General features: G+C 42.7%; 2 protein-coding genes and 1 long non-coding RNA gene across 4 annotated transcripts; 2 read left to right on the forward strand and 1 right to left on the reverse strand.

Annotated features, from left to right (window-relative positions):
• Positions 1 to 39557: 39557 nt before the first annotated feature.
• On the forward strand, positions 39558 to 64186 carry TVP23A (trans-golgi network vesicle protein 23 homolog A). 2 transcript variants are annotated; one of them, XM_048867205.2, is made up of 8 exons: positions 39558 to 39770; positions 40536 to 40615; positions 52228 to 52372; positions 53916 to 54005; positions 58928 to 59056; positions 61522 to 61650; positions 62839 to 62907; positions 63930 to 64186. In XM_048867205.2, the coding sequence occupies exons 1-7, from the start codon at positions 39699 to 39701 to the stop codon at positions 62899 to 62901; spliced, it is 708 nt and encodes a 235-aa protein (XP_048723162.1). In that variant the 5' UTR covers positions 39558 to 39698; the 3' UTR covers positions 62902 to 62907; positions 63930 to 64186. The 2 variants fall into 2 exon arrangements, with proteins under 2 accessions (XP_048723162.1, XP_048723163.1); XM_048867206.2 differs by having other exon boundaries at positions 39560 to 39707.
• Positions 64187 to 64322: 136 nt separating this feature from the next.
• On the reverse strand, positions 64323 to 88683 carry LOC142073336 (uncharacterized). Its single transcript, XR_012670156.1, has 7 exons — positions 88566 to 88683; positions 87615 to 87718; positions 87432 to 87503; positions 84085 to 84253; positions 67655 to 67762; positions 65154 to 65237; positions 64323 to 64542 (listed from the first exon to the last, which is right to left on the reverse strand). It is a non-coding gene; the product is annotated as an uncharacterized LOC142073336 (long non-coding RNA).
• Positions 88684 to 94791: 6108 nt separating this feature from the next.
• TEKT5 (tektin 5) lies at positions 94792 to 165125 on the forward strand. Its single transcript, XM_048867806.2, has 7 exons — positions 94792 to 95364; positions 96440 to 96523; positions 99837 to 99907; positions 107435 to 107578; positions 118703 to 118925; positions 148053 to 148207; positions 163786 to 165125. The coding sequence occupies exons 1-7, from the start codon at positions 94792 to 94794 to the stop codon at positions 163997 to 163999; spliced, it is 1464 nt and encodes a 487-aa protein (XP_048723763.1). The 3' UTR covers positions 164000 to 165125.
• The last annotated feature ends 99153 nt before the right edge of the window (positions 165126 to 264278 follow it).

Below are 264278 nucleotides of genomic sequence, written 5' to 3' on the forward strand. Positions count from 1 at the left end.
CATAAGGGAGTTGGATCCTTTGCCCAACCAGAAATTGTGCGACAACTGGCTATAGGCATATGTTGTGCCCATTAGTGATGCACTCCAAGACTGTTTCTCAGCCTAACCTTCCTTTCAAAGCAGAACAAATGTAGAGCTTTGGGAGAGTTGGCTCCGCCTAGGAGAGGTCTGAAATTTGGGCATACACTGACTCCAATGTAACTCACTTCAGTCTCATGCTCAGCCAGAGTGACTGGGAATTTGGGACAGCATTCAGGAGCACTGAAGAGTTATAAAGTTACAGAGAGTTATAAAGAGTTTTAAAGCATTCATTTTTACTTCCATAACAATATGCTACCTTACCACAGAGTTACCAGACACCAAAGCTTGAGAGATCATACAGAAATCTAAGGATGTTGGAAGCCATTACCCTTCTATCAGTAGCCTCTTTAGCACAGCTCCATCTTCTAACTTACCCATAGGTACAAGTTAGAGCATTTTGATATGTGGTCTGTTCTTAGGCAATTATATCTAATAGGAGAAATCACCTGGAGGAAATCCTGACCCTATTAAAGTCAGTGACAAAACTCCCATCAACTTCAATGGGGACAGGATTTCACCCTGTGTTGCTTCAAGAAAACATGTTGGCAAATTAGCACAGATAGGCATCTAGATGGATTAAGGTATTGCGCGGGCTACGTCTCTAATACATGGAGGGGAAAGTAAGGTAATTACTCAGCTTAAGTAAGGGGGTAGAATCAGGCCCTGTATTTGCCAGGAGAATACAAAAATAAAAACCATGCTCCCAGTCAGACATAAAAAAGTTACCTATAAATTCAAGAGGAGCCAAAATCATGACTTAAAACCAAACTCCTTTCCCTCCCTACCAAAGTTAAAGGAGCTGATTTGGACCCTCCAATCCAAAACATTCTCCAACAGTGTCAATTCTTTTAGATACTCTAGTTCAAACAGGAATTATTTCAAGGCAGTTCTATGGTCTGTGTTATACAGATGGTCAGACTAGATGATCTTGGAATCTACAGATGAAATATTCCCAGATGGTAGCCCCATCAAATTTGAACCTGAGATCTAGCTCCAAATGAGACTAAAACCTGAGCCCTAGAAACTTCAGCCTAATAAGGATTCATTTTTAGTACTGCCATCTTGGCTTAGCTCCAGTAAATTACAGCATGGAATGATCTGCAGAAATTATATGGTATTTTCTTCAAAAGTTTAGAATTTCTCATGTATACTGGAAAGCATCACTGTAAGCAGGCATTTAGGTGCCTGAGGCAAACAAGCATATTTGCGTCCCCTACCTCTTCCCCCCTCATTTTTCCATGCCTCAGGGCTTTGTTCCCATGACTTTGTGCCGTGGGCAGCTTCCCCGCTTGCCCCACCCTGGTAATGGTCCTGGTGGAAAGGAATAGACTGGCAACACTTAAAGACACATGTAAACACAATCAACAAAGTTTTACCTTTGTCCTTACAAATGACTAGTATGTTGTAAACAATATCTATGAAAAAATTACACGTGTACTTTCACCCTGGATATCTAAAAACTGTCCATAAAATCTTTTGTCCTACCAATTATCTTGTAAATAACGTCTATGGATAAAAAAACCCAAACATGTACTTTCAGCTTGGACACCTTTAATTTCAGAAAGAAAGAGCAAATCTGCATGAGAGCATAATGTGAGATACTCACCAAGAGCCAGTTTAAAGCATCTCAAATTGAATGTTTCTACAGGTGGAGTAAGGAATTCTAATATTAAGGGTGTAGCTATAGATTTATACTTTACATAAGTAAATGTACCCTTTCCATGCAGTGCACAAAATAAATACTTCTACATTCTCCCTTTGGTGAATGCTTTGTAACTGATTACTAGAATATCTATTAAGTGTTTCAGACTCATGCCTCTCAACCAAATATTAGCCTATATCTTACAATAATTTAAAAAAAAATGAGGCAACAGTATTTTAAATTTATATGCCAATTAGTATGATTTATCCAAACCAGTTTACTACACATATTGTTCTACTTCTAGTAGTAACTACATTTGTCAGTGATGACTTAAAGGTGCAAAGTAAGTTAACAATTTTAGTAAAATATTGAAATGCTGTAATTGAGAACTTGTACAATTTATACAAATATTTATAAACCATTTATATTATATTTTTATTTATATACACCTATTTTGCCCTTTATGATCTTCGAAGGTGAAAATCACTGTATCAGGCACAGATTTACAAAAATAGGTGCCTAAAGCTCAGCATGGACTGACAACACCCATTTTTTGAAAAAGCTTGGCTCGTTTTCCATTCAGTCCCTCACCCTGCTCCCCTTTTATATCTTCCAATTTATTGATCTCTGTGGTTTCATAGTGTTTTGCTAAGTGCTGTAGTGCTATAGAATAAAACTGGTGGCATTTAAGAAAAAGCAATAAAAACTAACCTAATTTGTTTCCCAGTTACTTAGAGTCCAATTCTGCATACAACTACTGCTGGGCTTAGTGTTTGGTATTATGAGTATTCTCACTGATTTCAAATATGACTACTCAGAGTCGTAAGAGTCTGTAGACTCAGTTTGCTGCTACTAGTATAGCAAGAGGAATTTCCACCACATCTTATAAGTGGATTTGATATGCTGATGGCAATTTTCCATTAATCACGTACTTTGTATTTTGAAGGAATGATTAACATTTATTGTTAGGGTGTTGGCAGAACACATAATTTACCAGAAATGAATTCATAATATCAGAAAGATACATAATCAAGAGATTACTAGCTAGCAGCATTCATTCCAACTGCATTGGCATTAGATAATATGTTTCAGTAAAGGTATTTAACTTGGCAACTGGGGAAAGTATGCAGTTAATTGGTTTTACTTTTCCTTACAAACATTCAGGGGTTTTCCCACTGGATGTCTCGTTGATTCCCTGTTGTATACAGCCAGTAGTATAAAATTAAGTGCAGATGTAGCTGGGCTCAAAGCTTGGGAGGAGGTAAGAGGTCAGTACAGTTTGGTACTTGTTCTGTGAAACTTCTGTGTCACACTCTCAACTTGTAGTTCGCAGGGGACCAAGCAGGCAAATGTGTACCGAGGGCCGGCCCTAGACCAAATAGCACCCTAGGCAAGGAGCATCTTCAGTGCTCCCCACCTCCATTTATTAAACTTTTGAATACCTTGTTTTTTATTGCATTTGTAGCCCATTTCACAACTTTGATGCATGATTTAGCCTTGTCATATAAGATGATAAATTTGTACTCTAGGATCCGTAAATCTGTATTTATTCATGACATATATAAGCAAATAAAAATAATTAGTTTCCTCTAAGCTTTATAGAAATTTTTATTGTTAAGAATAACTGAAATGTACTAACATTAAGAAATTGAACTGTGCACCAATACAGGGTGGAACAGAATTAAATAGCTTTGCACAAGTGGGCTTCCCTAACTGCGGAGGGGCAATAGATGGCAATAGATGGTTAGAATGTTAACCCTAGTCCTTTAGTTCAAAAGATCGCTTTTCTCATTTTTGCTGGGCTCTCACTTCACTTCAGTTCGTTCTTATATCTCACAGACTGACTGGCGATGCCCTGACCCTTATATACTGACGAGGTCATGGCTGACAACGTTCTAGGAGGTTCAAGGAAATGTAGTTCTCAGAAAGTCTGGAAGGTTTCACAAGATTCTGCGAACGTTCAGAACATTCTAGGAGGTTAGTGAAAAATGAATCCAAACACAGAATACCTGAAACATGTTAATTCAAACAGTCTATTTTCCTTTTTGTCACTAACAACAAATACTGCACCTCGAGTGCCCCCCAACCCTGGCAGGTGGTCACCTGGGTCTCCTGCTCCTAAATCTGGCCATGTGTGTACCTATGGAGTGTAGGTTTCATCTGACTTAGAAAGGGTGACATTGTGTTCCAAGCTTATTTGGTCTCAATGGGTATGTCTGCCCAGCACAAACAAATAAAAGAACCCTGTCGCAGCAAGTCTGAGAGTCCGGGTCAACTAACTTGAGCTTGCACTACAGGGCGAAAAATAGCAGTGTAGACATTCCTGCTCAGTCTGGAGCCTAGGCTCTGAAGCCCGACAAGGGGGGAGGGCCTCAGAGCTTGGGCTCCAGCCCAAATCTACACTGCTAGTTTTAGCCCCCTAGTGAAAGCCCCGCAAGCCCAAGTCAGTTGACCCAGGCTCTGAGATTCACTGCTGCAGGATTTCTTTGCGGTGTAGACATACCCAGCAACACCAGATCAAGCCTGCTCATCTTCCAAGCTGGTTTGTTCTAAATTGCCAGCCCTGCAAACTCAAGAGCCTGAAGGCTGCTTCTTTATTTCTCAAACATCATTCACCACTAAAAATTTGCTGGCCAAGTTTGGCTTAATTACATGTATGCAATCCCACTGTCTTCAATGTGGCTGCTGAGAGTTAAGTGAGTACAGAATTTGGCCCATTTGAAGTTTGCGTGGCAATCCTGCTGATGCATGAGCAGGAATAGACTTCAACTCATTCTCTCATGGCCACACCAGCTCTGCAGTGTTAAGGAGAGTAAAAACTTTTCCCTGCTTTTGTCATGGAAGTAAGCAGATGAGGCTGAATGTACACAAGGAGCAGGCCTATTGAGTAAGCTGAGCCCACTTTTATATCGTCACATTTCAGAGTAAGCCATGCAGTAAGGTCAGTCATGGGTTTCCTCCAAATTTCCAACCAAGGGACTGGCAGGGAGAGAAACAGAGTGAGGGACTGCCATGCCAGAAGCTCTGCTTCGGAAAACGACATCTTCAGGCTGCATTACATTCTGAATAGATTCACCCCACGTTTGGGAGAGGGCTTAAGACTTCATCTCAAGTTCTTCTCTGCTGAATTTGTGTCCTTTTACGGTATCATACATACCATGTGGAGTCCCTGCCCACTTCTGCTAGGGAGCCCTTCAGAAACCCCTTATTTAAAGAGAATGAAGTGAAAGTCAGGTCACAGCTGGGCAGCAGCTCAGAGAACTCCTCCTGACTGACTGACAGTCTTTCCTGGGGGGAGAGGGAGGTGTCCTCAGTCTTCCAGTCTGTTGAGACTGTTAAACTGAGATGCCTTTTCTAAAGCTGTCATCTCAGTCTCTACCCTTAAGATGTAGTTCATTGATCAGTGAACATCACTTCCTTTACACTGGGATCCAGAGAGCCCGGTCTGGTGGAGATACAGTTCTGTGGTGGTGGCTAGCCACACAGGCAGAGAACAATGCCCAAGTGGATAGTCCCCTCCATATGCAGAAGGGCAGGTGAACGAGTGGTTCCAGAATACTTAGTTATGTACTATTCAGGCACAAAAAGAGCTCACTTTTTGGTAGGTGTCTCATCAGCCAACACCTTGAGCAGTTTCTAAATGCAATGTGCCCAGGGGAAATCCAACACCCAGAGAGACTTTTGAGTGGTTTACCAAAAGGCTTTGAACAGCAAAAATAGTTTTGCTTCCTTTGTCAGACCAAGATCTGAGAACCTTAGATTAAAAGCAAGTCTTGCTATTAAAGTAAGCACTGTAAACTGTAAATGCATATATATAAAATATTAAGGTTAACTTTTGAATCACAACCTTTCCAAGGTTGTTTTCAAGGCTACTTTTACAAGGTTTCAAGGCTTTTCCAGAAAGCTTTGCAGGGCAGTCTGTCCATCTTGAACACAAAACATAGTATTCACTATAGTGAAAACATGGAATTGCAGGGGGGGGTGGGGGAGAGGGGAGAGTATGGTCCAGTGGGTAGGGCACTGAACTGGGACTCTGGAGACTATGGTCCATTCCCAGCTCTACCACAGTCTTCCTATGTGACCTTGAAAAAGTTACCTCATCTACCCTGTGCCTCAGTTCCCCATCTGTGAAATGCGGATAACAGCTTCCTTACAACCATGATGTTGAGGATAAACTCCATGATTGTGATGTGCAGACAAAATGGGAATTAGTGACATCTAATACCTAGATGGACATAATCTTGCATGCATCGTTTTCCTCTGAAGAATAAAATGGACTGCTTTGTCTTTAACAAGATTATCTAAAGTCCAGCTCTAATTTCAAGACTATTTTTAAAATGTTAATATCAGATTTACTTAGAACCGGCACTTCCTCTGAATACAGAGAATTCAAAAACACAAGTTCTCCTTTTCCAATGGCTGTAATTTTTTTTAACAAGCATGTCAAAAACAAAGCGTGTGAATAAGGGAACTAAGGCCTTGTCTACATAGTGCAGGTAAAGCACACCAGCGGGGTGTGATTTGTAAGCGCTTTAATGAGCTGTACTCTAACTGCCCCATGTAGACCCTGCTATGCTCTAAAAGGTATCGAATTTGTGTTAACATAGTCCTGTTTCAACACGCTAATGTGAAGTAGGTATCTTTTAGACTAGGCTAGTAGGGTCTACGGGGGCAGTTAGAGAGCAGCATATTAGTGACTTTTACAAATCACACCCCTCCAGCTTGTTTTGCCGTGCCATGTAGACAAGTCCTAAATCCGATTTTTGCTTCTCATTGCATTCCTCTCATCTAAATCAGTGCATTTTTAAAAGGGTTTATTCTGTGCCTGAGGTGGAGCGCTATGTCCCTCAGTTTCTGACTTTGAGATCAAAAATAGTGCAGGCTATGGGAACTAGGGAACTAGGCAAATGCAACCTAGATGGAGCTACTATAAGGTGGGTGCAAAACTGGTTGGAAAATCGTTCCCCAGAGAGTATTTATCAGTGTATTTATCAGAGTATTTACCACAATCATGCTGGAAGGGCATAATGAGCGGGGTACCGCAGGGATCAGTTCTGGGTCTGGTTCTGTTCAATATCTTCATCAATGATTTAGATAATGGCATAGAGAGTACACTTATAAAGTTTGTGGATGATACCAAGCTGGGAGGGGTTGCAAGTGATTTGGAGAACAGGATTAAAATTCAAGATGATCTGGACAAACTGGAGAAATGGTCTGAAGTAAATAGGATGAAATTCAATAAGGACAAATGCAAAGTACTCTACTTAGGAAGGAACAATCCGTTGCACATACAAAATGGGAAATGACTGCCTAGGAAGGAGTACTGCAGAACGGGATCTGGGGGTCGTAGCGGACCATAAGCTAACTATGAGTCAACAATGTAACTGTTGCAAAAAAAACGAACATCCTTCCGGGATGTATTAGCAGGAGTGTTGTAAGCAAGACACGAGAAGTAATTTTTCCGCTCTACTCTGTGCTGAGTAGGCCTCAAGTGGAGTATTGTGTCCAGTTCTGGGTGCCACATTTCAAGAAAGATGTAGACAAATTGGAGAAAGTCCAGAGAAGAGCAACAAAAATTATTAAAGATCTAGAAAACATGACCTATGAGGGAAGATAGAAAAAATTGGATTTGTTTAGTCTGGAAAAGAGAAGACTGAGGGGGACATGATAATAGTTTTCAAGTACATAAAAGGTTGTTACAAGAAGTAGGGAGAAAAATTGTTCTTCTTAACCTCTGAGGATAGGACAAGAAGCAATGGGGTTAAATTGCAGCAAGGGAGATTTAGGTTGGACATTAGGAAAAATTTCCTAGCTCTCAGGGTGGTTAGGCACAGGAATAAATTTCCTAGGGAGGTTGTGGAATCTCCATCATTAGAGATTTTTAAGAGCAGCTTAGACAAACACCTGTCAGGAATTGTCTAGATAATACTTAGTCCTGTCATGAGTGAAGGGGACTGGACTAGATGACCGCTCAAGGTCCCTTCTAGTCCTATGATTCTATGCATCACACAAAAGGCATCAAGTTGTGCAGTAGCTTACATAAACAGACAAAGGTCATTCTCAAGGAATGAGTGCCTGAACCAATGTCCACTGAAGACAATAGAGAAAAAAATCCCGCTGATTTCCCTGGGCACTGGAAGATGCCTTTGCAGTAATCCTAATCACAGGTCTATTTAAGGCTCTATTAGTACTACCACTGAAAATTTGGTATGAATTTACTGTGGATGAAACTTGGCATATTTACCATGACCACTGCTACCACCCTGCCAGCTGATTACAGCAATAAGCCACAGCAGGGCAAGCATTAGTGTTTGATACATGCTTCTGGGGGCATTGCAAAGCACACAGCCAAGCAGTATTTCCAGCACCACCGTGCTATGATTTGCTACTGTTAGTGAATGGCTCCTTAATTAAAAACCTCATGGGGCTGGACAGTGATACACCAGCACAATCCACTGTGAAATACAGTTTCCAGTTGAAGGGCAAGATACAATGGTAGGGAAAGTATCTGAAACCTAGTGAACCTACTGTTTAGAATATATTTATTTTTCCCCCCTCAACTCTTCTCTTCACCGCTTCCTGGACTATTACTTCTCTCCACTTCCTTCCCTCGGATGCCCAGATGCCTTTCCAGCAACAGATTGTAGCATAGTCATTTTTGTCTCATCCCCTCCCGACCCCCCACATTGCCAGTGTTGCTTCTGGTGGCATCTAGAATACAACAAGTAAAATGAAAGCACTGACCACATAGGGTCAATTCAACTTCCCATGGAACATCCTGAAAAAGCAGGGGTGTTTTCATGACCAGCCCCCAAGCGGTTGACAGAGACAGTTTCAACAGGCAGCCTTAAGGTAAACTGATGACTAACCAGAGCCAGAGTCCCCCAGTCAGAGGCACTGCTGTGATTCTGAGCCCTAAGACATTTGCTTTGTATGCAACATAAAGAATATTAATAAAATCACTGACGTTAAGCATCTGTCTGGGTTTGCAAACCAAGACCTCCCAGCAGGGTTTGCATGGGCGAAATGACAAGTCAGGTGACTAAGAGAGTAATAAGAGAGCTGAGAGAGTAATAATAGAACTAATTTGTAATCAGGAAGTTCTTATCTCTTCTGACTTCTACTTCAGAACAATACCCATGGGCGTGGGCTGCGTTTGGGATAAGCTTGGGACCCAAAGGGATAGGCATGAGTAAAAAGGGGGCAATATGACCACATATACAGGGTTTTATTTCCAACATGTATTTAAATTGTACCTCTAACTGAAAATCAAACCTGAGAATAAGAAATATAGCTGAAGAGGGCACTGCCAATCTTTAATTATTGTCTTTCATTCTCCCTTTTCGGGTGGCAAGCTTCCCTTCGTCACTCATCCCCCAGAGCTACAGCATGGGTTATTTAGTAGCAGCTTCTGGTTTTAGTTTTGTAGATGCTACAGAACGAAAATGAAAACCCTCCTATGTAAGTAGTTACCATCCGAAAAAAGCCTAGCGTCAAATTCTGCCCTTGGATGGCTGTGCATACTGCTCTCGGTTGAAAGCAATGGGAGGTCAACATGCCTCAGGAGGCTGAATTTGGCCCTTTCATCCATCAGCTTATAAAACAGGTCACATATCGGGGCATTGCAAAATGATGACAGTGTTTAAGTTTTAAGGTGATCTGGCAAAGCTTGGGTTTTTTGTGTGTGTGTTAGATAGGGGTTTTCAAAGGAGTTTAAGGAAGCTAGGTGCCTAACTCACTGAAGTTCTGTGGGATTTAGGCACCCAACTTTAGTGTGCCTTTCAAAATCCCAGCCTTCCTGCAAGTTGAATAACTCAGAGAAAGGGAAGTGCACACATGCTGGCCTGCTCTGCACTTTGTGGACTCAGCACCATGCTGTGATGTTACAGCTACCAGAAGTCCTCTGTGGAGAATGGATCCAATTTCAGAGGGCACAGATAAGCAGCCATTTTAAAGCTGGCAAGGTATACAGTGTTTTTCTTAAAATATCCTGCTAGTGGAATACACACACTTCAAAGAGCATAAAGTCATCCAGCCTGCCACTTACCCAAACACCTGGAATCCATTCCTTTTGCTAGCATCAGCATCCTGGTAGCTCTGTGGTATACACTGGGGTGTCACAGTAACGTGGGAGCTGCCTAGAATAACTGAAGGGGATCTAAACAGAAAATAGAACAGTGCTTGTATGCCAAATGCTCCTTAGTCTCACACTTTTGGGGCTGGTGTCCCAGAGAGCAAGAGTAACTCACTTATAAATATTCAATACTTTTATTTATGCCGGGTCCCCCTCATCTAACTTCCAACGGATTCTCTCCACACCCCCAGTGGATCTGTGCTATGTGGCAGGAGTGAGGGAAGGACAACCCACTAAACAATCTGCACAGTAGCCCTGTAATTTCTCATTGCCTTCCCCAGCCCAGTCCTCTCACACTTCTGGGCAACGTAGCCCTTTGCTTTCCCTAGAAAAGTGGCTGCGGAAGGTGGAGCAGGGGCAGTGGAGGCAATAATCCTGCCATAAAGAGTCTCCAGACCCGTCTAACTCCATCTGCAATCTGCTCTCAACTTACCGGCAGAGTGCTCAGAAGTTCTGTGTAGGAAGGGGATATAATGCCCTGGAGACATACCCTTTCTAAATCCCCCTTCTGCTTCTGAGAGTGGAAAATGCTTTATGACCTCCAGTTTTTAACACTTACACGCAGAGGCTAGTTCTTTTTTATAGAACCAGCAGCAAACACATTTGATTAGAGCCATCCAGATATGGCCTCACTAGAAAGAAGAATCAAGACCCGTGGGAGCTCAGACAGTATAAAGGAGATTTTAGCCTCTCTTCAAGTTCCTGGAGAAAGTGACAGTCTTACATTGCATCACATACTTTCTGGTCAGTGAAAGTGGACTGGGCCAGACTGCAATCCTGAATGAAGGCCATCCCTAACTAACACATTTCTAGAGTGACTTTAGTTCTTGTGAAAGCCACCGGACAGTCATCTCTGGAGGAGATGACTCCATCTCATTCACAAGATGGGCAGGAACAACAAGAGCTTCCTGACTCTGACCGGCCAATCTGCCCATGCTCAGAGAAGTCTGGTGTAAACTCAGGTGTTTTTACTGAAGATGATATAAGCCAAGAGTTGCTTTTTTTCTAGGAGGTAACTTCTAGGACTACATGCCTCTGCCCTAGCTCTCCACCCCAGACCCTACCCTTTGTGGATTTCATTGCATTGGGTTAAGGGAAGGACCATGGTAGGCCCCAGTAGCAGAGGGGACGGTGGCACTCACTGAGGGGAGGGAAAGCCCCAGCTGGTGGGTGAAGTCGGAAAAAGGAATGGTAGGTTTGGAAGGAAGGAGTTGAGGCGGTTCCTCCCAGTGTGAAAGGCATTAGGCAGGAAGATGGGAAGATATCAATGCACATGTAGGTGAGGATGCTCCCGGTGTGTTCCCCAAGGGCTCGGAAACTAGAAGGCCAATAAAATGAACTCAAAATGTTTGCTTGGAGTTTTTTGGTCTCATGATTTTGGGGGCCTAATCATAATTTTCCAGTGCTGGGGTTGGCCCTACTAGGGAAACAAGTGAAAGCCATAAGAAGTGACACATTAGACAGGTGGGCTGTTCTCATGAGATGGTGAATTAAGATCTCATAGAAGTCAATATTTTTACTGCCTTACTAAGACACCAATAAGGGTGGTATCTGATGTAGCAACTTCTGCACACATTCATTTCATGTAAATCATCTCACTACAGATCTAGGCTGTACATAAATCAATAGCAAGTGGCAAAAGTCTCTTACCACCATACTCGGAGTGAACCAATGCTTGAAGATCATCTTGTTAACAAGACGAACGGACTCATTTATCTGACATATGAGTTACCTAACTTAAGACAAAATGCTTTAAAATAGATACTTGAATAACTACTGATATTAGGAAAAAGGTCAGAGAAATTAATAAGATTCTGTGACCAACAGAGTATAAATAGTGTAAGTACAGTCAATTGCAAATTGTCACATAAGCTGGAGATTACTATCATACTGATGTCTGACAAAATCAGAAAGGGAAATGCAGTAAAAAGGCCAAACTCAAATAGCCAAAGAAAGGGACATGCACAACCACAGTGCCGCGTTGAGTTTCAGAATGACACAGACTAAGCAGAAGCTCTGAAAGAGGCACAAATTGTGTAAAGGACAACAAAAATGAGAAACATGCTTGGAAACCCCCTGAAATATGTACTAGACACAAAAGAGACTGGGGCTTTCAGACTTGTACTGTTTTAGAGGTGTAAATATTTCACATAACGTACTGTACTTTGGCTTAGCATAGCTCCATTCACTGTAGTAGAAAAGATGCAGCCCTTGCTGCTTTCATTCTAGATTGGAAAGCGCCTGACAGTATGGTTTCATACTGGTTTGTAAAAAAGCATGCACCATTCTCGTCATACTTTGTATTGAGCTGGAGGGATATTTCCAAATAAGTTTTTGAACATTTGCTGTAATAAGAAAAGGGAATTTCCTTCACCTGTATTTGGCACAACAGATTTTGAACGCCAGCATGAATTAGCTGATTCTAAGGGTATGTCTACCTTGCAGCTGGGAGATGTAATTCCCAGTGGGGGCAGACATATACATGCTAGCTCTGCTCGAGCTAGTGCCTAAAAATGGACGTGTGGCTGCAGTGGCAGCAGCGGATCAGGCTAGTTGCCCATGTACAAGCCCAGCAGACCTTCCGGATATGTACCCAGGTGGCTATCTAGAGCTGCTGAGCCCACATTGCTATTTTTAGCACACTAGTTCAAGCAGAGCTAGGGCTTGTATGCGGGGAAGTACACCTCCCAGCTGCTGCGTAGACATAGCCTAAGACAGGGATCTCAAACTTGAATCACCAGGAGGGCCACATGAGGACTAGTACATTGGCCCGAAGGCCACATCACTGACCACCCCTCCCCTGCCCTGCCCCCACTCCACCCCTTCAATGAGGCCCTGCCCCTGCCCCACCTCTTCTCACCCCTTCCCCAAAGTCACCACCCCAACTCCGCCCCCTCCCTGCCCCTTTTCCAACCCCTTCCCCAAATCCACGCCCCGGCCCCGCCTCTTCTTCGCCTCCTCCCCTGAGCGCGCGGCTCCACGCTTCTCCCCCCTCCCTCCTGGAAAGTGCTAAGCGCCGCCAAACAGCTGTTTGGCGGCGCAAAGCACCTGGAAGTAGGCAGAGGAGCGGGGACGCAGAGTGCTGGGAGGAGGGGAGTTTGGCGGCCTGCAGAAAATAACTCCGGGGGCGGGGGCGGGGGGCAGGTGCGCGAAGCTTGGCAGGCCACAGGAAATAACCCCGCAGGTTGCGTGTTTGAGATCCCTGACCTAAGGGACACTTTCGTAGAAGCATGTCAAATGATGGGTGTGCCCACTCAAAACTACCAAACAGCTCAGATTTCTATTTAAATGAAAACATTTACAACAAACTGCTTGTGAACTATCTACAGAACAAGAATCAATATGAAGAACCTACTGAGCAAACAGCTTTGGACATTTCCACTGGGAAAATCTTAAGCAGTTCACAAAAAACAGACAATCTCTTTGTTTGCACAAGTTATTCTTCCAGCTCCAGTACTGACACAACTCCTAATGCAAATGGTTTAGTTAGAAATGGACCAACACAGACATTGTTTATCCAAACCCTGCTCATACAGAGAACTTTGGTGGTTCACAAGATGGACTCCAGATCCAAACCAGCCCTAACTCTGGTTTTATTTCTACAAAAAAGGAACCTGTACACACATGAAAGCCAAATCTCTTCACCTTCAGACCACTACCAGTTTAAATACAGAATTTAGGAGATTTAAACATCAGGAAGGTATTGTTCTCTAGTTTCCCACATACATTTAAATTAAAAAAAATGTTAATACATTAGGAGTCTCTCCCCTTATGAGGAAGTTTTCCCTCATAGACATCTCTTTGGTCAGAAAGGCTAGACACAAGCTGTTAAATCTAGTAAGAACAATCTTGACTGAAAACAACATGAGGCTCCCTCTCCCTTCCTTCAGTTGAGATCATTTCTTCTGCAGCACTCCCAGAGATTGCCATCTGGAACTAGAGACCAAAACCTACCACCCCTCATGGTATCTCCTGTTGTTGTACTGCGAAATAACCTTCCTCTACTAACACATTTCGCAGCTTACAGTTTCTTAGCTTTAGTATTTTTAGCCTTAAAACTACCCTCTAAAATCTAATAACTAAAATTTCTATATGATAGTATCTTTCCTCTAGAAGTCACTGTGACCCTCAGAGCTCCCCAGTGCCAGCTGGCACACTGTTGTCATGATAAATGCCCAAATGTTGGCATGTAATATATCACTGCAAAAATAATAACTCACTAATCATTAATGTTTTTGTGTGATGTATGTATGGTAAACTCACACAGGACTTCATAGACATGTACTGCAAATGTGTTCTTAACCTTTAGGAAGCAATACCTAAGCCATGCCTGTTCCAGACAAAGGAACTTGGTTCCACAAGATTGAATGTGTCTCTCATGTAAATTGGGCAAGGTGTGACCAAAGACAAAGAAAAGCACATTTAATGCATGTAAACAAAGCCATCAGGAGTGCAAGTGTGGAAAAATGAATACGTAATAATCTTGACCAGGAATGGAGACTGTACCGCCAGAAAGCCTTGTGCCTCTTGAAGCAGAGTCAATGAACTTTGGGAAGACAGTATGGCATCTACAGAAGAGACACAGAAGCTTTGGCTGGCTTACTTTTCAAAGAATACATTTCAACAGTTTACTGGACTCTAAAAAGAGAGGGGAGAGAACCCCATAGTTATTCACTACTGGGCACATACAAGAGGCTCGAGTGGAGGTTGAAATTTCTAGAAACTGAATATAAGTGAGAAACCTGCTCAGGCAAAAATGATAACTTGCTGAAGGGTAGTTTTAGTCTTAGAAGCATAATTTTATGTTTGTTTGTTCATAACCCTTTCTATATTTACTCCTTGTACTTGGTATCACTTAAACCTCTGACGCTTTGTTTACTTGATTGATTTGTACCATAAACCAGTTCAGTGCACTGATAGAAAGGAAGGGTTATTAACTCCAACTAAGCTAACAAGCTGCAGTGTATTGTGTCAGGGCTCACTATCTGTTACCTGCAAGGCAAGGTTTGGACTGGCAGAGTCCTGAAGAGTTTTCTGGCAGGGCAGACAAGCTGGTGTGTCAGGGAGTTGTCACACAGCTTAGCAGTATCGAAACTCTCACTTACTGAGGCTGAGAGGGGTAACCCAATAACTCACAATTCTGGAAACCCCAGAAGATTGTCACAGCCATCTAATGTGTTTTATTGCTTGTCCATAGTGGGGCGATTCATTCATCACTAAAATGCAGCCATCTCTGGACAAAGAAACAGTCTGTACCAACACCCCAGACAAAAGTTTTCGAAGGATGTGGCAGGAGCAAGGGTGGGCCTGAATGGTGAGAGGAGTCTAAACAAGAGCATCAGAGTGTCATACAAATAGCCTCTCTGAGGCTTTGGATTCATTTCAGCAGTTCTAGTTTAAGCAAACAAGGCAAAAAGTCATTGGCATTGCTTTATGTCAATGGAATGTCACAGCCAGAAAGCTTCAAAACCAAAACCCAAGCAGAACAGGTATTTGGTTCCCCGGGCTTCTAACTCAGTAGATATCTTTCTATTTCTATAGAAGCACCCCAGTCAGGGCCAGATTAAGGTTATGAGGGGCCTAAGGCTAATGGGAGGGAAGGGCCTAAGTATGAATTACAGATTGCAAAAAAATTATGAAGTCATCAAACATTTATCTACATATGTATTTACATATTATTTATGTGTTTATTCTATTCTCTTTACACTCAATTCTTCAAACAATTTTTTCCTCTAGCTTTAGTGGTGGCAAAGTCATGAATGATATCATCCTAATTGAAAGACCTGACAATTTCATTCTCAGTGCTCAAGAAGGACAAAGCCCTGAAATGCTCGAGTCCTGGTGGATTGGAGGATATTTTTGACACTTGTTAGAAGAGAGAAGGAACGTTTTCCATTATAGGTAATGGTCATTAGTGACAAATACAGCCGCAAGGCAGTTACAATATTTGGGAAACATTCTATCACACTGGATTCCGTGATAACTCGGTACATCCAAATACATTTGCTTTTGTCATCTTTTCTCACTATATTTGAGAGTGATGTGAATTCAACAAATTGAAGACATTCTTTAGTGAAATCTACTAGGATATCATCTGGCTACTTCTGACACAGATATTTGGTACCTTCACTGACTTTGGAACTTGAAATGTTAGGCGAAAAATTTGTCAGTACACTAAAGGTTTTGTCAATATTTTTGTAAGCCTCGATCCGATGTTCTAATGAACTCTTCAGTTTGTCAATGTTTGTGGTGGAGGTATTAACTATGAAGGCCTCCTTGTCACTGAATGAGTGGGCAGTTGCACTGTCTCATGTCTTCTGTCTTTTGAGGCATTTGGCTGACTTATACTCATGGTTAGAAGTCCTTGCAGCCCCCTGAATTTCATACTCATCAAAACTATTCTGCATTTTTTGAAGAACAGTTCCAAGACTCCTCATTAGGTTTGAACTTTGCACTGCTTTAATCTGAGCAATTTGCAAGCTTAGACTGCACCTGCCAAATGGCTAATGTATATCATTCCAGACATTACACAAAATACCATTTTCCAAAGTGTGCATTGCATCACTCAGGATCTTTGCATCTTTTCTTGTTGCTGATTTTTGAGATTCATCATCCTTGAAGCTCTCTAGTGCTTCAAGGATTTTGGGGTATCCTAGAACAACTGTATTCACAGCATCAGCATTGGCACTCCACCATGCCCCTGAAAGTGATTTGGGCACTGGGCATCCCTTTGGTAGTAAATCTCTAAGAATCATCTGATGGCTGGTTGATGCAGAGAAAAAAATTGTACAATTGTTGGACAAATCCAAAGAAAGAAACTACTTCAACACAACCATCCATGGCAGACTGGCCAACCAGGTTGAGTGAGTGTGCAGCCCATGGTATGTAATCAACCAAAGCATTGTGCTCTTTTATCTTTGCCGGTATCCCTGAATATTTGCCACTCCTATTAATTGCATTGTTATAGCTTTGGCCATGACAAAGGCTGATGCCAATCCCGTTTTTGGTTAGGAAATTGAGCAGGTACGAGGCAAGTTTCTCCCCTGTGTGGCTGGTGATCTTTATGAAGATGTTTATGAAGATCATGATCGTGGTGTTCTCGTCCATCCTCCCTGTGGAAGGAAAAGGCCCAGGTAGAGACCATTGAATCGTGGAAGTCAACGAATGGCTACCCAGGTGGGGTTGGACAGAAGGCTTTGGATTCTTTGACCATGGGATGCTGTTCCAAGAAGAAGATTTGTTAGGAATAGACGGGCTCCACCTAACGAGGAGAGGGAAGAGCATCTTCTCAAGCAGGCTGGCTAATCTAGTGAGGAGGGCTTTAAACTAGGTTCACTGGGGCAAGGAGATAAAAGCCCTGAGGTAAGTGGGGAAGTGGGATACCAGGAGGAAGCACAAGCAGGAGAGTGCAAGAGGGGAGGACTCCTGCCTCATACTGAGAAAGCAGGACAATCAGCGAGTTATCTTAAGTGCCTACACACAAATGCAAGAAGCCTGGGAAACAAGCAGGGAGAACCGGAAGTCCTGGCACAGGCAATTATGATGTGATTGGAATAACAGAGACTTGGTGGGATAACTCACATGACTGGAGTACTGTCATGGATGGATATAAATGTTCAGGAAGGACAGGCAGGGCAGAAAAGGTGGGGGAGTTGCATTGTATGTAAGAGCAGTATGACTGCTCAGAGCTCCAGTATGAAACTGCAGAAAAACCTGAGGGTCTCTGGATTAAGTTTAGAAGTGTGAGCAACAAGGGTGATGTCGTGGTGGGAGTCTGCTATAGACCAAAAGACCAGGGGGATGCGGTGGATGAGGCTTTCTTCAGGCAACTAACAGAAGTTACTAGATCACAGGCCCTGGTTCTCATGGGGGACTTCAATCACCCCAGTATCTGCTGGGAGAGCAATACAGAAGTGCACAGACAATCCAGGAAGTTTCTGGAAAGTGTAGGGGACAATTTCCTGGTGCAAGTGCTGGAGGAACGAACTAGGAGCAGAGCTCGTCTTGACCTGGTGCTCACAAACAGGAAAGCATTAGTAGGGGAAGCGAAAGTATATGGGAACCTGGGAGGCAGTGACCATGAGATGGTCGAGTTCAGGATCCTGACACAAGGAAGAAAGGAGAGCAGCAGAATATGGACCCTGGACTTCAGAAAAGCAGACTTTGACTCCCTCAGGGAACTGATGGGCAGGATCCCCTGGGAGAATAACATGAGGGGGAAAGGACTCCAGGAGAGCTGGCTGTATTTTAAAGAATCCTTATTGAGGTTGCAGGAACAAACCATCCAGATGTGTCGAAAGATTAGTAAATATGGCAGGCGACCAGCTTGGCTTAACAGTGAAATCCTTGCTGATCTTAAACACAAAAAAGAAGCTTACAAGAAGTGGAAGATTGGACAAATGACAAGGGAGGAGTATAAAAATATTTCTCAGGCATGCAGGAGTGAAATCAGGAAGGCCAAATCACACTTGGAGTTGTAGCTAGCAAGGGATGTTAAGAGTAACAAGAAGGGTTTCTTCACATATGTTAGCAACAAGAAGAAGGTCAAGGAAAGAGTGGGCCCCTTACTGAATGGGGGAGGCAACCTAGTGACAGAGAATGTGGAAAAAGCTAATGTACTCAATGCTTTTTTTGCCTCTGTCTTCATGAACAAGGTCAGCTCCCAGACTAGTGCACTGGGCACCATAGTATAGGGAGGAGGTGACCAACCGTCTGTGGAGAAAGAAGTGGTTCAGGACTATTTAGAAAAGCTGGACAAGCACAAGTCCATGGGGCCGGATGCACTGCATCCAAGGGTGCTAAAGGAGTTGGCAGATGTGATTGCAGAGCCATTGGCCATTATCTTTGAAAACTCATGGCAATCGGGGGAGGTCCCTGATGACTGGAAAAAGGCTAATGTAGTGCCCATCTTTAAAAAAGGGAAGGAGGAGGATCCAGGAAACTACAGGCCAGTCAGCCTCACCTCAGTCCCTGGAAAAATCAAGGAGCAGGTCCTCAAGGAATCAATTCTGAAGCACTTAGAGGAGAGGAAAGTGATCAGGAACAGTCAGCATGGATTCACTAAGGACAAGTCATGCCTGACTAACCTAATTGCCTTCTATGATGAGATATCTGGCTCTGTGGATGAGGGGAAAGCAGTGGACATGTTATTCCTTGACTTTAGCAAAGCTTTAGCAAAGCTCCCACAGTATTCTTGCCAGCAAGTTAAAGAAGTATGGGCTGGATGAATGGACTATAAGGTGGTTAGAAAGCTGGCTAGATCATCAGGCTTGATGGGTAGTGATTGATGGCTCCATGTCTTGTTGGCAGCTGGTATCAAACGGAGTGCCCCAAGGGTTGGTCCTGGGGACAGTTTTGTTCAATATCTTCATTAATGATCTGGAGGGTGGCGTAGATTGCACCCTTAGCAAGTTTGCAGATGACACTAAACTGGGAGGAGTGGTAGATATGCCGAAGGGTAGGGATTGGATACAGAGGGACCTAGACAAATTAGAGGATTGGGCCAAAAGAAATCTGATGAGGTTCAACAAGGACAAGTGCAGAGGCCTGCACTTAGGATGGAAGAATCCCATGCACCATTAAAGACTAGAGACCGAGTGGCTAGGCAGCAGTTCTGCAGAAAAGGACCTAGGGGTTACAGTGGACGAGAAGCTGGATATGAGTCAACAGTGTGCCCTTGTTGCCAAGAAGGCGAATGGCATTTTGGGCTGTATAAGTAGGAGCATTGCCAGCAGATGGGGGGACATGATAATTCCCCTCTATTCGGCATTGGTGAGGCCTCATCTGGAGTACTGTGTCCAGTTTTGGGCTCCACACTACAAGAAGGAAGTGGAAAAATTGGAAAGAGTACAGCAGAGGGCAACAAAAATGATTAGGGGGCTGGAGCACATAATTTATAAGGAGAGACTGAAAGGACTGGGATTATTTAGTCTGCAGAAGAGAAGAATGAGGGGGGATTTGATAGCTACTTTCAACTACCTGAAAGGGGGTTCCAAAGAGGATGGATCTAGACTGTTCTCAGTGGTAGCAGATGACAGAACAAGGAGTAATGGTCTCAAGTTGCAGTGGGGAAGGTTTAGGTTGGATATTAGGAAAAACATTTTCTCTAGGAGGGTGGTGAAGCACTGGAATATGTTACCTAGGGTGGTGGTGGAATCTCCTTCCTTCGAGGTTTTTAAGGTCAGGCTTGACAAAGTCCTGGCTGGGATGATTTAGTTGGGGTTTGGTCCTGCTTTGAGCAGGGAGTTGGACTAGATGACCTCCTGAAGTCCCTTCCAACCCTGATATTCTATGAGTCTATGAAATGCTCAACTAAGCCGCTAGGTAGCGCATAACACAAGATGACAGTCAGCTGATATACACGTGACACATCTGGTGTTGAGTCAACGGACCCTGAAAAAGATGCCACATCTTTGATCTCCTCTACAATGGCTGATAGCATCTTCTTTGCTAGCAGTGCAATGAATTCATCACAAATAATCTTTGATAGATATGATGTATGGCTGTCACGGAGTTCCTGGGCGATGCTCTGGAACTGCTCCCCATGAAGTCAGTCAGGACTCTGGGGTAGTCGCCTTTCTGTGAGCAGCCTGTCTTCAGGACACACAGCTCACACAGCTTCCACCTTCCTGGGTCTGACCTCGGAGCATTCAGCATCCTCTGCCTCTCCGTGCGCTTCCCACAGCGAGTCCGGTCAGGCGGTGCTCCTGGGGAAGCCAGAGGGTCCTGCACCCCAACTTCGCAGTCAGACGTGACTCTCAGCCAGCCAGTAAAACAGAAGGTTTATTAGACGACAGGAACATGGTCTAAAACAGAGCTTGCAGGTGCAGAGAACGGGACCCCTCAGCTGGGTCCATTCTGGGGGGCAGTGAGCCAGACAACCACGTCTGCACTTCACTCCATGTCCCAGCCAGCCCCAAACTGAAAAACCCTCCAGCCCCTCCTCCTCTGGGCTTTGTTCCTTTCCCGGGCCAGTAGGTCACCTGATTCCTTTGTTCTCCAACCCTTCAGCTCTCACCTTGCAGGGGGGGAAGGGCCCAGGCCATCAGTTGCCAGGAAACAGGGTGTCGGCCATTCTCTGTGTCCAGACTCCTGCACACACCTGCCCTCTAGGGCTCTGCAATGATCATACACCCTTACCCCACCCCCTAGATACTTAAGAACTGCCTAGGGGAAACTGAGGCACCCCCACACTATTCAGAGGAAACATTAAGAATAGTCCCACTTCGTCACATCTCTCCCCCCTTCGAGATCGAACTGAGCGGGGTCACTTTAGCCGGTGACCTGGGGAAGTTCGAAGCCACCAACGTTCCCATGGATGCCCCAGCATCTCTCCCATTCCTTGGTAGGAGTTACACCACGCCCGTCCATTTTCACACCCTCCCTTAGGTCAGGGGTGGTCGATAGCACTCGCAGGCCGCATGTGGGAAGGTTTATGCAGCCCATGCCCTTTGGCCACCCCAAGAATGTCTCCCCATTGACCATCACCTTCTGCTCCCACTGGAGGTCCGAGGGGCCTGGCCCCAGGAAACTCCACACAGACATATAGGTTGGGGTCAGGAGTGGGAGCCTGTCCACATCCCCAACCATCTGGCTGACGGAGTCTATGGCCTTGGGACCCAGCAAGGGAGCTAGACACCGGGGCTTTTCCGCAGGGTCCCCTTGGTTCAAATCGCCAGCCTGCTCAAAGGCAGTGAGGTGGGCATCCACACCCCCCCCCTCCTTAACCAGGGGCAGCAATTTAGTCTCGAGGTTCCCTGCGGAACTGGCCCCCCGGGATCTATCCCCACTCACCCCGGGGAGGTCCCCTAGGCCTCTCCGCTCCCCCACCGCCAGTTCATGCTGCTGCTGCTTCTGCAGCTCTTTCTCGGGCTCTCGCTGTCCCCCACAGTCCTCTTGCTCTCTCAGACTCAGCTCCAATCCCGTCCGTCTCGATCCCCCGATGGGGAACCCGATCGTGAAGACCCCCGTCTGGTCGGGGACAGGAGTCTTGGCGATGCCTGGCTCCCGCTTCAGCTGCTCCCAGATCCTGCTATAGCCCCAGTTGGGGTCAGGAATCTGTTCCTTAGAGCGGTCATCCTCCTCCAGCTGCACGATTAACTCTGCTTTGGTGAACTTTCCAATGCTCAACCCTCTCTTTCTGCACAGGGTTACAATGTCCTTCTTAAGGAGACGGTGACAGGCCATCACTCCGCTCCTCCCAAGTTGTTGTGGACTCACAGGCCCGTGTGTTCTCAGCTCCCCACGGTTTCCAGGGAGAACCCCTAGTGTGCCAGCCCTTCTCGAGGTCACCACCTCTTTGCCAGGGTCGAGCTGCAGACTCCTCCGCCCCTGAGACTGCTCACTGCAGTCCCCAGGGGGACCCCATTACTGCACAGTACTTCTCGCTGGTCACACACTCCCAGGGGTTAACCGCCCCCCGAAACCGCTCCTCTCTGAGCCTTCAGCAGGCCTGGTCCTCGGCAATCCCCCTTCGTGTTACTGCTCCCCAGTCACTTACTGCAGGAAGCGCCATCCACGGGGTGCAGTAGATCCCACCGCTACCACCAATTGTCACGGAGTTCCTGGGCGATGCTCTGGAACTGCTCCCCATGAAGTCAGTCAGGACTCTGGGGTAGTCGCCTTTCTGTGAGCAGCCTGTCTTCAGGACACACAGCTCACACAGCTTCCACCTTCCTGGGTCTGACCTCGGAGCATTCAGCATCCTCTGCCTCTCCGTGCGCTTCCCACAGCGAGTCCGGTCAGGCGGTGCTCCTGGGGAAGCCAGAGGGTCCTGCACCCCAACTTCACAGTCAGACGTGACTCTCAGCCAGCCAGTAAAACAGAAGGTTTATTAGACGACAGGAACATGGTCTAAAACAGAGCTTGCAGGTGCAGAGAACGGGACCCCTCAGCTGGGTCCATTCTGGGGGGCAGTGAGTCAGACAACCACGTCTGCACTTCACTCCATGTCCCAGCCAGCCCCAAACTGAAAAACCCTCCAGCCCCTCCTCCTCTGGGCTTTGTTCCTTTCCCGGGCCAGTAGGTCACCTGATTCCTTTGTTCTCCAACCCTTCAGCTCTCACCTTGCAGGGGGGGAAGGGCCCAGGCCATCAGTTGCCAGGAAACAGGGTGTCGGCCATTCTCTGTGTCCAGACTCCTGCACACACCTGCCCTCTAGGGCTCTGCAATGATCATACACCCTTACCCCACCCCCTAGATACTTAAGAACTGCCTAGGGGAAACTGAGGCACCCCCACACTATTCAGAGGAAACATTAAGAATAGTCCCACTTCGTCACAATGGCCTTTTCCAAGATTTGCGTGTTCATTGATGTGTTGAGCTAAGAAAGGGTCCAACTTAGTGATTAGCTCTAGAATACCAAGGTAATTGCCACTGTGTTTCGATCCAACAGTCTCATCTGAGTCACGGAATGGCAGACCGTGCTTAGCAAGAAAAACTATGGTATCAACTATGTGTCTGAGAATGTTCTTCGAATGAGCACAAGCTTCCAAAAATTTCCTACACTAACACCAGAACAAATCAACATACCCTTAGGGTCCCGACCAGGGTTATTCTATCTACTACTCAAGATCCACAAACCCGGAAACCCTGGATGCCCCATCATCTTGGGCATTGGTACTCTCACTGAAGGACTGTCCAGATATTTGGACTCTCTACTCAGACCCTACGCTGCCAGCACTCCCAGCTATCTCTGTGACACCACTGATTTCCTGAGAAAACTACAATGCATTGGTGATCTTCCAGAAAACACCATCCTAGTCACCATGGATGTAGAGGCTCTCTACACAAACATCCCACACACAGATGGAATACAAGCTGTCTGGAACAGTATCCCTGATGATGCCACAGCACAACTGGTTGCTGAGCTCTGTAACTTTATCCTCACGCACAATTATTTCAAATTTGGTGACAATATATACCTCCAGACCAGTGGCACTGCTATGGGCACACACATGGCCCCACAATATGCCAACATTTTTATGGCTGACCTGGAACAACGCTTCCTCAGCTCTCGTCCACTCACGCCCCTTCTCTACCTACGTTACATTGATGACATCTTCATCATCTGGACCCATGGTAAGGAAACCCTGGAAGAATTCCACCACGATTTCAAGAGCTTCCAGCCCACCATCAACCTCAGCCTGGAACAATCTACACGGGAGGTCCACTTCCTAGACACCACGGTGTAAATAAGTGACGGTCACATTAACACCACCCTATACCGAAAACCCACCGACCGCTATGCCTACCTTCATGCCTCCAGTTTCCATCCTGGACACAGCACACGATCCATTGTCTACAGCCAAGCGCTGAGGTACAACAGCATTTGCTCCAACCCCTCAGACAGAGACTAACACCTACAAGATCTTCACCAAGCATTCTCAAAACTACAATACCCACATAAGGAAATAAGGAAACAGATCAACAGAGCCAGACGTGTACCCAGAAGCCTCCTGCTGCAAGACAAGCCCAAGAAAGAAACCAACAGAACTCCCCTGGCCATCACATACAGTTCTCAGCTAAAACCTTTCCAACACATCATCACTGATCTACAACCCATCCTGGACAACAATCCCTCACTTTCACAGGCCTTGGGAGGCAGGCCAATCCTCGCCCACAGACAACCTGAAGCATATTCTCACCAGCAACTACACACCGCACCATAACAGATTTCAGAGTAGCAGCTGTGTTAGTCTGTATCCGCAAAAAGAAAAGGAGTACTTGTGGCACCTTAGAGACTAACAAATTTATTTGCGCATAAGCTTTTGTGAGCTACAGCTCACTTCACTGCACCATAGTAACTCTAACTCAGCAACCAATCCATGCAACAAACCTCGATGCCAACTCTGCCCACATATCTACACCAGCGACACCATCACAGGACCTAACCAGATCAGCCACACCATCACCAGTTCATTCACCTGCACATCCACCAATGTAATATATGCCATCATGTGCCAGCAAAGCCCATCTGCTATGTACATCGGCCAAACTGGACAGTATCTACGTAAAAGGATAAATGGACACCGATCAGATATTACGAATGGTAATATACAAAAACCTGTAGGAGAACACTTCAATCTCACTGGACACACAATAGCAGATTTAAAGGTAGCCATCCTGCAGCAAAAAAACTTCAGGACCAGCCTTCAAAGAGAAACTGCTGAGCTTCAGTTCATTTGCAAATTTGACATCATCAGCTCAGGATTAAACAAAGACTGTGAATGGCTAGCCAACTACAAAAGCAGTTTCTCCTCCCTTGGTGTTCACACCTCAACTGCTAGAAGAGGGCCTCATCCTCCCTGATTGAACTAACCTCATTATCCCTAGCCTGATTCTTGCTTGCATATTTATACCTGCCTCTGGAAATTTCCTCTACATGCATCCGACGAAGTGGGTATTCACCCACGAAAGCTCATGCTCCAATACGTCTGTTAGTCTATAAGGTGCCACAGGACTCTCTGCCGCTTTTCCAAAAAGTGGTTTTCCATTTGGGTATCAATTCTGCCACTAAGTTTCTTTCGGGCATGGTAGATGATACTGACAATACATGCTGCTCACTCATTGCATGATTGGTAATGTATGCAGTACTCTTCCAATCATTGAAGCCTTCGCAGAACATTCCCCACTTTTTGGTATCAGAAAACAGGCGGCAATAAAAACAGTGCACTTTCTTCTTAGAAGGTGAATAGATGAGCCATTCTCGCTTGCCAATCTGTTTGTTAGGCTTCACATATTCAAACATTGATTTGGTCAGATAACGATTCTGATTGGTGTACTCTCACTTTGTCAATGAAAAGTCAGCATCTAGATTCTGGCATTTCTGTGGACCCTTCTTGGTCCAATATGCCATGAGATCTTGAGAAGTCATGTCCCACTCACCTGGGTCATTGGAGAAGGACATTTTTATATTACTATCAGTGGGAAAGTCTTCAGAGGGGTGGGGCGAGACTGCAGCTAGAGAAATCACAGGAGGCCGTTCCTTTTCATCAGGCGCAGGTGCAGCAGGTTCACTTGGGCTGGTATTTGCCTGGACTTCCTCACCACTGGACTTAGTGGGAGGAAAAAACGTTAGGAGAAAAAGAGTACTTTTCAGCACTATATCTTGTCTTTGCCGTCTTTGGCCTCCTTCAATTTCTGCCATCCTCCTTTCTTCGATATGGTTTCTATTGTCCAGTGTAGGCCTTCTGTGTACAAAGTTCAATATTGCTTGGGCCCACAAACACTTACTTAGCCCACAAATTGAAAATCACAACCACCATAAATTGAATTCACAATCTTGATGGATTCATTTGTGCAAAGACAAAAAAATTCCAATGGCCCTGCTACCATCGCTCAGCTGTTACTTCAATATGGAATGAAGGGCCTACAGCTAAAAATAGGAGGTCCTAAGACTATAGCCTTATTAGCCTATGGGTTAATCTGGCCTGACCCCAGCCTCTCTTTACAGAGAGAAGTTTAAGTGGTTTCTACAGCTTGTAATTAGCTCTCAGATGGGCTGTGCCTCCCTGAGCTGACTAAATCTTGGCTGGGTTTTAACCCCCAAAATGCCTGCTCACTGTGTTGTTCAGGAGGGCCTCCTCCTGAAGGATTCAACTGGGGTGCAGCCAGGGAACTGGGTCTCCACCTATGGGCAGCAGTAGACCTGTGCATGCTGTCCCAGGGTGCAATGACAATTAGCTTTCACAACTTAAACTATGAGGAAATGTACAACTTATATCTAAAGGGTTAACCACCAAGTAATTAGTGTTAGTAAGCTGTGTTATTGGTGGAGGAGTCAGCATTGTTTGAACCAGTTAGTTAAGTTAGCACATCTTTCACAAGAGATGATACTCCCCAGTTACCATGTTTTATGGTGTGCAGAAAGGGCTAACCTTTCCTTGACTTCACACTAGAATGAGGACTTGGCCTTCACTATACTTGGTTAGTTACTCAAGTACAGACTAGACACAATGCCCATGTTATTATACAGATAAACTGCCCTGTTCTATAGGCATCCTTACCCTCACTTACACAACACAAAGGTATTTTCCTGAAGTTACATAATTACTCAGCGGTCCCTGAAATTTTAGGATTAAGTCTTCCTTTTGTAAGTAAATAACAGTCACCCTGACCTTTCAGCCCCATTTTTTCTACCTCACATTAAAACTTTAGTCAGTGAGACAAGTCAGGCAAGAGGCTGGGTGAAAGAAATGACCCTAATGTTTTGTGTTCAGAGGTCTCGTCCAAATGGCAGATAAGGTTTTGCACTTCTACAGGGCCTTTAATGACTGAAAGTCTTGCAGCAACACACCCTTGTGCAGTTGTAAGGGGTATACAGGCAATGGTGAGCTGGAGCTGGTTCGCACCAGTTCATGCAAACTGGTTGTTAAATTTTGAAGCAGTTTTAGAACCGGTTTTTAAAAATTGTTACGGCTCCCTGAGCTCCCGGCCAGGGAGGCTCCCCTGGCCCCTATCCCGCCTTCTCCGCTCTCGCAGAGCCTCAGCTTGCCACGCTGCTGGTGCCAGCGCTCTGGACCGCTCCTGGGCAGCTCGGCAGCTCCTGCCACTTTGAGCGGCATGGTAAGGGGGTGGGGCTGCGAGCTCCAGCGGGCCACATGGCATCCATACACGCTGCCTTGAGCAGCATGGTAAGGGGGCTGGGCCAGGGCTGGGAGGAGGCGTTGGATAAGGGGCAGGTAGTAGTTGGAGGGGGCAGAGGTTCTGGGGGTGCGGTCAGGGGACGGGGAACGGGGTGGGGTAGGCATGGGAGTTCCTGGGGTCTGTCAGTGTGGTGGTGGATGGGGTCAGGGCAGCCAGGGAGCCGGGCAAGTTGGGTAGGGGGTGGGGTCCTGGGGGGCAGTTAGGGTGGGGGGGTCTCAGAAGGGGGTGGTCAGGGGAGAAGGAGCGGGGGGGGTTGATGGGTTCCGGGTTCTGAGGAGGGCAGTCGGGGGCAGGAAGTGGGTGGGAGTCGGATTGGGGCAAGAAAGGCTGTTTGGGGGGGCAGAGCCTTCCCTACCCGGCCTCCGATACAATTTTGCAACCCCGATGTGGCCCTTGGGCCAAAATGTTTGCCCACCCCGGTCTTGTTTATTATTTTATTAACAGGGGTCGCACTTGCCTCGTTCATTTTGTTGATATACGTTTAATAAAGCAATACTTTGTTTCTATTGTAATAAACATGTAAAAATGTTTTTTTTTATTTTTTTTATTGTTAAGTCTGACTCCCAGTGACTCCATGCATTGCCACTTCTTATGGAGAAAGGTACAAAAAATACACACTGTGGCACATCCCTTAAATCAGAACTTTGTATAGGGAACCGGTTGTTAAGATTTTGGCAGCTCATCACTGTATGTAGGCATCACTTTGTCTACTACTACCCCCTTTTACAGCATGGAATCCCCCTCTGTGGTTTAACAGCTCACAGCAACATTAACAGTTACAGGAAATGAACAATACCGGATTAGACTGAAAGTGCACGAGGATTTTAGGGAGACAGAATGTAAGTTACCCGAGTTGGAGTTTGGCTGGGAGACCAAAATGAAATGACGCTGTTTGTTACCACTGAACATACCACTGTTATAAAAACTGCAGTAGGATCTTGAACAATCGCAAGCACTAGAGAAAACAAAGAAATGAGAACTCGGGCCCCTTTAGTGGAGAAAGAGTTGGCAGATATGTTTGCATTGCAATCACAAGGTATGGACATACCTGAGTTAACTTTAATCTAGCTAGTTCAGGTACTGGTCTGGTAGCTGTGAAGCTGCAGCAGTGCATGCAGCATTCCTAGGTAGGCTTGTTTAGCCTGCTCTGAAGTGCATCCTGCCAAGGCTTCACTGCTGTAGTATCCACATTAGCTAGATCAAAGCTAAATTGGGCAAATATACACAAACTGACGTCACACCCAATGAGAGCAGTGCAGAGATACCCTTTCCGAGAAGGTACCAACAGGGCACTTGGGACACTGGGGCAGAAATACACAGAGAGACAAAGAAAAAGGAACACCCTGGAAACCGAAAAATGCGTTTTAACCAGTCGTACGGTCAGAAGTTGTGGCAATGAAGAGGCAGGAACATGCTCTCATGGAACCACAACTGGTCTAGAAATACAAAGGTTGCGTGTGTGTGCACACACCAACCCAACCAGACACAGTTAACTTCATGTTAATCTATTGCTATATCATTTGAACTGGATGTAGAACACGAGTTCTCAAAATGGGGGTCTGGACCCCTCAGGGGGTCGTGGGGTTATTATACGGGGGGTCGCGAGCTGTCAGCCTCCACCCCAAACCCCGATTTGCCTCCAGCATTTATAATGGTGTTAAATATATTTTAAAAGTGTTATACATTTATAAGGGGGGGGGAGGGGTCTCACTCAGAGGCTTGCTGTGTGAAAGGGGTCACCAGTACAAAAGTTTGAGAACCACTGATGTAGAGAGAATACCCCTGTATGGGAAGTGCTGTGATCTTTTGAATACCATAAAGAGCAAACAGTGATCTCAACTGTTAATTAACAGATACTCCAAGAACAAAGGATTTTTGGATTTTGACTCCATGATTAAGCTAGTGAAAATGAGAAATGTGATTAAAAAAGACTAGTGAATGAAGAAGGTGTGTCTTCACATAAATATTGTAAATTGCTTCTAAACTAAGGCCCCATTCCTGTGACAAGTTATACATGTGAATAATTTGATTAAAGTTAAGCACATGCATAACTATATGCTGGACCAGGGCCTGTGATCTGACCAGCATGCTATACAACACCGATACAAAAGTTTAAAAAATTACACCCCCTCCCAATTCAAGTTGTCTTTGGCTGAATACCAGGAATCACTGGATTTGTCGAGAACCACATTGGTAATATCAACAGAATAGCATACCTATTTGTCCAGGCATGGGTATAGGACCAGATACCACAGTCTTTAGGCACACAAGAATGTTGCTTACATAGGACTACAAGATAAATTTTCTCATTTCATGACATCACCAATTTACCAACACCAGCTTATTTCTCTTTCCTGGTTTTTCTTTACATCATATTTTTAACTTAGAAAATCATCTACCATGAGCTTTTTACCACAGGAGGGAGGGAATGTGGGCTAGTGGATAAAGCACTGGACCGGGACTCAGAAGACTGGGCTCTGCCACTGGCCTGCTGGGTGACCTTGGGCAAGTCACTTTCCCTTTCCTGGGCTTGTTTTCCCGCATCTGTAAAATGGGGATAACAATACTGACCTGCTTTGTAAAGTGCTTTGAGAGCTACTGATGGAAAGTGCTATGTAAGCAGTGTTGGAGTCCTGAAAAAGGAAGTGCTGGAACCTGGGAGGTGGTGGAAGCTTGCTCTGAATGTGGGAAACGTGGGGGGCAAGGGAAGGCCCCAGGAGGGAACAGAGGGGAGTTGGGAGGTTTTAGAGAATGCTGGGGGAGACCTAGGAGAGCAGTGGGGTGGCTCCCTCCAAAGCCTGTCCCATCCCCTACCTGTACCTGGAAGGGGGCTACATAGTCCAGGGAGCCTGCTACCTAGCTTCTGCTCTGCCCTAGGCTCCCGGCACCTCTGTCCATGTGTCCCTTTCCCTGGTCCCAGCTGCAGCTTCCCTGGCTCTCTCCACACTGACCTGCTGCCAAGATAGCCTGACGGAGCCCCAAACCAGTACTTTCTGGTTCAGAGGACATAGTCTCAGAGAATATCCCTTCCTCACGCCATACACAATTGAGTAAGATTTCCTTAAGTTGTAGTGGTCTTTTAAGGCAATTTAGCAGCTGGGAAAAGGAGAGACTTTGTCATGTACCAAGCCAGATATGTAAACATTAGCAATTGGTGTATGGACTACAGTCTGAGAATGGCTTACAAGTGGAGAACCAGTGTTAACAAGGCCAATTCAGTCAGGGTGCTAAATTGGCCTTGTTAACACTGGTTCTCCACTTATAAGGTAAGAACATAAGAATGGCCATACTGGGTCAGACCAAAGGTCCATCCAGCCTAGTATCCTGTCTACTGACAGTGGCCAATGCCAGGTGCCCCAGAGGGAGTGAACCTAACAGGTAATGATCTAGTGATCTCTCTCCTGCCATCGATCTCCACCCTCTGACAGACAGAGGCTAGGGACACTATTCCTTACCCATCCTGGCTAATAGCCATTAATGGACTTAACCTCCATGAATTTATCCAGTTCTCTTTTAAACCCTGTTATAGTCCTAGCCTTCACAACCTCCTCAGGCAAGGAGTTCCACAGGTTGACTCTGCGTTGAGTGAAGAAGAACTTCCTTTTATTTGTTTTAAACCTGCTACCCATTAATTTCATTTGGTGGTCCCTCGTTCTTATATTATGGGAACAAGTAAATAACGTTCCTTCTTCACTTTCTCCACACCACTCATGATTTATATACGTCTATCATATCCTCCCTTAGTCTCCTCTTTTCCAAGCTGAAAAGTCCTAGCCTCTTTAATCTCTCCTCATATGGGACCCGTTCCAAACCCCTAATCATTTTAGTTGCCCTTTTCTGAACCTTTTCCAATGCCAGTATATCTTTTCTGAGATGAGGGGACCACATCTGTACGCAGTATTCAAGATGTGGGAGTACGATGGATTTATATAAGGACAATATATATATATATATATATATAGACAATATTCTCTGTCTTATTCTCTATCCCTTTTTAAATGATTCCTAACATCCCGTTTGCTTTTTTGACTGCCACTGCACACTGCGTGGATGTCTTCAGAGAACTATCCACGATGACTCCAAGATCTTTCTTCTGATTAGTTGTCGCTAAATTAGCCCCCATCATATTGTATGTATAGTTGGGGTTATTTTTTCCAGTGTGCGTCACTTTACATTTATCTACATTAAATTTCATTTGCCATTTAGTTGCCCAATCACTTAGTTTTGTGAGATTTTTTTTGAAGTTCTTCACAGTTTGCTTTGGTCTTAACTATCTTGAGCAGTTTAGTATAATCTGCAAACTTTGTAACTCCCTTCTCTTCATGTGTCAGTATATTTATGCCTTCACCTGTAATTTTCACTCCATGCATCTAAAGAAGTGGGGTTTTTTTATCCACAAAAACTTATGCCCAAATTCATCTGTTTGTCTTTAAGGTGACACCTGACTCCTTGTTGTTTTAATTTTTAGCTAAGTCATATTGCATCCACTATTTTAGAGATTTGTTACATGGTACTGTATGATCTCCATTACCCTATGCTACCCAGGAGAAAAACAGTCTTACTATGGCATAGTGTTTCCTGTATTCTACACGGTTATCCATATCAAGCATAACAGATCTCATAGTAACACTACCAACTTATATATCCTGCTACAGTAGATAGGCTGTCAGATTTTAAAAAGGCAGGCAGGCATTTTATTCACATAAATTACTTAAAGCCAACTGATACTTCATTTTCTTTGGAGCATAGTACAGTAAGTTGTACTGGAATAGTTTCTAAGGCTTAGCATTCTTTTATGCTGCATGGGTGACATTTCAAATGAGTGCTCATGAATTTTGGAAAGAAAGAAGTGGAATGTGACGCAACACATAGGACTGAAATGTGACAGTCATTCTGAGAATTTACTCTGAAGACAATGAGAAGTAAAAAGAAAAGGAGTACTTGTGGCACCTTAGAGACTAACCAATTTATTTGAGCATGAGCTTTCGTGAGCTACAGCTCACTTCATCTGTAGCTCACGAAAGCTCATGCTCAAATAAATTGGTTAGTCTCTAAGGTGCCACAAGTACTCCTTTTCTTTTTGCGAATACAGACTAACACGGCTGTTCCTCTGAAAAATGAGAAGTAAGTGTTCCTTGAGTGGTATTTTTCCCTAATTAAGCACCAGCGTGCAACCAGTTTCTACCCTCACAGGACTAAGTATAGGCAGAATTTGTCACCAATGCATCAGTGCATTTTCTATAATCCACTCATGGAGAAATAATGTAGGAAGGGTGATATAGGGCTGGAAAGACTGTAGGGCAGGGGACAACCTTCCAAAAGTGTAATTGCCTTTGATAACAAAGTACCACCTCATCAGTATTGTATAGATATTCTTATAGCAAGTATTAGAAGATATTGCTATCACGCCAATAGCTTCTACCTCTTATAAGACAAACTGATACCGTTTTAAGGGTGTTAGCTCTAAAAGTGTGCCAACATTAAGGAGCCTGGCCAAATTAGGGCAACTATTTTTGATAAATTAGATGTCTAGCACTGACTAGGGTGACCATGGAGAACTGCCAAGTCCAACAATTCACATGCACATAACTGGGAAATCCCATATACTGTATACAGTCTTTGGACAAAAGCAGGAGAGTTACAAGGTAAAGTAGCTGAACTAAAAAACACTTGTTTGTAGAGTATCAAACGCTAAAACTGAGTACAGCTGACACTTCAAAGCCATTGTCAAAAAAACACATGCTAACTGAGATAAGGTATTTGTTCTGATAATGCTAAATTACAAACCAGAAAACTCTGCTACTGGAAATTGGCTGCTAATCCAGCAACTATTACCCACAGAAGTAGCTCTCTTGACTTCAAAGGAAAAATGCCCCTATTTGCAGTAGGGTAGAGTTTCAAGAATAGCTGCTGCATTTCATGTTTTAGGATCTCTACAGTAACTCTGTGTTGGCCAGTTTCTTTTTTATTACAGTGAAAGTCCAGTATTTTGGAATACTTTGGCCTGTAGACAATGTTAGTGAGAGAAGACTCAACATTTTTAATTATAATGATTTTATAGAATAACTTTTTTGAACCTTTGGATGCTGTATAAAAATACATGTTATGAAATCATAAAGTCCCAGTCTCATTTCCAGCCCATCCCACCAGCTACAGCTCTTCCTACTGGTGTTCATCTGGAGGCAGGAAAGGAATCTAGAGTACTGGACATACTGGGCCTGTAAAAAAATCCTTGGATGTGGGAGAGTCTGAAATGTATATCAAGTTGAAGCAGATTTAATTCTGGACCTCAGAAAGCACAATGTGGCCCTAAATACACAAGGGTATTTTTTTTTTTAAAAAAAGGAGTACTTGTGGCACCTTAGAGACTAACCAATTTATTTGAGCATGAGCTTTCGTGAGCTACAGCTCACTTCATCGGATGCATACCGTGGAAACTGCAGCAGACTTTATATATACACAGAGAATATGAAACAATACCTCCTCCCACCCCACTGTCCTGCTGGTAATAGCTTATCTAAAGTGATCATCAGATGGGCCATTTCCAGCACAAATCAGAAAACCTGGATTTGTACTCCTTTTCTTTTTGCGAATACAGACTAACACGGCTGTTACTCTGAAAAGGGTATTTTTGTTATTGTTGCTTTTATGTCTTTAAGGTCCTATTGACCCTTCCATGGGTGTCTGTGCCATTGATGCCAACTGGCCAAGGGATCGCTGTTCTTTACAAGCAACTCCTCTCTAAAACCTGACAAACTCACTACATACATTTAATCTTAAGGCAAAAATCATCAGAGAGAACATATAAAAAACAATAAAGGGTCCTATATACTTAATAAACCTACTGTAAGTCAACTATCAGACCTATGGGGCCCTGGTAGGCTAGAGTCCTTTCACTTTTTCCCTCCAGGATTGGGGTCCCCTAGCATTAAAAAGTCCTGTCCATTTGCTGAATTAAAAAGGAAGATCTGTTTCAGTTCAAGGTCATCTTCTTACACAAGCCCTTTTGAATCTCTGGAAAAACCCAGTTTCAATCAGTATACGTAGCTTCTCTATTGGGTGGTACCTCTCAGGCATTGTTTACAGTCTCAGTGACTCACAATCACCAGCCACTACTTTTAGTTCCTGGAGGACTAAAATACTGTCTAGGGTAGCAATATTTGTCACATATAACACCAGATTTTTCATTGGACTTAGAATTTTATAACACAGTTTTGAGTGCTTAGAACTACTATTTATGAGATCCCTGCTTTCACAAGTTGGGCACTCAGAAAGTGAGGAACCGCCCTTAGTGGCCAAGTGTAAATATTTATTTTAATTTAAGTTTAGCATTACCTAAGAACCCTGTGACAGAAGCAGGGATAAGAATCCCTCTCTCTACTGTGGCAGAGAACTGGTCTTAACCATGAGACTCTCCTTTCCCTTCTAGGAAAGTCTCCCAGGCTCATGACAGGTACACAACTTCTGATATACGTGAAGCGGGGTCCCACAGACAACAGCCTCCTTCACTACACAACCCTCTTTCATCCCCACAAAGGGTCCAGTCTACACATTAAATAAAGGAGTGGCTCTGTTGTAAAAATAGTATGTGATCATATAATCCTATACTGTATCATAATACATAGGCACAGAGGAGCTAGATTATGGTTGCATAGGAAATATTAATTTGGACATTTCCTAATATTTTGAGTACTTCACTTTACAGTATTGTTTTCTTTTGAAAGTTTTTTTAAAAGCAAAATGAAAAAGAAAATAATCCAATACATGGAAATCCCCCCTTTCCCCCAGGCCATCAGAGTTGAGACCTGGGATACAGCACTCAGCTCCAAGGCTGGTTCCCCAACATACCATTCTCAGCCCCTGTTAGGCTCTGTTTCTGGCATCCTTCCCTGCTCTAGTACAGGGCCCCAGACTGGTTCCTATAGAGTACCCAGCCACCTGCCAACCCCAGCTCAGCTCTATCTACAGCAGCCTACTACCTGTGATTCCAACTGCCAGACTGATATCACTCAGTCCTTTTATAAGGACTAAGTCTGCATTAAGATATCACCTGATCATCTTTAGTCCTGCAACTTCAGGGTGGGAAGCAGCTAATTGATTATGAGGTGTATTGCTGGCCCCATCCCTCCTTAAAGAGGCCAGTCACCCTATAACACATAGTATGAAAACTTTGATAATCCCTGCAGTATTGGAGGGGTGTGTGTATGTGGAGAAAAAAAAACATTCATTCTTTTAATTGTAAAGATTGAAATTGACAAGTAAAATACAGGGTTCTGATTCCCTTCCAGTTATATCAGACCAACTCCAGTTAAATCAATTGACAGCCCAGGGTGTAAGTGAATTACAGAACTAGAAAATTCAGAAAATGCTGTTACAGCCAAATTCCCATCTCTCCCACAGAAGGGAGCAGAAGACAGAATGGTTTCAGAGTAGCAGCTGTGTTAGTCTGTATTCGCAAAAAGAAAAGGAGTACTTGTGGCACCTTAGAGACTAACCAATTTATTTGAGCATAAGCTTTCGTGAGCTACAGCTCACTTCATCGGATGCATAATTAAAGTGGAAAATACAGTGAGGATGTTTTTATACACACAGACCATGAAAAAATGGGTGTTTATCACTTCAAAAGGTTTTCTCCCCCCACCAGCAGGAGAGTGGGGTGGGGGGAGAAAACCTTTTGAAGTGATAAACACCCATTTTTTCATGGTCTGTGTGTATAAAAACATCCTCACTGTATTTTCCACTTTAATTATGCATCCGATGAAGTGAGCTGTAGCTCACAAAAGCTTATGCTCAAATAAATTGGTTAGTCTCTAAGGTGCCACAAGTACTCCTTTTCTTTTTGCAGAAGACAGAATGTAGCTACAGCCAGTTTTTTTCAGTCATATCATCCGAGAACCAGCTCAGCTCAGACAGTGTTGCAACATGAGAAGGATATCAAGTTCAAACTCTCAGAACCAGAGTTGACTCCAGCTTTGCACTAGTGTACATGGGATGAGAGTATAAACCATAAATGAAATGGAGAATATATGAGGAGAAAAGGAATTAGGCTTCTAAACGTAATCTTTCTATCAATGGGAACTTCACACAAGTCATCTTCAGCTAAGCAGGAGCATCTTCAACTTCAAAAGTCTGCTCTACCTCAGTTACTGTTAATTGACATTAATGCTAGTTCATAGATCATCAGTTAGATGACAACTACTGTGTGTGTATCTGCATAATATTTGCTAAGAGCTGGAGGTCACAATGAACCTGAAAAGAGATTTATTATACAGTATTTGAACTGGGAGGGGAAACTCAGTTCCTTGTTTAAAATATTGTAGATTAGAGAACTGATGTCTTGCTGGTGGATTTTGAAATAACTGTTCAAGTTGTTTGGATATGGTTGGGAGTTGGGTGGTTTATTCTATTAGAGAAATTCTGTTAGAGAAAAACAAATTATGGGCTCAGTTTTGTCTACACCACTTAGTGTGCCAGGTAGTGTGCAGATCTGCCAAACCTTGGCCATTTTGGATTAGACATAAAAAAAGTATCTTGCTTTTATGATGAAAGGATTTGCAATCTTACAATGAAGTTTTCAGTTTTAAAATTTGGAAACAGCACAAGCCCAACTAATAAATGTGACATTGTATGTTCAAAAGGAACAATCACTAAAAATGAGGGTAGAAGTAACTCCAACTAAATTCACTTAAATATAGGCTACATAGAATAGAATCTTGCTAACCAGTGGTTCTCAAACTTTTTTACTGGTGACCCCTTTCACATAGCAAGCCTCAGAGTGCGACTCCCCCCTTATAAATTAAAAACACTTTTAAATATATTTAACATCATTATAAATGCTGGAAGCAAAGTGGGGTTGGGGTGGAGGTTGACAGCTCGTGACCCCCCCATGTAATAACCTTGCGACCCCTGAGGTGTCCCGACCCCCAGTTTGAGAATCCCTGTGCTAAACCATGCTCTTCAGTTCGCACAGAAAATTGACTATCTTTCCCTAATTCTCAGCAATAATTTAAAAGGTGATACAGTAATGGGCTTAATATGGCTAAGAATTATTTTCACTTCACATTGGCCCAGTCTGAAAACACAATCAAAAGTAATCCTTGGTACCATGAGCACTCACACGGAAGTAAATTGGACTGTCTATAAGTAATAGCTACTAAGCCTTTAGCATACAGGCCCTGTATTACAGTAAGATTATTGTACATGTGGCTGGGTACTCTATAGGAACCAGTCTGGGGCCCTGTACTATAATTATTATACATTATAACATGTTAAAACTTTTAAAACCAAGCTATCATTGTCAAAGTAATAAAATACATCTTCTTATCAATAATCTTTGCTTTCCAATTGTTTATTTATTTGCCTATTTGCAAAATTCAGTTGACAATGGGTGAAAGCTTGCACTGTATTATGTATTTACTTGCTGTATTAATACTTGATTAAAGTTAGGTCCTGTGCAACATCTTGGAGGTGTACTTACTTAGTAATTTCTTCATTTAATCCAGACTTTTTCATGTTATTATTTCAGTTAGATGTTTTAGTGCACAGTGATAAATTATGCTTTAGCATGTTTGTCTGGTGACTGTAATTAATCATATCTAAGATACTGTAGATATTAACTCTTTTTTGATCCTTCATTCAACCGTTATAAAATTAAAATATTTTACCCATTGGTCTCAAAAAGCCCCTAAATTTCTGCCACATTTCCCTCCTTATCTTTTTCTCATAACAGTAAATTATTAAAGTTGTTAAAATGTTAAGAGTAGCTTAGCTGTGTCATTTCATACTTTCATTATGTAGTGTTGCTGAGCTGAGCTACACTACATAAACTGTACTTAAGCATATCAAACAAAAAGGCAGGTGATTATTAAAATAACCCTCAGATAAATCCTGCCTGAGTTACACAAGCATTTAGCCAATAACAGAATTATACAAGTAATTAATTGTTTTCAATGGGATTATTCACATGAGGAAAGAGAACAAGATTTACAGAAAACAAAAACACGCAGTGTACTTTCCCCTAGTATGTTGGGAATCTCATTTTAATAGTCTGAACAGCACTTTTGATCACATCATTGCCATGAAAAAGTGTATTTTCAAATTAACCCCCCCCATTGTTTTACAATGCTTACAAGTGTATATATACACACACACATACATATATATATATAAATTCAATAGGATATACAATTTTTCTAAGCTGCCAGCTACCAGTAATAAGGAAACAGAATGCACTCAGTACAAAAGTAATAAATTAAAGTCAGTTTAATGGTCTCTCAGGCTTGGATTACAAGGGTTTTTTTTTATATAGAAGCTTCATTATGTTCTCCCCTCTTGTGGGTTTTGTCTTCAGCAACAGAACCTAAGAGCTACTTTCTAGACTGGATGTGTTTTCAAAACCAATGTTTGTTGTCACTGAGACTCAAACAAAGGTTCTTTTCTTGAAACACCTATTCAAAAAGTGAGAGAATAAAGGAGCTCACTAAAATAAAAAGGTATTTGAACTTTTTTTGTTGTAATCAACTTAACTTTTTTGTATTTTGGTTTAATAAAGGCAGAAGAGGTTCAGGTTTGCTGGCATACAGCAAACAGAAACAAATTTGAGAGCAAGAGGCTCATCTGAATTAGGTTGCTTTGTTTCTTAATTAAAAAATACTGAAGGTAAATGGAAAGCAAACAAGTCGGTAAGTGGTGCAGGCGAGGACAGTCCCTCTGTTATGGGATTGGATTTTGTACAGCACCTTGTTCAGTGCGGCACCAGTTCGGTCCCCCTGCAATATAACTAATCATCCAAAAATCCTATCCACCCTTCCCAACACATCCTCCACCAACTAGTCCAGACCCCGACCCACACCTCTAACAGCCTGGTCCCCTTTCCCTCCCGCTCTCCACGCTTAACTACCTGATACCCTATTCACAACCCCCCCCCCCCCAAAGAAAACCCCAGCCTGGTCCCCCTAACAGCCTGGCCCCCTATTAACACCCCTCCTCCACCCCCACCCACTCTAGTAGCCTGGTCCTCTCCCCCCGCCTCGGGCCGGACTCTTTTCACTGTGACACCCGGCCGCTTCTCCCCCCCGCCCCCCGCGCCTTAGCAACCGGTCGCGCCTGGCCAGCGAGGCCGAGCCCGCTGCCGCCCCGCCCGGTAGGTCCGTGGGGAGCGCGGAGCACCCGGCTCTACTCGGCCCGGACGGCAGGATGAAGCAGGTGGGCCCTGGCGCCCAATCCTGGCGCCTCAGCAAACGGGAGGCGAGCGGGGCCTGGGTGGAGGTGCGGTGTCAGTAGGTGAATGGGAAGTGGTGGTAGGGTGGGGGGAGGTGTTGGGGGCAGAGGGAAGGGGGTGGTAGGCTGGGGGGAATTGAGGTGTCGCGGGGCAGAGGGAAGGGGGTGGTAGGCTGGGGGGAATTGGGGTGTCGCAGGGCAGAGGGAAGGGGGTGGTAGGCTGGGGGGAATTAGGGTGTTGGGGGGCAGAGGGAAGGAGGTGGTAGGCTGGGGGGATTTGGGGTGTTGCGGGGGCAGAGGGAAGGGGGTGGTAGGCTGGGGGGAATTGGGGTGTTGCGGGGGCAGAGGGAAGGGGGTGATAGGCCGGGGGGTGTTGGGGGCAGAGGGAAGAGGGTGGTAGGCTGGGGGGAATTGTGGTGTTGGGGGGCAGAGGGAAAGGGTGATAGGCTGGGGGTGTTGCTGGGCAGAGAGAAGGGGGTGGTAGGCTGGGGGTGTTGCTGGGCAGAGGGAAGGGGGTGATAGGCGGGGGAATTGGGGTGTTGGGGGGCAGAGGGAAAGGGTGATAGGCTGGGGGTGTTGCTGGGCAGAGGGAAGGGGGTGGTAGGCTGGGGGTGTTGCTGGGCAGAGGGAAGGGGGTGATAGGCGGGGGAATTGGGGTGTTGGGGGGCAGAGGGAAGGGGTGGTAGGCTGGGGGGAATTGGGGTGTTGGGGGGCAGAGGGAAGGGGGTGGTAGGCTGCGGGGAGTTGGAGTGTCAGTGAGGACTTGTCTCCTTCTCCATTGATGTCTGGATGTTGGGGGGTTTCTCTCTCCAGCCGTTAGTGGATGACACTGAGGATGTGTCTCTTGACTTTGGGAATGAAGAGGAATTGGCATTAAGGAAAGCAAAAATCAGGTAAGTACTTTAGAAATTTAGTGTAAATTACATGATTATTCCCTTAAATGCCATATCTTAAAGCAGGAATCTGTGGGGAAAGCCACTGGTTATGTTGATAGACAAGCAGAAGAGGAAGATACTCCTCCATGTGCATGAAAACTAGCTGTCTGCCTTTCCTCCTCACCAAACTGCCCCAGGAATTGTTCATGCCTTGAGTCAGGATTCAAGCATCGCTTTGCCCGTTCTTAAGCCTCTTCAAAATTGTATGTATCACGCAGAAAATATGCATTCTTTCTTTGCTTTGAACAGTGTGTTAGCCTTTAAAAATCCAGCTCAAATGAACATTCTCTTTTTCCATAAATTTTTTTTGTATGAAATGATCTTGTTGAAAACAAAAAGTTCCTATTCAGGACACTGTTCCAGCCCAGAGGGAAGGCAGACATCATTTACTGGCACCTTCTCTTCATCTAGTTGTAAAATGCCATTTGCAGTACAATTGTCACCTAGTGGGGAGAACAGCTTGTCATACCAGATGACCAGACTTTCCTTTGTCATGTAATTTGACCTGTTCTTGTAAGTTTAGCTGTTAGGTCAATAGTTCTTTTCCAGTACTATCTGATCCATCCTTTTGGAGCAGAGTAGGTTTGTTTTCCCACAGTATCCTAGTGCTTTGTCCATTCTTCATTTAGATGTCACAATATATGGATTTCAGAGTAACAGCCGTGTTAGTCTGTATTCGCAAAAAGAAAAGGAGTACTTGTGGCACCTTAGAGACTAACCAATTTATTTGAGCATAAGCTTTCGTGAGCTACAGCTCACTTCATCAGATGCATACTGTGGGAAGTGTAGAAGATCTTATTATATATACACAAAGCATGAAAAAATACCTCCTCCCACCCCACTCTCCTGCTGGTAATAGCTTATCTAAAGTGACCGCTCTCCTTACAATGTGTATGATAATCAAGTTGGGCCATTTCCAGCACAAATCCAGGTTTTCTCAAACCCCACTCCCCCCCCCCCCACACACACACTCACTCTCCTGCTGGTAATAGCTTATCTAAAGTAACCACTCTCCTTACAATGTGTATGATAATCAAGTTGGGCCATTTCCAGCACAAATCCAGGTTTTCTCACACACCCCCCCACACACACACAAACTCACTTTCCTGCTGTTCCACAGTCTCTTAGAGCAATGCCAAGGTTTTTATTATGCCAACAGGAATAGAGGTATACACAGTACTGATGAAATGATAACCTTGTGCTTTGATTTGTATTACCTTCCCCTCTCTTTTCCACAAACACAGCAGGTATTGGCATTGCTTATTGGCATAAATGGGAGAATGAAATTAGGGAAAGATGCAAAGTGATCAACGTGTCCTAATTCATCTACTTTCTTTAGTATTATTTCCTCAGGGATCAGCCTCTCTTCTCAATATGGCGATAAAAATCCATCTCATTTTCAAAAAATTCTGTTTTAAATTACAGAAATATGATTCCTTAAGCCATTCCCATGGAAGCTTATTTTTGTGTAAAGGAAAGAGGATGGAAAACATCAAGATCTAGTCAAACTTCAGTTTGTTGTGATTCAGATTATCAGAATGGTACGCAAGCCTCCTCCTTGATTTAACTTCCCCTTTATCTCTGCTTCATCTAGTTTGAACTCAAAATGGTGCTTATACAAATAATAATCCATAGTAGCCTGTGCATTTCTGGTTCACTGATGGTGTATCAGGCATTTCTGGGCAGTGAAATAGAGTACCTTTAAATACTGAAGGGCATTGGTGTCCCAGAAGAATGCAAGAGTAGCCAGTGTACTAAGGCTATATCTATACTAGAGACCTTACAGCGGCACAGCTGTACCGATGCAGCTGTGCCGCTGTAAGATCTCCTTTGTAGCCACTCTGTCCCAACAGGCGTGAGCTCTCCTGCTGGCATAATTAAACCACCCCCAACAATCATGGTAGCTATGTTGGTGGGAGAGTGTTGCCTGCTGACATAGCGCTGTCCACACTGGCGCTTGTGTTGGTGAAACTTATGTCATTCAGAGGGCTGTTTTCCCCACATCCCTGAGTGACATAAGTTATGTCGACAAAAATGCTAGTGTAGACATAACCTAATCACTTTCTTAGGCTTTCTCTCTCCTCTTTGCTATCTCTTTCTTTCTTTCTCCTCCCCCCCAAGTTAACTGTCCTATCCGCAATAGTTTAGAAATGTAGGGCTGGAAGGGATCTTGAGAAGTCATCAAGTCCAGCCTACTGCCATGGGGCAGGACCCAATCCAGTGCTTTTCAATCTATTTACCATTGTGAGCTGCAATGCAGCTTTCTGTGTGTTATGTGGGCCGCATCCACACAATATATATACTATCTGTGTGGCCCTGAGGCTGTCACATGGGCCACAGCCATGTGCTGATTAGGCCACGGGTTGAGAACCACTGCAATAAACCTAGACCAACCATGTTTGTAAAACCTCCAATGATGGTGATTCCACAACTTCCCTTGGAAGAGTATGCCAGAGTTTCTTATAGTTAGAAAGTTTTTCCTAATCTCTAACCTAAATCTCCCTTGCTGCAGATTAAGCCCTCTACTTCTTGTCCTACCTTCAGTGGATATGGAGAACAGCTGAGCACCATCCTCTTTATAACAGCCCTTAACATGTTTGAGGAATGTTATCAGGATCCCCCTCAGTCTTTTCTCTCCTCAAGATGAAACATACCCATTTTTTTTAACCTTTGCTCACAGGTTTTCTAAACCTTTTATCATTTTTGTGGCTCTCCTCTGAAGTCCAGTTTGTTCACATCTTTCCTCAAGATTGTTGACCAGAATGGAACACAACTGAGGCCTCACTAATGCCGAGTAGAGCGGGGCAGTTATCTCTCATGTCTGACATACGACACTGCTGTTAATAAATCCCAGAATATTAGCCTTTTTTGCAGCTGTATCACATTGTTGATTCATATTCAATTAGTGATCCAGTATAACCCTCAGATCAGTTTCAGCAAGACTACCACCTAACTAGTTATTCCCCATTTTCTAGCTGTGCATTTGATTTTTCCTTCCTAAATGAAGTACTTGTCTTTGCAGTTGTCTTTATTGAAATTCATTTTGTTGAATTCAGACTAATTCTCCAGTTTGTCAAGGTCATTTTGAATGCGAATCCTCTCTTCCAAAGTGCTTACAACCCCTCCCAGTTTGGTGTCATTTGTTAAAATAAGCATACTCATTTGTAATGTATAGGCATACTCTCCACTCCATTATCCAATCATTAATGAAAATATTGAGTAGTACTGGATCCAGGACTGACCTCTGCAAGACTCCACTAGATATACCCTTCTGGTTTGACAGAGAACCATTGATGATTACTCTTCGAATATGGTCTTTCATCCAGTTGTGCACCCACCTTATGGTCATTTCATTTATAGTCCAGCAACTACTTTCAAAAACTAAATGGGGAGTGTTAAACAGGTCACATTTTAGTTTTTAAGGGAGAGAATTGAAAGGGCAGACTAGTGGACAGGGAAAGTGTTAGTTTGCTTTATTTTTTGTTTTTGCTTTTCTGTTTAGCAATTTTTTTTTTTTTTCAGATGAGCAAGTCATGGTAGCTCAAGTTTGCTTACTTGATGGCATCAGATACCACCACAGCTCTAGGAATAGTCCAATGGTTAGCATGTTCTTCCTCTGCTGGATGCACAGCTGCAGAGTACCTCAGCAGTAGATATCAGATAGTTGAGTGGAGACTGAGGGAAAAACTCTTTTCATATAATCCTGAGACCTGAGATTTTCATTAATAGGCAAAAGATAATTACTTTGACGATACCTCACAACTGCCCAAAAGGATACTTTCCTGTTTGAGATATTTTTGCTATACCACATTTACTACTCACTGCAGCGGTTTTTTTTTCTGATGAAAATGTACCAGACACAAAATCAGCTTTGCCTGCTCTTACCTTGATGGAACGGACTGAATTTATTCAATTAAAAAAAAAAAAAAAAAGGTGGCAGCCTAGCCACTACAGACAAGATCAATTGTGCAAGACTTTGCTATAATTAACTTTAAAAAGTGCATTTGTAGGATGAGTAAATGGCCACTCTGAATGTTGTAAAGTTTTAGGAAGGTATTTTTCTCAAAATATTCTTACAAACAACTGTGGCAAATTGATTAACAATAGATTAAACACATCATATGTATAAATAAAGAAGTAGAGTCCAGATCCAACGCATATTGAAATCAGTGGAACAACTTCTACTGGCCACCGTAAAAGAAAATCTAGAAGAATTGGCTCTTAGATTGTATTTTCTAGTCTATCATTACTTATTCCAGAGGTTTTAAAATAATAATTCCTTGAAAGCTTAAAATGAAATTTTCATGGGAACAAATTATTTAACTCCATTTAAAGCAAGGTGAGTTGCTCACAAGTGCTTTAAATGCTTACAAAATGTTCCTTAATAGAAGAGCTCCTTTATTTAAAGAAAAGGGGCAAGGGATTGATTAGTCTGTTAGGTTTTCAGTACAATTCTAAGACTAGGGGCAAATAAAAATAGAGCAAGATTTGAGCCTTTCAACCTTGACATTGTTTTTAATGAAATGATTTCACTTCCTCCTTTAAACATCTGTAGCTTTTTTTATTTTACTGTTAATCTCAAATTAGACTCTTTACAGACACACTAATTCTATTTAACATTGTCTCCATTTCAATTTGATAAATAAACCTCATTTTGCATGACTTATTCAATCATGTCTTTTGACCACTGCTTGTAGGTTATACCCTTCTCCCCCAATTTCTGTTTGTCTAGTCCCAGAATGAACTCCTCAGGCAGGGACTGTGCAGGGACTTTTGTTCAAAAAGCACATAGCATAGGAGCTACACCAAATAGGCAAAAAATGTATCTGTCTTGTCTCACCATTGCATCCACATTTTTCCCAGTGTTGATGGAGGTAACTACTTCCCCTTACTAGTTCCTTCTCCTCTTCACATTTACTCCTGGTTTTCTCCTCTACATTCTCTTGTGCTCACTTAAACATTTCGCCCCCAGCCACATCCCAATTCCAGATGCCAGAGAGATGTGCATGAATTACACAACTTCAGTTTGGAAACAGAATTACTCAAAACAAACAGAACAATCATGTGCGTAAACCAAAGCAACTCCGTGATTTTATCCGCCTTTCTACTTACTCCCACATTTGTCATGTCAGGTTTTAAATTTATGTCCCAACCTTATGCTCTGATCTATGTGAGCAGATCACCATCAGTGGGGCTCTGTGTAGATACAAGGGTCTGCCTGCCTAAACCGAAACACAGGATTGGGGCCTTAGACTGTAAGCTATTTGAGCTAGGAAATGTATTGTCTGCAAAGAGCAATGCAAACCTAACAACACATAGCAATGATGCTATATAATCATTTTCTGAAAATGAAGTCATTTATTCATAAATCAAATACAGCAGCAAGCAATGTAAATTTCCCCATGCCATCCAATCAATGCATTCTAGTCTCACGATACCATCTTTGAAGTGACTTGCAAAGGAAAATTTTGCTTCTTTGTAAAGAATGCCTTTGATTTGAGGTTATTTTCTGCTTGTTTCATCTTAGAAATAAAAGGAATCTGAGGTCTGTCTTGTTTTGCTATAGTTCTTCATTAGAGGACCAAGAACATTCGGTAGCCATTAAATTAAGGGGTAGTTCTGTCAATTCTTAACGAGCTTTCAACTTCAAGGTATTTGAATTTGATTTTTAACAAGAGAAAATTTAATGTTCTGAAGAGAAAATATTTCCCTTTTCAATCTGATTTCATTTCCTAGATAGGTGTCAACCTACTTTTAGTTTAGTTTTTCATTTGACTGCAGTCTTTCCTGTTTTTCTTGGAAGACTGGATCTGAATTTCTAAATAAAAAGTAAAAAAAAACAAACCACCAAAACCCTTTTGAGCTCTGCCTTAAATAAAAAAAAAGTAAATACCCATCACAAGAGTCTGAGAATTAAGTATCCCTGCTTACTATTTACTAAGGGGTTGTCTATGTTCACTTTTTACACCTATTTAACTACATTGGTACAGTTGCCTAGTATGGATGCAGTTAAACCGTATCAAGGTGTAAAACATAAGTATATAATCTTTCAGTAAAGCTAATTCAATAAACGCCTTTATATCAGTATAACTATGTCCACACTAGGGAAATGCACCAAATGTAACTAAATTGATTTTTCTACCATTTTACTAAAATGGTAGAAAAATCAGTGTAGACAGGCCTTCTTTGATGGCCATTGTCCACTGAGAATTGAACTGAAATTGCCAAATTAATTTATAATCAATCATTCAGCTATAAGTCCCCGATTCTGCAGTGTGTAGTTGACTGGCAGACTAGTGCCCGTGTGGAGCCCAGTGTATGCCATACAGGATCAGAGTGTGAGATGGTAAGTTTTGGTTACTTTTGCCTGGTACTGGCTTTGAATGTGTGAACTAGAGCTAAAGGGTCATTACATTTTAAATGTCTCCTGAACCATCCTATCTCACTTAGTTCTCTGCCTCTAATACCAAACTCTAGCAATCACCTTAGAAAAATCATGATGCTGTTTCTTTGAACTGCATATTAATATGAATTGGCTGTTTTGTTTACTAATTACATTAGCCTCTTCTGACTGTCCTTGTATGTCTAGAGGGATTTTAGGAAGGGCTGTTTCCCGTTGCAGAAATGATATTGAATTAAGTATAGATAAATGCCATTTACCTGTGAATGGATTTCGAAAGGTATACATTTCACTTTGTTCAAAAGGGACACATGTGTTCTGGCTTAATGTTTTACCTGCTTTATAACACTTTTCTGCTTGGGAATATTCTGTTAAAAATCTTATTTAGATAGGAGGAACTAGAAACTGTCAATTGCAGCTCTGAAGCAGAAGAGTGAACAAGTCAACAAATCTATTCCCAGAGTTTTTTTTTTTTTTTCTGGTGCATAAATGAGGAAGTAAATTACTGTACCAGATTAATTTAAAGATTCTTTGGCATAAACAGAAATGGACTACACTGAAATACAATAATGTGGAATTCTTTAAGCTTCTGAGAGGTTATTTTAAACAATGGGGTGCAAGTTATAATATACATACATATGCACACATTCACAAAGAAGAAGAGCCTGGAGCCCTAGCTCTGTGAGTAAGTTCTTGACTGACTAAATCCTTGTAAGGTGGTCCATGTGCTACAGGCCAACTACTTAGTCAATAGTATTTGCTATCAGCATGACTTATATATCAACTAAGATGGGTAAACACACTTCAGTCACTGTTTCCCAAGTAGAAAAAGGTGTCAAAGTCATAAGCTAGTGAAGAATATGCTGAAGTCATTGAATAAAATATTACACTGTTGCTCAGCATTGTCTGATATGACAATACAAGACTGACAGGGTTACCGTGGTGGGACCTTCAGAAAAAGCAGAAGGCCATCAGTCTGCCAAATATACAGTTTGTTTTCGTTTATCGTAATCCTACCTTCCTGTTTTTTTAGCCACAGGCTTCCATGGTGAAAAATAAACCTAACTGCCCTTTCAACTAAATATGCCACTTATCTTTGTGTTTTACATTCTGAACTTCCCACAAAGAGGAAACCAAGTGTAGGTGTTGTATATAAAAAACCACCCAATATATTAAAAAAAGAGAGAGAGAGGACACATTAATTTGCGAAGAAGTCATAAAGCTGTAGAGCATGTCTCATAATCTGTAGAGAGACAGTATTTCATGGCATCATTTCCTCCTCAACATCCACTGCCTTCTTGCCAAAACTCCTGCAAATGACAGTATATGGTGGAAAAATAAAATACATTCCTAATTTTAACAATTGTAATGGGACCTATTCTCCTGGGAAGTGAGGCAACGATTAACTTGCTTCTTTAAAAGTTGCTTAAAGCTGCTTACTGAGACCTTTGCAGGAATCTAGAAGGGACTACAGTTGTTTGAGCTATGGAGAATCAGTGACTCCCCTTCTAAAAGGGAACAGAGAATGGCTTGGGGAAGTGAAGCAAACCACAGCACTGTCTAAGGCTAAGGGAAGCCTAAATACTTGTCCCTTTTTGTATGTATCCACATTTGAAGAGATTTGCTTTGCTTGGCCCTGGAAGAGGAAGAACACTTCGTTTGTTTGTAATAAGTAACTGCCACCTGAAGAGCCTTACCCAGTTTTATGTTTCATTTCCTTGCGGGGTGCCTTTGTTAGATTAACACTAATCAGCCTCCAATAAACAGTTTTTGAGTATGGTGTAGAAATCCTTAGTCCAAAGCCAGACCCAGAATTTTCAGTACAAATAGTATATTCAATATAGAGTCATGGAGTTTAAGGCCAGAAGGGACCATCAGATCTAGTCTGCTAATGTAACGCTAGCTACCAACACCACTCAGCACCTGCACACAAAACTCAACAACTGGAATTAGATCAAAGTATTACAGCCCACGGAAGACTAGACTACTATGTGCCACAGGCAGAGAACTGGAGGAACCTAAGTGCATCATTGTCTCTACAGTGGCAGGAGAATGATTGTGAGATATACCTAGCTAATCCTGGCAAGTAACCCGCAGCTGCAAAAGAAGGCAAAAATCCCCCAAGGTCACTGCCAGTCTGACCTGCAGGAAAATTCCTTCCCAGTCCCACATAGGAGGATCAGTTAGACCCTGAGCATGTGAGCAAGAACCAGCCAGCAAAGCACCTGAGAGAGAATGTTTGGTGTCATCTCAGAGCCCTGTCCCTCCCTGTCCCATCTCCAGCCGTGGTCATCCCTGCTGCTTCGAAGGATGCTTCTTCCAGTGAACACCTATCCAAGTCTGGGATCAGAACATCTCTAAGTCCTGGTAGCACTATTAACACCCTAATGTCCCTCAACATTAGTACAGCTAATACATTCCAGCAACTGGTCTATTCTGGCAGCCGTTACCCACCACTTGTCTGCCTGGTTTTGCTCCATCACTAATCTTTATCAGCACAATGCACCTTTTATGTGAGGCTCTCCTTGCTACTTACGACAGCAGAGTAACAGTCACTTGCCTTTTTGGGCCATTTAATTAATGTCACAGGTCTTCCCAGACATCCTGGCAATGACTGTATAGGTCAAACGCCCTACATTTCCCCATATTGAATTGCTGTTAAAATCAGAAAGTGTGAAACGTACATTCCTCATTATTCCTACTGGAGTGAAGTTGACACACGTTACAGATCTGCAATAGCAATTCAGTACTCCCAGTTTTGACAATTTCCAATGTAATCCTGTCTTTACACAGAAGCTGCTCAGAGGAAGGGGGAAAAAAAAAAGCTTTAATCTAAAATTTCATGTGCTTAGTTGTAAACTAGAAGATGGGTTTTGGAAAGTTTGAGGTTAGTGTGGGTACAAACAGAAGAGTGATTAAATAACAACTCATCTGTTTACCTGGATTTCTTCCCAGTGTCGTTCTTGCTTTTTTAATAAAGTGAGTTTCTCTCTTCTGTGAACACTGCATTGCCAGTTGATTCTGGAGGAATGAAGTATTCTATTCTGGCTAGCACATCATAAACAATTCTTAACTAAGTCTTGACTGCAGGAACTTTGACTGGTGCGGATTAATGAGCCAGAAAAGCTTAGTTTTCAGATTCCATGGCAAGTTTGCTGGGCTGATAGGGGAAAAAATGTCAAATGATTTGATATGGAAATTAACATGGCACACCATGGTGCCATTTGAGTGTAACTCTCTGGCATAAACATATGTTAATCATATACTTTTGAAAATACTACTATCTACAAAAATGTATCCTTGCCCACTCCTAACTAAAACTTAAGCATCACATTTGGAACTTAATGAAAACTATTGCATTAAGGCTTTACGCTTACTTTTTTGCAATCTTTTACTTTAGTCAGAGTTAATTCATTTAAATGTTAACATCTACAAGACTTCTAGCATGTCAGCTCATTTCTGGAAGTAATCATTTTGGATAGGACTTATTCCATAAGTTCATCTTCACCTCTGGATAATATCAAATCACCCAGCCAGGTATTTTGATCTGTTAATATTCCTGTGTCTTGCTGCTTAAGTTTTGTAAATACTTGGCTATACTAATTAATGGCACCTTTATAGGGACAATTTCAACATTTTATATGCAGGCAACATTGTGAATTTTATGTTAGAGATCCACCACTGGGTCTACTGCTCATTCTTCCTGCTACATGTCAAATTTAAGTGTTGGCTATTTCTTATTCATTTAAAAAAAAACTTTATTTAGAGGGTCAGTAAAGATATACAGGATGGGTTCTCAAGCTGGGGGTTGGGAGGTTATGACATGGGGGGAGTCATGAACTATTAGCTTCCACCCCAAACCCTGCTTTGCCTCCAGCATTTATAGTTGTGTTATTATATATAAAATTATAATATATATAATTTATAAGGGGCTGGGGTCACACTCAGAGGCTTGCTATATGAAAGGAGTCACCAGTACAAAAGTTTTGAGAACCACTGCTATACAGTATTTTTGCTATACCTTGCATAATAGCATTAATTATTAAAATGGGAAATTGGACTAATTATTGATTAACTATAACAAATTAGCTGCCTTATTCATAAGGTGAATTGTGTTTTTCTGGCACAGGGTGGTGATAGGTGAAGTCCTAAAATGGAAATGCCTTCAAAATTAATTGGCAAGCTAACACTGAAATTAGTATATGTGCTAATTAAATATTAGTCTGCTACCTTGCAGATGGAAGCTGTTGAGTAAGCAAGATAAAACATTCCTCAATAAAACAGCATTCGTGCTGAACAGGACAGATACAATTTCACCTTCTTTCCAAAGGGACAAGATTAGTTTAAGTGGCTGGGTTTTTGCTTATATCAGCTGAACAGGTCCAACTAACCATTGGAACTGTAAATTGGGCTCAAGGTCATACACTTCATAGCTTGTAGAGGCCAAGCTTATTGTATACACCAGGGGCTCCTTGCATTCCTCCATTCTCTCCCACAAGCTCCTTCTGTGCCACACTCCTATCCCCTTCTGTTTCAGGGTTCCCCTGAAACTCTTCCCTGCCACCCCCATTTCCACCTTCCCCCCATGCGAGGGGCTATGTATCTCCATCCTCCATCACACCAGGGATTTTGTGTGCCCTTCTCCCTCCCCCCCCATTCCTGGGTCTCTGTGTACAACCCTCTTTCCCAGGTCCTCCAAACTCCCCCGCCACCAGGAGTTCAGTCCCCGATTAACCCCACCACCTGTACCAGGGTCCCGCATTCTCCCCCTTCTGCCAGGGTCTAAGTGCACCGTCTTTCCCATACCAAAGTCTCCCTAGTCCCTCCCAGGATTCTGTGTGCCCCTGTTCTCACCAATATGCCAGGGGACTGCCTACAACAAATGATAAAGAAACTAGATTTTTTTGTTCTAAATTGGGGGAAGAAGGAATGTTTATAGGTAATAGACAGCACTTCTTCACAGTCTTCCTTTTAGTCTTATGCTGAAACTTAGCTAGTGGGAAAAGTATGATTGGTTTGTTGAATAAGGGATCTACATCCTATCACATGCATTTAAGTAGATATCACATGTTTTTCAATAGCATTTCATGAACGTTAAGTTGCAACATTGGTAAATGTTGTAATATGTTTTGTCTCTTAAGTTAGTAAGTGTTCTGGATTGTTTTTCTAGGCATCCCCTGGCTACTTTTTTTCACCTGTTTTTCCGAGTGAGCGCTATTGTTACCTACTTGCTCTGTGACTGGTTCAGCAAAAGTTTTGTTGCCTGTTTTGTCATTATTCTTCTCCTTCTGTCCTTTGACTTTTGGTCGGTTAAGGTAAGAACATTCTGAACGAATAATGAAGTTTAGAAATAGTCTGTTTATTTCTTGATTTTGATTTTTCTTAATGACAAATACATGAAAAATAACTGTCAGATAATCGTGTACTGCTCTTCCTTTATTAAACTTGCTGAACAGCTTTGTTTTAACTAGATGGAAGCAGCATTTACATGTTTTAGTACAAATATTAAGGAAGTTACCTCACCTATGGTAGTCTTGTTTATACTTTGCCTTTGGAATCAGGTAAGGTAGCGTTCTATGCCTTAGTGATCTTTACATTCAATTTAAAGAGCAGAATTCATTGATGAGCTCCAAAAAGGATGATAGCTATAATACCAGGGCCTTTGAGATTGAGAAGCTGTTGATGTGGGAGGGGGAAAGGTCATATAAATCTGTGTAGGTAGACTCTTGTGCCTGCATGGAACCCCCACAGAAACCAGCGGGACTCTGCATAGATACCAAGGATCACTGAAGTCCTGATCCTACAGTTTGAACTGCACAAGACAGCAATATTGCAACTAATGTGATGGGCCTTCTGAATTTGACCCCATCTTGTAGAAAAGTCTAGTGATAGTGACGGGAAAATCTGTCACTACTCACTAGTTATTTGAAAAGCAATTTTAAAATGAAGACAAACTGGTGAAAACAAACTTTTAATCTTTTTCTGCCTGGTCATGATGTCTCAGAAAGCTTTGGACTACTTTAAAAAAAAAAAACAATGTATTTAAATTTTTGGTCAAAGAGATAAAACTTGATCTATATGTTAAGTCTAGGATTTTTTTTTTTTTTTTTTTTGGTCTGGGCAAGAAAAGAAGTCTAGAAGTGAGAAAAAGTTACCTGAGCTATAAAGCCTGTGGATGTCCCTACCTACATATGTGGCTTTCCATTTTACTTCAAAAGTTACTGAATAAACATTGTTCCTGTATTATACTAAATTTAGATTATATTTTGATTTTGGGGAGGGCCTTTGGATGCATTAAAATGGGCAATTGAATATATATGTTAACCTTGCATTCAAAGATAGTCTTAGAATGAAGGGAAAAGGGAGAGAAATGGAACAAGGACTGGTATGTTAGTTTATAGATGCATGTTGATATAATGAAACATTTGTACAGTAATGATTCATATGTAAAAATTAGTGCCTAACTTGTTTGTGAATCTTTGTTACTTGCTTGTTTCTAATGAATGTTCCTGTTTCCTGTCTGTTCTATATCCTTTTGGATTTCCCCCTCACATTCACAATGTGACTAGGTGTGCCCCAGATGAACTTAACTAGCTGAATAACTCCTCTTGTAATTGACTTGGGAGAAACATTTTTCCACTGAAATAAAATTGCATTGCATTAATGCTTATATTAGAACCGTATTATAAGGCTCTATAGTTCATTGAGCTGTCACCACACACCCCTAAAACATTTGGCATAACTCTCAAAACTTTAACAGTTGACAAAAAGGATCTAGTCTTTCAGAGTCATGTTCGTGAATTTAAAAAAAAATTACCTAGTTGATTTATGGAAATAACTGACTAACTCTGTCTCTAGAATGTAACTGGAAGACTCTTAGTTGGCTTACGTTGGTGGAACCAGATTGATGAAGATGGAAAAAGCCACTGGGTTTTTGAAGCAAAAAAGGTACTTTTAAAGTAAGAACTATAGTAAAACATTATCCATGTTACAATGTATAATGATAAACAGCTGATAAGTAGCAATGATACACTATTAAGTGTAGGTTTCAGAGTAACAGCCGTGTTAGTCTGTATTCGCAAAAAGAAAGGAGTACTTGTGGCACCTTAGAGACTAACCAATTTATTTGAGCATGAGCTTTCGTGAGCTACAGAGCTGTAGCTCACGAAAGCTTATGCTCAAATAAATTGGTTAGTCTCTAACGTGCCACAAGTACTCCTTTTCTTTTTACTATTAAGTGTAGTTAGTTCTGGAATTTTAATGTTGTGTAAAGGATATTTTTATCCAGATTTTACAGCTCTTGGGGTAAATTTACAGAGCAATATTAAAGGAATTGAGAGCACATTTGAGGGTTTTTTCATAGCACTAAACTTTTGTTGTGCTACAGTTTCAACACTTGGACCTTGGTGACAACAACAGGGCCTGGTTTTATGACATAATTTATATAATCTTATTGCTTGTAGATTTACAATTTCTATTTCCTGGAGAGAGAACATCATGTGATAGCTGTTTGCCCACTCCTGTTACTGATGGCAGTTCTGTACTTAAGCTCAAGAACTGTGCTGGAAATGAAGGTTACCTATCTATAACCAGAGTTCTTTGAGATGGACTCTGCATATTAACATTCCTGGGTGAAGCTCAGACAGTGGAATCTTTTCATAGCAGTGCTCATTAGAGTGCTCAAGTATCCCTCCTACCTCTTCCCCTTGCATTCCTGAATGTACGAGGGCAAGGTTATAAAAAGGCATATGGTACCTTTTGCTACTTCAGTTCCTTTCACCACTTCCTCAGACTCAAGATTCTATTAAGATTCCAAGGAAGAGGAGAAAGTGGGTGGAGAGTGTCCATCTCGAAGGACAGGTAAGTAAGAGGATACTCAAAGAAATGAAGGTTACTATTCCATTTATGGAGTACTGCTTGCCAAACTATCTTATAAGTGGGAAGGTGGGACTTAGAGTGCTAACTGAAGCCAAGGCCGGATAGCAGTGTTTTGTAAATGTATGTATAGAGCTCCAAGTAGCAGCCTTACAGAAATGCAATTGGAACATGGCTAAGGCATGTTATGGAAGTAGTGTGTAACCTATATCCAACAAGAGATAGAATGGATGCTTTCCTCAGTTTGACAAATGTGAAAGTTGGATACCACCTTGGGCATGAATCTAGGATTAGAACAGAGCATCATCTTATTCTTGTGAGAAAGAGTGAATGGAAGATCAGCCAGAAAGAGCACGTAGTTCATTCATTTGCCTAGCTGCTGATCTGGCTACTGTGAAAGCCATTTTAATATATAGAAGGAACAGAGAACAGGCTGCTGTAGGTTGACAGGGAGGCTTCATTAGCTGCATAAAGACTAAATTGGGATCCCATGCTGGTACTGGTGGATACAATTGTTCAAGTCTCTTCATAATTATCTTTCTAGGCCTGATGGGTAGCTTTAGCTGCTACGTGAACTTTTGAGGATATAGAAAGACCTGAAAGCTTTCATTGAAGCAATTATTCAAGAACAGACTTAAGTGGTGTCAGCGGTAGTGTTTAGCTGTTTTGATGTGGCGGGGGGAAGAAGTGTCTGGGGATATCTGCAACAACTCATCCAACCTTCTCTTCTCTCGTGGACAGATCTGAGAATAACTAGCAGGAGCCTTCCTCTGATTCCAACCTTAGAGGCATTTGGGCTTCCATAGTAAAGGTTTTTGCGGTGCGGATGGACAGTGTAGAAACAACTGTCCAGCTCTGGAATAATCTTCAGATCTGAAGTGATCTTCAGAACTGGGGATGACTCTGAGGCAGGGATTTACCCTGACCTGAAACGTTAGTCTTTGATTAGAAACTGATGTTTTGATCCAGATCCGAGAGATTGGAGGAATCTCCTGAATAGGATTTGGCTCTGCTAACAGGAGTTGCCTTGTCTTGCACTGTGTTTCTCGGAACCAAAGTACACCAATATCAAGATTTTTCAGAGTTCAGCATCGACTGTCTGAGCACTTAAAGTTTAGATCAGGTGATCTGCCCTGGGGCAGAGATCAGAACCTTATGTATAGTATTTTTCATCTTCTCACTCTCCAAGGTGTCAGAAGCTGACACTGGCCTTTTCACCTTAGATGCAGGACCCGTTGGATGAGTATGATCCAGGAGGTTTTGCAGTCAGAGCTGCTTGAAGCAATAAGGTTTGCAGCCTCTTCTGGTGCCCCTTGTGTAGTTTTGGAGAGTGACCCTCTCTGCAGGCCAAGTATAAATGCTCTACGATAGGCATCATATTCCAGGAACAGTGCTGGACAAAAGCACACCTTATGAAGTCACATCTCTTAGTTTTCAGATCTGCCATGGAACTGGAATTGAAGTCTCAACTAAGAACAAAGAATAAAAAACTAAGTTTAACACTATACTAAGCTAAGGCACTGCATTTTTTTTAGAGAATGATTTGGGTGTGATGGATCCAGAGAGATTCATGTCAGGTTACTGCCCTGTTGGAAGAAACTGAAGTGGTAGAGGGCACCCTGCCCCCTTTACAATAGGCTCGACTTCAAACATTCTGGAATGCCAAGGAGTGCATGAGTGTTCTAACTGAGACTGCTATGAGAAGGTTCCAGTCTGCTGCACCCACTGGTGTATCCCCAGAGTGGGAATATGCTGAGGACATGCTATAAATTTTCCTAGCAAGCTCCTGGGGTAAAGATTCATCAGTGTTTCCAACTTGGATGCTATAACTTTTCTGACCATACTGGATTTAAGTTCTATAAAAAAGCCACACTCTTTGTTTACAACACCTATGCACTGAATCTTTACTTTGCAAATAGTGGAAGGCTTGCTCTAGTTAAACCATTGCCTCCCTTTTTGTGCTTCATTCTAGCTCTTCATACATTCTGGATGTTTCCACTTTCACTCAAGACAACTCAGCATTTTTGTAGATTGAAAACAATCCTCTTTGTGCATACGAGAACATGTTAAAGTCAAATTAGTACTTTAACTAGCGGTAGTGTCTGAGTTACCTCTTCAGGAGTCAGCTCAGACATGGCTCTGCAGTTACCAAGTTAAACAGTAATCTTGAAGGATTCCCGTCATATTTAACAGAGAAGGAAGTCTGCGTGGTGCTAGGCAGCACCTTCACTGTAAAATGTATCAAACATTTAATAGTAAGTTGTGCAAATAAAGTGAAATCTGTCATTGTTATACACAATTTAATAATGGAAGACCTGGCTTGCATTTCATGATTTCTAAATTGTAGAATGTTGCAAACTTGAAACATATAGGATGCCAGTTTATTCTAGATAGCTTTCCAGATAGTTATGTCATTGCTCATTTGCAATGGAACATTTTACACAGCATAATGGTATGTCTAGAGTAGACCAGTGGTCTCCAACCTTTTTACGCACAAGATTACTTTTTGAATTTAAGGGCAACCCAGGATCTACCCCGCCCCTTCCCCGAAGCCCCCCCACCTCCCTCCATTGCTTGCTGTCCCCCACCCTCACTCACTTGCACCGGGCTGGGGCAGGGGGTTGGGGTTTGGGAGGGGGTGTGGGCTCTGGGCTGGGGCCAAGGAGTTCACAGTGTGGGAGGGGCTCCGGGCTGAGCCTGGGACAGGGGGTTCGGGTGAGGGGTGCAAATGGTCTGGGAGAGAGTTTGAGTGCAGGAGGGGGCTCCAGGCTGGGGCAGAGTGTTGGGTGCAGGAGGGGTTATGGGGTGCTGGCTCTGGGAGGCGGAGAATTAAGACTGGGACAGAGGGGTCGGGGTGCAGGAGGGTGTAGTGGGTGCTGGCTCGGGGAGGAGGCTCACGGCTGAGGTGTGGCCTTCTGCTGGACAGCGTTTACCTCAGGCTGCTCCTGGTCGGCAGCGCAGTGAGGCTAAGGCAGGCTCCCTGCCTGCCCCAACCCCATGCCGCTCCCAAAAGGGGCCAACGCGTGCCTGTGGCCCCTGGGAGGAGCGGGGGGGGGCATGTGGCTCCACACACTGCCCCTCTTCAGGCACCACCCCCGCAGCTCCCATTGGCCAGGAACAGGGAACTGTGGCCAATGGGAGCTGCAGGGGCAGTACTTGCAGGCAGGAGCAGCACGCAGAGACCCCTGTCCCCCACGAGGCAGTGCTGGCTGCTTCCGGGAGCCGGGGCAGGCAGGGAGCCTGCCTTAGCGGCAGCCGCACTACCCCCCACAGAGATTGCGATTGACTGGGAGAGTCTCTACTATTGACCAGTCGATCGCGATCGACCGGTTGGTGACCATTGGAGTAGACTGATCTGTGCTCCTAGTTTTTTCCAAAATCCAAGGTGAGGTTAAATATGAGCCAAAATGACACTGATTTTTGAGAATTAAGAGGCAGTTCGGGTCACAATTTGCTCCTAAAATATTATTATCCTGCCTGTTAAACAGTGTAGTGTGCTGGACATATTCATTCTAGGGTACTTCATAATTCTGTATCATTTAAATAAAATCAACTGAGTTTTACCAGTTAGTATGTTTCCTTTCATATTGTTGAAGATAAACTTGGATTTTAATGGCTGTTTCATGCAGAATATAAAAGTCTAAAATGCTTGGTGGTTCAACTAGTTACCCAGCATATACCTATGGTACTAAGTAGAGTTCAGGGCATGACCAATTTTTGTCTGTGTAAATAAAATTAATACTGTATTTAGAAGCTATATATTGTTCTCCCATGCTGCAATGATTTCAATTAAGGAAATGCCAGTCTAAGGAAGCATACAGCCAGGCAATAGGAAATAAATTATTTCCAGTAGCTAAGCTACAGCTGATATTATATAAAACATAACAGAAACAGGAACATATAAATGCATATAAATTACCTGTGAAAGGAATGTCTCAATCCTTAAGTACTGTTAGGATATTTTGGTAACTAAAACTAAATGTTTTTCTTTCCAGGTATCTGCAAGCATAGCTGGCTCAACTGAAGTTGAAGCTCGAATCTTTTGGCTTGGACTAATTATCTGTCCAGTTATTTGGACAGTGTTCTTTTTTAGCACTTTGTTTTCCTTGAAGTTGAAATGGCTGGTAAGCATGGGGTAACTCCATATGAGCTGTGGGTAATAGGTGCAGTGAAGGGGAAAGGAGCAGAAAAACAAGACTATTAAAAATACAGTTTTAAGTTAGATTCCATAGAAAGTAAGAATTTAAGTTAGAAGATTACAGTGACAGCTTCAAGAAGTTGTAGAGCAGGCTTCAGTTCCCAAACTGAAGTTAATCCCTTAGGCCTGGCACAGACTTTATAATTCCTTACTCTCCACCCCTCACTAGGTTCTGGTCAATCAGCCCTCTTCTCCTGAGTCAAATGTTTCTGCTGGCAGGCACCACTGCAGCTTCAGTTCAGAAAACTCCACCTATACAATACCCCAAACTAAAAAACTATTAGTTCCAGAGAAACAGAAAAGGAGAAACCATTCTGCAGTTGGGTTTTACTTTTGCATGTCTTCTTGGGACTTGGATAATATTTGTACTAACATCCTCTAATCCTTTCACCACCCAGCCTCCTGGTCTCCATGACTTGCAACAGACCACTCTGTCACACTGCATCATTTAATATTTTGGCAGGCCTTACTGGAAATAAGCAGTTGCTGCTTGTTGTCAGTACCACCATATTGGCTTTTCTAGGGCTGTAATGTAACAAGTCATATAGCAGGACTCATATGTGTAAAGATGAACATTTTAAAGATATTGAAATCGCTTGCATTGGTGGTGGGCAACTTGCAGCCTGCATGTAGCCCATCAGGGTAATCTGATTGCAGGCTGTGAGACATTTTGCTGACATTGACTGTCTGCAGGCACAGCCCTCGGCAGCTCCCAGTGGCCGCAGTTCACCATTCAGATTACCCTGATGGGCCGCATGCGGCCCTCAGGTTGCCGACCACTGGTGTATAGCATATGCTTGAAATGAGGCCTTTTAAACTTGTTCCAAAATAAGATACTGTTTTCTAGAAAATGTTTGATACTTTCTTTGGAGGAGAGTACTACCAATAATATTAATTTTATTAAGTTCATTAGACAATTAGATGAAGTGCAAAGTACTATACTTAGGAAGGAAAAATCAAATTCACAGCTACAAAATGGGGAATAACCAGCAAGGTAGTAGTACTGGTGAGAAGGAACTGGGTGTTATAGTGGATCACATGTTGAATATGAATTGACAGTGCAGTGCAACTGAGAAAAAGATTAATATTCTGGGGTGCATTAACAGGAGTGTCATCTATAAAACACAGGAGGCAACTGCCCCACTCTGTTTGGCACTGGTCAGGCCTCAGCTAGAGTACTGTGCCCAGTACTTGGCGCCACACTTTAGGAAAGGCTTGGACAAACTGGAGAGAGTCCAGAGGAGAGGTTTTATCGTTTTTTGGTTATCACCATTTAATCACCAAATAAGCACCATTTTTTCCAGGCATTTTGGAAAAAGTAACCATGTAACTTTTCTAAATTGTTTAGAAAAACCTGATCCCTGAGGAATGGTTATAAAAAAAAAAATGGGCACGTTTAGTCTTGAGAGAAGACGACAGACGGGGAAACCTGTTATGTCTTCAGATTTGTTAAGGGCTGTTATAAAGAGGACAGTGATCAATTGTTCTCCATGTCCACTGAAGGTAGGACAAGAAATAATGGGCTTAATCTGCAGCAAGGAAGATTTAGATTAAATATTAGGAAAAAAACTTTGATTATAGAGATAGTTAAGGTCTGAACAAGGCTTCCAAGAGGTTGGGAATCCACATCATTGAAGGTTTTTAAGAACAGGTTAGACAAGCATCTGTCAGGGATGGTTTAGATATAGTTGGTTCTGTCTCAGTGTAGGGGGCTGGACTTGATAAACTCTGGAGGTCCTCCAGCAGTCCTACATTTCTATGATTTTGAAAGCTGCTAAAGCTGCCCTATTAGAAAATGTTTACCAAATTGTTTTGTGGTACTAAAATTATGCTTTCTGCAAATGTTGGCACATCTTCTAAACTGTACTCTTAAGTCTTTCATAAATTTGCAAATTATTATAGAACCTCCTTTGTAGGTAAAATTTGTGGCATTCCAGGTTAAATTAAAATAAAGGTCTTGTAAATAGCGGGTAGTGAGAATTTGGCTATGAATGTCTTAAAATGAAGGGAACATGACTTCATGTAGGTTTAAAGAGTTATTCTTTTGAGTCAGACTTTTGTGTTATAGTTGGGCACAAAGCACTGACAAAATGGGTCAAGCTGGAAGGAGTGAGACCAGAGCTGGGGGAAAAAATGATTTCCACCCTTGAAATGTAAAGTGAGACTTCCCAAAAAAAGGCTCTTCTGTCGGTGGGTAGGGAGGAGTGTTACTGGTTATTTATGCTTCCTAAAATGCAAGTTTTAATTTATTATTTGAAGGTAAATTCCTTTTGATACTACTTACATTAATCAGCATTATCAATTTTTCCACACTAAGCTGTTGATTGTCTATAGCCTCATAGAGAGACAAGTTGGGTGAGGTAATACCTTTTATTGGGCCAACTTCTGCAGGCTCTTGTCATAGCTGGAATCTCCCTTCAAGCTGCTAACTTATATGGATACATCCACTGTAAATTAGGAGGGAAAAAAAGCATCAGCAAAGTAACTTCAAGGTTTTTGTCACAGCAGATGTTTCAGAGGGTAAGTATTAAGGTTCGTTATTATTCTCAGTAGTCGCATCATGTATGTGTTTTCCACAGCAGCTTTTAAGGAATTGGGCATTATGCTGATTTACACTTTGATAAACATGATTGAGGAATGCCAGGTTGTGCTTTATAGTGAGTTGTGTTCATCACATATACATCTACGTGGACCTACAGATTTTCTGTGCACGAATAATATCAGTGCACAAGTCTGTCAACACTTTTAAAGTCTCAGACTAGTGGTCCCTCTTTCTGAAATGCAAAATTAATGTTTAATCTGAAAAACCAGTTTGGGAATTGTACGGTCTAACTGCTGCACTGCAAAAGAGTAAGTGTGACCTGAGCAGAGAAGCCAGAAGGACCCATTGACAAGGACTGCTTTGCAATAAATGAAGAAGTTTGTTGAAAAGTGGCCTGTAATTAGGGCCTATAAAATTGTCCTGGTATTTGTTTGAGTTCTATTCATGGTTTGGGGTATGGTACAAGAAAATATCTTCCTGCTGCTACTACACTTTTATGGATGTGGATGGCAACGACCAACAAATCAATTTCTACTTTCCCAAAAGGTGCAGAACTGAGTAGCTTAAGAAAATAAGCACCATTTTTTCCAATGCATTGTGGAAAAAGTGACCATGTAACTTTTCTAAATTGTTTTGTTTGCATGTATGAGGTATAAAAGAATTAGACAATGTGTTTTATAACAAACCCATTCTGTGCTCTTGTATTACCTCCTTGGAGTAGTTAAGATTAAGATTTTGTAAAGTACTTTAGAGGCATCAGCAAAAATGATTGCAGTAGATGTTCTAGATCAGGGATCTCAAACTCAAATCACCACGAGGGCCACATGAGGAATAGTACGTTGGCCTGAGGGCCGCATCACTGACCTCCCGCACCCACGCTGCCATCGGCCCCGCTCCCACTCCACCCCTTCCATGAGCCCCTGCCTCTTCCTGCCCCTGCCCCGCCTCTTCTTCACCTCCTCCCTTGGTGGCAGGAAGTGCCTGCAAGTAGGCAGAGGAGTGGGGACACGGTGCACTGGGGGGGGGGGGGGGGGGAAGGAGCCTGGCAGGCTGCAGGAAATAACTCCATGGGCCGCATGTTTGAGACCCCTGCTCTAGATACTAATGCTGGAGCAGAATTAGGTTAGTAGAACATCATCTTTAGCTTTCATGTGTTCATTCTGCAGGAGAGACAAGAAGAAATTCAGGGTATGGATGTCCTGAAGGATATGGAAATACATAACCACTAGGTGACTGTAAGTTGAGGACTGATATTAGAAAAATGGATAAGCAATAAAACATTTATTAAGTAACACTATTCTAGAGCATCAACCCTGTCTGAACAAGACTAAAGAATTGCTTGATCAAAACATGTCAAACTCAGATTTTTAGTGACAAAGTTCCTTTGTTGTTCCTTTGTAAATGAGCGGTTATAAGCTAACACCTTAAGATAAAAAGGCAAATGCGTTTTAAGTAAAAATTGAAATTTTCGTTCCTAAACAGGCCAAAGACTAGCTTTATATCCTACCATGAAAATTTCTTGCTTCTGTTTGAGAAGTTAATACAGAGTTTGTTTGTTAATGATTGGGGTCATTTTAATCATTAAGACAAAAGCCTCTGGAGGATTCCTGATCTTTGGGTGTTTCTAATACTCGGTTCTATGATATTCATACTATATAGATCAGGCAGCATAATTTCAGAAGTGTAATAAAAAAAAGACAACTGCAATTTTCCTACAGTATATGCTTCTCATTTCTCAGAGTTTGGGATGTGTAACCATTGGACAAGTCAGAAGACTTGTTAACACTCAGGATGAGAATACCCTTCTTGAGTGAGTGCAGAGCAGAGTAGTTAGCCATCCCTTTTTTCTTTCCTCCCTCTGGCTAATTTCTGGCATGAAGGAGTGGGGTCTGGAATCAGAGATTGAGATGAGGAGAGCAGAGGAAAGGCACATTTGAGAAGGATTTCTGGCAACACAGCACTTTATTACTTGGTGAATTAAACTCCTACAAATAAATTAAACCTGAACACTGACTTATTTCCTTGCTATAAATCAAGCAGACAGCAAGCTCCTTCAAGTCAACTCATTCTGTTATGCAGCTACACAGTCAAGTTTATATGGATTTAAATTTGAAAGCAAATGCAATTAATTTTCCTGTGACACTTGCCCTCTAATTTCTTGTATTACAAACAAGGAAACTAATGTTAACTTGTCTAAGTAAAAAAAATGGTTAGTAATTTGTTCCCAGTAGGCTGTAACGTATTTTTCTTTTCCCAGACACTGATCACTAAAGAGGAGACAATCCTAAATTTAAGTGACTGCACTCTAAATATGGAACTCTACTAATCAAAGAAAAAGATGTTGAAGTGATCTTATCCAATGAAACACAGCATGGAAATGCACACTACAATTAATCCTCAAATGAAGGAGGCTTGAAAGTACTAATATTTAAAAAAGAGACTCAGGTAAATGTTCCAGTGAAAATATGTATTTAATGTATAAGAGTTTCTGAATAAAGTCTATATGTGAACGTCTTTGGAGATTAATTTCACTAACGACATATGCAAGATTTCAGGTATCACAAAATACTTTAGATTTAGATTTAACTTCTGATGCACTAAGCGACTTATTTCTATAAACTTAAAATAAAGTTTTGAGACATCAGGTGGACTAGCTGGTGTTCAAATATTATGGTGATTGCACACAACAAGAACAGGAAATTAGAGCAAGGACATTAACTTAAATTATTTATTTGCAATACAGAAAAGGAGTACAAGTCTTTACATTCTTCCTATAAAATGCTTTCCTATAATTAACTGCACATTTATTCCATTCCTTGGGGGTTAGAAAATTTTTCTTGAGTGCTTTAGGCCACAATATTCTTGAATCCCTGCAAAGAAGCAAAAACAAAGTAGTAGAGAACTTATTTTATGTATTGATCACTGTATGGATCTATTGCCTGCTGTGGGCATAAATCACAAAATTTTGTCTATCATACTACCCTAACTTATATTTGAAATGATTTAAAGAATTTGTTAACATGCCTTTTAGACCCATTTTTCTTCTGCTATTTGAATACTTTCTGCATTTTATACGTTTGCTCTTCCAGAAGTGTAAGAGTGACATACTCAAAACTTCATTCACTGGTAAGCTATCAAATTCCATTTAAGAAATGCCTGCTCGTAGAAAGTTAGCAAAACTATTTTATTTTGTCAGCAAGAGTACATGATGTATTTGCTGGAACGCAGTGAAGGTCAAAATAAGCCATAGAAGACACACTTATTTTAGTTACCTGGAGTTGAATAGCTATCATTTTAACAGAATTTAATTGTTTAAAATATAAGTGGCTGAAGTAATTCTGAGACAAGTGGTGCAATTTCATGATTCTTATACAGTACATTCTGCCAAAATTATGCTGTTGATGGCTTCATAACATATTTTAGAAGTTAATTGCTCAGACAAAGTAATTCACACATCAGCCTTTTAACGTGACATACTTACTTTGGATGATATTCCTGTAAGATGAAGTAGCTGGGGACTCAGGTATTTCAGACAAAAAAGATTGGCCTTTATCACAACTTTTCCCTAAAAAAGAAAAAAAAGAAAGAGGAGTGGGGAAAAAAAAAAAAGCTAAAACCCTTGTGATGCAGGAAAACAAAACAAAAAAATTGCCGTACCAGTCCAGTGAACCAAGGGCTTATGTTCTTCCTGTGTCAGTAATATATAAATAAAGCATGGTAGCTATTTTCTTATATACAGCTATTAGTACTAAGTAGCAGAACAATGTAGTTTTTCAGATTGCGGTCCTAGATGTAGAAGTTTATGTACATCCCCTGTCTATGCCATCCTTCCATCTACATGGGATGCTGTTCGTTAATTCCATGGAAGAGTAGCACCAAGATGGTCTTGCTTTACACTTGATACAGTGTAGACTGGCATATATTATCTACTAGTAACTTGGTTCTTTACATACTAGGTCTTTTAGTATATCTAATTATCCACTGAAAAAAATCCAACTAGCATTTTTTCAGTTATAGAAGCTGTAGTTTTAACCATATCAAAACTTGATGTTACAAAATTTTGTTCTTCTTTGTGGTATGGTTTAATCCAGTCTGCAATTGTAAATGAGCAGTTTTTTTAAAAAATTGCACACTCTAAATTAGTCATGTTAATAAAGGTGAAAGGCTGACATGATTACTGTTTAAACCTAAGCAGGAAGTTCTCTCATCATTTTACTCATTTCAGACCAAACCATATTATCACAGTTCCACAAACTATATTTACAGGAATTTTAATTCTAAAAAAGTCAGCTATTTGACACTGTGTTTATCACAGTGAATAAGTAACACATAGTTGATATACCAAAAATAACCCTAAAGTAATGGCAAGCATATTGTTGCTTTTTATTATGTAATTTGCCAAGATAACCTATTTGAGGATCTAGGGCACTTTACCGAGGAGAGAAATATTTAAATTTTGGCACATCGTCTGTGCTCCTCCAGTTGTTTGAGGAAAGATTTAAGATTCAGTCTGTAATGTTAAAAAAAAAAAAAGAGACAAGTAATACAAGACAACTTCAGAAAAGATCATTTTGAGAACGACATTTCTTCAGTTTTGTTTAGTGGTATTTTCCAAACATCACTTATTGAAATCCCAATTAAAACAGGACCATACATTGTGGGCTTCTGAAGGCTGTGCACAGTAGTTTCCTGGCATACTATCACTAAATAGAGTGGATGTCTACACAATTAAAACTTTTGACCTAAACTTTCACACAAATCATTTCTGCCCATTAAGAGCATTTTAGGTGCATATATAAATCACAAATACCTTTTTTCCTTTATTCGTCTAGTTTAGGTTACTGTTCCTCCAAGACATTTATTGTGATATATACAGAATCCTAATTTTAAAATTGTGGGTTAGAATTTAAATTTACAAGAGTGAGGGATGTGAAAGCAGACAGTGTGGCCAGCCAAAAGCTGTCAATATTCTTTAATTCTTTCCAAGACCTGGGACTCCTGAGCAGAGACTGCCAATGATGTCTGATTTTTCAAGCACTCATATTGCTTTGAGGATGTGTTCAAATGGGTAATAGGTTGATGTCAAGGAACTCACCTGAAACCCATGGACCCACATTCCCAAGACCAACTGATAGTGCATTAGTCTGCATGTTTGAATGGTCATTACCATCCTTTAGTTCTTCTCTAACTGGGTCAGTAATATGTCATTTGTCATCTTGTTCCCTTCCTAGCCCAACCTTCAGACTCCATGTTTATCATGATTGGCACATACAATCAGGCAGGGGAATGTTTTTAGAAAATGATTATGGTACACAGGGTAGCTAACCCCTATTCCATAATGCTCCCAGTTCTTACTTTCATGTGTTGAAAATGCCAAAAAGGTTCTGAAGCAAAAGCAGCATGTGTAGCTCACTTATGTAATAGGGTTATCAGGAGTTCAGCATCTAAAGGACATTTTTAGTAATGCAGAAACATCTAAATGGTTGCATAAGCTTTTAGAAGCAAAACTAAACAAGAAGGGAGGATGCAGTAGTGCTTGAACACACAGCACTTCAGAAGTTTCCTATGTCACAGAAGCTGCAACATCCCATATCAGCGATTCAGAGATGCCAGCCAGTGGTTCCTCTTAATAGGAGCATTTAAGACAGAGTTGTTAAACACAGATCTTAAAGTAGGCCTCAGAGTGGTAGCCATGTTAGTCTGTATTAGCAAAAAAACCGAGGAGTACTTGTGGCTCCTTAGAGATGAAAATTTGGGCATAAGCTTTTGTAAAGTGGGTTTTAGCCCACGAAAGCTTATGCCCAAACAAATTTGTTCATATCTACGGTGCCACAAGTATTCCTCGTTCTTTTTAAATGAAGTTTGTGCCCTGATAAGTAAATCCTTTCACTTCCGTCATGGTTACCACAAAACGTACATACATTTGGAATGCATATATTAAGACAAGAGTGAAAATGTTAGCAATAAGTTTTAGATACTTACCTTACATTTTGGGCATACAAAGCCATTCATCTTTTTAATACCTATGATTGGTAGTTCCACCTTATGACAGAAGTTGATCTCCTTTCAAACATCCTAAAGTGATATTACCTAGCAAAGGCAAGTGTTATTTTGTCAGTCCACCTGTACTGGACTTTTTCCAACTATGGGTTTTCCTGCAAAGCAAAACTTTCCTAGCACTTTCAAGCAACTGTTACAAGAGCTCTTACTGAATTCTTTCTGACTTCTCTTCGCATTCTGAGCATGTTGTCTACCATCAGATTAAACAGGTAATCTATTGTCTGGTTTACTCAATTAAGGTATCTTCTGTCTTTAGGCTGACCAAAAATTATCAAGCTATTTAGATCTTTATTCAACCAACTTAGCTTCCAGCATCTTTAAATCTGTCCAACAATTCTGGCATGGGATCAGTGAAAAGTATTCTTTAAATAGAACGGATTATGCAAATATTACTTTTGCATCTACTGTAGATTTACAGAAAGACATCAAAAAACTAATCTGGTGAAGGTGTTGAGGAAGATTGCAGGAATGGGTTTACTCACTCTTTCCAAAGTCAATTCTAACATCACTCCCTAATCCTTACTCTTCTCAAAAAACATACCTGACCTTTATTTCCTTCTGTTTCCTCCTACCATATACCTTGCATTCTGCTCACTACTCCCTACTTAGTATTCCATTTGTTTCCTGCCACTTGTGCCTCTGGACATTTTCTTGTTACTCCTGGAAAACTCTGCCTCTTCTTGCACAATTGGCCTCTTCTCCCCCTCCTTCAAATTGCCCACTAAGAATGTACCTTTGATTTAGCTAGACTTCTCCCACTAATCTCAGCCCTGGCGCCTGACTTCAAACAAAAAGGTATTTAGAAATCATCATCTTTTCAGTCGATCATTTTAAATATAGAAGGTTTTGGATACAACAATCCTGGACCTTCACAATATCAGTACAGAATCACTGTTCAGAAAGATCTGCACCGTAAGTTATACTTCCAACAGAGCATTCTACTCAAATTTCTCTATATTTTAACTTATGCACTGTCAAACTAGAATTGCGTTTTATCAATGAACGTTAGGTACATTCTACTTCAGAAAGTTTAGCAGAAAATGTATGCAGAAAGCAATGGGATGTAGGACCAAAAGGGCTAAAACAAAGTAATTTTAAATCGACACTAACATGGAAATCACACATTAAGTTCTGAAAAAAGGATAAGCAGTTTTATTACATAATTTCATCAGCAAAACTGGCTCAAAAGAATATTGTCTATTGCCATAATCAAATGGTCTACTTCCTTCCAGTTTTCTTTTATGCACAAAAGGATATTAAAACAAACAGTATACATTTAAAAGGTTGAATTATTAACCAAATAAGACAGTTTTGCTACCTACATTCATTAAAAAAACCCCACTGAACATCAGGTAACTTGGAAATTATGTTGTTGAATTTTGAGATTTCTTTCAGATATGCAATCAATTTAGGAATCTTTTTAAAAATGTGATCAATATCCATACCTATTTAGAAAGTTCATTAGACCCGTGTTAACATGGAGCAATAAACAATAGATATATGCCCAAGTGTGAAAAATGTATAAAATACACATTTTAATCAGTGGTATGCATGCAATGATATTTTATCAAATATAGACTGCTTAGTTTCCATCTAGCCAGTCTTCACTAAATTATTCTGATGTTAAAGATCTCAGTTCAATATAAGATAACCATCCTATAGTGAAAGGAAAATGCTAAGAATAACTGCTTTTCCAACAAACCAAGTTTTATATAGAAAAAAGGAAGCACTGTCTAACTTGCAATAGTTTATGCTCCCTGATGCAACAATCAACAATGAAAATATTTGAGATACAGACCATTTTGGGGGGGGGGGGGCTCTCCAACTAACAGCATCATCAGGACCACTGAGCAAGAACCCCACTGACATGACCCTTAAGTTTTCTTCAACATACTAGAAAAGAGGAAGCATACTATTAAAATATTCCAGAAAGAAATGTACTTGACAAAATAACATCCTTGCCAGTTCTTAAAAGACTTTAATCCATTTAAGAAAATGAATGTTGGAGGAAAAGTAAGGACACTTCATTTTTTCAATCAGTCAAAGGCTGCATGATTTCTGTACAACAGTCAGTAATCTGATCTATATTTCATTTTAAAGAGCCTTTCACAAACTTATAATGCCAATTACTGCAATAATCATCACAGAATCTCTATTGAGAAGGCATGTGGCTAAAATGACTTTCCGTTCTCTCTCAGCATCAGAAAAATAGTTGTGTGGTGGCATGTACAAAGTTTGAACAACATCTGAAATAGTTCCATGCATTTTGTTAAGAACATCACCTCTGTTATTCCCTGGGATTTAATTATCTGCAGTGTTGTTATAATTGAAAGTGAGGTACTGTGCAAGTACATGGGAACCAGAAATAATGAAACCAACTTGTCTATTTTTGCTGCCCAAACCAAAATAAGTGCAAAAGGAAACAGTTGAAAAAGCAAAACTTTACCTTGTTTTAAAATATTCGGTTATAATAGCCCACTGTGATGTTCGTAACAGAAGGAATTTTTTTAAAGCTATGATTTTTAACCTGTAGTGCCTCTTTAAGAAGCAGGACTTCTGTATATGGAAAAGACTGGCGGGGGGAGAGAAAAAAAATTCTAGTTTCTCTCTGGGTTAGGGCCCCCTAAACTGTATTCTTTAAAACAAAAGAAAACAAAACAAAAGAAACCCCTCACTAACTTACCACCAGAGACCATCCAGAACCACTCAGGTGAAGCTGAGGAGTTTTAAAAACCCATATATGCAGTATATACACAAAGCATGTAAAATATAAGCTACACTGTAATGCTACATTTCAAACCAGATGCCAAGAAATATGCTAACTGTATTGAAAGAGTCAAATGGCCATATAAGAAACTGCAAAAAGGCAGAGTTCCTGAATTAGTCAGTAAACAATGAATTCTGTCAGTGTTGATCAAATGGCTGTTGCAGAAAACATGCTGCCTAACAATTGCAATATAGCCCTCAAACCCTTGCTGCAGAAAAGTTAACCCTCAAGGACAGAAATATTTGAAGGAAAGAAAGAGTGAGAGACGCTGCTAGCCACTGCCCGTAAATATAGGGATACCTGCTAAACATTTGCTACGTAGAGAAGGTTTTGTCACAAAATACAACAAAACCAGAAAGGGGACTGGCAGAGAAACACAAGAATATACAAATCTCTCTCAAAGACAATACTTCCTTATGCCAATGGCATTACTTTCCTAACAATGTGTCAGCCTGATCATAGATAAATGTCTTAGAGGCTGCTAATCGCATGGCAAAGACCACTCAAATATCCTTCTAATACAAACAGTACCATGACCTATACTCAATGTGTAAAAGTAAATTACTTGTTCAGAATGTTGAGTGTCTTTCTCCTGTGCCAATTAGCTAGTCTTTAAGGAAACAAAAAGAAAAGGAGTACTTGTGGCACCTTAGAGACTAACCAATTTATTTGAGCATGAGCTTTCGTGAGCCACAGCTCACTTCATCTGATGAAGTGAGCTGTGGCTCACGAAAGCTCATGCTCAAATAAATTGGTTAGTCTCTAAGGTGCCACAAGTACTCCTTTTCTTTTTGCGAATACAGACTAACACGGCTGTTCCTCTGAAACCTGTCATTATGCAAAGGAAACAAAGGCAACCCTTGCTAACGCTAATGGTGTACGTGATTATACCAAAACATGGTGTGCCCCTACTTCTCAAAAATTAAAAAACAGAGCTATAATAGGTTTCAGAGTAGCAGCCGTGTTAGTCTATATTCGCAAAAAGAAAAGGAGGACTTGTGGCACCTTAGAGACTAACCAATTTATCTGAGCATAAGCTTTCGTGAGCTACAGCTCACTTCATTGGATGCATTCAGTGGAAAATACAGTGGGGAGATTTATATACACAGAGAAAATGAAACAATGGGTGTTACCATACACACTGTAAGGAGAGTGATCACTTAAGATATGCTAATTCCAGTGGGGGGGGGGGCGGAGGGCAGGGAGGGAGAAGAGAAAACCTTTTGTAGTGATAATCGAAGTGGGCCATTTCCACAGCTGACAAGAACGTCGGGGGGGGGGGGAACAAACATGGGGGAATAGTTTTACTTCGTGTAATGACCCATCCACTCCCAGTCTCTATTCAAGCCTAAGTTAATTGTATCCAGTTTGCAAATTAATTCCAATTCAGCAGTCTCTCTTTGGAGTCTGTTTTTGAAGTTTTTTTGTTGAAGAATTGTCACTTTTAGGTCTCTAATCGAGTGACCAGGGAGATTGAAGTGTTCTCCGACTGGTTTTTGAATGTTATAATTCTTGACATCTGATATGTGTCCATTTATTCTTTTACATAGAGACGGTCCAGTTTGACCAATGTACATGGCAGAGGGGCATTGCTGGCACATGATGGCGTATATCACATTGGTGGATGTGCAGGTGAATGAGCCTCTGATAGTGTGGCTGATGTGATTAGGCCCTATGATGGTGTCCCCTGAATAGATATGTGGACACAGTTGGCAACGGGCTTTGTTGCACATCACTAAAACTTCAGAATTTTGTACAAAGTGATGATTCTGCAGTATTATAGTCTTCAAAAGCAATAAAGTTTATTTTATGTTCTATTATCCTAGCATTAACTGTTTACTTGAAGCAGTCAACTCATTTATACAAGCTAGCCAAGCTGTACTGAATTCAGAGGGGCTCATCTTGCTTTTTATTATATGAGCATTTCCTCGCATATTCCCCAAGAAGTTATTGTTAAACAAGCCCTAATATATATATATATATATATATATATATATATATACACACACACACACACACACACACACAAAAGCAAACTGAGTCAAGTAGAGCTCCCAATAAATAACCTATTAGGCCACTTGAGACAAGTCTCTTACAGTTTTTAAAACAGAAACAATCATATCTGTTCTCCCTCTATACCCAGTATTTTAGGGATAGATATTTGTGGACCCAAAATGTCCAGCAGAGCAATCGAAGAAAAAAAGTTGGAAATAAGTTTGCACAGAGTTGTTCACACAATATAAATTAGAAGCAAACACTAAAATGAGTTTAAATTTGGAGTTTAGATTACGAATGGGAAATGAAGCATTCTGACATTAGATTGTCGGCTTGAAGACATGACTGCCTTTACTAAATACATTTTTGGTAACAGGCCCAGTTCTAATGGGCAGTCATTCACCATCTCAATGGAAGTTAATTTGTATCTTCCTTGGTAGTTGCAGCAGGAATTGCCCAAGCATGGGAACTGAATTATCCCCTAATCCTTAGGAATATCCATGCTACAAGGACACGGCCCAGCTGGATATTTTCCATGGGTAAAGGGCATCCCATTCTAACAGGTTTATTGCTAGCATGGTTAGAAAGTGTGTAAAGAAACAAGTTTTCATATCCACCACACTGGCAATAAAACACACTGTAGGAATATAGATGTGCCTAACTGTGTAGCATAGACAGACCCTTAGGATGGTCTGTGCAGGTCAGGATCTCCACAAACCAGCCAGCGCTATGCTGGGGAACTTTGTGCTGCTGCCTAGCCACGGATCTGAAAAAATGCTTCAGGCTCAGACATTTTTAATATTGGCTAAATTCACTTAAAGTTACTTAAGAGTTTAGGAGTTAATTACTCTTCAACCAGCAGTATTTGAATCAGACCTTAAACACCTCAGTAGTTACAGTCCATTGTGAAGTACAACGTTTCAAACAGTCTAAAACAAAACACAAAAAAAAGTCTTAAGTATGTGCGCAACTCTCAGCAATTAGGCATTTGTGTACCATTCGGAGCAGCGGGGAGGATGGCTTGAAAATAAATGGCTTTTGTAGCAGTCCTTTCTGTGAATTTAACATGTAGCAAAGCTTCTGGAATGCAATTTGTGCTACATTCTTCACCACACTCAGAGCAAAAGAGGTTTTCTATTACAATCTAAAATAACGCATGTACACAGAGGGCTGAGAGCCCTTTTGATAGACATTACTAAGGTATCTGATTTTTCGTTACTTTGGGAAAGTCAGATGACCTCTAACACTGTATCAATAGACCACGACACAAAAGCCTCTAACAGTGGTCAGCATGCTGAATACGAAGCTTTGAATTTTGCACCAGGAAAGCCTGACTCCAAGCATCCAGTTTAAGTAGCAATCAGCTTGTCCGTCCTACTAACACTAACTTACCCTATTCAGATTATAGGATAGGGTATGATATTATGTCTAAAAAATAAGCATGCATTTTCAAGCATAGCAGAAGCACAGAAATGTACCATTTCTCAGGAGCTGGTCAGTTGAGTTCTTAATAAGCTGATTATACTGTTCTACTTCTGCAAAGTTGTGATACACAAACCAAAACAAAGAGGATTACTATTTACAGTTTGGGAAGATACATAACTGTACAAGCCATTTTACATGTTTGATAATTTATTAAGGGCATTTATAAGGTACCCATCATAATCTAGATCAGTGGTGGGCAATTTGCGGCCTGTCAGGGTAATCCACTGGCAGGCTGCCAGATATTTTGTTTAGATTTGCATGGGCCACCCGCAGCTCCTAGGGGCCGTGGTTTGCTGTTCCCAGCCAATGGGAGCTGCGGGAAGTGGGCATGGGCCACAGGGATGTGCTGGCCACTGCTTCCCACAGCTCCCATTGGCCAGGAGCAGCGAACCACAGCCACTGGGAGCTGCGGCCGGCCATGCAAATGTAAACAAACTGTCTGGCGGCCCTCCAGCAGATTACCCTAATGGGCCGCAAGTTGCCCACCACTGATCTAAAGTCATGTTCAGCATGCTCAGATTCAAAGACAAGCATTCCTCTAATCTAGCTAATTTCTCGCAGCCCCATAATTTGAAAGAACACATGACAACCTCGAAGCAGATGACAATATAGCAAAAAATAGAATTGACAGCTATTAAAAAGCCTGAAGAATAGTGCAAGAGTTTAGTCTCTTGGTTAGGGAAATGGGATTCTTGACTTCTCTTTTCAGCTCTGCCACCTACTCGTGCAAAACTGTATCAGGATGGAGGTGAATAAATAGCACAGAGATTGCATTGTTATACCATGTTTTTGAAACATCTGCTGCTTTAGTAAGAAAAAATGAGCAAAAGAAGTTTGATGTTCAATAACAACTTAAATATATTTAAAATACAGTGTACACTAGAAACTGATGCAATCTACACATTATAAACCAAAGCAGGTTTCTTTGGCAAAATAATTATTACAGCTTGTTTAAAGTGTCATAGAACAATCTTGGATTGTCCAATCCTTGAGTTGTTATAACTAAAGCAGGTAAATGTTCCCTGAGAAGCCAAGCAGGAATTGGCAAAATCCTGCGTGGATACAAAATTTATATCCACAGATATAAAGTGGATATCCGCAGAGCTTCAGGGCTCTAGCGACAAAGAGAGACAAGCAGGGCCATGGCCAGTGCCCAGGCCAGATGAAAGCAGCAGCAGCAGCATGTTGGGCCGCCACTCTCAGGAGTCAGTGCCCACCCTGGGCAGCTCCTCCTGTGTGGCTGTACTGCCCTCTGCCCACGGGGAGCGGCTCCAGGCTCACAGGCAGCTGTCTCTGGTCACACTAGTGTGTGCAAGTGGCTCACATGCTCCCGGGCAGGAGTCCCTTCCAGGCAGAGGTGTGTGTCACCAAGATGGAAGGGGTTGCAAGCACCTTGGAGGACAGGATTAGAATCAAAATGACTGATAAATTGGAGAATTGGTCTGAAATCAACAAGATGAAATTCAAAAGAGAAAAGTGCAAAATACTTAGATAAAAAAATCAGATGCACAAATACAAAATGGGAAATCACTGGCAAGGACGGTGCTCAGTTGTTCTCCATGTCCACTGAAAGTAGGATAAGGAGGAAAGGGCTTAATCTCCAGCAAAGGAGATTAAGGTCAGAGATTAGAAAAAACTTTCTAACTATAAAGATAGATAAACTCTGGGCGAGGCTTCCAAGGAAGATTGTAGAATCCCCATCATTTAAGTTCTTTAAGAACAGGTTAGACAAGCACCTGTCAGGGATGGTCTAAATATTCTTGGTCTTACCTCGGCACAGGGGACTGTATTATAGGACTTCTAAAGGTCCCTTCCAGCCCTACATTTCTATGATTATTAATATAACTTGAGTGCAACAGTGAAAGGAGTGCAGATTTATCTTATTTGGGGATATTTAGAAGCTTAGCAACTGAATTAAAAAGGAGTGTGAAACAATTCCTTCCATTATAAATACCCGAAATACATATCTCTGTAATAGCAACACATGATACTAGCAGGTAAAATGTCCAGGTCTTTAAAAAAAACCTCTAATACCACTTAGTTTCCAAGCATTATTCTTCCATATCTCTTAAGTATTAGGAGAAAAAGCCACAAGCTTCAGAGGCATAATCTCTCTCTCTCAATTATTATATCGTACCTTTCATCAGCCTTAGGGCAAACTACATAGGCAAAATCACCAGGACATACAGCCCTCTGCCAACCAAAGAAGGAAAAAAAAAACACATTGTACAAACAGACAGGAGAAATACCAGCCAAGGATCCAGAGCAAACTCCAACACTTGCAAAATGTCAAGGTCTCCTCCCAAAGTCCTGGCATAGCAATCTGCTTTGTATCCTTGTGACATCAGAAGGAGGAAGACCTGAGTTGACTGCTCAAGGCTTTGAATCCGAAGTCCCTGGGAGACTAGGTATCCTTTCTCACTTTTAACTTTCATCTAAATATAGTGGTCTTTCAGATTTACAGAGCATCATTGTACAATGTGAAGAAGCCAACTGAATTAAAGATAGAATGAAAAATACTTGGAAAATATAGTTTGTCTGCTGATTGGTACTGAGGAAGAACTGCATCAGTGATCAAGTCCAACATTTGACCCTTTATTTGCATTGGGGGAAGAAACAGATTTTAATTAAATAACCACAAGAATTGCTGAAAGTCTCCCACAATCGTCAGGTATACAAAGGTTCCCCCCATTTGAATGACTCTGAAAATGTGGATGCTATTTTTGCCAACAGGTCTGGGAAAGAAAAAAAATCCAGCCAAAGACTAGGAGGGCAGTACATGATAACCAACAGGAGGGAAAAAAAGAATCAGAGATGGATTGCATCATTCCAATGCAAGAAAGTTCTCTGCAGTACATTTCTAGTGTCTTTTTCCAGAGTGAATAATAAAAAAAAAATTCTTTGATTTTAAAAATAGTTCGAAGGGGAATGCTGCATTAATCTTTCTACTGCTGGATAATCACATGTCCCTTTAAGAGGACACAAGGCAAGGGCTAAATGACCTTTAGATTAAGTTCAAATTCCCCTTTTATCTGGTGATTTTGAACCAGCCACATACACCAACACAAGATAAAGAGATCTGTAGAATACATAGATTAATATTTCCAACTAGGAAAGAAATTCCACTTACGCAGCAGAGAAAAATATAAATCTTATGATAAAAACCCCTTGAAAGAAAACAAACCTAACTTCCAGATGTTCATGGTCAGAGTGGTCAGCCAGTCAGACATGGTTCCTCAAGTTTAGTGATAAGATTTTTTTCCAGTGGCTGCAACCAGACTTCTGTGTCCCCAGTGCAGCAATATCAACTGTCTGCTGGGTTTTTGACATTTTTTTTTAATATAATCATGAGGTTTTTTACAGTTTCACTCAAGTGCCCTTTGACTTTCTGTGGAGGATACTCTGCATTTTGCAGTTCAAAAAGGCTTGTTTTCATCACTATATGTCCTTACAAAATATTTAATGGCACTTTAAACTATTGTAATAAAATACTGTCTGCCTTAAAAGTAATAAACCTGTTGAATTTTAAGATACGGACTTGAGAATGCTCAGGAAGCTAATTACTGACAATTCAAGCTGGCAGATGCATGATGGAAATGTGAATAATACAAGTATTTTGAACCTGTGCTGTTTACTGCTCCAGTTACTAGTTTGTTTAGAATTAGGGACCATTCCTTTTAAGTAACACTGAGCACCTAAACTTCTAAAGTGGACACATTTTAAACTGCACTCTCTGCAATGAAGTAGAATTTATAGAATGCCGATGTTACACTTCAGCCCATATTCCCTCACTAACTACCTCAGCAACCTAATTCATATTTAATATGAGGGACAACAGCAAAGAAGCACAGATGAAAGAGCCCTCACATCAGAAGAGTAATTACTCGCCATAACAATTTTTCTGAAAGAAAGGAAAAGAGCTACTGAAGATTAGCTTTGTCCATTCCTGCCAGGGATAGCAGACATCTCAACACCACCTCACAATCAACTGTTTAAACTAATTGTAAATTGAAAGATAATTGGTCCACATGCAACACATTGCTGAAAAGTAAACTTTTGACTAAGAATTAAAACAATGTCTCACTTCAAGCTTTCAGATCTGGACCCTAATTTGTTCTGCTATCTTCTCACTGCTTGCAACATGAATAGAGAGCCCAACTTCTTGTTAACATTAAAGTAGTCACATAGTCACTATTTGCAAGTGATCTGCTTTAATTCCATGCAGGAGGGAAATAATCCTATTTCTATAGATGCTCCCTCTTTGTTCGCACAATAGATGGTTTATTTGCACTGAGTAGCCAGCTCAGTACCCTCCTTTTACGGATAAATTATCATCCCCATGAGATGAATATTAGCTCTGAAACACAAACCTACTCTGGATCTTTGCTATGCTGCCGGAAGTGAAAAATAAAACACGAGAGCGTCTCTTTGCTAACTTTAAGACACCATGACAGCTTTAAACATGTACCTGCTTCTAGTTTTGACACTACCTTAATGTAGTTTTTAAGATATCCTTACAAAAACTAAGATTTTGAGATTTTATATGAGAAATCAGTTACTAGGTTAGTAATGCAAAAAAACCCTGTAAATGAATATTGTGGCAGTTTCCTGTATGGGAATTAGCATAATGAAATCTATTATTTGTCAGCTGCTAAATGTTGTTTCATATAAAATCCCTAAATCACATTTAAGTCTTCCCATTCATTTCAATAGGAATTACCCTTCTAGTAGATTTTTATCCCTCTTTTAACAGGAATATAAAAACTGGCACACTGGACCAGATCAGCAGTAAATCTCTTCCAGTATTTCACCTCCACTATTGGCCAGTAAGTACCAGCTGCTTCAGAGAAAGGCACAAGAAATCCCATAATTGCCTACTGCAGGGTAACCTGGCCCCAGGGAAAGTTTCCTCCTAACCTCCAGTAATTAAAGGTTTGTTGTCGGCCTGAAGGGTTTATATCCCTTCCCAGACAGATGCACTTTATTTTGGATGGGATATAACAACTATGAATATTCTTGTTTTCCCATGTAAATGTCCTGCCCTTTTTTGAAGACTTTTGAGCTCTTGGCCTGAATGTCTTGTGGCAATGAGTTCCAAAAGGAGTGTTGCATGGGAAAGTATTTCCTTTTACCAGCTTGGCATTTTTCACCTTTCAGTTTCACTGACTGCAAAGTTATTCCTGTAATATGAGACAGGCTGAAATACAAGTTTGATCTACCTTCCCTGTGCACTCATTGTTTGTATTTCTATTTGATTAGTCACCTTTAAAATAAAGATTCTAAGTATGTTCGGTTACTAGTGGCAATAAGATTAAAACTTGATTTTGAATAAACACTTTTTTTTTTAGGAACAGCTGATTGCAGAAAACATGTCAGTTGTGAAACAGTCCTAATTATTGTCTTAAATATTTTTTAAAAATAATTTTATAATGGGGAGGAGGAATTGTTAGGGAGTTGGGGAGCCACCCCCAAGCAAACCCTGGCTGACCCCTAGCTTCTTCCAGTCATTCAGGCACATCTGCCCCTGCCCGTACACTTCCCTCTGCCCCCCAACTCTCCCATTCAACCCTGGCTCAGTGCTGTCAGCTCACTAGCCTGTGCCCCTACCCCAGTCTGTCCGCCCCCAGCCCTTCTGAACCCTAGTCTAGGTGACCCCCCCCAGCAGCCTCATGTGCCCCACTCTGTCCCCCGTCACCTGGCCTTGCAGGCAGAGCGCTGTGAGAAGGCAGCCACTGCTCCCTCCCTCTCTCTTGGCAGCTGGTTGCTCCCACCTGGAGCCAGCTGCCCTCTCTAATGGCACCACAGCAGCCGCTTGTGGGCAAAAGGTGTAATTACAGCACCTCCCACAGAATCTATTTCCTGCCGGGGGGGAATGATTTCTGCACATGCACAGTGGTGCAGAATTCCACCGGGGTATTTTCTAGGTTTTAAAAAATGTTCTCAACTGTTACCTTGTTACTGTTACCTCAACTGAACCATTTTAAGTCACAATTTTAAATTGCTGAGCTATTAAGCTAATTAGTTAACTGCAAGTACTACTAACAATCGTACTGTATTTCTTGCTTTCTTCTCACCACTGCCTGACAAGTCAATCTTGTCTCCCATCTTCCCCCACTATGGTAGTTTTTCTTCCAATATAGATGCCATCAACTCACCTTTACTTCGAAGAGAACATTTCTACATATTTAAGAATTGATTCTAGTCTCAGAAACATAGCATGCGTTGTCTTGTGTTTTAGAAATAACTACTGCAACTCCACTTGGGGACATGCAGCCCCCCACACGGCATATCAGGCAATCAGATTTCCTTTTGACTGATTTATTCAGCCTGGATTCTGGAAGCACTCAAATAATACCCGCTGCCAGAAGGTGAGCGCGCAATGATTCCCAATTCACGGGTCAGTATGCCAATATCATGACTTTCTAACCACTTCCCTGCCCCCAAAACAGCTGTCTGCTGGCTTATTTGGAACTGTTCCATACACATAAGAATAAAACTCCGAGGAGGATTTGGATTAAACAAGTTAATACTTGAAGAAAGTGCTCTGTGTAGCTCAAAAGCTTGTCTCTTTCACAAAGAGTTGGTGCAACTTTCTGGCCTTGTGGATTATTTATTACATAATTTGGAAAACACATTTGGCAGTACCAAGTGGGAAGCATGATCTTATGAATGCTACAAGAGCAGAGCTTCAGGGGCTCCCAACTACCTGAAAGTCCTAGTGGTTTCATCACACAAACTAAATACCCTGTTTTATACGAGTACTGAGATCCTTTTGAATGAAGGCGCTACACAGTATAAACACAAACTGATTATGTACACAATTAAGTACTTTAGTATGGCCTCATGGATTTATGTGAATTATAAATAAGGCTCTGTGTTTGTCATGGAGGTCACTGATTCAGTGACTTTCTGTGATCTCTGCGACTTCTGCAGAGGCTGGTGTGCCTGGCCTGGGAGCTGCCTGAGCAGCTCAGGCAGCCCCATGGCCAGTCACACTGGCTGCGGTGGGGGCAGTCTGCCCCCCTCCTCCCACCAAGAGTTTGGCGGGGGGGGGCGCTCAGGCGGTGCTTACTGGGGGGTGCTTACCTGGGGGTTGTCGCTGGAAGGGCGACAGGAACTCCCCTCCCTCAGCTCCTAGCTCCATGTGCTGCCTCTGCCCGCAGTCACCGCCCCCGCAGCTCCCATTGGCCGCGGTTCCCAGCCAATGGGAACTGCAGAACCGGGGCTGGGGGAGAAGCGGAGGCAGCATGTGGAGCTCAGGAACCGACAGGGAGCCTGCCCCAGCCCTCCCAAACCCCTTCCCCCGAGCACCCATGGCGGCCCCCTGGGCCATCCCCCTGAGGCCCAGCCCAGTTTTAATCAGGGGTATATAGTAAAAGTCATGGACAGGTCACGGGCCGTGAATTTTTGTTTACTGCCCGTGACCTGTCCGTGACTTTTACTAAAAATACCTGTGACTAAAACGTAGCCTTAATTATAAATCCTATCCAGTGGAAAGGCAATCTTCATGTTGTTAGGCTATTGCAACACTGCCAGTCTAACCGCTATGCAATCACAAGTGGTGAATTTCCATTTAGCATAATCCTGTTTCACACACATGTTTTGCAATTTCATATGACCACTAACCTCTCTCCTAGCCACAGAATCTCAGACTCTGCTATTTCAACACAATAAGGGATCAAAGGGAGCTCCAGGGAACGAAGTCAGATAGACAAATTGTGACAGTTGTGTAACTTCAGAGAATTTTTTGATATCTTTTACAGCTCAGGGACCACACTGATCAAATTCAGATTTTTTTTCAATGTGATAGTCAACTCTAACTGCCTATAAAGTGGGAACTTTTGACAACAGCCATTCTCACTGTTTAGTCTATTGCCATAGTTCCCTCCAAAAAGACACGCCCCCTGCAACCCAGTGAAAAATTCACAAACCAACCAGAAAGACATTCTAAGCACATGTATTTTGATTCTTTAAACCCCTTTCTTTAAAGGGACATGAAGTTGCATTTGGGCATAGGGCTAGCATCCACCAGCTCTCAGCGCTTTTTAGCTGTTGAGCACACTCCGTTCTTGCACCAAATGCCACCATTATACCTGCCTTCTAACCAAGTGATGGAAGTTACAAACTTCATAGCCCAGATGAATGTAAAGCTGTAGAATAGCTGACAACAAATGTTCTGTAACAGGTTGGCCAGCTTGTGACCCAAAACAGGTTGCATATGCAATTATGTTTAACTTTCACCATCCAAGAATTTCACTAAGAGCCTCTTTCTAGACTGAGCATGAATCCTTCAGTTTTATTCTTTGTTTGCCTACAAAGACAATATTGTTTAGCCAGTGGGTCTATATATCCACCTTAAAAGAGGCACTGAATAACAAAATTATTTGTAGTATCCTCCCAGAAGTTTGAAACCCTGTCTTTGTCTGTTTTAATAGTTTACATCTAACAAATCCCCCCCCAACCAACTCCACCCCCCTTAAGAGGCACAAGTGTAACATGATCTTCACGCAATCCTGTTGATCTTTTTTATGTATGGTAACACAGCTCCGGGACCTGGGTGTAACTCATGCTCCCTCTGGTGACTGGTATATAAATTATATAGAAACAGTTTCTATATTTGTGTATGTATTTAATGACTCAGTAACAGAGTGGTGGATTTAGAAAAAGATTTAGAACCTAGAAGGCACTGCCTAAGCATGTAATTCTGAGTATCAGAAATTATTGGATAATACTACAAACTGCACAGACTACCTTCAAACTGATGTAATTAGAATGCAACTGTCAATGGCTGATAGTGAAAGCATATGAATCAAATAAAATGTTAAGCAACTGCATTGTATGGTGGAAACGAAGATCTAATCACTTTTAGTGTATTTTCTTAGGGGGGAAATGACCAACGTTCCGAATTTATACTGTTGCTTATGAAGATTCACCTTGTCAGGCCTCAGCAACCTTAGTTCTACTTGCATGGAGGCAATGTCAGACACAGGTAATTTAATTTACATTGGGAAAGTGCAGACTGAACTAATTTATGCAGTAGTATGAAGGCCAAAGTGTCCACTTAGTCACAGATTTCACTTGCCAACAGGCAAGCAGCATAAGAAAACATTTCACTTAGTAGTTACATATTATACATTAGACAAATCACCATGTGTGTCACAAAATAAAGTCACTTATTTCTAGTTTTTTTAATTTCTTTAACGGGCCGGAAGCACTGATTATTGTATATATCTAACAATATTCTGTAGGAACCTGTTCCATATAGGTCTCAGTTGTGCCCATCAAGGTAAAGGGAAATGAGAACAGCTCCAATATGAAGTGTTTGTGAAATATTTGTCTTTCTGAATGTAGTAATACTGCATGTGGAAACTCACAAGCATGGGAAAGGGTTTAAAAGCTATTAATTAAAGGAAAGTTCTTTCCTGAAAAACAGAAGCTGGTTTCATAGCATTAATTGCAAGCCTACTGCAATTTTTAGAAAAATAAAATTCTATCCGTACTGAGCACATAGCACACACGTTCAAGGTGTTGTTAATGAACCTATTTGCTCTATGTGTTGCCCAGATTTTCTCTCTTTGTGCATACTGACAAAAGACAACTTTTTACTGTTATCGGTATTGGAGAATCCAGACAACATTAGAAGAGTCAGCTACATTCTAGACTACCTCACATATGAGCAACACGAATGGCTAAGCTCATATTTAAGAAAATATTGTTTATGGTGACTGAGGAAGTAGGAAGCCAAGAAGAACTGTCCACCATATAACTCGAAACCAGGCTTCACATTGAGTCTGTTGTCAGTTAAGCTTACAAGTAAGTACAAGACTCTTAACAGATTTGATAAAGAAGCTACTGGGGAAGAATGGCACATGCCATTTTTATAGTTATTTTGGTAATCTTTAACTGCACTTGAAATAACCAAAGATGTTAAGGTTTTTTACTGTGTACGGCAGATTTTTTTTTTAAAGATGCATTTTAGTAGCTTTCGCTTTTCTAGGGTGGGAAGAAAGGTATAGGAGTAAAATAAAGCCCCCGTCTTACTCACAGAACCCCTTAGGACAGACAGGCACATGGGAAGACACCCACATGCCTGAGCTACTTTTACCTGCTCCCCACAGTGACCAGGTGTGTGCAGCACAATGCGTTTTATGGCAGCTTCTCTCACCACCTACATATCCTCCTGCCCAGTGACAAGTCTGGCCAGACTGTGCCCTTTCAGAGATGCAAGCAGCTTCCTTTTCACCTCCAAGATCCCTAGTCAGTGATGTGTGTATCTGTGTGGGAGGGGCGAAGAGGATGGGACACCAAAGACAGAACAGACAGAGTTAGCAGATGGACTGTACTTATTTGTATTTATTTCAACAAGATACCTAGATACGAACTGTGCTGTCTTCCCGATTGTGTGTGCCTACGCACAAAAATACTGAATCTGTAAGAGACTCCTGTGGGGGCAGCCTTTTGATCTTTTGGGGATTTCAGGGGTGTTTTCCTTCAACCTAACACCAGTTCCTACAGTTGAAATGCTTGCCGTTTTTGAGGGAATAACAAATATCTTATTTACAAAAGAATTTTAAACACACCAGCAATTCCTCTTATACCAGGAGTAATGATAAACAGGAATTCCTCATACAAAAAGTGAAGTCATTTTCCTTCTTCAGAATTAGGCATTAAAAAGGTGAGGGACAGTTTTTACGTTTTCTGGCATAATGACAGTACGTCTGTCAGGGAGCTGGGAGCTACATAACCTCACTAACCCCCACACTGGCACTGCTCTATTGCCCCTTCCTACCTCCCCTACTGGCATTTCCGAAATGGCCAGTTTGGACTTAGCTTAAAAAGAGGACCGTCTCGGCCAAAACGGGACATGTGGTTACCACCAACCTAAAACACAACTATTTGTTATCCAGTTGATCTCCAAATCAGTGGAGTTTCCCCCGAGTACCAATATCTCTTTGAGGGGGCAGGATGAAACCTTCATTCTTGGTAAGACTCTCTAAGACAGGGGTGGGCAAACTTTTTAGCCTGAGGGCCACATCTAGGTATGGAAATTGTATGGCGGGCCATGAATGCTCACGAAATTGGGGGTAAGAGTGCGGGAGGGGGTGAGGGCTCTGGCTGGGGGTGCGGGCTCTGGAATTGGGCCAGAAATGAGGAGTTTAGGAGGGAGCTCTGGGTTAGGTGGGGGGTGGGGGTAAGGGCTCTGGGGTAAGACTGGGGATGAGGGGTTTGGGGTGTAGGAGGGAGCTTCAGGCTGGGACCGAGGAGTTCGGAGGGCGGGAGGGGGATCAAGGCTGGGGCAGGGGTGTGAGGGAGGGGTGTGAGGGCTCTGGCTGTGCAGGCTCTGGGATGGGGCCAGGAGGAGGGGTTCACGGTGCGGGAGGGGGCTCCGGGTTGGAGTGCAGGGGGAGGGGGTGAGGGCTCTGGGGTGAGGCTGTGGATGAGGGGCTTGGGGTACAAGAGGGGGCTCTGGGCTGGGATCAAGGGGTTCAGAGGGCAGGAGGGAGATCAGGGCTGTGACAGGGGATTGGGGCATGGGGCGGGCTCAGGGATGCAGGCTCCGGGCAACGCTTACCGCAAGCAGCTCCCGGAAGTATGTCCCCGCTCCGGCTCCGAGGCGCAGCCAGGTGGCTCTGCATGCTGCCCCGTCCACAGGTGCCACCCCTGCAGCTCCCATTGGCCTGGAATTGTGACCAATGGGAGCTGCTGGGGTGACACCTGAGGACGGGCAGCACGCAGAGCTGTCTGGCTGCGCCTTGGAGCCGGATGGGGGACATGCTGGCTGCTTCCTGGGAGCCGTGTGGAGCAGGACAAGCCCCCGACCCCGCTCCCTGGCAGGAGCTGAGCGCCAGATTAAATGGTCTGATGGGCCAGATGTGGCCTGCAGGCCATAGTCTGCCCACCCCTGCTCTAAGAGATCAGAAACTCAAAGATAGGATGTTGATGGAAACCTTACTAACATGGTTTTCCTCTCCTTCCTGTTCAGTTTGTTTCTGGGGCCAGGGCTCGCTTGAGGTTCAGACAGGCAAAGGGGCCAAATTGAAGGCGACGTTGACAGAAGGCACAGCGTCCCTTTTTCAAGCTCATGCTTGGGTTAGGGATCTAAGCCCAAATTCAGAGGAAAGTCTTACCTACCAGCTGTCCTATGCTCAAGGGGCTAATAAAGACGTGATGTATACATGTGTCACCTATGACTTTAGACTCCAGTGCAGGAGCTCTTCTAAACTGGCTGTGGTGGGTAAGGGAAACAGCACACCGTTCTTTGCTTAAGAGTACCGGTTTGGCAGGAGCTAGTTCTGCTATGCATATACATTATCATTCCTCCACTTTTGACTACTTTATTTTTATATTTTTATTAGTATGTAGAAGCAGCTTTGGCCAAGTATGGGGCCCATGGGGTTATGCATTCAGCAAACATATGGTGAACAACATTCCCTGCTTTCTCTCAGGCATTTCTTTCTTCTATCTTTAATGTGTTGGCTGATTTATTTGCTTTGGCGCCACACTTTATGGACAACTAGTAGCTGAAAGCCTGTGCTATAAGAACTGCGACAGCTGATCTAAGTAATCCACCACCTGTGCAGTCTCCCTCATACACCCAATGCAATTGTTGCCTGAAAGTTATCTGTAGCGGAAGGGAGGTGATTGGCTAAGTTACCTCTGAGATCACAATGGTCTAGAACACTTGGCATGGCATAAATGCAAGCCTTACTGCCACACAGGTGTAATTCATAAATGGCTGAGAACCTAAAAATTGGCTGGTAACAGACCACAAATCCCACTGATGATTAAATGTGGTGATATTCTGAACAAAACCAGCTCTCAACCATTTTTGTAGCTGTTTCCATTGCTTCACACTGCCTCAACAGATATTATAGGCTTCAGAGTGACAATCCTGGAATCTTATTATATAGACAGATTTTTAATCTAGCCAATGAGCTGGAAAAATGTGTGGTGTTCAGTTTCTCTTAACCTATTTCCTTTCAAGTCCCTTGTTTTTATACTGAGATCTGGAAATGCAATCCCAACTATACCTGGAGACAGTTCTTATAACCCCCCGCCCTCCAAATTGCTGTATGTGAAAGAGACAGGCTGCAGCAGTGACTACAATTTGACAATGTCATGTTGTACCTTATCCAAAATCAATCAATAGCTTATCAGTAACCTCCTCATTTAAAACCAAAACCAACCCCTAAAATCATAGGAGTTGGAGAAATTATACCCTCTTGTGCATACTGAGCCACATAAAACTTGCTCACTCATAGTTTTACAGAGGAAGGCTGATTAAATGAGAAATGAAAATTCACATTAGTGTGAGAGCTCATGCCAGCATATCTAGCAAAAGTATACCCAAAGGGAGAAGGGAAATTGCTGATCTCAACCACAGAAGTCTTGACAACAGTTTTTAAATAGTTAGAAATAATAAATAATGTCAAACATCTTGAAGGTTCTTACATACGAAGGGCCAGATGGTGCTTCCAAAATTCACACATAGGGGGTACCTTCTGCATACATATCTTCTGTTCTCTGTTTGAAATTAACAATTTGTTGTCAAATAACAGGCTCAGGTTTAATTATTTAATCAAAGATTACCAATCAGATTAGTACAGCACTATATAGAAAGAATAGATACATTACCACCCTTAGCATAAAGTAAAGAGCCAGCCTCTGTTTCTTCCTCCTCCGTCTCTGGTAGGATGGTGGCAGTCTGTATTCCCCACAATAACTCCTGAACCATCTCTCTTTTACAGGAGGTGAGACAAAAACTCCTTTTAGGAAGGAAAAATACTTTCCCATGATTAATTTTACCATGTGTTCTCTTTTCCTAATTACTAATGGAATTTCTTTTATGGTCCTCAGTTTATCTGATTAGAGATTCCTTGTTATTCATCAATCCAGTCAAATGACAAATGAATTAGAAACATCTTTCAGTGGGTCATTATTTCATCCATTACAGAACTCATCTGTAATAGCAAGTATCCCTTATCAATTATCAAGTTTTGTTTACACTATAGACCAGTGGTGGGCAACCTGCAGCCCATGAGGGTAATCCGTTGGCGGGCCGCCAGACAGTTGGTTTACATTTGCACTGCCGCCCACAGCTTCCAGTAGCCATGGTTCACTGTTCCCAGCCAATGGAAGCTGCGGAAAGTGGCGCAGGCTGCAGAGATCCGCTGGCCGCCGCTTCCCACATCTCCCATTGGTCAGGAACAGTGAACCGCAGCTACTGGGAGCTGTGGGAGGCTGTGCAAATGTAAACCAACAGTCTGGTGGCCCGCCAGCAGATTACCCTGATGGGCCACAGGTTGCCCACCACTGCTATAGACACTTATTAGTTTGAGGGACCTTTTCGATGGACTCCTCAGTTCCCACAGAGTTGGAGGCATCAGCAATAATGAGATAGAGCCCACTATTTAAATCACATGATATTCCTGAATACAGGTCACATACAGGTTAAGAATCAACACTGTGGGCCTTAAAATTCAAACACTCTTTGCTAATATCATAAAGATTGTGAGAGAATAGTTAATAAGCAAGTGAATTTAATATACAAGAAAAAGAGGACTAAAAAGGTTAATATTTACTAACGCTTCCCAGTTCCACCTGCCAGTGGGGTGAGGAATCTCTGCAGCACCATCACTCTTCATGATCTTTGCAGGGAATTCCAAGAGTTTAAGACCTGCAAAAAGGGAATGGGGAGGGACTCTGTGAGCTGTATGTAGGAAGTAGGTGGTCCCACATTAGGCACAGGTGAGTCCAAAGGAGAATGCCATTCTCCCACCAGCTCCACAAAGAATCCCGAAAAGGTAGATGTAGCCATGCTACCGATAAGCAAGGATGCTGCTGGACACAGGCGCCAGCTTCCTCCGGACCCCACGTGAGCTCAACCCCACACTCAGCCCCAGGCCCTGCCCACCTGATCCCTTCCCCAAGCTCCCACCCCCGCCCCGCCTCTTACCACCCACTTCCACCCCCTCCCTTGAACACACCCATCCCTGCTCCTCCCCGTCCCCCCAGCACCTCCTGCATGTCGCGGAACAGCTGATTGCAGCAGGTGGGAGGCAGTGGAAGGGAGGGAGGGGGAGGAGTTGATTGTCAGGGCTGCCGGTAGACAGGAGGCCCTGGGGGGGAAGGGGAACTGGCTGCTGGTGGGTGCTGAGCACCCATTAATTTTTCTTATGGGTGCTCCAGCCCTGGAGCACCCATGGAGTCGGTGCCTATACTTCTGGGGGTACTGACCCAGTACAGGGGCACAGGACCACCACACAGATGACCATGATCTCCCAGGGATCCTCCAGGTTTCTGGGTGGTCCCTACCTCTGATCCCATGGGGAACAAACCCCACTCCCCAATAGAACATTCAAGGAGGAACTCTGCAAGTGGATCCTCATGGAAGTTTCCTCCCTTTTACCCCCTTCTGTGAATTTCACTGCCAGCTGGAGCGATCTGACCTGAAAAAAATTTGAAATTACGTGTTGCTGGAGGTGCTATACGTTCAGGTTGCCCCTCTCTTGAGACCATAATGCACAACCAGCTGGGGGATGACAAACATGCTACTTTACAAAGGAGGACCCTTATATCATCATATATGAATTGGCCATTCAAAGGCATCCAATTATGCTCTATTTACCCCACTGATCTGCATGCTACACTGCCTCCCTTTTCTGCTGTGTTGCAAGTGCCCTTGCAAAACAGGATGCAGAAAAAACTCCTCAAGAGCCATCTTGATTTTTCCTCTCTCTCCCTGTCCCCCCTTCGGAAGGTTACTTTGGGCCATTTTGCCTGACTTTCTTCTGCATCCAAGTGAAATGGTGCCGTGTTCTTCACATCAAGTTAAATAGGTATTTCAATACTTAAGACTGTGTCCCCTTTTATAAAGTGCCCAGTTGGAGAAAGAACGAGCCACTATACGTGCCCTTCCCCATCTATTTGTCCCCAATTTTTGTTTTAAAGTTGCCAGTTAAGTCAGTTTAAGATCTTAGATCACTGTAAGAAACTTAAAATGATCTAAGACTTATTTCCAAATTCCTTTACCTGCCTTACCCTTTGACTTTTGGCAACTAGTGTTTGTAATATGTCACGTGATCAAACTTCCTACTTCACCAGTCTGGATAGCACTACTGTATAATGCTAAAAAAAAAATCGTTTCCTCACTATGGATGTTCAAAGATTTTCAGCTTTAGTTTAGTTAGTTACTAACTGTAGGATACCATAATGGACTTTTCAGAGCACAGGACATATCTGTGACAATTATTAGTAATTAGGAAACAGGAATTTGAGGAGGCCATGCCTTACATTCTATTTGGTTGTCTTTGGCAACCCTATAAACAAATGAAATGTCAGTTCTAAGAAGATGGTGTTGGAATTTCAAGGAAAAGTTTCTTCATTTAGTCCAGATGAGAATGGATCAACCATGAATGCACATCTGTAGTGAGAGATTCTGCTACTAATCTGTCATTACCACTTTTACACTGTGATTTATTTCTGAATTGTACTGTAACATGTTACGTTTCGGAGATTATTTCGTTTACTGTGAAACTTCCTATGCTGTCTTTGTGACATCTATGCATGGACTTACTTACAAATAAAACAATGCTTTTCCAAAGTTACTTTGAGTGAAATTCTCTCCAAGGAAGAAAGGTAAAGCCTTTGAATATTGGAATGGCTTGTTAGCCTACTGATGCACTCTGACCATTCAAGGGCAACTATCCATACAGATAATTCTAGTGCAATCAATAGGCACTACTATTGTCAGTTGAACTAGTCACATGCAGTATAGGACATAGAAGCATAGGTCTCTAGCAGATGAACTAAATAAGAATCATCACTAGTTGTCACTAGTGTTTGTTTTTAGCTGTAAAAAATTGTTTAAAAAGAGTCTTACTAAAGTAATCAGTGAAACAAGAAATAGTGAGTGCTACCATAATCCTGACACACTTCACCCCATCACTGTGTCTGCATACAAAGCAGAGAACTCAAGAGCTACAAATAGTGCAACTTTTAAACTCTGTAGGCCAGTCATTAGAGGGTGACACACTCAAACAGTTGAGCCAGTCTACCCAATAAAGGGGTGGGGTACATATATAGGTTATCTGTCCTGTTATACTGGCCCACTAAATAGCTTTTATTACCTTTTGGCTTTGAAAAAGAAAATTGATACATGAGAGACCATGTATTACTCAGTCTAGAAAATAAAATGGCATTGCTATTGTTCACAGAAGTTCTGAACACATTTTTCTCCTCTCTGACTAGCAGATAATGGTTGCCTTCCAATGAATTTCATTAGTCAAGTCCCATTTTCAATATTATTCCTCCTTCACTTGAGTGTTGGCACCAGGGGGCTACTCCCCCTGAAGGGATCTTTAATGGCTCCCAGGGGAGCAGATTACTGTCATACCAGTGAAAAAGGTCCACCATAATTAACTTGCGTACACTGCAGTTAATTTGAGAAGGAATCACACAAACGGTAAACGGTTACATTAAGCACATAACTACTACGTTAGACATTAAAGAACTATACATTAAGAGGTATCCATTCCTCTTAGTGAGCCTCTCTTTCACAAACATACACAAACTGGCCCTGTGCTAGCCTCACACAGTTCCTGCTTGGCAAACAGAGAAGGTGGTTACCCATTCTGTGGACAACTTGTTCTCTCCCGGTCTGGTCTCCTCAGCCCTCTGGCCTGTGTCAGATTCCCTCAAGGCAAGGCATTGGCTGCCTGGAAGCCCCTCTGGCTCACAGTCCTACTCGAGCCCACAGAGCAAAGTTTTGGCTACTCTGTCTAGTAGTGTTGCTTCTTCAAGCATTAATTAAGGAATCCCTTAACAGTAATTTAATTTGCCTGATTTTTATACTCTTTTTCTTCAAAGGTGTCATATGTCTTAAAATAGCACAACTCAAATTGACGTAGCTTAGATCTGTCCCCACTCTGCGATGTCGACAGGAGATGCTCTCCCGTTGACTCCCCTTACTCATCTCGATCCGGTGGAGTACAGGAGTCAACGTGGGAGCGATCTGCATTCGATTTAGCAGGACTTCACTAGACCCGCTAAATTGACTGCTGATGCATCGATTGCCACTTGTCAATCCCCCAGTAAGCGTAGACAAGCCCTCAGATACCCTACACTGGAGCCTGTTGCACTGCTGCTAGACTGAAAGGCCAATTCCATAATATGCTCATTTTACTTTAGGAATATTTTAGTTAACACTTTGGATAGAGGAAACATTTCCAGCTGGTCTGATCCTGGCAAAGTGTTATACAGATAAGTTTGGAAGGATTAGATATTTTTATCAGTAAATGTCTTTCACCATACGCACTCCAACCAATGAAAAACAGTTCCATTGATAGCCAAATTTTACATATAGAAAAGTAAGAAAAATGCTGCTTGAGAAATTAAGAATTTGATTTAAGGATATTTGCTTTATATACTTTGAAATGTGAGGTTGATAATTTGTGTTTTAACAGTTTTAAAGCTTTAGCATCTGTCAATTATTGTCTGGTTTCCCCATAATTTTCTGTAACTGTGAAAGTTTAATATCAGTAAAAATCAGTAAAATGCTTGAAAATAAATCTCAATACCCATCAAAATGATAAAAAACAAACATCTAATTCTGCCAAACCTATATATAGAGAAGAGTATGCATCTGGCAATGTTTGCAGCTTAGGTCTCCCAGCTCAGAGTCAAATTGGTCTTTATAGGAAAAAAAAATTTAAACACAACATTGCAAATTGTCTCCTACCAAACACAAGCATTTTCCACGTAACATTTGCTGACTAAATAACAAACAAAGAAACCCCACCAAAACAATTCAACCAAAATAAACAGGCTTTCTAAATAACTTCATTTGCTAAAAAGAGGCAAACTAGAAGGAAACTTCTTAAAATAGTAACATTAGACTTCTTCAATAGAGTTTGGTGTCTACACTATCATCAATAGACATTCTTCCCTTCTATATTTTTTCCATTCAAATATACCTACATCAGGGGTATGCTTATTGCCATATGATAATTACATGTTTTCTGCATTAATTGCTATGTAATGATCTGGCTGGTTGTTCTGCTTATATGGAAAGGCAAAGAAAAGAAGGTGAATCTAATGTTCAGACAAGTTCAAAGGTCTAGATTGGGGTGGAAACAAAGTGAAAGGAGAATTAAATATCTGGGAATTTATGCATTACTTTCCATATGAAACACATGGCTTCATGTTAGACTCCAGCAAGATATGTAAATACATGCCTAGCTTCAAACATGTGATTAATTCCACTGATTTCAGTGGGACTTTTTACAAGTTAGGCATGTGCTCAAATACATTTCTGAACTAGAGTCTTAGCCCAGTTCAAAAAGTAATCAGCAGGCCCAGGTTATCTTCTCTGCTTCTGGGAGATTATTTAGAGGCTCTCCCCTGGGGAACACAAGGAAAGGAGTGTGCCACGGAACCCTAGAGAAGGAGTGTGCCACGGAACCATCCCTCTCTTGGGACATTAGGAGCTACTTCACAGTTGCATCTTGGCTGGGAATAGGTTTTGCAGTGTTTGGCTGGGATTGAAGTAAGTGATGAATTCTGACAGCAATCTTGCAATCAATGATGCACATGAATAATTTTACACCAATGAGTACCTGCAGTGTGTTAGTTCACTGAGGTACTCATAGGAGTGAAGTTAATTATATGCACAAGCTTTTTCAGAATCAGGCCCTCTCTGCTTAAAAAGCCCAATCCAACATCCAGTGAAGTTGATGTAACTTCATTCCCTGGGTTTAGCATGCTAACACAATGCTGCTGAATGTGTTTCCTAACACTGCAGGGAAATTACATTAAGAAGTCATCTTTAAAAACAAAAAAACAAAAACCCTCCTAATTTTGAGCCCAAATTAACTGACAGTGTCTCTCTCTAGTTTTCCCAGACAGGAACATGCCACAGTGTAACTAATGCTCATATACAATGTATTTCCCCAAACTGAAAATTATACACTTTCATATGCTGTAGATAAAAAGCTAAGATGGTCATTGTCCAGAATTGAACACCTACAGTTTTGAAACAAATCTGCAGCAATTTAAGGAGTATTGCTTAAGAGAGTGAAATATTTCTAATCGAAACAATTAATTTTTCTGCAAAATTCCTTGTATGGGGATGAGCCACATAGAGGTCTCAAAGCAGTGGATTTAAGACAGACTAAGATGTAGGACAGAGGACAAAATATAGAGAGGAGAAATGTATTTCCAGTATGGGATGTTAGTAAATATTTGCAAATGGGAGGGAATAAGATAGTTAAAAGGAGGCGTGAGAGAGGGCTCTCCACCTTACAAAAAGAAACCTCATGTAAAAGCACAAACAGAGGCAAAGCCTGAGGTTTTTACTCAGTTTTACTTTGTACACACTCGGCCGGTTCTCTAAGTCAATTGTACAGATAACTATACAGTTACTTGTTTGGGGGTGACTATGCCAAAGGCTGTGTTAAGCCTCTAAGCATAGCTGGCATGAGCCAGATGTTCCCAGGAACCTGAGCACATGTCTGCACTGGGAGGTTATGCAGTTAATAACAATCCTCCCCAGTCTTTCAAAGCAACCTGCTTCCTGAGTGCAGTTGGTTTGTTTAATAAAGCCAACCTGAGCATGCTTAAGGGTCCTTTGTGGATAATGATGTCCTCAGTAGGCTTTATGACAACATCACTGAGTCACAGAGGATAAAGCAGTTCCTGCAATAAAAGCAGCACTGGCCAGGAGATACAACCATTCCTGTCTGGGCTTTGAACCTACACAGGCTGCAGCGTTTGAGCTACAAAGTAAGGGTGGGTGCATGAGGTAAGGAGCAGGATGGAGTTCCTTGGAACCACTCAGACAGCCAGCTACTGTGGCTCCAAAAAGAGCTACTTATTCCCTGAGCCAGTCTGCACCAGCACAACTCAGGACAGTTACCAGTCTTACTACCTGCCAGGTTACCGCTACCTCAACTCATGGAAACCCAGCCTGTTTTACAGAGTATCTGCAGTCCCCACCAACTCCAATGAGCAGGGAAATATGCGAATCTGTGCCCCTTTGCGGCCACCCACTATACTGCCCTCAGTGCGGTCTGCCTTATATGCTCGCTACTCCCCCCGCGACTGGTACCAGGCAAACACGGTTCAATACAAAGGATCGGAGTCCTGCCGGCACTGGGCTGGCCGGCTGAATGATGATTCCTTGAGACTGATGCAAGACAAAGACCAGCTGACCCACCAGACACAGGACAACACTGGAAGAAGCCTAGGACAGAGACTGTCTGACATCGATTTTTGGAGGTCAGAGCTGACCTATGAGCTAGACCGTCTGCTGACGGAGATTCGTGCCCTGGAAACAGCCAAGAGGCGGCTGGAGTGTGCTGCTGACGAGGCACAAAGGCCACTGAAGGTGGGTCAGAGGTAGCTACTGTTCTCTAAACCGCTTTGGGGCACAGGCAAAGCAAAGGGATGGAGTTCTAGCTTAATACCGAATGTATTAGTATGTCTAAGCCTCGCTCTTATTTTTACCAAAACAGAGCCCCAGAGATTGCATTTTGAAGATCTGAGGTGCAAGTTAATTCCAACAGAAAAACTGCATTAACATGGATTTAAGTTTTGCTGTATAGGAATGGACGTCAGCAAACACTAAAAACATAGGAAGTCTAAAGTTAGAGTTTATAAAAGCTTGTAGAATATTATCTATGAAATTATTTCTGTCAAAGAAACTTGTATGCAAGTACAAATACAAAAATCAAAACTCAGGATCATGGCTTCAGGTCCAGATCTAAGGTATTTAAGGTTCCTTGATTTCAATGGCAGTTAGGAGCCTAAATACCTTTGAAATTCTGGGTTTTAGTCACCCACATTCAGTTAGGCCCACTAGATTCAGAAAGGCTGTCCGCAGATAACTCTATAATATCTCTTAACAGAAGTCTTCCCATGAACAGAAGGTTAGTATGATTTCATTTGTTACTGTTGTAACATGAATGCAACATGTATAGTAGAGATGGGCCTGGAAAAGGTTTAGATCCTAATCTCATTTTCCTATTTAAATATCCTTCACATGTACAGATCACTCTGTAGTATGTAGGTTTGACTCAGGGGTTTTGGTATGACCCAGTATAAAAGAAGGTTGTAGACACAAAGCTTGGATTCAGATCCAAATTACTCCAAAGCTCAGATATGTTGAGGTATAGTGACTGGTTCTGGTCCATCTAATTATTATGCAGTTGATTACTAGACAAAACTATGACTGCAGCTTGCCCTTAGAAAGCAAATGCCAACAGAGATAAGCACGAATCACAGACATGCATCCGTTATATACAATGAAACCACCCCAAAGTATCAAGCACAATTCTGTTCCACCTTTATTAGAAGGCCACCTCTTACCAATCTGTTCAATGGTCCCTTGACAAGTAAATTGAAGTTCCTTTGTAAAGTGCAATACTGAATTTGATGCAAATTTTCCTCTGGTTTGCTTGCAGGTAGCCTTGGAATGCTTATATAACCGTGAGAAGCGGATGGGGATTGACCTAGTACATGATGACGTTGAAAAGAACCTCATACAGGTATGATGAGACTTGTTACTTGATGAATTAATCTGTAGAAAATAGCTAAAAATCAAAGCGGGTAGTTTTTATTTGGACAAAAAACACAAACTCTCTCTGGAATTCAGTTGCAAGACTGAAGAGGAGGGGGAAAACACATCAAGTTAAGGAACCCCTAGTAATTTTGAGAAATTAATCATTGTTACTTTTTGGCCATGATGGGTAAGGTGTCAGAAAGCTTTAGACACTACACCACATAAATTCTCTTCTAGTGTCTCGTCATATAATTGAATACCCAGGTCAATCTATCCTGTGGGAAGTTAGTCGACAGGGAGAGGCGGGGAGGGAGCTAATGTAAGTGAGTTTATGTGAATGCAGCAGGGGTCATCGAAGAGGGGAAGCTGGGGTGGAAGGATGAAAGAATACTCCTTCTTCCTTACCCCAATAGCCAGCAAAGAAAGCTTCATTCTGGTGGTTCCTCCAATCACTGCTCTGGAGCAGTCATCTGGGAAGCCATCTTTGGACTTCATCTGTGTAGCCACTTGTAAGGTAGTGTACTCACCATCCATCATGTCCTCTTGTGTCAGGGTGCAATGTTGCAAGTGGCCCTTGTCTCCAGCACCTCCTGCAGGCCATCTGCCTCTCACCAGCTCCATAGCTTGGCCCTCCAGCCAAGTCATATAAAGTTCTGTTATCTTCCAGGGTTCACAAAACATCCCAATACAAAACAGCCTTCAGCCCCCTCTTGGACTATTCCTCAGCCCGTCCTTCAGGGTCAGGCTTCAGTCCCAACCTGGATTCAACATTCCTTCTACTCAGCTTGCATGCCTCTTCCTCAGGAGTGGCAGGGGAGCCCAGGCTCACTCTCTACTCTGGGTTCCAACTCAGGGACCCTATATTAAGCAGCTAGGTCTGCTGCTTCATACATGCTGCTGCTTTCCTGGGCCACTTCCTACCTCCAACCTCCCTTCTGCTGCTTCCCCGGAGCTTGTGCTTAACACAGCCTCCCTTTGGTTCTCAGGCCTCTAGCTTCTCCCTCGGTCCTTACAGCTTTTCTTTTCTCTGCTCAACTAACGCTTTTCCTGTCCTTTAGGGGCTGACTCACACACTGTGGATTTCTCTCTACAGAAGATTGTGGTCTCCCTTGTAGCTATCCCCCTGACTGTAAGGTCCAGGAGTCTAATGATCCTATTCTAGCTCTGCCCCCCTTCCTGGCCCTCCAATCAATCAATCAATCACAGGTGTTCTACTTGGCACTTAGTCCCATCAGGCCCCCTTACACTCCTTGCTTGGCTGACTGACTCATCTGGAAAAAAAACTAGCTGCTTCTGAGGGTATATCTACATAAACCATGAAGTGTATGACTGCAGCATGTGTAGACCTATGTGAGCTAACTTCAGTCTAGGTAAGCTTAGGCATGGATAGCATTGAAGCCACAGCAGCGTGAGCTTCAGTTTGGTATATGAACCTTCTTGGAGTGCTGGGTAATTACTCAGGTGGCATGGCCATGCTAAAGCCCCGGCTGCTATCGCTTCATTGTATCAGTACATGAGATAGCTAGATTAAATCTACCCGGGGTATGTCTACTGAGGCTGCAATTACACTCCCTGATTACGGTGCATACATACCTTTAGCGGGCAGTGTCAGAGCTGGAGTTCAGGGTACAAAAAAAAAAAAATCACCTTATTGGGAAAGGTTCTGAAGAAAGTATTGGAATTGTTTCAAGAGCATTTGGAGGCATGTTTAAATCTGGGAGTGTGAAATACATGATTAATTAAGCTCTTTGGAGCAGGGACAGTCTTTTTGTCCTGTTTGTACAGTGCCTACCACAATAGGGTCCTGGTCTATGCCCAGGATTCGTAGGTGCTTCAGTAATACCACCTCTACTACAAATATCGTCATGTGCTCTTTTAAATTCAAACTGGCCCCACAGGTAGTTAGTTCCCTGTTGGTAACCTTTGGACCTAAAGAAACCAGCCTTAGGAATTTGCAGTGTGAATACAACTATCATTTTGTTCAAAGTCTATGCCAGTGTGTGATCACTGTAAGACAGAAGGAGGTCTACTAAGAGGCGCTCTTGATATTTTAGCGTGTGTGAACATGAACGTGTGTGTTCTTAGAGGCTCACATTGCCTCTACGTTTCTAGGCATTGTCATGGCAGAGGTTTGGGGCACAGTTAAAGTTGTTCAGGTGACTGCCTATGCATTTTCTTATTTTCCATCATTTTTTGTATTTTTTTTAAACTGGGGACCTTGATTTTGAATTTCCAGCTTTGCAATATTTATGATTTTTACACCCTTATGTCCAGGCTTAGATGATCAGACTTAGTGTCTACCCAACATCAAGGGAAGGTTTCTTCCTAAACGACTTACAGTTAACCACAGAAGAGATTTAAAGGGGCCACATCATTAAAGACCAAATCCAGAACACTTAATTGTGGGACTTGCATGGTAGCAGCAAAGGCAATATGGTAGTAAAGGCTCATTACTTAATATCGGAGACGCTCATGTCTAGAAGTTGCTATCTTCCAAAACCACACTGAACAAATACTTTTTTTTTAATTTAAGGTGTCTTAAAGACTTCTTAAACCACTTAAGGAAATATATTCAGAGTTTTGTAAACTCATGTATATTGAACTATATCTTACAAGCTAGGTATGAAGGATACAATGGACTGAAGAAGGGAAACAGTGGGGCAGTACAAAGGCAAAATTAAGTTTGTTTGGAAGACCATGATTATGATCTTTACATGGTTTCCAATATGGTTTGAGTTTGGTTTTCGGAAGCCAGGTGAACTTCAGCTTTCAAGCTCTTGGCTAATATTAGTCCTTCTGAAGAAAACTAGAACAGTATTCATAAGGAGTTTTCCCCTGAAGCGAGATTTTTCTCAAACTAAACTCCAAGATAAAACAATTTTTTCCCTCCAGGAATGTGAGTGAAAAATTAAGGAGTGTGGGTTAATGGTCTAAGCCTCAGGTGTGAAATGTCTCTAGCATGCCTAAGTCAAGCAGAATTTGATCCTATATTTGTCAGGGTAGTCCTATCTACTAATGTGCTTGATATTACATAAGCTATAAACACGAGTTGTGTCGGTGCTAATGTACAGCTTTATTGCCCAGAAGAAGAGATAATAGGAAATCAAATGCTCCCTGTTTTGACTGGTGCACAGTATATCATATCTCAATACTGACAAAGGACATTCTCGACTTCCCTAAACGCAGTTAGATACATGATGTGTATGTATGTATTCTGCAAAATAGTTACGTTTATTTTATATACACTGAAGCAAATTAATGTAATGACAGTATTGACAGTTGGACACTTTTCATTATAGGAGGTTGACTTGTTCAAGTCTTGTCAAGAAAGAATGAGAAAACTTGCAGAAAGAATTGATCAACAGTTGGGGTAAGTGTTTGCTTTTAAACCCCATTTAAATGAAAGAGGAACTGAATCCAGTACTGGAAGATATTTTTAAGGCATTTTTTAAGAAAATGTAACTCAGTTTTCACATGCCATGTTGAACCTGAAATCCCTTGTTAATTAAAAGGAAAATCGTAATTCTTATGACTAAATGATGCAAACATGGCTTATGTGCCACACTGGAATAAAATTCTGAAGGACTGAAGTACTTTTTTTACTACAATATTCAACTGAAAGGGGCAGCTTTAGCCCTCGAGTTTTTCCTGCTATCTTGGCCACCTCCTTCCTGGCACTCTCATACCTTGAGTCCTCCACCTGGTCCCATCCAAAAGTCACCCTCCCAGATAAATCAAACTAGAATCCAAGCAGATCAGCAGATATGTGGAAGTCACTGAGATATTGTGGAATGGATTTAGATTCTCTTTATGGATAAAGGTTTTATAAGAAGATTGTTATAATGGAATGTTTATTTTCTTTCAGAGTTTATTAAGCTTTCTTGGGAAATGTAAATTATTCTAGAATAATTAATATCTGATTTGATAAGTCTTATTACATTCACTTCCTTCAACTACTCAGTAATGATATGGACAATCAGATTCATGTTTCTATTCTCTCCCTGCTAGTGCAAAACTGCCATTAGTATGCCTGCTTCCAGTTATACATCAAAGGGAGGTGATTATACTTAATGGTTAGGTCACATGGGAAAGACATATATAAATAGATTTTATAATTACTGTTCTCGTCAATGGTATTGTTATAGGTGTCAAGCTGAGGTGCATGTCTGCCACTCATTATTGCAACACCTAAAATAATTTTGTATTTAATACTGATCAAATAAAAGCCATGTTTATATTTTGGCAGCATGAATTCTACTCACTTCTATTGGCTGTGCTTTCTAAGTTAACTTTGATACAGTTTTATGACCAAAATGAAAGATACGGATTATAATGTTTCCATTGAAAAGTATTGACAGAAGATATATTGCTGAGTTTAAATGCCAAGATACTAGCAAACCTCTTACTACTGAGAGAAATAGGGTCTTGATCTTTCTCCATCCATATCTTTCCCACGGAAGTCAAAAGGCCTGGTGTCCCCTGCTGTGGAAGAAGCAAAAAGAGAAGTTATTACAAAAGTTTGTGTGGCTGAGAGCAGAGATGGAGCCACATATCCCCTCCTTCTGGGCAGGATGAGCAGTAACACTGGAGAGGCAGGGTGTGGCTTTCTACCCACCCAAAACTTGACTAGCTTTAGATCAGTCTGACTCCAAAATCTGCAGGGTTGGGAGAGCTGAACACTGTACTTGTCTTTCCATTCTGCCTCCCACCCGTAGCAATATACCTGGCTCAGGTGTTCCTGTTCCAAGTCTCCTACCTTTTTCTCTCCAAGACAGGAGGATAGAAACTCCAAAAGCTAGTTTGTCATGCCAGCTACAGGACTTCACTACAAGTGCATAATGCATAAAATAGCCAATCTTTATCTCTATCCCTTCCAGCCATCCACCCATCAGCACAATGATGATGATTTTTAAATGTGTTGAGCTGTCCAGATGGCAATACCAGTGTTTTAAGTGGTGGGGCAGGGAAGATCCCTCATGGATCAGTAAGTGGTTAAAAGACAGTAAATGAAGTGTAGGAATAAATGGTCAGTTTAACAGCGGAGAGAGACAAATAGCAGGGTCCTTCAATGATCTGTACTTGACCCTTGCTGTTCAACATAGTCACAAATGATCTGGAAAAAATGGTGAACAGTGAGGTGGCAAAGTTTGCAGATGATACAGAGTTTGCAGATGGCAGAGTTACAAAGGAATCTCAAAAACTGGGTGACTGGGCAACAAAATGGCAGATGAAATTCAATGTTGATAAATGAAAAATAACGCACATTGGAAAACATCCTAACTATATATACCCAAAACGATGGGGTCTAAATTAGTTGTTCTTATTCAAGAAAGATCTTGGTGTGATTGTGGATAGTTCTCTGAAAACATCCACTCAGTGTGCAGCAGCAGACAAAAAAGCTAGAAAAATGTTAGGAACCATTAGGAAAAGGATAGATAAGAGTACAGAATATATCATAATGCCACTGTATAAAGCCAGGGTAAACCCATACCTTGAATATTGTGTGCAGTCCTAATCACATCTCAAAAAAGACATTGTGGTAGAGCACCGGCTTTACTTCGGGGGCTCCTGCACTTCTAGGCAGTTAGGGTTTGCCTCAGAGGTGTGCTGTGACCCTCAGTGTAGCCTCTCTCCCCTCCTAGAGGCAAGGGTTACAGCTTACTGAATCACCTTCATCATCGGCCAGTCAACAGGTTTGGTGTAAGAACCCTCTTTAGTCCCGGTCTTCCTTCTCATGGAGCATTTGTGTAGTGTGGGAGTTGAGGGGAACCCGAGCACGCTGTCTTCTCCGGGTTCCAGCCCAGAGACACTAATTGGCAGCAGAAACAGGTAGTTTTCCTATACAACCAGAACAATAGCCCTTCCCTGGGCTACTTCCCTAAACGGCCCCTCCTAGGTACCTGACCACACTTGTTCTTCCAGGTCTTTTACTGTGCACCTTCTTTCTCCCAGTCTTCCCACAACACACCTTCCTACTCCCAGCTGCTACCAGCCAGCCTCTCTGAGGGGGCTTCCTTTTAAACTAGTCCCAGCCGGTTCTAAATGAGCATCAGGTGATCTGATTAGCCTGTTTCCTTTGATTGCTTCTAATCAATTCTTAACTGGTTCCAGGTGTCTTATGGAGTCTGCCTGACTTAATTGCTTCTAGCACCTTCCTGACGCCCCTGCCCTGGTCACTCAGGAAACAGAAAACTATTCATCCAGTGTGTTATCCTTCTACCAGACTCCTGCCTCTAGCTGGTCTGGGTCTGTCACATATCCCTCCCAGGGTTTAGGCAGCTTTGGACACCATACAGTGCACACGTGACAAACCATCGGCATCACCGTGGTGGCTCCCTGCTCTGTGTTGCATGTGAAACTGGAAAGGTTGGAGGGAGAACCACCTGGTTACCCTGGAGTTCTTCTCCGTGTTTTGCTGCATCCATTGAAGAGGGGCATGATCAGTTACAAGGACAAATCTATGCCTGAGCAGGTAGTAATGTAACACTTCCATGGCGATCTGCTCAAACGGAACTTTGATAATCAGTAGGGGTACCAAAGGGGGGTCTTAGATGTGGACGAGGGCTGTACAATTGATTTTTGGGACAGGAGATGCAGTACCAATGGACCTCCTCATGTACCCCCAGCCAGAAGAACCTGTGCAAGATTCGCATCTGGGTTTTCTCCACCCCCAGGTGTCCTCCAAAAAGGTGACTGTGGACAAGGTTTAATATTGCCCTCTGGTGTTTCCAGAGTACTAGGGGCTGGTGTACCTCTTCTTCTGCATGCGCACGACCCGGTACAGGAGATCCTTCTTGATTATGAAGTATGGCCCAGGCCCTCGAGTTTTTCCCCACTATGGGTACCCCATCTATCTTGGCCACCTCCTTCCTGGCGCTCTCATACCTTGAGTCCTCCACCTGGTCCCATCCAAAAGTCACCCTCCCAGGACTTATCAGCTGGAACTCTGAGAGGGATCTTCTTCTACCCTCTTGGCTGGCTGTGTGTGTGTGTGGGGGGGGGGGGGGGCAGGAGTGTTGGAACCAGTTTCTGAACCTTCCTGCATCTCAGGGTCCTTCCTTTTAGTAGCCCGTGTCTGCCCGTCTACACAGGTGGCCTTTTGTCCTTGTAGCAGGATTCGGGTACCCAACGCCTTGGCAGCCCTTCTTTCCCTTTTGGTCTTCTAGCCTCCCCCGGGGACAGGGAATCGTTCTTGGGATACTTCCATGAACACTGGGGGAGAACATTCTGCTGTGTAGGCCTCCCTCAGTTCGGGGAGTTCCTCTTCCTCAAACCCCTCGAGTGGGAGCAAACCCAGTTTCCAAACCCAGGAAAATCTCTTCCAATGAGCATGGGATAAGGGAGGTGTGGGACCACCCCTACTTTCACCCGAGTGACATTTCCCTGAATTTCTAGCTTTACTGGTATGATGGGGTAGTAGTGGTCACCGAGTGTGAGGGAGTCCGGGGCCTGCCCCCCTCTTCCTGGGATTCACTGTGACTATCAGCCAGCCAGTAAAACAGAAGGTTTACTGGACAACAGGAACACAGTCTAAAACAGAGCTTGTGAGTATACCCAGGACCCCTCAGTCAAGTCCTTCTGGGGGAGCAGGGAGCTTAGACCCCAGCCCTGGGGTTCCCTGCGTTCCACCACCCAGCATCAAACTGAAACTAACCCCTCCAGCAGGTTCTCTCCTACAGCCTCTGTCCACATTCCCGGGCAGAGGTGTTACCTCCTCCTCCCCCCCGGCTCAGGTTGCAGGCTCTCAGGTCTCCTATTCCCAGTGAAACTCCCCTGCCACATTCCCAGGTCAACACTCCCCCCTCCCTGCTGCATCACAGTAGCTAACAGTCCCACAGACACGTTACCCCTGTACATTTAGCCTGTGTTAACTGGCTGCGCTTTACTAGTTTACCTGAGATCAGGGTGATAGCACTCCTGGAATCTGCGAGCGCCACGGTTTCTACCCCATCCACTTTTACCGGCCTTGTATATTTGCGTGGGGTGACTGAAGGTTGAGGAGGGAGCATGGGCCACTCCAGTCCCTGAGATTACACTGCGTGGGCTCTTCAAGGTTGGGGCACTGGGCCGTTATGTGACCTAGGTCCCCACTCCCATTAACACCTATAATTACTTCTCCTGTCCCATGGGTTAGGAGGTTTAGCCTTGGGGTTTCCCCACCCAATCCATTCCCATCCTCCTAGATTCCCATCTGGTCTTCAGCTTCCCTCTTCTTCCACCTAGGGGTCCTTGGGTGTCTGGTCACCTGAACCTCTGGGGTTGGCGTTGGTCTCCTGCCTCGTACAGGGCCTTCCCTAGGTAGATGGGTCAATTTCCTGGCCTTCAATCATCTCTCTACCAGCACGATTGTTTCGTTGTAGGTGGACGGGTTGTGCTGGCCTACCCCACACACAAAGGTCTGGTGGGAGTCTCCACATAAATTGGTCTATGACCAATGTCTCCAAAATTTTCTCCGAGCTGAATGCCTCAGGCCATAGCCACTTCTGAGCAAGGTGCATCAGATTGAAGAGCTGAGACCTCGGTGGCTTGCTGTCCTGATGCTTCCAATCATGGAACTTCTGGGCCCGTACGGCTGCCATCACCCCTGATCGGGCCACAATTTCCATCCTCAGCCGGGGGTAGTTAGCTGCGTCCTTGGAAGGCAGATCAAAATAGGCCTTCTGGGCTTCTCCACACAAAAAAGGGGCAAGAATGCTGGCTCACTGGTGCTGTGGCCACGCCTCATGCAGAGCGATTCTTTCAAAAGACAGGAGATACGCCTCTATGTCATTCCCGGCTGTCATTTTTGGTAGATAGCCTGCTGCCCTTAGGGCTTGTGTCCCTCCAGGCCCTTGGATTCGGTTGGAGAGGGTCTTTAGTTGTTCCACTACCTCTCGAAGAAGAGCTCAATCTTGGGCGGCTTGGTTCACTAGCAACTGGTTGGTTTCTTCTTGTAATCAGGTAGATTCCTGCATTGCCATCCCCTGTATCCAGGTAGTCCCCTGCTGGGCTGCCGTGGCTTGTACCAGAGGTTTCACCAATTCCTCCATTGCGGTGAGCGCACACTGACCCTAAAAAACCCCCCTGAAACCAACTCTCCATTCCACCTTCCTCCCCTTTTCTTTTCCTTCCTTCCCTTCCCCCTACCACGCTGCAACCAAGAATCACACTTATGGCACCAGCTTTGCCTCAGGGGGTCCTGTGCTTCTAGGCAGTTAGGGTTTGCCTCAGGGGGTTGCTGTGACGTTCAGTGTAGCCTCTCTCCCCTCCTAGAGGCAAGGGTTACAGCTTACTGAGTCACCTTCATCGTCAGTCAGTCAATGGGTTCAGTGTAAGAACCCTCTTTAGTCCCTATCTTCTTTCTCAGGGAGCATTTGTGCAGGAGGTTAGGCGAGGAGTTTGGGGGTTTCCAGCCCAGGGACCCTAATTGGCAGCAGAAACAGGCAGTTTTCCTATACTACCAGAGCTTTAGCCCTTCCCAGGGCTACTTTCCCAAACAGCCCATCCTAACACCCTCCTTGGTACCTGAATACACTTGTTCTCCCGGGTCTCTTACTGCACATCTTCTTTCTCCCAGTCTTCCCACAACACACCTTCCTACTCCCAGCTGCTACCAGCCGGTCTCTCTGAAAGGGATTACTTTTAAACTAGTCCCAGGCAGTTCTAAATGGGCTTCAGGTGATCTGATTAGCCTGTTTCCTTTGATTGCTTCTAATCAGATTTTAAGTGGTTCCAGGTGTCTTATGGGGTCTGCCTGAGTTACTTGCTTCTAGCACCTTCCTGACTGTTGTGGTAGCCCCTGCCCTGGTCACTCAGGAAACAGAAAACTATTCATCCAGTGTCCGGTGCGTTTTCCTTCTACCCGACTCCGGCAACAAAAGTGATTGCGTATATGGTACAGCTTCCAAACAAGGAAAGATTAAAAAGACAAAAAGAAAAGGAGGACTTGTGGCACCTTAGAGACTAACCAATTTATTTGAGCATAAGCTTTCGTGAGCTACAGCTCACTTCGTCGGATGCATACTCACAGTATGTAGGCCACGAAAGCTCATGCTCAAATAAATTGGTTAGTCTCTAAGGTGCCACAAGTCCTCCTTTTCTTTTTGCGAATACAGACTAACACGGCTGTTACTCTGAAACCAACCATTAAAAAGACAGGGTCTGTTCATCTTAGAAAAGACATGAATAAGGGGGGATATGATAGAGGTCTATACAATCATGAATGGTGTGGAGAAAGTGAAAAAGGAAGTGTAATTCACCCCATCACATAACACAACAGCCAAGGATCACCCAGTGAAATTAATAGGCAGCAGATTTAAAACAAACATAAGGAAGTACTTCACACAATGCATAGTCAACCTTGTACTCATTGCTAGGGGATGTTGTGAAGGTCAAAGGTATAACTGGGTTCAAAGAAGCAAGTTCATGGAGGAAAGGTCCATCAGTGGCTATTAGCAAAGATGGACAGGGACGCAATCGTGTGTTCTTCCTGGGTGTCCCTAAGTGTCTGACTTCCAGGAGCTTAGACTCAATGACAGGGGATGGATCACTTGATAATTGCCCTGTTCTGTTCATTCCTTCTGAAGCACCTGGCATTAGCCACTGTCAGAAGATGGTATACTGGGCTAGATTGACCATTGGTTTGATCCACTATGGCCATTCTTATGTTCTTAATGGGGGAGAGAATATGCCATAACTACCACTTCCCTAAACATGCTCTCTAACCCAATTGTCAGTGCAATAAGCTCGTGCTGTCCATGCCACTATGCAGAGGCCAATGGACTGTAGGATCAGGTGGGCAGAAGTCAGGCTATACAGGACTGAAATGAAAGGAACCAGTTAATCTGTAAGCAATGCCAAAGTAAATGTGCTGATTAAAGATGAATTATATTTTAATGTAAGAACTTGCTCTTTGCAGTATCAACAGAGATGCACAGCACGCACTAGAGAGAGATCTTTCTGACAAAAATTCAGCACATTTTATTGATGAGAAGTGTTATAACCTGAGGAACACATCAGACAGCATCAGCTTCTATCATGGAGTGGAAAAAATAGATGGAACGTAAGTATGAATAGTTATTGTACTCTATTGTACTCTTATTGTACCTTATATGCCATCATGCCATATCTCTGGGGCAGATTCCGGTGCATGCCTTAATGTGCATCAGGGTCTCTCCTCTTCTTTAAGAAGTTATATAGAAAGAAAAAGAAATGGCCTTTTCCTTAAGATTGCACATTTTGCCTTGGAGACCTTCCATTACCCTCAGTTATTACCTGCTTTTTATTTATTCCTTCATAAGCCTCAGGGTAGATCTACGCTACAACAAAATACAGGCAGCTGGCCTGTGTCAGCTGACTCAGGCTCATGGGTCTCAGGCTGCAGTACAATTAAATTACAGTATAGACATTTGGACTCTGACTGGTTCCCGGGCTCTTGGACTCCGCAAGGGGGGAGGGTCTACCCTGTAGCACTTCAGCATAGATGCTACCTACACCGATGGGAGGGTTTTCCTGTTGGTATAGTTAATCCACCTCCCTGAGAAATGGTAGCTAGGTCAATGGAAGAATTCTTTTGTTGACCTAGTACTGTCTACACTGGGATTTAGGTCATTTTAACCACACCGCTTAGGGGTGTGGGGTTTTTACACCCCTGAGTGACGTCACTGAGTTGACCTAACTTTGTAGTGTTACCACACCTACAACTGGATCTAGCTCCCTCTGGAGTTTATCAACACCCTTCAGTCATCTGGTGAAGGGAAGATAAAATATTTACCAATAATCGGCGACACCACCAGGTTTTGCTGGCAAGGCCCCTTTGAAATCAGAGGTGGCCCAATGAGGAGCTGAATCCCATTTAACTCTGTCTCCACATATTTGAAACTCTTTGTTTCTTTTTAAAGAACATTATTTGAACAAGTAATTGTCATGAAAGCCCGGTCAACATTATTCTTGGAGACGTGTGGGAAGTTGGTCATCTCTGGTGCCTGTACATAACTTAGCCTGTAGTGAGTTTTATCTTCCAGCTAGAATGGTCCTTTAAAGCCGTGGGAATCTTCGCATGGATTCATGCAGGTTTTCCCCCACTGTTTGATTCATAAATATTTGCACCCTTCAATTAAAAAAACAAACAAAAATCAAAGTAAAATTCCTCTCTAACTGCAAAGTGTGATGTGATTTGGGTCAAAACCATGCAAACACACACCAAACTTTGTACTACAAGGTTCCATAAAATAGCCCAGGGTTACTTGAGAATTAGGTCTCTGGGCTTGTCAAATTTTTTTAAACCTTTCCATTAAATTGGTAGCATTGAGAAAATTCGGCATAGCTCGACCTTTATTTTCTGGATTTAGATTTTCAAAAGCTAATTTAAAAAAAACCAACCCTGGCACTAGTCAGTTAACGAGAAAACTACCGATGACTGAAGAGAAGCTGTCCTGAGGGTAGCCTTAGATGTAATGGAGAGACCTACATCTGGCTTAAAAACTACAGGAATAAAATAACTTCATGCAGCAGAGGGCAGTGTTTGTTGTGCTAAAGACACATTAGCTGCCTGGTAGAGATCACTTTGCAATGCAGCATTACTTCTGATGCTGAGTCTACTTCATCCTTACAAATGAGAGGTAGCACTACCTGCAGATGTCTGCTCATGGGGGAAGAAGTAAGACTGAAGAGATAATATCTTGCCCCGGATCAACTTATGTTGGTGAGAGAGTCTATTTATTTAAATAAAAAGAAAAGGAGTACTTGTGGCACCTTATTTAAATAGTGCTTTTCATAAGGGATCACACTTACTACTGAAATGCAGGCATCTCTGGGGTGGAACTTGGCAATCATTCCACTGGCTCTAGCAACACGACACATGCTGGGAACTGGAGGTGAACAAGAATATTCTAGCTAACTGAGGTAAAAACATCCAGTGGGTAAGTTTTTTATACTCTTGTTACCGTATAGCCATTTTCCTCGTACGCCCCCATGTTATCCACAGCAATGCCATTTTCCATTAACATGTGATTGAAATTACATCACATTCAAGCATACCTGTTCCATTCAGGAGCATAGCAGATGTATTCTACCTGAACCATTCAGCACAGTCCACCAGATAAATTATAGGCTGGGGAAATAGTGTTATGAACCAATTACGATATTCCGTCAAGAATAAGACCTTCTAGGAAAATTGTTTTTATTATAATTCCATCAGAGCACAAAAGAAGACAAAGTGCACAGAGATGATCCAGATTGGTAGCTGCAGGCAGGGTTGGCTCCAACAAGCATGGTTTTTAACCTATAAACTTATGCATCTAGCATGCTGATTTATGCATTATACTGTGATGTCATACTGTGTGACAGAAGCTTTTCAGGACAACTGCCTAAATAAAAGTGTGGCATTTGGGTGGTTTAGTTTTCAGTGACAAGAGCTGCCAGGTCTCCTGGCTTTGTAAATTTATTATTTCAGATCTGAAAGAGAGAAACCCCAAGGAAAACCATAAAATATCTATTGAGAAAACAAAAATGGACAGGACTGTCTTTTTTTCCCCCTTCAGCTGTTAACATTTAGCCCTAGTTTTCAGCTAAAACATTAAAGAAAAAAATAAGACTGGAACTCTAGCAATAGTGAACAGTTCTTTAAGTGGTTAGATTCAAAGATGTCTTTAGAGGGAAGCTTGGGGTAGAGGAAGGTAGATCCAAACTCAAACAGAAGCTTGACTTGGCATTTCAGTTTAGTCATGAAGATCTTTGTTCATTTTTGTAAAATTTGAACATTTTTGTTTTGACAGAGACAAGATCAAGTAGGCTCCAGAGAGCATTAAATAAATGAATTTAACTAACTCAAAGGAAGGCAGTGGTGCAGTTCCACTTTGTAGGGTGTGTCCTTTGTAATGCTGCCACATCCAGGCTAGCTTTCTGTGTTTACCTTTCCATAACAGCCTTTAACATTTGCAGTTGTACTCTTACTGAGTAGTTAGCAGGATGAGTGGTAACTGTCTGTGCAGCAGTGTTAGCTCTGCACCTTTCCAGCTTTTATGCCTTGTTGGTGCCTTATTTTTCTTGTTGGATTTTCTTTAATTAAGCTAACTGTGGTTTTCCACAAAAGGATCTAGCTGCATCATTCCAATCACCCTGTAACTGCAAGGGATTCTTATCAATTTTCATTTGACAAGGGGAATGAATCATTGTCATATTTCGGGAGAAGTCAGAGGAAGGAGGTGCAACTAATCCCCTTGCTGAGAAGCTAACGCTGAAAACACATGAGATCAGAAAAGTAATGGTGTGGGAGAGAGAACTGGTTGACATGGCTCCTAACACACATTTACAATGCGGGTATAGGAAGGTCACGATCCAAATGAAGGGGTGAGCCTGTTGAAAATCCACAGCTGCAGGGTATAGGAGGTTTGGATACTGAAAGTCAACCTACAATCTTGTTTTGACTTATCCCTCACACACCTATGATTTTTGGCGGGAAGCCATGCCAGTATCTACACACATCATCTGGACACAACCTCCCACGAATTCTAAATACACATGTTTGCAGCGACATCTGGTCAGAAGAACTCAGCTGGAACTGTATTCTGTTGGATTATGCAGTTCTGATGATATACAAACATTTTGTGAACGCCGGTCACTTTAGTCATAATTTAATTTTTGAAGAAAACCTGGGGAAAAAGAATTCCAACAGTGTTGAAATGTCCTATACTGACAGTCTCAGAATGAAACATTTCAGTCTTTCATTTTAAAATATTTCACTTCACATTTTTAAATTTTGTATTATATTATAATTAGTACAAAACAAAAATGAATGAAACATTTTAATAGTTTTGAAATGAGGTTTTGATCAACCTGAAAATAATTTTTGTGGGGAATTTTTCTTCATGGAGAATTTTGAAATTTCAGGTTTTGTGCCTATTTGGAATGACATCAAATTTCAAAATCTCATGTCCTTTCTGAGAGAGAACTTCTGTCCTCCATATAGCTCTATTTGCAGCACACAGAGCTTGGGAAGAGCTGAGACTGCACAATTTAGATCCAGATCCACACAAAGCCAGAGTTTGGTGATGTATTAATTTGGGATTATGGTTCATACTGTTCTGAAGATACAAACCAGCTGTGAAGTTTTGACATAAAACCAAACCTCCCTAAAGTTTGGGCAAGTACAGTATACTGCAAAAGGAATGTTAATGGGTGCCTGAACATTGGCTCTAAGCAGCACCATCTACACTTCCACTCAACCTATTTATCGGCTTTTCTCTGGCAGTCACTGTATTATCCAAGTGCCTCACCAATACTACCAAATTTCTCCTTAGTACCCTTGTGAGTTAGGCAAGTGGTGCTCTCAAATTGGGCTTGTCAGCCAGAAGTGGATTCTGCAGGCACCTGAGCAGAAGTCTTATGTGTACTTATACCATGATGCAGTTTGGATTGACGGTTGCCAAGGTTTTATCTCCATTTTACATATGGGGAATTGAGGCACAGGGGGAATTAAGTGAGTTGTCCAAGACCACACAGAAAGACTGGGGCAGAGGTGGGAATTGGAGCCAGTTCTTCTGAATCCCAGTTCAGGGCCTTAAGCATAATACTCTTGTTCCTCCTCCAACTCCAGTCTATGTATAGCAATTGCAGACTACCGCAGGCATTGGAAGCATGTAGGATGCCCTACAGGAATACAAGCATACAATCATTCACTTCTCTCTCCTTCCCAACAACTCATTGATTCCCCTGAATCATAGGTCAGGCTGAGTCAGGTAGTGCCTGGCTCCTGCATCCAAACGTGACCTATAACCCTTTGCACTAGTTGCAGCAGTGCTGCAGGGTGGCACTGCACTAGTGAGCACAAGGTTTCAGGGACCTGAGGTGAGAGATCAGAAACACTGTTAAAGAGGGGGATAAGTCAGCAGAAACTCCATGACTGAAAAAGAAGTTGGAGGCTACCCTCTTGTTGCATAAGCAGTGCTATTCCAGGAGCAAAGTCTCTTAGCCCTGGTCTATACTAGGTGGGGGGATCGATCTAAGTTACTAAGTTACTCAACTTCAACTACATGAATAACGTAGCTGAAGTCAAGACACTTAGATCGACTTATCATGGTATCTTCACTGCGGTGAGTCGACTGCTGCCACTCCCCCGTCAACTCTGCCTGCACCTCTCATGGCGGTGGAGTACAGGAGTCGATGGAAGAGCGTTCGGGGATCGATTTATCGTGTCTAGACTAGACGCGATAAATCGACCCCCGCTGGATTGATCGCTGCCCGCCGATCTGGCGGGTAGTGTAGACATACCCTTAGATGTGGTGCTTTGGGGAAAGGAGGGGCTACTTCACCTATGCACACCACCAACTCGTCCTACAGGCATCCAAAAAAGACTGAAATGCAAAAGGTCACAGAACTAGTTGTTTCACTAAAATGTAGTCTTCAAATCTGTCCCTCCTAAAATAATTACCAGGGGAGAAAAAGACCTTATACTTTGTCTGAGATACTTTAATGGCATGTTGGGTGGGGGAATCAAAATCAGATTCTTTGTGCTGGACAAAATATGCCAAGTGCCAACTCAAATACACCGGGCATGAACTCAGATCGCTCTATACACTTGTTAAAGAGCAGGATAGGCATATAACGTTGACATATGTGCCTGATGTTGAAAAATTGTAATTTTGTGCTTAAGTATATGGAGGAAATTATCTAAGAACAGGTCATTCTTTAAAAAGCAAAACAAAAAGAAACTTAGCCTGGGTAATGAAGCCAGATGCAATGAGACCTTAGATTGCCTGTCTTACAAGCGTTAACTGGAAAAAGGAAGATTTGTTTGTGGGATTAATGTAAATCACTTAACTTCCTGAAAGTTGGATAAATTTTCCATTCTTCCTCCTCCTGCTGCCTGAACTAGTTTTACATCCTTCTTTCCCTTTATTCTGACCTGGTTCAAACTTGTACATCTCTGGTGGTGCACTCAATGAATATAAATCCTTTGTATGTCAGCCACTTTCATACACATTTATACTTTTACAAGACAATTAATCTCTAAAGTTGGTTCTTTGGCACTAAGGTACATCAGACAATGGATAACTGTCATTGGCTTGAGAATCTTACAAAATGGCTGTGCACTTTTTTTAACTGATATCTACTCCAAAACCCAAGAAAGCTATAGGAACACTGTATCCGATGAAGTGAGCTGTAGCTCACGAAAGCTCATGCTCAAATAAATTGGTTAGTCTCTAAGCCCTGGTCTACACTAGGACTTTAGGTCAAATTTAGCAGCGTTAAATCGATTTAAACCTGCACCCGTCCACACAATGAAGCCCTTTATTTCGACTTAAAGGGCTCTTAAAATCGATTTCCTTACTCCACCCTTGACAAGTGGATTAGCGCTTAAATCGACGTTGCCGGCTCGAATTTGGGGTACTGTGGACACAATTCGACGGTATTGGCCTCCGGGAGCTATCCCAGAGTGCTCCATTCTGACCGCTCTGGACAGCGCTCTCAACTCAGATGCACTGGCCAGGTAGACAGGAAAAGAACCGCGAACTTTTGAATCTCATTTCCTCTTTGGCCAGCGTGGCAAGCTGCAGGTGACCATGCAGAGCTCATCAGCACAGGTGACCATGATGGAGTCCCAGAATCGCAAAAGAGCTCTAGCATGGACCGAACGGGAGGTACGGGATCTGATCGCTGTTTGGGGAGAGGAATCCGTGCTATCAGAACTCCGTTCCAGTTTTCGAAATGCCAAAACCTTTGTCAAAATCTCCCAGGGCATGAAGGACAGAGGCCATAACAGGGACCCGAAGCAGTGCCGCGTGAAACTGAAGGAGCTGAGGCAAGCCTACCAGAAAACCAGAGAGGCGAACAGCCGCTCTGGGTCAGAGCCCCAAACATGCCGCTTCTATGATGAGCTGCATGCCATTTTAGGGGGTTCAGCCACCACTACCCCAGCCGTGTTGTTTGACTCCTTCAATGGAGATGGAGGCAATACGGAAGTAGGTTTTGGGGACGAAGAAGATGATGATGAGGAGGTTGTAGATAGCTCACAGCAAGCAAGCGGAGAAACCGGTTTTCCCGACAGCCAGGAACTGTTTCTCACCCTAGACCTGGAGCCAGTACCCCCCGAACCCACCCAAGGCTGCCTCCTGGACTCAGCAGGCGGAGAAGGGACCTCTGGTGAGTGTACCTTTTAAAATGCTATACATGGTTTAAAAGCAAGCATGTGAAAGGATTACTTTGCCCTGGTATTTGCGGTTCTGCCTTTGCAAAAGGTTTCTGGGGAGGGCAGCCTTATTTCGTCCTCCATGGTAGGACACTTTACCACTCCAGGCCAGTAACACGTACTCGGGAATCACTGTAGAACAAAGCATTGCAGTGTATGTTTGCTGGCATTCAACCAAAATCCGTTCACGCGGTGGGAGGAGGCAAAATGCGACCTTGTAACGAAAGCACATGTGCTATGTATGTAATGTTAACAGCAAGGTTTACCCTGAAAGAGTGTAGCGACTGTTTTATAAAATGTGTCTTTTTAAATACCGCTGTCCCTTTTGTTTTCTCCACCAGCTGCATGTGTTTCAATGATCACAGGATCTTCTCCTTCCCAGAGGCTAGTGAAGCTTAGAAAGAAAAAAAAACGCACTCGCGATGAAATGTTCTCCGAGCTCATGCTGTCCTCCCACACTGACAGAGCACAGACGAATGCGTGGTGGCAAATAATGTCAGAGTGCAGGAAAGCACAAAATGACCGGGAGGAGAGGTGGAGGGCTGAAGAGAGTAAGTGGCAGGCTGAAGACAGGGCTGAAGCTCAAATGTGGCGGCAGCGTGATGAGAGGAGGCAGGATTCAATGCTGAGGCTGCTGCAGGACCAAACCAGTATGCTCCAGTGTATGGTTGAGCTGCAGCAAAGGCAGCTGGAGCACAGACTGCCACTGCAGCCCCTCTGTAACCAACCGCCCTCCTCCCCAAGTTCCATAGCCTCCACACCCAGACGCCCAAGAACGCGGTGGGGGGGCCTCCGGCCAACCAGCCACTCCACCACAGAGGATTGCCCAAAAAAAAGAAGGCTGTCATTCAATAAATTTTAAAGTTGTAAACTTTTAAAGTGCTGTGCTTAAAGTGCTGTGTGGCATTTTCCTTCCCTCCTCCACCACCCCTCCTGGGATACCTTGGTAGTCATCCCCCTATTTGTGTGATGAATGAATAACGAATGCATGAATGTGAAGCAGCAATGACTTTATTGCCTCTGCAAGCAATGATTAAAGGGAGGAGGGGAGGGTGGTTAGCTTACAGGGAAGTAGAGTGAACCAAGGGGCGGGGGGGTTCATCAAGGAGAAACAAACAGAACTTTCACACCGTAGCCTGGCCAGTCATGAAACTGGTTTTCAAAGCTTCTCTGATGCGTACCGCGCCCTCCTGTGCTCTTCTAACCGCCCTGGTGTCTGGCTGCGCATAACCAGCAGCCAGGCGATTTGCCTCAACCTCCCACCCCGCCATAAACGTCTCCCCCTTACTCTCACAGATATTGTGGAGCACACAGCAAGCAGTAATAACAGTGGGAATATTGGTTTCGCTGAGGTCTAAGCGAGCCAGTAAACTGCGCCAGCGCGCCTTTAAACGTCCAAATGCACATTCTACCACCATTCTGCACTTGCTCAGCCTGTAGTTGAACAGCTCCTGACCACTGTCCAGGCTGCCTGTGTATGGCTTCATGAGCCATGGCATTAAGGGGTAGGCTGGGTCCCCAAGGATACATATAGGCATTTCAACATCCCCAACAGTTATTTTCTGGTCTGGGAATAAAGTCCCTTCCTGCAGCTTTTGAAACAGACCAGAGTTCCTGAAGATGCGAGCATCATGCACCTTTCCCGGCCATCCCACGTTGATGTTGGTGAAACGTCCCTTGTGATCCACCAGAGCTTGCAGCACTATCGAAAAGTACCCCTTGCGGTTTATGTACTCGGCGGCTTGGTGCTCCGGTGCCAAGATAGGGATATGGGTTCCGTCTATAGCCCCACCACAGTTAGGGAATCCCATTGCAGCAAAGCCATCCACTATGACCTGCACATTTCCCAGGGTCACTACCCTTGATATCAGCAGATCTTTGATTGCGTGGGCTACTTGCATCACAGCAGCCCCCACAGTAGATTTGCCCACTCCAAATTGATTCCCAACTGACCGGTAGCTGTCTGGCGTTGCAAGCTTCCACAGGGCTATCGCCACTCGCTTCTCAACTGTGAGGGCTGCTCTCATCTTGGTATTCATGCGCTTCAGGGCAGGGGAAAGCAAGTCACAAAGTTCCATGAAAGTGCCCTTACGCATGCGAAAGTTTCGTAGCCACTGGGAATCGTCCCAGACCTGCAACACTATGCGGTCCCACCAGTCTGTGCTTGTTTCCCGAGCCCAGAATCGGCGTTCCACAGCATGAACCTGCCCCATTAGCACCATGATGCATGCATTGTCAGGGCCCATGCTTTCAGAGAAATCTGTGTCCATGTCCTGATCACTCACGGGACCGCGCTGACGTCGCCTCCTCGCCCGGTATCGCGTTGCCATGTTCTGGTGCTGCATATACTGCTGAATAATGCGTGTGGTGGTTAATGTGCTCCTAATTGCCAAAGTGAGCTGAGCGGGCTCCATGCTTGCCGTGGTATGGCGTCCGCACAGAAAAAAGGCGCGGAACGATTGTCTGCTGTTGCTCTGACGGAGGGAGGGGCGACTGACGACACGGCTTACAGGGTTGGCTTCAGGGAGCTAAAATCAACAAAGGGGGTGCCTGTACATCAAGGAGTATTTCAGGCAGGACTGCACGGAGGGTTCCAATAAGAAATGGTGCACCTAAGTTATCGTTGTTATTGGAACAAGGAGGTTAGCCTGGCCTCTGATTGATACATGGCTAGATTTACCTCGCTGCACCTTCTCTGTGAGTGACTGCAGTGTGACCTAGAGGAATGAGTCCCCTAGACAGGGGAGGAGGCAAATGAGTACAAAACAAATCTGGTCTATTTCTTGTTTTGATCCACTCCATCTATCTTTTACATCTTTGGCTGGCAGCAGACGGTGCAGAAGGACTGCATGCCATCCACATCTCATGGCTGCTCGGCAGAAGATGGTACAGTACGACTGCTAGCCATCCCCATCTCTTGCCTGCCTGGCAGAAGATGGTGCAATACGACTGCTAGCAATCCTCATCTCTTGCCTGCCTGGCAGAAGATGGTACAGTACGACTGCTAGCAGTCCGTATCGCCTGCCCGCTCACCATAAGACGGTTCAATAGGACTGACTGCAGGACTAAAGAGAATGACCTGGTCAAGTCACTCCAAATTTAGTCCCTGCACCCATGTCTGCCCAGGCGCTCCCAGCCGACGCGGCCAGGAGCACCTCGGACACGATGAGGACGACTACCAGTCGTATTGCACCGTCTGCTGCCAGAAGGCAAGGGGTTGCTGCTACTGTGCAGCAAAGCCGTACCGCATCTGCCAGCACCCAGGAGACATAGGGTGACGGTTACCTGAGCGGGCTCCATGCTTGCTGTGGTATGGCGTCTGCACAGGTAACTCAGGAAAAAAGGCGCGAAATGATTGTCTGCCCTTGCTTTCACGGGGGGAGGGAGGGAACGGGGGGCTGACGATATGTACCCAGAACCACCCGCGACAATGTTTTAGCCCCATCAGGCATTGGGATCTCAACCCAGAATTCCAATGGGCAGCGGAGACTGCGGGAACTGTGGGATAGCTACCCACAGTGCAACGCTCCGGAAGTCGACGCTTGCCTCGGTACTGTGGAAGCACTCCGCCGAGTTAATGCACTTAATGCACTTAGAGCATTTTCTGTGGGGACACACACACTCAAATTTATAAAACCGATTTCTAAAAAACCGACTTCTATAAATTCGACCTTATTCCGTAGTGTAGACATACCCTAAGGTGCCATAAGTACTCCTTTTCTTTTTGCGAAGACAGACTAACACGGCTGTTACTCTGAAAACTGTAAAAGCAGTAGCTCTTCTGAAAGTTTGTTCAAAATTGAAAACATTTTTCTGTTTCTCCTGCACAAACTGGTTCCAGTGTGGAACAATAAGATAATGGAATGAGCCCCCCAAGTTAGCTCATGCATTTAAGTGTTTAATTCATTAAGTGCTTTGCAGTTGTGGTAATTGAATGCAAGCCTCATTTCGGCTGAGGACTTCATTCTTTTCCTCTCAGTTCAAATTGTTTTCTTCCAGAGTTTCAGTTCCTGAGACATGGGCAAAGTTCAGTGATGACAATATCAGGCACTCTCAGAATGCACGGGCCAACTCCATCAAGCTCCGTGAAGAAACAGAAAACACACTGGAGAATGTATCTGAGGAAATGTGGAAGCAATTTACTGATACCAACTTGGCCTTTACCAATCGCATTGCTGAAATAGCTGATACAAAGAACAAACTACAAACACACCTTGCTAAGGTAAGAAAATGACTGCAGAAGTAATAGGGGTTGGAAGCGACAAGGTATATGATTCAGGACAGAAAGAACCAGAGTTTTAATTGGTGAGGTAAATATTCAACTAAAAGCACCTTTGTTGGCACATTACTAAATAGCTTTACTAATGTTCTCCAAATGGGATCACAAGTTGCATTTAGAGCCATAAGAAGAACTGTTAGCATAGCAGCAAAATAAGATTTTACTGCACCACAAAGCCATAATGCAAAACGTGCCTCAGGAGATACACTATGATGCTGCTTGAAGCTGGAATGTCAGAGGAAGGAGGAGGAGTAAGAAAGTGACTTAAGCACTGCCTCTTTTTGCTAATTGACATTAATTAAAAAATGCAAGCAAATGCAAGGTATTTTAGGACCGTAAGGATTTCAAGGCCCCTGACAGAGTACATATTTTTGAACAGCTTTTGTTTGATTAATATTTTGCTTTGTTTTTTTGTTCATGGTGCATTAACCTTGGAGACAAATCAAACAGAAAGTACCAAAAATCCTACAAGCAGCAGCATGCCTCAATTTTGGAAGAAGGGGAAGATTTTAATATTGCATATTTATTTTAAAGCAACAAGGGGAAAGCCCACACATAACATTTATTTTAACTTAAGTATTTTAAAATTTTAATTATGAATTTTCATTAATCTAGTTCAGGGAAAACTGAGAATTCTGGACAGGCAAAACCAGTGCCCATGTGGGCTTTTTAACTTTGTAGATTTCTTTCATTTTATAACCGGGACTAGTAAAACAGGTGGAAGAAGATTATGGATGACAGACCAAGGTTAGCCCTCTAGCCACATACTTTTCTTATCCTGAAGACCTTTCTGCACCCATAATTCCAATTGCCAGGTGCAATGATTGTGAGATCAACCCATTTTTATTTTCTTCTGCAAGTCAAGTCACCCTTGACTTACAGAAGCTCCCCCAAGGCCTTCATGCTATCTCATTTAGTTCCAGACTCTCAGAGCTCTTACATTGACCTGAATTATTTAATCCTTCACTCTTTCATTAATAATTTAGCACACAAAGTTAATAATTTAAGTGAGCAATAAATCCTCATTAAAAGAGACTTCTTGAATTTATGCAAAGGAAAAACAGATTATGTAATAGCTAGCAGAGAAGTTTCATTTTTCTGTGCAGGAATCTTTTTTGGTTGTTTTATTGGCAACAATAACAAAATCTGCATTATTGTTTAGGGTCAAGCTTTCCAGGGGCCTAAAGTGGTTTGTAAATTGTAGCTGCAAAAACACAAACTTGCAGCACATATGCCAAACAAACTGGGTAGAGACTTTCCTCAATTTTCTCACCCAAATCAGAAGCTGGCTTGAGGCCTTTCTAGGTTTTGGAGAATAAAAATATTACATTTCTCTTGTTTGAAGACTGCCCTCTGATTTATTAGGATTATAAAATGCCACTACAGTCTTCAGCAATTCATGCTCAAAGTTGTTCCATCCCCTTTGATATAAATATCTCTCCCACATCCTTAACCTAAGTTACAGCTTGGGTGTGCTCTGAAAAATAGTCTACTGTTCTTTGGTGGATCAGACAATCTGACTTTTCAAACATGACTTACCTCTCTCCTTCACACTTATACAAACCCTGCCTGGATGGTATTTAAATAGCCAGTTTTGTATTTAAATTCCATCTTTGTTAGCTTCGCAGTAATTCTTTTCAGTATTAGTTGATTAGCTAAAACATGTAGAACAAAGTCAACAAGAGATATTGTCTCTGTACTGATAGATATATGTTGACTGGAATCTTGTTAAATTGTCCCTCACTGGGATCCGTTCGTCTGACTTCAGTTAGACTAGCTAGTTTCTCCATGAAAAGCCTCTTTCTCTTGCAAAGATGACAAGTTTTCTTGTTTGCTTCAACGTGCATTTGGAAACAATAGGGCTTTTCCTGCCATCCTGTTTGCCTGAAGTTGTAGAAATTATTAGTATTAAAGTAGAGTAAAGAGTATCCATAGGAATATAAAGTGATATCAGCAACCTGTCACATGGTGATAGGGATATTATCAAACAATCTCCCACATTTGAAATATACCTGAAACATTTACTACAGTCTAGATGAAAAACTTAAAATTGGAGTTCTTTTTTAAAATCAAGTTTAGAAAACTGTGATTTGTGTCCCCGTAACACTACAGTTCTTTTCAGTAACTTGCTATATGAAATCTGAAGAAAGTAACATTCAGTTTACATAAGGAAGTTATTATTTTGTATGTTACATGTTGGAAAGGAAAGTCTGCAGAGTTCTTTAGAAAATTGCATTGTTTTCTCTCTCTTTAAAGAATCCCTCTGGTGTAAGTACGCGTTACCAAGAGTTGGTGAGATATAGTGCTAATAATTAACGTTTACATAGCACCAATAGATTAGTCATCCTACAATCTCCCAAGTTGTCTGAAGGTAATTACAACAGAATACTAAAGAAAAGTACAACACATGCTTGGGATATGTTAAAGAAAACTGGTAGTTGGTGCCAAGTTTGGGTTCAAGGTTATGTTTCTGTTTTTCTTTAGCTTGACATTTTCATATGCTTATTTTGTTAAGCCGCTCACAGTTTCAATGTATCTTTCCAATTTGTCATCACATATTTCAGGACAACAAACCAGAGCTTCAGAGAGTCTCTAGCCTAGTGGTAATTCACTGCACTGCCATATAAGAACTCTAGCTTTGATACCTGACCCTAGTTCATTGTTCCAAAGACAGCAGTTAAGGAAAGGGAAAGTGTCTGGGGTCACTCAGCAAATCCTTTGTTAGAGATGGTTGATCGGATTTGATGGGGATTCTGTCCATGCTCTTTGTCCTTAAGGATGGTGGCTATGACACTATCTCAAGAGTACGGGTGTAGATGTAAGGAGGAGAGAAAGCGAGAGCAGGGATGAAAAAGAACTACCTGCTGAACAGTTTGGTATATTTTAGCTGTAGTTAAGGCTAGAAGACATGCCCTTTTTCCTGAACCCTGAGAATGTGTCATAAAAGATAACAATGACGTAAGAACTGGACCTAGAAGGTCCCAGGCATTTGACAAGCTAACAAAGGGGAAGGGGCACTGAGCAACAGCTGCCAAAACCTATGACCAAGCTTCCTCATTGCCTTTGTTCTGCCTTTGGTCTATGATTCTTCTGAAAAGCAGTTATTCATGATTCTGTTTAAATCTACTAGTCATTAGACAATGAGTTGCAGAGACACTTCATGTTAAAAATCCTCCTTTCAGTTTGTTTTTGCATTCATTTCTCAAGAAATGAATACAACTAGTAAAACCTTTTGCTTATGTGCCAAATTCTTTCCCCAACTCAGCAGGCTAGCTTTATGAACTGGGGAAGCGAGTGTTCTTTGAAAAGGTTTGCTATCTTGGAACCAGTTAGAGTTATTTATTTAATGAGGTCTGGAACCCATTTCTGAATCCCAGATATTTTTTGTCTTTGCAAAGCGGCAGAATCTCTTCCAGACAAACACAGCCAGTCCCTCATGTTCCTTCTAAAACCACTACCTTGACAGAGGAAAGGACCAAAAAATATCTAAAAGGGCCAATACCATGGGTGTGGGGATGCAACTGATCCTCTGATGCATTGTTGCATTTGTGTTCTGTTTTGTATCACTTGTGTAAAAAAAAAAAAAAGTCAGTGAAAATTCAGACCCCTAAAGATCTTTAATCTCTCAACCCCTGGTCCATTGGGTGTGTTTTAAACACACAGTCCTGGATGAACAGCTTATATCTTACTCTGTGAACTTCATGTAATGCCTCTGAAAACTTAGTTGGTTTCCTTTGGAATTAGGCTTCTTGTAAAAACTGATCTAATTAGACGTATAAAATCTTGGATCAATGCATTACACTGGCGTAGGGCTGTCTGTAACTGATACTGTAGTGGTGACTATGTTGTGCGCTGTGGTTAGTACATACAGTTTCTGCCTTCAAAATGATTCTACTGGTCTGAAAGCTTTTACTTGTTTGATATTCCTAATATAATGGGGAATACCAGTTGAACTGGTAAAAACAAAAACTTGTAGAAATTGCACCCATTGGACCTTTCCACCAACTTAATCTAAATAAGTAAATCCCACAAGGAAATTCTGCCTATTTTACTTTTGCCCTGTACAAAGTCTCACTTGCTTATTACACTTCTCCATTTAAATTGCATGGCCACAACATGTCACTTTCTACCTGCCTCTATATCTTGTCTCTTCACTGAGAAGGCAAATTACTACCCTTCATCTTCACATGTGCAGATGTTACCATTTCTGCTCCTAGATCAGTGGAACTGGCCCATGACCTCATCACAAGAGCATTGTGCACTGTTTCACAATTTAGTGAGCATGCAGCATGGCTGCCATTGTTAGCTGGAGAATAACGGCAGTGACAGAAGATCGTCCTCCATTTGGAAGGTTGAGCTCTGTGCTGCAGGTTGTAGCCAACACCAGCTTTTTGTTGCTATTATTAGAATTGTGTAACATTTAGATAAACATAATGTTAAATACAAGCTCTCTGCGTTCTAGTAAAGACAACATTGCAGTGGGCATGATTCTTTTCTTTTGGACCATAAAACTGGGGATAATACCAGGGGATACTGAGGTGCATTATGACAGGTTTCAGAGTAACAGCCGTGTTAGTCTGTATTCACAAAAAGAAAATGAGTACTTGTGGCACCTTAGAGACTAACCAATTTATTTAAGCATAAGCTTTCGTGAGCTACAGCTCACTTCATCGGATGCGTACTGTGGAAAGTGTAGAAGATCTTTTTATATACACAAAAAGCATGAAAAAATACCTCCTCTCACCCCACTCTCTGGAAGAGGTATTTTTTCATGCTTCGTGTGTATATAAAAAGATCTTCTACACTTTCCACAGTATGCATCCGATGAAGTGAGCTGTAGCTCACGAAAGCTTGTGCTCAAATAAATTGGTTAGTCTCTAAGGTGCCACAAGTACTCCTTTTCTTTTTGAGATGCATTAGCAGAGCTGTGTGGAAAACCTGTTCAGCTCCTGCCTGTTCCATGGTAAGGCTGGCTTTGTAACCACCCTCCCATGTACATCCCTGGCATTTGCGTGCAAGAAGAATGTCATTGCCCCAACCCACTGCTTAGAGAACTCAACTACAAAAAAGCACACAGACATTGCTATGGTGTGTTACAGCATTGCTTTTCAGATGTGCACAGGCTATGTTCTGCCACCCTTACTTATGCTGGACAGCACCATGCTCCACAAGGGAGGAGGTATTAGGACTCTTCCCAAAGTATGGCACTATTTACTTAGTGCTAGATTGTGGGGAGGAATCTGGCCCAAAGCATTTAAGTGGTTTGGCATAGGCTGGCATTTTAGGTGTTTTTCATACCGGAATGTCAAAAACACAGGAAAATTACAAAGGGGAACAAACCTGCACTGGTCAGGAGATGGACTGATATTCTAAGACATCTTCATTTCCAGTGTCTATGATTCTGTGTGATGTTTAGTTCCTGTCTCATCCTGAGCTCCCTGCAATGCCAGTGGCTGGAGCATGGCAGGTATGCTTAAGGTCACAAGACTGAGTCAAAGCCTCACACCCCACTTGGCCAGGTGCAGAGTCTCCCTGACAGGACGACTTGGAGATGAGAATGAGAGGGCCAATTCGGCTCCAATGAAAGTAGGCTGGTAAATCCCTTAACAGGTTATTTTAAGATGTAAAGTGGCTAGAAAGATCAGTAGGTTTGTTCTGTAGTTTTAAGTTGACAGTTGTGACTGCAAAGCTTCTTTATCCCTTGCTTTTTTTCTTTCATTCAATGGTTTTCTATTTGCCTGAGCCACCCCTTTTTCATTGCCCTGCCCTACAAGAGTGAACCCAGGTCTCTTGGTGTTTTGAGGAGAAGCCATGGAGAAACTCTGGTGCTTGAAATGTAAAAAGCTAGGTAGATCAAAACCAGTGGCTGTGTCTGTACGAACACCCAGACAGCATCTATACTAGGTTTTGGTGCTCTTCTTCTCCCAGCCATGGCTGCTGAAGGGTGCATGAGACCAAGGGCAGCATTGTCTGAGACTCTCTTTTAAAACGGTGTTTGCTATTCTCTCCTATTTCTGACTCTGCTAGTTTCTTCTATGCAGCACAAAGTCTGAAGTCCTTCCTTAGCCAAAACTCATTGAAGTCATCAGAAATTTGCTGGAATAAGAACTAAACACCACACAGGATTTGGCACCACCTGAATTCTGTGTCTCCTAATCCTTCAGGGCTAAAGTTTGCACCCTGATTTACTTGATACAATCTGTCTCATAACATATATAGCCTTCATAACCTCTGTGTACTTCAGTGGAGATCCTTTCCCAGACAGGAGCCAGTCCCAAGAGTTCCTAAGCACCACCGTTTAGAAGTTGACAATGCTCAGCATTTCAGGCCCAGAGTGCCTACTCCTGTTCTCATTGAACGTAAGAACGGCCATACTGGGTCAGACCAATGATCCATCTAGCACAGTATCCTGTCTCGGACACTGTCTAGTAACAGAGCTTCAAGGGAAGTGTACAGAACAAAGCAATTTTAGAGAGAGTTTCACCCCTTCTTCCTTTCCCAGCTTCTGGCAGTCAGAGATTTTAGGGTTGCCCTGAGCATGGGGTTACACTGTCTACCATCTTGACTAATAGCCACTGAAGGATCTATCCTCCATGAATTTATCTAGTTTTTTTAACCCTGCTATACGTTTGGCCATCACAGCATCTCACAGCACTGGAGTTCCACATGTTAAATGTGCGTTATATGAAAAAGTTCTTTCCCTTGTTTGTATTAAACTGCTCGCTATGAATTTAGGTGGGTGGCACCTGGTTTTTGTATTGTGAGAAAGGGTAAATAATATTCTCTATTCACTTTCCCCCACACACCATTCATGATTTTATAGATCTTGATCATATCCTCCCTTAATCATCTCTTTTCTAAGTTGAACAGCCCTAATCTTTTTAGTCTCCCCTCGGATGGAAGTCATTCCATACCTTTGATTATCTTTGTTGCCCTTCTCTGAACCTTTTCTAGTTCCATTATATCCTTTTTGAGATAGGGCAACCAGAACTGGACACAGTATTCAAGGTGTGGGTGCACCATAGAATTATATAGGAGTACCGTATATACTTGTTCATAAGCCGAATATTTTTGCTAAAAAAGTGATGCATCAAAGAGCGGGGGTCGGCTTATAAACAGGTCTACACCAAAATTTGATGATTTTAAACCCTATGAAATCATTGAATTGAATATCTAATACATTGTCATTTTATTTACCTGGAGCCTCTGCAGGCATGGAGCCCCTCAGTTCCCTGTGGCCGTGGTTTGGTGTTGCCAGCCAATGGAAGCTGCGGGAAGTGGCACCACTTCCCACAGCTCCCCTTGGCTGGGAACGGCAAACTGCGGCCACTGGCAGCTGAGGGGTTCCGTGTCTGTGAATGCTCCAGGTAAACAAAATGTCCTGACCCGCCAGCAGCTTACCCTGATGGGCCGGGAGCCAAAGTTTGCCAACTCCTGAAATATAGGGTCGGCTTATAAAAGAGTCATACAGTTTTTACTATTTTTACCTATGCATCTTGGGGGGGGGGGTCAGCTTAAAAATGAACAGGCTAATGAATGAGTATACACGGTATATATCTACCACTTTCCTAATAGGTCCTAACATTCTCCTAGCCTCTTTGACCACAGCTGTGCATTGAGCTGAAGTTTTCAGAGAATTATCCACAATATGCTAAGATCTCTTTCTTGAGCAGTAACAGCTAATTTAGACCCTATTGTTATGTGTGTGTAGTTGGCATTATTTTTTTCCCAGTGTGCATTACTTTGTCCTTATCACTGTTGAATTTCATCTGCCATTTTCATAGAATCATAGGAGTGGAAGGGACCTCAAGAGGGCATCTAGGCCAGTCCCCTACACTCATGGCAGGACTAAGTATTACCTAGACCAGGGGTTCTCAACCTTCTTTTCCCCTGAGGTCCCCCCTCACATGCAATAAAAACTCCATGGCCCACCAGTGCCACAACAATTGCTTTTCTGCATACAAAAGCCAGGGCCGGGGTTAGGGGATTTTGTTGCCCAGTCACTCAGGTTTGTGAAATCCCCCAGTAATTCTTTGCAGTCAGCTTTGGACTGAACTATCTTGAATAATTTCATGTCATGTGAAAACTATGCCACTTCACTATTCCTTCCCTTTTCCAGATCATTAATGAATATGTTAAATAGCACAGGTCCCAGTACAGAAGCTTGGGGGACCCCAATGTTTACCTCTCTCCATTGTGAAAACTGACCATTTATTCCTGCTCTTTGTTTCCTACCTATTAACGAGTTACTGATAGATGAGAGGACCTTCCATGTTACCCCATGACTACTTAATTTCCTTAAGAGCCTTTGGTGAGGGACCTTGTCAAAGGCTTTCCAAAAATCGAATTACATTATATCACCTGGATCACCCTTGTCCACATGCTTGTTGACTCCTCAAAGAATTCTAATAGATTGGTAAGGTATGACTTCCCATTACAAAGGCCATGTTGACCCTTCCCCAACAAATTGTGTTCATCTATGTGTCTGATAATTCTGCTTTTTACTATAGTTTTTACCGATTTTGCTGGTACTGAAGTTAGGCTTACCAGCCTGTAATTGCCATGATCACCTCTGGAGCCCTTTTAAAAAACTGGCATTACATTAGCTACCTTTCAGTCATCTGGTACAGAGGCTTGTTTCAATGATGCTATAGACCACCGGACCAGGGGGATGAGGTAGATGAGGCTTTCTTCCGGCAGCTCACGGAAGCTACTGGATCGCATGCCCTGATTCTCATGGGTGACTTTAATTTTCCTGATATCTGCTGGGAGAGCAATACAGCGGTGCATAGACAATCCAGGAAGTTTTTGGAAAGCGTAGGGGACAATTTCCTGGCGCAAGTGCTAGAGGAGCCAACTAGGGGGGGCGCTTTTCTTGACCTGCTGCTCACAAACCGGGTAGAATTAGTGGGGGAAGCAAAAGTGGATGGGAATCTGGGAGGCAGTGACCATGAGTTGGTTGAGTTCAGGATCCTGACACAGGGAAGAAAGGTAAGCAGCACGATACGGACCCTGGACTTCAGGAAAGCAGACTTCGACTCCCTCAGGGAACGGATGGCCAGGATCCCCTGGGGGACTAACTTGAAGGGGAAAGGAGTCCAGGAGAGCTGGCTGTATTTCAAGGAATCCCTGTTGAGGTTACAGGGACAAACCATCCCAATGAGTCGAAAGAATAGTAAATATGGCAGGCGACCAGCTTGGCTTAATGGTGAAATCTTAGCGGATCTTAAACATAAAAAAGAAGCTTACAAGAAGTGGAAGGTTGGACATATGACCAGGGAAGAGTATAAAAATATTGCTCGGGCATGTAGGAATGATATCAGGAGGGCCAAATCGCACCTGGAGCTGCAGCTAGCCAGAGATGTCAAGAGTAACAAGAAGGGTTTCTTCAGGTATGTTGGCAACAAGAAGAAAGCCAAGGAATGTGTGGGCCCCTTACTGAATGAGGGAGGCAAACTAGTGACAGAGGATGTGGAAAAAGCTAATGTACTCAATGCTTTTTTTGCCTCTGTTTTCACTAACAAGGTCAGCTCCCAGACTGCTACGCTGGGCATCACAAAATGGGGAAGAGATGGACAGCCCTCTGTGGAGATAGAGGTGGTTAGGGACTATTTAGAAAAGCTGGACGTGCACAAGTCCATGGGGCCGGACGAGTTGCATCCGAGAGTGCTGAAGGAACTGGCGGCTGTGATTGCAGAGCCATTGGCCATTATCTTTGAAAACTCGTGGTGAACCGGGGAAGTCCCGGATGACTGGAAAAAGGCTAATGTAGTGCCAATCTTTAAAAAAGGGAAGAAGGAGGATCCTGGGAACTACAGGCCAGTCAGCCTCACTTCAGTCCCTGGAAAAATCATGGAGCAGGTCCTCAAAGAATCAATCCTGAAGCACTTACATGAGAGGAAAGTGATCAGGAACAGCCAGCATGGATTCACCAAGGGAAGGTCATGCCTGACTAATCTAATCGCCTTCTATGATGAGATTACTGGTTCTGTGGATGAAGGGAAAGCAGTGGATGTATTGTTTCTTGACTTTAGCAAAGCTTTTGACACGGTCTCCCACAGTATTCTTGTCAGCAAGTTAAGGAAGTATGGGCTGGATGAATGCACTACAAGGTGGGTAGAAAGCTGGCTAGATTGTCGGGCTCAACGGGTAGTTATCAATGGCTCCATGTCTAGTTGGCAGCCGGTATCAAGTGGAGTGCCCCAAGGGTCGGTCCTGGGGCCGGTTTTGTTCAATATCTTCATAAATGATCTGGAGGATGGTGTGGATTGCACTCTCAGCAAATTTGCGGATGATACTAAACTGGGAGGAGTGGTAGATACGCTGGAGGGGAGGGATAGGATACAGAAGGACCTAGACAAATTGGAGGATTGGGCCAAAAGAAATCTGATGAGGTTCAATAAGGATAAGTGCAGGGTCCTGCACTTAGGACGGAAGAACCCAATGCACAGCTACAGACTAGGGACCGAATGGCTAGGCAGCAGTTCTGCGGAAAAGGACCTAGGGGTGACAGTGGACGAGAAGCTGGATATGAGTCAGCAGTGTGCCCTTGTTGCCAAGAAAGCCAATGGCATTTTGGGATGTATAAGTAGGGGCATAGCGAGCAGATCGAGGGACGTGATCGTTCCCCTCTATTCGACATTGGTGAGGCCTCATCTGGAGTACTGTGTCCAGTTTTGGGCCCCACACTTCAAGAAGGATGTGGATAAATTGGAGAGAGTCCAGCGAAGGGCAACAAAAATGATTAGGGGTCTGGAACACATGAGTTATGAGGAGAGGCTGAGGGAGCTGGGATTGTTTAGCCTGCAGAAGAGAAGAATGAGGGGGGATTTGATAGCTGCTTTCAACTACCTGAAAGGGGGTTCCAAAGAGGATGGCTCTAGATTGTTCTCAATGGTATCAGATGACAGAACGAGGAGTAATGGTCTCAAGCTGCAGTGGGGGAGGTTTAGATTGGATATTAGGAAAAACTTTTTCACTAAGAGGGTGGTGAAACACTGGAATGCGTTACCTAGGGAGGTGGTAGAATCTCCTTCCTTAGAGGTTTTTAAGGTCAGGCTTGACAAAGCCCTGGCTGGGATGATTTAACTGGGAATTGGTCCTGCTTCGAGCAGGGGGTTGGACTAGATGACCTTCTGGGGTCCCTTCCAACCCTTATATTCTATGATTCTATGATACATACTACAGTTAGGAGTTCTGCAGTATGGGCGAATACCATCTGGTGACTTATTACTGTTTAATTCATGAATTTGTTCTAAACCCTCTTCTACTGACACATCGATGTGGGACAGTAATGCAGTTTTGTCAAAGTTAATAGAAGTTCTGCTACTGAACTCAGCAGCTGCAGACTGAACCTTCTGTTTCCTTCCAAAAGAATACTGAGTTTGTGTTTTTAAAATACAAAGTGTGGAGACAAACTGGGCTCCTCTAGTATTCTGTTTAGCTTCCCTGTTCTAGAATATACTTTTTTACGAAGACCAGTCCTGCACACACTATTGCAAATGAGATCTCATTTACTCTAGTTCCTTACACTCTAAAGGTACATTTAATGTATCTATGCAATGAAGATTTTTTCCTCCAGTTTTTCTTACGTCAAGCACTACACCAAAAGGTTTGCCAGGAACTTGCCCAACAGTGACAACTTCTCCAACTCTGGCATCCATAAGGTAACAAACTATACAAGGCTCAGGGTAATGACTACACAGTAACTCATCTGTATTTGAAAGTATTCGGTCTCCTACCAGCACTGCTGGTGCATTACCAGGCATTCTAGTCTCTTATCAAAGATGAGTGCTCTACACAATATGTTCCCTCTTAGGGAAATGATCATGAGAAAAAGATTATGTAGTACAATTAAAAGATGGAGAATAAAACTGCACTCCTTCTCCCATGGCAGTCAATGGAAGTTTTGTCATCGACATCAACCCAGGTAGGATCACATCACGGGAGCGTAGCTACTAGCCCTCTCCATTCAGATGTAGCTCAGTTAAACTCCGCTGTTCCCAACAGACTCCACAAAGTTTACCTTAAATCAACTTCAAAATACTTAAGGTTGTAACATCAAGGAACGCATCTAAGAACTTATTATTGTGTGTTTTGGAAAACAGATTTTGTGGATTTGATAAGGTTATATAAAGAGCACAGAGGGAAAACCCCCCACCAAATCTACTGGCACAGCCCTTGCCTCTTTGCTGCATTACTTTAGTTCTGCAGGATCAAGTGCTTTCAATTTCTAGTCACCAGACACCACACAGGATTAAAATAATCCATGCAGTTTCATTTTACAGGATAGATCAATTGTTCCACCACATTTCTGACTGTAAAAACTGAACTAATTTGCATTCAGTCAGGGGAACAAGAGAGGAAATTGCAGACATCTTGTCTTAGCAAAGATCAGCTTTGTACTTACCCTTTATGCTGTTGGAGACTTGGTTATTTGTCTGAACCCTAAAAATGGTCAGGATCCAAATTCAGAGCAAACATCCAAGCCAGTGGGAAGGAAGTCTCGTAAGAACACTTGTAGGTCAGTAAGTCTGCTTTCATTCTTACATTTTCTGTCCAGCTGCTGTTTCCTGTTACCCTTACTTCACCTGGGACTCTCCCTAATCATTGACTTATTCTGGAAGTGGGCCATAGGTTCCCATCCATGGGATTTTCAGTGTGTGCTAACTAACTGCTCCTTTCCAGTACTTCTTTTGGGGAAACTGCCAGGTGAGCCTAACACATCCATAGTCCAACAGGAGTCTTTCAGGAGCTGATTTGCATGGGGAAATAGTACAGACTCACTAAGTTGCTTTTTTACAGCATGGAACAGGAAACTATTAGGACAAGAAAAATGGTCCCTTGACAGCCAGTGAGTTTCCTTCTGGTTCACTGTGGAGCTTCTGTATAGAAGAGTCCCCTGACCCCCTCGAGCCTGGTTTTCTGTTACAGTTCTAAGACATTTTACAAATGATACAGTGATAAGGAGCCTGACTCCTTCCTTGCATGTGGGGGAATGGGGAGAGGCACAGGCCACTTTACAAAGATGCTAAGGGGTGACTTGAGCAGTCTATAAGCACCTACAGGGGGAACAGAAATTAGATAATAGAAGACTCTTCAGCCTAGCAGTCAAAGGTATAAGAAGATCCAATGGCTGGAAGTTGAAGCTAGACAAATTCAGACTAGAAATAAGGTGCAAATTTTTTATGCATGGGAGTAGTTAAGCAAAGGATCAACTCGTGGTGGATTCTCCATCCCTGGAAATTTTTAAATCAAGACTGATCTTTTTCTAAACTGTGTGTTCTAGTTCAACTACAGCTTTTGGACTGGAAGCAGGAATTAATTAAGGGAAGTCCAATGGCCTGGGTTAGACAGGATGTCAGACTAGATGATCACAACGATCCCTTCTGGCCTTAAAGTCTGAAGTACCTCTGTGATTCTCTAGCAACTGTTGCAGGAATTAGGTAGATGGGGTCTAAATGGCCTTTTTTTCGGTTTTCAGCATAGATATCCCCCAAGAAAGAATAAGATTATGTCCCTTAGCCCACTTAGAACATACAGCTCAAGCTGGGCTCTGTACTGCCCCAGGACCAGAACTGAAAGCTAGTAAACTGAAAATATAGCCCATGGAATATAGTACAGAACCCTTGGGATGTAATTATCATAATTCCTCATTAGAGCAGAGACTGTCCAGTTATAGCCTTAAGGACACTGTGCCAGATTCGGAGAGAGGCCCATTTTAGAATTAGGGGGAAAAAATACATCCACCCTTTTGCACCAGGAAAGAAAAGGAAAGTCTTATCATAGTGCCAGTTCTTCCTTAAAATGCTTGCATCTCTTTTCTCTAAGATCTACATTAACATGAATAATTACCTTGGCTTCACTCTCCCAGAAAACAACAACTGGGCAGGATGTTTGCATATGGGAGGTTCCTATAGTCACTGTGGGAAGCAGTCATAACAGACCACAAGTGACATGTTTACATAGTCCAGTTTTATACCATACCTAAACAGCTGAGTAGTTCAGTCAGCAATGCTTTTAACATTTTCAGGAGTGTTTGTATTTCCAAAGGTAAAACACAGCCCCACCCTTCCTGCAACAGTGCCCTTTATATCTGTACGTGGATATAAAATATATTATAAAATCAGACACAATTAGTAAAACTATGAAAAAATAAATAAGTAACTGTAGCTGGTAAGCCACATGCCTAAGCTACCAATTCAAGCTAGATGTGATGTCTCAGCCACACCCATTCATTGGTCTGCTCACAACAAATTGTAACTCATGTGAGTAGACCCTTTGAGATCAGTGAGAACTTCTGTGACTAAAGGTCACAGTCCTCTACCTTTTCTGACCGTAAAACATAGCATAGTGCACCAGTGACACTACAGAACTTGATACTGGAGAGTAAACTGCTTTTTTGATTTGGACATTTTTACCTTTTATGAGTGCAGAAAAGTTTACAACTAGAAGAGCTGGTTTATTTCTCCCTGCTGCCAAATTGGCTTGATTTAAAAACAAACAAGTGCTGGTTTGTCAGGACAACATTTTGGAGAACAATGGAGAGCAGAAATAAAAGGCAATTTCAAAAAGAGTAAACAGATTGTATTTTGGAAGACGTCAAAAGGCTCCAGCCTATTTATTTAGATTGCGTCCATTACTGTTTCACCTGGGCCCTTCATGTCAAACAAAAACTATCACAACACAAAAACACAAAGTCAGCCACATAAGCAAGCTTAATAAATCATAACTTCAGTTTGATTCTCTGTATCTAGTCATTTCCCCTCCAACTTATTTAAATAAGATTTTCCATCACTCACCCCGCAAGCTCGAATAATTTTAGACAAAGTAGAGGGGCTTTTTTCCTTCCTTAGCAAGAATAGAACACACTTACATGGTGGCTAGAAAGAAAAAACAAATACATTTTACATTCTTATGCCCCCTCCTAGTTCTAGATTTTATGATAGTTGTAAGGTGGTAGTAAAAATCAGAATCTGGATACCTCCTTTGAAATATTTTCAGAGGTCAGCTGCCATAGATCTGTCCATTGAGGCTGATCTGAGTGCTCATGAGTTTAGTAACAAGGGCAGGGTCTGACACCTCAGCACTTAGCTTACAATAGGCTTAGATAAAGACATATTAAAACTTGATGGGGGAAGAAAGAATTGGTTGTGAAAATGTGTTGGACCTGCAGTCACACTGAAAAGCACATACTGTGGGTAGTAAAAAGTTGGGGTGGAGGGGGCAGATGTGAGACTATTTCCCCACAACATGTTACACTGCTGACCCTGGGTTACACACAGGGGGTATTTTCAGCCTTCATATCTCAGCTCTTACAGCTTTCCACACCCATTCCTGATAGTTGAACAAACAGTTAATTTTATTCTTTAATATTGGAACCTGTTTAAGAGTAAAAGTCTCAGATGATTAGTGAACTTTGACTAAGAAGTGACTGCAAAGGTGTGAGCTGGTACGATCAGCTCAAACTTGCCAAGCAAAATCTGTTTAAAGGGGGAAATATATATTTTTGTCCAGAAATAGATACATATTAGGCCTGTGCTGACAAACATGTACAGGTGAAAAGTAAGTCACTTCATGTATTTCTCCTGAATGCTACCCTGTGGGGAAGAGCAGGGTTCTCTCGCTGGAATGAATGATTAATCTCATGATATCAGAGGAACTACTCCTGCCCCCACTGGTGTGAGCAGAACCACTATGGTCCTATGTGTGGGGCAGAAGGAAGGGAGTGGTTAACAGACAGGCCATGGAGGAGAACCCTGCCCTCCCAGCAAGCCATGGGGCAGTACTCCATAGTAAAGTACTTCATGACAGAGCATGGGGGAAAGGGGAAGTTGGGAGCGTGGCCAGAGAGACCAAACTGAGTGACATTGCCATGCCTACAAGGGTCTGTTCAGTTTGGTGATTTGATTTGCAATGTAACATGAACTCTCCTCACACTCAGGGTATATGTACACTGCACTCTGAGGTGTGAATGCAGCCCAGGCAGACATACCAGTGCTAGCACGGCTAAAAAATAGTGTAAATGCAGCAGCATAGGCTGTACAAGCATGCCAGGGACCCTGCATACTGACCTGCACTGCTGAAGACGGAACCCCTTTGTCTACCCTGTTATTTTTAGCCATGCTAGTGCAGGTATGTCCAGCCGAGCTGCAATAACCTCTTGGATTCCAGTATAAAGATAGCCTTAGGGCTAACAGGCTAAAAATAGTTGTGTGGGCGTCGTGGCTCTGGCGGAGATTCGGGTTAGCCACCCCAGCTCAAGCGTAGAGGGTTGGGTGGGCTTGAGCCTTGCTCGCATGAGTCTGTCTGCTTAGGCTGCGAGGGTCACTCCCAGCTGCCATGTAGACATACCCATTGAGGGACTCTGCTAAGCCAATGTGTGAAGACAGATTGGATTGACCATCTCTCTCTCACACACGGCTGTGGCATTATTATGCAAGAAATCTGTGACTGGCATTACTGATGCTCTGCTACTGCTCAGTGGCTGGAGGGAAAATCCCTCCCTCCTGCAACCACTGCAGAGCCCATTTGTGCCAAATCAGTTTACACAGGCTTGGCACAGGGACCAGGATTTGGCCCAAGGGAATATCAATCTTCTGTATATGCAGTAGTAAAACCTTCCCTTTCTCTTAGCAAGGGCTATATTGTTGGAAATACAGTGATGGACATATTTAGTAAGTTACCTAGAAGGGAAACGTTTAGGGACGTAGTATTTTCCGACAGGGGAAATGGTCTTCTTCATTAGTTTAGAACCAGAGTGAACTGGAGGTAAGAGATTCAAAATTAAAACTTTGTTAACGATTGTAAAGAACACTTTTCCTGAGACTGAAGACAGTACACTTAACACATGTCTTTGCTAATGGTCCTACATTTTATAATCTGCCTTAAATTAGAAGATCCAAGTAAATTTCTTCAGCTCTCTACCTAAGCTTATCTCAAATTGATTGCCTCACCTGAGAAACCACAGTAATCTTACTACTTATATCTCAGATTCAACAGAATATGAAGGAAACAATTATCAAAACTCTGCCTAAGGTTACTGATGACACAGGACTGGCTAACTAATTTTCTGAACGAGTTCTGAACTTTTCTCTAATTGTATTAACAATACTTGTGTAACACAGATTAAAGTCTGGTTCTTAACCGTCCAGTTTGATTGCCTGAGAAATATTTTTTCAAAATTAGCAAGAGCAAAAATTCCAAAACTTCATGAAAAGAATGTCTGATTTCCAAGCATGAATGACTTTAATGACAGATGATACTAAACTGCTCAAGATAGTTAAGACCAAAGCAGACTGTGAAGAACTTCAAAAAGATCTCACAAAACTAAGTGATTGGGCAACAAAATGGCAAATGAAATTTAATGTGGATAAATGTAAAGTAATGCACACTGGAAAAAATAACCCCAACTATACAATATGATGGAGGCTAATTTAGCTACAGCTAATCAGGAGAAAGATCTTGGAGTCATTGTGGACAGTTCTCTGAAGATGTCCACGCAGTGTGCAGAGGCAGTCAAAAAAGCAAACGGGATGTTAGGAATCATTAAAAAAGGGATAGAGAATAAGACGGTACCTTATTGCCCTTATATATTGCCTTATTGCACCTTATTGCCCTTATATAAATCCATAGCACGCCCACATCTTGAATACTGCGTACAGATGTGGTTCCCTCATCTCAAAAAAGATATACTGGCATTGGAAAAGGTTCAGAGAAGGGCAACTAAAATTATTAGGGGTTTGGAACGGGTCCCATATGAGAAGAGATTAAAGAGGCTAGGACTTCTCAGCTTGAAGAAGAGGAAACAAAGGGGGGATACAATAGAGGTATATAAAATCATGAGTGGTGTGGAGAAAGTGAAGAAGGAAATGTTATTTACTTGTTCCCATAATATAAGAACTAGAGCCCACCAAATTAAATTAATAGGTAGCAGGTTTAAAACAAATAAAAGGAAGTTCTTCTTCACTGAGCGCACTGTCAACCTGTGGAACTCCTTGCCTGAGGAGGTTGTGAAGGCTAGGACTATAACAGAGTTTAAAAGAGAACTGGATTAATGGCTATTAGCCGGGATGGGTAAGGGATGGTGTCCCTAGCCCCTGTTTGTCAGAGGGTGGAGATGGATGGCAGGAGAGAGATCACCTGATCATTACCTGTTAGGTTCACTCCCTTTGGGGCACCTGGCACTGGCTGTCGGAAGACAGGATACTGGGCTGGATGGACCTTTGGTCTGACCCAGTATGGCCATTCTTATGTTCTTAATGTGTGTGTTTAGTGAACAACTGAAAAATGAAGTAAGAGTAGTACAGTTTTAAATCAACTAAATTTCTTACTTTCTTTCCACATTAACAATGCTTTTGGAGGACTACCTGTCTTACAGTTTTGTTTCAAGTAGGTTGTTTTCCTTGGTTAAAGTACTGAGATACAGGTTTTGTACCTCATTCAATATAGCTAGAATAATGTTTTCAAAATTTAACATTAGTTTGAGCTGGGGGTCATAGTCTTGAAAATGTAAAGAGTTATTATGTGGTCCGTATAAATATTTCTCCCAGTTAACTTCCCTGTTGACAAATATTTTTCCCCTGTAAAGACACAGAATTTCTCAGCCTCATGTTAAGATACAGATGAGTCTTATTTTGTTTTTTAAATATATTATTTATAACCTGACAGTCTTTTCTAGTCTATGCAAAAAAATCAGTTTCCATAACTGATCTATAAATAAAACTATTAGGATTTTGCAGGTGCTTTTTGGCATTCCTACAGCTCAAAGATTGCTCTGGTATTGAACTCTGAAGATTGTTTACTGAGTTTACTTCAGCCCATTTAGTTTTATTGTGAAGCTTTGTAAAGTAAGGTTTGCAATGGTCTGTCAAGTCCACAGCACCACCCTCCACACACACAGTGTGCCTAATAACTTGTGTAATGCTGTACATGGAGGGGAAAAATTCTTCCAGGCAGGCTCCATGTTGATCAACTGATGCTCTGAAGTATGAAATTTGATTACCAGTGTCTTAGCATGCACAACTACTGTACAAATGTTACTATTCATACTTATTCAAGCCTCTTTTCAATCCAGCTAAAATATTTGATTGCATGACCTGCTTGGCAAAGAATTCTATAGGCTGACGATACACTTTGTAGAGGAGTATTAAATTATTTGTTTTAAATGTACCTGCCTTTTACTTTCTTTATGGACCTCTGGACTCTGCCCCTGTTCCCCCCCAAATCAAAACACATCTTAAAAAACCAGAAGACAAAAAGTGACCGGGAACTAAAAACAGATCAACCAACCAACCAACCAATCAACCAAACCAAAACACTACCTCCAAGCAGTTATTTTGACCCTGAAAAGAGAGGAGCCAGAGACACCATGAAGTCTCCTAGGAACTTTTCTATTGCTAATTGATTTTACATAGAGGACAACATTCAGATCTTAGCAGCAGCATAAAACCTTAAGATAGATAGAGTTGAAAAGATGTTGGGCCAAATTCATCCAGCTTTGACTGGATCAATTTAAATTCTGAGTTATATCAGGGATAAATTTAGTCAAAGATTATTACATATAATCATTAAACCTTGAAATACCGTGCTCCCGTGTCATAACACTTATAGTGAAGTCAACCGTAATTACACTAATCACTCAGGGAAATGAAATAACTAGCAAGAAATTACTTACACATGAAATATGTACAACCAAAACATTAGATCAGACCATGAAACAAACAGGAAATTACAAAACACTGTGGCACAATGCAGCAGCTGTTATCACCTGACTGTACCTTAGTGTATTCAGCTCCTAGGCACTTAGCAAAAACCACAGAAGCAAGGACATTCACAGCTGGGGACTGAGTATAATATTTTAAGAATATGTTGTGTGTAAGGTTATTTTGATCACACCATGAAGCATGAGTGAGATTTCAGCAGCTCTTGTTCCCAGTAATATTGATCCAGCCAGTCACAGCCACAGCCTTGGTGAGGTGGAAGTGAACAGCAATTTATATAAACCCTCAGGAATGCCACAGCACAAAATTCTGCTTATTTTCTGTAAGTGAAGGGTGTATGATGGGCGGTTGCTGAAGCCAATCTCTGGTTAGACTCTTTCTGGAACACACAATTCAGGATTTATTGTTTTTTCCTCCTGCCTTTGGAGGTCCTCCAGAAATGACGTGGACTGGTGCAACATTATCTGGTGATTCTCCCCACCAATCCAGTTATGCATTTTAGATTATTTGAATGATTTAATCCAATGTGTAGCCAGCATGTGTAATCAAAGGCTATTTGTAAAGAGCTTCTGCCATGCGTTGGAGGTGATTACCCTAGGGCATTTTTGTGTGTGTGTTCTAGATGACGGTGTTTAAAAAAAAGAGAGGCCTTAGCCAGGAACACGGAATAAGCCTAAACCATATCTATTAGAGACATAAGCAGTCAAAGTTTAAAGATGGCTGCATGTCTTAAGTTTGTACTGTGAGTTCACAGGCAGGTTCAAATAATATTTTTTCAGTGACTGAACAGGGAGGGAGTTCTTTGCCCAGTGGCAGTAATCAGTTTCCTTGACTGTGCATAAGATGCTTTCAGAATATTCTCACCTGTGTGAGCAATACATCTGAGCATTTTCTGAAGCCATATGGTATAAGGAGTGATTTGTAGTTATTGCTTTTAGTGCTAATTCAAAGGGGAATTATATTTGAACACATAAAACTATGAAAAAATGGAAGCGATTTACTTGTATAATCAAACTCTCAAAACTCCTTGGGCGTTTCTAGCGATGACTGCTCTATAAAGGCAGCCACAATAAAAAGAAACGCTTCCCAAGTAGAGTCACATCTTACCCTTCTCAAAATTTAATAGTTTGCTTACTGAAAGAATGCAGATTGCACAAGCCCCATGTAGCTTGAGTGTAGTCTAAACATGAAAAATGATTTTCCTGTACTTGTTACTTTATATTACTTGAGGGGAAAAACAAACATGCATTCATTCAATTTCCTATAAGAGAACAAGATAATCCCATGCCTTCCATGTTATGAAGGGAACAAATGCAGTTCATTGCCTATACAGGATGCTGTGTGGCCTTTGCAGATGTGATTATGCAGTATGTTTCATTCGCCCTATAGCTGTCACTCACAGCACCTCCAGTCCAACAATGTGACTCTAGAGAAAAGTATCAATTATGGGGTCCTTGCTGCCAGGCAGAGAGATGGAAGAACAGCCGTAGCAGCCGTGTGCTTCTATCAAAAACTGTACAGAACTTGGCGGGAGGAGTACAGTTTGCAGGAGGTCCCAGGAAGTCAGCCTGTGTGCACATGGCTAGAATGTTAGCTGCAGTTGCAGCATCTCTGTAGCTTTTTTAGTAAAGAACCATTTTGGTTTTACAAGCATGTGTAAGCGGGGGAATAGTCCTGCTATTGTGGGGAACTTTCCTGGCTTCTGCACTACCCCGGTGAAGTGGGCTAGCGAAAGGATCTGAGTCCTCGCTCCCACTTCCTTTACCCAGTGGCCTCCCTGCCCTTGAGGACTCCCCTTCCACTCTCCTGTCTCTGCACTGGTGCTGCTGCTCTGCCTCCAGCTCCCTGGGCTGCTTCTTTGGCCCTTCTGCCTCTGGTTGCTGCAGCTCTGCTCCCAGGACAGGTCTGCTCTGCAGGCTGCTTCTGTGACTCTGCTCCCAGCACTGACCTGCTTCCTGGGCTGCTTTTCTGGCCCCTCTGGCTCTGGTTGCTGCAGCTCTGCTCCCAGGGCAAGTCTGCTCTCTTTGGGCTGCTTTTCTGGTCCCTCTGGATCTGGCCCAGTTCTGCTCCGCAGCTCAGCTTGGGCCCCTGCTTTCTCCTTAGCTCGGCCCACTCTGCCTGGCAAATCCAGCTCACACAGAGGATGGGACCTCCCTGGCCTCCTGACTCTCTGATTAGCCTGCCCACCCTGTCATTCAGGCTGACCTGGACCATTGGCCTCTCCCCATTGTTTCTGGGGACTATCAGTCACAGGGTCCTGATTCCCCATCGACCCTTCCCCCTTTTTAGTACTGGGAGCTAGCAACTAAAATACCCCCACTGAATGTTAGTAAGGGGACAATAGTCCCCTTACACATGGAATCATCTCTTGTTATTACCCAGAACATGGTACATAAAACAAAAACCACCATAACTAACCTAGATACTACCCTAAGTAGGGCCCTACCAAACGTACGGCTGTGAAAACTGCGTCACGGACCATGAAGTTTGGTCTCCACCATGAAATCTGGTCTTTTGTATACTTTTACTCTATACTATATAGATGTCGCAGGGGAGACCAGCATTTCTCAAACTGGGGATCCCGACCTAAATGGAGGTTGCAGGGCCAGGGTGTTACAACATTATTGTAGGGGGGGCCGGGGTATTGCCACCCTTACTTCTGCACTGCCTTCAAAGCTGGGTGGCTGGAGAGGGAGGCTGCTGAACGAGAGCCCAGCTCTGAAGGCAACAGCCCAGAAATAAGGGTAGCAATACTATACCATGCCATCCTTCTTTCTGCCCTGCTCCTGGGGCAGTGCTGTCCGGCTGCTGCTGTCCGGCTGTCCAGCTGTGAAGGCAGTGCCACCAACAGCAGCAGTACAGAAGTAAGGGTGGCCATACCCCAAAGCCCTACAACAACCTTGCAACTCCCTCCGCTCCCATTACCCTCCTTTGGGTCAGGACCCCTACAGTTACAACACTGTGAAATTTCAGATTTAAATATCTTAAATCATGAAATTTAGGATTTTTAAAATCCTATGACCGTGAAATTGACCAAAATGCAACATGAATTTGGTAGGGCCCTACCCATAAGATAATACTATCAAACTTCAGAATTACATCGCCTTCCATGGCTTCCAGCTGATGTTGGAAGCCAATAGGAAATATGGCTGTGATCCAAGTGATATGGCCCCTCCTGTCTTGATGGGACCTTGGGCTCTGGGTATCACAGTGCTTCTTAACCTTTTTTCATTTGCGGACCGCTACAACATTTGGAGGTGTGGACCCCTTTGGATATGTTAGACAATCTGTGGACCTCCAGGAGTCTGTGGACCACAGGCTGAGAACCACTGGTGTGTAGGAAACCTCCTGCCTCCTTCCACCACCACCAGGACATTCAGGGTGAGAAGTGGAGTGTAAGAATACGAATACAAATAAAAACAGCTTTTCAAGAGTCACAGGTTTGACGCATACCAACACACACTCAGGACTGAAAATGTTAGCAAAGGTGTCAGAGTTCAACGTCTGCTGGTGTGTTTGTATATGCATTGTGAGCACATGTGAACGTGCAACTGCTCCTGCACACACATGGAGGTAGGGTAGGAAATGGGGCCAGAGTGAGCATCTGGCCCCAATGTTCTCTTTGCTCACTGAAGGTGAAATTGAAGACAATGGGCTGTTCACAGGAGACTAAGAACACAGTTGTGGGATGGAGTCTGTCAAGCTTAGACATTTGTAAAACACGCACTGCCATATATTGGATCTACTCATAGGAGCATTGCCCAGAGTAGATAATAGTGGGCTCTACTCTGTCCCTTTCACATCATAGAAAGCTCTGTGCTTTTAATAGAATATTTCACTCAAGCTGGAGGAGAGGGGGCAGGACACAGTCACTGTTACAGCCTATAGGTTACAGTAGTGGCAACGCATTGTTATCTGGGACTGTGGCCAGTGGAACTGCACTGTTCACATTTGGGCATATCTCCACCACTTCCCTGCTCCTTCCACAACCTCCCATGTGCTCACTCAGACTAAGTCACCGCAGTGGACAAGGGGCTGCTGAGTCCCCCTGCTTCCTTTCCCTCACAAATACATTTCAAACTGCCTCTCCCCTCCGGGGAGCTGTTTTTACGTAATCAGGGTGTGGTGCCTAGTCTACTCTGGGCTGCTTCAATTGCTTAGTAAAGCAGGCAGGAACCACTTGCTGAGCTAGCCTGAACCATCCCATCCACCTGCTCATGAGACAAACAAGGAAAGGGCTGGTAGGCGCTATCATGGCATGCCTCACTCAGGGTCAAGCTGAGAATGCACAAGTCCTAGATTCCATTTTAAGCAGAAACCCAGGACCCACCCAGGGATAAAGAATTAGTTATGAATACATTTTTGCCTGATATTTTATGTGCTGAGGAGACTTGGGCCAGATTTTTTATTTGCATTACACACTTTTTTTTTCAAAAATATTTTGAATGAATTGTAGTACTCACAAAAGTGAGATTAATATGTTGGACCAACATCACCTCAAGCGTAGCACTGCTGGAGGCAAAGGAATTACACCCTAGTGAATTTGGCCCACTGGCACACAACCAGGCATAGCAGGCAAAGAGCTACTGTAGAGACAGAAGCCGCAATACAAACACAGGAAAGGAGGACCCTGATAAGCAATGACTGACCTCTAGAAGTAGCGTGTGTTTCTTTCCCTCAGATTCCTGTTACACCCATGCAGGCTGAAGTAATATTTTGGTTTGCATTAAAGGTAAATAGTGATTTTAGTAGCCTGAGTGAAGTATAGTACTAAGAGGCTCTGTAAGATCTCACCCACAAACATCTGCTAAACCACTGGCAACATAGCTAGAAACTGGATCTTTTGTCAGGGTAGAAGGAGGGAGAGCTCCTTGTAATATTAAAAACAACCCTAGCAGCACTGAGCACAGCTACAAATGGCTAAGGAGATTTTGCTGACATTGGAAACTACTCAGGTTCTACCTTTTGAACAATAACAATAGATCAGAAAAAAAAACTTTTGGACCTACTGCGTTTGCTACACGGGAAGAAAAAGGATGTGGATTTTGTGCAGAATGAATCACCATCCACTTAGCTTCATTAGGTCTTTTGCTCTGATTTCTATCCTGAGGGGGTAAAATAAGCTATATGTAGCTGGTAGCACAGTATGTACAATATCTGTATATATAACAATACAATCTTATCACTACGTTTTTCTTCTGTGGAATAGGTGGCTACAAAACTCATACTGTTAGTGGTGTAAGTATATACAAGGTTACTTATATGGTGATTACTGAATTACAAAAGGAAATGATAAAATGAGCAGGAGAGAGGTGCTACTCTCTTAGCTTCACTTCCTTTCAATACAATTTGCATTCTAGTCATAGAATCAGACTGTTTTGCTATAGGGAAAATCCTGCAATACTTTGCAAACGGACAAAGCCTCCTTAGGAATCAAAGCCTCTGGGCAGCCGCCTGCCATCCTGACAACAGCTATCCGTCCACATAGATCAGTTCTTGTCAGTTCCCAAACTTGTACCAGTTTAAATTAAATCAGTTTAAAGAACAAACCTTCAGTGATAATGACTCTTAAGCCAGTCAAACTGAAATAAGTAGCCACACATGGGGTTGCACTGATGTATTGACGTCAGTTTCTAAACTGTACAACTAATCAGTACAACTCATGTGTAGGTAAGGCCTATGTGGCTTATTTTATTTTAGTTTGACCTGGCTTTGTCTGCTCTAAATATAAAAGTCTAAAAAAGTTCAGTTTAACTGAAGGGTGTTTAAAATCCATTTGATTAAACTCATGCAAATCTCTGAGTGGCCACAGCAGTTTATATAACTTATTTTGGTCCGTACCCAACCTGCATAAGCCAGCTGTAAAAGAGATATAGATGTCCAGGCAGGGGTTTGCACTGGTTTAACTGAACTAGTTTTTAAACAGACTTCAAGTTAAACTGGTGGAACTGTTGTGTGATGACAAGCCCAAGAAAAGGTAGGAGTTCTCAGAAACTTAGGGAGCTCTATCTGCATTGAAAATGTCCTTTACATCCCCAAAACATGCCTACTACCTCAGGAGAAATCCAGGCATTTTTTTCAGGGTTATCCAAGTCCTTATCAGCATTGCCATTTCCAAAGGTTATGAATGTGCTAAAACTACCAGCCTTATTTTGTTCATCTCATGCTATCAGATAATGGATAGCACGGAGTGGCAACTGTTGGATACCAGGCAGAGTGCCCCTCTGACCACATCTGGTCTCTCCAAGCACACCCCCCCTCTAGGTCTCAGGCCGTCACCAGTCATGGGATGGAATCATATGATTCTCCCTGTGTAGTCCCCGGTGTAACAACCATGACCACCCAAGCAGGTCTGAGGTTTCTTGAAGCTAACAGTTTCAAACTGAGAAAATTTAAAGTGACAAAATACCAGTGCAGTTATAGGTTAGTGATTTTTATAATGGGGATTCTTCTCAGGTAAGTGTCCTCATTTAAAGACTGGCTGTATAAATAATTGGCTTTGTAACAGTTCCCCATCTAATGTAATCTAAAGAGAACAAGATCAGATAAGCAGTACCCATGGCCATGTGGATTAATTTAGAGTGTAAAATTGGGCTAAGGGTTGCAAAAATCACTCACGCTTGGCAGTCTCAGCTGAGGAGAGGCAAGGAGTCTAAATGGGCACCCAAGTTTACATATCCTCCCACCCCTAAAGACTGTCAGCTCCAGGTCCAGGGTGAGACAACCTGAAGAAGATTGTACTGTCAATGCATGTGCCGTACCGGTTTTGTGAATAAAAAGGACTTCAATTACTAGTCACATTGATGCCTCAATATAGATTATAAAAGTGTCAAGTAATGGGTTGATCACACAGGCTATGAAGAGTTAGGATCAGTGAAATTAATGCACTATTATGCATTAATGCAATGGATGGAACGTGTTACCTTATCTATATTGAATCTGTACAGGCAAGACAAAACTTTGACTTTTCCCGGGTGTTTTTCTTATTTTTATTATAGTTTAAATCAGAGAGCCTACAGGCTCTAGGGCATGAAGGATACTGTTATTGCAGGCGATCAAGCTACTTTACAGTTTAAAATTATGCTGCTCTAACTGCACTGGCATCTCCCCTTTGGGGCTACTTCCATTTTAAAAAGGTTGGCTTTACACACAAGCTGCTTTTATTTTTGCTCTGTTCAGAGAGGAGTTTTTGAAAACTTCTGAATTCAGCTCCAGTGTGAAAGATTGAATGTGATTCATATGTTCTTGCACAAGGCATTGCTGAAACATTTGGAGTATGCAGTGGTTTCCAAGGGGCCAAACTGGGTCACTGTGCTAAGATTTTTGACACCATGACACGGGTAGAAATAAGGAAATCAGTGTAAGTTTGGAATGAAAATGGCAGCTTATCAATGTCTATGAGCACCTGTGCAACACGTCCACTGCTCAAGCTGCATCTTTTTGATGTGGAAACAAATTGGAGAATGGAGCAAAAGGGAAATAAATTCCTATAAATCTATAACCCCATTACTCTAACAAAGTCCTCTTTGAAACTGGCTTTAGACAGTATGACATTGTTAGAAATTGTTTCCCAGAAAAGCTCTGTGTTTTACTTCTGCACATTCAGGAGAGGGGTCAGGATCCAGTCAAAGGAACTTACACTCCATTTTGTTTACAAAACTCGCAGTCTGCAATTGGAAAGACATGGCTTGTTTTCAAGCAGACTTACCAGAGTGCTCTGGTGTTGCAGGAAATGACTGCAAATAAGTGATATAGCTTTCTGAGATGCAATTATAGGGGCCTCCGCTTGACTATTCTGTGTGTGTTTGTTCTCATGTCCCTCAGAGGAAGGGACAAACACTGTCTTCTGTACTAAACCAACACAATATGGAACAAAGATATTTGGTTGCCTTAATTTAGGAGATTTATTATGGATTAACAACAAAGTGATGTCAGAAACTAGCCAGTTTTAATGAGAAGTTACACATTTTAAAAAGAAAACCAGAATCTGAGAACCCTGAACAGTTCACTAGCCTTGTCATTTCCAGCAGCAACTTCTGCTGTGGTAGAGGAGATCAGTTTCAAAGAGGAATCTGTGGAGTCCAACTCCCAGGCCTATAGACCTCATGTTGCTGAGGGGCTTCTATCCTTCTGATGGCCTGGGGTTGAGACCGTGCACATTCCATGATCATACTGACTTTTCAAAGGTTTATAGTTGGTCCTGTAATCAGTGAAGCAATGTGACGTCAGAGCTAGGATAAACAAGGACAAAACAGAACCCAACATTCTATTTAACAGCTATTGAACATTTTTATCAATGACCTGGAAGAAAACAAAATAATCCCTGGTAAAGTTTGCAGATGACACAAAAATTTACCACCAGAGAGGTAAATAATGAAGAGGTCAGTTCGCTGATATGCAAACCGGGCACAAGCAAGCAATATGCATTTTAATATGGCTAAATGCTAATGTATACATCTAGGAACAAAGAATGTAGGGCATACTTACAGGATGGGGGACTCTATCTTGGGAAGCAGTGACTCTGAAGAAGATTTGGGTTGGGGGGTCATAGTGGATAATCAGCTGCACTTGAGCTCCCGGTGCAGTGTTGTGACCAAAAGGGGTAGTGCAATCCTTCAGATACATAAGAAGGGGAATTTTGAGTAGTAGAGAGGTTATTTTACCTTTGTATTTGGCACTGGTGCATGTGCTGCTGGAATATGGTGTCTGGTTTTGGTGTTGACAGTTCAAGAAGGATGTTGACAATTGGAGAGGGTTCAGAGAAGAGCCACGAGAATGTTTAAAGGATTAGAAAACATGCCTTATAATGACTATCTACTTAACTTAACAAAGAGAAGGTTAAGGGATGACTTGATTACAGTCTATAGGTACCTACATGGGCAGAAGATGATAATGGGCTTTTCAATCTAGCAGAGAAAGGCATGCCATGATGGAACGGCTGGAAGTTGAAGTGAGACAAATTCAGACCAGAAATCAGGCATACATTTTTTATTGGCGAGGATATTTAAACATTGGAACAATGTTCTCAGACAGCATGTTTCTAGGTTCCTATGAGCACATTCTCCTCTTGTTCTGGGCTCAGAGCTCCCATTAATGGTGATCTTTACACAGAAAAGGGAAAAACTTACTTGCATAGGGATTCCTATCTTCTGTTCATTATCCCTTTGAGAACAGTGGAAAATATTCTCCTTAGCTAATGGAAGCTGCTGTCCATATGTTGGGCTAATTTTGCTGCTCATATATAGCTCAACACAAATGCTTACATATAAACTGAAGTAGGGAAAGGTAATAGTGTAGAATTCCAATGAAGTATATGGCGAGGCCTATAAAAATGCTCTGTTTTATTCAGACACTTCAAGAAATCTTCCAGACAGAAAATACAATCATGTTGCTGGAGAGAGCTATAATGGCAAAGGAGTGCCCACTGAAAGTAGCTCAGACCCGCCTGGAGGGAAGAACAAGACGACCCAATGTAGAACTTTGCCGTGACATACCTCAATTTAAGTAAGTGCATGCCCTGGTTCACCCATCTGTCAGATGGTAGTTCTAGGAAAGAATTTCAGATGGATTAACTCTGAGCTATTTCAATGAATGCAGAGCCCACAAAGAGAGAAGTCACACAATACTTAAAGATTAGAATGATATTGGTTACTTGATAATAATTAATTAAAATTGTAAGACCTGGAAGAAAGAGGTATAAATCCAGACCAAGTATGTCCAAATTCAAACCACGAGCCCATACTTGAGATTCTGAGCATGTGCAATTCCCACTGAAGTCCTCCTACCTTCAGTGTGTTGCAGGTGGCTGGCATCTCTTGGGATTCAGTCCTATATTTGATTTCTGATTATTGAACTGTTTTGCAAGCCTATTCAATAGGTAATAGAAGGTTTTCTCTTCAACAATTGCTTAATTTAAAAATGTTAAGTGCTTTGGCTCTAGAATTGGCTATTACCTCAGCAACAGTTTCCTTTCTGCAGCTTCTGTCATATGAAACAAATTATACTTTTATTACATGTACAGATAAGCTGCAGTCTCATAGTATCTGCCACTGTTCTGTATTTCGCCCTACAAGAAAAGCAGGTGAGCATACATATTCACCTCTAGCTCAAATCGTGCCTTTACTCTGAGGCCTTGGGTAGTTGCCAAGATAGCCCACAGCTATGATGCCGATCTGCCATTTACCATACCTAGATGATAGGGTCTTACTGCCTGTGCTTGCTCTTCCCCAAGCTACTCTCCTGAAGGTCCCTTTCATCTCTCTTCAACTTATTGTGCCTTTTTTCTTCGCTGCTTCCTTGTACTTGAAACCTTTTGATCTTCTGTAGCATTGAACCACCACTTTCTCCTTTAAATGATTCCTTAAACATACACCTTCAAAGTTTGCTGATGAAAGTCCACTAGAGAAAAATATTTATCAACCCTCCCTCTGCCTCCCAAAACCCTGCATCACTGAGACTGACCTCCAACTGGGCTTTGTGTATCTGAACTTCATGGGTTGCCTGAATTCGAACGTAAGGTCTGTGGAGAGGGGGCCACTTCATCAGGCATGCGATTGGTGCTCCAGAATTACAACTGTGGTTCCTGAGTCAACAAAGCATTCAAGCCCTATTGAAGTCAATGGGATATAAGCATATGGTTAGCTGCTTTGCTGAATCGGGGCCAGACTGTGACAAATGTGCAAACTTCAGAGGACAAAATTCAGATGGGAGTCAAAGCCAGATTGTTTCAAAGCCCCATCAAGTGGGTCATAGATTAAGAGCTTCACAATATTTGGTTTTCCAGACCCAGCTAAAGCAATTTATGCCTGGTCTATACACAGATTTAGTACCAGTACAATTATTTTAACTAAGAGTGTGGATTTAAAAAAAAATACTCATACCTATACTATGCCTAGTGGATGCAATTATGGTATGAAGGTGCCTTATTATAGCATAGCTTTATTCCACTTCCGAATGACGCAGTCATGTGCATATTGATGCCAATTCTCATGCTCTTAGATTGTGTTTGGAGACATCAGAGATCGAGGAGTTGACCATCCATACGATACTCAATCCCGATTCCATCAGGAAGGTGGTCATGGATGAGAATCAGTACCGCAGCACGGTCAATGGAGAAGGGTGTTGGAGCAAAGACACAGCTCTGCTTGACACCAGGGCGAATGATGAATGGTTCAGTCTCTGAGCCATTGCACAGAATGGTGGCAGTCATCCCATCATGGAGTAGTCTGATGATGGAAATGAATTTCTGTGGACAGCCACACCTACACAGCACCTTCCATAGGGCATCACGATTGACAGAATCAAAGACCTTGGTTAGATCGATGAATGTCATGAACAGTTCCTGGTGTTGCTCTTTACACTTCTCCTGAATCTGTCGTGCCATGAAGATCACGTCAGTTATGTCTTGGGATGGCCTGAAGCCACACTGTGATTCGGGGAGAGTTCCTTGGCAAGGGGGAGAAGACGGTTTAGTAGGACCCGGGCAAAGATCTTCCTTGCAATGGAGAGGAGGGCAATACCTCTGTAGTTCCCACACAAAGATTTGTCCTCTTTCTTGAATATTGTAACAAAGTCAGGTGGAATTTCTTTGCAGGTCCAGATTTTGTTGAGGAGCTGGCAAAGTTTGTGCTGGAGCATTGTTCCACCAGCTCTAAAAATCTCAGCTGGGATGCTGTCTGGGCCTGGTGTCTTGTGATTTTTTTGTCTGGTTGATGGCACACTGGACTTCCTCAGAATATGGGGGATCAGCAAGGTGTTCCATTGCCGAGCAGTGTGGAATAGACTTGATGGTGTCTTCAGAGACCATGGATTCGCGATTTAGTAGGCTCTCAAAGTGTTCCTTCCAGCGTTGTTTAATGGCCGCATTGTCATTGAGGAGGGTGGAGCCATCCTGCAAATGTAAGGGGGTTGGGTCTTTGGAGCTTGAAAGAAGCTTCTCAAGTCATCCTGATCTATGAAACCCTGGAACTCAGAGGCCTTCTCTTGCTACCACTTATTTTTGATGTCCCGTAGCCTCCTTTGGACTTTGGCTTTGAGCATGTGATAAGTCTCACATTTTCGATGGTTAGAGGAGTCATTTTACCAGTTACAGATTGCAGTTCTAAACCCTTTTTGCAGATGGCTATCACAGCCTGGGTCTCTTTCTCAACATCAGGAAAACCAAGGTACTCTACCAGCCCCCACCTAGACAAACTACTCTTACATGTACGCCACAAATCACCATCAGCAGAGAGCCCCTGGAGTAGATGTGGACCATTTTCCATATCTTGGCAGCCATCTCTCCCAAACAGCCACCACTGACACAGAAATTGAATACAGGCTCTGCCGTGCCAGCACATTTTTTGGAAGACTACTTAAATGAGTCTTCAATGATAGGGATCTGCAAACAGTCACCAAGAGCTAGGTTTACAAGGCAGTTGTCATCCCCACCCTTCTCTATGGGTGTGGGACCTGGGTAGCCTACAGACGGCAACTCAAGCGGCTGGAGTGGTTCCAGCAGCACTGCCTCAGGAGGATTCTCAGGATCATCGGGGAAGACGGACGCACTAACACCAGCGCTCTCTCTGCAGCCAGCATCACCAGTATAGAAGTGCAGGTCATGAAACACCATCTCCGCTGGGCTGGCCACTGTGTACGTATGCCTGACACTCGCCTCCTGAAGCAAGTACTCTTCTCTCAATTAAGTCAGGGAAGAAGGGCTCACAGAGGGCAGTGGAAGTACTTCAAAGAAATACTGAAAATACATCTGAAAACGGGAGGCATCAACCCAACAAACTGGGAAGACTTGGCGCAGAACAGAACACAGAGGTGCCACACCATACACCAACCCACAGCTTACTCTGAGGGGAACAGATGTGCTCATGAGACAGAGAAATGACAAAGGAGGAAAGAAAGGGCACAACATGCCAGCCAACAACTGTCTCCTCCAAGATTACATCTGTCACTTCTGTGGGAAAATCTGCAGGGCATGAATTGGACTCCTCAGCCACTTAAAAACCCATCGGTGAACTCCTTGGCAGACGTCATCCTTGCATCGAGGGATAGCCGAAGAATTCCATTTCCACAGTAGAAGCTGAACAAGTATAAACACTTATATAATGATACAATGGTGTCCACCCTAGGTGGGCTGTGACACAAAGTCAGAGTCAAGCAGCGCCATCCTGCTTATTCCTACCTCGAGCGTCCTGAATTGGAACCCAGGGTCCCCTACCAGCCCCTGATAGACTTGGGAGAGAAGAGAGGGTTTTCAGACTCCTGGGCACCAGGGATAGACTGACAGCCTGGCTGGGCTGAGAGTGCAGGGGCTGTGCTGCGCTTGCCAGAGTGGGGTGCTGTTGTACTGGTGCCCCACCTCACAGCAGGACATGGACTTCATGCAGGAGACAGCAAGTCCTATTCATCGAAGAACATCTGGTTTGCTGTGACTGAACTCTGATTGCAGCCTAGGCTGATGAACTTATCAGGGTTCTCCATGGTACTTGACCCTGCCTGCACCGAGGTTCTGAACCTTGATCTCCTGCCATGAAACATTCAGCCACAACATGGGGACAGTGTCTTGAGACCTTGGAGGGTGGGGCTGAAATTCTCTGACTTCTCCACAAGTAAAGCAGAATTGTCAGTGTCTTGGTCAGTGAACACTTCTTGACCAACCCGGATTCCGACAGGAGTAGCAGCAAGTTCTAATATCCAGCTGATAGCTCTACAGAATAGTACTGGGGTGCGAATGCATCCCTGTGGCACACCTGAGGTCATGCAGAAATGTAGCTGGGAACCAACGTGCACTCTCACAGTGGCACCTATGTGAAGATGAGCAGATTTAGAATGCCAGCTGCTTTCGCTGCGAGCCAACGTGCTGATTGGTCAGCTGAATCAAAAGCTGTTTTGATTTCAACACATGCCACATGAAGCGGGGGGTTAAATTCTCAGTGCAGCTCAGCCAGGAGCTGAAGGATAAAGACAGTGCCCATTGTCAACAGCCCAGCTATGAAACCTGATTGCTGTGGATGACTATGTCTGGTAAGGAGAGGCTGCATCCTGCTCAGCAAAGACCTTTCCAGAGCAAAACAGCAATGAGATCAGTCTGTAACTGTCACACTCAATGTGAGATCTGTTGCCCTGGTACAGGGACATTATGAGGGCACCTCTCTATTCTGCTGGTACTTTGCCTGATGCCCATGCTTTTAAGAACAGTTGAGGCAGGCCAATGCTCACTCGTTTGGAGGCATCTTTGAGTGACTCGATTGGAACACCATCGGCTCCAGCAGCATATCCATTTAGTCCCTTTTGTATGACTTTTCATACAGAGGATCAATGTTCATCCCTGGGTCCACAGCTGCGTGGGTTGCCAGGTCACGTAGCTCCAGAGAGCTGTCAGCAGGTCCGGATTCAGCATGCTTTCAGAATGTGTTTTCCATCTATCCCAGACCTCGTCCATCGATGAGCAGGGAGAGCCATCTGGTTTCATAATGGGGATGTTAGAAGGCTGTTCATGGCTGCCAGCCAGGTGCGTAATCACTCTGTAGGCAGGATGCAGACTGATGTACTTTAGGCAATCCTTGACTTTGTTGGCCAGGGATTTGATATAGATCATCCATTTATGTTCTTGGACATCTCCCTTCTTGCATGCATCTTCCCCCCCCCCTCCCCGCACACACACTTTTTTGCTACTATATCAGGCCACCTCAGAAAGCTAAGGTTTCTTGCATGATTGTCTGAAGCCAATTTTTCCAGTGGCAGCATGTAAAAACATGCAAAGACGGTGAAGGAAAAAAACAAACTAATATATAAATATTGAGGTATCTGGGAACCCAAATCTATATCTAGTTGTTTATTTATCTACTAGGAAGTTGTGCTTCATGTTTGGTGCAGAAGTAGAAAAGGAAATGGGGGAACATGAGGGGGGGTCTAGATAATCTTAACATTCTTTAAACTTAAAGCCAAAAACACCCCCTGATAAAAACAAAACATCAACAAAGGAACGAGCTGCAGGAATAAAAAAAGAATGCATGCAGAAGTCCAGCAACAGAGTGGGGGCTATCCAGTTTATTGCACCCAATGCAGCATGTATGATTACCTGCCCTATGGGCAGGTGGTGTATGTGTGCATTCGGTGCAAGGAGCTCCTGGCCCTCAGAGATCAAGTATGGGCTTTGGAGACCAGAGTGGCTGAACTGAAGGAGCTAAGGGAGACAGAGAGGTACATAGATGAGACTTTCTGGGACACAGTAGAACAGTCCCACCCCTGCCTGCTTTGACAGCCTCTGTGCTATTGAGGATAATGAAAGTCTCAGGGAAGGAGAACATCTAACTGGAGCAAAGGGAAACAATCCCATACTTGGGACCCTCCTTCCAGATGATGGTGTGGTATCCTCTAGCACTGAGGATACCTCTCCAGGGGAGGGAACTCCAGTTATTACCAAGAGACAGATAATAGTGATGGGGGATTTGATCATTAGAAACATAGATAGCTGGGTTTGCGATGACCAGGAAAACTGCATGGTGACTTGCCTGCCTAGTGCGAAGGTTGCAGATCTCTCTAGGCATCTAGATAGACTTATGTGTAGTGCTAGGGAGGAGCTGGTGGTCATGGTACTTGTAGGTACCAGTGCTATAGGGAAGGATAGGAGAGAGGTCCTGGAGTCCAAATTTATGCTGTTAGGTAAGAGATTGAAGTCCACAACCTCCAGGGTAGCATTGTCTGAAATGCTTCCAGTTCCACACGCAGGGCCAGTTAGACAGGCAGAACTGCAGGGTCTCAATGCGTGGATGAGACAATGGTGTCAGGAGGAGGGGTTTAGATTTTTTAGGAACTGGGGAAACTTTTGGGAAAAGGGGATCCTATACAGGAAGGATTGGCTCCACCTAAACCAAAATGGAACCAGATTGCTGGCACTTAAAATTAAAAAGGTCGTTGAGCAGTTTTAAACTAAGGGCTCGGGGAAAGCCGACAGGTGAGTAGAGACATCCCTTAGGGGAGGATCTATTAATGGACATTCTCTATATCCTACTAAGGAGGAGAGGATGGAAGATGATAAAATACAGGTAGGATCTGATGAGAAACAGTCAAATGAAAAAGAGGCCGATTCAATTACATCATGTAATGGCAGACAGCTAAAAAGTTACAAGTTTTTAAAGTGCTTGTACACAAATGCTAGAAGTCTAAATAATATGAGTGAACTAGAGTGCCTTGTATTAAATGAGGATATTGATATAATAGGCATCACAGAAACTTGGTGGAATGAGGCTAAACAATAGGATACAATAATACCAGGGTACAAAATATATCTGAAGGACAGAACAGGTCGTGCTGGTGGGGGAGTGGCACTATATGTGAAAGAAAGTGTAGAATCAAATGAAATCTTAAATGAATAAAAATCTTAAATGAACCAAACTGTACTATAGAATCTCCCTGGATAGTAATTCCATGCTCTAATAATAAGAATATATTAGTAGGGATATTTTACCAACCACCTGACCAGGATGGTGATAGTGACTATGAAATGCACAGGGAGTTTAGAGAGGATATACAAATAAAAAACTCATTTATAATGGGGGATTTCAACTATCCCCATATTCACTGGGTACATGTCACCTCAGGACAGGAAGCAGAGATAAATTCTCTTGACACCTTAAATGACTGCTTCTTGGAGCAGCTAGTCCTGGAACCCACAAGAGGAAAGACAATTCTTGATTTAGTCCTAAGTGGAGCACAGGATCTGGTCCAAGAGGTGAATATAGCTGGATCACTTGGTAATAGTGACCATAATATAATTAAATTTAACATCCCTGTGGTGAGTAAAACACCACTGCAGTCCAACACTATAGCATTTATTTTCAGAAAGGGGGACTACGGAAAATGAGGAAGTTAGTGAAACTGAAATTAAAAGGTACAGTGCCAAAAGTGAAATCCCTGCAAATTGCATGGACACTTTTTAAAGACACCATAATAGAGGCTCAACTTAAATGTATACCCCAAATTAAAAAAAACAGAGAAAAAAGTGCCACTGTGGCTAAACAACAAAGTAAAAGAAGCAGTCAGAGACAAAAAGGCATCCTTTAAAAAGAAGTTAAATCCTAGTGAGGAAAATAGAAAGGAGCATAAACTCTGGCAAATTAAGTGTAAAAATATAATTAGGAAGGCCAAAAAAGAATTTGAAGAACAACTAGCCAAAGACTCAAAAAGTAATAGCAATTTTTTTTTAAAGTACATCAGAAGCAGGAAGCCTGCTAAACAACCAGTGGGGCCACTGGACGATGGAGATGCTAAAGGAGCACTCAAGGACGATAAGGCCATTGAGGAGAAACTAAATTAATTCTTTGCATCAGTCTTCAAGGCTGAGGATGTGAGGGAGATTCCCAAACCTGAGCCATTCTTTTTAGGTGATAAATCTGTGGAACTGTCCCAGATTGAGATGTCATTAGAGGTGGTTTTGGAACAAATTGATCAACTAAACAATAATAAGTCACCAGGACCAGACGGTATTCATCCAAGAATTCTGAAGGAACTCAAATGTGAAATTGCAGAACTTCTAACTGTAGTTTGTAACCTATCATTTAAAACAGCTTCTGTACCAAATGACTGGAGGATAGCTAATGTGACACCAATTTTTAAAAAGGGCTCCAGAAGTGATCTCAGCAATTACAGGCCGGTAAGCCTGATTTCAGTACTGGGCAAACTGGTTGTAACTATAGTAAAGAATAAAATTGTCAGACACATAAATGAACATAATTTGTTGGGGAAAAGTCAACATGGTTTTTGTAAAGGGATGTCATGCCTCACCAATCTACTAGAATTTTTTAAGGGGTCAACAGGCATGCGGACAAGGGGGAATCTAGTGGATAAAGTGTACTTAGATTTTCAGAAAGCCTTTGAGAAGGTTCCTCACCAAAGGCTCTTAAGCAAAGTAAGCTGTCATGGGATAAAAGGGAAGGTCCTCTCATGGATCCGTAACTGGTTAAAAGACAGGAAACAAAGGGTAGGAATACATGTCAGTTTTCAGAATGGAGAGAGGTGTCCCCCAGGGGTCTGTGCTGGGACCAGTCCTATTCAACATATTCATAAATGATCTGGAAAAAGGGGTAAAAGTGAGGTGGCAAAATTTGCAGATGATACAAAATGACTCAGGATAGTTAAGTCCCAGGCTGACTGCGAAGAGCTACAAAAGGATCTCTCAAAACTGGGTGACTGGGCAACAAAATGGCAGATGAAATTAAATGTTGATAAATGCAAAGTAATGCACATTGGAAAACATAATCCCAACTATACATCTGAAATGATGGGGTCTAAATTAGCTGTTACCACTCAAGAAAGAGATCTTGGAGTCATTGTGGATAGTTCTCTGAAAACATCCTCTCAATGTGCAGTGTCAGTCAAAAAAGCTAACAGAATGTTGGGATAAGAAGATATGAGATAAGAAGACAGAAAATATCCTATTGCCTCTATATAAATCCATGGTACACCCACATCTTGAATACTGCATGCAGATGTGGTCGCCCCATCTCAAAAAAGATATATTAGAATTGGAAAAGGTTCAGAAAGGGGCAACAAAAGAGATTAGGGTATGGAACGGCTGCCATATGAGGGGAGATTAATAAGACAGGGACTTTTCAGCTTGGAAAAGAGATGACTAAGGGAGGATATGATAGAGCTCTATAAAATCATGACTTGTGTGGAGAAAGTAAATCAGGAAGTGCTATTTACTCCTTCTCATAACACAAGAACTAGGGACCACCAACCAAAATTAATAGGCAGTAGGTTTAAAACAAACAAAAGGAAGTATTTTTTCACACAACGCACAGTCAACCTGTGGAACTCCTTGCCAGAGATGTTGTGAAGGCCAAGACTATATATAACAGGGTTCAAAAAAGAACTAGGTAAGTTCATGGAGAATAGGTCCATCAATGGCTGTTAGCCAGGATGGGCAGGGTTGGTGTCCCTAGCCTCTGTCAGAAGCTGGGAATGGGTGACAGGGGATGGATCATTTGATGATTACCCATTCTGTTCATTCCCTCTGGGGAACCTGACATTGGCAACGGTTGGAAGACAGGATACTGGGCTAGATGGACCTTTAGTCTGACCAGTATAATTGTTCTTATGTTCAATTGTCATGGGCTTTATAAACTGAGAGAAATCAGGAAGCACTGGATAGTTCATGAGTCTATTCTCTTGTCCAAGTCCAGTTTAGATGGAAGAGATTCCAAACCTCGCAAACTCAGGATATTTTCAGATAAATACCCAAATATTTAGATGTTTCCCCGAAGTATATCTGAGCTATTCACATCGTCTGGGTCTGCAAGAAATTTCCAGTGTTTTCCCCCACACTTGAACAGGCTCATACCTTTGCTAAGGAAGAAATTCTTATGGTATTTCATCACTTCAGCTTTTGGCCTCAATCTGAATCAGTAGCACTATGAATACATGAACACACAGGGAAAATATTCCTGAACCTCCATGAAAGGATCAGTAACAGGTTGTCAGTTTGAGGTATAATTGCAGGTTTGTAAATCATTTTACCCAGTCTTGTTCCCCCAGCCTTTGTTCATACAAACACCTGAATCCAAGTCATGAAGTCCTTACTCAGGCTAAACTCTGAGTTAGAGTTTTACTGGGCTAAAAATGATATAATCCAGCTCGTGAACTCCCATCTAGCTAATGTAAAACCATTTACTGTCTATTTCCCTCCTTGAAGGATTTATGCTCCTGGAATAATTTGTACTGGTTGTTTCCTCTCATATGGTTAAAAACAAGGATCGTTCAACCCAAAAGCTCAACTGTTATAGCTAGAGGAAGAAAATACCCATTGAAACACTCTTTAAAAGCTGAAAATGTTATCAGATTTTGCTGTTTATTTAGAAGGAAGTGCTAATATTGGCACTGGTTCTCTAGCTTGGTGTGCTGCCAACAGTACAGCTGAAGGAATTAGATAAACTACTAATTAATAAAGGAAGGTTAGCTTTGCTGTGCATTTTACTGCATCAACTCGGAAGCTACTTTTGAAGGGGCTCCCCTTCCTACCAGGGAGCAGAGGTGTTTTCACACTTGCTTAGCCCTGGTCTACACTAGGACGTTAGGTCGAATTTAGCAGCATTAACTCGATGTAAACCCGCACCCGTCCACACAGTGAAGCCCTTTATTTCGACTTAAAGGGCTCTTAAAATCGATTTCCTTACTCCACCCCTGACAAGTGGATTAGCGCTTAAATCGGCCTTGCCGGCTCGAATTTGGGGTACTGTGGACACAATTCGATGGTATTGGCCTCCGGGAGCTATCCCAGAGTGCTCCATTGTGACCGCTCTGGACAGCACTCTCAACTCAGATGCACTGGCCAGGTAGACAGGAAAAGAACCGCGAACTTTTAAATCTCATTTCCTGTTTGGCCAGCGTGGCAAGTTGCAAGTGACCATGCAGAGATCATCAGCACAGGTGACCATGATGGAGTCCCAGAATCGCAAAAGAGCTCCAGCATGGACCGAACGGGAGGTACGGGATCTGATCGCTATTTGGGGAGAGGAATCCGTGCTATCAGAACTCCGTTCCAGTTTTCGAAATGCCAAAACCTTTGTCAAAATCTCCCAGGGCATGAAGGACAGAGGCCATAACAGGGACCCGAAGCAGTGCCGCGTGAAACTGAAGGAGCTGAGGCAAGCCTACCAGAAAACCAGAGAGGCGAACGGCCGCTCCGGGTCAGAGCCTCAAACATGCCGCTTCTATGATGAGCTGCATGCCATTTTAGGGGGTTCAGCCACCACTACCCCAGCTGTGTTGTTTGACTCCTTCAATGGAGATGGAGGCAACACGGAAGCAGGTTTTGGGGATGAAGAAGATGATGATGATGATGATGAGGTTGTAGTTAGCTCACAGCAAGCAAGTGGAGAAACCGGTTTTCCCAACAGCCAGGAACTGTTTCTCACCCTGGACCTGGAGCCAGTACCCCCCGAACCCACCCAAGGCTGCCTCCTGGACCCAGCAGGCGGAGAAGGGACCTCTGGTGAGTGTACCTTTTAAAATACTATACATGGTTTAAAAGCAAGCATGTGAAAGGATTACTTTGCCCTGGTATTCGCGGTTCTCCTAGATGTACTCCCAAAGCCTTTGCAAAAGGTTTCTGGGGAGGGCAGCCTTATTGTGTCCTTCATGGTAGGACACTTTACCACTCCAGGCCAGTAACACGTACTCGGGAATCATTGTAGAACAAAGCATTGCAGTGTATGTTTGCTGGCGTTCAAACAACATCCGTTCTTTATCTCTCTGTGTTATCCTCAGGAGAGTGAGATATAATTCATGGTCACCTGGTTGAAATAGAGTGCTTTTCTTCAGGGGACAGTCAGAGGAGCCCATTCCTGCTGGGCTGTTTGCCTGTGGCTAAACAGAAATGTTCCCCGCTGTTAGCCACAGGGAGCGGGGAAGGTTGAGGGGGTAGCCACGCGGTGGGGGGAGGCAAAATGTGACCTTGTAACGAAAGCACATGTGCTATGTATGTAATGTTAACAGCAAAGTTTACCCTGAAAGAGTTTAGCCACTGTTTTATAAAATGTGTCTTTTTAAATACCGCTGTCCCTTTTTTTTTCTCCACCAGCTGAATGTGTTTCAATGATCACAGGATCTTCTCCTTCCCAGAGGCTAGTGAAGCTTAGAAAGAAAAAAAAAACGCACTCGTGATGAAATGTTCTCCGAGCTCATGCTGTCCTCCCACACTGACAGAGCACAGACGAATGCGTGGAGGCAAATAATGTCAGAGTGCAGGAGAGCACAAAATGACCGGGAGGAGAGGTGGCGGGCTGAAGAGAGTAAGTGGCGGGCTGAAGAGAGTAAGTGGCGGACTGAAGACAGGGCTGAAGCTCAAATGTGGCGGCAGCGTGATGAGAGGAGGCAGGATTCAATGCTGAGGCTGCTGGCGGACCAAACCAGTATGCTCCAGTGTATGGTTGAGCTGCAGCAAAGACAGCTGGAGCACAGACTGCCACTACAGCCCCGGTGTAACCAACCGCCCTCCTCCCCAAGTTCCATAGCCTCCACACCCAGACGCCCAAGAACGCGGTGGGGGAGCCTCCGGCCAACCAGCCACCCCACCACAGAGGATTGCCCAAAAAAAAGAAGGCTGTCATTCAATAAATTTTAAAGTTGTAAACTTTTAAAGTGCTGTGCTTAAAGTGCTGTGTGGCATTTTCCTTCCCTCCTCCACCACCCCTCCTGGGCTACCTTGGCAGTCATCCCCCTATTTGTGTGATGAATGAATAAAGAATGCATGAATGTGAAGCAACAATGACTTTATTGCCTCTGGAAGCGGTGATTGAAGGGAGGAGGGGCGGGTGGTTAGCTTACAGGGAAGTAGAGTGAACCAAGGGGCAGGGGGTTTCATCAAGGAGAAACAAACAGAACTTTCACACCGTAGCCTGGCCAGTCATGAAACTGGTTTTCAAAGCTTCTCTGATGCGTACCGCGCCCTCCTGTGCTCTTCTAACCGCCCTGGTGTCTGGCTGCGCATAACCAGCAGCCAGGCGATTTGCCTCAACCTCCCACCCCGCCATAAACGTCTCCCCCTTACTCTCACAGATATTGTGGAGCACACAGCAAGCAGTAATAACAGTGGGAATATTGGTTTCGCTGAGGTCTAAGCGAGTCAGTAAACTGCGCCAGCGCGCCTTTAAACGTCCATATGCACATTCTACCACCATTCTGCACTTGCTCAGGCTGTAGTTGAACAGATCCTGACTACTGTCCAGGCTGCCTGTGTATGGCTTCATGAGCCATGGCATTAAGGGGAAGGCTGGGTCCCCAAGGATACATATAGGCATTTCAACATCCCCAACAGTTATTTTCTGGTCTGGGAATAAAGTCCCTTCCTGCAGCTTTTGAAACAGACCAGAGTTCCTGAAGATGCGAGCGTCATGCACCTTTCCCGGCCATCCCACGTTGATGTTGGTGAAACGTCCCTTGTGATCCACCAGAGCTTGCAGCACTATCGAAAAGTACCCCTTGCGGTTTATGTACTCGGCGGCTTGGTGCTCCGGTGCCAAGATAGGGATATGGGTTCCATCTGTGGCCCCACCACAGTTAGGGAATCCCATTGCAGCAAAGCCATCCACTATGACCTGCACATTTCCCAGGGTCACTACCCTTGATATCAGCAGATCTTTGATTGCGTGGTCTACTTGCATCACAGCAGCCCCCACAGTAGATTTGCCCACTCCAAATTGATTCCCAACTGACCGGTAGCTGTCTGGAGTCGCAAGCTTCCACAGGGCTATCGCCACTCGCTTCTCAACTGTGAGGGCTGCTCTCATCTTGGTATTCATGCGCCTCAGGGCAGGGAAAAGCAAGTCACAAAGTTCCATGAAAGTGCCCTTACGCATGCGAAAGTTTCGCAGCCACTGGGAATCGTCCCAGACCTGCAACACTATGCGGTCCCACCAGTCTGTGCTTGTTTCCCGAGCCCAGAATCGGTGTTCCACAGCATGAACCTGCCCCATTAGCACCATGATGCATGCATTGGCAGGGCCCATGCTTTCAGAGAAATCTGTGTCCATGTCCTGATCACTCACGTGACCGCGCTGACGTCGCCTCCTCGCCCGGTATCCCTTTGCCAGGTTCTGGTGCTGCATATACTGCTGGATAACGTGTGTGGTGTTTAATGTGCTCCTAATTGCCAAAGTGAGCTGAGGGGCCTCCATGCTTGCCTTGGTATGGCGTCCGCACAGAAAAAAGGCACGGAACGATTGTTTGCCGTTGCTCTGACGGAGGGAGGGGCGACTGACGACATGGCTTACAGGGTTGGCTTCAGGGAGTTAAAATCAACAAAGGGGGTGTCTTTACATCAAGGAGTATTTCAGGCAGGACTTCACGGAGGGTTCCAATAAGAAATGGTGCACCAAAGTTATTGTTCTTCTTGGAACAAGGAGGTTAGCCTGGCCTCTGATTGATACATGGCTAGATTTACCTCGCTGCACCTTCTCTGTGAGTGACTGCAGTGTGACCTAGAGGAATGAGTCCCCTAGACAGGGGAGGAGGCAAATGAGTACAAAACAAATCTGGTCTATTTCTTGTTTTGATCCACTCCATCTATCTTTTACATCTTTGGCTGGCAGCAGACGGTGCAGAAGGACTGCATGCCATCCACATCTCAGGGCTGCTCAGCAGAAGATGGTACAGTTAGACTGCTAGCCATCCTCATCTCTTGCCTGCCTGGCAGAAGATGGTACAATACGACTGCTAGCAATCCTCATCTCTTGCCTGCCTGGCAGAAGATGGTACAGTACGACTGCTAGCAATCCGTATCGCCTGCCTGCTCACCATAAGACGGTTCAATAGGACTGACTGCAGGACTAAAGAGAATGACGTGGTCAAGTCACTCCAAATTTAGTCCCTGCGCCCATGTCTGCCCAGGCGCTCCCAGCCGACGTGGCCAGGAGCACCTTGGACATGACGAGGACGGCTACCACTCATACTGCACCGTCCGCTGCCAGAAGGCAATGGGTTGCTGCTACTGTGTAGCAAAGACGTACCGCGTCTGCCAGCACCCAGGAGACATAGGGTGACGGTTACCTGAGCGGGCTCCATGCTTGCCGTGGTATGGCGTCTGCACAGGTAACTCAGGGAAAAAGGCACGAAATGATTGTCTGCCCTTGCTTTCACGGAGGGAGGGAGGGAACGGGGGCCTGACGATATGTACCCAGAACCACCCGCGACAATGTTTTAGCCCCATCAGGCATTGGGATCTCAACCCAGAATTCCAATGGGCAGCGGAGACTGCGGGAACTGTGGGATAGCTACCCACAGTGCAACGCTCCAGAAGTCGACTCTAGCCTCGGTACTGTGGAAGCGCTCCGCCGAGTTAATGCACTTAGAGCATTTTCTGTGGGGACACACACACTCGAATATATAAAACCGATTTCTAAAAAACCGACTTCTATAAATTCGACCTTATACCGTAGTGTAGACATACCAAGTCCAACTCGAAGCTTCTTTTTAACACTTAAATCCCCTAAGTCCTGCAGAGAAATCCTAGCCATCTACCACCCTAAAGAACAGACTATAGAAAGGGTTTGTTAGGTATTTGGGTAACTTGTCTCCTCTTCCCTTTTCAGACTCGTCAATGAAGTGTTTACTATAGATGACACATTACAGACCCTGAAGCTGCGCCTGCGAGAGGCCCAGGATACTCTTCAGCTGTTGGTCCTTAACAAAGCAAGACTGGAGCATGACCTTTCCGTGAAGGCCAATTCCCTCTTCATTGACAAGAAGTGCATGGACATGCGCAAAACCTTCCCCAGCACCCCACGGCTCATTGGTTACACTTGAAAGGATCCGAGTTTTCCCACGTCCTTTCAGTATGTGACATAAAGGTTGCAAATTATGAAGGAAATACTTTTCTTTTAGTTTTTTTTAAAAACAACCCAATAGAAATAAACATACCAAAACCAAAACTGTCATAGCACGTTCCTTACAGCTACTCGTTCTGAGCAACTGCAGTCAGTCTGTGTAGTAGGATGACAAACCTTTTTGGACAGAAGCAGATCAACTTGAAAACAGTCCAAAAATCTGTGTGTAAATGTATTGGTGGTGAAAGGTGCTGATGGTTGCCAAATCTAGTATTATAGTGATGTGAACATCTGTCAATTGGGAACTAGAGTCAGACGAACCAAGCTTGATTCATACAGGTTGCAGAACAGCTAGAAGGCAACGACTCTACGTCACTGCTCACCTAGGCTGGATCGAAATTTATTTTGGGGAATTTTTATGGCCTGGGTATGACATTACACTCCATATTCTTTATGGAAATATGCTTATGATATTGATATGGCATAACATATATACTTTATGCAAGATGGCTCATGTAAGATATCATGGAAAGGTTATGATTTACTGAATGTGATTATCCAATTTGTATGCCTGTATCATTTCTGTATCTGAAGTTAGGAATACTAACCATGTATCTGTATTTCAAATGTGTTACTTTGGGAGTCACCCAGAACAAGCACTTCAGGTACAACAATGACAAAGCCAGACAGCACTGATGGCCCATTAGCAAAGACAATGTATTGTAAAAAAGAGCTTAGTCTTCCTGTGGATGCACCAGACTGCCTCGGAGTAATGGCTGCTACAACCCTGCAGACACATGAGTTTAAGTCACCTGGTACTGGACCCCTTTCCCTCTTAGAATGCCAGTGTTTTTCCACTGGAAGACAAAGGGTTCCCGCCATACACAAAAGTTATATGAGGCGGGGAGTGACATCATCATGGCTCTCCTCTGCCTCCCCACCCAAAGAGACTCTGAAAAACACATGGAAGCAAGAACTGAACTGGGGGAAGAAGAGTTGAACCCAGACTGGAAGGGCATCTAGCTTGTGAGTAATAATACCTAAAGTCTCAGACTGAAGGCCAGTGCAGCTGATTTTCAAGTCTCTCTGAAATCTGCCTGTGACAATATTTAGGGTTAGAAATTACTATTTGTAGCCAATTTCTTTAGTGAATCAAGCTTAGTTTGCACGTTTTGTTTTATTTGTTTAGTAATCTGCTTTGTTCTGTTTGCTATCTCTTTAACCACTTAAAATCTGCCTTTTATAGGAAGAGGGCAAAATTTCATGAGCTTCCGCTGTGCAGATTTTTCTATACAGTGTAAAACCGTATTATTTTGGGTTTATCTCCCAAAAGGGACGTGCACATGAGTGCTGGGTGAAACCTCTCACACAGAGCTGACTTCAGTCTGTGTCTGCAGCTGGGTGTAGCCCTACCTGTGTGTGTGCACTGCAAGAGGCCGGAGAGCCTAATTCAGCAAAATAGGGAGAGGGAATCCAGACTAGTGAAGCAGGAGATGCTCAGTGGAACCCAAGCACATCAGGTGGCATCCTGGAGGTGGGGGGGTCCAATCTGTCACACTGGGTTATACAGAAGGTCAGCCTAGATGATCACAATGGTTCCTTCTGGCCTTGGAATCTGAAATTGGTCACCTAGAGGTGAAAACCAAGAGACTCCATCTAAGCCTAATTTTTAAAATTAAGTTTCTTGTTCAGGTGGATATGAAGAAAATATTTTACATATGAACTGAGTGTGACTGATACTGCGATATCTGTCTGAATCTGCAGGTGGCATAAATATTCAGAAACGTGAACTGTACATATTCAGCTCAGAACATTAATTCCAAAACAAAACACATTAAATGTCAACATTGACTCTCTACTGCTGATCCTTTTGGGAACAAATAGCCAGGTAACCCAGGCTCTTAGCTAGGTTTTAGTCCTAATTCTCCTATCATCCACAAAGAAAAACCTCTGACCTGGGTTTGGAAGCACTTTAAGACCAGGCTAGTTTACAAAGCTGGTGATATGGGTTGGAACCCAGGCTCTGCTTTAACTTGGGCTGGAACCTGCCCACTTGCAGTGAGAACATAGGCAAAATCACCCAATTATTGATAGTCCTCCTGTGCCTTCCCACAGTCCCCCCCCACCCCTAAAGGACAGACAAATTCTCCAGCGAGAGCCCTAGAGCATCTCAGCACAAAGAACCATCAGATACACCTGCAGACACACAAGGGGAGTGCAGAAACAGTGAGGACACAGTAACATGGGTAGCACACTGCCGGGGGAATGCTCACAACCAGGCTAGGATTAACTGTGCAGTGTAGACATAATCTAAGGGTTTGTCTATACCAAACATTTAGTTCGCGGCAAGCTGGGGTATGAATCTACTCCGCACTAGGTTGCCATGCACTGGGTGCCTGTGTGGGCCCTCTCCACGCACTAAAAGTTCCTGTGCACTTTGGTTTACCCGACTTTGAAACAGGCATTTTAGCATGCAGCAGGAGGGTCCACGTGGACATTTAGCATGCAGCAGGATAGTGCAGCACAGACTAATAACCCAGCTTGTTGTGAACTAAGCATTCATATTGACAAGGCCTGAGTGTGCTTATCCTACTACTGCCCATGCCTCCCAAGGGCCAAAAGCCCCAGCTGTCCTCTGCCAAGCTGCCCGTGCCTTCAGCGTCCCTTTGCCAACTTCGCTATTGCAGTTTGTGTCCTCAATACAGAATTCTGCAGCATGCTGAAAATTTAGGGGCAGCATAACATGAATTTGTAAGATTGTAAGCTCTTTGGGGGCAGACACTGCCATTGCTGCTTAGCGATTTGTTTGGTTTTAAGTTTATGGAATTATTTTCTATTTAATTCAATAACAGCCTCACATTTTTTAAATTCAGCTGAAGATACCGAAGAATTTCCTGCTGCAGAAAGCAAGGCATTTTACTCCCATAGTTATTAATGCACAGTTAATGGGACATTAAGCTTGTCTAAAGTATTACTAGCAGGGGATATAACCATCCACAGGTATCAAAAGAGTGTAAATGCCATGGTGTGAGAGGAATCAAGCTTACAGAAATGGTTCTAACTACTAATAATGGTTGAATTTAAGAAAACATTTAGACTAAAAGGAAAACGTCCCAGTTATGAGGCATTGAACTATGGGATAGTTCACCAAGGGAAATGGTGGAAGCCACAGATCATGAATTGCCTGTAGGGAACAATTCTCCTCTGGCAACAGGGGTACTGGTGATCTTTTGGGCCACTGCTATGGTGATGATCCTCAATACAAGCCTTGAATCCAGATCTTACAAACAAACAGCAATAGCTAAGCTGTTGGTGGCTGTCAGAGTGAAGCTTCAGAGACAGTTGTCTTGTGTCTAAAACTTTTTCTGAGGCTCAAACGCTGTTTCCATTGTGGTGCATTTTAATATAGGTTACTGTGGTGCCTGGAGATCCCATTGGGCTAAGTACTGTGATCTCCAGTCGAGTACCCTCTCCCCTAGGAAAGCACAACACTTTTAAGACCAACCAGAATAAGGCATAAGGCATAATTTGACAGTTCCCGTAATGGCTTCCGTATAAGTACAGGAGGAATGCCAAAAAATAGTCATTTTCCTTTCCTGCCTGAGACCCAGGTATAGCCCAGTATTTATATTCCACTATCTGGGCTACACTGAGATAGACTTGGACGGTGAGCAAGTTTTCAAGCCATGTGACAATGGTAAAGAAACACAGGAAGAGCTGGTTTCTTTAAACAAAGGACTTTGTCAGAATAAGGAAAAAGCTACTGGTTCATTAGAGAACTTCTGCCTCAGACTTTTTCCACACCCCTCGCCCGTTAGCTTCTGACTACATAATTTAAAGACAGAGTATGCATCCTCCCAGCAAAGAGGCTATAAGCCTACGTTAGCTATGTGGCCACCGTGGGTAGTTATTAGATTGTAAATGTCTTACGGTAGACACTGTCTTGATGAGCACCAAGCTAACTGCTGATACTAAATGATATAATTAGAGTCCTGTCCGCCCAGAAACACACTTACTGGTCTGGAGACAGCAGGAGGAGGCCACAAAATCCTAATACAGGGCCATGCAAAACCTACAGATCACCCTGATTGCAAATTTGGGTTCAATTTAAAGGATTTGCATTACATAGATAACCCTAGGAGTCCAGAATGGCAAGGGAACCTATCCTTTTATCTAATTATTAAGAATAGCGTGGTGTACTTTTTTCTTTCAACCCGAGAAAGGAGATTCCATAAATACCATGTTTATTTAGAACCAAAGAAACTGTAGCTTACGGAAAAGGAGACAAAATTGTTTCTCGTGTAACTCCAGCGATTGCAAACCAGCTAGGAATTGTAATTATATTCCTCATTTGGAGCGCTTATATTCAGGGGTTCAACGACTGCAGAGGCACTGTCTTTCCTTTGCAAAAAAATAAAAATAAAAATAGAACAACATATTTCATTAAGATGAGAACTGCTTCAAGCATGTGCAAGTCAAAAGCTGGCCTAATCTAGACAGGTTTCCTGGTTATCGGGACAGTCTGGCACACTTTTAGGGTATGTCTACACTACGGAATAAGGTCGAATTTATAGAAGTCGGTTTTTTAGAAATCGGTTTTATATATTCGAGTGTGTGTGTCCCCACAGAAAATGCTCTAAGTGCATTAAGTGCATTAACTCGGTAGAGTGCTTCCACAGTACCGAGGCTAGAGTCGACTTCCGGAGCATTGCACTGTGGATAGCTATCCCACAGTTTCCGCAGTCTCCGCTGCCCATTGGAATTCTGGGTTGAGATCCCAATGCCTGATGGGGCTAAAACATTGTCGCAGGTGGTTCTGGGTACATATCGTCAAGCCCCTGTTCCCTCCCTCCCTCCGTGAAAGCAAGGGCAGACAATCATTTCGCGCCTTTTTCCCTGAGTTACCTGTGCAGACGCCATACCACGGCAAGCATGGAGCCCGCTCAGGTAACCGTCACCCTATGTCTCCTGGGTGCTGGCAGACGCGGTACGTCTTTGCTACACAGTAGCAGCAACCCATTGCCTTCTGGCAGCAGACGGTGCAGTATGACTGGTAGTCATCCTTGTCATGTCCGAGGTGCTCCTGGCCACGTCGGCTGGGAGCGCCTGGGCAGACATGGGCGCAGGGACTAAATTTGGAGTGACTTGACCACGTCATTCTCTTTAGTCCTGCAGTCAGTCCTATTGAACCGTCTTATGGTGAGCAGGCAGGCGATACGGATTGCTAGCAGTCGTACTGTACCATCTTCTGCCAGGCAGGCAAGAGATGAGGATTGCTAGCAGTCGTACTGTACCGTCTTCTGCCAGGCAGGCAAGAGATGAGGATGGCTAGCAGTCGTACTGTACCATCTTCTGCCGAGCAGCCCTGAGATGTGGATGGCATGCAGTCCTTCTGCACCGTCTGCTGCCAGCCAAAGATGTAAAAGATAGATGGAGTGGATCAAAACAAGAAATAGACCAGATTTGTTTTGTACTCATTTGCTTCCCCCCCTCCCCTGTCTAGGGGACTCATTCCTCTAGGTCACACTGCAGTCACTCACAGAGAAGGTGCAGCAAGGTAAATCTAGCCATGTATCAATCAGAGGCCAGGCTAACCTCCTTGTTCCAAGAAGAACAATAACTTAGGTGCACCATTTCTTATTGGAACCCTCCGTGAAGTCCTGCCTGAAATACTCCTTGATGTAAAGACACCCCCTTTGTTGATTTTAGCTCCCTGAAGCCAACCCTGTAAGCCGTGTCGTCAGTCGCCCCTCCCTCCGTCAGAGCAACGGCAAACAATCGTTCCGTGCCTTTTTTCTGTGCAGACGCCATACCAAGGCAAGCATGGAGGCCGCTCAGCTCACTTTGGCAATTAGGAGCACATTAAACACCACACGCATTATCCAGCAGTATATGCAGCACCAGAACCTGGCAAAGCGATACCGGGCGAGGAGGCAACGTCAACACGGTCACGTGAGTGACCAGGACATGGACACAGATTTCTCTGAAAGCATGGGCCCTGCCAATGCATGCATCATGGTGCTAATGGGGCACGTTCATGCTGTGGAACGCTGATTCTGGGCTCGGGAAACAAGCACAGACTGGTGGGACCACATAGTGTTGCAGGTCTGGATGATTCCCAGTGGCTGCGAAACTTTCGCATGCGTAAGGGCACTTTCATGGAACTTTGTGACTTGCTTTCCCCTGCCCTGCAGCGCATGAATACCAAGATGAGAGCAGCCCTCACAGTTGAGAAGCGAGTGGCGATAGCCCTGTGGAAGCTTGCGACGCCAGACAGCTACCGGTCAGTTGGGAATCAATTTGGAGTGGGCAAATCTACTGTGGGGGCTGCTGTGATGCAAGTAGCCCACGCAATCAAAGATCTGCTGATATCAAGGGTAGTGACCCTGGGAAATGTGCAGGTCATAGTGGATGGCTTTGCTGCAATGGGATTCCCTAACTGTGGTGGGGCCACAGACGGAACCCATATCCCTATCTTGGCACCGGAGCACCAAGCCGCCGAGTACATAAACCGCAAGGGGTACTTTTCGATAGTGCTGCAAGCTCTGGTGGATCACAAGGGACGTTTCACCAACATCAACGTGGGATGGCCGGGAAAGGTGCATGACGCTCGCATCTTCAGGAACTCTGGTCTGTTTCAAAAGCTGCAGGAAGGGACTTTATTCCCAGACCAGAAAATAACTGTTGGGGATGTTGAAATGCCTATATGTATCCTTGGGGACCCAGCCTACCCCTTAATGCCATGGCTCATGAAGCCGTACAGAGGCAGCCTGGACAGTAGTCAGGAGCTGTTCAACTACAGCCTGAGCAAGTGCAGAATGGTGGTAGAATGTGCATTTGGACGTTTAAAGGCGCGCTGGCGCAGTTTACTGACTCGCTTAGACCTCAGCGAAACCAATATTCCCACTGTTATTACTGTTTGCTGTGTGCTCCACAATATCTGTGAGAGTAAGGGGGAGACGTTTATGGTGGGGTGGGAGGTTGAGGCAAATCGCCTGGCTGCTGGTTACGCGCAGCCAGACACCAGGGCGGTTAGAAGAGCACAGGAGGGCGCGGTACGCATCAGAGAAGCTTTGAAAACCAGTTTCATGACTGGCCAGGCTACGGTGTGAAAGTTCTGTTTGTTTCTCCTTGATGAAACCCCCTGCCCCTTGGTTCACTCTACTTCCCTGTAAGCTAACCACCCGCCCCTCCTCCCTTCAATCACCACTTGCAGAGGCAATAAAGTCATTTTTGCTTCACATTCATGCATTCTTTATTCATTCATCTCACAAATAGGGGGATGACTGCCAAGGTAGCCCAGGAGGGGTGGTGGAGGAGGGAAGGAAAATGCCACACAACACTTTAAGCACAGCACTTTAAAAGTTTACAACTTTAAAATTTATTGAATGACAGCCTTCTTTTTTTTGGGCAATCCTCTGTGGTGGGGTGGCTGGTTGGCCGGAGGCCCCCCCACCGCATTCTTGGGCGTCTGGGTGTGGAGGCTATGGAACTTGGGGAGGAGGGCGGTTGGTTACTCAGGGGCTGCAGTTGCAGTCTGTGCTCCAGCTGCCTTTGCTGCAGCTCAACCATACACTGGAGCATACTGGTTTGGTCCGCCAGCAGCCTCAGCATTGAATCCTGCCTCCTCTCATCACGCTGCCGCCACATTTGAGCTTCAGCCCTCTCTTCAGCCCGCCAATTACTCTCTTCAGCCCGCCACTTACTCTCTTCAGCCCGCCACCTCTCCTCCCGGTCATTTTGTGCTCTCCTGCACTCTGACATTATTTGCCTCCACGCATTCGTCTGTGCTCTGTCAGTGTGGGAGGACAGCATGAGCTCGGAGAACATTTCATCACGAGTGCGTTTTTTTTTTCTTTCTAAGCTTCACTAGCCTCTGGGAAGGAGAAGATCCTGTGATCATTGAAACACATTCAGCTGGTGGAGAAAAAAAAAGGGACAGCGGTATTTAAAAAGACACATTTTATAAAACAGTGGCTAAACTCTTTCAGGGTAAACTTTGCTGTTAACATTACATACATAGCACATGTGCTTTCGTTACAAGGTCGCATTTTGCCTCCCCCCACCGCGTGGCTACCCCCTCAACCTTCCCCGCTCCCTGTGGCTAACAGCGGGGAACATTTCTGTTTAGCCACAGGCAAACAGCCCAGCAGGAATGGGCTCCTCTGACTGTCCCCTGAAGAAAAGCACTCTATTTCAACCAGGTGACCATGAATTATATCTCACTCTCCTGAGGATAACACAGAGAGATAAAGAACGGATGTTGTTTGAATGCCAGCAAACATACACTGCAATGCTTTCTTCTACAATGATTCCCGAGTACGTGTTACTGGCCTGGAGTGGTAAAGTGTCCTACCATGAAGGACACAATAAGGCTGCCCTCCCCAGAAACCTTTTGCAAAGGCTTTAGGAGTACATCTAGGAGAACCACGAATGCCAGGGCAAAGTAATCCTTTCACATGCTTGCTTTTAAACCATGTATAGTATTTTAAAAGGTACACTCACCAGAGGTCCCTTCTCCGCCTGCTGGGTCCAGGAGGCAGCCTTGGGTGGGTTCAGGGGGTACTGGCTCCAGGTCCAGGGTGAGAAACAGTTCCTGGCTGTTGGGAAAACCGGTTTCTCCGCTTGCTTGCTGTGAGCTAACTACAACCTCATCATCATCATCATCATCTTCTTCGTCCCCAAAACCTGCTTCCGTATTGCCTCCATCTCCATTGAAGGAGTCAAACAACACAGCTGGGGTAGTGGTGGCTGAACCCCCTAAAATGGCATGCAGCTCATCATAGAAGCGGCATGTTTGGGGCTCTGACCCGGAGCGGCCATTCACCTCTCTGGTTTTCTGGTAGGCTTGCCTCAGCTCCTTCACTTCACACGGCACTGCTTTGGGTCCCTGTTATGGCCTCTGTCCTTCATGCCTTGGGAGATTTTGACAAAGGTTTTTGCATTTCGAAAACTGGAACGGAGTTCTGATAGCACGGATTCCTCTCCCCAAACAGCGATCAGATCCCGTACCTCCCGTTCGGTCCATGCTGGAGCTCTTTTGCGATTCTGGGACTCCATCATGGTCACCTGTGCTGATGAGCTCTGCATGGTCACCTGCAGCTTGCCACGCTGGCCAAACAGGAAATGAGATTTAAAAGTTCGCGGTTCTTTTCCTGTCTACCTGGCCAGTGCATCTGAGTTGAGAGTGCTGTCCAGAGCGGTCACAATGGAGCACTCTGGGATAGCTCCCGGAGGCCAATACCAGCAAATTGTGTCCACAGTACCCCAGATTCGAGCCGGCAATGTCGATTTAAGCGCTAATCCACTTGTCAGGGGTGGAGTAAGGAAATCGATTTTAAGAGCCCTTTAAGTCGAAATAAAGGGCTTCATTGTGTGGACTGGTGCAGGTTTACATCGATTTAACGCTGCTAAATTCGACCTAAAGTCCTAGTGTAGACCGGGGCAGAGACTAAGGGAAGCTCTCTTCTTCTTCGACTATTACTGTGCAGCGTGATTGGTTTGGATGGAAATAGCTGCATCAAAGAACACTCCACTGGAATACTTATTATTTCTCAGGAATTTTTTTTTTAAGTTTCTTTATTGGGTTTGTTCATGCCTCTTTACAGAGTAACCTAAAACAGGAGTTTTATGGCACAGTTGGACAGTAGTTCTCCATGAACATTCAAAATCCATTTTACTTTGTATCAAAGCCAAATTTGGGACCAAAGCCAGAGTTGAAAGACTACTGTATAAACCTGCGCTGCTCCTTATCCCCTGTATTGTGTTCTAAGCTATGGTCTTAGTTAACCATTGCATTAAGTAACGGGGTCTGCAAGTGGCCTGACTGAGTCAGGAAGGAACTCTTGAAGTTTAATCCGGATTCTAACTCTAAAGTGGCTTGTCAGAGGCCACAAAGTCCCCCACAGTTTCTTCAAATCAAAAACAATTACCTGTGTCACGTGGCCATTGTGAGAATTCATGTCACTAAATCTCTCCTTGCACTCAAATAGGATGTTATATTTTCAAAGGTTCAAAATCTGCAGAGGGCAGGGCTGAATCATTGGCGCACAGGACTGGGAGTCAGGAGATTTGGGTCTGTTCCTGTTTCAGCTTCTGGCACACACACACTGTAGGACTTTGTACCTTAGTTCTCCCATCTCTAAAACGAGGATAATATCTGCATTGCCATTGTGGAGCAGCAGGCAAGTCCAGCAAGCTGACGCTAACTAGGGTTGCGGTGGCCTCCTGAGGATGATTTTCCCCTCATCCTTGGGAGAGGCTGCAACAGTGCATTTTGCTTGGATTGTGATTTGAGGAAGGGGAACAGTTCTAGGTTCTTGCCCTTATCTGTACCTAGATCTGGAAGAAGTTCTGTTACCAGAGTCCTTACTAGTAGCCTGCTCTCTTCCCCCTCCCCGCCCCCCCGGCACCCGCCCACACACAATTCAGAGTGTTCTAGGTTGACCAGATAGCAAATGTGAAAAATCGGGATGGGGGTGGGGAGGTAATAGGCTCCTATATAAGAAAAAGCCCCAAATATTGGGACTGTCCCTATAAAATCAGGACATCTGGTCACCCTGGAGTGTTCAAATCTAGTGTTTTAATTCAGGCCTACTTCTGTTTTCATTGGCATGCACCTTTTCAGGCAAAGATAGAGTCCCCTTTCCTCTCTTCTCCAGAGACAGAGATCAGAGCTCATCTCTTTTCAAAATGTCACCTTGTTTGCTACGTGTTTCAAAATAAGAGTTCTTGGCTTGAGAGAGAGAGAGAAACTATTTCTAGCCATTAATAGTTGTATGAACTGGGGAAGCCTCCAATTTTCCTAAATTTATTTTAAGGCTTGAAATGGGGCAAAATTTCTAAACAATGTCTACTCCTTCACATGGTCAGCTGGCAATGTTTGGTAATAGGATGGGATAGAATCAGCATTTAATAGTTTAAGACAAACATCTCTCTCTCTCTCTCTCTCTTTTAAATCAAGTGCCACCAAATTCTACTCTTCTATCCCCTAGTAAGATGGGCAGCAACAGAAGCAAGCAGTGAGATCCCCTCAACCTCAGAGCACAGGGAGAAAGCAGTGTCCATAGAATCAACTTCCCTTTCTGACACCCAAATCAAGGAGTGGAGCACAATGAGAATTCTGCATTCCCCCAACCCAAGGACATGTTGAAACAGGAGCCTTATGGCAGGGGTGTGCTAGGGAGGGTTTCAGACACTGGATCTAAACGTCATACATTCAAATTCCTTTCTAATTAAAGCTAATCAAACTCCTCAGTGCTTCCACTTCTTCAGCAGTGATCTCTCTAAGGCTCTGGTCTGCTTCTACATATGGTTGTCACCTGGTACCTCATCTGTGTTTGAATAATATTGTCCTTGTCTGAATGAGATTGTGAACTTCTAGCATAAGGGACTGTCATATGCATTTGCTTTGTCCTGAGGAGGGCTGATGGTAACTTTCCTAAAGACCACCATCGTGGGGGCGGAGGGGGGGTGAGGGGAGAAAAATCCCTTGAGTATTACTCCCCAGAATAGATTACAAAAACCTATCCAGAGCACTGTAAAAATGACAGCACTTTACAAAATCTTCCTCTTCTCCAGCAAACTTGGGTTGACTTGAAGACATTAGATGTTACCCTTCCAGGACAATTCTGCCAGCAAAATGCTCCTATCAGTGTAATTTTGAGATACAGCAAGTACCTTCTTTGTAAAGTAAGGAAACAGGCAGGATATGTTCTCGTCAGACTAAGTGGGAGGAAAGAGAGAGAGACTTCCATTTGCTTAGACCACACATGTGTACAAAAACAGGAATGCCGGGAGCATGTGTATCTAGGTCTAGGTGAAAAATACAAGTCACTTTTTGCTTCATAAAAATGAATGTAGGGTATCATGATCCAGTGGATGGGAAAGGCAGGAAATCTTGGTTGTATTCTCAGCTCTGCTATTGATTTTCTGCGTGTTCTTCATAAGTTTTTTCACTCCTGTGCCTTACTTACCCCCTCTGTGAAACAGGATAATGATCCTTCGCTACCTCTGTACGGCACTGAGATTGGTGGAGGGCAAATGCTCCATGAAAGCAAAGTACTATTACGGAATATGCCAGAACGTGAGTCTGGGAGAACAAAGTCCTCTAGCTCAGTCCACAGGAAAAATACAGCATGGGCAGCATCAACAGTTCTCCTCCACTGCCCCACACATTCCTCCATCCTGAGCTGGAGTGAGTCTCTCGCTATGATGGCGTCACATTCAGTTTTCGTGTTTACTCAGTTTCCACAGCTACCAAGCAGAGGGCCAATTAATTCCAGTTGTGATGTGGATACTAATCTATGTAAAATAGATCCAGTTCCTAATGGACAACTAGAAGTTCATTCCTGGCTTTTGGAGAGGTTCTCAAATACAATAAAATCAATATAGAAACTGTACAGCTTTTTAACTTTTTGAATCTCTGCTGATTAACCAAATGTTGCCCTAATTTACATACATGAAACAACAGATTTCAATAAGTAGGCCCACTACGTTTTCATGTCTGAAGAAGTTTAATGAGCACCCAGAGTTGGTGCTCAGAAGATAGCCAATTTGTCATAAGACAGATCTTAACACAGGCAAGACTAAAACCTGCCCCTGCCTGTGTCAAACAATGAGATTATTTTAGTTTCAGGAAAGATATTTCCTTTAAATTATGTAACCACAGGTCATAAAAGTGAATGGACTCAATATGAAAACAAAGGATTTAGTAACTTCACTAATGATAGCCTCAGTGCTGGGCCACAGGGTGAGTAATTTAGGGTGAAGAGCACCGTATTCTGACAAACAGCAGCAGCTTGGCTTTTTTGTTATTTTGGGTTTGTCTGGTCAAACACTTGAGCTTGCGGCAAGCGAGGGTGTAAATCTACCTCATGCTAGCCTGATGCACATTCAGGCTTCACAAGGACCTTGCTGAGGCACACTAAAAGTTTCCTAGTGTGCTTTGATCCACCCTGTTTTGAAGCAGAAGCAGATTAAAGTGCACTACAGAACTGTTCGTGCATGCTAGCCAGATCCACGTGCACACTTAGTGTGCGGCAGGCTACTGAGGGGTAGATACATATAGACAAGCCCTGATTTAGCACCACAGAGGGGAAGTGTGTCTGACAATCATGATAAAGATGACTTCCTTGCCCCAAAGAGCTGACACCTGAAGCCCCAATCCTGCAAACCCCTAGGCATGTGACTAAGGTTACTCACATGATGAGCTGTCCCACTAGAACACGCATATGAGTAAAAGTAGGCATGTGCGGATAGCACTGGGCCTAAAGTTGAAATGAGAACCACAGGAGACAAAGTGCTAAGAAATGGTAGCAGTTTCACTGCTGCTGAATTATGTTCCCGCAGCATGTAGGAACACGCATCCTGTTTTTTCTTAGAGTCATAACAATAACTGCTGCCTCCCGATTATGTGTATTGCCAGTTCAGATCTGTTCTCTGGCCTGAGGCCTGCTGAAAACCCTAATACGTGCATTGCTTTCTGCTCTTCAGTTGTCACTTTGAATTTAGTTAGGAGAATAATGTACAAGTCAGAGCACAGGGAAAAAAATCATTTGGTGAATGGGGATTCCCTTAAAGTTATTTGGAATCCTCAGCTCCAATGAGTGTTGGATCCATAATGTTTGTCCATCCCATACATGATCTCCTTTAATCGCCTATGTTCTTATTTGTTAAAAAAGACCAAATATAATTCCTGCATTCCTCACAGACAAATAACCAGGTGAACTGGTCTGAAGCACTGGTTTGAACTTTTGATGTTCAATTAGGACTTATGAGCACTCCTGCAGCCTTTTACTTGCTGGCTGTGGGCAAGGAGATCAGTGCCGACAGTGATACAGCCTCACACCTAAGATTTCCAATGCCCATTCTAAACTGGAGCACTTAATACAAAGCAGACAAATATTACATAACAAATAAGGCTTGTAGTGGTGAAAAGAGGCATTCTCTGTAGTATTACTATCCAGGCAGTCTGTAAACTGAATGGAATCTCAAGATGAAAGTCAGCAAGGGAATATGTTTAGACAACAAAAGAGGGGGATTTCTGATGGGAACTCTTAATTACGAAACAAGTATTCATAACAAAATTCAGCATGTGAAAACCAATTTTTAAATGAATACAAGCAGCAGTGAAAATAGTCTCTCTAAATCAATGGGAATTTAGCCCTATAAGCCAAGTGTGGTCAGGGTAGGCGATATAAAGATTGTGGAGTATTATCAGAAGCAATGGTTTCTTTGGGTATGTCTACACTACGGAATAAGGTCGAATTTATAGAAGTCGGTTTTTTAGAAATCGGTTTTATATATTCGAGTGTGTGTGTCCCCACAGAAAATGCTCTAAGTGCATTAAGTGCATTAACTCGGCGGAGCGCTTCCACAGTACCTAGGCTAGAGTCGACTTCTGGAGCGTTGCACTGTGGGTAGCTATCCCACAGTTCCTGCAGTCTCCGCTGCCCATTGGAATTCTGGGTTGAGATCCCAATGCCTGATGGGGCTAAAACATTGTCGCGGGTGGTTCTGGGTACATATCGTCAGGCCCCCGTTCCCTCCCTCCCTCCGTGAAAGCAAGGGAAGACAATCGTTTCGCGCCTTTTTTCCTGAGTTACCTGTGCAGACGCCATACCACGGCAAGCATGGAGCCTGCTCAGGTAACCGTCACCCTATGACTCCTGGGTGCTGGCAGACGTGGTACGGCATTGCTACACAGTAGCAGCAACCCCTTGCCTTGTGGCAGCAGACGGTACAGTACGACTGGTAGCCGTCATCGTCACGTCCGAGGTGCTCCTGGCCACGTCGGCTGGGAGCGCCTGGGCAGGCATGGGCGCAGGGACTAAATTTGGAGTGACTTGACCAGGTCATTCTCTTTAGTCCTGCAGTCAGTCCTATTGAACCGTCTTATGGTGAGCGGGCAGGCGATACGGACTGCTAGCAGTCGTACTGTACCATCTTCTGCCAGGCAGGCAGGAGATGAGGATTGCTAGCAGTCGTATTGTACCATCTTCTGCCAGGCAGGCAAGAGATGAGGATGGCTAGCAGTCGAACTGTACCATCTTCTGCCAGGCAGGCAGGAGATGAGGATGGCTAGCAGTCGTACTGTACCATCTTCTGCCGAGCAGCCATGAGATGTGGATGGCATGCAGTCCTCCTACACCGTCTGCTGCCAGCCAAAGATGTAAAAGATAGATGGAGTGGATCAAAACAAGAAATAGACCAGATTTGTTCTGTATTCATTTGCTTTCCCCCCTCCCCCGTCTAGGGGACTCATTCTTCTAGATCACACTGCAGTCACTCACAGAGAAGGTGCAGCGAGATAAATCTAGCCATGTATCAATCAGAGGCCAGGCTAACCTTCCTGTTCCAATAAGAACTATAACTTAGGTGCACCATTTCCTATTGGAACCCTCCGTGAAGTCCTGCCTGAAATACTCCTTGATGTAAAGACACCCCCTTTGTTGATTTTAGCTCCCTGAAGCCAACCCTGTAAGCCGTGTCGTCAGTCGCCCCTCCTTCCGTCAGAGCAACGGCAGACAATCGTTCCGCGCCTTTTTTCTGTGCGGACGCCATACCAAGGCAAGCATGGAGGCCGCTCAGCTCACTTTGGCAATTAGGAGCACATTAAACACCACATACATTATCCAGCAGTATATGCAGCACCAGAACCTGGCAAAGCGATACCGGGCGAGGAGGCGACGTCAGCGCAGTCACATGAGTGATCAGGACATGGACACAGAAATCTCTGAAAGCATGGGCCCTGCCAATGCATGCATCATGGTGCTAATGGGGCAGGTTCATTCTGTGGAACGCAGATTCTGGGCTCGGGAAACAAGCACAGACTGGTGGGACCATATAGTGTTGCAGGTCTGGGACGATTCCCAGTGGCTGCGAAACTTTCGCATGCGTAAGGGCACTTTCATGGAACTTTGTGACTTGCTTTTCCCTGCCCTGAGGCGCATGAATACCAAGATGAGAGCAGCCCTCACAGTTGAGAAGCGAGTGGCAATAGCCCTGTGGAAGCTTGCGACGCCAGACAGCTACCGGTCAGTTGGGAATCAATTTGGAGTGGGCAAATCTACTGTGGGGGCTGCTGCGATGCAAGTAGACCACGCAATCAAAGATCTGCTGATATCAAGGGCAGTGACCCTGGGAAATGTGCAGGTCATAGTGGATGGCTTTGCTGCAATGGGATTCCCTAACTGTGGTGGGGCCATAGACGGAACCCATATCCCTATCTTGGCACCGGAGCACCAAGCCGCCGAGTACATAAACCGCAAGGGGTACTTTTCGATAGTGCTGCAAGCTCTGGTGGATCACAAGGGACGTTTCACCAACATCAACGTGGGATGGCTGGGAAAGGTGCATGATGCTCGCATCTTCAGGAACTCTGGTCTGTTTCAAAAGCTGCAGGAAGGGACTTTATTCCCAGACCAGAAAATAACTGTTGGGGATGTTGAAATGCCTATATGTATCCTTGGGGACCCAGCCTACCCCTTAATGCCATGGCTCATGAAGCCGTACACAGGCAGCCTGGACAGTAGTCAGGAGCTGTTCAACTACAGGCTGAGCAAGTGCAGAATGGTGGTAGAATGTGCATTTGGACGTTTAAAGGCGCGCTGGCGCAGTTTACTGACTCGCTTAGACCTCAGCGAAACCAATATTCCCACTGTTATTACTGCTTGCTGTGTGCTCCACAATATCTGTGAGAGTAAGGGGGAGACGTTTATAGCGGGGTGGGAGGTTGAGGCAAATCGCCTGGCTGCTGGTTACGCGCAGCCAGACACCAGAGCGGTTAGAAGAGCACAGGAGGGCGCAGTATCTCACTCTCCTGAGGATAACACAGAGAGATAAAGAACGGATGTTGTTTGAATGCCAGCAAACATACACTGCAATGCTTTCTTCTACAATGATTCCCGAGTACGTGTTACTGGCCTGGAGTGGTAAAGTGTCCTACCATGAAGGACGCAATAAGGCTGCCCTCCCCAGAAACCTTTTGCAAAGGCTTTAGGAGTACATCTAGGAGCACCGTGAATGCCAGGGCAAAGTAATCCTTTCACATGCTTGCTTTTAAACCATGTATAGTATTTTAAAAGGTACACTCACCAGAGGTTCCTTCTCCGCCTGCTGGGTCCAGGAGGCAGCTTTGGGTGGGTTCGGGGGGTACTGGCTCCAGGTCCAGGGTGAGAAACAGTTCCTGGCTGTCGGGAAAACCGGTTTCTCCGCTTGCTTGCTGTGAGCTATCTACAACCTCATCATCATCATCATCATCTTCGTCCCCAAAACCTGCTTCCGTATTGCCTCCATCTCCATTGAAGGAATCAAACAACACGGCTGGGGTAGTGGTGGCTGAACCCCCTAAAATGGCATGCAGCTCATCATAGAAGTGGCATGTTTGGGGCTCTGACCCGGAGCGGCCATTCACCTCTCTGGTTTCTGGTAGGCTTGCCTCAGCTCCTTCAGTTTCAACACGGCACTTTGCTTCGGGTCTCTGTTATGGCCTCTGTCCTTCATGCCTTGGGAGATTTTGACAAAGGTTTTGGCATTTCGAAAACTGGAACGGAGTTCTGATAGCACGGATTCCTCTCCCCAAATAGCGATCAGATCCCGTACCTCCCGTTCGGTCCATGCTGGAGCTCTTTTGCGATTCTGGGACTCCATCATGGTCACCTGTGCTGATGAGCTCTGCGTGGTCACCTGCAGCTTGCCACGCTGGCCAAACAAGAAATGAGATTTAAAAGTTCGCGGTTCTTTTCCTGTCTACCTGGCCAGTGCATCTGAGTTGAGAGTGCTGTCTAGAGCGGTCACAATGGAGCACCTTGGGATAGCTCCCGGAGGCCAATACCATCGAATTGTGTCCACAGTACCCCAAATTCGAGCCGGCAAGGCCGATTTAAGCGCTAATCCCCTTGTCGGGGTGGAGTAAGGAAATTGATTTTAAGAGCCCTTTAAGTCGAAATAAAGGGCTTCATCGTGTGGTCGGGTGCAGGTTTACATCGATTTAACGCTGCTAAATTCGACCTAAAGTCCTAGTGTAGACCAGGGCTTTGACTAGTTCTCCAGAGTTCTGGTTTAAGAACAGATTGAGTTGTTTGCTTTGTACCTAAATTGAGCTAGTGCAGTCCGTAGTAGAGGCAGGAAGCTCTATCGGCCAGTTTGGCTGAAAAGTGCTTCATGGTTATGGATTTCATGATTACAGCCATCCCACACCCGCTAAACCTCAGTAGCAATCACCACCAGCCTGTAACCAACCCACAGCAACTGTACTGTTTGCAGAATATGCCTTGTTTTGGTCTCCTGCAATAGGAATATACAATAAAGATACTGTACTTAGCAAACTTCAACAAATAACTGGTACATCCATTAGAGTTGGGCCCGACACAGGACCCCAGATGCGACGGGAACTTTGGGGTGGTTCAAGACCTCGACCTGACTTTTGTGGCCCAGGCACATCGAAGTAATGGCACTAATTAGGCAATAAGGCACAGGGAAAAGAAGTCTGACTTCATAATGGATTTGGGGCTTTATGAATTTACAGTGTTACCGTTTGGACTATCAGTGCAGGAGCTATCTTTCAGAGGCTTGTTAACCAGGTGTTACATGGACTACAGGACTTGGCACATGCATATATCGATATCACATCACCTTTTTTGAAGCACTTGGCAAGACCACAAAGATCATGTGGTTATTGTGTTGCAAAAACTCAAAGTGAAGGTTTGACTGTTAAGGTGTCAAAATGCAAAATAAGAGTAGCTAAAATCCCTTATCTTGGTCATTGGGTGGGGGGCCAAATTCATCCTAATCCCTGAAAGGTGGAATCTATTGTCAAGTGGCCCGTACAATGAACTTAAAAGCAAATACAGTCCTTCATAGGACTGGTGAATTATCACAGGTTTGTAAAGGGGTTCAGTGATAATTTAAATCAGTGAGCACAGATGTTTGTAAAACAAATAAACCAGAAAAAGTCATTTGGCCTGAAATCTGTCAAAAGGAGTTTTGATAAAGTGTGTGTGTGGGGGGGAGGGGGCGCAGAAAAAAGATCCTGTCAGAAAAGCCAGTTCTGGCAAGTCCTGATTTTAATAAAGTGTTTGAGCTGTGTAGAGATGCAGCCAAATATTGGACGGGCTTGGGTGGGCAGGGGGGTGGGGGGGCAGTTGTAATGCAAACAGGGGAAAGCAACAAGAAACACCCTATTGCATTCTTAAGTGAAAAACTAACCCCAAGTGAACAAAACTTCTATTTCCCCCACCACACACACTGTTCCTCACACGTTCTTGTCAACTGCTGGAAATGGCCCACCTTGATTATCACTACAAAAGGTTCCCCACCCCACCCCGGTAATAGCTCACCTTACCCGATCACTCTCGTTACAGTGTGTATGGTAACACCCATTGTTTCATGTTCTCTGTGTATATAAAATCTCCCCACTGTATTTTCTACCGCATGCATCCAATGAAGTGAGCTGTAGCTCACGAAAGCTTATGCTCAAATAAATTTGTTAGTCTCTAAGGTGCCACAAGTCCTCCTTTTCTTTTTGCGGATACAGACTAACATGGCTGCTACTCTGAAACCTGACAGAGTGAGAGTGCTATGCAATTGTGTGGGCAAACGGTTAAAACATTATGTGGTCAACAAAAAATTTAGGGTGTTAACAGATCACTCTCCATTGATGTGGTTACACAGAACCAAAGGTACCAGTTATAGGCTGTTACGGTGCTGCACAGTGTTGCTGGAATATGAGATGAAGATTGTGCTTATCAAAGGGAAAGAAAACATGGTAGCAAAAGCCCTGTCCAGAAAAGAGAGCCCAGAATTGATCCCTGTGGAATAGCCAGGGATAGCCCTACTATGTCAGTGTCACAGGGGAGTTGTGATACATTGAGCCCTTGACAAACAGTCCCCTGTTCTTTGTATATAGCTCTCACCTCAGACCTGTCAGACTCATTACATCAAACACATAGCTTGCAGGTTATTCATCCATAAGGGGTATCATCTGATGCAATCATTGTGAGATGTACATATGGATAATGTACGTATGGATAACCCAAGACAGCTGGATCTGGCTCTGCAGGGCACACACCTAAGTGCACACTCCCTGTCTGCAACCCTTCCTTGGGATGCAAGACACTGCAGACCAACTGCCCTGAGCTTCAAAACCAGTGCTGATGCCCTCAAGCCTGCCCGGTTGCTTACACAAGCTCCTCCACAGCTCCACTCCTGTGAGCACTCTGGTGTTTTCAGGGACACCTGGCAAGTAAAGTAAGGAACTGAGGTTTTCCCTTCAACTTCCTAAACAATCCTCCTCCCATCCACACACCTCTTTTAGGGTTTGTCTACCCACTGCATCTACACACACTAGGGGCATGTGATTTCTAAAGCACACTAACATGCTGCTCATTCATTCGTCAATGTAGACCCTGCTGGTGTGCACTCTAGTGCGCTTTAACATAGTGCTTTACCATGCTAAAATGCACTGGGGAACCTTTCGTGCACACCAGCAGGGGCTACACTGACCATTTAATCCATAATACGTTAATGTGCTTTAGAAATGACACCCCAGAGTGTGCATTACCCTACCATATAGACAAGCCTTTAGAAAGCACATGAGAGATTTACAGATCTATGCAAAATAAATTTGTGATTGCAACCCTCTCCTCCCCTCCCCTCCCCTGGGGGCTCAGAACTTTTCCTTGATTTCACTTCTTCAGCCATGTTTGCTGTTGCTCCCCAGGGACTAGCTTCCTTGCTTAGAGCACTTGTCACTCTTAAAAGCAGAGTTTTTAAGCAGACATCTTGCACCGTTTTCTGTCTCTCTTCTTCTGGGGGTTTTCCATGCTCCAATCCCCCTCTGGGATTTCTGGGTTAAGAGTTGTTAAACGTCAATGATTCTGCCAGTTGCAACCCCACAGTTCTACCGGGGTAGAGCTATTCCATTATTAATGCTCCTTGGATGGCCCTGTCACCCCTTTGCAGACATACCTCCTCATTGAGCCAGGTGCTGGCCATCAAGCGGTGATCTAATTCACAACTGGCTCCAATCATAAATGCTATTCATGAAGCACAAAGGAATTAATAAATTATCAGATATTCCCCAAATCGTCATTCTTACCCTTCATCTAAGGCTTTCTAAGTGCTTCACAAATATCAAGTAAAACTCAACATCAGAATGACAGGGGGCAGTGCAGGTCTTTTCTTTTTTATTAAAGGAATTTGTAAACTGAGTCCATAGCAAAGCTGGAAACAGGCATGGGTGCTGATCTCTAACCTCTAGGTGACACTGCCTTTTGATGGGTCAATTTTCTCCCTTTTCCCTACTATATGTTGGGAAAGCAGGGATTAATTTCAGTGAATTTAAAATAAAGTCAAGTCAGTTTTGCCTTGGTACATTAAGCTAAAATATTCATAAAGATGTGGAGCTTACCGCCTTCACGGATCTGCCTAGAATTGGAACACTTGCACAAGTTTTCACTAGCAGGGTCTCTGAAGTCCTCAGCAATGTAGGATTTAAGTTGTGCCTGATTTTGGCAAATACACTAACGTAAGTACATTATTATCTAAGCACTGTCCCACAGCCAACTATTTTTACAACCCGTTCTTTTAACTTTACATTGGATAACAGAAACATTTAAATCTGTCAGTGTGATGTGTACTGATTTGACTGTATGAGAATTTCAGAGGGGTGGCCCAGTTAGTCTGTATCAGCAAAAAGAACAGGAGTACTTGTGGCACCTTAGAGACTAACATATTTATGTGAGCATAAGCTTTCGTGGGCTAAAACCCACTTCATTGGATACATGCAGCGGAAAATACAGTAGGAAGATATATATATACACACAGAGAACATGAAAAAATGGGGGTTGCCACACACACTGTAATGAGAGAGTTCAGTTAAGATGAGCTATTATAGGCATGAGAAAAAAAACCTTTTGTAGTGATAATCAGGATGGCCCATTTCCAACAGTTGACAAGAAGGTGAGAGTAACAGTAGGGGGAAAAATAAACAAGGGGAAATAGTTTTACTTTGCGTAATGACCCATCCACTCCCAGTCTTTATTCAAGCCTAATTTAATGGTGTCCAGTTTGCAAATTAATTCCAATTCAGCAGTTTCCTGTTGGAGTCTGTTTTTGAAGTTTTTTTGTTGTAGTATTGCCACCTTTAGGTCTGTGATCACTCTCATTATAGTGGGTATGGCAACACCCATTTTTTCATGTTCTCTGTGTGTATATATATATTCCTACTGTATTTTCCACTGCATGCATCCGACGAAGTGGGGTTTAACCCACAAAAGCTTATGCTCACATAAATTTGGTACTCTCTCAGGTGCCACAAGTACTCCTTGTTCTTTTTGTATGATAATTATTACTGTTGACTGCAATACAATGCATCCGCTCACGTTTAAAGCCACACAAACCAGCACTAAAATGGACTAATTGATTGGCAGTCTTAGCAAACAGGCATGAAACCTGAACTACATTTCTCCCTTTGCAATGTGTTTTTCAGGTCAGGGGTGTAACACATTGATGGGACAGCAAGGGGAAGGCTGCATTTAATGGGAGATTCTTCTGTTATGAACCCACGGCTACAGGATATGTTGACTTGTATCATTGCTTCCAGCTGTATAGCATTGATGTGCGCTATTACATTGAAAATATGTTGGCCCACCGGTAGCATGTTGCCAACTCACTCACTGTATGAATGATAGCAAGGGTCAAAATATAACCAAGAGTTCTAGAAAGTATAAATCTTCATGCTTCAGAGCATAAACCAACCTATAACTAGTGAGAATTGGGAAGAAGCTCACCCTCTGGTGAGGTTATTCGCCAGCTGGCTATCCTGTAGGTTTCCCTGAAGTACTTTGTCAGGATGAGGGACTAGATACAGATTAGATGAACTACTTGTCTGATCCAGAATGGCAATTCCTATGATCTGAGCTAGCATAACAGTCAAGTCCTCCCATGCTAGGTAGGGTGAGATTTAATAGTGCCTGAATTCATTCTCTGGAACAACGGTTGCTGACTTTGTGCATATTTTACCTTTCAATGATAATAAAGATGCACTTAGGTAAGTTATCAACTTGTGTGGGAAGTTGATTAGATACTTTGGTCCCCTACCAGTGGCTGGGAAGGTAAGTGGCTAGCAAAGAAGGCTGAAAGATCGATGATAAAAACAGAAGGAATCTGATAAAATGACTGTTTTTTTTTTCAACTGGCAAATGCTGCATCCTAAACCTTTGCCATAAGAGGGAAACTCATTCTTTAAATCAAAGCAATTGCAACACTTGCAGGATGCTGTGAGAAGCAGTTTACATGCCAAAAAGTTATTGGGAGGGAATAAAAACTGCGAAGACAGATTTACAAGGGACCTAAAAGCAATTAATTTATTTTTAATAATAAAATGATGAGGTAGTTGATTGATTTTGTGCTCTGGGACCAGGTGGTCTCACCAGAATCTTTTCAGAGCAGTATGTTTCTTGGTAATATTTCACTCCAGAGATTTTTTTAACAGAGAGAAGGTGACTAAGGGGTGGAAAGATCTCCCTGACCTCCCATAGTGCCTTTAACCCTTCTAACTGAGTTTGCAACTCTTACAGATGGTGAGAAACAGGTTATCTGGAATTTGAGTTTATGTCACAGTAAAAAACACTCCATTCTCAAAAGCCCTGTAGCACGGAGATGGAATTTAAGTGAATAACCTGTGACTGCTTTTAAAAAAAATCTTAAGTTTAATATAGATTTTTTTTTTAAATTAAAGTTAACTCAAGAGTCTTGGCACTGATATCAGCAATGTGGGGCTGACATCACTCTAACAGAGAACATTTGGGTTATCTGCAGTAACCAGAGATCTGTGATATTTAACAGCCTATTTTTGTTGCCTAGCAAAAAGCACTGAAGTCATACACTGCAGATATTACACGTTTATTCCTTTGTTCTTTGCCATGGGGAATGTTTTGGCTGCCATATAACTGCAAAGATCAGTAACTCTGTAAAGGCAAGAGAAATTTTCAGAGTTACTATGAGGAAATGATAAAGATAACCTTCACGTTCTGTGGTATAATTTTTTCTTCACAATCCAGTCAAGGACAAGGACAGGCCTGAAGTGAAAGTGAAACAGCAATCCCCTGAAGGCCTCTAACTGTCACAGTGAAAGATCTTGGAGGTTCCTCTGTGGTTCATCTCGTCATATTTAACTTCTCTGGTTTTAGGCTTTACATTAAAACATGACCATTAGACAAGTTCACAGTTTCATTTTCTCTTGAAATGATGCCAGTGGTAGAGAGATTAATAGCTTCTCATGATGCCAATGTAAGTTCTGTCACCACCAATATATTATCTGTCCAGAAGAATTAACTGATCATTTAATTGTAATGAACTGGCTAGCGCATTTAACATACCACTGGCAATGAATTGCACCCGGTACTAGTACTTTATCCAGTACTTTGACATGCTGAAAGAATACTAATAAGATAATGAAGGACAATTTTCCTTTGCCGCATCTGTTAAGTAGCCCCTGCTAGTACTCTGTCTCAGGGTTCTTTGTCATGGTCTCGAGGTCCAGCCTCTCAGTCACACATCATATTAACCCTTCTACTTTGTGTGTGCAGAAAAAACCAACACAAGTTACAAAACCAGCTTCGTTTCTTAACTGGTGGGAAATTTTCCAGTTAAACAGATTTTCTTGTTTACAATCGACTCAGCATTTTCCATTGAAATGTTCTGCAGCAACATTTCAATTCCATCAAAACTTTCAATGGAAACTGAGAAGGCCGAGCTGGCCAATCAGCCTTCCTGCCTGGTTTCCTGTCAGCCTGCCCTGGCTGCCCACGAAAAATGTTGAGTGTTTGTCCTCTCATCCTGAATCGGTATAAAATTTTTAGTGGGAAGGAAATTCCATTTCCCAGCCAGCTCTATTCTTAACCATTGTCCTGAATGATGGAAATGCAAATGTTACAACCAAAAAGTTCTATTCTTGCTTACAAAGTTGTGAGTTCTGTAAAGTCAGTTTCCTCCAACACAGAAGGTTCGCGAATAGGTGCTCTTTCTGGTCTGTGATAGAATCATAGAAATGGAGGACTGGAAGGGACCTTGATAGGTCATCTAATCGAGTCCCCTGCACTTAGGCAGGGTTAAGTATCATCTAGACCATCCCTGACAGATGTTTGTCTAACCTTTTCTTAAAAACCTCTGGTGATGGAAATTCTATGACCTCCCTAGGTAATTTGTTCCAGTGCTTAAATATTTAGGTTAGACATTAAGAAAAACTTCCTAAATCTCCCTTGCTACAATTTAAGCCCGTTATTTCTTGCTCTGTCCTCTGAGATTAAGGAGAACAATTTATCACCCTTGTCTTTATAACAACCTCTTATGCACTCAAAGACTGTTATGATCCTCAATCTTCTCTTCTTCAGACTAAACAACCCCCGCCCCGTTTTTCAAACTTTCCTCTTAGATTATGTTTCCGAGAGTGTAGGGTCCAGAACTAGACACAGAATTCCAGTTGAGGACTTATCAGTGCTGAGTAGAGTGGAAGAATTACTTCTCATGTCTTGATTGCGGACAGAGACAGACAGACACAGTGCAACCGTGGGAAGGAGCATTGACCTGGTGTGAGCTAAATTCCCCAGAGTGACCCGGAAGCGGTGCCATCCTAGCCATGAGTAGAGCACCCCCATGGCACAGAGTTATGAATTTAAGTCCCAAAGCTTGTCTTTTGAAGGTGATGTGCAGTTTTTCTTTGAGGAAAAGGACTGATAGGCTCAAATATAGAGTGATCGCCTTGTGAAAAGTGTTCACCCAAACAGTAAGACGTTTAGGCGTAGGCTCTCCCTGTTGTTGTTCCTCACTTGTGACCTGGAGGGGATCACCTGTAGGAATGAGAAGACAAATCCATCTCTCATTCAGTTTTTGGCTTTCTGAAGAAAGGTGTCTTAGATCTGTGTACTGCACCAGTGTGCTAAGAATGTACAACTCATTTCATAGGGACTTTCTGGGTAGTTGTGGTATCTTAAAGGTAATCAGATGATGACTTCTGGTATCCACTTGCCTGAATTGGATTTGAATCAGTAACCTAAAGTTAGAATCCATATTTAATTACCACTCATTCCCCACCTACTATCTCAATGGATTCTCTTTAAGAAAAGACAATAACACATCACTCTGCTTCTAAGGTAATTCCAGACTCCTGAAATGCTCTTCTTGTCTGTTCCCTTGACTGAAACTTGTGGGGCTTGATGGCTTGTCATTCTCATTGGAGGGACCTCTTCTCTGGGGCTTGCCCGTATTTAACCAAGCCCAAGTTGTACTGACTTTCAGGTATAGGACAATATGGCTTTTAATTAGAGGGGGGTTTATTTCAATAGAGGGTGTGCCTGGGAGGATAGTGAGGAGCTATTTGATATGCAGAGCAACATTGGCCATTTGTAATTAAAAAAAAAAAAGTTTGTTCTCAGGCCTAGTTATATTTTGATTAGGCATGTTTTAAGTGTTCATACGGGTATAATTTAATAACGAGAGCCCCAGAAATAAACGTTCAGGTTTATTGTTTTTCTACTAATATGTTTTCAGTTACATCCCTAATTTTATAGCATAATAGCAGTTTGGCTTATCTATATTTTTCTTTAGAGTGTTATTACCCTTTTTTCCCCTTCCCTCCCCTCCCCAACTCTGAGTCCCTGTTGTGGTACTCAGCCTTTCAATAGCTCCTTCATAAGCCGAAATGTCTGTAGCTCTTCATAGATTAGTCAGCAGAAGAGCTGTAAGTGCAGACATATTTCGCAGGATAGAACTTGGACCTTTGTTTGTTTGCTCCAATAGTACAAGCCACTATTGCCTAAGGAAAGGAGACTTGCCTTTAGGTGTTAGTATTATCAGATATATGACATGCAGTCAAGCAGCTCTGATTTCCACCGGCAAAGCAAAAAGCATTAAAGCAAAAAGTGTAGCATTAACATATTGCTGTATATTCTTGTTATCCACATAAATGTCCAATCTGTTTTCAAATCTTGCTAACAGATTTTGGAAGAGATTAACCTCATGCTTCAGTGCTTAAACCATCCTTTATTAGAGATTAGGAGGAGACAATGTGATTATCCCACATCTGCAAGATTTCTTGCCCTTTCCTCTGAAACATTTATTGTTGGCCATTGTCAAAGAGGATACTGGATACTGTAACCATGACCCGCTGCGTATACAGACCACAGGAAATCTAACAGGATGCAACCTCATGGCTCCTGATTGGCGCCCTACCCTATACAAACCCAATGGGCATTCCAGGAAGTGTCCAGGCAACGGTGTGGATCTTCTGTAGCTGCCATGACAGGGCTGGCCTTACCATGAGGCGAACTGAGGCGGTTGCCTCAGGTGCCAGACTGTGGGGGGGGGGGGTGCCACTAGGACCCAGAGTTTCAAAGTTTTGGCCCAAGCGAGGGGGTATGGGGGCATCATTTGAGCTCCCCGCCTCAGGTGCCAGAATGTTGTGGGCTGGCCCTGTGCCATGACCATTCCTGCTCTTAAACTCCTGGCTTTGACCTTGGCTTGATTTGGACCTTGGCCACTCACCCAGACCCTGAAACCTGACTGGGACTCAAATCCTTGGTATTGACCCTGGCCTAGAACTTAACTGCAAACTCCTCTGCTATTCTCAGCCTCAGGTTTCACCCTGCTCTGGTCCTTGGTCCTGACTGCTCTTGTCAGGACCCTGACACAAAGCTCCTGAAGCCGATTAGGTGCATCCCAAACAGCAGCTGAGCTGAGTCTCTGGGGCCCTTACAGCAGCCAGTGTTGCTTTCCAGGCTGCCAAGCCGGGACCTGACCATCTTGCTAGCTGAGGTAAGCGATGGCTTTGTCTGCCTCACTGCATTGGGGACCTTTTCTCTCCTCTCCTGCTTCTGTCAAAACACATCTGGGCAAACATGAGACTATAGTGTGTTGGAGGCAGACAAAGAACAGAGCAACCCCCTCATGACGTGCCTGGATGAGGGGATACTGCAGGCAGTACGCTTCCTGTTCTGTATAACTGCCCTTGAGAGAATTTTAAGATACAGGCTGAGTGAGAGAGCAGAATTGGAATCTGAAATACCTCTGAGGGGAAACGCTCTTGTTTAGAAACCCCACCATTCAGCACATTCACCAGCACAATTGATTTTTATATTACTACACATTAGTAAAATTCTCCGTTTAGCTGGACACAAATACGCACAATTCTAGTTCTCTCAATTTCTGGAAATAGGAGGTCAGGAGCGACGTTTTATTTTCTTGGGGGAAGCAGAAAAAACCTCTGGCAAATAGTAAAGAGAGGAGGAGCTCTGGTACACGTTGTGACTGACAGGTCTGACTTTCGGACCAGCTTCTAGTACCAGCAGAGAGGAGAGACAAGGCTGGATTTCAAAACAGTCCAAAAATAGGTGAAACTGAGATTTCCTGAAATAGCTTAGAACCCATGGGGCAAGGCAACATCACCAGAGGTTGATTAAAATATTTTTAAGGCTTCTTTATTTGCTGAGTAAGCTTTGGTGCCTTAGCCCTTGCCTGAAGCCTAGAAGTTTTTTTTTCCTGCTGCAGTTTCACTAGGAGCATCTGAGTACCAATCTTAAAATAGCAACACAGGCATGTTACATATTAGAATACAAACTGAGTTTTAACCTTAGACAGTTCCTGGTTTTATTGCACAACTTTCCTGCTTCATCATATGTGCCACTGACATCAACACGTCTCTGTACTTGGTGGAAAAAATAGCCTGAGCTGGCTACATTATCTACAACCAACAACAAATTTACTTCTACAGAACAGGAAAAAATTCACAAGGAACAGGGAAAGGCCTTTCATTTCAGTACCAACACAGCTACCTATATATATGAGATATTTAAAAGCAGAGCTGGAGTTACGAGTCAAAAATCACAAATCTAGCCATTAAAAAAAAAAAGTTCTCGCTTTCCAGAGAAAGTGACCATTTCCCTGTTTCAAACTCTCCTGGCCTTACTTTCTAGAGATGATGATGAAAAAAGAGCCTCATGTTAGTTAGCCTCTCACATGGATTAAAAAAGGGAATATATGATCAGCTAGCTAGCAGTGGCTGCAACCTGGACGCTGGGAAGGAAGTGTAGAGAAGACTCAGTGAAAATGGAGAGGCTTGAAGCTATCAGTGTACCAAGAGACAGAGACACACAGGGTTGCAGCAGAAGGTTGGGGAGAAGCTCAGGGTCTGAAACAGAAGACTGGGGAATGAGGCATAGGCTCAGGGTCTGCATAAGAGAGGCAAATCGGAGAGCTTGGAGAGAGTAATTGGAGAGGCAGGAGAATGATTTTAACACTATAGATCAGGATAAATTGGGAAATTCAATAGTTTGAATTATGGATACCATCAAAATCCCATCCCTTTGCAGCCACTTCTGCTGACATGTGGATCCTATTGAAGTATATAGGGTAGATCCTGCTGCAGGTGTATAACATTCAGGGCACTCTGAGTGAAATTTGACTCATGTTCTTACCATGTCTTCATGATGAACTGCAAGAATTGCAATGGATGTCAGAGGTACTGAACAAACATATACAGATATTCCCTATCACGTATCCCAGGGAGATACGGAAGGCCTGTAGTTCAGTCTGCAAAAGAAGAAACACACCCCTTTTCTCTTGTGGACAGAAATTGACAGGCATGACCTTGATGAGTAATTGTACAAGGAGAGACTCACTCACAAGCAGGTTTTGATAAGGCTTTGTATCAAACTTCAGCCTGTATTTATAGAAGTCAGCCTTCCTGCATACCTACAGTATCAAGGCCAGATAAATAATCACAGCTAGTTGACTTGACAGTGGTGCTCTCTCTCCCATACTGGGAGGATGGGGAAATAATGCTGTGAGAAACCGAGTGTTTAGACTTAATTTTGACTTTGGAAATGAGATATGACACAATCATTCTGGGAGGATAGGCTCTTGTCATATTATATCATTTGTGAAGGTTGCAGAGACCATTCCTGTGAACACTGCTGAATGGAAACAAGCTTTACAAACTATGAATGCAATAATGCCCTTCTAGGGGAGTAAAGTGTCAGTGAATTGTCTCTCTGGTTGCCCTCCTATGCATTGATCCTCTTTTAATCAGTTTAATGCTTATGATTTATGTGACATCATGATTCACTATTAATCCATGTGCTGATGCAACTGTTTGTCCAGCACATTAAAAAGAACCTCCTTAATGATATTCATGACCTGGGAAAAACAGATCTGGGATTTATTTGTTCCTGGTAGAGAGGTTTAAAATGTCTAACTCTCAGAGCACTCTTAATTGTTCCAAATGATTTATGTGAACTACATAATTACCAAAGCAAAGCTGGGTCATACTCAAACTTACCTGAGTTATTTCTTGCCAAGTAGGAGAATATTGTCTATTCCACAAGTGGGCTGCATTTTTCTCTTGTTTAGAAATGTCAGGGTGTAAACAGAAAACAAAGTAGTAGCTTGTTCCCCTCTCAATTTCCAGAGTTCACTGAACAAGGAGCCTTTTACAAACTGGACATGGGGGAAAAAAAGACGCAAATCAAGTAATTAAAATGCCGATTTTACTATTTTCAGATCTCTCACATACAGAACATTCTTTAACATTCGCAAAGCAAACACCCATCTGTTTTAAAAAAATCCATCTGAGGTTTTGAACAAGCTTTAAGGCGTTTCTGGCTTTCCTATGCTCAACTGCCTTGTGTTTCTATACAATACTACTGAAATTAAATCTTATTTCACTTGTAAAGTCACGTCTACTCATTGCATAATTTATATTTAGTTTGTATATTTGCCTCTTACTTGCCAAGTTCTTTTTTTCTATTCCTAAAAATAAAAACATGTTTTGAAAGAAATATGAAAAAATTAAAGAGATTGTGCTGAGCCAAAGGTCCTGGTTTCTCTACCCTCACTGTACTATCTGGAAAGCATCTGGTAGACACATCTATTGATAATTTTAAAAACCTTTTTATCTACCCTTTTGACTTAAGGAAAGTATTTACTATGTACAATGAGCCCATAAGATTAATATTCATTATTGTTGGTTTCTTTAAAAACAACAAAAAAAAACCCCACCAAAAACCAACCTCATGCCCACCCCCAACAACCCTTATACTTTGTCTGTAGAAAAGGACATGCCTGGTAATGTTGAAGTTTTGCTTTGTGGGGTGAGGGATGGGAGAAAGGAGATTTACTCTGTCCTGCATTTCCACACTTTGCAGGTTTTTGATCTGATATGAGCAGGTCAACTGCAAATATGGCTGGATCCAAGTGTGAAGCTGGGCTTTATGCTGTGTCTAGTGAAGATCCTTTTGTAGCTGTGGTACAAAATGATAAATGGAAAAAGTTTAGGATTGTGACTGTTGTTTAGACAAAAGTTGGCAGGCAGACCCTGGTTACACAAATATTGTAGCTCTGCAGATTTGTGGACTGCTTACTCTAACACCAGTCAGACAGTTCCCCATACAAGTCCTCTCCTCTGTAGTTTTCCTTCATTCTCTTCCTGAACTACCAGAAGCGGAGGCAAGTTCAGTAAGAGGTATATACTAATTTTTCATTTGTCCACAGTCTCTCAGAAACAGAAAGGACAAACAATATCTGAATTTCTTGAGTAAAAGAACATGCAGAGAAAACCAACACCTCCCCCCTCCCCAAACCAACCCACCACACATTTTCTAGCTTCATTCATAAGTCTAGCATGCCTCACAAGTCAACCTAAAAAGGAACAGATTCATCCCTCTTTTTCCACTAGGGTCACCTTTAATTTCTGATTCAGTTTAACTAGTTCAGTGCTCAGTTGTGATATTTCCTATGACCAAAAATAACTGAGAAGCTAGAAATTAACATTTGTAAAATTGTTTGAGATTCTTGGATGAAAGGTGCTACAGAAAGACAAAGACTTACTATTCTCCCAGACTATGCAGTGCTATTTTTAGAGGTAGCTGTTCTGTATGTTTTCTTCAGTACAAAGAATTTCTGCTAGGACCCACTCACCCTGCCCAAGATTCTTGGCTAGCCCTTGCTTGTCCCCTTCTCCTACCATAATCCATTAGCAGTTTACATTGTTAGAACAACTCTATAATGTAGGAGCATCTCGGAGTCTCAGTCATGGACCAGGGCCCTATTCTGCCACTGTACAAACACATAAGACAGTTCCTGTCCAAAGATGGGTTTTCTCTTGTTGCTGCCAATGAGAGGATAGCCCAAGCTTTAAATTCAGATCTAGATCCAAAACCTACCCAAAGTTTGGATTGCTAAAATCAGAGGTTTAAGTTGGGCCCATCCCTGCCATTAATAGATCATGGATACAGTTAATATCACAAAGTAAATTTAATTCAACTTAATGAACTTTGAGCATATGCGAAGTCCCAGTCCGGATACTTGTAACTTTCATACATGTTTCGGCCAATTTATCCTAAGGATATAATTCTTTAATTTAATATTTAATTAAATATTGCTATCAATAATATACATTTCCCCCATCCTGTAGAACTCTATCTTAGTAATAATTCCAGGACATACAGTTTTCTCCTGACATAACCTCACCCAACTAGTCTCAAGATTGTGTCCTTCCTCTCCTTCCCCCTCAATTTACTGTAAAATATATTTAAAGTGGGATTAAGTCACAAAACAAGAGTTTTGGCAACCTTCCAACTTCCCTGATCAGGTTACAGTTCAAGATTGGCAACAACAAACAGCAGATCTGGACAGTCTCAAAGCTGAACCTGTAGCTGCATCCAGATATTGTAGCTCATGTCCTGGTTAACTGAGAATAACCTGAGTATAGGCAGCCAGAAAGAGTCCTGGCGACAGCCTCCAAAGAAATAGCAGGACTTTAACGTCATGAGTCCGATGAGCCTGGCAGTTCTCCCTCTGCCACTGGAAGAACAACAAAGTACAAATTTATCTCTCTGAGCATGAATTTAAAGCTCACTGAAGACAGGCTGACAAGGAGGAAATTATGAGCTGTGTTATCTCTCATGTACATTTATGTTGACTTCAAGATTAGATTACCAAAAAAATAAAAATAAATAAATAACCTCAGTACAAATTGAACAAGGTTATTCAAGAGAAAGTTAAATTGGAAAGAAATGAAAATATTTACAATGCTCAAAGCTTGTCCATTTTTAAACCTCCAAGATGTTGCTCAACTAGGAAAAGGATTTTAAGCGATTTTCTTATATCCTAGTTTCAGCAGTATTTCTCTATGTCACACCTACAAGATATCTGAATATTGACATTTTGTACAAATTTCCCATTAACATGAGTTAAACATTGCAGGAAAAATAACTATAATTTATTTGGAAACTTGAAATTAAATAGGATATCAGCACCTAACTCCCTTAGGCTCTTTTGAGAACCCCTTTCATTGTAAAAGTGATTGTGCTACCCTGGCTGAAATGCTTAATTACCACTCTGTGCATAACAAAACACCCACCCAAATTTAGTTCTCTGAATATTTGGCTTCAGCAATTGGCATAGATCTTCTTTGTTGCAAGGACAATGTCATTACCCCAAATGACATTTCCCATATAATACAACCATAGTAAATCTTCCTCCTCCTCCTCCTTCACCCCAGATGTGTAGGATCTGTGTGCAAGTTACAAAAACAGATTGATTGGAAAACTGTTTCTGCTTTAAATGAAAGCAAATAATTGAAATATTCTTTGGCAGATAACTCATCTTGAGAGTTAGTTTAAATGCGTTATAGAAGTTAAGACAGTGTTGTGAGTGAGTCAGACATTGAGGAGAGGTTTTTGGAATGTTTTCTTGGCTATCTCATGATTCATAACTGGCACAAAAAATCAGCCAGTATTACTTGCAGGTGGCTGTACGTGTTTCATAGGTGAAGCTTGAGGGTCACTACTCTGTCTGTGCATTCATGCATGTCCCCTGAGGACCTTCTGTATGGCTCAGCCAGTAGATAGCCTATATGGTATTCATCACCAAAATTCAAGGAGTGCCGTGTAAGGAAAAAGCATTAAGAACTCTCCCAACTGGTGATCAGCTTAAGTATAGAAACCAGAAAGCTCCCAATAAAGATACTGTCAGCTGGGATGCAAAAGTAAATCTTCCCCAGATTTTTACTTTTGACTCATAAAAAGGACATTTTGCTTTATAAAGGTCCAGTCTGGTCCCACTAAAGTTAATGTGAGATTTACCAGAACTGAGCCCCACAATAGTTTGTGGCAGTTGTCCATTAATGATACTACATGGGGTTTGGCAGTTCTGACTATCCTTCCACGTGCTCTTGCCAACAGAAATTCCATTTTAGCCATTAAATCTCTCTCCTTATACATGACTGTCAGTTTAAAAAAATATTTTAATAGCAGTTCACACCAAGTTTTCACCTTGCATCTCCTATTCATCCTTATTTTTCCTAGAGGTAGCTTTTATTGAAGATTGACCTGGTTTGCTTTTCTATCCTCACAAATAGTTCACTATCATGTACTGAATTTTTAAATTGGTTGACACCGATTAAGAAGATTATAGGGAAGAGAATATACCTGTTGCACGGAATGTGTTTGCCATTAAACGCAAAGGTGTAACCAATTTGTAACAGATTCTCTGCCTTGTTAATAAAGTCTTCTTTGCAGAAATTCCTTTTACCCCCACCTTTTTATTCCTTCTGTCTTTTGTGTCTGATTATTAATACCAAGTTCTAAGGGACTTCAAATGGGCAACAGCCATGTTACTATATTACATCCAGAAGAGTGTAATCAGCCCTCTGTTCCAATTAATTTAACCAGACAAGGCACTGGTTTGGTAGAAAAGTTTATAGCACAGTCTAGACAAAGTCCCAAACATTGGTTATATTCTGTTGGCTACAGAGAGTGAGACACAAAAACTAACTATAGAAAAGCCTTTCTTCTTTTCCTTTTACTCCAGTAAAAATAAAATTCTACAGATTTACATTAAGATAACATGTATCACAGATTATATCAGATCTGCCACATCTCATTCATTGTGAATTAATTTGGAGAGAATTTTAAAGTATCTCAGTCTTCTGATGAAGGATTTTACAGTGAGAAGCTTAAAATCTCACTCCATATTTTTGGATTGCTCTCATTTAAATAGTCACAGATTGAGGGAGCCCTATTCTATCTTCCAGTAAAACAATGTCATCTCATTTACTGGCTAGTCTGTTTTCATAAGCTTTTAAATTATGAACTGCAAGACTGACCCAAATTTAGAAACTCATTTTCATCCAATTCTTACAAACTTAACTTTGAAAGAAAATTCAAAAATACACTTCTCCCACATCAAATACATATGTACAGTAAATATCTGTGAGACCCTAGAATAGTCTGACTTTCCTTCCTCAACTCAAGAACACTTATGTTGTAGTCAAGGCACATAAGGTAAACAAAAGAATACATATGTGCTTAACATTAAGTATGAAAAATCCCACTAGGAAGTTCATGGGGTTGGAAGTGAAGGTGATTACTCATGAGCTTATGAGTTAAACAGATGTTTATGTGATTTGCTGGATCAGAGCCTTAGCATTATGGTGGGGAGCAGCAGCAAGACCATAGTTAAAGTTGCATCATACATAGAGATGTGAAGTTCAGTGGAATATGAACAGGTATGTTCTCAATAGGTAAAAAGCATGACCATAAAAGTGATTTGTAGTCCCCAGTTCTGCTGATTACTAATTTTCAAGCAACTATTTACTTCATTGTTTTCAATATAAAAGAATGGATGTCTTAGTTGTGTAAGCCTCTGTTTTTAAGATACCAAACTCCCTAGAACAACAGGTTCAAATCTCAGCAAAGTCAATTTAAAATGTACACTTCCATGCATATATTTATGCAGCACACTGTGCACCTTTGATCTCCTTTACCCACCCCAGAAATGGCTGCGTTTCAATGATATATAATTTGTAAAATGGTTTAGCATCTTTGGGCAGAAAGATTCTACACAGTATAAAATATAATATATAAAATAACATATCTTAAAATATAACAAATATATAATAAGATATAAAAAATAGAAGCAAGATTAAAAACAGAAGGTTAGATTACAGCTTCATGAAAAACTACTATTCAGGTCCTACACATATCTTGCTAAGGGATTCCAGCAAAGAGGAAAATTAATGCCTCATCTGTAATGTTTAAAATAGTTAAAGGTGTTTTTAAAAAGTATTTTTACACATCTTAAGTAAAAAGAAAAAGGGTAAAATCCATTTCGATTTGATTTGCCATTTTTGTGTGGTCTCTGTGGGAGTTGAATAGAAAGGTGACTAAAAGTAATATTAATTTGGATTACTAGCATATAAATTAATAGGCAATCCTGTAAACTGCAGCTATTAATACAATTCAGAGTTTCAAAAGCAATTTGCGGCTCTTCTCCTCTGCATCTGGTTTACACACTCCAAAGCCAGAGATCATTTATCCCATATGCTCAATGACTTTCCAGGTCCTTAACATTTTTCTTCCATTCATCTTAATATACAGACCTCAAATATTAAAGGCAGCAAAATCATGCAGCATTCACATATATTTTGACCTTTATTATTAAAGTGGAATCTTCAACTCAAACTTATAGCTTGTGCACTGTGTACAGTATCTGTTTTTTATCAAACATGAATCCCTATGAAATAGCTAAGGAAATAACTTCAAGCTGATAAAAAGTCTTGTGATACAGCATAATATAATCACTAAAATGTTCAAATGAAGTATTGCCTCTATTTTTATACCCTTTGCAATACTGGACCAGACAAAATGTACCAGTAAATCATGGGAACTTAAAGAGATTTACCTACCATACAAAAGACTCTTTCGTTCTTTTTATCTGTGATCAAGTTGCCTGCTGAAAATATAATATGCTAATTATCAGCTATTATAATGAAATAATCTATGATATGAGGAAGAAATGAGAAGGAGAAGGGGAAATATATGATAAAAATTAGCGCAAGAGAACTTGAGAGAAGGAAAGAAACTGGTGGCAATTGCTTCTTTAACTCTCTTTAGACCGATCTTTTGCATGAGATTGACATACCAATCAAACTGGTACAACTCATCACAAATTGGTAAACTCCTCTGTGACCAAATTTTATCCTTCCCAGCCCTACTTGGCTAGAATGGTCCTCTCCCTTAGTCTCTTCTCTGCTTCAGGTCTGGCACTCCCAAGTCTTCTCTCCTTCCCTCTCTGGGTTGAGACTCTGTCCTGCGTCTTCTGCTCTCTTCAGCCTGCAGGAGTCTTCTAAGTTTCTGCAGCTTCACTCTGACATAGCTTCCCCTCCTGTTTCCTGCTGCTGTCTCCCACTTTGTAAGGTCTCCTGCTGCTAAGTCAGCTCCATCTACTCATAGCCTTGCATAACAAAGAGATCACTGTATGTCTTCCCAAGACGGAACATTTGTTCGCACACTAAGAACAAGAACTTGGAAGACTAACAGCATCACTGCCACAACAAATAAATAGGTTCTAAACAGTGCTGAGAAATGACATACAATTAATATTATTCTCAGCTCCCCATTCCTCCACCACAGTTGCTAATCTGACCCACTTATTCCCTCATAAAATACACATCCCAGTCTGTCTCTCAAATCTTTTTGTAACTCCCCCACCCTCTATAGTGCCTGAAATGAACCTTTCCTCAAGTACTCCTTCATCCATCTTATACCTGCTGCTTGCCCATCACACCCTCGGTTACGTTCTGCTTTTGACCCATATAGAAATGTACTCTCAAGCTGACCCCCATCTGACAGGAAGTGTGGAAACAGCAATTAGGCAGGTGACATAGAAAGTGTCTTTACAGGGATCTTGTGGTGATTCTGACAGTAGGGAGAGGAGGTTGATCAGACGACAATGATGGAGGGTTTTCAGCCAGTGGAATCTCTTCCTCCACCAGTATACTAACATTTCTGTATGGAGACTGAGAGATATTGCAGCCTCAAGGTATCTCTCACGGCCAGGACGTAGGCAGCCCAGTTTAGTGGTTAGTGACCTGGGTCAGAGAAGCCGTGTTCAGGTTATCAGGGAGGAGCTAGTCAAACTAATCCAGGCAGGATCAGGCACTATTTGGGTCACCAGGAGTCAGACTAAGATCAGGAGCCTGGGAGTTAGGTAGGCAAGAGTCTCTAGTGTATGATGAAGGGGGTCTGAGCAGCAGCCAGGTAGAGCCCAGTTGTGCAGACAACTTCCTGTGCCTCTCTTTGTATTTAAATAGGAAACCCTGCCCAACCAGAGGTCTTGGTGTTCATCCAGTCAGAGCCCAAGGGAGCCCTCTCTGATGTAGCTTCAGGGCCTTCGTTCTGATCAGCCATGGACTTTTGTCTGACAGGCCTCAATCCTGCTGAAGGGTTGGAAGGATTTTAGCTTGTTAGGGCCCCATAAGACTGATGAGTGACCCCTGGTAGATTTAAACACACGCTAAACTTATTTATTGTTTTTATTATGTTTACTCTCAGATATTTTTACCTTAAGGATATAAGCATGCTTAGAGAGAGCCATATGGTAACTTGCTGGCAATACACTATTCATAGCCCTCGGGGAGAGAGCAATGTAGAGGCGCGGGTCATTAAGCAGACTGGCTTGCTGGGCTTATCACAGTATATGGCAGGGAGTTGTGTGACCTTAACACCTCCTGGTCAGAAGACAGTGGGACAAGAGTCCCTGCCCTGAGACTGGTGACAGCTGAAGACTGAGAACTGGAGAGGGAAATACAGCCCTGAAACTGTCACAGAGCCCATGTGCAAACTGTAAAAGTAGCCGCTTTTGTTATGGTTAAATGACAAATGAGAAACAAGAATTCTGTTTCCCCCGGAAGTACCTCAGTTAAGATTTCTCTGACTGCACTGTAGACTTCCAAGGCAGAGAGAGAGAGAGAGAGAGAGAGAGAGAGAGTGTGTGTGTGTGTGTTTTTAAAGTAACAGCTAACTTAATTAGTGCCTTTCCTTTACAGGAACTTGTCATGAAGATGTTGGCATCTCTCTCCTCTTTATTTCGAGTACTCCCCATCCATTCAATAGTACTCCATGCTAGGTCTGCAGCGATATTAACGTCCCTCTTTGGAATCACCAGACAGGTGGTTGCCAATTTCTGTATGTAAGGACTTTTGCAGTTGGCACAGTAAGCAGACTGAATAACTATTTCTAACAAAAACAAATAGACGTGTGAATTTAATCAGGATCTCCGTACACATCAGTAGGGGACCAAGCAGCAGCTTTATTAAAGTATGAGGTCTGGTTCCAAGCTGCCTACTATATCTTTGAACTCATAAGCAAATTCTACCCACACAAGGCAAGCACACTTAACACTGAGTGCTAACTCAAGACGGAGAGGAGAAATTAAAAACTGGCCTGTGGACATGTTACTTGCAGTATATGGTGACAAAAACAGTAGTATTTAATTTATATTTCTCTTGATTTTACAGCATCAGCGCACCATTGGCATTTAACTGAATTGAAGGTCACAATACCCAGTGTAAATTCTAACCAGACATTAACTGAAAAGCCAAATCCATCCCATACACTTAGCTCATCTCCCCAGTCACATGACCCCTCTCCTCTCCTCACCCAAACTTCCCTCAAGAAAGTATCATCTTTGCAGCATGCCAGGAAGCAACTTGGGCTCTGACAAACCAAGGGGGAAAAAGACAAGTTAAGGATCCTACACAAGAACCCCCCTGCCAGGTTCATGACTTAAGGAACCCCAGTATTATTAGAAGTGAAACCTACTTAGATATGAAACAACAAATACATAGAGGAGATTTTAGGAGATATATCTTTAAAGCTTGGAATAATGTGACTGGAGTGTAGGTGCACTGGATCTCATGAGTACGCAGCCCTCGCCTGACAAGAATTATTCAGATAAGGAATGCATCCGATGAAGTGAGCTGTAGCTCACGAAAGCTTATGCTCAGATAAATTTGTTAGTCTCTAAGGTGCCACAACTACTCCTTTTCTTTTTGCGAATACAGACTAACACGGCTGCTACTCTGAAACCTGTCAAATAAGAGACAGTCTCAGACAACAACTTTGAAATAGAGGGATGAGCTATCTAGTGTGGAAGTTTTTGGATCCGAGGCTTTTGGGCAACTGCAAAATTTGGGTTTGAACCCAAGTTCAGATTTCAAATACCTTGAAGTATGGAAGTGTTTGGATCTGTGGGTTTAGCTCTTCGCTATACAGTATTGTAGTGGAGAGCTCTTTATTACCTTGAAAAAGATGAAATGACTAAGGGTAGCGGCAAGACCAGCTGCCGGAAGAGCTCAGTGAATTCATGCTTCAAACAGCAGAACTACTATCATCAGTCATTATGATAGCTATGCAATTGGCTGGAAATAACAGTTAGGTTACAGGGCTCAGGCTGAGATGTTGAGAGAGATACTGGTAGTTGCAGGAGTAATGTGGGCTATTGTTAGTTCTACTTAGGCTGAAAATACAATACTACAGAAACTGACACTGGTATCTAATGGGAAATAGAACATGTACAAATCAAGTCCATCTATAGTTAATGATTGTAAAAATTATTCTCAGAGTTAAGTATAAATTCACACTTTAGATATAATGTTTAAAACGTTAAAATCCCTTTAAAAAAGCTACAGCAACTATATATATAGTAGAGTAATCTCTACAGTAAATCCAAAATACCACAGTTAAGATTAAAGAAAAGGAGGACTTGTGGCACCTTAGAGACTAACCAATTTATTTGAGCATGAGCTTTCGTGAGCTACAGCTCACTTCATTGGATGCATACCGTGGAAACTGCAGAAGACATTATATACACACAGAGACCATGAAACAATACCTCCTCCCACCCCACTGTCCTGCTGGTAATAGCTTATCTAAAGTGATCATCAAGTTGGGCCATTTCCGGATTTGTGCTGAGCTAAGCTCTATATAAATGTAATACAGGGGAAATAGATTAAATGATATTTTTCAATTGATATTTGAAGGCTTTTGTTTAAGAATTTCTGTATGTGAGTAATTTGTTTCACTATACATTGAGAACCTTCGTATAGTTTAAAAGTCAAACTGCTTTCTACCGAGCAGTAATTATTTCTTATCCAGATATTTAGAAAAGTGCTCCTAGATTTACAAATAAGTTCCCCTCCTCCCACCCAACTCCCCTTAGGTTAACCTGGACCTCAAGGGAAAAAAAAGCCATGATCAATCTTCATAGTGTCTAGCTGCAACTCAAACTCTCATGTTTTTCCCATTTGTCCTCAAAACCTACTGCACTTCCCTGTCCTAAATCACATCATGGTGCTTTGTACTTTTAAAAAGCTTCCAGGTTGCATCATGTCTACACTGGTTTTCATCACAGAGATACATCAAACCCACCATCACAACACATAGTGAAGATTTTCATTCCAGCAGACTGTCCGCAAATAGTTGTTTAGGCACTGTGCACTTGAATAAGGGGAGACAAAATTGTGTACCTAGATAGATATGAAAAGCATTGTTCAGTGCATGATTGTGGGCAGTGCACAGTAAGCATATTGTTTGTTTATTTCCCACACCAGAGATTTTATCCACTAGACATACCAAACAGCTTAGTTACAAGGGTGACTAACACTGGACTGAACTAGAAGAAAAAGCATGTTCAATTTATTTTTCATAGTTTTCAGTTTCCCCCTTTGCCTCCCAGGCTGTTCCTATGCTTTACCTTGTCCTGAAGCATCACTAATACGCAACAGAATGCAGTCTCCTATATGTTCATGTTTTATTTCAACTGAATAGATACTTATAGAAACATTATGTACATAGCAATATACATACTACATGATCTGCACCTTTATTTACATAATACCTTATCCAAAGGTTCCCAAATGTACAAGGTTACCAGTGGACAGTCTAATAGGACATTATTTAATATATTATGTTTTCATAAAGTGCCTGAGAGTTTATGGCAGCACCATGATCAAACTCAAGTTTAGGGGCAATATTCTGCTTATCAATATCCTCTGTAGTTTCAGCTTGATAGGATATTCTTCACTTCCCTATCCTAAATCACGATCATGGTGCTTTGTGCTTTTAAACAGCTCCTAAGTTGCACTGAGAATGTGGTTGCATTATAATGGTGCTGAAAGCCACTCCTATATATTTACATCCAAAAAACTGCACCGTGAAATAGTTATATTTGCCACATACCTGAAACCCACAATAATAAGGAAACGAAAAGTTAAGCCATTTAGTAGATATCCTTTACTCCTCCATCCACAAGCACATGTATTACCATTGCTACAGCTACTGTACACTACAGCCCCATACCCTGTCATCTTAACTCTGCCATTTGTTCACACTTCCACACACACTCCCTTACTAGACTACTAGTAAGATAGGAAAAACATTAAGAGGAAAAAGTCTAAAGACTATTTTCCAGTGTGTGCCCTTTTGAGCACCTTAAGCGGACAAATTTTAGCTAAATTATTTGTGGCCATGCAGCATCTTTGGAAGTCAGGCTACCTTTATTTAAGTGCCTATACAGGGATTGAGGTGTCTAATTGCAGGCACCCAAGTTGGAAAACGTTGGCGTAAGAAAGTAGATAGTGGAATCATGAGCAAAAATCAGCATGCAGTGATAAAAAACACGTTGTCAAACAATCCAGGTTTTAATAGATAAATGCAAGGTACTGGATTATAGGAGATGTAATTGTGCAGGTATTTTTAATACAGTAGTTTGTTGAATGCTGACAAGAAAGTGATCTTCCTTAAGAATGAGTATGTTTCTTAGAAGCTAAATGGAGTGTTCTTCCTCCTCAGAGCCAAGAAGAAAGTAGTGGTGGTGACAACTTCACTCCCGAACACATTTTCTTGAACTGATTGGTATAGAAAAACTTTTTGTGCTCTTGGTGGTGTAGCGTGTCTGCCAAGGGATTTATACCTAATAATTTAGATCATTTGTAAATACAAAAAACCAAAAACAAAACCAAGTATACACAAAACCCCCCATATGCTTACATACCTGTCAAAGTTTAATTTACTGAGCCTGATTCAGCACTATTACTGCAGTATTACACCGGTGTAACCTCGCATAACACTGAAGTAATAGGGATGAATCAGGCCTGTTTGCACCACAATAAAAATCCCACCTTCAGCTAGAAGTGAAAAAATTATAAGAAACACACGATGGTATATAGCAGATCCAGCTATTCACTTATAATACAAGGACTACTGCCAGTAAAGAGAGACATCATTTCCTTAATGTGAGGTGTGCAGGCTAGTTGGGACTAGCTCACTTGGAGTCCTTGGAAAGAACTTCTTGTAAGAGTGGGTGTATTACAGTTATTAACAAGATAAGAAAGCACTTTCTACTTAAGTCAATTAAGATTGATTCATTTTAAGTGGGATTCAGTCTCTGGAGTCTGTGAAAAGTCTACTGGTCAGTCTCTGGAGGGTTCTCCTCCCAGATGGTTTTGCATGTGCAACAGATAAATCTTTATGAAAAGGATTGGCGGAGGTGGGAGGGGACACTTAAGTTTCAGCTAAATTCTTGTTGCCTCCATTGCAATGGAATTTATTTCCATCAAGAGTTGGCAAGTTTTTCCTTTACCACATGCTGGTCAAGTTTTGACACTGATCACAAAGGCAAATTATTTTGTACATTTGTGTTTAAAGCACTGAAGATTAGAAACTGCAGTTAAAAGTCCAGTTTTAAGTGGCAGACTGACAGATTTATTTTAGGCTTTATTGTGTTCAAGTGCTAGGGCAGTTGCTTTTGGCCTGCTTTTCACTTTTGGCCTCCAACCTCACAATTCCTTGGACACTGTCACACTCCAAACAGAAAGATCCCTCTTTTGTTATTCTCCAAGGGGTTCAGTATCCAAATCATTCTCTTATTTATTTGTGCTTGACAACAGCAATACAAGGCTAGTGGCAATGAAATCAGAGGTACTGGAACAGCAATTGCGTCAGCTGTCTCTAAGAGATTCCCTGGGTGGGTTAGATACTGGAAAAACTACTGTTTAATAAATAAATGTTATTAACTTTGACTGGTTGTTGAACCAAATTAAGGGTGGATCTGCCTCTATTTCAAATATGTGTCTCCTCGACCTGTGGTTTTAAATAGCGTTACTTTAAAAGGGACATAAATGAAAAGTAATTGTCTTGTGCTAACTGACTAGAATAATAAAGTGTAAATATATTCCTTCCCATCTCCCCAGCTGAAATGCTGTGTTAGGAACGCATTTCCAGAACTAAAAATAAACTCACCAACTTTTATTTAGGGCAAATTCCTAAACTGAGAAAAAGAAATAGCTTTTCAGAGTTAGAATTCACTTGTGGGGGGGTTCGGGGGGGGAAACTGGAACATTTAGGGCTTGTATCATCTTAAGTGTCAGAACTAGTAGATTGTGGAATGTTTCCATAGGAAAACAACTTTGGATTTTGCAGCCTATAGTAATCAGAATCATCATATTTTATAGACTAAACTTAGCATTGGGGTAATGACTAGTTATCAAAATGATTAATTTAATAATATGATGCTAAAATTTTTAATTCCATCATAGTTTCCCTTCAGTGGAAAGAAGGCAATACAAATATTAAGGCAGACAATACCGTTCTATTTCCTGTCTTGTCTTTTATAAGGATTATATCCTCAGAAGCTTCAGTGAAGTACTACACTTGTGGTGACTTTTATCACAACACACCAGCCATTGTCTTCTTGTAATTTGGTGTGTCTTTTAAATTGAGGGTGAAATAAGTAATGATTTTGCTGCCTCAAAAATATCCTCTAAGTGGTTAAATTATTCAGAGCTAAGGACCATCTCCTTTGATGCATCTTCCAATACTGAGTATGCTTCAGAGTCAGCCATGTTCAACCATGAGAATGAGAAGTTCAGGGAGTTTCAATTCAGAAATATCAGAGTTCAGAGATGAGACTGCAGTGCCTTATGGGAGATGTAGTCCAGCAAAGGAGTTTGGCTCATAGGAGAGAATGGGGGCAGGGGGATGACACACTACAACTCCCAGGAGTCACAAAGGCGTGTCAGGCAAATGTAGTTTAATGTTAATGACTTGAAAATAAATACTTTGTCAATATTTTGTTTAGCTGTCCGTGACAGAAAATCAAAAAAATTGTGGGGAAAAAATCAAATTTCCCATGCAATGTGTTATTTTGTGGAAGCTACATTTTCCATCAAAAATCACTGATTGAAAATTCCCAGTCAGCTCTACTGAATAAAATCAACCAAAATTATGTTGGGTTTTAAGTATTACCACATCCCTAACTGAAAACAAACTAGATTTCCTCTCACCCCTTATGTGTCTTTGGTTAGATTAAGGATAATCTCCAATGGTCAACAGTTTGACCCACTATTCTCGCCCTACAAGGGACAAATGAGACTTGAAATATGTAGCCACTGCACTACACTCACCAGATCAGCCTGAGACTTGGTTTCCATTCCATGGAAGCCTCCAGACAGACTGCTTTAAAACTGACTTTTCCCCTAATGAAGTATTTTACAATGTGCAACCTGTGAGTTGTGTTGACTATTGGCTCGGCATTCCCTGCACATACCTGTAGAACTTCAGAGTTAAATAGGTGGAAGAGAGTTTAAGATGTATAAGCAATGGGGGGGGGCACTTTCTGGAGGAGGTTTCTAAAGAGACAATTGAAGTGATGTAGGATTCCACAGAAGAAAATAAAAACAAGGAATAGAAAGAAGTGCAGTGAGGTGCCCGCACAACATACGCTCACATCTTCAGCTTCTGGATCACATACCCTTCTTCTCTGTTCAAAAGCATCAGAAACATAAGCAGTTCACCCCAGAATATCCATTTATGTTTTCCCTTTGAGTGGTTTATCACAAAAGAATAAAAGCCTTCCTGTAAAAGTGTCTCCAATGGTTTTGTGGTCCTTATTTGAAATTAAGCTACGGATAGTGTTATGAATAGTCTCTTATTTCATCCTAAAGTTCTGCTGTCCTCCTCCACTCAGTCTACACTGTATATCTGGATACTCCAGCCACCACCACTCAGAGAGGCTGGTTACGTTTTTTCTCTTCTAATGCTATCCCAGAAAGGCGTGCGCAATATGGTAGTCCACACCCACTTTCCTAGAGACATTTTTAGGCAGTCAAGTCCCCTCCCTCCCGCCCACAAGTTGGAATGTGACTTCTTAACTGGAGGCCTAATTCTCAGTCCTGTCAGGCAAGTTTGTAAAAGATACCTTTGAAACATGCATTCCTGGTTTCTAGGTTTGTACTACAATGTCATCACTTGGTGTTTCCCAGCACATGTGAACATAACTCCAGAGTCACATCACCAGATATAGTCCTCATTGCAAAATATACAGAAGGAGTCAATTAACAGTAAGATGCCAGGAATCTATTTCCTTCAGTGACACTGTACTGCATTTTTATATTATTGGTCATCAAGATGCAAAGCTTTCCTTGCAGAGTGCATGACACCAGACTCACAGTCTGGCACAACAGTTTAATTGTAATGATTTTATCCTATATTTCTCTCCTTAGCTTATGGATTGCTTAGGCATTGGAATGTGAATACTAGAGCAAGACAGAAAACTGTCCCATTTCCCATTCCCTGAAATCTTTCAAGATTCTAAAAAGTCTTATTCCACACTGGGACAAAATGGAGATCTATCAAATGTTTTCCATGACAAATGAGAAAGAGACCCACCACAGACAAAACTGGTGGTTAGCCATTACAGGATTTGGAGTGCAACCCAGACCAGTGAGAGGTTGAGTCACAGCCTGCCCTGTAACCCTGGGTGCCTCAAATGCTTTGCTACTGTAACTCCCTGCCTGGGATGTTCAGAGTCAGCAACAAGCATGTAGGTCACACCCTGACGGTCTGTGTATAATTACAGTGCTGCACCAACAACTGCAACCCCAGCAGCCTGCCAGCAACATACTAGTCATGCTCCTGGGTCTCTACCAGCTTTGGTTACTGCTTGCAAGGTGACTCCAACACCCTCCCAGTCTTGAATTTTCCCCAAACCAGGTGCTCTGTAATATCGAGCCCCCTCCTGGACAGTCCAGAGAAATAATAAGGTTTGTTTATTCCCCTAAAGACCCACAAGCACATCACAGCTTATTAACTTCACCAGGGTAAATACACCCTTCTATTTAAACAACGCATTGAATTGGTTTATAGTAAAAATAAAACAAATGTATTAACAACAGATCAGAGGTTAAGTGAAGCCAAGTAAAGGGAATAAAGTTAGAAAAAGTCACAAGGAAATAAAAGTGAAAAGACATCTAAAAGTTTAAAGCAATCTAGCAAGCTACAGGCTTTGCTAAAGATGTTTTTTCTCACCTATATTCAGTTCCCAGAGACTTCAATCCCCCCTTGGTTGAAGGACCCATCTTTCTCAGCCTGATCCCTGCCACCCCCAGCTGAAGCAGGAGTCTGAGCCCTACTGCCTGGGGCTGAAGCCAAAACCCTACCACCCCTAACTTAGCTTCACAGGGCCCCTGGCAATTGCCCTGCTTGCTATCCCCTACACTGGCTTTGTGTTCATTCCCGTGATTCATTGTTTATCTCCCGCAATCTGCCCATGACTTTCAATAAAAATATCCGGGCCAGAATCGTAGTCTTAACCATTACTGATGGCCCTAGACTGCGCTCTCTCTAAACTTATTGGCTCTAGATGGGGCATTCCCCTCTATCAATAAGAACTTGGATCAAGTTTTGACATACATCAGTACCTTAGGAGCTAAAGTACGTTCACTTTGAGTAGTCAGGTAGCAGTGATTTTTATATAATTTCTCACAAGATGACCCACTGTCAGATCATTTCAGCCCTTGCCAAACGCTCATGCTTCATTATAAGAATACCATCCGGTTTCTGAACACATGGCATACATCCAACATGCATCTGCTCAATGAAGCATAGCTATTCATTGTGTGGATCATCTTACAGCAACAAGCTGAAACATGATTCCAAGTTCAAAACATTGAAGATAATTTTACTATTGTATTCCTAATCAAGGCATCATCTCTCTCTTACCTGTTGTCTTAAGACATGTTTAAAATTGTACCTATCACAATTTCAGTGCTTTGAGATAACAAGTAAACTGTTAATAGAAACTCAGACTACTAAATTAAGACCAGACCAAACAATCAATCAAAAATCCCAAACTTACCTCATCACATTGGTCAGAACGCTTCCACACAAAAACAGGATGCAAACCAACTTTTTAAAAACCACCCTTATTTTTCTGTTCTCTCCCTAAACATAATAAAAATACATGGAGATTTCTCCCCATTTTCCAAAGGTAGCTAAAAAAGCCCAATTTGGAACATTAACTGCTACTGAGAAGCACAGAATTCACAGTACTTGATCATGCACTCCAATGTTGACTTTTAAAACTGATTTGCAATTTTAATATATACACATATTTTGTTAATGATTTGGGAATCTCAAAGAGTTTTATTGGTACAGATTTTTTAAAGCAGTTAAATTCATCTCCAATAGATCTTTTCCAGAAGATTTTATGGTACATACAAAAATATAAAGAAAAATTCAAACATACGTATTCAATTCAAATTCCTTGACAGTATTTTTACTAACACTTCACATGATCAAAGCTGAAAGATTTTAAAAATCTAATTTAGTTTTCACCATTTATGATGTGCACAAATAGCATATTCTGGGGTGCAATCCAGACCAGTGAGGGGTTGTGTGACCACCTGTCCAGCAACCCTGGGTGCCTGACAATGCTTTGCTGTTGGTGCTCCCAACCTGGGATACTCACACCCTGAGGGTCTGTATACAGCAACTCGGACCCCAGCAGCCTGTCAGCAACACTCCAGACACACTCTGGCTTTCACCAGCCTTGGTTACTACCTACAGGGTGACCTCCAACACACTCCCAGTCCTGAATTTTCCCCAAAACATGTGTTCTGCATGGTCCAGCCCTCTCCTGGGCAGTTCAGATAGAGGTTCTTTGCCCCTATAAGAAGTCAATGTCCAACAGTTTGCTTTTTTAACTGGAGTTACGAAACGGTTCAGTTTAAACTACACTGGACTAGTTTTTGATTAAAAAATAAAACAAGTGTATTTAACTAAAGAGAGAGATTTTAAGTGAGTACAAGTATAAGGCATTAAAGTCAGAAATGATTACAAAAGAAATAAAGATAGAATGCTTTCTAGTAGCGAAAACTTAATAAACTGGAGTTGGTTCAACCAGGGGTGCTGGAACAATCTGTATAGTGGGGGTGCCGAGAGCCATTGAACCAAACTGTAAACCCTGTATAGGATGGAAACCACTTCAAGCCTGGGGGTGCTGCAGCACCCCCAGGACCCCAAGTTCCAGCACCTCTGAGTTAAAGATAAAATCCTTACCACATGTTCCGAACAACATAGCTGATCAAATTCTCCAGACAGGATCCACCCCCCAAAACCCCAAGCACTGGTTCCTTTGTCTTCTCAGGTGAAAGAGAAAGAGAGGGAGAGAAAGAAAGAGAGGCCATGTAGGGGGGTTTTGCCCCTCACTTTTACAGTCCAGTCCCACTTTGAAATGCATTTTCCTGAGGGTACCCCTAGATAAAGTACCTTTCTACTGTCGGGACGGAGACAAGGAGTCTGACAATGAAAGAGGTTCCATGCTGTTGTTTACTAAAATGCAGATCGATCTGTTCCTGCCCCACTTTGTTGCCAAAGAATGGCCACTTGACTGGTGATGGCCAATCAGCTTTGATGACACCTGGTTAGAGGCATCAGCTTGTCCATTGTCTTTCAGAAACAGGCTTACCCCCTCCCTAGACTTGTCTGGTAAACACATCTCAGTCATAGTTTCAGCTTATATTCATAACTCTTAATGGGCATTTCATACATACATTACACAAGAATATTCATGATCAGTGTGTTACCTAAGAACATAAGAATGGCCATTCTGGGCCAGACCAATGGTCCATCTAGTCCAGTATCGTGTCTTCTGACTGTGGCCAATGCCAGATGCTTCAGAGGGAATGAACAGAACAGGGAACCACTGAGTGATCCATCATCCCCAGTTGTCCACTCCCAGCTTCTGGTAGTCAGAGGCTAGGGATACTCAGAGCATGGGGTTGCATCCCTGATCATCTTGGCCAATAGCCATTGATGGATCTATCCTCCATGAACTTAGTTAATTATTTTTGAACCCTGTTATAGCTTGGGTCTTCATTGTTATTAGTTGTCAAATGATACCTCACAAGACATATTCTGTACAAAGATTATTAAAATAGTGTATAGGGCGTGAATACTGGGGGAATTTGGTCACAATAGTTTTTGCACTTCGCTCAGCATGGCTAAGCTGTTTCACTTTCTGGTTCTCATGTACTAGTAGTTTCTAGCCCTGCAGGAGAAGGTTAAAATTTTAGGTTTTTTTTAAATTAAAAGACAAAGCAAAAACACACTTCCTACTAAATGTTATAAACCTCTCTTTCTACTGTAAAATAATTTTGGTTCTAAACTGATCAACATTGCTCCTTGAATCTGGTAATGGAGAAAGAAATCAGATGGGGAAAAGCTGGCATGGAGATGGGGAATTGAGGAGATGTAAATGGCTACTCTGGTGGCAGTTTTAGCCACATCATGGATGTACTCTTAGACTCAACCCCACTGATCTACGTGGTAGAATAAACACATGAATATATTTTAATAGTGTGTTTAATCTGAGTGTGTTCTTTTAATTCATCTTGTTTAGCTGCCCATTTCTTCTTGTTTATTTTATATTTTACCCATATTTATGCTATTTTAAGTTATTCTGTTACTATCTCTTGCAAAGGAAAGATACCCCTATAGTTAAGACACTGGACTACATGATCTGCATTCTTTAAGCAGCTCTATCATGGATTTACTGTGTGACTTTCAGCAAGTCAATTGGATTCTTTGTGCCTCAATTTTCCCATCTGTAAATTAACACCTGTCTCATGGATGCTGTGGAGCTAGATTCATTTATGCTAAAAGTCTAATGTAAAATTTAACATTTAATTCATTAGATTGTAAATTATTTGGGGCAGGGGTCATCCATTTGTTTTGTGTGTGTACAGCACCTAGCACAATAGGTCCTCGTCCATGACTGAGGCTCTTAGTAATGGTAATACAAATAAAGTAATGATCCTCTGATAGCATGGTATTATATAACTCTGTGCATGTATCTCCTGCATCTTTTCCTCTGCTTCCCCAATTCATGGCTGCCGCAAACAGCCCAGAATCATCAAGACAGTTTGCTGTTAGGACGCTTGCCTTCAATATAAGAAATTAGGGTAGGCTGCCTTAACAAGCTGTGGATTGGGTTTCTAAATCCCTTTGCACAGATTACAAAACTAAGCATGTTTAGAGTCTAAAGTTTGAGGCCCTCCACACTTAAATTCATAACTGTGCTAAACACTTGCTAAACAGAAGTGCAGCTATGATAGTGTTACATTGATTAGCCGACGTGGTATTAAAAGGATGCACCCTGCCTGCACTAGAGTTGAAAAAAAAAAAAGATAACATTACAGCTGAGGTATATACCTGTTAAATACAGTTATACATTTTTCTAATGTAGAAGGGAAGAGTGGGGCCTTAAAGTTAAAACTTTTCAAGGATGTTGGGTTCTTGGGAACTACTATTTTGGACTTGCAGCCAGAAGTAAAAATGATTCCTGTTAAATGGCTGACTAATGATGAAACTGCTCCTCACAGACTCAGCTACTAAATTGTATAACACCATCAGTAAGGCATTTCCCAATTTTAAGTGTAAACACACTTAAAGTGTGCCATTTAGCAACATCAGCTGGAAGCCTGGGAAAATACAGCCTGTCTGGCACCAAAATTCTTAATTCAAAACCAACTCCAGTCTCTTAAGCCTCTGGGGTTATTGACATTAACTAAAACCTTAAGTGTCAAACACAAATGAGGGGAAATGAATAGTAAAAAGAAAATAGGATCTTCCAACTAAAGTCTGAGAAAAGCCAGAGGATTTTAAGGCCACATCACATCTCAGCTGAGACAGGATGAGACAAGTGCTTGGGAGAGTAACGTATTATAATTGTTACCTCTAATGGAAGTAGAGGACTCCCTGCCACCTTTTAATACAATACCACAGCATTGTCACTGAAGGTAAAAAATAGACAGTCACTTGCTGCTTGAGAGCACTGTGGTAAACATGCTACCTATGTTGGTCCTTTCCCCCTTCATGATGTCAGCCTGCAATTTATTTATTCTAAGGCCTGTTGTAAACATTTATCTCCATCATCACAATGGGAGTTGGGGATACATGGAAGACCTAGCCATCTATCATTTCATATCATATATGCATTATGGCCAAATTCTGCCCTTGCATGTTCACAATGATGTCGAAGAGGATACCAAAGCAAAAATTTAAGAGGAAAATTTAGCATTAGAAGCTAAAAGTGTTAAAATACTCTCTAACTTCCGCAGTTTGTGTGGAACTGTAGACTTTTCCAAAATACACTTAAAGTTCCCAATGTGAGGAATCTGTAGTCCAACTGGCAACAAAGCCTCAAGAAACTGCACTCAAATCTTACAACTCCCAGCCAACGACATAGTGGCAATGCAGAGACAAAGACTGCTGTCTACCAAAGCGTGGAACAGGTACCATAACGATAAATCATGATTTCAGACTCTGTACAGGAACAGTCTTCTTTTGGGAGGCTGGCAAAGTTGCGTTTGCTGTTTTAGTACTTCTGGATCTCCTCGAGCCATTCAAAGCACATATTTCTTGTTTACTATGTTTTCCAGCGGTCATCCAGGAATCCTAGCTGGGGTAGTTGTGTAACTCTAGGTCTAAATGAAACATGTACATGCAATTACTGTTTGATGTGGCTGCCTCTTGAGAATAAAAGCAAAGCTATAGAGAATATGGAGTTTCAAGTGACCAAATTCCACTGAGTCAGTGAGTGCAGTTAGCCTTGACTGCCTTTCATATAGTAAGGTGTCTAGTGTCCATTAGTACCGGTTATTGCGGCATTAAAACAAACCAGTTCTGATGGTTACTATAATGTTGGGAAGATACCTCCTACTAGGATCCAGTTCTCTGGATCTCTGCCTACACTGTACATTTAAACTTAAGAAAAAATACTTTTTAAAATTTTCATTTAACCCTGGAAATAAGCCTGTGATGTGGTGCCAATATTTTAACAAAGAGCTCCCAAAAATATTTTTTCCCTTAGCCTGTCATAAAAATCATGTACCATAAGAGCGTGTGTTTGCAAAAAGGAGGGTTAGGAGTTAGAAAATCTATTAATTTATTTTCTCATTTAGACTACTGCTCTTATAACCAAGGAGGGAGGCAGCACCACTGAGCAATCCAGCTTATGTTAAGGACACTTCCTGTAAGTGTTATACTTTTGTTTCTAACAAAATACACTCAAATATATTCATAGCATAATGACTCTTACTTTGCAGAACTGGAAGAACTCCCATTCCTCCACAGGCCCCCAATGCACTTCTGTTTCAAGTTGAAGGCCCTGGTCTTCTAGGCCAAATGCCCATCAACACGAATGAAACCGTTTTAAAAAAAATTCCTAGAGTTGCTAAAACTGGTTCAGCTTCACCAGCTTTAGGAACATTGACCGCCCTAGAGTAGGTGGCCCTCCAATGTTTTAACACAGTGGTGATATGAGATAGGCTAAAAACGCTGGTGGAAACAAGCAGTGCATCTACAATAGGCCTTCCAAAGCTGCCTATATGGGTGGAGCACCAGTGTTAGCAACACAAACATTTTCCAAAAGTTTCCCTAGCATAGACAGCGCCGAACAGTCGGAATCCAGTGGTATCAGAAACTGCAAACCTCTCTATGACCTTCCAAGAGAGTTGCTCTTCACTGGGAGGGTGCAGCTTGTAAGCAGAAACTGTGGCACAGCTGGTGATAAAGCATTTTTTGTCACGGAGGTCTGGCTATAAAACAAACTCCCAAAGGAACTGGTCACATTGGGAGCATGCTGATAGACTCTCCTCTCTGAAAAAGCTTTCCTGCCCTAACTAGATTGACAGAGGTGGTGGTAGGGAATTACAGGGATTATTTCAAGCACAGTCTCCTATGCCAGAAAAGGGAGAAGAGGAGACTCCATGGAATGCTCAACATGAAGTTGTAATTTACATGGGAAGTGCTTAGATACTATGGTGATGGATTCTTATAGAAAACTGTCAGACAAAGAGATATCATGAATGGGGAGTGGAGAACTAATAGGGTACATCTACACAGAGATAAAAAACCCATGGCTAGCCTGGGACAGCTGACTGGGACTTGAAGGATTCCAGGATGAAAAATTGCCAAAAACCCAGCAATTTTTAGTTTGGCAGCCCGAGCACACGAGCTCAAGTCAGCTGACCTGGGCCAGTCTCAGCCGTGCCCTGGGTCTTTTATCTCTGTGTAGATGTACCCACAAGGGCCTTTTAAAAGTTTCATTGTTTGGTATATTCCCAAGAATTGCTGGCATGGATGATTCAGCAATTTTCAGAGAGTAGGGGGGACTCCATCAGCAGTAGTGGAGTCATCCCAACCTTCTCTGCAATTGGGTGGCAGAATTTTAAGAAGGTGTTCCCTGGAGCACTCCTCAACCTATCACTTCAATCCCAACAGATCTCTCACACAGCTTTCCTTGTGGTCCCTGCTCCAACTGCTCCATGGCATTTGTTTTGGACAAAATTGCTTTAGCTCATCCCACAATATACTAAAGGGCAGCGTATAATAAACAGCTATATCACTAACAAATGTGCTTACTGTCCCTTTCACCCGCAAGGTCTATGCTCTCTGCCGAAGCGGGCAGCCAATTTGTGTTCACACTGGAGGTATCGGTTCACTATGTAAAAAGAAAACATGCTAGTTTCCCTCCAGTTCTTATGCAGAGTATGTGCGCTCTGCATGTCACAAGAGTATTGAGCATCCATGATGGACGTATATCTGGGGAATTCGGGTTTTCTTGGTAAACAAAATGGTCTGTTCCCATAGGAGTTGATGGGTAAAATTCGTGTAAGCTGGTGCAACTCCGATATAAGCAGCTCTAATTCTACTTCCAAGCTGTGCTTAGGCCATGATGGAATTTAATTACTGCACTGAAGCAGTTGCTACCTAATTTGCCCTTAACGGATTCAGAGACAAGTGTTATCTTGAAAGTATCTTTAAGCATTTGCCAATTCGACTCAGTCTGGTATGGAGCTGGGACTCTAATGGCTTAAACCCCTATTGAGTGAAGAAGATTTCAACTCATGACAGATTTACAACAGTCAATCAGTTTATCCCACAAATCCAATCAGTAGAGCTCCCTAAGTGGTGGCTGGACTCAACAGGTGAATAGTCTGTACATCACTGCATGCAAGACTCAAATGCAGACCCTGGCACGTTATAGACAGCAGCTCTAACTGAGTGGGCCTAAAGGAGCCTCTACCTGAGGGAACCCGCTGGAGCCATGTAAGCTAGTCTCATCTGGAAAAGAGTCTTTGCATATCTTACATTTCATAAGCATCTCTAAAATTACAGTGCAGCACAGAGTTCTCTGTAAAGCCAAACCCAGTGGGTGTGCAGTTTTGCTTTCTTTGTCCTTCTGCCATTTCTAACTTTGGCGGACATTGTTTCCTTTGGGAATCTAGAAAAAACATGCAGTTCCCAGAGGCTCCAGTTGCAGAGGTGAACTTCCTGCTTGATAAAGAGGTATGGAGCCAGATTCAAGTGGCCTATGAAACTGGTGTAAATCCAGAGGAATTCCTCTGATTTTCTCTACTGCTACTCCTGTTTTACACCACTGTTACTGAGAGAGCATCTGCCTTGTGGGTTTTTGTTTGTTTGTTTAATAGCAAAGTCCAAATCTTGTAGTAACTATTCGTAACCGATTCATAGATACTAAGGTCAGAAGGGACCATTATGATCATCTAGTCTGACCTCCTGCACAACGCAGGCCACAGAATCTCACCCACCCACTCCTGGGAAAAACCTCACCTATGTCTGAGCTATTGAAGTCCTCAAATAGTGGTTTAAAGACTTCAAGGAGCAGAGAATCCTCCAGCAAGTGACCCGTGCCCCATGCTACAGAGAGAGGGGAAAAACCTCCAGGGCCTCTTCCAATCTGCCCTGGAGGAAAATTCCTTCCCGACCCCAAATATGCTGATCAGCTAAACCCTGAGCATATGGGCAAGATTCACCAGCCAGATACTACAGAAAATTCTTTCCTGGGTAACTCAGATCAATTAGAAGCCACCATCACTCGGCAGGAAAGTACACCATGATTTTGTTTTTTTCTCAGGCTATTTTATTAATCTTAACAGATTGTTGCAATTTGTAACCTTAAACTTTTTCTTTTTTTTTTTTGGCATAGCAGAGTCTTTGCTGGGTTTTCCTTGCTGTTACATTTATTGTCTCAAACCTGGAACCAGTTTTTAAAGAGTGCCTGGTTGAAGGAGGTCAAATTTCTAAACTGGAGCTGGGTTCCTGAGGGGCATGCTTTCATCCCTGTCTGAGGAAAACCCCCTCAAATTGGCTTCTTTCCCTGCCTCCCCATCTCTTGCAGTGTAAGCACCCAGGGGCCCACCATAGAAAGAGCCCAGTGACTCCCCTCCATCCTCCCCAGCCTCCTGTCAACAGTGGGACCATCTTCTGTTCTTTCTCCTCACTGCAATCCTGGGCCTGGGAAGAGGGGCCCCTGCCGCAGCCCACACTTCGGCCTGGGAGAGGGGTATAGAAAACCCCAGGAGCTGCTGGAGGAGCAGAGATAAGGTTGTGGGGGCAGAACTGATGTGGGGTTGAAGGGGCAGAAGGACAGGGAGATGTGATGTCACTTTCATTTCTGCAGAAAATGATAGATTGGCGCCCTCTCACACACTCACCTTTCGGACAACTTTAAACATTTCTCCACACCCCCAAAAGTCTAGTTTTACTTAATACCACAGGCCAGATTTTAAGAGCGAGAATGAGTAGTACTTTATTTCATGAATAGTCCTATTGATTTCAATAGGTGATACTCAACTTAAGTAAGGTGTCAGAATCTGGTTCCATTTCAGTATGCCCATCTGTAAGCCAAACGGAAACCACTGGTGATGTATGGATACTGAACATTTATTTTCAAATAAGCCATGCACAAAAGGAAATCTAGGAGAGAAAACAAACCAAAAAAACCCAAAAACACAACCCAACCCCCTCCCCACACACACACACAAGGCATGTTAGGCCACACTTCAAAAGAATCAGCTTCTAAACAATGACATATTACTTTTTAACTAATAAATACTGTCCTGCTATGTCTTCGTTCAGGAGGTCAGACTAGGCAATCACAAGTTACCAAGAGTCATGGTGGATTCTCCATCACATTTGGATGTTTTTCGAAAAGATCTGCTGTAGGAATTATTTGGGGATGTTCCATGGCCTGTGTTACGGAGGAGGTCAGACTAGATGATCACAATGGTCCCTTCTGGCCTTGGAATCTGTGAATACTTCCAGCCACCTAGGATTTCACAATACTGTTATGGTGGGGGTCACCAGGTGGTACTGTTACAGGTCTTATGTTCCTTTTCTTAGGGCACAAGCACTGTGCAGTTTTTTGAACAAAGGTCTATGTTAACATTGTGAATATGTTGTCTTAGAGCTGTGGCAAGTAGCAAGGGAGCTCATTCTTTGCTTTAATCATTCCACATCGAGACAATTTTTGGGGCTGAGTTGCTCCCTGAGAACTGGGGATTGGGGCTTTGACAGAGATTTCTGAAAGATGGCATTGAATGCACATTGTTTAGAGCTGTCCTTGAACACAGCTGGTCACAAAGTGGAAAAACAAACAAGAATATACCCAGAATCCACACCGTTGATTTCCCCTCCAAACAGGAAACTGACCTGCAAGATTCCCTCCAACATCTGATACCACTCAGCAGAGGGGCAACAATACCCAGCTTACCAATAATCAAAGAAAAGGACAGAGATGCTTTCTAAATTGTAGTATTCTGAACAATGGGCCAGTTCAGAGATCTTCACTCAACCTCACTCAAGAAAAACAGCTATTAACTGAGTAACAGGCTCTTATTGTTTAGCTTATTTGTATTCTACAGTTCTGTCCAACAATACCTATGTCTGTCTTTTGATTATTCACACTGCTTTTCAATAAAAGAACAACATGACAATATCTGGCAAAAAAAGACAGCTGCCGGGTTTGTAGGTGTTATTAAGGGCTATGAATTAATATCAAACTGTGCAATGTAAATGTTTATACTTATAGCTAAATGCCTATTCTTTCACTTGTCTTTTCCAATCTAATTTCTTGCTGGACATTCCTGATTCACTGAAATCCCCTCTGAATTAGAGCCATATGAAACTGACCCAATGAGGCCCAATGAGCTGCGCAGACTTGACTTTCGCTTATTCTTTCTTCCTTAGAGTAGCTAAATGCAGACAACAATTCTGAAAACAATTTGGTTTTGGAATGCAAAAAAAAAAAAAAAAATCGACAACCCCAAACCACTGCTATTACCTGAGCCATCTGCCTCACAGACAGTGACATACAACTCCTGGCACCATGGATATTCATTTTGACTGTCTCCTCTTCTACACCCACTCACTCCCATTAAGGAAAAGGAAAGTGTGCAATTCAGAAGCTGTTACAGTGGAAGCTCACAGAGGTGATGTGCCTTGGTAATACACTCAATTGGTTGGTGTTACAATACTGCAGAGATGAACCTCCAGTAAGACCACAGATTACTGTTCTTGTACAATACCATTAAGAATGCTGGACCTACTCTAAACTGTAGTGCGAGTTAAGGGGAGCATTCTGACCCGACAAGTGAGTTGAATAGCAGAGACGAATCTTAACTGTATGGAGGATCAGTGACCTATTCCTGCAGGATGCTTTAGAGGCCAGTGGGAGGTATTCTGGAGTAGAATTTACTGCTGCTTTGAAAAGGCACAGCATGCACCATCTCTAATATACAGGGCACTGGTAATGATGATATGGTGAACCACCACCTCTCATACTCCCATCATGTTCTCCAGAACCTCAGCTTTCAGTTTTTAAAAGTCAGTTTCTAGCTGTGATGGTTCCAAAAAACTTCAAAAATATAAACCAAGTGTAACTGATGCAGAGATGTCAGAGTCAGCAGAGAGCCTGGAACAATAACTCTGAGAGATTTCAAGGGAGAGGGAGAGTCACAGATTTACATAATGTACCGCGACACCTTATTTTGGTGCTACAAGAGGGTGACATTTAGAGTTGCTATTTATTTCCTCCCCCGCACACACCCCATACACACACGCACAATCAACGAGCCAAACCCAAAGAGAACAGCAGAACCCATGGGCACATTTGAGCACCACTGAGGTGGGGGCCAAGCTGAAGGAGCCCTGGGGAGCTCAGTGAATGTGCATAATCATATTTTGAACCTCTGCATAATCCGCTGTGAGCAGTATCTGATTCTTGCAGCTCACCTGGGTGACAAATTTTCTGAGGGTAGAGCTTGGAAGCAGACCATCACCTTGCCCCGCTGCCCCATAATACATGATACCAAATAGCATATGTACGTTGGAGCAAACAAACTAACCAGCCAATCATGCCCCCCTGGGCAGATGCTCCATGAGGTGAGTGGCTGAATAGGATTTGGCTTTGACATATTTTAAAATGTTAATATGAGACCAATGTAGATGACATGCTCTACCAATGTAGATGAAATGCATGACAGATGAGTGTGTCCAGTAGCTGACCAAATGCATGGATTAAAAGTAAAAGTAGCATACATGTAACATTCTCCCTGTCCTACAGCAATATGGGAACTTGGGTTTATCTAAATGTATGGTCTAAGGCAGGCTTTGATTTCTTATTGAAAAGTGAGCTTATCTTGGTAAGTCACACCATTTTGAAAGACTTTGGGCTTGTCTATACTACAGGTTATATTGGTAAAATTTATGTCGCTCAGGGCTGTGAATAAGCCACTCCACCCTCCACGAGCGACGTAAGTTACACCGACCTAAGCGCCGGTGTGGACAGCCCTATGTTGGCGGGAGAGCTACTCCCTCTTGCAGAGGTGGTTTTATTATGCGAGTGGGAGAGCTCTCCCCCGTCGGCACAGAGCATCTTCATCAGCGTGGCTGCACCGCTGTAGTGCTTCTAGTGTAGACTAGCCCTCAGTGAAGGCACAGTAGAGTAAGTTAAGGACAGGCTCACCTGCCACTCTAAATTTTGGGGTTCCCTGACTCGCTTGCCAAAGTCTGGCACAGAAAAAGTTACAGTGAACCAAACAAAGTTATCAGCATATAATTACAGTTGAATGAATTTGCATTTGGCGAGTATAGAAAGTTGCACTTCACTTGCCACGCTTTCGGCGAATTTAACAGCAGACTACGTTTCCTAGGAATGATCCTTCAGGCAAGGTTTGTGTGGACTGAAAAATAAGAGGTCTGAAATTTTCTAGCGTTTCCAAATCTTGCTTTCCTCTTCTCCATGCCACAGAGATTTCTTCAGCTCTCCCTCCTGATTATAAGGGGTGTGCTCATCCAATCAAGGAACAGAAATAGCAACATGGTATTTGTGACACTGTCAGCATGTGTCAAAAGGCCTTTAACTAGCTTAAAGCAACATTCATGTCTGATCCTGTGCTAAGGGCCCCAACTTTAACAAACCTTTCCTAGCGTCCAGGTGTGGTGTGGGGGCAGTTTTAATGCAAAAAAAAAAAAAAAATCAACAAAAAACAAAAACAAAAACAAAAAAAACCCACCCAAATAAAAAAATTCCACCCAGAAGTGTTTCTCAGCAAAAAACTGTCTAAAAGAAAAAGCCACTGGTCAATCAGCCCAAAAAAATGTTATGCCATTGTATACACTCTAAAAAAGCTACGCCCATACGTTTAGGGACAGCGTTTCCATCTACAAACCGACCACGCTGCGCTACAGTGGCTTCATACTGTCAAGGACAGTAACAAAAAACTTCTTCGGTGAAGTTTTAGCTCTCCAAAATTTTAATTTTAAAATACAGCACATTTCAAAAGTTTTTAACAAAGTAGCTAATTCCCTCTCCCGTAAAAGTTTCCCAAAATCAACTGGTTAAAATTGTGCTTAAAATGTAAAAAATATTGTTAGTTTTTATATAATCAGTAGTATATCTAAAGGTGCAGGTGTCTTATTAATTCTGTTTTTTCCTAAAGCTCAAGAAAAAAATCACAGCCACTGTGGAGCAGGCTGTCCAGCACTGTCTATAATTTGGGGGCATGTCATAAACATACAGCTAAGGGTAGCATAGAATCCCTCCTTTACCTGTAAAGAAAAAAAAATTATGTTACTCTTAGCTGTATGTTTATAACAGTGACACTGTCAGCACAGATTAAATCTAGAATATTGAGCATCAAATACCTATAAGAAAACTGTTCATATGGTTAATGCACAAAGTATAAAAAATTCCTAACGTGTTTTGAATAAATCCAGATATTTTTGCAATCTGAAGATACTGTGTTCTGTTCATGCATTGTATGAGCAAGAAAACTAGATTTATTAAGTTAATGTGCTGAAAGTTATTCACTCGTTCTAACCAAAATATTAATATCAATGCACATATTTAAAGAGTTGGAAAAAAAACATGTTTTCAGACTGATGACAATTTTTAAAAAAAGCCACTTTGGAGTGTCATTGCAGACAAAGCTTCTAAAACCTGTGAATTGTGTGTGTCTGTATCAAGCAAAAAGTGGAAGAACATTTTAACACAAAAACTATGATCTTGGGTGCCATATTTCACCCCCAAATTAAGTTACACAGCCCTGAAACACAAACAAACTGGCAAAACTTTCTCCAAAGCATTCTTAGCAGGCATGGCTAAAGTACAATATTCATCTTGTGGGATTACTATTATCTGCAGACTGAGTTTGTTTCTTCTTGTTCAGATCATGTAACTTGACCCAAACTGAAAGCAGACATTCCTGCTCCAGTCAGCTTTTAATACTCCTCAACTTTGGTTTCCACTCAAGTGTGTGACTTATTTTAATCCAAGCAGGCTTTTCCAACTTCTTATGGAAAACTGCAAAATGGAAATGATGAAATCCATAAAGGAGCACATTGGCAGGTCCTCCTGCTAGCAAGTCTAAAATGGTTCCAGCAGATTGCATCTCTCTTGGAACGCAGAAAGTATCAGGCAGCACTGAAATCTTGAACATTCTCTACCACATGATTTCAATTAAGGGGATTAAGAGAAAAATGTACATAGCTATAACCTTAATGAACTGGGAAAATAACATAAGAAGATACTATATGGGATCCATGCTATTGACTTCAGCAACACCATGTGTGTGCAAAGGTCCATGCTACTGGATCCTATTGCAAGATCAGCACCTGAAAGTCAGAATTGCCACCCCCAAGCATTCAAAAGTAACTAGTCAGATCCCTAACGATCATGAGATTGACTTGGAAAGACATCAGTGATATTTTTTAAAAGTAAATTTAGAGTCTCTTTTTTTTTTTTTGCCTTCTGGTTTGCCTCTAGGGTTTGGGTTTTCAAGCTTCTCTCCAGGACCATAAGGACCCGAAACTTTAAAAAAAAAAAAAAAAAGAAAGCTGAGATTCTCATGTCATCTCTTGTCTCCAGGAACTGAACACACCAGGAGCCCTGAGGCTTATTATAAAAATCACAAGAAATGGCAAAGTTTAGGTGTGTTTGTTCTCTGGACCCCATTAGCACACAATGACATTTTCTAAAACTGGAGACTCACTCACACCCAATACTGGTAGTGCATGAAAGAGAATGTTTGCATACAAGTAACTACTGGCACATGCAAATTCCTGACACAATATTAGTGCTAGTGTAAGATTTTACATGACCGCAGGACTTATATATCCTGACTTCATTGTGTTATGCTATGCTGTTGCTTTTCCATGTATGAAGAGAGGTCTTCAAGCAGTACTCCTCACACAATACATCTCAAACACTAAATTAAGTCTGAATATTCAGCCAAGAGGTACAGTTAGTAATAGAAAATACATGAAATGATGGTACTGCTACTGAAAGGGTGATAGTTCTGGGGCATATGATTTTTGCTATTTACCACTAGAGAAACAAAAAGGGCATTCCAAAAGGACAAACTCAGATTCTTAAATAATGGGTCAAATTACTGGTAGAAACAGGTGCAACTCAATGGAAACTGATGGAGCTGCCCCATCTATAGGGTGTCTCAATTTGCCTTGTAATGTAATCTGCAATGCCTCCTCTCCCAACCACAACCAAGTAGATCCAGGTTTCCAAGCAAAGATTAATAACTGAGCACAGAGCAGTTCAGCTCCCATGCTGCCACACCTTGCACCGGGTAGAGCTGCAGACACTATCAAAAGAAAAACCTGTTTCTCACCTGCCAAACAGGTTTAGGGAGGGGGAAAAAGTGACTTTAGAGCACTGCCCCTGAAGGAAGATCAATCAGTCCAGGTAATAATAGCATGACTACAGAACATGTGTTTTCAAGCCAGGGAGGGAACTGCACAATTAAATAATTGCTCAGTGTAAACCAGTTCCTTCATCCACAGCATACACCTTGTACTGTTTGGGCAGAAATACAATTCCAGTGTCATTAATTTCTACTAAACAAAAGCCAGAGGAGTGAGCCTGACACAAGCCCCTTTCTGCAGCAGCTAGTCACAAAAGGAATCTGCAAAACAGGCTTAGTCCTAAAGTCAGGGCTGCAGTCCACCGGCCGGCGGGCAGGCGAGTGGGGAGGAGCTTGCAAAAACCAGAATTCAAATAAAGTGAGAACTTCCAGCAGCTCCAGGTCAGCTATTGGAGCAATTTAAAGGTTCACACCCATCTGGCCTCCTCCTGTTCCCAAAATGCTCACCCCCACACACTCACACTGCTTCTGTTTCAAATCCCTCCCTTCAGGGGAATTAGCTGTGTGCTGCCCATTAGTCTTACAAATTTATAAGACATCAAGACTATCCTAAAATCAAGATCTAATCCTGGGACAGGCCTAATTACAGTCAACTACTTTAGGACTTTTCAGTTGTCTAAAATGGGGAATTTTAATCCCATTTGCCCAGCAGTGAAGGGTTCCATCCACATCACAAAGCCTCAAACACCAAGGAAAACCCTTACCCGCTATAACAGGCTGCCATTGTGAGAGATAACAGCAAAAAGGAAGCCGGGAGCCAAATCCTGACTCATTTGGTGCTACAGTCAAAGTTGCACGTAGAAAAAGAAAAAGACAAAGCCCCCATGGAGCCCTGCTTCATTAACTGTTTTTCATACATAGGACAGGCAAACACTGGCAGACTGCCATTTCTCTTTTAAAAGAAGCTAGGAAATCTCAAAACACAAAGAGAATGTTAATATTGCACAGCTCAGCGCTCGAAGGTCACACTGGCAAAAATAAAGCAGCCCATGTACCTTTCATTCTGTCTCCGTGTGGTAACTTTTCATCAACACGTTACTGCTGAGATACAAATTGAGCAAACAGAGCAAACTCCTACCAACTTATCCGGTATCTCTTGAAGCAGGCACATTGTGTAAGGTATCTGTAGCATGGTTCCTACATTCACCATGGATAACATATATATATAGATTCAGGGACTGCATACACAGAGTAGCAACATAAGAGTAGATGCTACTCGTGTAACTAAAGTTGTAGGGAAAATGAATTTGAGATACAGAATGTGCTCAAAAAGAAAAGGAGGACTTGTGGCACCTTAGAGCCTAACAAATTTATTTGAGCATGAGCTTTCGTGAAATAAATTTGTTTGTCTCTAAGGTGCCACAAGTACTCCTTTTCTTTTTGCGAATACAAACTAACACAGCTGCTACTCTGAAAGAATGTGCTCAGTAATTCAAAACTATCAAAAGCACAAGGGGTAGACAAACTTATTCATTCAACCTTGACTTTGGTAGTTCAATTTTTGAGTGCTTAACTGTGCAAACTTCATGTTCTTAAAGCAGAATGCTTTTTTGTAGTAACTGAAAAAATCGTAATTATTTCTGAGATTTAAGTACTAAATTGCAAACAAAGCTCATGGACAGATACTCCAGACTACTTAGATTAGACTATCTTGTGGTTTGCAATAAATAAAATAAAATAAACCAAACCTCTAGCTGTGGTTGTTCCAAGTCATTCAACATGTGATTTTTGAAACCTGGTAATAACAGTACTGTATACGTCTATAGGCATAGGACAATAAGGGAGATTCAGAGCATTTAGTCTACTATACATGTATCATGCTCTTGTTCAGTTTTGGATTTAAGCAGGTTATATCACTGGCTATAAATTAGTCTAAACCATCACCACAAATTGTCTATCGTTGTAAACTGATCCTTGTTCACACTGCAGATTTTCAAAGCTTGTATAAAAATATCCAATGCATTGATGCAAGTCAAGTATCTTCAAGCGTAACTGGCTAGTTAGGTGCTTTTAAAAAATAAAAATCTAATTTGTGTGAACATTTTTAATATTAAAACCCAGCCTACCAAAATACCTGCATAATAAACAAAAGCAACCACATGGTCTTGTTCTGTGTAACTCTTGTCCTCCATTACCCCGACCCATCACTTTTGGGGGTGTTTTTTCTGTCAGATTTATCTTGACTGCAAGCTTTTGGGGAGAGAAATCATATTTTATTGGTCTGAAAGGTGCGGTATGCTATACAGTTGTAGCACTGTAAATACTTAATGTGCACAAACACATTAAAGTATTCACATATTTAAAGTTAGGCATGTGCAAGTGGAGGTGCCAACTGCTAGTATCTACATTTGAAAATGTAAAATTGTGGGTTCAACAGATATTTTTATTGTGTGTCTGAAATGGACAATAACTGGAGCTAACAGCAGAAATAAGGTTGAATTTTCAAGTGGAGGTTATTTACATGACTGAATAAGCTAGATATCCATACAGCAGACAGCAAATTATCTGCAAATTTTGGAGAGGAGGGAAAGTATACAAAGGTGGCAAAGCTACAGAGGTAAATGGGTTCTCATGAACTATTTAACATGAGCTACTGAAACCTACAGGAAAGGAGAATACAAACTCCCTACGTGGAAAGTGTTGGACTGAAAAAGAAATTTGCAATATGCTTGTCAGCAAAAGTAGTCCAGTTCTTGGTGGCATTGAGAGGATATATAGAGCAAAGAAGAAACAATCCTCCCTCTCATATGGCTCTGCCTCTGGGATAATATGTTTGAGTTAGGGCCTCTGAATACTAGAAAGATAAGACAAATGGAAGGAAGTCAGAGAACAACAAGAACCTTTATGGACTGGAGGGATTAATTTGTGAGGCTAGGGGGAAAGGGCTAAACATGCGAGGGTTAACTAAACATTGGCTGAACTGGGTAGATGTCAGCACGGTTAATATCATGATAACTGTATATACGAGTATTTGAAGTGTGTCAGTAAAGTGGGATAAATTATTTAAGGTGGTTACATGGGCATATAGGCAGTGAGAGAAAAGAGGGGGGAAAAATCTTCCTGACAACTAGGTCTAAGAGAACTAAAAAATAGCCTCTCAAGGGGGAGAAAGGATTGTCCAGTGGTTAGGGCACTAGTTTAATACTTGAGAGACCCAATTCCCTGCTCTGCCACAGACTTCCTGGGGGAATTTGGCCAAGCCATTTTCTCCTCTATGCCTAAGTTCACCCTCCGAAAAATCAGAAGACTGGTACTTCCCAACCTCATGGCGGCGTTGAGAGAATCAATACATGAAAGATTGAGGCACTCAGATACTATGGTAATGGGGGCCATATATGTACTTAGGGACCTGTCTACCTTGAGAAGTTAGCATGCACCAAGCTAGGGTGTGAACTTACAGGTCACTACCTGCCCCCAGACCAACTCCCCACACAGACGCTTTTACTGGGCACTGCAAGTGCCATCAGACAGTTTAGCATAGAAAGCTAAACGGCCAGATGGCACTTTTAATGCACAGTGAGAGTGTCCACATGGGGAGTTAGTCTGGGATAGGTAGTGACCGAAATTCCCTCTAAGCTGCACGGCTGCGCAGCTGCCTATTAAGCGCCATGCAGGTGCTCAGGGCTGTGGCAGGGAGAGATGCCCCTCCCTAACCTCCAAATCTCCTACAGCCCCAAACCTACCACAGCCAGGGGACAGGTGCCCGGCCTTCAGCCCGGCCCCAACCCAGCCTGGCCTGGACCTGCCACGGCCAGGGGAGAGGTGCCTCTCCCCACGAGCCCAGGTGCTGCTGTAGCGAGAGAGGGCTCGTGGGGGGTACTCTCTCTCCCCACCGTAGCCCCCGGGAGCCTCACTGCACCCCAAACCCCTCATCCCTGGCCCCACCCAAGAGCCCACAGCCCCAGCTGGAGCCCTCACCCTAACCCTCTGCCTCAGCCCTGAACCACTCATCCTCAGCCGGAGCCCTCACACCCTTGCACCCCAATCCTCTGCCCCAGCCCTGCCACACATCACCTCCATATTGGTGCATGTAACAAAATTCGTTCTGCACACGGGTGGGGAAAATTAGAGGGAACACTGGTAGTGACCTGTAAATTCACACCCTAGCTTGCCACGCACTAACTTCCCAGCGTAGACAAGCCCTAAGATAGAGAGGAAACCACTTGAGACTTCCAGAAGTGGACTGTACACAATACCAGGGAGGCTCAAAGGACTCTGAGGGACTCCAAACTCTTTGAAACCTCAGCATTTTTTTTTTAGTTTTAATAGAAATTATTAATCCTTCTTTAAGTCACTCTTTCAGTCATAGGGAAGGAAACAGCTTACTCCAAAGTAAGAAAATTAGATAATGCCGTACAACAGGTATCAGCTTATGCACAAAACAAATCTTTTACCTGGGCTCCTTAGTCCAAGGCTTTTGGGGGATTTAGTAGTTTTAGAGTGGGTGAGGGGAAAACACACTACGGTTTCTTTCCACAACCCATCCAATGCCACAGTCCTTTGCAGCCACAAACAATTTTTGGATTGAGGTTACAGCAAAAAACTCTAAGGCTGCTTTGGTTGCCAAGGGCAAGGAACTTGTGTACACATGGGGCTGCAGGTGCTGAGCGGGCTTCTTCCCTTCACCCATCCTTTGCCAAGCATTCAGCTCTGGACAGGGCTTCTTCACAAAAAGGCCAGACATCCAGTTGCAGAGACCCTGCAATCCTGAAGGGAGGTGGAAGAGAGGAGCACAGAGCAGCTTTGCGACTGAGCAGGATAGCGGCAGCAGCAGGAGGAGGGGGAGGGGGAGGGGAGAGGAAGGAAGGGAAAGAGCCACTCTTTCCATCTTCCCTCCCCGCCCTGTCAGTCCTCCTGGGTCCCAGAAGCCCCAACCTATTGCCAGTATTTCTTCCTTCAGCTAGGAGGATTCAGAACATATTGTGACCCATTTCCTGGTCTTGCTTCAAGAGCTGAGGCAAGAAACAGCAGGATTACGGGGATCATGGCATACAAGTTACACAAAGACGAGACCTATCCAGTTACCGAGGCTATCATCCGGTCAGCCCAGGATTACTCCTTACAGTCCATTTTCTAGTGCTTTACTCAGTCCAGGCAACATGGCTTCCATTATTTCCTTTGTGGGACTATTCCCAAGTATGAAGATATTTTATATTGCCTGAGTTCGTGGCCCTATGCTATTCAACATTTTTATCAACAACCTGGCAGAAAATATAAAATCATCACTGATAAAGTTTTCAGATGACACAAAAATTGGGGGAGTAGTAAATAATGAAGAGGACAGGTCACTGATTCAGTTCGGTCTGGATTGCTTGGTAAACTGGACACAAGTAAAGAATATGCGTTTTAATACAGCTAAATGTAAATGTGGACACCTAGTAACAAAGAGTGTTGGCCATACTTACAGGATGGGGGACTCTATCCTGGGAAGCAGTGCCTCTGAAAAAGATTTGGGATCATGATGAATAATCAACAGAACATGAGCAGCAGCTGCCAGTGTGACCCTGTGGCCAAAACAGCTAATGCGATCCTAGCATGCATAAACAGAGGAATCTCAAGTTGGTGTAGAGAGGTTATTTTACCTCTGTATTTGTCACTGGTGCATATGCTGCTGGAATCCTGTGTCCAGTTTTGGCACCCACAATTCAAAGAGGATATTGATAAATTGGAGAGGGTTCATAAGAGAACCATAAGAATGATTAAAGGACTAGAAAACATGCCTTATAGCGATAGACTAAAAGAGCTCAATCTATTTAGCTTAAGAAAGAGAAAATTAAGGGGTTGATTACAGTCTATAGGTATCTATGTGGGATACAAATATTTGATAATGGGCTCTTCAGTCTAGCAGAGAAAGGTAGAACAAGATCCAATGGCTGGAATTTGAAGCTAGACAAATTCAGACTGGAAATAAGGTATATTTTTTTAACAGTGAGAGTAATTAACCATTGAACAATTTACCAAGGGTTATGGTGAATTCTCCATCATTGGTAATTTTAAAATCAAGATTGGATGTTTTTCTAAAAGATATGCTCTACGAATTATTTTGGGGAAGTTCTCTGGCCTGTGTTATATGGAAGTTTAGACTAGATGATCACAATGGTCCCTTCTGGCACTGGAATCTATGAAGCATATTCAGACTGCCTGGATTTTTTATGTGAGCAAGTTTGACTGGGGACATGTTTTGACACTGTTCTGTTCCAGCCCCAACTTCGGAGCTAAACTCTCCAATAGGCTTGACATTATTGTATTTTTGTTTGCTGAGGGTGTAACACCAGCTTTTTTTCTGGCCTTGTGCAAGTGTCAACATCAGGGGACCTAGTGCCCTCCATGGGAAAACTAAAAAAAACTGTCTTTCTGAACTGAAAATTCAGCTTTTAAATATGATGGTTGTGGATATAAACTGGATGTTTTCAGGGCCCCGGGGAGATAAAACTGCTCCAACAGTCACTCATTTTCACGTGCAACCATACAGTGCTCAATGGAGGAGGCAAAGAGTATAAATCCATGATCAAGGTGCTGCATTAGTCAGGTTAATGGTTACAATAACTGTCAGGTGCCAGGACATTCACACAAGTTAAATAAGGAGTTTGGTATCTAGAAATTCAGTTTGCACCAGATATTGTGTGTGATACACACCCTAAATGGTCCTCCCTTTGCAACAGTCTGCTACATTGTAAGGCTATTGTAGCTGAGTGGTTTCTCAGCAGTAATTCATCTCATGACAATAAAAAGGACGAGGAGTACTTGTGGCACCTTAGAGACTAAAATTTATTTGGTCATAAGATTTCATGGGCTAAAACCCACTTCATCAGATGCATGCAGTGGAAAATACAGTAGGAAGATATACAGAGAACATGAAAAAATGGGGCTGTCATACCAACTCTAATAAGACTGATCAATTAAGATGGGCGATTATCAGCAGGAGAAAAAAAAAAAACTTTTGGAGTGATGATCAGGGTGGCCCATTTGAAATCACTCTGAAACCTGTCTCATGACAATGTCCATCTCTTCAGACAGTTTAAGGGGCTTATTTACATATATAGTCAAACAAGAGCATCAGTAAATGAACTTCTACAAACATGAAACACCTGCACTAGCTACCAAGGTTATTCACACAGTAGCTAACACGCAGATCCACCCATCCCTGTTAAAGCTGGTAGTCTGGAGAGGTGTTTTAACTCCCTCTATACCAGAATTGGTGGAGACTCATGCAGGGACTAATTTTCATGGATAAACAAGACTCCTGCCCTTGGCTTTGCAAATGTTCCCAATGTTTTGGCTAATGTAAAAACATTTCCATCTTCTACTTCTCCAAGGCCATGGAGCTAAAGGAGGATCTTTTCTTGTCACTACAAATGGTTTCCCTTCATGCAGGCTCCCATGCCATTGAGCAACTGTTACAGATACCCATGGTGCCTGCTGCTGGTGCCCCGTCTGAGAGCGAGCAAATGGGGGCAGACACCACTAACAAAGAGAAAGTGATTTTATCATCATTCACCTATTACTTTCCAGTTCAAGTTTCCCTGCTGCTCTGGTCTTCTCCCATGCCCATTTCTCTGATCAGCCTCATCTAAATCAGACCTATTCTCATCTCTAGCTCCTGAGCTCATCTCACAGTTACCATCTGGCTGGTTAACTCTGGGACTATCTTCTGTACTGTGCCTGCCTGGCCTTCCGAACTATCTGCCCACTTATCTTCTGTTTCAACACCTAACTTTCTACCTACGGAGATTGTCTCCCTTAGCGGGTTCCCCTCTTTAAGGGTTACTAAATCATAGCCAGCCTGGTCCAGGAATAGGCTGATGGCTTTCTGACTACTGATCCTTTTGGTTCACTAAAAGACATTCACATTATCCAAACTGCATAAGTGCTGACTAAGGCAATGTCTACGCTGCGCTTTTGACGGTCCCTCAGGAGTGTGAAAAAAAAAAAACACCACACCCCGACCAACAAAAGTTTTACTGACAAAAAGCACCAGTGTGGACAGTGCTTTGTCGATGAGAGAGACTCTCCTGCTGGCTCGTTGGGGGTGGTTTTCTTTTGCCAGCGGGAAAGCTCTCTCCTGCCAGCAAAGAGCAGCTACACAGGAGACTTTACAGCGGCACAGCGCTGTAAGTTGTGCCTTGTAACATAGCCTAAGAAACAAACGGTTAATCAGGTCAGTGATATTCCATGTCATCCAGAAAGGATGGGAGAAAAAACTGCCTTTAAAAATCTGGAGAAATTACTTCAACACCACTTCATATTACAGATACGTGGCAACCTGAGGAAAAGCAGAGAAACACAATTCAAACTAAAGAATGTTTCCAAATACCACAACTGGAAAACAAACTGTGGACCTTTCACTTTCTACTGTGTAGACACTTGAACCAGTTCACTGACTATGTTTAAATAGGATCAGCATCCTCTTGGCACTTTAAGAAACTCCTCCTTCGATTGACCCTATGCAAGCGATGTCTCTCTAACTTTTGGTTGTTGATGAAAGCAGACCTTTTAGCATTCTTGTTCATTTAAAGAACATGCTTTCTCTAAAAATGGAGGGGAGGATAGCTAATTCAAATTTAGAAAGTGGCTCAATTGTACTTTTTATAGATAATCTTATTAAGCAATCAGTCAGATACTAGCTGCATCTAGTGTTTTAAAAATAGGACCAAATTAATTGCTGGCATAAGTATGTTCAAGTCCTCAGATATTTTGATATATTTGAAAAGGCCAGGACACTGGCTTACCCAATACTCAGTGTAGATTTTCAGACACCAGTGATGTGAGATCTAAAAGTTCCATGACAGACTGTACAAAACACGAGAAGTTGTCCCTGACCTATCGAGCTGACATTATAAAATAAGCAAAATAATGTAAATATATAATGAACTTAGTGGCTAGAAGGAGGGTTTCTCTCATAGCAGCATTTAAGTAAGATCTGTGCACTATTAACCATTTAAAAAAAAACACCATCTTTTGCTGCTGAATTAACATTGGTAGACTTGGCAGGAATAATATTTTCTTTGGTCTCCAATGTCACAGGAGGAGAGAATGAATGTAGCAGAGAAAGAGCAGAAAGGCCTTGCCACTGGGAATCTGACAGCCAAAAGCCAGAAAGTAAGATGAAGAAAGACAAAGAGGAAACGTGTGACAGACAAAGACATGCAAAAGGATCAGAGAAAGCAAAGGACTACCACGAGCCCACTTATTCATGTAACACTCATGGTGTTTAGACTTGCCTGCGCCTAACCACCTTGATGGCATTTTCCATTGAGCACATTGCCTTGGCCCAACCACTTCACATCTGTTTGCTATTCATTTTCCCCAGCTCATGTATCCATTGAGAGTTTTTTCATACTAGAGGAACCCAACACACGCACTCTTTCTCTCTTAAAAAATAAAAAGACACACAACGGATTTGGCTTTAGCTCAAGAGAGCTAGGAAAAGCAGAGCAAAGATTCCTTCCTCAACTCACTCCCTTGGTGTCTGGTTATTGAAGGGCAGAGTCCTCTTTAAGAGCTATCAGCTGAAAGAACTTGGCACAATTGGCAAAACTCAGGAGACAGTTTTAAGTTTAATGCTCATTTCCTGTCTTTTGTGGGACTCAGCCAGACCCTTCAAATTATGCAAGAGACATATATAAGTAGCAGGCCTTTTCATCCCTCAGCACACAGACACATACCATAGCCTTTTATAGCCAGATAGTGTTTGTTAAGATCACCGGCACCACAATGTAAATATTGGATTTATCAGGTTGTTCGATCAAAGCTCTCTGCCTTTGTTTTATAGGCATCTGTTTCTAGAATAATTTGCTTTCTATGCAAATCATTTTTCATAAAGTCATGTTGATCTAGGGAACCATAATTAGAATTTAGAAATGGAGGGTGGAGTGTTTTATTGTACACAAAGTGTTCTTTGTAATCCAGGATTTACACCCTCTCCCCAATGTTTGTCAGTCAGTGCATAAAATCCATTTTAATCATCTTAATCTTAATTCAAGTAATCCTGCATAGCAGTCAGAACACAGGCTGCTCAGTCCCTATTATACATAAAAACTTAAAATTCCTACAGTGTGTATTCCTGAGCCAGCAGACAGTCCTTCCTACTCCTAGAGACTCTTACTCTTTAACCTCTTCCCAATTCCTATTGCTTGCTCTATATCTATTAATTCCTGGAGAAAATTTTCAGAGGGGATTAAAGGCAAATATATTAAAATAAGAACCATTAAAATGACTAGAAGACACCACCTGTGTATGATGAAAGGGAGCATTCTAGTGGCTGAGGCAGAGGAAAATCAGAAAATTTGGGTTCTAATTCCTGGTTCCTCTGACCTCTGTATGACAAATCACTTATTGGCTGTGCCTCATTTAATTTCTCTCTCAAATGATCTATCTTGGATGTTGTGAGAACTGTTTTAAAATCCTATCTATTGGCTGGAAATCACTATGAAAGTACAAACATTAATTGAATGCAAAACTATACTAAATGCAACAGTATGAGGGCCAAATGGTGCAGTCTAACATCAGGAGTTGAAAAGTATAAATGCACACCCTTAACTCTGTTCCCTGGAGTACGTAATCATCAGTCTTTACATTCATGATCACATTTCCCAAGATAAAACTTTTCATTCACAAATCAAGAAAAAACATGTATTGCATTACTATAGTGGACTTAGCAGTGCACTCTAGAGTTAAGGTTGAAATGCAATTTCTAGTAGAATCATCTTCTCCAACTGCTCGCAGATTTCTTAACACAGATCCCTTTGGGGCTGCTATTTTTCATGCTTGTCGTCATCCCAGAGGTGAATCAGTTTATCAAATTTTGTTCTTCATATGTAAACAAAATGCATTCTCTTGTGTTTTGATGAGGATAATCAGTAGTGCGGCTCAATGGTAAGGCATTATGCACAGCCAGAAAGGGATATTTCTTGTGTCACTGCCAAATGTGTGATTATTTACTTGTCAAGTGTGTATTCACACTGTTAAGTATATTATTGCTCTTCAAGAAGCTCCCACTCCCAGGCACCTTAGGCTGGCCTCAAACCATTCATCTGCTTCACAGAGTGGCAAAAGGAACAAACACAATATGCAAGGGGACTTTGAAGCCCTTTGTGAGCCAGTGAGACATCCTCCGCTGGCCTCCACAATTCACTGAGGGAGCGGTAAGGAGACTTACGGGCATGCCACGTTTAATTATTTATAACGTGTTTTGGGTGGAAGGCCCCCCAGTAGTGAAAAGTATTACTAGAGCCTCTAATTGAGATAGCAGTTTTGTAAATCCACATATCTAAGGAAATTCTTTTATGTTTATTGGGATCTCCATCCCCAAGGACCATTGTGAGCAGAGTAAACTTGAGAAAGCCATTAATTTTGTAACTTTGAAAGGATAGCTGGATAAATGCAGCTAGAACAGGTGTGCACTAATTACTAACTTTGCCAGTAATTTGAATCTTTGTTTAAAACAGATGTTGGGGGAGGCAAATGTCTGAAGGAAACCATCTGAAGGGGCTGGACTTGCCCAGAGTTGTTTCTTTTAAAGCAAAGCAGCACTGTGCTAATGAAAAGGGATTAGTTTTGCACTGCAACTTCTCTTCTGATTATAAAATGAAACCTACAAGGATGCAGGTAAAAGTGTCATCATAGGAGTCCCATTTTCTAACTGTTTGGTACTAAAGATTGGAAGGGTCAAATAAAACTAGCTAATCCAGTAAGCAGTATGGCACTTGAGCAGAATGCTAGCTAACTGTTCTGCTCAAGTCACTACTGCTGGTTGTAATGTGGTCTGATCACACCTCTAGGATTTATTTTAATGATATCCTTGCCATGCACCGTGTGGCCAGTCAGACCATCTGAGTTTGAATGTGGTGCGTAAACCACAAGTATGCTGCATTAGTGCTAAGAATTTGACAAAAGAGTGAGAAGTGCGGTAGTTGCTTTGTGCTGCTGCTGATAAACCAGCAGAGTTGAGCTTTTTCAAGCACAAATCATTCGTGATTTGGGATTGAGGTTTTTGCCTGCGCGTATTTGTAAAGGATGCCCTATAAGTATTACTCTCTTTTTTTAATTTGCAGGAGGAAAAGGAGCTGCTGCTCACCTTTTAAAAAGTCTTCAGAAGCGGACAGCTCTCACGTAACAAGCAGTCATAGTCTAACACGGAAGAATTTGAAGATAAAGCTGGAAGATTTCTGCATGAAAATCTGTTGCTAGTTTATAAGGGAGAAAAGTGCCAGCCCCCTTTTGTTTTTTTTAAATTATTGTTTTTGGAAAGTCTCAGAGTCATGTGATCATTTGATTGCTACTTTTTGACTTTCACTGTTTAGGAGCCTGAGTCTTGTGGAAAAACTCAGCCCACTATACTAGATTGCTATGAAACAGATCAAGTTTCCATGTCCCATTTAAACACGTGGTAGAAGACAATTAAGTGAGGATGAAAGTCATAGACAGAGAACTTTACAAAATACTGTGTGCATTAGGGCCAGTACAGAAAAAGCCTGATCTTTGATTTAGCCAATTTTCAATTTACATTTTAGATAAGGGAGTACCCATCACCTACATCCTCTGTTCCTTGAGTGGAATTAGGGAAATGTATTATCTGACACTCCCAATAAAAGATTATGTGTTTAAACAAAAAACAAAAAACACTTCACTCATCAGGCCAGGATGACATTTTAAGGAGTTGTTCTGATCTGGCCAGGTACACACCCAATATTTAGCAGAAATGGCTAAGGGGAGGGGAATCCGCTCAGATAAAATAAGAAAGCTGATTCATACCTACGTGAGGCCCGTGCATCTTTCCTGAGGTTTAAATAGTTCAACTGGTATTTGTTCACATATCTATGAATTTTCTAGTTTTGATGAGAATCAAAAGACACAGAGAGGCTCTTTCCATGGAATATTTGACTCAGCTGGAAATAGAACGCAAGTTTACACTTAGCATTAAGATAAAATGACAAGGGCTATCAGACATGTATTGACTAGTTTGGGTCAAGAAGAAAATTCTGAACAATACCGTTTTACAGTAGGCATGTTGTGACAGACTTTTTAAACAGCACCTGCTGAAGCACACAGTCCTGGCCATTGCCAAGAGATGGACCAATGGTCTGTTCAGGCGCAGCAATCCTACAAAAGAGATATCTGTAGCCTTATTAACTCTGGCATTTTCTAAACTTCTCTCTCTAATAAATGAATACTTATGAGGACGGCTGTAGGGTTATTCAACTAGAAACCACTTCCCCAAAGTCAAAGTATCTGCCAGATACCCAAGCTTCTATTAACTGGATTAATTTGTTAATTAGAGTAATTGCTACTTGTAGGAGATGTGTAGAGTGCTCCCTCCTGAAATCAGCGGTGTTTCATACTTCAGAAGACAGCCCCTCTAGAAAGATGTAGGACAAACCACATTTAACATGATAAATCTGGAGACGCATCCAAAGCCCGGCCTCAGATCAGAAACACCTCAAGCTTTTGGATCTGAATTTTCTGGCTTGAATTCATCCAAAGGAAGTGTCATATGTATATTTTCTATTCATTTGTGAGAAAGATTGCATTTAAATGGGAAACTGCTATATTTGCTCAAGAAAACCACATTCTTCTGTGGAGGCAATTCTCCCTCCCTTAATTTTTCCTGCAACTAGAAGGTGCACAGACGAGGAGTATCACAATTCTCTTGTGTTTTGGCTAGGAAATAAATAAAGACAATCAACTCCATGGAAAAGCCTGACATGTTTGCCCTACTTGGTCTAACTTTAACTTTAGCTTTCTCTGTTTGCCTAGACTCTCCATTGCTCTTTACCCTGACATTCAGCAGAAAACTAAGGTTGACAATGGAAGTGTATCACAGTGATGAATGGGTAATGAAGTAAGGGACAACGGGTGCAGAACAGCATACAGGGATTTCACATTTGTTTCCCCCAAAACTTCAGTATGAGTTACTGAAATCAACAAATTCCTGGAAAAGGAGGAAGTCTTTGTAATAATGGTCCGAGCCCATTATGCACATTTCCTAGAATTTGGCTAGGTTGAGAGTATCTAGACTCAGAGCCATCTCTGGGAAACACTGAGGAGAACTCAGCGAAGAGGGTCACAGCATCAGCTCCACTGGGATTGGGGCTCTGAGCTGAGACGATATCTTGAACTCACTGGGGTGGAAAGTTTCCAGTAGACCTCTCTGTAAGCCTTGAGGAGAAAAAACTGGAGTCCAGATTTTAGCCTCTCACAGGGCAAACAGAATTATACAACATCTTTCATGTACATCATGCATCCATCCATATCCTGTGCAGTCTGGTAGACTATTAAATGCCTTTAAATATGCCAGGTGAAAAGACTAAATCTGTTTCAACCCCTTTAATGGTATAAAAATATTCCTCTTAGATACTACACTCTCAAGTCAACCACCAGAGGGAGAGTAGATCTTTACTCTAATGAAGGTCTTAGATCCTTAAAAAGTTAATACATAGTTTAGAGAATCAAACATGGTATATTAAGGCACTATGGAAACCCTTACAAGAAAGAAGGAAAATACAGAAAATCATATATAGAGTCAGTGGTAACTTGTATGAACACCAAACAATGGAAATGCGTTACATTTCTATACCACACCCCCTGGGCTCCTACTTTGTATTTTTTAAGTTTAAAAATTAAAGACTTTATTCAGCTACTTCCATGATAGGCTACTTGTAAATATCTTACAAGTAAAATTAAAAACAAAACAAAAAAGAGCCCAAAACAAAAAGTATACAATAGTTATGAATAGTTCCACATAGGGGAATAGACAAAGGGAACTTTCAGCTACAAAACTGGTATTGCTCCTGGCAAAATACCAGATGTGACCCAATAAAAATGGTGATTATAACTTGGGTTATGATTATAGCATAGCATTCAATCTAGCTGTGATTGGACTCTGATCACCAAACTGACTGGTCTCACAGCAGTAGGCCCTGTATTGCTTTGTCTTGTTACCTAGAAAGAATTCACCAGTATTTTGATCAGACCTTTTAATTTTTTAAGCCTGGAATGCAGGGATCTCTGCTCACTTCAAGAAACTCAGGATAATTTCTAATGCTTAAAGTAATGGAATATGCCAAGGTTGACCACCCATCTCAAACTGGGCAGGACAGTCCCAAAATGCAGAGTCGAAGTCCCAGTCCAGGGCTCAGTGATTCCGGAACAGCATTTGTCCCAGATTCCCTGCCACACTGCTCTGTGTCCGCACAAGGATCAGGGGCAGCGCCGGCCTCCTCCTGCTGGAGGAGGTGGGGGCTGAGGTGGGCCTTAGCTCCCCCTTGCCACAAGGCCCTGACCCCTGCTCCTCCTCTTCTCCCCAAGGCACCACGCTCTGGCCAGGCAGGAGCCAGGCCATATTAAAAGCCTGGGCCACTGTGGGGAGCCCCAGACCCTCCACCTGCCCTGGGTGGCATGTTCTGGGAGGACAGGGATACAGGCCAGGGGCTGCTTTTAGGCCCTCTGACCTCCCACCAAGGTGAGGTAGAGGGTTCAGGGCTCTCCCACAAAGGCCCAGGCTCCATGGGTGGCTCTTATGGCCTGGCTCCATCTTCCAACCTGGCCAGGAAGTGGGGCTCCTGCGTGTGTCCTGCTTTTGTCTTTTGAAAAGGTGATCACTCTAAATATGTATAAACTGGGTACATGCATCAATCAGCTCCCCTCTCTCCCCCAGGTACAGGTTTTTAGGGACCTTATGGTCGGGAGAAAGATTGTTTGTTTCACAGAGAGAAATTTCACTGTAGATCATAAGCTCATCAACCCTTACAGACCACCTGCACGTGCAGTGCTCACAAGTCTGCTAGCCTTTCTGATGAGCAGGGCGGCCCTGCTGATGAGTTCCAGGCTGCTACCCCCACTCCACTCCTTGGCTCAAAGGCCACAAAAGAGCACTTCTCCTTCCCCAGCCTACAAGAGAGGGAGGGAGCAACAGGATACAGCTCAACAGGATACAGAAACATGTTTGCTAAACAGTACATTTCTTCAGAAGTGGGTTATTTTAATAACCAAAGATTTGACACCGATGAAGTTTAATGCCCTTTATTTGAACTCAGACCAAACATTTTTAATTACAGCCCTCCTTGGAGTTTACTGCTATAAATAAATGGGAAAAGAACAGGACTCATGTTAAAAAAAAATTGTGAGCTATAGCAGTGAGGACTATTTAGGTGACGGTTAGGACTGGACTCTTGTTTTAATGCAAATTCATTAGGGAACTTGGTGGGGCTGTGGTGGGAGGTGGAGGACTTTCAGTGTTTGTCTGCCAAAAGAGCTGAAACTTATCACTGATCACACTAGAGTTTTAGAGATGCTAGGAACAAAGACATAACCGCCTTCAAAAGCGTGATCAGAAACACACACACTTCCATCACTTCAGTGCAAAAAATGTAGCATAAAAATAACTTACTGTAGGATGTTCTTGATTTAATCACATTAGCATCATGCTACTGTTGCATTAGGAAGCAGTTTCATCTTAAGACCTTTGCGGGGATCAGCAGCCTACAGTGTACCCCCAGTGGGAATTAATTGGCTCACGTTCAGTTACTTTCTTCCAAAAGCCAGTGAAGACTCCTGTGGCTAAAGTCAAATGCAGAGCAGATGGTTTCCTTACAGCTAGAGCGCAAGCATATAGGAAGAAGGCTTCTTGCAACCTGAATTTCTAAGTGTCCTTCTATATCAGGGAGACTTCCGCTGCCAGGACACCAATAAGTTTTTCTCCTCTCCTCTTACAGAATTCTCATTCTTGAGGGCATAAGCACACCCAGCTATGTCCAACCCCAATCTCCTCAATCCCTCATCAGTGCTGCGAGGGTGGGAGACACCTGTTCATTTCTTGCTGTCAAATTAGGTTTTTAACCTTTTCTTTACCGAACACTGCCAAATCATTCCTGATTTAATGTCCTTAAGGGGCAAAACCACATTGGATAATTTTTGGTGCTTGGTCTCAGCCCAAACGAGGACTGCTCTGGAAAGTTTCTGTTCAGTTTTTTTGAGATATGCAAGTCCACTGGTGAAAAACATTGTATGTATTTTATTTCAACTACTCTGCATCAGCTTCTAGTGAACCTTTCTACTTTGCCTTGAATTTAGGCCAAAGTAAGGGCAAGTACCTTTGACATGTTTGAAGACATGTGGTTTAAACATGTGTTATGAAATTGTGCAATTTTCTATTATTTTTTAAAATGCCGAGAGGTGGGATGGGACAGCTGTTACTCTTGCTAGCCAGGGAAAATGCCTATTACATGAAATAAATATCACTGGCAGCATTGGTGCGTGATGTGTCTTTACAGAAAGAACACATCTTGAACTTTTAGTCTAAAATTACTTCTATTTTAGAGTATGGAAAACAGGTGAAAAAAAGTTAAATTTCTCTACAAGGGAGAAAAACGGACACCGGGCTCTTGTAACAACAACAACAAAAAGGCTCCTGGACGCAACACACATGGAGAGCTCTTCAAGTACCTACCTTGCATGGATTTCGGTGGGAGTTGCATGTATTCATCAGCATGATGGATCAGATCCTCAGAGGGATACGGTTCATTAAGTATAATTTGGGGGAGGAGGAAGAACTAAACAGGAGAGTCTTATAACTGATTCTGGGTGGTGATGTAACATGTATCTTGTTGCCTTGGTTATAATTCAAGAAAAAGGCGCTAGCCAGAAAGTAACCATTGAGAGCTGAGTGTGGCCTCCAAGTTTATCAGCCTTCCATGCTTCCGTCTACTCGGAAAAATTAGACATAAAATACTGTAGGTCAAGCCCTTCCCAACATGGTGGCTGAAACAGTATTTCTCCAAACTGAAATGATTATCCTTATAGAAGAGGAAGTAGAGGTAGCTTTATAGAGCAAGTTACCAGGCACTGAAGGTGGTAATTCTTTCTGACAGTAAACACCATCTACTTTCAGCATGTCTACATAACATTACTTACAAAAAGCTATAGTGAATCACACAGTTTCCTTCCATCCAGTCAAGCATGCTATTGTCACTCTTCTTGTCTTTCAGGAAAAGCTCTAAGAAAAACATCTTCACAAAAGAAGAGCCTAAGAAGGAGCTAAAGAGTTTCTACTAAGATTGTTATTTATACATCTGTGGATCTCTGGTGTCTCCAAGGGACTATAAACTCATCTTCTATCTTAAATTACTCCCCCCATATACTGCAATGTATTTCTAAAATGGGCACTGTTCTAATTTCAAATCCTTCTGACAGATGGCAGACAGTTTTATTTACAGATTTACAAACATTGCCTGTTGCACTGGCATGGGGACAACTTACAGCAATTAAAAACAAAAATAAAATATACTAAATTTAAAATACCTTGCAACAGGGATGATATCAGCTAAATAAAGGCCTGGCCAAAACAGGTCAATTGTTCATTGATTCCTTATATTCACCCAAGGAAAACTCTGGTCTATTGCCATAGAGAGCGAGTTCCAAACGCATATTATTACACTCCTGAAAAAATATTGCTTTACATAGTGCATTTATACTATACTTCACACCTGACTGGGTTAGGATGACCTGATAGCAAGTGTGAAAAATTGGGATGAGGGTGGGAATGGGGGAGAGGGGGAGGAGAAAGATAGGCACCTATATAAAAGACAAAGCCCCAAATATCGGGAATGTCCTTATAAAATCAGGACATCTGGTCACCTTGGATTGGGTGCAAGATAATTGTATTCCTGTGGAGAGATTTCACACTCTGAACATTAGGTGGCCATATTTTTTTCCATGTCTGGGACATATTCCCTATACATTACAGCTCAGTATCAAGTAGGATTTTTGATTGGTTTTATATCCAAGTATGAAACTCTTTGCATTGAAGTATCCAAAACACAGTATTTGCATAGCGAGACGTAGTCATTGTGCAGAGCAATATGAGTGAGCCTCAATGCCTGAAATGAACTATGCATATATGAATGGGGCCAAGAGGACACTCCAGGGAAGAGTCAGAATGGCAAGAACAGAGATATTTAAGTGTAATTCATTGAATAACGTGCATAGCTGTCATTTTTAGTATCTGCAGTTACTGACTGCCCAGCAAATATTGACTTGACTGCTTAATAATTGCATTTAGACACAAAACAGGCATAAAATACATCCAGGGCCCTGAGAACAGTATTCCTTTGAGTGCTCTTGCCAGTCTGCAGAACTGCACTGTTAGGGGAACTGTGAGTAGCAAAGCACCTCTCTCAGCAGCCCTCCAGGTGGCTCAGTGCTGCTCACACCATTCAGCTGCACTCCAGCCAGGATTGAGATGTATCGGGCATTTCAGTTCAGCTTTCAAAATCCAGCAAGTTAAACGCTGCCATGGTGCTTTATAAACAAGAGTAGTATATTAGTTTATAATAATCACTTACACTTTATAGCTTTCCGTTGTACAGCAACTTTCTTGATAGGATCATAAAGCACTTTACAAACAAACAGACTGGACTTCGTAAGGTCCCTGGTGGCAGGTCAGCATTAACTCCATTTCACGGATGGGAGCTTATATGATTTGCCATATATCAAAAGGCAAGACAGCAGCGGAGTTAGGAAAAAAACCAAACCAAACCAAACCAAATCAGGAGACCAGATTCCCTGTTCTGCCCACTAGAATAATTTACCTCAGCAGCAGAGGGAATCAGTTTCCAAAAACCTTTGCAATGTTCCTGCACTAATGCCAAATGGGGGTGTGGTTGCCTCTTTAGCTGCCCAGCCTCGCATAAAAGAAAAATAGTGGGTTTGAGCAAGGGTGATCAGATGTCCCGATTTTATAGGAACAGTCCCGATTTTTGGGTCTTTTTCTTATATAGGCTCCTATTATTTCCCATCCCGATTTTTCGCATTTGCTGTCTGGTCGCCCTAGTTTGAGCTGCCAGCCAGTCATTTGTGAAAGTGCCCTTTTAACAGGCTTTTTAACCTTTTGGGTTGATTAGAGGGCTGCACGTGGCCCTTTTTGTCATTTTCCTTGAACGCTCTAAGCACAAAAGGTGTGTTATATAGTATAGAATAAAAATAAATTGTGAATCGTCATGAGATTTCCTGTTATTCACCTCTCTCAGATATATTTTAGATTTCATCTACCATCAGTTCTTTATAAACCTACATACAAACTGATTATTTGCAGGAACAAAAGTGCTCTCTAGGTTTCTCGGATGATTTAGTCCCGATGTCTTTTCTTGAATATTGACAGCCATTACTTAAATAGGAGCAGATGAACCCCAAGACTATATAAATTTCCCACTCATTGGCCTATAAATATTGTCCCACATGATGTTTTGACTAGGGGCAGGGGAGTTTAGAGTGAGCTCTCAAGAAGCATAAACTTACAGCTAGGGTTTCAAAATCAGCAGTCTAACCTGGGCCTTCCAGCTGTGTTGCGTTCAGAGCGAGGAGCCTACATGTGTGCCAGCAAGGCATGTGTTTACTTAAAGCTGCCAGAATCTAGACGAGTCTAGACTGATCTCGGGATAAATGCAAGAAGCAATGAAGAAAAGGCCCCATCTGCATGGCAGACAGACAACATTTGTCTGGCAAAGGAACTGCTGCAAGTATTCAGATTAACAGCTGTCCCAAAAGCACTGCTGGTTCTAAGGAACACTTCAGCTCCAATCAGTGAGGAAATACTGCTTGGCTGAATTAGCTTTTGAATTGTTTGACCCTCTTCCCCGATTTCTAAAATCAAACATTTTCAGATTCAGAGTAAGGGCCAAGTCCTGGACCCAGTCAGTGGACAGCCTACTGAAACCCCTCCCCCCCCCCGCCCCTCCCACATTCTCCTGCAAATATTTTCATCCACTTCTGCTAGGAAGACTTTATCCAGATTGTCACCTTAACTCCTGCATACCCCTTCTCCTGGGTCCTGGACATCCCACCTCCTTCCCCTTCACACAAATCATCTGCTTTGCCCCCCCCCTGCAATCACATCAGCCTTTTTTTTCTCCAAACCCCTCCACTGACTTCCCCCAACCTTCCACTTAAGTCCATCCTTGCTTTCAAGACTCTATATAGCTTAGCTCCCTGTTCTCAGTTCCACTGTGTAGCTTGCTACCTTAGTGATGTCCAAGCTGACTGACCGGATGCTCCATTCACAGCCTCTCATTCAGCTCCTGACCTTCTGCCCCGCAACCGCTTGTACTTGGAACAAGGTCCTTGACTGATCTCCCTCCTTCCTTCAAATCCATTCCTAAAGCACAAATTCCTCCATCCTGCCTATTAATCTGTATTCTGTGTCTGATTTGTAGTCTATCTTTATATAGGCACCTTTGGCAGAGGCTCAGTCTACTCCATGTTCAGTGCAACTCAAAACACGCTGTCAGCACTCAAATAAACAACATGCAACTTACCAGTCAAAGGGTATTGCTGGAAGGTTTTTTGTTGTGGGGGTGTTTTTTTGGCATTTAGACACACGCTTGAATCTGACATCTCAGTATTGTTAACTCCAAACATTAATAAATAAATAAATAAATAAAAGACAGACCCAGGTCTTTAAAAAAAATCATAAGATTAGCATTAAAATCAAGAGATTTTTAATAACAAATTTGGCGTATTATCTTTGCTTTCTTTTTTTGAGCCTTTAGATTATATTCAAGTCGTGTTTTCTACCTTTTTGTTGCAACCTTGGACATTAAAAACATACTTTTTTAATGGAAGTGGAGATGCTCATGACTCCAGGAGCTGGGGCTTTAAGAAAAACACCTAATATTTCAAGACTCACAATAAAATTGGAAGTGTTGCCAACACCTGTGTGTGCAATCATGATAGTGCACTGACTTCTCAGTAGGAATAAAATCCTAAAAGTAATATCCATAAACTTTGTTAACACTGTCAATTCATGCCTTTTTTTTTTTTTTTTTTGGCATTGCCTATATGTTCACTGAAGACAGCTTGATTCCTGTTCAGAGAAGGGTTTATATTATGCCCACCTAGTTTTATTTCTCACATCATCTGTGAAAATAATTTCCACTGTGAAACAACACTGGGCAAAATCCTGCCCACAGCTATGTTTGTAGCAACTCCTAGTTAAGTCAATGGGATTTACAAGCATGTGGCTGAGGGCAGATTTTAGTCGAGTGATGTTTCTGTGTCTCATGCAGCACCCAATTCTCCCTTCGGCACTTATGTGCAGATTCCACTGACTTCCGTGGGGGTCAAATATGTAGGGTCCCATTTTTCACAGTGCTTTTTTCTGGAAGACAAGAGGTTTAGAAAAATTCTGGAGTTTACACTGGATTTCAGTAGAACTAGGAGCCTCAGTGCTGTGGTCTGCTAATAGAGAGCCTTATAAAGAGGCAAAATTACATGCTATACAAAGCTAGTGCATTTTTAGAAAGTATGCAGTGTAAAATAAGAATCTGTCCAATATACAACTTCTAGTCCTCTGACAATATACCTAGCCAAAATTCCTTGGAAATGACTGAATTACTGGCTTTCAACAATTTTTTAAATGTGTGTGTCTGTGTGTAGCTCTGGAATAGGCCTGCTATTCCTGGGAATTTAATTATTTAAATGTGAAAGCTACAGGAATGATACTACATGGTAGAGCAGCAGGATTGTTTCCTGGTTAGCACTGACTTTACAGCTGCCTATTTATACGAGTATTGCTACAGCAGGACAAATATATCTGAAAATTAATCTAAAATTATCGCCCACAGGTCCCATTTAATCTATGATGAGTAAATCCCATTATATACTTTGACATTACTAAGAGGTAACTACTATGATAATACTTATACCTACCTCTTATATGGCACTTTTCACAGTAGGTCTCAAAGTGTTGTACAAAGGTGGTCAGTAGCATTATTCCTAATTTACAAATTGGGAAACTGAGGCACACGACAGTGAAGTAACTTGCCCAAGATCACACATCAGAACAGTGGCAAAGCTGGGAATAGAACCCAGATCAAGTGCTAATTTATCTTTACCAACCATGAGATAAATGGAATTTTATTCATCTCCCACATTCTAGACATATGTTGCCATTTCAAATATGTCGATGTTTGGCTTATATATTGGTGGTGCTAGCTGGCATTTTTATCACTTCACTAAATCTATTTGAGGGTATCTGCATTTGCTCGATGCAGATTGTGTTTTTGGCTGGCAAAGTCACAATTTGAACTGACATAATATTTGTGAACTAACTAATACAAGTGGCTAGTTTGGAAAAATAATTTTGGTAGGGCACTTTGACTCAGTTTTGGATTTTGTTAGCACAATTACAGCCCATCCCTGAAGTTCTTACTCCTAGAAAACACCCACTGATTTCAAACAATGGGAGTTTTGTATGGGTAAGGTCCACTAAAGCTCTTATTAACAACCCATGGACTGGTGTTCTGTTTTCACATTTCTAGTACATTGACTTGCTTGAAGTTGTTCTCTTCTGTATTTCATTTGCAAAGCTGACAAACAGAGGGCTAGGTTGCTACTGAAATTACTTTGGCAGCAGGCAAACAAGTGTACAGGTTTATTTGCAGTGTATGAGGACCTTAACATACTGCACTTTAAAGGGCTGCACACATTACTTTTCTCAGTTTGTCTCAAATCTTTGCCAATTTCTTTCCCCAAACAAAGGTAGGATTGTCAAATGTTAACACGACAGAATTTTAACATCCAGGTTCAGTTACTCAGTACATTTAATTAGTCATTGTCTGCACAATCACTGAATGAGGAGGAAAAAACAAAAACAAAAAAACACTCATCAAGGGGTCCAAAAAGGATAGCCTGACATGCAGGCACTCAGACCTAATAGATACTTCTATCTTTCTAAGTCATTCTCAGAAATATTGCCTCCAAAAACCTGTGCTTCTAAGAATGAGATCATTGCATTAGCAAATAGCTTTGTCCGATCAAGTAATAACATTTCCAGAGGTAACGCTTTAGTTTGTCTTGGCGGTTTGTGTTAGAATTTTTACTGGCTTTCTTAAAGTACTTACAGCATTAATACAAAAGGGGAACTTTGCACGAGAACACACAAGATCCATCCCTTTCATTTTAACATCACCTCGGTAGAGCTGCATGACAAGGAAAAGGAAAATTAGCAGAACTAGATTAATTGCTGCGTTACATTAATCTGTTTGACTGGGGACAATACCTCCCTGCTCTGATGTCCCTCTCTATAGATCCCATTGGCGTCCATGTCCTGTAGGGGGAGGGACTGGAATAGCAATAGCTTGTAGGTGCAGCAGAGCAGGCAGCAGTAGAGAGTGGAGGAAGAACAGCAGCAAATATCAGCTCCCCGGCTCCAACCTTTAATAGGCTTGCTAGCCTTTCTCACAGCCACGGCTTTATTAGACTCAGCAGATTCTCCCACGGCTAAATAGTGTTTTCAGCCCCCTTGAACCTAAAGAGCTGGGACACTAATGATCCTATTTAAATTCATCGGTTTATCGGGGACAAAGTTGCTAAAACTGGGGGGTGGAAGGGTTAGTAAGTTTGTCTACAAAGGCCACATTAAGCATTGTAGATGGGCAGGGGCCTGTGAGACTCCTCACAGGATCTGAGGGTCCATGGGGATCAGGGCAAAGACCCTCCTAACACATGCAGCAGGGGAGGGGAAGGCAAGAGACTGCTGCTGAGTCTCTTAAGGCACCAAATGACTGACGCACCCACTCAGGTGGAGTTGTGGGTCTGTGCAGCTCCCCTCACGTGGGCCTCTGGAGATCAGCAGGAAAGGAGGGGGAAAAGAAAGAAAGAGACAGACAGTGAATAAGTCCAGGAAACACTGCAGCTTTCCAAAGCTATGAGGGTGATGGTAGCACTGCTATAGGCATTAGGTAGATTCTTACTGATTGCAGGAGCTTCTTGGCAGAAGGCAGGAGAACCTATAAAACTGGCCTTTAAATGGTTTAAACTTGTACGCTTGTTTCTCCCCCCCTCTCCCCCCACAATTGTACCATGCCTGGAATACTAATTATGGATTTTTCCATCAGAATTCCTCCAAGAACACATTGCTGCTCACACAGTGTCTGTTACTACCCTGTAATTACTGCCTCTCCAGTGTGTTAGATAAAATACCACAAAATAAATATTATTCTATTGATTGAAAATGAAGAGGCTCTTAAGTGAAACAAAAAACTTTTGCATGTGGCCAGAGGCAGAATTAGTCTGTAAGGTAACTACCTCTAACACTCTGTAGGGAGATACATGTATAGGAGGAGCCTAACCATCTTTGACAACTTTTTAAAATATAATTTTTCAGAAAGAGCAGGTTGGACTAGGTCCCATAAAGAGAGTATTCACTCATTACTGTATGTAGGGGGAGGGAGGAGGGTAAATTTTTTTTAAAGGAAACCATTAAAACTTACCATTAAGTCCAAAATTTGTCATTATTTATTCTTTGTCTAAATGACTAAGAGTGTGCCACTTTATTAGGATGTAACTTAATTACCAGCACCTTAACTGTATGAAATGAAAATAGAAAAAAAGAATTAAAGAAGAAACAGAAAGACACAGAAATGAAAGGAAATGAGAAAGGACAGTAAGGCAGAGTCAAAGGGGTTACTAATTGCAAAGCCAATAACTTGAGCTGGGGACCTACAATAAAGTGTTTTCATATGGGGCTTTTATGGTGTGCTTTGGGCTGCAATCCCCTGGGGGACTGGGAGAGTAAGTTTAGGCTCTCCCACTAAGGCAGTCATTTTTTGACTCTACATTTCAGAAAGTGTCAAAGGAAAGCCACTTACAAAGTCATATCTAAATGAGTAGCGTCAGGCCTATAAATCTAAAAATCTCCATTAAGCAAAATCATCCTAAAAAAAGACCTTGAGCCAGTATTTAGACCTGAGCCATCAAGTCAAACAATGAGAGCTTAATTGTAATAATATATTATGCAGTTTTAAAGTTTGATTTAAAAAGGTTATAAAAAGACAATCTAAGTTTATAAAAAACTGAAAGATGAAATAAGGATAAGACAATAGCTCTGATGAGGTCAACACTGGATGATAAAAGCCTTTCTTTTTCAGTAGAGCAGTTATTTTGTTTAATGGTAGCTTAACACCCCAAATTTAGTGTGTGTTAATAATGGGCTTTTACATAAGACCGTTGTTAACAAAAATAAATTGATAATTTTTTAGACTATTTTAATTGAAACAAATGGCTATTTAGTTTAAAACATTGTTTCCTGAAATGTGGTCAAACAAACAAAAAAAACACCCAACAACCCCGACCTCCCTACAACCATCCTGCAACGTGAAACCAAAAAAATGGAACTAAGCAGAAAGCAAAGTAAAACTGTTCTGTTTTTTTGGGTCAAGCTAAAATTAAATAAAAGAGGAAATAAAGAACAGAAAATGGTGAAATGCAAGTTAAATTTCTTATAGTCTATCAGTTTCAATAAATTAAATTATGACTAATAAAATAGCTTATTTTACCTGAGTCTATTTGTAAAAAGCTAGCGAGTCCTCAAAAAATTAAACAAAAACTTAAACCCAGAAAAACAACAACAATAGTAATAAAAAGATAATGAGAGAGAGAGTATGCCTAAAACAGTCAAACACAAAGGAGATTATGTTGGGAAAGGCTCCTATCAAAGGGAAAACCGAAGTGCAAGCTCAGTCATTGCTGTGGGTTTCAAAGAAGCAGTAGACTAACCAGGTAACTATTAAAAAAATAGTAATGTTAAATTTTAAGCCATAGGAGTAAAAGGTATTTTGAATTTTTGTAAGCAAGTTTTTTCTTTTACACACTTTGTGGCGTACCTTCCAGTGGTGGTACCCTATACGTCAGAAATGAGGGTTCCTTTAATTACTAATCCTTGTCCAGGATTGGAGTAATTGTACAAATACTTCAACTACAGACAATGGGGAGAAAATAAGAGCGATTCTAGATTTTTATGTTAGAGTTACAGGATCATGTAAAAAGAAAAGGAGGACTTGTGGCACCTTAGAGACTAACACATTTATTTGAGCATAAGCTTTCGTGAGCTACAGCTCACTTCATCGGATGCATTCCGATGAAGTGAGCTGTAGCTCACGAAAGCTCATGCTCAAATAAACGTGTTAGTCTCTAAGGTGCCACAAGTCCTCCTTTTCTTTTTGCGAATACAGACGCGAATACAATACTAACACGGCTGCTACTCTGAAAAAGGATCATGTAGTATAATCTCACTGCTTCCTCCTCAGAAATGAGTATCCTGAAATTATCTATGGACCCAACAGAAGGAAACTTTCCAAAAAGATAAGTAGATATTCATTTTTTAAAAAGCAGAAAAATATTCTACTATAATTGTAATGGAAAAATAATAACTAATTAAGTTTTAATATAATCTCAGTTCCTAGCTTATTTTTCCATCAGGAATTGAAGTAACACAAAAAAGCTTACGGCTTAAATTTTCAAATCTGGGTGCCTAATTAAGGCTTCCATACCCACATTTATGTTCCAGTCCTGAAATCATTTATGTCAGCCAAGACAGTCACACCCAGTACATTTGTAAACTTTCATGTAAAACCAGTCATTTGGCTTATGAAAAGGGGTGGGGGGCGGGGGAGGATGCATCTGGCTCTCAACCTCTGCACAGTGCATTAGAGGTACAGACTCTCATGAGTAATGGGGGAAAATGCTTCCTTCAAACAAGAATAAAGCATTTAGGTCTCAGAATTTATACCAGAAGGGATCATCGTGATCATCTAGTCTGACTTCCCGCACATTGCAGGCCACAGAACCTCACCCACCCACTGCTGTAATAGACCCCTAATCTCTGTCTGACTCGCTGAAGTCCTCAGATCATGATCTAAAGTCTGCTAGTTACAGAGAATCCACCTTTTATTCTAGTTCAGGAGTGGGCAAACACAGAAGCTGTGTCTCCCCAAACAGCCAGAGGTGTCCCGGTCCCCGCCTCCTATCCAACCCCCCACCCTGCTTCTCGATCCCTGATGCCCCCTTCCCCGGAACTCCTGACCCATCCACCACCCCCTGCTCCCTGTCCCCTGACCAGCCCTGGACTCCCCACCCCTGACTGCCCCGTGCCACCCCATCCAACCCCCTCATTCCTGACTCCCCTCCAGAACCTCTGCCCCATCCAACTCCCCTATTCCCTGCCCTCTGACCGCCCCAACCCCTATTCACACCCCTGACCACATCCCCGAACTCCCCTGCCCTCTATCCAACCCCCCCGGCTCCTTACCGTGCTGCCTGGAGCACCGGTGGCTGGCGGCACCGCCCAGAGCACTGAGTCAGGCTGCGGCTCTGCAACAGCGGTGCGCTGAGGCCATGTGGGAGGGGAAACAGCAGGGGAGGGGCCGAGCAAGAGGGTCCCATGGGCTGGATGTGGCCCGTAGTTTGCCCACCTCTGCTCTAGTTCAAACCAGCAAGTAACCCATGCTTCAGAGGAAGGTGAAAAAAACCAGGGTCTCTGCCAATCTGACCTGGGGAAAAATTTCTTACAGGCCCCAAATATGAGGATCAGTTCGATCCTGAGCATGTCTGGCTGGTGGGTCTCGCTGACATCTGGGAAAGAATTCACTGTAGCGACTCAGAGCCCTCCCATCGACTGTCCTGGCCACTGGAGATATTTACTACTAGCAGTTACCAATGGGCAATCTCATCATACCTTTACTTTTTGAGGGAGCTGGAAGTAAAATGATCCATCCAGTACATTGTGTTATCAAACCAGCTGAAGGGACTTCAAGACCTGCTATTAGAAATAAGATCTTCCAAAAAGGAGTTTTATACAGATGTGTTAAAACAGTAAGTTATGACTTAATGTGGATATATAGAATAGGCTTTAAAGATTTTACAGACTGATGTGGAAGATTACACAGAGGTTAATTAGCATACTGCGGTGAAGCTTGTCAACTAATGGTGGCACAGTGACAAACAGTTATGACAACGAACCATGCCTCTCTCAAGAGACTGAATGGGGAATTTTGGTAGATTGGATACATGCATCTAAATTCACGACACTAGGGTTAAAACTACTGCTCATGATAGAGGTGCTTTGGTATCTTCAATGACCACAAATTCTAGGACCTTGGTCTTAAATATCCTCTCCAAGATGAATCTATCACCTGTACCCTAACACCCTGCTGTCGAAGCTGACTCTTGTTCACTAGTGCAGTGGGAGAAAACCCACCGGTTGGTCTACACTCGTGCTCCCACGGATGGAAATACAGTGGTGCTAGAGCAATAAGAGAAGAACTTCAGACATGTCTGTGTAGTCAAACCAAGAGAACGTGTCAGTCACTACATCAGAGGTGGGCAATCTACGGCCCGCAGCCCACATCCGGCCCCCGGGACCCTCCTGCCTGGCCCCTGAGCTCCTGGCCCGGGAGGCTAGTCCCCGGCCCCTCCCCTGCTGTTCCCCCTTCCCAGCAGCCTCAGCGCACTGCTGTTGCAGAGCCATGGCCTGACCCTGTGCTCTGGGCGGCGCGACTGTAGCGCCGCCAGCCACTGGTGCTCAAGGCAGCACGGTTGGGGGTGGGGGGGTTAGACAGAGGGCAGGGGAGTTTGGGGGTGTGGTCAGAGGGTGCGGAACAGGGGGGTTGGATGGGGCAGGGGCCCCGCTGGGGGGGCAGTCAGGGGACAGGGAGCATGGGGTGGTGGATGGGGCAGGAGTCCCGGGGGGGGGGGCTGTCAGGAGACAGGGAACAGGGGGGGTTGGATGGGGCAGGAGTCCTGGGGGAGCCGTCAGAGGGTGAGAAGTGGGGTGGGGTCAGATAGGAGGCGGAGGCCAGGCCACCCTTAGCTGTTTGGGGAGACAGCCTCCCCTAACCGGCCCTCCATACAATTTTGGAAACCCAATATGGCCCTCAGGCCAAAAAGTTTGCCTGCACTACATGTTTGCTCCTATACTACATCCTTCATCAACTACACTGGGTCCTTGGGTTGATAAGCTCACCACGGTCTCCAGACCAGCCCAGGCCTGGAGAACTTGTGACCTGTGGTAGAACCATTGAACAAGGTGTGTGTTCAGTGAGAAGCCTGAAGTCATCTGGCAGGATATTAAGATCTAGAAGCATCTAATTTCTAGCTAAAGAAAACCAAATGAGTAAGTAAACTGTAAGAGAAGCAAAAATATATGGAAGAGAAAGTGAGGGAGCAAGAAAGAAGCTGATTATGCTTATTGGCAAGTTTAAGCCATTTATCCTACAGTGAAAGGAAGAAAAAAAATTACTTCTTAGTAAGTTCTATTTTTTTGGCATGAAACACACTAACTTACCCCTTTCTAGTCATAATTCACAGCCAGAAATACTTCATTAAAACCACCATGCTTTTAAAAAACACATTCTCTCTGAAATGCTTTTGTTTGTATCAAAAGCATGGTTTAAATGACTTAATTTCCAGCTCTTCAGCCCAAGCAGTCAGCTGTTCACGCTTATGCTAGCAGGCACAGCCTTTAAAACGAGGGACTGGTTTTTCTCCCTGTCCCCTTTCAAAATTCAGAGGCCCAGCCTCCATTGCTCTGATTCCACAGTTCCAGCTTTTCCCTTCTATTTACCTCTGCAGGCTGCTTCTTCAGGCCCAAGGGTATAAGCAACTACCTCTAGCTCCACTAGCTAATAATATTCTGTACTCAGGCTAGCAACAACGCGGTTATTGAAAACATGTTTGTCCTCCCTATTGACAAAGGACGCAATCACTTCAGGTCTCTGCCAGCTTCCTCCTACCTAGTAACTTGGAATACATGACTATACAAAACCTGAAGTTTTGAACACAGGGACTGTGTAGGAAGAGGCCAGTTCAGGACACTAGATTTTGTCGTGAATCACATTGAAGTGACTCATGGACAAACACATTTATTTAGTAGCTAAAGCTAAAGTAATAAATCATAAAGGGAACACACACAGTGAGGGAGGATTGCCTATGTCTGAACTCTAAGTTACTCCCAGTGCTCTATATCAGTGGCTCTTAACCTTTCTGGAGTACTGTACCCCCTGCAGGAGTCTGAATAGCCTTGCCTACCCCCAAGTTTCAAGTTACTTCTTACAAAATCAGACAAAAATACAAAAAAGTGTCACAGCACACTATTACTGAAAAATTGCTTACTTTCTAATTTTTACCATGTAATTACAAAATAAATCAATTGGAATATAAATATTGTACTTACATTTAAATGTATAGCACGTAGAGCAGTATAATAAATCATTGTCTGTATGAAATTTTAGTTTGTACTATCTTCTCTAGTGCTTTTTATGTAGCCTGTTGTAAAACTAGGCAAATATCTAGATGAGTTGATGTACCCCCTGGAAGACCTGTGTACCCCCAAGGGTACATATACCCCTGGTTGAGAGCCACTGCCCTGTATGTATAATGATCAATAGAGCCCTGGCTTCTCTCGGACTATAAGAGATAGCAGGCATTCTGAATTCTTGTCTCCTATTTCCTACATTTAAACATGAAACACAAGGACCTAGCTACCTAGGGTTCTAGCCAGGTGCTGATTTCGTACACAAAATGCCTCAAGTGAAAGGAACCCAATATTCAAAACTTGAGTAAGTCCCTACTCAGGTAATTGGGCTGTTAGCATATGGTCTCTGGCTTGTATCCATTTTCTACACTTCCCCTACTTAGGGCAAGTCAGTAGATTATATGCCAAACCAACTAAGCAAGCCAAATCTAATTCCTTAATGCTTGCAGTAAATAAAATGTTATCCTTTCCAGGGACCAACTTGATGGCCTAAATGGCCTTTTACTTTGTATCCCAAAAGAGCAGTATAGCTTGTCCTAATATAGGTGACCCTCTTTCAATAAAAATAATACCAAATACTGTACTCAGTACAGGAATCTGACATGTACTCAGTTTGCAGGGAAAATGAAAGCACATAACAAACAGACCTAGGTTATAACAATCTGAATGGGAAAGCAGTTATCTCCAGTTTTGAGACTAGAGTTTTGATTTAATACAAAAACGGTAGCTCAAGCAATACCCCTAAATGCTCATATTATAATTTGTTGTATTGGTAGCAGAATTTCCTAGTGTCATGCCTGTGACATTCAAGGATACTAATATTCTGACTTGTATGTCTGAAAGGATGGAATAACCTTTTCCCATTCAGGTCCTACTTGGAAGCCAATACTGGAGCTCCTACTTGTTCTTAATCATATCTTGATCCACCTTTACTGAAGGGGAAAGCAGAGAAGATGGAGTGGCGTATGGCTGAGAGTTAGCACTTTTCCCTGTTGGACAGAGACCCAATGATCTTGATACCAAGATGGGATGTTAGATGTACGCATGCTATTCAAAGTACAGGAAGAATGATTTTAATACTGCCAACAGGACACAATGATTAGTCTTATGCCCAAATATGTGTAGAAGCCAAGTTGCATGGAGAGGCAAGGGTAAGATATTGTACCTTATTGTTGAATATTGCAGATTAAAATAGACAAAAGAAGTCTTTCATGAGCATACATAATAAAGAAAACTCCAAAAATTGGTTGTGGCTACAGTACAGTCATCAAGTTAAGGGCTAGCTTTAGACCTGATTTCACCTCTTCTGGATTTGAACTTTCCTAGTGGATTCTCATTTACCTTCTCTGTTTAATTAGATGTAACCATTTAGAGAAGATTGAGGAGAAAGTGTGTATTCAAAATGTCATGAGTGTCATAGCTATATATAATGAATCCATGGAGTAAAGACTTTTTACCATGGTTCAATTAACACTATGTCCAGGAGATATCTTCAGATTTGCTTAAAAGCTTAGTATGTGAAAGTGACTCTTGTACAGCAGCACTGGTATCTCTCCTGGTCCTGTTTGGCAGTTGGCATTACCCAGGGGGGGAAAATATGTAAAACATTGCACGAAAGTAGTAGTCACCATGTTAATGGTATGGTTACAGAAGTCATCACCCCATCCACTAGGTGAAAGGTTCTGTGCATTAAAGGAAGCAGTGGTGCTTACTGATGAAAGCAAGAGATGGTATGTCAGAGAACCTGGGTTCTGTACCCCGCTCTGTCACTGACTTGTGGTGATCTTAAGAGTCACTTGAGGAAACTATGCTTCACTGTCTCTAATAGTCAGCTGGAGATTACATTACTGGTAGGGAAATGTTCTTGGAGATGCTCTGACTGAAGGCACAACAATGGCCAAATATTTAGTTTCAGAGTAGCAGCCGTGTTAGTCTGTATCCATAAAAAGAAAAGGAGTACTTGTGGCACCTTAGAGACTAACCAATTTATTTGAGCATAAGCTTTCGTGAGCTACAGCTCACTTCATCAATGATCCGATGAAGTGAGCTGTAGCTCACGAAAGCTTATGCTCTAATAAATGTGTTAGTCTCTAAGATGCCACAAGTACTCCTTTTGTTTTTACAAATATTTAGTGGGACATTTGAATACATCCATCAGAATTAAGACATTTCTTGGTGAAATGTCTGAGCCAAGGAACAAATCCTAAAGGCTGATAGAGAGGCTTGGCCCACTTTAACTGTGAATAGTACTCTTCAGCATGGTTACAAAGCACCTAACATCCATATATTCTGACAAGCTTCACAAACATTAACTCACCTCATTTTTGAGAGGTAGGTGAACAATCCCAACTTGAAACTGAGACATGGAGAATAAGTGTCTTCCCCAAAGGTTGCAGCAAAGTAACAGAGCTGGGGAATAGCACACAGGCATTTTAACTTCCAGTCCCTTGCTTTAACCATTAGAGGCGCTTCCTCTTTGTGGATGCTTTCAAGCACCGTAACAGTCAGACAGCATATAAATACTAAGTATTGCAGGAGCTGCTCCTTTGGCCAATAATGGCAAAATATCATTTAAGGTATAAAAAAGTCACTAGGGTTGACATAATTGAGCAATCACTGATAAGGATCTATCACTGATAAGTGATTGCTCAATGGATCAGTCACGATGATTTATTATGCTGCTTGTTTGCTTTAAATAAAACCGTAAACTCTACCCCAGGGAATTTCCCCCTAAAATGGAATATGGACGATGCTTCAGTTTTTGGAAAAAACAACAGTATCCACGTATGCAGTGTTGGTGGAGCTGCGTTGGTCCCAGGATAGGAGAGAGACAAAGGTGAGTGAAGAGATATCCTTTATTGGACCAACTTTTGTTGGTGAGAGAGAGGGGAGCTTTCAAGGACCTGAAGAAGGGCTCTGTGCAACCCAAAAGATTCTCTCATCAGCAGAAGTTGGTGCAATAAAAGATATTACCTCACCCACCTTGTTTCTCAGAACCTGTGGGCTCTCAGAAAATAAAATTATATAGCTCCAGAGACATGAGGTAGCATAACAGTTCTGCTTTAACCTCACTACATGGGGCCAGACTGCAACCTGACGTACAACCCAGTAGGGGGAAGAAGCCGGGGTAAATGAGCACAACATGGCCTATAGTGTTGTACAAGACAGTCTTGCACCAGTGCTATTTCAGCTCCTTTTCCCCCCTCCCTCGGGGGCAGGAGAAACTGACACAACTGCAGCTCCTTCACTCAGGGCCCTCTTCTTGGGTAAGGTAGAGGTGGGAGGCTGAAGTCTCATTCGGTTACCTTGCAAGTTGTATCCTCGCTGTGCAGTTGCTCACCAGCTGGTAGTGGATCCAACACTCAGCAGTACCTGCCCCAGGGAGCTCAGCATTACCTCCTGCCCAGGACAGGTTTTACTTCCTGCTGGGCTGCCCCTGAGGCATGCCTTTGCATGCTGTTGCTCCACATGCCAGGGAAGGGTTCTTCCTCCTGCTGCAGCTTGCAGCTGCTAGGAGACTCCCTTCTCATCTGCTGCAGCTCCAGCACCAAGTCCCAGCATGGGGGAGAGGGGAGAGGAGAGCTTCAGTGCAGCCCCTTTCTGCTGTTCTTCCTCTTCCTCTGGGGAATCAATTGCTTGAAACCAAAGAGCACAGCCTCTCCCCTTCCTCTCTCCTCCCTCATTCCAGCTGCCCTTTCAGTTGCATACATGACTGGAAGGGCAGAAGGAGGGGGTGGTGGAGTGCGCACTCGCAGGTGTTGGAGCTCAGCACAGGTATTCATTCATTCCACCCAGGGGAAAATATTACTTCCCCTCCCTTCTAACAACAGGTGCATGGGGAGGCCCAGTCAGGCAAGTAGAGGACTGTGTTGGGGGAAGCCTTACTGCTGTCAACCCATTATGGCTTTGCTAGACTGGCAGCCTCCCCCCCACACCACATTTTGCTGTAAAGATGGTGGGGAAATAATACACTTAGGTGGAGGAGGCCCAAGTCCTCCCTTCATATGCAAAGACCCCACCTAGATGGAGATGAGGAGCAGAGCTCTGGAGAGGGTTGAGGGTGGGCACCCCCAGAGTAACAAAAGGAGTGGTGTAAGGTGGGCGAGGTAATACTTTTTATTGAACCATCATCTGTTGGTGACATAGAAGCTTTTGAGCCACACAGAGCTATTCTCGGAGTCTGGGAAAGGTACACCCAACAAAATGCAATGTGGAACAGATTGTTTAGCATAAAGTAGTTAGCACATATTGTAAGGGACCATTCATAGAGTGGCCCATTAGCACCTCTGCAGGCACAGGACAGAAAGAGAGGGTTTAGTGGGTTACAGATTGTTGTAATAATCCATAGATCCAGTGTCTATTCAGTCCATGATTTTTAGCGTCTAACATGCTAACTAATCTGCTCCACCATGCATTTTTCTGTGAGGCTAGGAGCCCCTCTGTGACATGAAGAAAATTTCTGTGTGACTTGAAAGCTTGTCTGTCTCACTAACAGAAGTGGGTCCCTAACCCTCACTCCCCTTGTCTTGCTAATGTCTTGGGACAGCCTTGACTATAACTACACTTCATGCAAAGAGTGTTGTCAGTCTGCACAGCAGTTGGAACCTCCGTGCATGAGTAGACCCTGCCACTACTTCCACTCCAGTGGGGTTAGTGCTATGGTGCAGGGCCCCAGGGGTCTGTGTGTGTGGCCTTGATCCAGCTCTGGGTCTCCTTTCCACGGTACTGTACCTCTTTCATAGAATATCAAGGTTGGAAGGGACCTCAGGAGGCCATCTAGTCCAACCGGGTGCTCAAAGCTGGGCCAATCCCCAACGAAATCATCCCAGCCAGGGCTTTGTCAAGCCTGACCTTAAAAAACCTCTAAGGAAGGAGATTCCACTACCTCCCTAGGTAACCCATTCCAGTGCTTCACCACCCTCCTAGTGAAAAAGTTTTTCCTAACATCCAACCTAAACTGCAACTTGAGACCATTACTCCTTGTTCGGTCATCTGGTACCACTCAGAACAGTCTAGATCTCTCCTCTTTAGAACCCCCCTTCAGGTAGTTGAAAGCAGTATCAAATCCCCCCTCATTCTTCTCTTCTGCAGACTAAACAATCCCAGTTCCCTCAGCCTCTCCTCATAAGTCATGTGCTCCAGCCCCCTAATAATTTTTGTTGCCCTCTGCTGGACTGTTTCCAATTTTTCCTTCTTGTAGTGTGGGGCCCCAAACTGGACGCAGTACTCCAGATGAGGCCTCACCAAAGTCAAATAAAGGGGAATGATCAAGTTCCTCAATCTGCTGGCAATGCCCCTACTTATACAGCCCAAAATTCTGTTAGCCTTCTTGGCAACAAGTGCACACTGTTGACTCATATCCAGCTTCTGATCCACTGTAATCCCTAGGTCCTTTTCTGCAGAACTGCTGCCTAGCCATTCGGTCCCTAGTCTTTAAGGAGTGTGATTCGTCTTGCATACCCCAAAGTTTCATCTCACTTAAAAACTACTTGCTTACAAAAATCAGACAAAAATACAAAGTATCACAGCACACTTACTGAAAAAGAGTAAGTGTTTTTACCATATAACTATAACTAAATGGACTGGAATATTTCAATGTATAGTATACAGAGAAGTATAAACAAGTCATTGTATGAAATTTTAGTTTGCACTGACTTCCTAGTGCTTTTTTGTAGCCTGTTGTAAAACTAGGCAAATATCTAAATGAGTTGATGTACCCCTGAGTACCCGCAGGGGTATGTGTGCCCTGGGTGGAGAACGTCTCTGTTAAACTGCAGGAACAAACAGTAACTTATTTGCAAATCCCACAGCTTTTTTAAAAGGGAAACCTAGGCCCGTGTGTGCACTCTCCCTAATCTCATGGGTGATTATTGTAGCATCCCACCTTTCTCGTTCCTCTTGGACAAAGCCAATTTATTAGGCTGGCAATATTAAAAAAAAAAAAAAAAAAAAAGGGAGGGGGAGGTAAAG

This window comes from Caretta caretta, chromosome 10, assembly GCF_965140235.1.
Source record: "Caretta caretta isolate rCarCar2 chromosome 10, rCarCar1.hap1, whole genome shotgun sequence".
Taxonomy (NCBI): Eukaryota; Metazoa; Chordata; order Testudines; family Cheloniidae; genus Caretta; species Caretta caretta.

What these genes read in the sequence shown, in the direction of transcription:
- TEKT5 (XM_048867806.2), top strand. Translation starts at nt 94,792, where the DNA reads ATGGAGTTCCTTGGAACCACTCAGACAGCCAGCTACTGTGGCTCCAAA. An exon ending in TACAAACACACCTTGCTAAG is followed by an intron (nt 118,926 to 148,052) that starts GTAAGAAAATGA and finishes TGTTTTATTCAG; the next exon opens with ACACTTCAAGAAATCTTCCA. An exon ending in CGTGACATACCTCAATTTAA is followed by an intron (nt 148,208 to 163,785) that starts GTAAGTGCATGC and finishes TTCCCTTTTCAG; the next exon opens with ACTCGTCAATGAAGTGTTTA.
- TVP23A (XM_048867205.2), top strand. Translation starts at nt 39,699, where the DNA reads ATGAAGCAGGTGGGCCCTGGCGCCCAATCCTGGCGCCTCAGCAAACGG. An exon ending in TTAAGGAAAGCAAAAATCAG is followed by an intron (nt 40,616 to 52,227) that starts GTAAGTACTTTA and finishes TTGTTTTTCTAG; the next exon opens with GCATCCCCTGGCTACTTTTT. An exon ending in TTGACTTTTGGTCGGTTAAG is followed by an intron (nt 52,373 to 53,915) that starts GTAAGAACATTC and finishes CTCTGTCTCTAG; the next exon opens with AATGTAACTGGAAGACTCTT.